At 39.2% G+C, this 238,312-nt stretch overlaps 22 protein-coding genes and 2 long non-coding RNA genes across 56 annotated transcripts in view; 13 read left to right on the top strand and 11 right to left on the bottom strand.

Moving 5' to 3' along the window:
* The window catches only part of LOC116615292, a 3,860-nt gene extending 1,807 nt beyond the window's left edge, over positions 1 to 2,053 (bottom strand). The window contains exons 1-3 of the mRNA XM_032376819.2: positions 1,745 to 2,053; positions 901 to 992; positions 486 to 665 (exon numbers count right to left, since the gene is read on the bottom strand). Of these exons, the coding sequence (XP_032232710.2) occupies positions 486 to 665; positions 901 to 992; positions 1,745 to 1,817 (345 nt within the window). The 5' untranslated portion in view covers positions 1,818 to 2,053. The remainder of the gene's footprint in view (positions 1 to 485; positions 666 to 900; positions 993 to 1,744) is intronic.
* A 3,045-nt stretch (positions 2,054 to 5,098) lies between these two features.
* Positions 5,099 to 23,750, top strand: LOC5508060 (protein naked cuticle homolog 2). 7 transcript variants are annotated; one of them, XM_032376829.2, is made up of 9 exons: positions 5,801 to 6,905; positions 9,940 to 9,961; positions 10,086 to 10,158; positions 14,787 to 14,813; positions 14,914 to 15,044; positions 18,704 to 18,779; positions 19,761 to 19,858; positions 21,078 to 21,185; positions 21,510 to 23,750. In XM_032376829.2, exons 3-9 carry the CDS (start codon positions 10,113 to 10,115, stop codon positions 22,419 to 22,421), a joined length of 1,398 nt encoding a protein of 465 aa, XP_032232720.2. In that variant the 5' UTR covers positions 5,801 to 6,905; positions 9,940 to 9,961; positions 10,086 to 10,112; the 3' UTR covers positions 22,422 to 23,750. The 7 variants fall into 7 exon arrangements, with proteins under 7 accessions (XP_048576456.1, XP_032232720.2, XP_032232723.2 ...); XM_048720499.1 differs by lacking the exons at positions 5,801 to 6,905; positions 9,940 to 9,961 and adding an exon at positions 5,099 to 5,117; XM_032376832.2 differs by lacking the exon at positions 9,940 to 9,961 and having other exon boundaries at positions 6,734 to 6,905.
* A 3,619-nt stretch (positions 23,751 to 27,369) lies between these two features.
* Positions 27,370 to 30,214, top strand: LOC5508061 (ubiquitin-conjugating enzyme E2Q-like protein 1). Its single transcript, XM_032376793.2, has one exon. The coding sequence runs from the start codon at positions 27,618 to 27,620 to the stop codon at positions 28,341 to 28,343; it is 726 nt and encodes a 241-aa protein (XP_032232684.1). The 5' UTR covers positions 27,370 to 27,617; the 3' UTR covers positions 28,344 to 30,214.
* Positions 30,149 to 32,086, bottom strand: LOC5508052 (SH3 and PX domain-containing protein 2A). The gene is made up of 2 exons (XM_032376794.2): positions 31,804 to 32,086; positions 30,149 to 30,922 (listed from the first exon to the last, which is right to left on the bottom strand). Exons 1-2 carry the CDS (start codon positions 32,084 to 32,086, stop codon positions 30,606 to 30,608), a joined length of 600 nt encoding a protein of 199 aa, XP_032232685.1. The 3' UTR covers positions 30,149 to 30,605.
* LOC116615282 (protein phosphatase 1 regulatory subunit 16A) lies at positions 31,466 to 41,682 on the top strand. 2 transcript variants are annotated; one of them, XM_032376792.2, is made up of 10 exons: positions 31,466 to 31,658; positions 33,277 to 33,347; positions 34,113 to 34,368; positions 34,655 to 34,782; positions 35,189 to 35,314; positions 35,736 to 35,811; positions 36,147 to 36,252; positions 36,496 to 36,604; positions 38,137 to 39,007; positions 39,411 to 41,682. In XM_032376792.2, exons 1-10 carry the CDS (start codon positions 31,586 to 31,588, stop codon positions 39,716 to 39,718), a joined length of 2,124 nt encoding a protein of 707 aa, XP_032232683.2. In that variant the 5' UTR covers positions 31,466 to 31,585; the 3' UTR covers positions 39,719 to 41,682. The 2 variants fall into 2 exon arrangements, with proteins under 2 accessions (XP_032232683.2, XP_032232682.2); XM_032376791.2 differs by lacking the exon at positions 31,466 to 31,658 and adding an exon at positions 32,177 to 33,161.
* A 278-nt stretch (positions 41,683 to 41,960) lies between these two features.
* Positions 41,961 to 47,683, bottom strand: LOC5508054 (melatonin-related receptor). The gene has a single exon (XM_032376799.2). It carries the CDS (start codon positions 46,842 to 46,844, stop codon positions 45,801 to 45,803), a length of 1,044 nt encoding a protein of 347 aa, XP_032232690.1. The 5' UTR covers positions 46,845 to 47,683; the 3' UTR covers positions 41,961 to 45,800.
* Positions 47,684 to 48,404: 721 nt separating this feature from the next.
* LOC5508062 (ciliogenesis and planar polarity effector 2) lies at positions 48,405 to 55,219 on the bottom strand. Its single transcript, XM_001628618.3, has 8 exons — positions 54,988 to 55,219; positions 53,973 to 54,095; positions 53,533 to 53,597; positions 53,019 to 53,108; positions 52,604 to 52,656; positions 52,001 to 52,028; positions 50,404 to 50,459; positions 48,405 to 49,874 (listed from the first exon to the last, which is right to left on the bottom strand). The coding sequence occupies exons 1-8, from the start codon at positions 55,094 to 55,096 to the stop codon at positions 49,550 to 49,552; spliced, it is 849 nt and encodes a 282-aa protein (XP_001628668.2). The 5' UTR covers positions 55,097 to 55,219; the 3' UTR covers positions 48,405 to 49,549.
* A 74-nt stretch (positions 55,220 to 55,293) lies between these two features.
* Positions 55,294 to 60,809, top strand: LOC5508063 (RYamide receptor). Of its 2 annotated transcripts, none has more exons than XM_048720538.1 (5): positions 55,294 to 55,429; positions 56,645 to 56,831; positions 57,632 to 57,999; positions 58,610 to 59,217; positions 59,413 to 60,809. In XM_048720538.1, the coding sequence occupies exons 3-4, from the start codon at positions 57,674 to 57,676 to the stop codon at positions 59,211 to 59,213; spliced, it is 930 nt and encodes a 309-aa protein (XP_048576495.1). In that variant the 5' UTR covers positions 55,294 to 55,429; positions 56,645 to 56,831; positions 57,632 to 57,673; the 3' UTR covers positions 59,214 to 59,217; positions 59,413 to 60,809. The 2 variants fall into 2 exon arrangements, with proteins under 2 accessions (XP_048576495.1, XP_001628649.1); XM_001628599.3 differs by having other exon boundaries at positions 56,645 to 56,776.
* LOC5508055 (SNF-related serine/threonine-protein kinase) lies at positions 60,708 to 70,927 on the top strand. Its single transcript, XM_001628600.3, has 6 exons — positions 60,708 to 61,346; positions 65,036 to 65,177; positions 65,704 to 65,913; positions 66,113 to 66,289; positions 66,771 to 66,897; positions 69,394 to 70,927. The coding sequence occupies exons 1-6, from the start codon at positions 60,749 to 60,751 to the stop codon at positions 70,612 to 70,614; spliced, it is 2,475 nt and encodes an 824-aa protein (XP_001628650.2). The 5' UTR covers positions 60,708 to 60,748; the 3' UTR covers positions 70,615 to 70,927.
* A 4,012-nt stretch (positions 70,928 to 74,939) lies between these two features.
* On the top strand, positions 74,940 to 101,543 carry LOC5508064 (protein CBFA2T1). Of its 7 annotated transcripts, XM_032376810.2 has the most exons (12): positions 74,940 to 75,051; positions 75,189 to 75,274; positions 92,786 to 93,129; positions 93,382 to 93,471; positions 93,776 to 93,966; positions 94,547 to 94,598; positions 95,161 to 95,212; positions 95,738 to 95,803; positions 96,610 to 96,704; positions 96,949 to 97,096; positions 98,243 to 98,499; positions 98,894 to 101,543. In XM_032376810.2, exons 2-12 carry the CDS (start codon positions 75,229 to 75,231, stop codon positions 99,185 to 99,187), a joined length of 1,635 nt encoding a protein of 544 aa, XP_032232701.1. In that variant the 5' UTR covers positions 74,940 to 75,051; positions 75,189 to 75,228; the 3' UTR covers positions 99,188 to 101,543. The 7 variants fall into 7 exon arrangements, with proteins under 7 accessions (XP_032232701.1, XP_032232695.1, XP_032232694.1 ...); XM_032376804.2 differs by having other exon boundaries at positions 74,958 to 75,274; positions 96,613 to 96,704; XM_032376803.2 differs by having other exon boundaries at positions 74,960 to 75,274.
* Positions 101,544 to 101,682: 139 nt separating this feature from the next.
* Positions 101,683 to 106,552, top strand: LOC116615290. The gene is made up of 3 exons (XM_032376812.2): positions 101,683 to 103,580; positions 104,458 to 104,572; positions 104,943 to 106,552. Exons 1-3 carry the CDS (start codon positions 103,266 to 103,268, stop codon positions 105,407 to 105,409), a joined length of 897 nt encoding a protein of 298 aa, XP_032232703.1. The 5' UTR covers positions 101,683 to 103,265; the 3' UTR covers positions 105,410 to 106,552.
* A 107-nt stretch (positions 106,553 to 106,659) lies between these two features.
* On the bottom strand, positions 106,660 to 111,046 carry LOC5508056 (cytochrome b-245 light chain). The gene is made up of 5 exons (XM_001628619.3): positions 110,709 to 111,046; positions 109,884 to 109,953; positions 109,165 to 109,242; positions 108,477 to 108,560; positions 106,660 to 107,350 (listed from the first exon to the last, which is right to left on the bottom strand). The coding sequence occupies exons 1-5, from the start codon at positions 110,764 to 110,766 to the stop codon at positions 107,104 to 107,106; spliced, it is 537 nt and encodes a 178-aa protein (XP_001628669.1). The 5' UTR covers positions 110,767 to 111,046; the 3' UTR covers positions 106,660 to 107,103.
* Positions 111,047 to 111,236: 190 nt separating this feature from the next.
* On the top strand, positions 111,237 to 115,643 carry LOC116615287 (DNA replication factor Cdt1). Of its 2 annotated transcripts, none has more exons than XM_032376801.2 (8): positions 111,237 to 112,353; positions 112,653 to 112,874; positions 112,978 to 113,206; positions 113,345 to 113,533; positions 113,890 to 114,045; positions 114,425 to 114,537; positions 114,694 to 114,782; positions 115,132 to 115,643. In XM_032376801.2, the coding sequence occupies exons 1-8, from the start codon at positions 111,311 to 111,313 to the stop codon at positions 115,281 to 115,283; spliced, it is 2,193 nt and encodes a 730-aa protein (XP_032232692.2). In that variant the 5' UTR covers positions 111,237 to 111,310; the 3' UTR covers positions 115,284 to 115,643. The 2 variants fall into 2 exon arrangements, with proteins under 2 accessions (XP_032232692.2, XP_032232693.2); XM_032376802.2 differs by having other exon boundaries at positions 112,656 to 112,874.
* On the bottom strand, positions 115,435 to 118,946 carry LOC5508065 (divergent protein kinase domain 1C). The gene is made up of 3 exons (XM_032376811.2): positions 118,715 to 118,946; positions 118,200 to 118,404; positions 115,435 to 117,029 (listed from the first exon to the last, which is right to left on the bottom strand). The coding sequence occupies exons 1-3, from the start codon at positions 118,892 to 118,894 to the stop codon at positions 116,191 to 116,193; spliced, it is 1,224 nt and encodes a 407-aa protein (XP_032232702.1). The 5' UTR covers positions 118,895 to 118,946; the 3' UTR covers positions 115,435 to 116,190.
* Positions 118,947 to 122,756: 3,810 nt separating this feature from the next.
* LOC5508057 (histamine H2 receptor) lies at positions 122,757 to 133,554 on the bottom strand. 4 transcript variants are annotated; one of them, XM_048720541.1, is made up of 2 exons: positions 133,441 to 133,554; positions 122,757 to 128,134 (listed from the first exon to the last, which is right to left on the bottom strand). In XM_048720541.1, the coding sequence occupies exon 2, from the start codon at positions 127,618 to 127,620 to the stop codon at positions 126,076 to 126,078; it is 1,545 nt and encodes a 514-aa protein (XP_048576498.1). In that variant the 5' UTR covers positions 127,621 to 128,134; positions 133,441 to 133,554; the 3' UTR covers positions 122,757 to 126,075. The 4 variants fall into 4 exon arrangements, with proteins under 4 accessions (XP_048576498.1, XP_032232664.2, XP_032232663.2 ...); XM_032376773.2 differs by lacking the exon at positions 133,441 to 133,554 and adding an exon at positions 131,339 to 131,550; XM_032376772.2 differs by lacking the exon at positions 133,441 to 133,554 and adding an exon at positions 130,033 to 131,301.
* A 168-nt stretch (positions 133,555 to 133,722) lies between these two features.
* LOC116615271 lies at positions 133,723 to 179,880 on the top strand. 2 transcript variants are annotated; one of them, XR_004294851.2, is made up of 4 exons: positions 133,723 to 134,311; positions 156,721 to 156,797; positions 157,050 to 157,095; positions 179,438 to 179,880. It is a non-coding gene; the product is annotated as an uncharacterized LOC116615271 (long non-coding RNA). The 2 variants fall into 2 exon arrangements; XR_004294850.2 differs by lacking the exon at positions 133,723 to 134,311 and adding an exon at positions 155,729 to 155,807.
* On the bottom strand, positions 133,750 to 137,811 carry LOC5508066 (dopamine receptor 2). Its single transcript, XM_001628622.3, has one exon. It carries the CDS (start codon positions 136,842 to 136,844, stop codon positions 135,795 to 135,797), a length of 1,050 nt encoding a protein of 349 aa, XP_001628672.2. The 5' UTR covers positions 136,845 to 137,811; the 3' UTR covers positions 133,750 to 135,794.
* Positions 140,297 to 174,930, bottom strand: LOC5508067 (histamine H2 receptor). Of its 13 annotated transcripts, XM_048720542.1 has the most exons (7): positions 174,813 to 174,930; positions 169,028 to 169,165; positions 163,159 to 163,284; positions 159,392 to 159,624; positions 155,458 to 155,551; positions 152,731 to 152,782; positions 140,297 to 144,421 (listed from the first exon to the last, which is right to left on the bottom strand). In XM_048720542.1, the coding sequence occupies exon 7, from the start codon at positions 143,757 to 143,759 to the stop codon at positions 142,227 to 142,229; it is 1,533 nt and encodes a 510-aa protein (XP_048576499.1). In that variant the 5' UTR covers positions 143,760 to 144,421; positions 152,731 to 152,782; positions 155,458 to 155,551; positions 159,392 to 159,624; positions 163,159 to 163,284; positions 169,028 to 169,165; positions 174,813 to 174,930; the 3' UTR covers positions 140,297 to 142,226. The 13 variants fall into 13 exon arrangements, with proteins under 13 accessions (XP_048576499.1, XP_048576500.1, XP_048576501.1 ...); XM_048720543.1 differs by lacking the exon at positions 159,392 to 159,624; XM_048720544.1 differs by lacking the exon at positions 155,458 to 155,551.
* Positions 168,067 to 171,372, top strand: LOC125558962. The gene is made up of 2 exons (XR_007306202.1): positions 168,067 to 168,175; positions 169,099 to 171,372. It is a non-coding gene; the product is annotated as an uncharacterized LOC125558962 (long non-coding RNA).
* Positions 179,881 to 187,667: 7,787 nt separating the features above from the next.
* Positions 187,668 to 197,796, bottom strand: LOC5508058 (ankyrin repeat domain-containing protein 11). The gene is made up of 12 exons (XM_001628624.3): positions 197,641 to 197,796; positions 196,175 to 196,339; positions 195,576 to 195,660; positions 195,064 to 195,209; positions 194,373 to 194,613; positions 193,578 to 193,720; positions 191,708 to 192,775; positions 191,247 to 191,315; positions 190,577 to 190,711; positions 189,755 to 189,853; positions 188,282 to 188,363; positions 187,668 to 188,197 (listed from the first exon to the last, which is right to left on the bottom strand). Exons 2-12 carry the CDS (start codon positions 196,328 to 196,330, stop codon positions 188,103 to 188,105), a joined length of 2,319 nt encoding a protein of 772 aa, XP_001628674.3. The 5' UTR covers positions 196,331 to 196,339; positions 197,641 to 197,796; the 3' UTR covers positions 187,668 to 188,102.
* Positions 197,797 to 198,996: 1,200 nt separating this feature from the next.
* LOC5508059 (coactosin-like protein) lies at positions 198,997 to 204,459 on the top strand. Of its 2 annotated transcripts, none has more exons than XM_001628602.3 (4): positions 198,997 to 199,121; positions 202,631 to 202,716; positions 203,236 to 203,393; positions 204,151 to 204,459. In XM_001628602.3, exons 1-4 carry the CDS (start codon positions 199,042 to 199,044, stop codon positions 204,256 to 204,258), a joined length of 432 nt encoding a protein of 143 aa, XP_001628652.2. In that variant the 5' UTR covers positions 198,997 to 199,041; the 3' UTR covers positions 204,259 to 204,459. The 2 variants fall into 2 exon arrangements, with proteins under 2 accessions (XP_001628652.2, XP_032232708.1); XM_032376817.2 differs by lacking the exon at positions 198,997 to 199,121 and adding an exon at positions 200,557 to 200,716.
* A 1,480-nt stretch (positions 204,460 to 205,939) lies between these two features.
* Positions 205,940 to 218,285, bottom strand: LOC5508068. Its single transcript, XM_048720918.1, has 16 exons — positions 217,994 to 218,285; positions 217,244 to 217,502; positions 216,508 to 216,622; positions 214,352 to 214,386; positions 213,894 to 213,984; positions 213,688 to 213,752; positions 213,206 to 213,295; positions 212,649 to 212,730; positions 211,636 to 212,237; positions 211,244 to 211,300; positions 210,734 to 210,797; positions 210,287 to 210,445; positions 209,576 to 209,661; positions 208,832 to 208,901; positions 208,222 to 208,369; positions 205,940 to 207,524 (listed from the first exon to the last, which is right to left on the bottom strand). Exons 1-16 carry the CDS (start codon positions 217,995 to 217,997, stop codon positions 207,340 to 207,342), a joined length of 2,112 nt encoding a protein of 703 aa, XP_048576875.1. The 5' UTR covers positions 217,998 to 218,285; the 3' UTR covers positions 205,940 to 207,339.
* Positions 218,286 to 218,331: 46 nt separating this feature from the next.
* Positions 218,332 to 220,868, top strand: LOC5503630 (prefoldin subunit 4). The gene is made up of 4 exons (XM_001624579.3): positions 218,332 to 218,475; positions 218,618 to 218,734; positions 219,752 to 219,822; positions 220,514 to 220,868. Exons 1-4 carry the CDS (start codon positions 218,455 to 218,457, stop codon positions 220,713 to 220,715), a joined length of 411 nt encoding a protein of 136 aa, XP_001624629.1. The 5' UTR covers positions 218,332 to 218,454; the 3' UTR covers positions 220,716 to 220,868.
* A 1,202-nt stretch (positions 220,869 to 222,070) lies between these two features.
* LOC5503618 (putative sodium-coupled neutral amino acid transporter 7) lies at positions 222,071 to 227,986 on the top strand. Its single transcript, XM_032371913.2, has 8 exons — positions 222,071 to 222,771; positions 223,222 to 223,420; positions 224,438 to 224,564; positions 225,041 to 225,133; positions 225,692 to 225,752; positions 226,017 to 226,279; positions 226,601 to 226,800; positions 227,061 to 227,986. The coding sequence occupies exons 1-8, from the start codon at positions 222,475 to 222,477 to the stop codon at positions 227,222 to 227,224; spliced, it is 1,404 nt and encodes a 467-aa protein (XP_032227804.2). The 5' UTR covers positions 222,071 to 222,474; the 3' UTR covers positions 227,225 to 227,986.
* The last annotated feature ends 10,326 nt before the right edge of the window (positions 227,987 to 238,312 follow it).

Here is a 238,312-nt window from a genome sequence, read left to right on the forward strand (position 1 = left end):
AACATATTTTGTTTTTTGTAAAGGATGAGTTCTTGCGGAAGAAAAACTGATCTACCCTGGGATACTGGATAATCTAAGGAAGTCGTAGTAAAATATTTTGTTTTTTTTTGTAAATTATGAGTTCTTGCGGAAGAAAAAAAACTGATCTAGCCTGGGATACTGGATAATCTAAGGGAGTCATAGTAAAATATTTTGTTTTTTGTAAAGGATGATTTCTTGCGAAAAAAAAAAACCGATCTACCCTGGGACACTGCCTTGGATAATCTAAGGAAGTCATAGTAAAAAAAAGTCTTTCTTGTAAAGGATGAGTTCTTGTGGAAGAAAAACTGATCTACCCTGGGACACTGCCTTGGGTAATCTAACGGAGTCATGGTAAAATATTTTGTTATTTGTAAAGGATGAGTTCTTGTGGGAGAAAAGGAGCATGTCTCCCTGGACCCCTACGTCTCCCCCCCCCCCCCCCCCCCCCCCACCCCCTTGAATACCTCTGTCCTGGTATCATTTGAAGACGACGAGCTCTCGGGAGGTAGCTGTCTTGTGCGTTGCCATGGCCTCTTGCAATGAAACGTCGGATGCAGCTGGCGTATCCACTGGCGGAAAGTTATCCATTTGCGCCTGGTTTGGTCAGCGGTGTTGGTTGTATTGCGTTTCACGGTGCTCTCGCTCTGAGCAATAGCAGAAAGATAAAATCAAAATAACAATATCACAAATTATGGCAATGGCAATAATTACAACAAGAAGCACGTGAGACAGACCATAAGTGTCGCTATGGTAAAACGTCATATTATATCTAACTGAATAGAGAATGATAGAGTGTAATGAAATATGCACAAAATGCACAGATGGCTAAGACAAAAAAATGCCGACATTATCGCTCGACATTCTCTACCGAACACTTACCGATGAAATATCGATATACGAAGAGTCGTCCGTGTCGTTAGAAGTGCCTGGCGCCGATGCAAACATTTCTATCCCTTTCCGCTCGTTCACATCTGCGAAATATTGTTAATATACAGTAGTTGTCTCATAAAGGTTAGGCAAAGGAAATTGTTGTTAGCAAGCAGAATGGAACTCCGCTATACCTCGACCTTCTTAAGGTAGTGGTAGGTTGGAGCTACCCACTTAACAGTTATAAATACGATCCCGCCCACTGACACCATAATAGTCAATATGCATCAACTATCGATAGACTTCTCTTTAAACAATAATAAATTAAACTCTCTTTCTATTGAGACATTCTAATGATTATAGGCGTAATGTCATGGTTATGATTTTGAAGTCTATGTTTAATGATTCCAATGGAAATTCACATTGGGATGAGCTGTTACCCCTAATTGGCGAGGCATGAAAATTAGGGAAAAGTCTCCCACTTAAAAAATTAAAATAACAGTACCAAGCAATTAGTATTTTCAATGAAAATATCATGCAGTAACAATTTGACTGAAAAAACGTCCTGCAAATCAATGAAGGCCAATCACGCCGCCATTTTATGCTCCCGCTCAACGCCGAGTGACTAAAAGAGTCCATTTCCATGGGCAAATCCAAGAGGGAAACCAATATATTTTCAATTAAATATCGTCAATAACATGCCAGACTTCATTTGTAGATTGTTATTGTGAAGTTTTCTTTCGAATAAACCGCTATTTTTTCAATGATAAACAGTAACAAAGGAGTCGGTGATTGACATTCTTTATCATTAACGGCCCCAAAGAAGGCCAGAAGCAATCGTCGTGGGTTTACTTACCCTGTCGAGTCCCGCTAGTGGTGCTCCCCCCGCTGTCTTTGCCAACTGATGCTGCAGTCTTAGGGGCGTCCATGGCTGTACTGCCCAGCAAAACACTAACGATGCTAGTCTTGATATGGTCAAAGAAACGGGACGACGACTTAGGCGTAGAGGGCCCAGGAACAGAGGAGGAAGGAACATTAGGAACCACGGGAGGGCCAACAGCAATGTTAACGGAATCAGCGCTAATGGTACCTTTAGACCTCTCTGCTGAGTTTAATATATTTCCTGGAATATCACTGGAACTTCCTGGAAATTGAACTGATTGTACACTTTGTCTCACTTCCTGGACCAAGTGTCCATTCAGGTAATCACCCGAGGCTCGTAGATGGGCAGAAAAGAACGCAGCGACCTTAGTCAGGAATGTCGGCAGAGCACCTTCCCCGGCCTCTGCAGTGCTATTTCCAGGCAGAGGTGGTGTGTTCTGGACATTGCCAGTTGCGATGGACGCTGAAACCTCGGCTTTTATCACCTGAAATTTTACCCAGGTCAGTAAACCAGCAAAAGGAGAATACGAGAAAGTATTGTGTACAGAAAAAAGTATATATCACAGTTAATTTTTTTCTTGGGGGCTTATATAAAGGTGTAATGATTGGTAGCTGATGTTTTTTTTCACGACTAGATCATTCTCGTTTTCGCGAAAAATTCTTTTAAAAAATAACTTTGCATCTAAATACCGAAAATAAAGCGCCACAATTGCGATCAGGTACTATTAACGTTTGTTCTCCTCTAAGCTTCAAAGAAACTACTTAAAATTATATTTTTTGTGGAACTGTGCAGACGTCATTGTGTTAGAATTTTCTTTAACTCGAAACCGCGCTATAGAAGGAGCGTGCCCAGACGACAGCTGCTGTTGTCCCACAGCCGTCGAGCTGTCAAGACGTATCGGGTTTTCTTATCAAAATCAAATATTTGGTTCCATATATACAAGCAAAGGTAGAAAAAAACATTAAGTTAATAAAGATGAGAAAGTTTTTTGGGTTTTAAAGGACGAATTCAAAGTTTTATTACGAAATTTGTGTCTATCGCTCTGCCTAACGGTTAGTCCGCCATGTTGGTTCTGTTTTTAAACTTCTCGAGGTGTGAAAAGGGGGCGTTCCTATCCCTTTTATAGCACGGTTTCGCGTTTAAACTACTTTACCTTAATATCTTCCTTCAGACTCGGTGATGTAGTATCGTGTCGAAGATGCCCGCACGAACCCCCTACTGCCCCAGGCAGTCTCGTGCTTTCGCGTGTATCATCCACGCTTCTCGTGCTCTCGCGTGTATCCTCCACGCTCTTCGCAAGAGTCAAAACATCTTCGACAACAACAGAAAACGAACTCTCGGCAAAACTAGTTCGTGTGGCAGGGATCTCGTAGATTCGCGCGCGCCCACCAAGATGCGCGTCAAGCCAAGCGCCCACGCGCGCCTTGAAGGCCGAGAGCGCAGTAATAACAGTTAGCAAATTTTCGGCTAAACTAGCCATAACGAGTGCATAAAAAAGCCAAAAAATTGTTCAAAACTATAGCCATCACGCTTACAGCGAGATGAAAACTAGAACTGGGGCTTGCTAATTAGATAATTTAATTGTGACGTCACAATGATTTGGAAACTTGAATTACCCCACAGGAATCCCAAGCAATGATTTATCAATAAAGGCAAGAAAGCCATCCCAAAAATGAAACTATCAAAAGAGAAACTCTCTTTTCGCTGCTGTCGTCTGAGCAAGTAAAGCTTAATTGGCGACTTGTACTAACAGCAACTTAAGAAATCAAGAGACGTTTATTTATTTATTTATTTATTTTATTTATAAGGCTTATACCACTATAACACATATTGAAATAGCGGTAAGGTTGACACAACAGAGCACGGCTCCAACTTAAGTCTAATCCTTTACAATAAAAGAAAAAAAATGGACATAAAGACAACAACAAAAAAAGTATGTAGATATTGAGTAGTAAGAAGGAAAGAGAAATTACTACTAGTTTGCGAGATGTTCGTGTTTAGAGGTACAAGTTGGCCAGATTCCAGTTGAGAGCTATATTAGTATGGTGTAGCCATATAACAAAGACGGCCAAGGAAGCCCAAGCAATAGGCGACTTTTACTGAGAAATCATTTGACTGTTTGAATGGCAAACTCGCGCGAGCTCCGGCGTTTGGCGGCAAAATAATAACAACAAAAAGCAACTTATTCAGTGATTACGAATCAGCCAAAAAGTTTCTTTGTCAGAATGGATTTATTTTGTTTTCTTCCCATCGCTCTCTAGCGTGACAGGCACAAACATTTCTGTGTTTATTATGGCTTGTTATTTTGGCTTGAATTTGTCATCACTACCCTCTTTTAAGAACTAGCAGTCAGATATAGCCAGGCGCTCCAAACTACTTTCAATCCCGAAATGCAATTACGTGGAAATCTATTAGTCCAGTGCTGCCGCGCTAGAAGTATTCTTGCGCAACCATTGTCGCTATTAGCCATTTAGAGTAGGGTTTTTTAAATTGCTTTTTCTTCATGTTTTCCTTCATTTAACCTCGAAGACTCAGACTCTCGAAAGTTTTTTTTTTGATCGAAAATTTTCTCAAGATTCTAGTTTCGCGGTTTAATTGCACAAGTCAATCACCGCTTTTTTTATTTTATCTTTACATCATTTTCACGGATAAAATTGCAAAGTAACATCCAAAAACATTTTTGTTTTAAACAAAAACGTTTTGTTTTCAATCAGATGTCTTCTTGTCTTATATATACTGGCAACCTTTCATTTACAAGATATTTCCACTTCACTTATAATAACCTCAGTATTGAAAATCTCTAATATCTTGGTACAGTTTTGAGGGTTGTAGAACCCCATATAAGATCTGTTTTTGTAAAACTTTATACAAAAACACTCATCCACGAAATAATTTACCAGAAGTAAATGAAAAAAATACGGCGTTTATAATTGATTAACAAGTCACGTAACAGAACAACTTGGAAGGGCGGGGATATTTTATTGGTAAGAAAGGCAGTCTGAAAGAAGGATATCTTCATCTGAATGTTATCAAGCACCTACATTGAGGCAATGTCGCGTTGCTGTTTATCTAAAAGTAAAGCCAGCTTCTCTTTGAAGTGAAAAATACCAGTCGTTCATCACTTTTCCATACCGTCGCTTTGTTTGACACGCCGGATTTATTATGCTGTGAGCACCAGGTTGGCTGGTTTCGCTCCAGGAGTCGTAGAATCAATATTGAAAACCATTGATTTCCAGGTAGTGATGAGCTGCACCAGCAGGATAACTAGTATTGAATGAAAACAAATCCTATTACGCGCACGAAACGGCAAGTCCTATTAGTAGCCATCGACCGAGCTGCGATAGAGGTGAGTAAACAAGTCCGTAAAACTGAATGTTTTATTTGTCCATTTGGGCCTTTTTAAAGCTTAAAAGCATTGATCAAATAGAGAGTTGAGTTGCTCGCCCTTTTAGCTAACATGCGGTTGTGATCAAACGGTCTTTGAGATTTGATGGGAGAAGTCCCGTAATTTTGAAAAAAAAAAGCTGTTGACTTCATCAATATTTGGGAAAGTGGGAATTACACGTTAAATTTTGCTTTAAAAAATTGCTGCCTGAAATAAATACTAAATAATAGACTCTCCTCACGCGATCAAACTTTGAAATTCTTATATGTTCAAAGTGAATATTTCTCCAACTCCAACTATCATCTCTGTTTGATAAATGGTATTTCAGAGTCTAATGTGTGCTACCAAATGGAGCTGGATATACATTAATCAATTTTGTTTGAGCCTTCAACAGTGATCAAAATGTGATCCTGGATTCAGCTTTTTATGGGTTGTAAAATAGATAGGTATTTCGATAAACCTTGCTTGCGTGTTGAGCTACAATTCAGGCCAAAGATGTGGGACACTTCTCTTTCTCCCCTCCACAAGCATACATGATTATTTGACTGCGACTTGCATAAAACCTGAAAAAAAACGCTTTTAACCAATATTAAAGGGGGAAAGTGTTACTATACAAAGGTCCCACCTTCTTTTGTTGCGAATTGTAGGTTGCAACCATTTTCATGAAAAGAAAAAAAAAAACAATGTGCTTAGTAGAAACTATAAGGCCGCTCTCACTCACTTAGGATAAACACCAAAGTGATAAACACCTGCGTTATTAAATAAATCCTTTTTTTTAATTTTTTATCGTGAAACCCCTCCAATCCTACTAAATTATCCTTAAAATTTGCAAAAAGTTGTGAAGATGTACATATGTAAAGTTTCGAAAGGAACCTCTCGGCGTCATAGGCACTATTTCCAGCCGTCGCTAGGCCTCACTGCGGGCTCACAGAAACGAGCTGGAAATCGAGCCTATCGGCGTCATAGAAACGGACAAAAAACGCACATAAAGATTATTTATATATTGTCCTATATATAGGCCTTTGAAAAATTCAAGGAACAAAATAAAAAAAGGGAACGAAACATTTCCAACACCATTCATTTTCTTGATGATATAACCTTTTTTTTAAATTTACAAAGTGGTTATTGGCAAATCAATAAGTTTTTGTTCTTGCACACATAACGCTAAACCATGAAAACCTAACATTCTATACCCAAGCCTTTTCCCTGTGGTGGTAAACAACCCTGAAAGCTCAAGGAAACGCATATGTTCTTTGACGTAAAAAGTGGGTATTGGCAACTATAATTAAAACATTCCATGTAATAATTTCACGTGATTACAAATAAGTAATTTACGCCTATCATAGAATCGTCTGTGACGCCCGCAAAAGTGTGCTTCAGATAGCGCACTTGTTTTAAGTTCAAAGAGGATATTGTTAAGTAAAGTCACCATCGTTTCATCGAAGTGACTTTACACCTTTTGTGAAAGCTGCCTTCTATATCTCAACCCAACTCCCAATATTACAGAGAAAATGCTTCCTTTTATGTCATGGATGTAATTAGTTTTACCACTTGGTTCGTGTTTACGACACAGCGGGTTGCCTTGAGCCCAAGCGTGCGAAGCTACCCCCTAGGGGACGCAAAGAACACGGCTAAAAACGCCGCCTGTATTGATTCTTTTGTGGGCTCGCAAACGAGAAACTACACACAGGGCTACTGGAAGCTTGAAGCGCTGGAAAGCTCTTGGAATAGGATAATTTATGTTTTAAGGTAAGAGAAGATACGTATATCAACTTTTTTATTATTGAATCTAGTTTGCGATGACAATAATTATGATGCAGCTCGTACACTGAGATCTTTAATATGCTGCGAAATCTCTTTAATCTTTTCCAAAGCTGCTGGCTTTCGTCATTCAAACTACGAAATTAAATTTGGTGCTTTTGATTGGTCAGCGTAGCTGTAGTAATAAGTCAGAGTTTAGTTGGCTGTTTTTAACAAATTTTAGGCGTAGTATGAGTAAGTGCGAATATTGTAGTATGAGTACGCGGCAATATTGCAAGAGCAGTGAAGGACTAGGGCGACAATCCCGAGGTGGCGAGGAGAGACTGGGAATGAAAAAAAAGTGGATTCTTCCCGAAAGTGACGTATTGAACAGTGCATGACGGGAAAGTTGGTGCTGATGTTGTCGCTGTTTTTTTTGCTGTTGTAATGAATGTGTATAAAGAGGGTGGAGGGATTTATTGCAGGACTTTAGGAAATAATTCTCACGTGTAGTCTATTTGTCTAAACACTGCACGTTTGGAGTTTGCTGGTTCCCTTCGTGTGGGGTGATATTTGTAAAGAATTTTTTTTTTAATTTTACATAGCCTTTTTGTTCGCTATGGTTACATTTTACTTTTTGTAAAATGTGAAAAAATTATTCTTACAGATAATTCAGTACAATATACTTTATGAAAAAAAAACAATTGTTGAAAAAGGTTAATGGGTAGTGTTCTGTCAAGAGGAGTGAGTGGAACCAAATTATGGATACTTCTAAAATGTATTCGCATACTTTTGAGGCCCTCCACCAATGACCGACGAGTCTATCAGCACACTAGTAGAGACTCTGTTTCCAGGAGTTTACTCGATGAAGATGTGAAGCATCAACTCATAAACGAGCGAGTCTTCAAGCGATTTCCATTTTTTATTTCATTTTTTATTCGCATCGCTGTAGAACTTGTTATCGATTTCGGATCGTTTCTGCGTTTTCGTGGGGACAGGTTGTATCAAAATGAAAACGCTTCGTGTTGACGCGGATCCTTTTGAAAACGAAACAAAAAGGTCGCGTTTTCAAACAAAAACGGATACGTGGGGACAGGGTCTTAGTTCAGAGAGACGAAACAAAACGTTGCTCTGCATCAAGTTTGCTGAGACAGACAGAAACTTACATTGAAATTAATCTGTCTCGCTAGTGTCACTCACAAATATGAGTGCATTTTATCCAACGTTTTCCTTTTTGGGAGAATAAACTGATGTTGATGTGGTTTATATGATACAAATTAACGAATGTTGACTTATGCTGTGATTGGTGGAGGTCATTGAGAGTATGCAAATGCATTAGAGCTGTCCTTACTCTTGGTTCCGGCGCTGTAAAATAAAAGTGAGAACAGGCCTTGGTAGCCTAGCCTGTAGGCGTTGAAGATTCATCCCCGGGAACCCAGCAAGTAACTTGGCGCGTTTTTGAGAATTTTCGCTCGTCCCGCTCCACCGCGGGCGAATTTTCCACAGGTAGGCTAGCGTATTCATAATTCTTATATTTTAGACGAATTCCCCGTAATTCATTCCATAACCACAAAGTGAAAAAACAACGTAATTTCTAGTACAAGCCTCGGTATAGCTCTTAGAAAAACGTGCTTGTTTTTTTTTTTAACAGTTTAAGTTTATGTTATATGAACGGGACTGCTATAAAAATGGAAAAGCTAGCTGTAAAGATATAATTAAAAAAACGAAAAAATCCTTTTTTGAAGGAGTGGCAAAATAAATACATGCAAAGATAAGCAAAAAAACTTTTCCAATTCAAGTACAAATGCCAAGCCGGTGTTGAATTATCGAGATATTGGTTATTTCTGTTTTGAAATAGTGGTGTTCGGGTTTTTCTTTGTGATGCTCGCCGCTAATATAAAGTAAAAGAACCCGCGTATTTCGCACTTTTGCACCTTGTGAAGACCTTAAGCTTGCCGCGCGAGAGGAATTAAACGATTTTAATGGGTGAACAAAGAAGGACTTACCAGAGAAAAAACATGTAAAGAAAAATATTTAAAATGCTGTGCCTATGTTATGTAAAACTAATATTAAAAGGAAAACATTCATTTTGCACGAGTCGGCTTCTTTGGGGGATACAAAGTATGATCCTCACGATTTAAAATAAAAGCAAGATTGGGAAATTTCGCTGAAGCTTTCCATCGAGTTGTTGAAAAGAATATAAGCTCCAGCCAAATTCAATTTAAGTTTTTCTCAAATAAATTAGGATTTAATCAGCCGTAAAGGAGTCTTGCTCGAGTACTGAAGGGTTTAATGTGACCGCGGTTTTGATTAATTTTTGACTTGAGAAATTTGAAGTGGTAAAGAGAGCTCCGACAAATCGGTGTGAAGCGGGGATATACTTATTCCAGCTTCTGAACAATCAACACCTCTTAAATATAAATGCACAAAAACGTAACCCAAGCACTGGCAAATTACGCAAAAATATATTTATCCTTATGGCATGGGGTTTTAGTACTGGATAGAAGCATTTTAATGCTTCTTTAAAAAGAGTCATTTTGCGGCACGTTCGTTGGGCTAATTGTTAACTGTGTCCTGTGCCGGCAGTACTGACAGCTTGAGGGCAGAGTTAGTTAGCCAATAAGCTGCTTTAAAATAAGCCATAAGCCAATCAGCGCTCACCGGGCGGTTCTCAAACTGTATTAGCCACAGTTTGATTGCCATTTAGAGCGGCGCATCCTCATAAAGGTAGAGCCGATAGAGCTTGAGAGAGCCAACAGTGAGACGGCGCCAGCGGACAGTTGCCTGTTATTGACTTTGAATGACTTAACTGGTTATTCGTCCTGTTTGAAAAAAAAAATACACGATTTTATTCAGTGTATCTTGTCTTGGTTAATCACTCAGAGGTAATTATTGGTCACCACTTTTGTTCTTTTTTCATTTCGTAGAAATTGCTACTATAGTTGAAATAGAAAACGTTAGTACGAAAATATAATATTATGTTCAATACTTTAGATATCCTCAACTTGATTCATAATGGATATCTAATCATTTTTTTCTCTAGGAAAAACGTTAACGCAACGTTGGTAAGGATCCCAAATTTAAGTGTAAACAAATCCAAATCGTTTTCTCGTTTAGCCAACGAAAAATTTTAAAAACATTATTGACACAGTGAATGGATAAATTAGTTGTTTCTTGCTTCCATTTCAGAATTGAGATCAGTAGAGAAAGTGAAAAATGGGAACAAAACAAGGAAAAATGCGAGAACCTTTGCTTGGCCAATGTGAGTATATAATGGAGAATACAGTGTGGCTGTGAATCCTTTAGTCTTTTTTTTTCATATTCAAAAATAACAAGAAATTTAACTGTGAGGCAAAAAAAAAATACGATTTGATGATGGAGTATCAAATTTATATGGAAGGTCGAGATGGGAAAACAAGCAAATTAAAAGATCAATGCTATGAGTGGGAACCACTTGAGTTTGACAGCTGACAAAACTACTATTCAGTTTACGCCTTTGCTAATAGTCGGCAGTCGAACGCGCTATAAAAACTTCAAATGCCGCTCCAATTAAACATCGAATATCAATAGCTTTATAAAGTGGATTTTCTGGGTGTTTGGACCGGCGCCGAAAACGCTATAATCCATATAAGATGAGCTGATATGTTAATCCAGCATGTCTCTACCAAAGGGTCCCGACACACGGAAGAAAATAACTAGTGGGTGAATTAACGGCTGATTGCCTTTTCAAGAGCTGGACTTTTCTTTGAAAAGTGCCCCTTCAAATTCATGATCACTTCTTCGAGCTCTCAAAACCCTTGGACCTATTAACATTGAGTAATTCTCGAGCATAGTGTTATGCGCCAATAAAAAATTTGAACGGGATGCGGCTTATCAATCTGGGTTTCTTTATTAATCAATTCAGCGGTTATACAAAGTCCGATCGTTCAGTGTTTCCTCGAGACCCAGGACAGAAAAAGAAGTATAGCCCCATTGTAGCCCCAGTAAAGCCCCCACTCTTGCCGTTAACTCGAATTGTTGGATCGTCTTCCGTTAGGGCTTTAGTTAACATTGTGTCTTAGGTAACTCATCCGTTCTTCGTCTAGAAATTTGGGTAGCTGAGTTCCATTTCAGCCTGTGTAACAAGCCGTTCGTGTGGGGTTTACGTTAAGCAGACTAAATACAGGGGCGGTGGTAAGGGGGGGGGGGGGCAGACTAAATACAGGGGCGGTGGTAAGGGGGGGGGCCTGCACGTTTCACGATGAACTGACGACAAGGATCGATCTTTACTCGGAAATCACGAATCACGATTTTTAAAGAGCATAGATCACGATTCAACGAGTCTCAAACTAACGATAGTCGAGTGACAAAGGATAAGCAGAATTAATCGCGGAAATATTGATAATTACCATAAGCCTTATCCACTTAGCTGCTTGGGGGTGAAAAGAAAGGGGGGAAGGGGGGAGACTTCGTCCAAGATCTGGACCCCACCCCTGTCTGTACTTAAATCACCAAAGTCCCAAAACAGTCCTTACCTTGTGTTGACACGCTTTTAAGAAGAGGACGTGAGAAAGCATGATGCTGCTCCGAACACAACGCGACATCGCCAATATGTGCGTGCGCAAAGTATGGTCTGATCGAGCAAGCGTTTCAACCATTTTAGGTCTCTGTTTCTGCTAAAACGAACTTTAAATGAATATCCCCCCCTACCCCGCATATCAAGAAAATTGAGCCAAAAATCGTCGTATTTGCCAAACGAGGTCACTTCCATATAAGGAGACTTATATATTCCTTATTTGGAAAATCTGCATGATTCTTGTAATTTTTAAGGTCAGCGTACCCCATGGGCTCCGTTAACTTTATGACTTGTAACCAGAAGAAAAAAACAGTTACTGTGACCATCTTTAGTGTGTTGAGAAGGTCGCTGAGAAGAAAAAACTCAGTTTCCTCGGTACCAGACCCCCAAAACGACAACGCTTTCTTCATATGGAATTTCCAATTCTTTCCAAGGGGGGGGGAGGTTATGGATATTTTCTGGAATTACACATTCATAATATACCATGTAGCATCTTTTACAATCACTAAATTGGTCCAAGCCAAATACACGAACAATACAAACAAAAAGACTCAATTAGTGGAATCAAAGCACGAACAACTGAATTGTCGTCTTTGATCGAAAACAACCACACCGGATCCAACACTACACAGGGTGACTTTCGGTTTGTAAAATAACTATCGATCTGATTATTAGTTGATTCCAAAACAAAACGACTCAACAGCGCATGGTCAGTGAGTTCAATATTGTCAGCTCTCGGTCCAAACCGGAAGTACCCATAAACAAAGAGAGAGCTTCCAGTTTGCAGGATAATCGACCGGAAGTTCGCAATGACGCTAGACGTACGGCAATAAAACGGTTCAAAGGTTCTCTTTATATGCAAGAGGGCGAGGCGTGAGGTGTTTTTTTTTTTTTTTTATTCTACGTGACTCAGGCAATTTATACGGACAATCGTATGGATCGATCTTACGGTAAACTGACACTGATGTTTTAACCCGAGCCCCCAGTTTGCTGATTTGAACTTTTGATTTTACAGTTCACATGAAGTCTAGCTTATCAGACCCTGCTAACAAATATTGAAGCATCTTTATCCAGCTTTAGGAATAGGCAACGTCCGCTTAATATTTTCTATCCTGCTTGATAGATTATTTTCGCCGCCAATTGGTTTACTCGATCTCTTCTTGGATGTCGCGTTGCCTTATAAATAAAGCAGATAAATGAAGCTTGTTAGCTTATGTTCATTTTTTTTCTAGAGATGTTTGCTCGCTGGGATTGTTTTCTTTTTATGGAAGAGGGGGGAGAGGAAAAATAGCCTTTATTCGACTGAATTATGGAAAAGAACCATGAATTTAGCCTAGATGAAAATTTTCAGGCATGTAAAAATCAAGCTTAACAACCCTACCAGCTAGACTCACGAGGTGTTTTCCGACTCGTCCACTTCTGTCAATAATGCTACCCCTTCCCTTCGGCGTTTTTGCGGTAAACGATTTCAATTTGTGGTGCGTGTGCAAACCATTTCTAGCTCTTTACGTATCTTATGGGATAACTGTGATGGGAGATGGCGCGCGCAGGGCTCTGCGGTATCGAACACATAATTCTTTAAGTACCGCCTAAGTAGTGTTTAGGGTAATCATGCATTTGCGCCGTCTCCCCGGCTCCGCGATCATTCAGCCGTCCGGAATTTTAACCCGAATCCCACTCAGGGAGAAGAGAGGTGTTAAGACATAACTGCCGCATTTAGATTATTGTTAACTCTTTTGTTTGACGACGCTTGTTAGGATTTCGTAAATCAAGAGAGACAGGCCCATTTGACCAGCGCCTTTTAAAGCAATCACGCTCCTTTATGAGTGAGCAACCACGGTGATGTGTTCACAGGCCTTGACGAAACTTCCGAACTACTTTTTGGCACCATAATTACAAACATTTAGCACATAGCCAGAGCTTTTCACTGGTTGATTAGAGTGATCTAGTGGTTGACAAGGCGAGAATCGAGTACCGATCCGCACTTTTACCGCCCTCGGCGGCACGTACTGGCGGAAAAACACCAAATAAACCTGAACACCAAATAACGATGAAAAAACTACACAGGAAATTGAAACAAAAATCCCGCGACGGGAGTGAATCGGACCGAGGTAAGCGCCGCTTTAGCGGTGAGACACGAGATTAAAAACACAAGACAAGTGCTGGGCCGCTCACTTAATTTGATTTTGCCGTGTTGGATAAACCAGAGGTCCGAGTGTAAACAAAGTGGACCAATGTTGTCCTTAATGTTTAATCCGAGACCCTTTTTCTATTTAAATTGAAAGTTGAGTCCCTGCGTCTTTATATTCGAGTGGTATTCTATGAAACGTGCCGGCTCTCATTACATTTTCTGAGGCGAGTAAATGTTTGATGAATACATGAGAATTTTGCGCGGTGCGGCCGGTGCTTTCGTCTATTCAAGAGATACGGCAAAACCATCGTACAGTGGCGGTGCATTTACAAAAGGAACTTAGTCAAATAAACTCCATGATTGCATGCGTCGACGGGACCTTGTATTACGCCTTGGCTTGTGAATAAATAATTTCCAAATTGTTGAATCTTGCGAGGGAGGCGGTTTCTTTGCAACCAATATCTATCAAATCACGATGATTTCATCCCCGAAGTAGCTCAAAATCAACTCGCTACATTAACTGAGTAAAAACCCTTGAAATCACGTCATAATTCATTAAAAAGAAATGTCAAAACATTTTAGCGAAATCCAATCCCGTGGATACAAAAGTTTTTTCCGTGTTTGCTTAGACCGTGCTGGAGCGCAAGATGCTCGGTTTGTAATTAGCCGATGACTATATCCAATGTCAGTGCAAGGGTTTTAAAGAGGATACATAAAATTTCTAGTAGCTAACCTCTCCTAGGGTCGAGTAAGGTAGTATGTTCTTCCTTTGGATATCGGTACTTGACTATAATTGGCTGGTTTTACTTTGAGCCAATCAGCGGCGCGCGTTCGCTCATTAGTCTGTGATTAGAACAATCAGATCGGTCAGTGTCACCGGCATCAAATGAGAAAACCGATCGCGGTGCTTCAAAAGAGCCGCCACTCGCCCCCTTACGATCACGGCAGTAAAGCCATTCACGAACCTCTAAGGGCTACACACATATCACAACACTTATACAGGACCTGACTTCTAGCTCTTATCCAATGCGAGTAAACCCTAGGAAGAATCCTAGGCGGTGATATGGGCAAGAAGTACTCAAAACAAGGTAGCTTGGCGGGGTTTTCACTGGTGTTATTCCACCGATCGCTCACCCACAACTCCCCATTCACTCGATGGAGCAGCTAGAATAACGATCTAACTGCAGTTATTTTTTCATTCCAGCATGGATCTCGCGCGAGGGGCCCGAAGGTGAGTTTCGATAAGACGTTTGTGGCGTAGCACGCCGCTTTTGTGTTGTGTTGTTGTGTCGTTTTTCGTTCCTCGCTAATCAGTGGTTGTCGTTTTTTAGGCGATTGTGTGATCGAGAATGACACTACTACACACTCTTGCGCGGTTTCCACGAGCGCTTACGAAGAGCTCAGTCGTGCTCCCAGTTCACATACAGCCGACTTCACGTACAAAGGATACCCCGTCAACCTGGTAAGCCATTGCTTTTGCGAATCTCGACCGACTTCTCTATCTCCTTCATTCCTTATATAAAACACTAGTGCTACTCGTTGGGTTGATTAAAAGTAATAGCAGAAGGAGAATTGAGCACTTGTGGTCTGCAAGCGTGTTGTTTTGTTGTGTTTTTGGTGTTTGATAGTTGCCTAATCGGGGGAAGCTTTTTGTCGCTCGAACGCTGCCTCTTGTTGACTGAAGAGAACATCTCACATAGTGAAAGGTCAACACGGTCCTCAGTTTTACATGCGTCTGGTCATGACTGACAAAATCTCGTGCTAAAACGTTTTAAAAGTACCTCGTATTGAAATATTCTAGGACTTGTAAAGGTCAAAGGCACTAATATCTGCGAGATTCGCTAGAGTTCAGTCGGTAAACCGTTGAGCAATCCTTACGGTGACCACATGCAAATTCACGAAGGAAAACAAATAGTTCAACCAAATAAATGGTAATCGGGGCTTGATAGTCGATCGGTTAGGAAGTCCACAGATTCTCCATGTCTTGCAATGAATACAATTCTGATAAAACAACAGTTGGTTCACATCCATAGTACCATATTACAAATTGCGATTAATAACGGGGGCCATAACGTAGCTCGGTACAGCACGTTACTTCTGTACTTCCATAACTCGTGCTTAAGCTAGATGGTAAACCTGGATTTGTCAACACTTCTTGAAGTGGAAGACTAACAGGGCCTTATGCCAATCGTTTTTTATGACGATGTTTTGTTGGTCTACAAGAAAGACAAGTATAGGTTTATACTTTAACCTTTGAAGAGTAAAGCCACTTATCTGTCAAGTTCGTCTTCGGTATATCGCGTTTTCAGCTTTTTTATTTATAAATGATCTATATGTTAGGTCATATTTGACTGGGGTTCGTTATGGCGAGTAAAACATGGACTTCGGATTAGATTTCTTGGATTACCTGTAAGTGCCTCTAATCACGTACGACTCCGGACAGCATGGCATCTTCGACTAGCGACTGCGTGTTCACGATTCGCCTCGCAAAATGCAATTTAGAAAGTCTCCATGGCTTGATTAGTGAACAACGCAGCGGACTTTAACATTCTACTATGGTTCAGGGCATGTGGGTGGAATATAGATATAGAGGAACGCTTTCTAAATTAAGCCAAAACGAGAGGACGGGGTAAGGAAAAACTATCTCACTGAAAGTGCTATCAACCGTGACGTTAAATTATCGGCCCTTCGTTCGAGTTTCTATGTTCTATTCAAGAAAGCAATGTAATTATCTTGTAGATTAGAGTTGCATGCGAATGCTAGAAAATGTGGAGTTGATCATTTGATAACCTCGGTGTATTTTCTACCCGTGTAGTAAACAAATACCGCAAAATACCAGCGCTTCTGGTATCTGTTATCGAGTCGATGACGTCCTTTATTGCGGGTACTTCAAAGGGATCCAACTCTCCGGCGAGCAAAGTCACGTTTCTAGTCCCGAAAAAGAATAAAAGAAGAAAACACTGAATATTTTAATAATCCATTAAGCAGTTTAGTTATACCAAACTGCTTTTATATCTCACATAAAGTGTTTTTTTAACTCTGAAATTTAATCAGAAATTGATGATTTTACGCATTTTTAAGAAAAGGAAAGATATTCTGGAACGATTAAATTATAATACTAAAAAAACAGATGTCATAACACGATTCTGTTATTTTCCAAAACATTGTCATGATTGGCTATTGACATCTCGACATAAACATGTTTTTCGAAATAAAACTTATCAAATTTGACAGAAATATTTGACCTCCTTTGGCAGCTTAATTTCAGAAATTTTCTGTTTAGCTAAAATCATAGGCGATCGAACGTTGCTAAAAATCGATTTACTTGAAACAACTAATTAATTTTTATTATGCGCTGTATTTATACCCTGTTAACAATAAGCAATTGAAAGAAAAGGAATCCCCCACCTCAAAATGCTGCAAAACATTAAAGTTAAAACAAAAACAAAACGGTTTTATTCCAACGAATTTCCTGATGGCAAGCTGCGAATTGTTGGTCTTTAAATAAATGGAGTAAATTAAATTTAAGTCTAGCGAACGTTCCTAAATAATAGTTTTCTCCGCTTTAGCAGTTATACATAAATTGTGACCATATCTTTGTATTACATATTACTTTTCATTACAATGAAAAGTAATATGCTCAAATTATTTTATTCCAGCTATTTTACCTTATAATCAAAATCTAACCTGTCAGGGGCGGATTTAAGGGGGGTGGATTGGGCTGATATCGTGGCTTTGTTTCAGAAACTAGGGACAAGATACTGTCCATGTGCCATCACCTGCTTGACTTTGCTGATGCGACAAATCCAATTCAGCTTGAAGTATTGTTAGATCTATTTGACCTACCAAGGAACACTAGATCATTTATAAGCTGTCTACACGGCCATTATCCACCTTCTATTTTGAAATCCTGGACCTGCCCCTGACCGCAAAACATATCCTTAAGTGAGGTTCCTCAAGGCTTTTACATTCATTTCCATCACAAATAGCAATGAATGGAAGGTTTCAAATATGTAAATATGCCCAAATCTAGTGGGCCAATTATGAATTACGGGGTTACAGCTATGTGAGGTAGAGCCCCCTCCTTTTGACTATATTGATTATATAGGATTATTGTGATAATTAATGACAAACAAATCCAAACTGAATGAAATGGAATGGAATTTTATTTCTGAGAATTTCCCTTTAAACTGTGTGAACTGACCCTGTTAAAAGAAGGTCCTGAATCCTATTATGAGTGCATCTCTTTTCAGACAACTTTTAAATGCTCTCGTCACTCTGCACCACCATTAACACGAGACTGCCTAGAAAATTGCAAAGCAGTTGAACACCCTGAATGAGAAGAGTTCCTCACCCCCTCCCCCAACACTGAAACAATCTTGTATTGCTCAGCTGTTTTTGTGTGCATGTTAAGTGCCTATTTCCCTTATTCAAGAACAGGAAGTCAAGAGTCTGAACTCAATATCTCTGTCTACTTTTGGGAGCTATCAATTTCCTGCCATGAGTTCATTCCATGTGGCCTATTATACGAAAATGTAAAAATGTCAATTTTTATAGTATTTTCCTTGTCATATCCTTATAATAACACATCCTTTAAGCCTTTGCTTATCCCAGTCACAAATAGTCAGCCATGTCATAATGAAACATAATATTTGATACAAGTGTATTGACTTCAAATCCTCTTTCCTTTGACTGATAAATAATCCCAGCATAATTTATTGATGAGATAAAATATATTTTTTCACAACTTGTAAAAGCCTTTGGACAAATTCCACAGATTTTAAAGCAGCTTCCCGGGTTAGTATCATGTTTATTTGCTCCTGGCATGAAATATGCATGATATTATGATTTGTGGATAAAGATTATATGAGATGTTGGGCTGGTCACATAAAGGGATTAGGGTCTTGATAAGCAGATATCTGTGTCACATGCCTTTTCAGGAAACCTCCAAGGCACAAAGCTGTAATAATGTTCTTCTGTTGTTTGAAAGCAAAATCTAAAGTATGAACCATGCAAAGCTTCATATTGGAGAATGTTTTTAATAGAGTGTTGCTCTACTCCAGACTGCATGACAGACCACATTTGTTTTCTATCCATGTATTTATCTTGTGTTTGTTACAGGAATGGCCTTTAGACTACGAAGAGAAAGAGCTTCCCAGCAAGAAAGACTTTTTTTATGACGATTTTCCATTAGAAGGTAAAGGTTATAATCACACATTTTATAGTTTTTTTTAGTAAAGTTGTTTATTTATAATGCTGAAATGAAAGAGTGAAATTTCATAATTACAATAGGTTAATTTAAACAAAACATTATGTTTAAAAAACATGAAAAAGGACATTTTGTTTATAACATGATAACCTAGAACATACACATTTTTTTCTGGATTTTCCTTTACAAAATGTTTCGTTTTGGTGTAAATTGTGTGTGAGCAGTTCATTAAAGTATGACATGATCACTCCTATACTACATGAAGTTGTTTTGTTTCTCATCTACATTCCCTTAATCTTCTTTTGATAATTTGAACTTCTAGCACTGGCTCAAATCTTTTTTCTTTGATTATTATTATTCCCAAAGACAATTCCATCATAATTCAAAATTCTATTATAAGCTACCACTCCAAAATAACCACTTTGTCATTAATCTGGCTTTTGCCACATGTTTGCCCTGGTTTTTTATTCTTGGGGAGGCATATGTTTTGATATTCATTAGGACTGTAGTTGTCAAAGCAGCAAAGGTGGGATGGCGCTGTTAAAGCCAGATTATCACCAAAGCTGTACATGTGTATTCATATACTGTCTAAATTTGATAGGCCTACCAAATACCTCTGCACTCATTGTCATTAGCAGTGTATATCGTCAGTTTACATATGTGATATTCTTGTGTCTACTTTGCATGATTTAAAAGTGATCAAAGGTTTTAAATAATCTTTTTCCAGCCAAATCCTTTTTAGAATTTAATGCATCCTGTACTTACTGTTTACATAGCAGATCAGCAGGTTTAGATTCTTGGCATGAGGAAAGCATAAAGGCAAATCAGCTTAAAGATTTACCATGTCGTTACAGATTAAATGCACTATTTTAGTAGTTATCATGAATCATAGTCTCGCATTTTTGTCTGATTCTGCTAGAGAGTACACATAAATGATTTGCTAACACAATTGAATTTTTTCTTCTTCAGTTGTTGAACTACCAGACCTCCCTGATGGAAAAAACGTAGAGATATCATTTGAAAGAGAAGGCTTGGTAGAAGCCTCCACACAGACAAAGCCACTAAAGGTATTGGCAGTTACAACTTGAAAAAAAAAATTCAGAATACCAACACGAGTACATTTATGATTACTGTGACCATGTAATAAGAATAATGTGTGATGCTCCTAGCTTTTGCTTTGTTGTATTTGAATGTTAATATTTTAAGCTGTAAAATGTCAGGCGCTGATGAAGAAAAGTCAGCTTATATAGTCAGCCAAAAAACTTAATACAGACTTATGATGGGGCCAGCAACAGTGTACTATTTTATCTCTCACAATCATAAAATGTTTCTGCTATCAAAATCAAAGTTTTGTATGAACAAAGAACTGTACAAGTTTACCAGCCTTTGTATATTCAACATGACTGAAAACTGAGCCAAAGCCCTAGACACGTCCCTTAATGATTTCCTTCTTTGATAAGTTTTGCAGATTAAAAATGAAAGAGGGGATTTGTGGTTACTTTGGCCATTTTAAGAATGCATTTGGTACCAAAGCAATTTCTAAAAAGAACAGGCACAAAAGTTCCTTCTTTGATATTATTTATGCAGTTTTCATGACTGCCTACCGTAGATCGTTTGATTTTCTACCTTAATTGTCTGAAGTATGTACAGTATGGTACATCAGTATTTTTCACACAAAAAAATGTACCTGTTTAAGTGAATTAAGCATGGTCTGATATGATGGCTGTGCAACACTGATTTGATAAGAACACTGCCTAAAACTGTAGAACTTGAATAAACAAGACTATTTAAGGGCTATGATTATGGGGAGTCTCTTAATGTATATGTGAGATAATTTAGAAGGAATTTAGCATACCTGTCAACTCTCCCTTATTAGGCAGGAGTCTCAAGATTTTGGACCCCTTCTCCCGCTCTCCGGCGTTGAGCTCCAAATCTACTGCTTTTTAGCAATTCTTATCACTTCTGAAAAATTATTCTATAGAAAATCTTCATTTTGCCTATTTTCTATGAAAATGTTTGAAACAATAATTCCCTTGCGTAGCACAATTTATCTAGCACCCTTGTGAGATCTATAAGTGGATTTGTTCATGAGAGCTTTCTAATACTGCAAACGCCTGCAAGGTTAAACCCACCCCTCCCCCCAAAATAAACTAAACCAGAAATATATAATTGGTAGAAAACCCATCTTCCAATTTTTTAAAGCACAGAGTTGGCAAGAATTGGAATTACTCTAAAAGTTCACCCTACAGTAACCCCTTTGTTGTTAACCATCCTTCACCTTATCAGCAGGAAACACCAGAGTGTGGGATGTCCGTAAAATCAGCCAGTTCTGACCACCAGGAGTGGTCGTACACCCTGTATGACTTTGAAGGGCAAGGACAAGTAACACGAGAGGTAAGCCCATTTGGCACAAACACTACAGGGCCAAAGCAGGGTGTCTGCCGCTGGGGACACACACCACAAATGTTTGCAAAAATTATAGGCAAATAATCAGTAGGGGTGTTGCCTCCCCAATATTTTCTTAATTTTTTATTTTCTCTAAATTTTTTTGTTTTAAGTATCCATAAATGTATTCGGCTTTACATTTGCATATTGGACACCGTTCTACAAATGCCTGCGCCTCATCTAGTCATGCAGACTTTAACATGAGAAATACATAAATTATCTTCAGGGAAAAAAGTCAGTATTCCTAAAGTTTTAATCTGAATTCTTCAACAGGATCTCAGAAACTTGGTCAAATCTATTTATGAAGTTCTTGGGAAGAGTGTTAACAATTCTCGAAATCAACCAAAGGACCCTTTGAAAAAGCTGAGGGTAAGACTTTCTGTCTCTAAGGAGAGAGGAAAGAGGACCGAAGGGGATGTCCCATCAAGGCATGAATACACGATCTCTGCAATGGCAACAGAGAATAAGGCTCCTAAGAAGAGTACCAGGACTTATCACATGGAAAGGTGTGACTCTATGACTGTAAACCCGCCATCTTTGGAGAACATTCCCGACAAACGCAAGATGGTGAGCTTGATAATGGAGCAGCCAGGTCCTACCAATGGAATCAACTGCCAGTCTCACCGGCAAAAAATTTCTTGCAAAAGAAGCAGTGCAAATCGGCCTGCCAAGCCAGCTGTCACTGCGGCCAATACAGGAAACATGGACACACCTGTGGTCAACGACAGGGGCATGTATAGTTGTCCCAAACGTATGCAAACAGGACCTGGGGAATGCAACCCTCCAAGCCCAAAGGAAACTAACGACTTGAGTCGTGTAAAGCAATGGGTGGACCAACTTTGTGCAGCACATGAATTAGAAACTGTAACAAGGTCCAAACACAGGAAGTCCTATCGGCATACATGCAGGCAGGGTGAGCCGAGGCACGACCTTCATAGGTGCCCACAATACCTTGATCTTGCAACAGATCACATTACTTATCCGTACCATGTTGAGAGCCAGGCATGTCTGTATGGTGCAGCCTCACCCAAGCCTCACCGACGGCCAAAGAGGGGTCATCACCACTCATGCAAGTATAGCAAGGATGAGGTTATGTGCCAAAGAACAATAGTACATAGACACGAACACCACCACAGCCACCACCATTATCATCACTACGAAAAACAAGAACCTTCCAACAAGTGATTTGACAGCACAATGTTGTTTGTTGGATAAACAGGATTGTTTATTTGATAAACATGCTTGAGTGTCATGCATTATTTACTGAACGCATGATGGAAATTTTTTTAAGTTATTGTTAGGGTGTAATTTATTTTACATATGTGAGAGCTGCCTTCCCATAATAGCAGTTTAAAAGCAAAAGAGCATGGACAAGAAAAAAGGCAAATAGCATTTGTTTTTTTTAGATCACAAATATCACACAATAGTTACAGTTAATGGAATTATTATTCTACTATTTATTAATATTGCCAGTCTAATATATCCAATAATAATTGCACCCTGTAGCCATCAAATATATTATTGAGCAGATATCTTTGATGACATATATAGAGAATCCTATGATTTATGTACATAGCCAATTTTATCATATAATCAATATTTCTCATATTTCCATTTGATCACAACTTTTACTCGGCATTTTAGAGAATATTATTTATATCTCTCCTACTCCTGCTAGAGACTCTTCACAGGGATGTTATGATAACAATCTCTTCTTGGAAATGTTTATGCTCTCTGTGGTACATTTTCTTATAACAAATAACCACAGTAAAAAGCATTAAAAATAACATTTCCCTGTTCACATTAGTCTTTTTCTAAAAGGTTGACAGTTTTAGTCATTACATGATAATCATATGTTCTGCATACAATATAGCTCAACAATAGAGCATATAGGAAAAAAATTACCCACCAAAACTTAACTATGACTTATATTCTAGAACATTGATTCTTTGCCACATTAGAGGATCCAGGGAGTACTCTTCTTGGTAAAAGTTTTTTTAAGATATGTCCTTGGAGTTAAAATCCACCAATTTATTCTCAGGCAATCTACACAAAAGGCATGGATGATATCAGTTATAATAACCAAATTAATATTATTTATATTGCTTCGTATAGAGTACATCTAGGTTCTTTGGTAGGATATTTGTAGCCTATGCAAAGCAACAGTCTTGTTATCCATGTTCTTGTTGTGTGATACGTATATTGTTGCCCAATACTATCCTCTTTAAACTGCCCCTCCCTCTAATTGAGTGACTGGATCCACATCTGTGCAATACCTAATAACTTCATTATAAATCAGTGGAGAGTTTTATGCCAACGCAGCCTATATACTGGTATTTTGTACAGGAGCCTTGTACAGATAGTTTTATTGAAAAAAGCCATCATACACTGCAAACATCTAGACATTTTGTATCTCTCTCTGTACAAACACCCAAAGTTGAACTAGCAATTTCTGTACCTGGTTCATGACTTGTAAATTATATTGTCATAATAAATTTCAATTATATATTCAAATGTAATTTTGTGTGTTTTTATCATATTCAACATGCATCACATTAATGCCATTGATTTATTGTACAGCATATTTCAACTTTCCCATTTCCTTAGTACTTTTTTCACCATTGAATATCATAGCTATCAAGGGTTTAACAGTGAAGGGGTGCGTAAAGTTTCAGCCAAGCAAGGGTGCACCCATTACTAGATTGAAGTTACATCTAAGCCAAAATATTTTATAGAATTTCCTTATTGTGTTAAAGTCCAAGTTAATGTCGATCCAAAACTGTGGTTTGTGCATCACCACTAGGCCACATTTAAAAAAAATATAGTTTTTGGACGTGATTTTTTTCTCAGGAACATGCAGCTGAATGGTTTTTATTTCCCTACTTTTATTTCCTTATCTCAAAATTAGGCTTCACATGGAGACAAATTATTCATCCAATCATAGGAACAGTAAAAGAACTAAAAAGTACATGGGGTCATTGTATGTCTATTTTTTTTGTCATTTTTGGTTATAGAAGGGTGCAAAACTAAAAGCTTGCACATTATTCTAGAGGATTTATAGTCCAGACCTAGGCTTTCTTTGTGCTTGCTTTTCTATGTGGCCAGAATGCCGAGCGGAATGAGAGTCCAGGTTGGACTACAGGTTTTTCAGAGGAAGACTTAAAATAAAAAATAAAAATACAAGTTGCATGCAGCACAAATTCTAGACCAATATTTTGTGGCATTTTTTACTTACTTCTTATTAAAACTTACATTGACAAGGAGCTGTTAACTATAAGAAAATAAAAATAAAAACATGTCCACAAATAATGTGATGTGAATAAAAACGAAAAAAAAGAAGAAATGGGAAGTTGACAAAGGAAAGATATATGCATGCGATGCCATCAAATTTCTGAGTTGTAAGGTATAGATAATTCTTACCTTTTAAAGTTTGACATAAATTCTCAAAGGTGTTTCTTTATACAGCCAGCCCTAAAAGAACGCAGCGTTGTAATGTAAGCTGTTCTTCTTCTTGACGCAAAAGGCATCATGGGAAGTGGCCCATTCTCTCGCGGCCGAGAGTTCTTACAAGTTTTCACACAGACTAAGAGAGATATAGCGACGATAATAAGGATTTCTTATTGTCGTCGCTGTATTTCTCGTCGTGTGTGAAGACTGGGAAAAGGGACACTAAATGGCCATTCCTAAAAAAAAACAGTGAATAATCTCCATAAACACTTTCGGCCTTGCGCACGGTGTCGCGCAAGCCTGGCTCAACAAGGAATTTCTCGAAAAATCCGGAATTTGGGATATAAGAGTTTGATTATCGTAGTTTTTAAAAATAGTCATACTATTTTTCTAACCTAATAGAAAACCTCGATATTTTGTTGTCGAAGTATGGACGTTATGTAGTTATCATAAATGCTGCGTAACATTTGAATGCTGCAAATGTGTTTTGCCTTTTTTGCCTAGTTTTGCCCTATCGCGCATTTTTTGCCCTAGCTTGTTTTTGCTTTTCTTGCCTTCGTTTGCCCTATCGCGCATGTTTTTGCCCTTTTTTGCCCTATCGCGCACTTTTTTTGCCTTTTTTGCCCTATCGCGCGCTTCTCTAGAATCCTGCTATAAAAATTTTAAAATTTAATGCAACTTCGGAAAATTCATGTTATGAGAGCTCTATCGTTGAACAATTTAGGCAATTTAGGCTAAAATTATTTTCGTTATAGAATGTATATTTCTCCATGCTATTAAGTTTGCAATATTCAAACTCAAACGGGGAGAATTCTTGTCTTGCATAAGAAGATGAGAAGCAAATACCCGAGGAGTTTCAAATTATATCAACAGGCCACCAGCAGCCATTTCTTTCTTCTGGAATTACGTCTGAAAAAGTATATATAATTTGCACTTGTTGTAGATTTCGCTAATGTTCGTAAGAGCTGGTTGATATTGTCTAGGGATAAAAATACGCTTAAACTGTTAAATAGATAGAAAAAACACTTCATAAAAAGCACAATGAAAATGCAGAAAGAGGCAAAAGGGCGAAAAATTTCCACCAGATCAGAGTGAATTGTACCAGGGAAAACTCTGCCAGGTAGGGTCTGAAAACTCAGCAGGTGTCGGGGAGACAAGAAACCACCAGGTATTGTAAGAATCCCCACATGGTCAGGTTTCAGAGGGAGGGGGGGGGCTATTAGAGACAGGAAGGCCTTCAATCTCGTCACCACAAGGACCGGCGGTAAATTAGGCTTTTTTTTGTTTTAAGGCCTGTTTCAATTTACCAAAGCTAGAAATAAAAACAATCCATCGCGCCGCGTATATCTGTAGACGGGGCGGCAGATAAGTGAAACTGTATAACGATAAGGGGAGTAGGATTTCAATTGAAAATACACATCGATTATAAGGGGTGGCGTATTGACAATCAAGTTCCGAGACGTCGAGAAGGCCGTTGTGGAAATCCGAGGAAAACGAGATCTTGCCTTTCTAAAGATCCGACACGAGAATTCGAATCCCCAAAATCCGAGAATTGGAGATGCCTCTAAATTTGGCGAGAAAATCAATATTTCCCCTAGTACAGTGTTTTAACAAATAAAATGAGTTTGGACGACACGGGAACTCTTTTCACTACACACCTTCCCCCTCCCACCTCAAGTTCCTTCATTTATCATATCAGTTGCTCATAAAAGGATTTTCGTACGGAGCTTGTCCGTAGGCCACTTGGCTGGGGTTCTTTCAAATATCTCGAGCAGATGACGAATAGAACCTTCAGGATTCCGGATTCTTCCGCCAATCTTCCCCAACGGAAAACTCGTGACGTAGCCCGCGGCGTTGAATTGTGACGTAACAGGCTTGGATTTAATACACGTTTCACATTAATTCTCGAAAGGTACCTGGTAGTCACATTTTCTGGCATGTACAGATTATGTGACCAACTTCACACATTTGCGCAAATAATAACGAACGTGCAAACTGGCTTTGCACGTGCTAAATATGCTTTCACGATATGACGCAATCTAATCGTATGGGAAATAAACGCGTATGAGATAGGCATATTAGATGTCTGGGTTATGAAGAATAGATATTTAATCGCCACGTGCACACTGTCAATATGGACGGTGTTCTTTTTGGGCGGTGTGTCGATTCTTACGACATACTGTTTGGATAGTTGCTTTAGTCGCAGCACCTTCGCAATATAATTCTCTTGTCTGTTTCTGATTCAGAGATCTAGGCGGTATTCAGCAAGTGGCTTTGCTAACAGCCGGTAATTTTCTGTCGACTTCCAATAATGACAGACGCAAAAGGTGTAAAATAGTATACTATAAATGAATATATGAAAAATTAAATAGACATAAGAAGAAAAAGAACTTCCACAAACATGTATTATTCTAAAAACCGTAAAACATTAAGACATTGTCGTGTTGCGTCTTTTTCTTTCCCTCACGTAGCCTTTTGTTACCGAAGTACTCTGGGTTTTTTGGCTGACATGTTTCCTTTTTTAGAATAACAATTTTTCTTATGTTAGTATGTTTCATGTCTTCTGGTGGTCATTACCTGAAAACTATTTTTTCCTGCGGATTACGCGGTGGTTGTCGAAAACACTTGTACATATACAGTATAACAGCTGTTGAAAGGATTTCCTGATCCAGTCCCTCTGACCGAGTAATACTTACCCATAATCCAATGAGGCATTGTTGTGGTGTATTTTGTTCGCTTCGTGACCCATGTCCCTTTTAGTAGTCGAGAAAAATCCCTCAAAAACCGACGATTAGTCACGTCTCGGATATCAAAAAAGGCCAACGTACCTTGAAGAGTTGCTTGAACCGGGGATGCGGCTTTAGGTCGCTTTTACGAAGACAGTCTAAGCGGTTTTCTCATCGAAACAACAACTTAGCGAGAACAACAACCAATATGGCGTCTGTCCTCCGAAAGTTGGTTCGTAAAGATGCTCGAAATTTGAATGGTAGCGGCTCAGATGCCGAACCCAATGGCCGATACAGCAACAAGACACCATCAGAGCAAACTCTAGATACACGGAAATCCACCAAAGAGAAAAACCCTGATAATAAGGAAAAGAACGAGACTAAAATAGCCGAACCTTCGATGGAAGTTGCAAGGATGTCCTCTTCTCATGCCCAGCGCGTTCGATCCAAGCGGCTCATGAAAGAGTTCCAAGATGTCAGTCGAAAAACCGAACGAATTTTCTCAGCTGAACTAGTCGACGATAATCTATTCGAATGGAATGTCAAGCTACACACAATCGACGGGGACAGTCTACTCTATCGAGACATGGTTGAAACCGGTTCGAAATTTATTTTATTGAATATCACATTTCCCGAGAATTTTCCGTTCGCACCACCGTTTATGCGAGTCCTTGCTCCGCGGATCGAAGGCGGATTTGTTCTCGATGGAGGAGCCATTTGTATGGAACTTCTAACTCCAAAAGGGTGGTCTAGTGCGTACACGGTCGAGGCCGTCGTGTTACAATTCTCCGCGGCCGTGGTTAAGGGAAAGGGCCGAATTGATAGGACTTGTAAAAAGGCTTTTTCCAAGAAGGAGGCCGAATCGGCGTACAAACGACTCGTGAAAACACACGATAAATACGGATGGGTCACCCCTCCGAAAGCAGAAGGCTAATGTCTGGTCTATATCTAGATGTTTTAGCAGCTAGTGTATGTGCTAGTGAATTTAAAGGGAAAGTCATTGTTTATTATTCGCTAGACCCATTGAGGCTAAGAGGCTGTGGTATAGATGCCTGTTGTGGGAATGATTTTTATTTATGCAGGTATCTTAGAATGGTCATCAATTTAGGTAGTTGATGTTGTTGAAGTTGTTTTCTTTATATAACTTCTGTTGAAGTCTGTTTTACTGAGTATTTTGCCAATTTTGTTATTGTTTAGCTATATCTTGAAGTGCCTACTTAAAGGGATTGGTCATTGTTCTTTTCTTTGTATAACATATTTTTCTTTTTATTCTTTTTTGATAAAAGGTATTAGAATATAACGTCAAAAGCTCATTATTCAACCTACAAAAGAATCGAAAAATGTGTGTCCTTGTCACTGCAAAGAAAGTTAATTTATCAAACAAAACGAAAATAGGAACATCTGTTTTTTGTTAATTCTCGTGATGTTGCCTAATAATTATGTTTCAAATTTTGTAAAGTTGAACAAGAGAAATTAACCTTGAGGGCAATTTTAAATGTCTTAAGGTTTTTTTTTTTGAGAATCATCTTTATCCTTTGAATGCTATAATTATAATTTCCTAAAAATGTATGTCCAAGTGCAGAAATTTTGGACATGCAAGCAACTTGCTTTCCCAGTAAGGCAAATTTCATTTAATTGAATGTTCAGATGTTGTAAATAAAATTTCACAAATTTCTTTAACCTGTATATTAGACCTTGATTGATGCAGGACATAATTATCACAACTTTATTGTCAAACATGATTTTTTATGCCTTTTTAAGGCTCCATATTTCACTCAATTGTACTTAAAAAATCAAGATGTGCTTTATAAACTTACAAAATATTCTAAATTTATTTGTTCTCTTTTGCTGTCCTTAAAACGGGTGCATTTTAATGCTGTTGTACTGCTTAGCAACCAGACTATAAACTGAATTGTGAAATGCAATGCTCTTTTTTTTTTCAAAAGATCATTCAACCTGAACTAATATATATATAATTCATTTTAAAAGTATATATCAGTATTACATAACAATTTTCTAGGCCCAGATTATTAAAAATTTTTTCGAGATTTATTTTGCCCTATAATTTCTTATCCTGACTATGGTTGTTTTTTACCTTTCTTCAATTTTTTTAAACTTTTTATCTATACTCTTAAAATCTGTAGTATTCAATCCTTTTGGTAAACTTCTCTATAAAAAATATTAATTTTCTGCTTTTATTGTTTGCAGGTAAGCAGACAACAAAAGCTTACATAAAGTTGGCCTTAAAATTAAAGAAAATAACAACTTAATATTATGTTCTCCTTTGCATAGAATACAGTTGTATAGAAAGTTTTCACAATGTTGCGGCTGCATTCAAAATGCCACAGACTGGTGGGCCATAGCTGTTCCAAAATGATGCGGACAAAGAAGAATTTGACTCTAGTGCCAAAACTCTGCAAGGGAAGCATTCTGGCAACTTTCTATAGCTTCGTCTGTAAACTTCACCTTGTACGACATTTAAGATCAGCTGTGGCATTTCGGATATTTGCGCAACATCGTAAAAACGGCCTATTTTGCTTGCTCCATAGTATCTGTTTAGCTTAGGCTTAGAAAATTCATCTATATTAGTTTATAGTTTATTGTTAAGGTAGAATTCAGCAAAGTGACTTTCTCAGATACCTTTCCTGCAGTGATACATACCCTTGTATATATACATACACCAGTGTTTGAAAGATGCAAATTTAAACACAGAATTTCCCAAGCAATATATTAACTCAATTCACAACACAATGCAATTTATTAAATGTATAGTAGGGATAATAAACTTGTCATCTGTAAAAAAAATTGTATTTTTGACTTTTTTGAGTTTTTATTACGTGAATCTTCTGCCTGGTGCACAAAGCGTCAGAAAGAAATATTGGTTTTCTCTTTTCAAATGCCATGGACTGATGAGTGTTGGCTTATTGTTTGAGCCTTTTGTAATACTCAACACAGGTATCTCATCACAGCTTTGCTGGCTTGTTTCACCTTGTTCTTGTGTCTCCATCACTATTTTCAGCTAAGCCTTAGCTAAATCACTAAACTAGGGCATATTATCAAGCATTTAAGAGGGGAGAGATATGCAGGTGGATTGCCTTTGTGCCCAAAACCCAGTCTTTTTTTTTTATTCCACTCCTCCCATGGAAATCTTGTTAACATGCCTTGTGTGTTCGATTGGTTTGTTCTCTCAAGAAACTCATATAGCACAATGATTATCTCTATTTAATGAAGATGTATATGATTTGTTCACTTGTCCAACATCAACATTGATTTTACTCTCATTTTTGTCCAATGTCTTGTCTTCTGGCATAACAAAGTCAGAAAAAGAGTCAAGCTTAACTGGAAATTGGTTGAAACATTCAGGATCATCTCTTGAGCAGTGAAAAAAGGAAAACACTTCTAGGCTTTGAGATACATGTGGTGGAAGTAACAGCAGGTCGTTAAGGTATTTAGCTATTTTGGGTCTCCTTTCCTCTGCCAACCTCTGGTCACTCTTCTTGAGAATTTCCCTGCCTGTAATCAGACACACAAGTTATCAGCTGGTATTGTCAATGTTGTTGAACTTGAGAAAAAGTCTACAGCTTTTGCATTGAAGGATGGACTCTTCATTGGCATAACTTATTTCTGGTGATGGGACAACTCCAAACTGTCTACCCGCTAAGCTGAAACCACCAACCCCACCCCTTTCTAGGTTAGGAAATATTTTGATATAATTAGATGTCAGAACTGAAAAAGAAGAGAAAAAGAAAGTTCTTTAGGATTTAAGCCTTGTCATACCACAAGTAGCTGTTGCCATTTTTAAATAAGAGGATTTTTTTATCAGAGATGAAAAATAGTTGTTTGAGTTATCAAAGTATAGATGATTCAGAAATCATATCGTTACACTAGTTTGAATCAGTTTTATTATATGGAGGTCCAATAGCGTGCAGGTCATCCCTCTTTTCTCCATTAATGTAAATGTATGCATGCACCATTCTTCTATATACCCCCCCCCTTTTTTTTAATGCTGGGATACCCCCTGACTACTACCCATCCCCGGTGGTAAAGCAAGGGGCATGTACTGGACAGTATCCATTCTCTGAACCACCCCATAATCAAGAAAATAAACATCACTTTCTCTAAGAATACGACGAATCCATTTTGGGATGAAGTTCGGATGAATGGGGCAATTGCAACATGAAAACACCAGTGAATTTCCCTCCATCGACCGTTCTACTCGAAGCTGCTACCCGAGGAGACATCGAAGAAGGTATGATAGGGAAATCCGTCTAGAAACTTGTGTTTACTTTGACTAGAGACTCATTTGATTCCAATTGTCATTAGAATAAAGCCATTCACTTCTAAAACTCTGTTCTGTGTTGCAGTGATTTTATTAGAATCGACGTCGCTCCTACCTGGAAGAAATGGTATTGTTCGCACTTTCCTTTTTCCTCTGCCTGCCTCTTCCGCGAAATTATTAAGAAGTTTGCACTGCAAGTCAAAGAATTCACTGTAGCTCCTCCAAATCGTGCCACTGGTGCCGTCCGACCAAATCAAATTCAGCACAAATACGAACTGCTTCTTCTTGCCGCGAGTTCTTTCTCGTATCCCTGTCACCTCGGCTACCTTGACGTGTGTCTGCTTTGGAAGACTGGAGCTATTTTCGAAGCCTGTTTCGATAGGAAGTTTATCGTTCATGGTTTGTTGTTTATTTGGTTTGCGATATTATTCGGATGTCGCAATATGTTATAAATTCAAAGGTGTAACTTGAGTAAACAAGCAAGGCCGGTACACTACCTATTTTTAAAGTCGGCTACTTCCGGTCTGAATAGGAACGGAAAAGAAATCTATCCTTGGAAATCTGCAGAACAGAGCAAAGCAAATAAGCTTTGTTGCACCAAGCAAAAATTAGTATTTACCTGAAAACTAATGTTTATCTAAACCTAAATATTTAGGCTTTACTTGAAATAAATTGGTGATTTTGATAAATAGGTGATCTTCTGGGCCCTTGTGTAAACTTGACAACATATCGCTCTAAGCAGATTGTTTTGATTGAAAATTTTGGTTTATACATAATATTTTTTTCAAAACATCACGATATCTAAGTTTCATTTCCGGTAAAGATTTTAATGATCGAACCAATCATATTTGTCTTAGTCCACATTTCGTAAATGTAACAGGATTTCATTAATTAAGTCTTTGTTCTTCCTGCGTTGGTGTCTCCGTGTTTTTAGCAGAAAACTATAAAATTACACCTATCTTTGATCAAAAGTTCTGTTGGGACCGGAAGTAGTTGCGATGCACCATGGAATCGCCCTGACCATATATGGAGTATGGTATTCCATTTGGAGTTGTCAATGGATTTGGTCGGACTGCAGTAATGTGACATGCCGTCGAGAAAACTTAAATATTTCCCTGCCAGGATTAATTTAGCCTTTATCAGAAAATTTTAAGAAGAATGGATGCTTAAAGTGTCAGAGGAGTTGATTTTTTACAACTTTAGGGCAATTCACTTGGGTAAAATCAAGATCAAAGATGGCGGAACATCTAGAGTTGGTCGCTGAAATTCCCAAAGTTGAGAAACTGACCGTACAGGAACGCTTGGAATATGCCAAAAAACGGCGGGCTCAACAGTTAAAACGATGGGAAAGAGAAAAAGATAACATGTATGGACCACCGCCGGCAAAGAAAAAGCCTTCGTCGTTAAGACCAGTGAATTTCCCTCCATCGACCGTTCTACTCGAAGCTGCTACCCGAGGAGACATCGAAGAAGGTATGATAGTGAAATCCGTCTAGAAACTTGTGTTTACTTTGACTAGAGACACATTTGATTCCAATTGTCATTAGAATAAAGCCATTCACTTCTAAAACCCTGTGCTGTGTTGCAGTGAAAGCCTTGCTGGAGTCAGGAATAGATCCAAATCTAGCAAACGAAGATGGTTTGACCGGCCTTCACCAGGTTTGTATCTATATCCTCTAATTTCTTTATCATATCAACAGAGTCCCCAGAGATAAAGTTAATTTTGTAGTTTAAACACTTCTGATTAAAAAAGTCAGAATGTTTGTTTTGAACTATAAAGGCTTCAGCATTTAGGTATAAGCGAACTAATATCTTGAGTGACGGATTTCTAAGTACAAAATATCAACTCAACAACTTTGATGGTTTTTCGACAAACTCCATAATACCTACTGTAGTAGCCATTAACTCACAAATCAAAATTTGAAAGCCTGTTTCAGATTATTTTGGTACAGATACCATTTTATTTTAACTGTTGCTAGAATTATTCAACTCAGTTTGAAATACACCGAGTAATTGGAACAAAAATGATAACTTATCAAATTGTTTAGTCGCTTTTGTTGTTGCTCCAAACTTATTATTTTCAATTTGGTCGCCCGGGTTGGATTATTCTTAATCTGTTAAAAATGCTCATGACTAACATCAACACTGGTGATTAATTATTGTGAAACGTCTTGAAATTAATTTATCGGCACATTAAGGGTTTTTTTATTGTTTACATTTCCAGTAGTTTTGTAGACATTTCTTGAGTCAAAGCGCTTTCCCAACAAGCTGTCAACTAGCTACTGAATGGCTTTTCAGTTGTATTTATTGGTTTAGCCAAAAATAATAATAAACAGCTTCTTCAGTTTTTTGGGTATTTAAGCATTCTCATATGGATCCAATTGTATTAAAAGACAATATTTATTTGTTGCTTTTTATTTCCAGGCTTGTATTGATGGTAATGAAGACATAATCAATTTATTCCTGGAAAAAGGTGCTAGTCTGGATGCTACTGATAGAGAGCTCTGGACACCTCTGCATGCAGCGACTGCTTGTGGAAACATTGATGTTGTGGAGTACTTGATGGACGAAGGGGCCAACATAGTTGCTGTGAACTCAGACGGGAACATGCCCATTGATTTGGTTGGCGAAGACGACGATGAACTAAGGGAGGTTCTTGAAGCTGAAATGGAAGAGCAAGGTAAAAAGGCCTTTTAGATTACTCTGAAAGTGTCAGTTGAATGCTAGCCCTTTTTGGGAATAATGTGAAAGATATTTTTTAAATCTAGGAAACAGGAATGAACAGGAATAAAATAAACAGGAACAAACAGGAATAAAATGACTAAAAAAGCTCATACACTACTTTATTTTAAAGGAATAGAATAATTTAATTAAACAGTGTCATTTTTTAAATATTTTTTTATTTAGATATTTAGACTCTGTAATTCCCCTGTGGGTACCAGTTAATATTCAAGATCTTTATACAGGTTATACAGAGCAGAAGATAGAGGAAATCAAAGAGTTGGGAGAGCGTTGCATGTTAGCGGAGATCAAAGATGCAGCAACAAAAGACGACGATCTTGATAGACCTGTTACTGAACAGGGGGCAACTCTGGTATGTTTCAGATGGCAACTCTGGTATGTTTCAGGGGGCAACTCTGGTATGTTTCAGATGGCAACTCTGGTATGTTTCAGGGGGCAACTCTGGTATGTTTCAGGGGGCAACTCTGGTATGTTTCAGATGGCAACTCTGGTATGTTTCAGGGGGCAACTCTGGTATGTTTCAGGGGGCAACTCTGGTATGTTTCAGATGGCAACTCTGGTATGTTTCAGGGGGCAACTCTGGTGTGCTTCTTTACAAAGGCTCTAAATATATAATATAACATAACGTAACATAACATAATGTAACATAACATAATATAATATAATATATTTAAATAACTACCTATAGTTAGTTGCCTGAGAGTTCCTTTTTATGATCTTCCCTTTCCTTTTTCAATTCTTAATGTTTATGTTGACAGCTGCACATTGCAACAGCAAACGGTTATGCCGATGTGGTGGAATTTCTTCTTGAGCATGGTGTGTCAGTTGATGCTAAAGACAAGGACGGCTGGGAGCCCATCCATGGTGCTGCCGTATGGGGAAATGTGAGTCTATCATTTTTGAGTATTCAAATTATGCAACAATAGGTTATTATTATACCTCTTAAAAAATGCAAAAAAATCCTAATTTGATTGTATAAAAGTGTCTGTTAGTTCAACATAGACAGGAGTGAGTTTTGGGGCCAGAGCAGGCAAGTCCTGTACAGGGAAGGGTTGCCCTAGGGGACAGACAGACAGACAGACAGACAGACAGACAGACAGACAGACAGACAGACAGACAGACAGACAGACAGACAGACAAAGTAGCAGAATGTCCCTGTTGATTCCCTATTGCTTTGAATGGATGGAACTGGTTGTGAGAAACCTTTAAATAAGGAGGGGAATTTATGCAGAGACATGCAGCTCTGTGTAGATTCCATATAGTGGAATTAACATTCACTTAATCATTTAATAATTATCTTTTAAGGAAAATGTGATACAGCTGCTTGTTGAATCAGGAGCTGACCTGGACGCAAAGACACCTACTGGAGACACGCCCCTTAGTAAGTAATATCCTCAACCAGAGGGAGGTACTTAGGTATTAACTTGATAGGGGGGAGATTTTTTTATAAGATTTTAAGAATATGTTGTGGGTAATTTTTTTTTTCAATATTTTACACTGAGAAATGCTGAAGACGTTTAAATGTGCAGAAGGGTTGTGTGTCAGAGACACATTTTCATTTAACTCACAGTGATATGCAGTTTTCCTGTATTACCCTAGCATGCAACTGTTAATGTGAACAAATTTATTCTAAAAGTGAAATTAAAGATTTGCAATCACGCATTGTATCATTAGCATAATGTGAATGACGTCAGTTTTTAAAACTGTTTCTTTCAGCTCTTTGTGAAGATCCTGATCTACAGACCTTTATTGTCGATTTGAAGAACAAAGTCAAAGCCAACAAAGTGAAGACAGGTCGGAGGAAACGAAGCAACTCCAGATCGTAAGTCTAATTAAGTGTATCTTATCCGTGGACTTTTAAAATACATCTGAATTTCCTAAGTAATAAAGTAATATGTGGTATTACGTAGCTAGAGTGATTGCCAATAAAATCAAATTCAATCAATTTGTTATCAATTCTTTGATACATCGAAGCTGGTCTTCTTCTCTAAATTTTGCAAGATGCAGAATAAGTTTTTTGCATTGTTGTTATGCTTGGCTTACCAGCTCGTTTCTATATGTATAGGTTATCTGTGAAGAGGACAAGCCTTAAAGACAAGATCACCATCTCACAGAATGAGGCCAAGGCAGAAGCAGTGCTCCGTGTCCATCCACAATTGGCATTCCTGATTCCGGTAAATTAAATTTCAGTAGCCGATCTGTACAGGACCCAAAACGATCCCCAAAATTATACAATTGATCCCGGGACCCAAAAATGATCCCCAGGAGCTCCTGAAGTGAACCCCAAGGAATTGCACAAAAGCAAACAAAAGAAATGTGGAAGGATTGGCTTTCAGTTAAAAAAAAACACATGAAACATTTTTGTGTTATTTGTGATAGTATCAAGGAAATTTACCTTAACTAAAACCATAGTATTAAGATTTGAATATACGAATGCACGGAAATACAGTGGTTGAGTCAGAAATTGGGGTCAAATAACAATTTACATGAAATTCAAATCTCAAATAATATTGCTTTCAACAAAAGCCACATCTCTTAATATTTTGCAACGGTAGTAGAAGGGTTGTTCGAGTGCATTACTCGGTGTGCTTTTGTCATTTCATCTTCTCGGCCAAACTGGCTACCTAAAATGTGTTGGCAAATATTTTCTTGTGTGAACATGGGTTTTGTGGTGAAATTTATTTTTTGTTGTCAAATGAATATAGATTTTAAGGGTGATGTTTACCGGAAACGAGATTTATTGTGTCAGAGTCATGTGTTTCGAGTGTGATGGAAGGTCAAAAGTTTGGTTGTTCTGAGCAAGGCTGTGCTATGTTTACAGTTTGTGTGAACGCCCCCCCCCCCCAACCCACAACAGCCGAAAGTCCACTTTCGGTTCTCAATAGACGTGCAATTTGTAGACTAACTATAAAGCATAAGCAAGAAACCATGGCATAAGCTAGATCACTCTGCGTATGTCATTAATCCATAAGTCAGACTTTATTTGTAGCCAAATCCGACAATGAACCTCCCGTGGAGATAATGCAAAGGCATAAAAAATCCCTTTTTGTTCTTTCGGGGGTGGTCAGATTTTTATCAAAAAACTACCCCCCCCCCCCCCCACTCCCCACTTTTTCGGATTCCCCCCCCCCCCCCCCCCCAAGAAAAATTCTGGTTACGGGCCTGGTTTAAGTATGTTGTATTCCTTTCAGCAACAATTTAAAGTTGTGTATTTGTTTTTGGAATCTGTTTATGGGTTTACCGCTGGGGCGATGTAATTGATAGAAGTATTGTATTGGAATTTAAGTTTTTTTTAGGTCAAATTGTTTAGAAATAGAGTCGCTGTAAACCCTAAATTATGATTTAAGATTTCCAAGGGGGGGTTGATTTCCGGGACTCCTTGATATTGTTTTTGGTGCCGAGATCAGTTGGGGTACTTTTGGGGATCATTTCGGGTCCTTAAATTCACAAATTTGACTCCCGCTATATTTTATGTATTGGTGATATACTTTGGATCAGTCCCTCCCATTTTTTTTCAAAATGTAGGTCATCCAGTCTCCAACCATATTTCGTTTCAGTTCCAATTCAATTTATCTCGTTGCTGGTGAGCCATCGACACATACTGAACACTGAGTCTCATCTGTTTTGGAGCCCTATAACTCCCATTCGGAATGCTGCCACTAGTTTTGTCCCACCCCATTCATGATAACCCATTTTTTTTTTGTAGAGTGAAGAGCGAGCAAAATTGGCGGGAATCAAACCGGAAGAAGTCAAACCGGAAGAAGTCAAACCGTCTGATGTGACACCTGCAGCTACCACAGGTACCCCAACCAAGAATTCCACAACGACCAGTCCCGAGACCAGGGATAATGCACATGCGCGAACGAAAGAGACCGCTGGCCCTCCTTCTCCGACCAAGGTAACCCCGCCACGATCAGCTGAGGACTCGATCCGATCCCGAGATCGGGAACGGGACAGTCCCGCAAGGTTGCGGGACCGAGGCGGAGGGAGCCCTGTGAAGGAGATGGACATCCCTATACGAGGTAAAATAGATAGCCCCACTCGTAAAACAGAGAAGGAAAATGTTGAACCGAACAGACGGTTGCGCGAAATCTCGGTCGCCGACTCGAGGACGCAAGCAAAAGGTATAACGAATGCAGAAGTCCGAGAGCGCGAAAAAATAGGAGAAATGGGCGAAATACGACGCGAAGAAGGTCGTCATGCAGCTCCAAGCCTAAATGAACCAACTGCCGATAACAGAGCTCAAAATAGAGACACGCCAAGACAGGCGCCAGCCGCCAAAACACATTCCTCGTCCACAGTACCAAGAAGTGGCTCTCCCCCAGTTTCTTCCTCGCGTCCTGCGCAGAAGCCAACTTCGCAAACCGCTCTACCAAGCACTGAAATCTCCGGCACAGGATCGCTACCCAAATCCACCAAATCGAGGCCCGCTCCAGCTCCCCCTCTTCAACACTCGTCTGGGAGTCTGAGTCGAAATTTCGAGAAGTCCGACACATCTGGCTACCCAGAGTCCTTCAGTAAGAGGTCACGTGGTTCGAGGGAGAATATCGTCGATGTTGCCGCAGCAGGAAGATTGAGTGAGTAATGAAAATTAGATTATCTTTCCATTCGCGAGAACTTAGTGGCAGGCTAGCAGGCTCGACATATTGGTCATTGGGAAATTTCAATATGTAGAAAATCAAAGGCTCTTTGAGCCAACTCGTGAATGCAAATTTATTTTATTAGTTATTTTCTTGTGTGCATGTATACAGGATACTGAACAAAGGATGAACACATCCAAGATGCTGAGTACATAAAAATGTCCTTTTACCTTTTTTCTTGGTCATGACACCAAGAACAGTATAATTATCTATTATTATCATAAAAAGTAAAAAAAAAACAACGTATGTTGGTTTTTATACGACTTGATATCCCCTTACCCCTTCCCCCTTCCCAACACCCCTTTAGCATGTGGTGATGTAATATCTTTAACAATTCCAGCGAGACCTGATCCCAAAGCTGTATCCGTCGGTGATGTCAAGATTTCATCAGGGACGCACCCTCCCCTGCAGAACGCTGACCGATCGCAGGCGCAACCAGGAGCCCCCTACCAGACACACAAGGCCAACAACACAAGACCTCCGTCTGCTGGCTCGACCCCTGGTCAGCGAACAGCAGGCTCAAACCAAGGTCTGCAATCTGTTGGTCAGCAGAATAACGATAAGGCGCGCGATCAGAACGCTGAGAAAGTGCGCGTGCAAGACGACATGAAAATGCGGGAGAAGAAATCCTGTTGTGTACTCATGTAAGAATGCCTCCTTACTATTAGACAAGATTGGGCTTTGCGCGAAACATCATCGGGACGAAAGGGATCAAGGGAAATCTAGTTGAAGGATGCTATATTGATTATGAGATAAACGTCCATCCCATAATCCACTGCGCGTCCACACAAAAAAAGACTGCACTAGGAATATAATAGAATTTGGGTTTCAATTAGAAGCCAGATAGTAACAATTAGAAAAGCATCGAGGATATCTCGTCCAGTTCTCAATAGACCATATATGGCAGACTCGTGCCCAATCCTCTCGGTGGCACATACTCTACCGCGCAAGGCATCACGGGCCTTGGCAATTACCGAAAGTCTTCTTGTTGCCCTTCCCATAATTCTTATCAAGAGACCATGATGTAAGAGAACGAATCCCCCGTATTAGGGTATGTTCCAATGATGACGTCCGTGAAAACTATTTTTAGAACAAGCAGTTATTTTTAGATACGTCTCTGATTGGTTAGCGCTCACGTTTCCTAGCAACATAAGTCTTACGCGCGATCACATCTTGAGCAATGTGATCCGGCAAAGGATGTTTCGGAAATCTTTTGACCGAAAATACCTTCCTTTTTTTTACGAACGCTGTAAAAATGATCTTCCATAGAGTACGCTGGAGCTAATCAACCGTTTCTGGGACATTAAAATGCATAAAGTGCGTGATTTTAGGCTCTGGGACCAACTTCCCCAGTAAGAGTTTTCACTAATGATTCGCAAATTATAACACAACAATCAATCATAAATCTGTGTTTACAAAACACAATTCTCTTCCAATTCCCTTGTAATGAAAAAGATACATCCAGAACTTAATACCATTATATTCACACCGATATCAGAAAAAAAAAAGATTTCAAGTCTTTATAATGAAGTTAATCTTATTCCAGTGACAAGGGTTCCTTGAGTGACACGATTTCTGAAAATTTGCGTGAAAAATTGAAGTTCATTAATCTAAAAATGTTATAAATCAAAGAAATATAAAGGCCTTCTTGTATTAAAATACATAACATAGACTCTGAGAATGCCTAGGTATTCTATCTCACCGAATTGCAGAGAAAAAAAAACTTTTTAGGAGTCTGCACGATGCATCTTGAATGAACTCCGAATTCACCGTCTCCCCGACGTCTTCCCGTTCAATTATTTATATAGCATATAGATAACTTCACATTAGATAACTTAACAGTTAACAGGACACCACCCCATGAGTAGCATTGTGATCATGAATCTTGAAGAGCAGCTAAAAGGATAAAAACAGGTAGCCAACGAAGTAAAGAAGTGCAGAGGGAAAAAGTTTGTTGTGAAAATGTACTAGCTCGCGAGGTGCCCATAACCAAATATGGCGCGACGAACCATAAATGGATGCTATGATTGACAAGCTCGCGCAATCTAAAAATAGCTTTCATGGACGACATCATGGGCCACGGGGATTCGTTCTCTTATATCATGGTCTCTTGTTCTTATCTAGGGTTCATTTATTCGGACTTTCTCCCATTTTTACCGTGAGCTCTTTCACACTTGTTTGGAATGATTAGTCTCTTTCGTTGTATAAAAATGGCCATTGTTAATTCTTTGGCTCTACTTTCATCTTCCATTTACATTTCGTTTTTAATACACTTTTGCTGGACAGAAGTATTGTCGAGTGTTTGCTTCCTAGAATAACCTTCCGGTAACGGTTCTCGAAAACCGATAGTATACAACTTCCAAGGTGTCAACTCAATACTTCTTTTTAACCTGATTGAAAGTTGTAAAAATCTGTTAATATTTTCTTATGTGCCAGAATTGGTTTGACTGTTTTGTTTGGTTTCTGAAGTCATAGGGCGAAATACTTAAAAAGTTGGTAGTGTAGTAACTTTTCGCATATTTTTATTAAAAAAATTGTTTGGATATAAATGATAGCTAGAACATAATTTAGTTAGGGAATTCAAAATAAAGATCGACATTTCGAGTTCGAAAGTGTTCCACGTTATTATCGCAAAGCACATACAGCGGAATCGCTATGTAACCTACTTCTATTAAAGGGACACCCTGTATGCGGACACCATCCAAAATCCCGTTTTTTAGCCACTTGATTTAGTAAATCATACCTCCATTAAGCGGACGCGGACATAATTAACGGTTCCGCCTTCAACACTCTCTGTACTTTGTATCTCTATTCAGCGGACACAGTGGTTACTTTTTACTTTCTTATAATAATGCCATGGAAACCCCAAACAACATAACCACTAACGATAGACATTGCATAGAAACTTTATTTAACAGAATATGGTGAGACACCAGCGGGTAAGCTGGTAAGCTCCGATATCAAACAGACGGGGATCATCGTCGGGATTTTTTGAAAACAAGCCTAAAAGATACTAAAGTGGGAGTGGTCTGGTTATATTGTAACCCTAAAATATATTTATTTAAAACTGACTCTAATAGAAGATTTACACGTTTAAACGCTCTTTCATGAGCTACAAGTTAGATGAGCGATGGCTATAATAGCACCCTAAAGGATACTGAGTTAAAAAAAAATCTAAGCATATTCATTTTCACCCCTAAAATATACCCAACGCTCCAAATTTACAACCTAAAAGATACGACGATCCCCATCCGATGGATATAGGGAGTACCCCCCCCCCCCCCCCCTCTCCCTGGAGCCAAACACGCCGACTTGTGCAAATAAGAGTGATTGCTGTTCTATACAGTTACACTACGAAACCGCGATTCAAGTCCCGTCCGGGACGTACAGATTGTAGGCACAAAGGCGACCCTCAAATTAGCAGCAAGCACAAAGGGCAAAAGGAACTGTCTCTTCCTTTTGCTGGCGAAAATGACATTCTATATTCCTTAGGGATCGCAGCATCGCAATCTATACCTTTTGACTTCTTGACTTGTGTAATTGGCCATTTTGTTTCAGTTGATATGCACCAAATACTGTAGCCTTGTACAGTATGGCAATCGTAGCCTTGTACAGTATGGCAATCGTAGCCTTGTATGGTATGGCAATCGTAGCCTTGTACAGTATGGCAATCGTAACCTTGTACAGTATGGCAATCGTACAGTATGGCAATCGTAGCCTTGTACAGTATGGCAATCGTAACCTTGTACAGTATGGCAATCGTACAGTATGGCAATCGTAGCCTTGTACAGTATGGCAATCGTAGTCTTGTACAGTATGGCAATCGTAGTCTTGTACAGTATGGCAATCGTAGCCTTGTACAGTATGGCAATCGTAGCCTTGTACAGTATGGCAATCGTAGCCTTGTACAGTATGGCAATCGTAGCCATGTACAGTATGGCAATCGTAGCCTTGTACAGTATGGCAATCGTAGCCTTGTACAGTATGACAATCGTAACCTTGTACAGTATGGCAATCGTAGCCTTGTACAGTATGGCAATCGTAGCCATGTACAGTATGACAATCGTAGCCATGTACAGTATGGCAATCGTAACCTTGTACAGTATGGCAATCGTAGCCATGTACAGTATGACAATCGTAGCCTTGTACAGTATGGCAATCGTAGTCTTGTACAGTATGGCAATCGTAGCCTTGTACAGTATGGCAATCGTAGCCATGTACAGTATGGCAATCGTAGCCTTGTACAGTATGGCAATCGTAGCCTTGTACAGTATGGCAATCGTAGCCTTGTACAGTATGACAATCGTAGCCTTGTACAGTATGCAAATCGTAACCTTGTACAGTATAGCAATCGTAGCCTTGTACAGTATGGCAATCGTAGCCATGTACAGTATGGCAATCGTAGCCTTGTACAGTATGGCAATCGTAGCCTTGTACAGTATGGCAATCGTAGCCTTGTACAGTATGGCAATCGTAGCCTTGTACAGTATGGCAATCGTAACCTTGTACAGTATGGCAATCGTAGCCTTGTACAGTATGGCAATCGTAGGTATGTACAGTATGACAATCGTAACCTTGTACAGTATGGCAATCGTAGCCTTGTACAGTATGACAATCGTAGCCTTGTACAGTATGACAATCGTAGCCTTGTACAGTATGGCAATCGTAGCCTTGTACAGTATGGCAATCGTAACCTTGTACAGAATGGCAATCGTAACCTTGTACAGAATGGCAATCATAGAATTGTACAATGGCAATCGTAACCTTGTACAGAATGGCAATCATAGAATTGTACAATGCCAATCGTAGCCTTGTACAGTATGGCAATCGTAGCCATGTACAGTATGGCAATCGTAGCCATGTACAGTATGGCAATCGTAGCCTTGTACAGTATGGCAATCGTAGCCTTGTACAGTATGGCAATCGTAGGTATGTACAGTATGGCAATCGTAGCCTTGCACAGTATGACAATCGTAGCCTTGTACAGTATGGCAATCGTAGGTATGTGCAGTATGGCAATCGTAGCCGGCAATCGTAGCCATGTACAGTATGGCAATCGTAGCCTTGTACAGTATGGCAATCGTAGCCTTGTACAGTATGACAATCGTAGCCTTGTACAGTATGACAATCGTAGCCTTGTACAGTATGGCAATCGTAGCCTTGTACAGTATGGCAATCGTAGCCATGTACAGTATGGCAATCGTAGCCATGTACAGTATGGCAATCGTAACCTTGTACAGAATGGCAATCATAGAATTGTACAATGGCAATCGTAACCTTGTACAGAATGGCAATCATAGAATTGTACAATGGCAATCGTAGACTTGTACAGTATGGCAATCGTAACCTTGTACAGTATGACAATCGTAGCCTTGTACAGTATGGAAATCGTAGCCTTGTACAGCATGGCAATCGAATCTCGAGCAATAAAAAAACTGCGCAAAAAGAACTTCTATAGTTATGCACTCTCAGGTAGTTAAAGCTACTCTAGAATTTCATTGAAAAATAAGTCTACCTCAACAAAGCCGATACCTCTATATAACGAACACTTTTCACGTTCTGTGTCTATGACGTCATAATAGTACGCCAGTCCCTGTAAGTTCGTCTCTCTGACGTCATTAAGCTGTGTTCTTGTTTTCTCTGAATAACATGGTGCGCCATCTGCGTTTTTAACGTCATCGCGCTATGGTTGGATCTCGTTAATAAGAACACCGTTCGGACATACCATAACGTCACCACCGTATGTCATGTCTATTCATATCTGCGTGTCTGCCGCGATCACAGTCATCACGGAACGCCAATGGCTTTACATATCTGCGTCTCTGCCGCGATCACAGCCATCATGGAAGGCCAATGGCTTTACATATCTGCGTCTCTGCCGCGATCACAGTCATCACGGAACGCCAATGGCTTTACATATCTGCGTCTCTGCCGCGATCACAGTCATCACGGATAGCCAATGGCTTTACATATCTGCGTCTCTGCCGCGATCACAGTCATCACGGATAGCCAATGGCTTTACATATCTGCGTCTCTGCCGCGATCACAGCCATCATGGAAGGCCAATGGCTTTACATATCTGCGTCTCAGACATACGAGATACAGACAACTTCATATCTGCGTCTGATGTTACCATGGTATGTCAACATCCCTTTATATCTGCGTCTGATGTTACCATGGTATGTCAACATCCCTTTATATCTGCGTCTGATGTTACCATGGTATGTCAACATCCCTTTATATCTGCGTCTGATGTTACCATGGTATGTCAACATCCCTTTATATCTGCGTCTGATGTTACCATGGTATGCCAACATCCCTTTATATCTGCGTCTGATGTTACCATGGTATGTCAACATCCCTTTATATCTGCGTCTGATGTTACCATGGTATGTCAACATCCCTTTATACCTGCGTCTGATGTTACCATGGTATGCCAACATCCCTTTATATCTGCGTCTAATGTTACCATGGTATGTCAACATCCCTTTATATCTGCGTCTGATGTTACCATGGTATGACAACATCCCTTTATATCTGCGTCTGATGTTACCATGGTAAGCCATTGTCCCTTTATATCTGCGTCTGATGTTACCATGGTAAGCCATTGTTCCTTTATATCTGCGTCTGATGTTACCATGGTGTGTGTCATTGTCTCTTTATATCTGCGTCTGTTACCATTACCTTTATATCTGCGTCTTTGACGTCATCACAATATGTCATTGTCCCTTTATATATGCGTCTCTGACGTCATCATGGTGTGGTCCTTGTACTGCTCTATTGTATTTTCCGGCACACCATTGTTTACCTTGAACTTGGTTCTGAATGTCAGCCCAAATGATCTGATCCGAAAGAGCTTGAGGTAGGCCTCCCTGAAAGACTTGTTCATCACGCCGTAAATCCACGGGTTAATTGCAGTAGAAAGTTGGCCAAAGTATAAATACGCCAGGTATACCAGTCTGGGCATCGAACCAAGACTGTTTCGAACAAAGTCAATCAGGTCAACAACAGCGATCGGAATCCAACAGATTAGAAGCGCGCATACAGTCAGGAAGAGTGTCATCGTAACGTTAATGTCTTCCACTGAAGGGCCGGTGTTGTTTCGTTGAAATTGGTGTTGTTTAAAACTCATTTTATGGCGGCGAATCTTGGAGAAGACTTTGTAATAGCAGATTACCAATATGGGCATTGGTATAGAAACAATGGCGTACCCTGTAAGGACTACCCAGTGTAGACGCGAGTCGGGAAAACAGAAGGCTTTGGCTGGGTGGAAGAAGTACCTATAACCTAGACTGAGATAGGGAATTGGCTCAACACAAGTTAAGACCCAAACGCAAACAATCATCACTTTTGTGTTGACCGAAGTGAAAATCCTCCGATACAAATGAGGGCGAACAATGAGGAAGTATCGATTCAACGCAACTAAAGCCATCGTTTGGAGCGATACCCGTGCTAAAATAACTATGAGAAACCCCTGGAGTTGACATAACTCTGGACCGAGAGGGTCTTTTCCCATTGCGAGGGCCACAAAGCATGGTGGGGCTCCTATAATCGCCATCAGTAGGTCTGAGATAGCTAGTGAAATAACAAACTGATTCGGGATTGTTCTGAGGCTTGGATTTTTGTAGACGATCCACAGAACTATTGCGTTACCCACCAAAGTGAAGGCGATTCCAATTGCACATATGAGGGATTCAATGATGACAGAAGTAAAACTGCGACTTGCAAGTTCGATCTTGTACTCTTCAAGCCCGGCGGTAATATTCGGATCCATTTCCTACGAATCCTGCTCTTCAACTTCAAATTTCTCCTAAGTTTACCTTTTGCTTAACGATTACAAAACGCAATGGCAAAACACACTCGAAGACGATGTCTCTATGTTTTCGATTTGTTACATCAAAATCGGAAAATGGCAATAAGATCTTGAGTACTCTCCTATTTTCAAAGCTTATCTTCGCTGAGCAGCGACAAATCAAATAAGTTCCGATAATCGGAAGATTCAGAATAGCACATCAAAGAACGTGCTCTCACGCGTACTGGATTCATGCATCTTTGTCCTTCCAAAAGTTGATGCGAAGAATTAGCAGTTCAAGTTGTCTTAACTTGCTTCGTCCAGACAACCGTGGCGACAAAGTGATATAAGTAAGATGAGCTTTGATGAAGACTTCGAAGACGTTTATTCAACCTGTGTTGACAATTCAGCCCAATTAGCAGTCATTGTTCCTTTTTCGATAAAGCCGGTCTTAGTTTCAGTCAAGACGATGACGCATCGCAAGTGAACACGCAACCTTTTTGTTTCAGGCTGATTTTTTATGCACATTTTCTCGCGGCGAGTTTTAAAAAAAATAGCAGTGCGTTGCAAAGGGCAACCTCTTTTTCATCTGAAATCCGACTCCGGGATATGGTTTTTGAAATGCCGTGGAAACCCTTAGTGGATAGGGGGTTTCTATCTCAGAGTTGGTTTGGTGAGGTAAAAGCTGACAGACAGGTGATCGAACCCGTCAAAAATTTCCCGCCAATAACAAGCTCGCCTTGCCGGAGTGTTTGCTCAGTCGCCCTCTGAGCCAACGAAACAAAAGCTCTGGAAGTCAGATATCATACACGAGGGCGGAGCAGGAAGCTAGCCGTATTCATCAGATACATGGCAATTAATTCACATGCGGAAAATATACGGAAAATCCTTTTTTCTGAGATGGGTTATTATTTGAATCATGATCCGCAATAAATATAAAGTGAAAAGGGAAAAAACGTTTTTTTTTTTACAGCAAAAACAATTAGCAATAATTGGTGAATAATTATGAATACAGCATTTCTAAATTGAGCTAAATGACCAAACAACGTTGAGATTTTGAGAAAAACATGATGGTATCGCGCTTCATGAATGAGTTTACTATTTACTGCAATTCTTATTTCTCCTGGTCAAATACTACAACAAAAACTGCCAGAATATTTTGCCCAATGTTTTCCCTGATCTCAGTTCATTAGAAGCCACGCTACACCATGGAGATCAATCTAAAATTAATCAATACGCCGAATTTCCGACCGAGCGATAGCGTTGGAACTTAATTTAATGGAGTTGATAATCTATTGTTCGAATCTTCGATTATTTTTCGCATTAAAAAAAGGAACAAGAAATTAAGAAATGTTCATCATTCGGAAAAAGCAAGGGAGCTCGACTTGTAGTCTTGAGACTTTTTCGTTCCGTTTCCAAATATTTTCTGACGTTTGTTTTCCATCGCGAGGAAGCGGTTTTCTTTGTACATTCATTTTTCACACCCATTTCATTTGTTTTAGTGGAGTTTACGCATTGCTTATTTCAATAATGAAGACTATATTCTTTTTGGCGCAAATTTATTTAATAACAGGAAAGCAATTACAATAAGTCGGGCTTTTTTACTGCATTAATAATTTTTGTTCAAAAATATATATCTCTTCACGTTTTGATAATAGTAACAAAACTTTTGTTACTGCAAATATTTAAACAGAACATCTAACCATGACAGTTTCTTCAATTTTATCGAAACTTTAGGCAAGCTTGCATTCGCTCTTCGGAACAATGTTCCTTTTACATTAATGTTACAAAAAGGCAAAGATTTATTGATTCATAAACACTGTTTTAAACAGCGTTTTTCTTAGCAGCTTTCTAACTGAAAAACAATGTTCATTCAAATAGAAGAAAATAACCGAGATCGCTTCCTCGTCTCCTAATACTTCACCGGGTTCTGCACAAAAGTTCTGGTCGACAGAGGATCGGAGATACAGCCTCGAGCCCAAATGTCACAATTTGTCACGCAATCTTCAAATACTTACCTCTGCTGACCAGAGATTTAAGCTGAACGATTCGCCACAAATATAACTGGTCGGCAAAGAAGCAGGAATGCTGACTCGATGTCACACAATGACAAGCAGGCCAAGGGGTTCGTATTGTGTGACAGATGCCATTGTGTCACGCAATCTCTACGTTCACAAATCCTTGATTGGCAGAGTAGCGCGAATGCTGACTCGGTGTCACGGCACGTAGCCTCCTCCGCAGGCATCTCAAAGACCAGAAAAAGAAACAAGAATTGGGTTTCCTGTGGCAAAAAACCGGAAGTGACAAACCGGAAGTCTCCCTCCTCCGCAATTTCGCCACAGGTAACCCATTCTTTTTGTCCTTTTCATTATGAGTTGCCTGCGGAGGAGGCTATATGGCACGCAGCCCAAGTGTATTGTGTGACAGATGTCATTATGTCACGCAATCCATGTATATTCTCCTCTACGTTCAGCAGAAATCTCTGGTGATCAGAGAAGCGGGAATGCTGACTCGATGTCACTATATGACACGCAGCCCAAGTAAAGTGAATTGTGTGACAATTTTGTCATTTTGTCACGCAATCTATTGATATACTTCTCTACGCTGAGCTAAAATCTTTGATCGGCAGAGAAACGTGAGTGCTGACTTGAGCCCATATGTCACAATATGTCACGCAATCTATATATCTATATATACTTCTCTACATTTAGCACAAATCTCTGGTCGGCAGAGGAGCGCGAATGCTGACTCGACCCTGATGACTGGCGTGACACACGGTCTCTTGAAGCCTCTCGACTTGCAATGACAGACTGGTCACGTTGCCATAGCAACTCGGACAAGTAGTTCAGAAATGAAGCGATCTCCATAATGCCTGCCCTACCATCAAGGCTGTACCCATCGGCTAGGCGTGGTCCGTTCACATTGGCTATTTTTAGAACTGGCACGGACCACTGCTCTTCAAAGTCTCGGAGTTCTTGCTCCGTGATATCACCGTGTAGTACTTGGTCATGTCTCAGATGAGGTCAAGGGCTGTAATTTGGGGATGTGTAGATACGGGGCGATTTACAAACACAGGTTTTCACGCATGATCTTTGGGAGCGCTCGCAAAGTACGCTGGATCTTCGAGCATGCTTTTTGCACTAAGAAATCACGTGTCACCTCGGGTGTCAAACTCGCTCGCGCGCAGAGTACATTTCACGCCTGGCTCTGAATTTGTATTGTTTTCTTTTGTTTTCGTTGCCATTCCTGTGTTAGCTGCTTAGAATGGCTTACCCTGCTAGCAGAGTTTTACTTCTGTTTGTTTCTAGCAGTTTACTTAGCAATGTCACTTCTCTGTCCTTTCGCGTTTTTGTTTGCTTGCTTCGGTTTTGTTTCTCCCGCGGACACAAATAAACGAGAACGCGAAAGAACAGAGATGTGACATGGATAAGTAAAGTGCTAGTAAAAAAGAAAGCTCTGCTAGCAGGGTAAAACCCGCTATTATCATGCGCCTGAGTGGACCTTCCCTCTCCAGGGTTGGCCGACATTTGCAAAAGGATACTTTGTTGCAACCGCTGCTGACAAAACATTTTCTTGTCCATCAAGAAAACAACTGACCTGTAGAGCACCATGAAAATTACACAGCAAAATCATTAGAGATAAAAAGGGTAAACTGGACTCGACTCTCAATAGACGACATGCACGAAGAAATCATTTGAAATTTTGGGAGGCAAACAACTGACCTGTAGAACACCATGAAAATTACACAGCAAAATCATTAGAGATAAAAAGGGTAAACTGGACTCGACTCTCAATAGACGACATGCACGAAGAAATCATTTGAAATTTTGGGAGGCAAACTAAGGCGAGCGCCGGCTTTTGACGGCAAAATAACAACCAACAAAAGGCAACTTATTGAGCACATGTCAAAAAGATATTATTTTCATTGAAGATTTTATTTTTTCCCCAGCTATCTGGCTTGATGTACGCAGCCATATATGTGCTTATTTTGGCGTGTGTTCGCCACTAAAAGAGCCCCACATGAAGTCTTGGTGCATGTTGCCTATGGGGTTCTGGGCCTGCAGTTGAGGAGGGGCTAAGCTACGTTCTCCCTCGTCCCTCCTCCCCGCACACACTCTCATTCACAGACTGCTGCTAACATTCGCCCAATAATTAGGTTTGCATGGCAGTACAGAAAAATCTCAGAACAGAACTAATTCTACTTGGGTTAAGTCACCACCTATTACTGCAACATTCCGCAGCATTTAATAACAATACCTTTTTTTTCTCTTTGCTTATTTTCCATTTGTTTATTTTGCGTTCACACATACTTAGTTTAAATCAATGTAAATTACCGTCGCTTTTTGCACAGTTCACCGGTCTGAAAGAGTTCACATCATTTCAACCGTCATTATCGTCATTACCGACATACCGTCATCACCGTTAGTACCGTCTCAATCGCAGATAAGTTGTTGAATAAAATCGTTCGTGTTACAGTTATGACGTGTTGGAATTTTTACTCTTTCGTGCAACGTTTACCGCCACACCACCAATTACACACAGTCAAACCCTGAATATCTGGCAGATATTTAAAAAATAATAACCTTATTAAAATAACATTAAGGGGTAATAATTACATTCTTATAGAGTGTTTGGATAACCAAGCATGGTTCATACAATAGTCAATATTCAGGTTTGTATAATCAACAGGGTTCAAAATATTTTTTTATAGCCGAATTCATTGTTGCACGACCTCGGCGAACCCAAAATCCTTGTGTCCTTTGGGAATAGTGCATAGCCAATCAACTGTCTGAACCAAGCGATGGCTTTCATTTTTTCACTGTCGCGTCATAAACCATTACACTGCACACAGTAAGGGAACTGATTGGTCACGGCGGTATGATTGACTACGTGCTATTCCCAAACGAGAAATGGACTTGAATTCTTGGCAGTCGAGCAACAATGAATTCGGCTATAATCTGCTAGATTTTGCCAGCTTTGTGGATTTTGGTGGGGGAAAAAGCCTGCATACTAAAAAAAATAAAAAGGGGATACAGAAAAAAAGAGCCAGCAAAGACCAGAAAACAGCAGACTATCTCTGGCATCCAGCCGCTATTTTGAACCCTGATCAAGGTTCATATCAAGTTCCACCAACTTACATTATTTGGAAGATCTTCAAAGCTTGATCTAGCAATAAAAGAAAAGGTAATTGGGTAATAACTCAAACGGTACTGCAAGGCTGTGTTATAATAACATGCAGTAGTGGCCATAGAGGAGTGAGGGGCGCTCAGTATTTCCTCAAATTATGAGGACATGACCAGTAGGGGAATGGCTTGCACCCAAGTTTTCGTTATGTCTCTGCATCACCCAACACCCATTCTTTCTAGGCACATGTTGTGTGAATAACAACAAAAGCACTTTTTACTGCTCAGCTCTGAAGTTATCAGTCCCTAAAGGACCACCCAAACATACGATTCCCAAGGGTGCTAGTCCCTAGTCATGCTAGAAAAGTGCAAAGGCACTTTGAGCCACATTGTCACTAGTTTACTTATGGAGGTCCGTCGGAAACTTCAACCGTTATAAGACAAAAGAATATATTAAAATCCGAGATATCTAACAGGCCATCCACTCTAAATTATCAATCACATTCAATCACATTGCTTTCGATATTTTGAAATATTTTGGCGTTTTTCGTTAAAAATCATAGGAAAGTGTATGTAAGGAATTAATGCGGCTTTAAACAGGCAATGATTGTACTTTACCTGTCAGTGAACGAGAACATGAAAAGAACTGCATCAACATTAGCCTTGCATGCCTGAATGGAATAACACAAGGGATAATTGTCAGTAACCGCTCCTTTCATTCCTTTTCACAAAAAACAAGCACCCAGAAAAAATGCAAAATAAGCAAGAGTATTTTGAATTTTGTCACAAAATCACCCACATAAAGACAAAATAATCTGCTTCTTTAGCAAGCCCACTGTTCACTTTTCGTTACTATAAGATCACGCTCATTTTATCTTGAAATTTGATTTTTTTTTTTTAATTTTGAAAAAACAAAAAATTGGCAAAACAGTTGGAACTTCTAAAATTTGTTGCAGACCATACCCTCAATAAAAACTGTAATAAGCCTAATGTCTGATGAATTCTAGGAAACATCCTGTGAAGATGTACTCACTGGCAACAGGTGATCATATTTTTTCATGGAGTGGCTTCCACAATCCCAAAAATGAAACTTGAATAGAATCACCTTGGAAGAATTAATCAGCTGGCAAAGAAATGGATCAGGGTCAGTTATGATAAAGGCTAAATATATTTAGCCAACATCCTTAACACATGCTAAAAACAACATTCTCAACATGCAAAGAGCACCAACATTGTCCAGTACTTGCGCAACTTTGCCCACTTCAGCACAAGACAAAAGAAACTGAACGTCTTTAAACCCTCCTCTTAACATGATGAACAAACAGTGCCAACATCATCAGCTTTGCTGGTACCACAAGCTTGGTTGACTGGTCAAAAGAAATGTTGGCAACCTATTTTACAAATCCTCCAAGCATGGCGAATAAACAATGTCAGCCTTGCTGGGCCAACAATGCTGGAGTTGTTTACAGTTGGAACTGCTGTGTAATGTACAGTAATACTTTATAATAATGCATTAGGCTCATGATAGCTCTAACGGATAAATGTACCTTTGCAGGCCAATATACAACTGACGTCTGAATGCCAGGGGTTTCTATATGCATGTGAGGGACTTCTGAAATATAATGAAATACACATGACAATTATATTTGCTGATCATAATGGATGCATAGACTGACACAATAGTTCAATAGGATTCCAATGGGTTTGCAGGCAAGTGACTACTTGGCTGACAAATTGTTCCTTGGCCCAAAATAAGGACAAAGAAACCATTTATTGAAATTCTAATCCACCTTATCATTCACACATTAGTTTGGGTGGCTGGGGGTTTTGTTGTGTTTCGAAGCAGTTTGTTCATTTGGTAGTCAAATGTTGTTTTGTTTGATCACATGAACCTGGGGCCAAGGGGTTAGAAGCACTGTGGAAGTTGAACAGGGTTGAATGAAAGTGCCAGCTACTAGCCCCACATGGTTTTTCGTTTCCCTGTTACCTTGACCAGAAAGCTTTGCGATAGTACTTGTCTTTCCGATGCCTGGTTTTCCACTAAGAAAGATCTTGTAGGAAACAACATCTGCTGTAGACTGCAGTGGTAGACTGGGCATCTCTAACATCCCTGTAAACAATGATGATGATGATGATGATGATATTTTTATTACTAGCCTTTTGCTAGTGTAGTTTGTGTGTACTTTGAGTGTAAAACCCTAAGTTTACTAATTGATCAGTGCATGTAGTTTTCCTTTGTTATACAGGTATTTTTGATTTTTGTTTGTAAGAAGGGAAACCTTACATTGATTAGTCTTCTTTGCAGCCACCACAGTGGGAAACTTTGCATGACTTCGACACAAGCGGCTGCAAAGGAGACTATAGATTGATAGCAAACTTTTTTCTAGTGGAAGAAATGCAAAGGATCTCAGGAGGGTAATTCAGTAGGATGGCAGAGTTAGATTGGGACAGCTTTGTTACTATTTTGTCTACTCGCAAAAAAATATCAAGCCGTAACTGGCATGAGCTCAAAACACAACTTTGGCATTTATTCCTTTAGTGCATCAAGAACCCTACCCCTACATCATGCCAAATGATCTGTCAAATGTTAAGACTAAAGGTTTCATATTTATTTCCAAGCGATTTTAGCAGCCCAGCTAAAAAAAGTGATATTTTGACACTGCTTTAGTACTCTTTTGTTGTTTGACAAACCGGGACAAGTTCAGCACAAGATTTATTTGCCAATAAAAAATAAAGCAATTGGGCTTTTGAAGAGCAGCATTCTACATTGTTCCGAATAATCAAACGCCCATATTTCTTTTGGCATATGAAAAACTTCATCGAGGCATGATAATATATAGGGATTTCGAAGAAGTTTGTAAGACAAGCAAGGTGCGTGAAAATTGGTGAGTGTAATACACTCAAGGTGCGCGTAGAATGAGAGTATGAATCTAATTACACTCAATGTACACGCAGAATCCGCACACACAATGTAAAGTTTCTTCCAAGCTGTAATATTTTACCGAAGAATTTGCGTCGATTCCGTCGTAGAATTCCGCCGAAATACTCCCTTCCCTCTTGCGTATCTTGCCAGTTAAACTGGACAATTGACCCTTTGGGCTTATAAAGCATACTGAACCAAAGGATACACGGAATTGTAAGATAGATTGAAGCTATAAGCTGGTTTCATGGCACAGTCTCGTCACTCTCTCTGTTGCCGCCATTTTGAGTGTAGATGTTCCATGATGCCTTGCGAGTCCTACACAGGAAGTCCATTTCATTTGGGGTTCTTTCCCCGGATGTTCTTAGAGCATGCAAGCAAACACAGATCAAGGAGTCGGCGCAGGGTGAGAGCTTGGCAGGTTATCAAGATGGATTTCCTTACGCAAAAGAACCCAGCCGATCACCAGATACCCAGGGCGTTCCAGTCTTACACATGCCAGCCAAGCTTCAATTTTTTTTCGGGTAACCACTTATGCCTGGTGCCATCTGCTGAACACTATACTAGTGAATGACATAACGATATACGGGCGAGCACCGTCATGTTCGTATGCTAAGCCCGACATACGACATGGACAAAATGACATAAAAGTAAAAACTTGTTTTTTTTCTCTCTTATGCCTAGTGCACACTAGCGACATAACGACATGGGCGCGCGCACTCGTATCTTCGACATAACGACAAGGACATAACGACATAAGAAAAAAAAAACATGTTTTTTTCTTTTATGTCATTATGTCCATTGCGTTATGTCGGGCTAAACATAGTATGCGCGCCCATGTCGTTATGTTGTTATGTTGCTAGTGTGCACTAGGCATTATGTCGTTATGTCGGGCTTATGTATTTATGTCGAAACATTCACACTAGAACATATGACCATAAGAGGGCGCGCGCCTGTGTCACGATGTCGTGATGTCACTAGTGTGCACCAGGCATAACCAACACAGCGGTCAAACACTGCGCATGCGTGGCGATATGACCGCTGTTAAGGCATAACCATAACTCTGGGGCTCGTACTTATGCCTAGTGCACACTAGCAACAGAACGACATGGGCGCGCGCACTATGTTTAGCCCGACATAACGACAAGGACATAATGACATAAAAGAAAAAAAAAACACGTTTTTTCTTTTTCTTTTCCATGAGAATTGGGGGGGGATTAGGGAGCTCGTATATAAGTTAGATACTTGCATTGTTATTTTATATAACAAAGAGACATTATCCACCAGTATGCGCCTCTGAACTTTCGTTTGCTTGTTTGGTCTTGAAAAAACTGATTCCTTCTCTTTCTATCTATTGGCACATCAGGCTTTTTTTTTATAGACTTTCTATTCCAGGATTTTTAACGAGCTGCCCATTATACTTACTAATCAGGGAGATCTCGACTCCCAGACAAAACTATTTTTAATATCCTTTCATTGGTATGATAAAAGTTAAAATGACAGATTGAAAGCTATTAAAAGTAAACGCAATTTTCTTTGTTTGCTACTTTTAGGGATTCATATCCTTCATGTGTTATCAAGTGGTTGTTACAATGAAGAAGTTTGAATTAAATTCTTTATTTAGCTAAACATCTACTCGTCAGGTTAAAATTAAACCTTGTTGATATGTCACATACAATTTAATAAATCAAATTATTTCTGCTCATTGTGACTAAGGTGTCCTGTTTTGCTTTTTACAGGTTTATATTTCATTTGGACCGACGCTTTTAGTTATAGGACTTTCAAGAGCATTCCGTGGACTTCAGTGGACTCAGCGTTAGAAGAGAGACGGAGGGTAGAATGGATTGTCTCACTCTATGTTAAAGGAACAGGTGAAAGGCTTATTTGGAGACGCCCTTTCGAGGAGTCAGCGTTAGCACAAAACTCGTAAGACTAGACATTATCATGTAATATACCGTCTTTAATTCACTATCGATACTTTTTGCAAATCAGAGTTAAGTAAGAGTATTTCTGTCAGGTTTTTGGAATGCTCTCACCACTGGGTTTTGGGTTCGATTCCCGGTTCCGACGTGAGTTGAGTTAGTTGGTATCACCTTTGCTCCGAGGGTTTTTCTCCGGGTTTTCCGGTTATCCTCCCTCCACAAAACCAACAATTTCGATCTTAGCTGTGATCCGTGGTCAGACATGAGTTGTATGTCGGCTGCCTGAGGCGCCTTCCTATATACCTTCAACTCGACCACGTCTGAATCTGCGCTCTCGTAATTCAGCTTCCCAGCTGCAATGAAAGTGATTAGCTTCTCCAATTTATTTATTTTATTTACTTCCCGAAATAAAACTTCGAGTTTAAGGCATCCTTAGTGCACCTGAATTAAGATATCGAGGTATTGAGACCGTGTGATGGAAATAACATATCTCGAGAAACTCTCAAGACTCACAGAATTTGACGTAGCACACTCAGTTTTTTTTAAGTCTGTTCTGGTGAAAGTCTTGTTTGTTTGCTTCTGCATTTGTTCATATATCACCAGGGCCGTAACAGGGGGTGGGGCACTGGGGGCATGTGCCCCCCAATATTTTCAAAAATTATATAGGAATGACTAGTAGGGGCGTGGGTGTGCCTCCCAAATATTTTCTTTATGTGCCCCCCCCCCCCCCCCCCCAAATCTTACGTGGCCTGCTACGGTTCCGATTTCAGTACGTTGGTTTTTATAATTGTCTCTTGTTTTCAGATCTATCCAGGAAGATCATTATAGAAGCTGCTTATCCAAACAATGCCTTCACTGACTGAACCATTTCTAGCCGTTCTTCTTGTCCTTGTGTCATGCGCTTCGCTCCTTTGTGACTGCCTCGTTATTCACGTCATTCGAGTAGCGCCGCGCATGCGTAGCACCGTAAATCGGCTGGTCCAGAACATGGCGGGCGCAGACGTGGTTATGGTTCTTGTTATTTTACCAAAGTTTATCAATGTGATTTTTAACAACGGCATGTGGGCTGTTGAATATTGGATTGCTAAAGTTTGCTGTATCTTATCGAATATGGTAGTGACCCAGGCGAAGTTTGTATCCATGACAACGCTCCTTGCCATGGCAACAGACAGGTAAGTGAAATGTACAAGGTGGGTCGCCTGTGTCTTTAATCCCTCCGTTTCCTCGACACAGATGTCATGAGTATAATCATCGCCCTCATATCGTTGTCACCACGACCACCATCATACCATCATGATCATCACCATACAATGATAACCATCACCACCACTTAGCAAACATATTTACCATCAACATCACTAAGACAGCCACCAATCACCATCCATTACCAAAATCATGATCATCCTCGTCGGCTTATAAAGTATATCAATAAAATTTATCCAAAAAATTGTCGTTTTTTGCCAAAACCGGCCACTTCCATATAAGAAAACGAATCAATTCCATATTGGAATAACTGCTTGTTTTACTGTAAGGTGGTAGTACAACATGGGCATCGTAAACTTTATGACTTGTAATCAGAAGAGAAAAACAGTGACTGTGACCATCTTTAGTCAATTAAGAAGGTCTTTGAAAAGAAACTAAGTATTCTTCCTTTAAAAAAGGTATTCGCTGCCACATCCCCATCGCCATTACCATCATAATATTTATATCACGATTCTTAGGCATATAAGACTAGTTATCATTTTTTTACGCTAAGCAGCTAACCGTGCTGTTGTGTTCCAGGTACTTTGCAGTGAGGAGACCGCTGAGATATAGAGTGCTGTCTCACATATTTATCAAGTGTTCTCTGATTGGCTCGTGGGTATACAGCCTGCTTTCCCTATACTGTATCTTCGGGTATGATATCATAAGTGATGGAAGAGGAAACCAAAGATGTTCTGTCCATCCCGACCGGCGAACTCTTAAAGCTTCCTTCAACTTTTTCACCTTCTGGAGTAACCTGTTCGCCATGGCGACGCTTTATTTTCTCACAGGATACCATCTTTGGACGCGCAAACCCCCTGGAGAGCATGATAGGCGACGCGTCGAGGCAGTGGTCAGAAGCGCTGTTCACGTGACCAAAATGAGTCTTGCGATACTTGCGATCTTCCTGTGTAGTTGGGGCGGGACGGTTGTGAGTGCCATTGCACTTCTTGATAACAGCCAAGTAATGGATCGGGAGAAAACGAGAGTGCTTGTCGTTAGCGTCTATATTCTAATCCAGTCTAACGGGTTCTTTAATTTTCTGGTGTATTTGCGCTATTTGAAGGGCTTCAGAAGTCACGTGGTTCGCTTGCTGACGATACGAAGACGCATCCAAGTCCATCCAATGTCAAGAGCACTGTAACCAGGTAACAAGCTCGTGCATTTTGATTTGGAGAAAAAACTGGGTGTTCTTGATTGTTCTAAAGACTTTTACTTTATTGGAACACTTACAATTTTCCGATTACTGAAAAATAGGATAAATGAGAAGTAAATAAAGATATCATTAGGTTCTGTTGCCACTTATCTTAAACATACCTTTTAATATCTTGTTTACCTTATAGGTTTATTCACTCGGCAGATGGCTGGCACGGCGGCAGAAAATCACCACCCTACCCCACCCGTCCCTTGGATGGTCCTCAGGAATTTCGGATTTGACCGCAAAAAAAGCGCAATACTTGCGTTTGTGCAATTTCATCTGTGGCGGACGTTGGGGTTTTGCGGTATTGGCCTTTTTTGGTACGATATTGCGGGAAAAGGGCCAAAAAACATGCGGTGATGCGGTTTTTTAAAACACTGCGAGATGCGAGATTTTGCTTTTTAAATGGCGGTATCGGTAAAAAAAATGTTGCGGTGTTAATTAGTCTTCTCTGCTAGCGGAGGAATAATTAGCCCTGCTGTGCGCGGGATTTTCCCGTGGTACGGGATGATCAAGCGGCGGGAAACCTGGGAAATGTCGGGGTGTCGCGCATGCTTTTCAAATTCGCCCTTCTGTGCATATATGCGATGTTTCCGGTTTTTTTTTCCTCTCGGTATTGCGATATTTTCGAAAATTTTGTTCGATATTGCGGTAATTAGGCCCCCCAACGTCCCGTCCTGTGGAACTACATACAATTTTCTTTAACTGGTATCGCCTGCTTCTGTGTACGAAGAGATTTTCATTAGAATGCACTTGTGTAGCAGGTGGTCATTAAATTTATCTCAACGACAAGCCATAAACAATTGGCATTTCCATTATTGAAGCTATAAAAAGGATACAATGATATTTAACCATCTCTGCAGTGGGTAGCCTTCATAAGAAAATAACTTGGTTGTATATCTGAAGGCGCCAAAATCGAATATTTGCTTTCTCTTTTTTGAGCCCTATTTAATTATGTCCACGGAAAAAATCACAACATTTTAAATTAAAACCTCCTAATTTACTAATCGAATAAGTGCGTAAGAGAAAGCAAATGCAGTGTTGTTTACCGTCGTATAGAGTAAAATATCTCACATATAGGCTTGTTAGATCTGAGTATGATGATAGAAATACTTTAATAAATTACTCCCCTACAATAGTATAAAGTAGCTTACGCTAAGGAAAATATAGTACATAAATATGTATATTTTTTTAATAAAAAAATACAAGCTTAAGGTTTAGAGAATGTATTTTTGATCAGGCCTGCGGTTATTTGGGATTGTACTGCGTGTACTGTAGGAAGCAAAAGTTTGAATTTGATTTTATTTCTGATAAAAGTAGACACCTAAACTAGCTGGAGTATAGAAAAAGCCACTATTGCGCTGTGCTCCATCACTTTAGATAATCGTCCTGTGATTGGTCCGTTTGGGAAAATTGACGTTTCCATTGTCCTCCGATGATATCTCCTAAAATGTAAAATGTAAATCGAGGAAACACACAAGATGGCGAAACATGGCTGGAAATCCAGCTTCGGTGATAGCCAAATCGCCGGAATGTACGATTTAGGAGAGACTTTGGGACGTGGGCATTTCGCAGTTGTGAAAGTGGCAAGACATGTTATAACGGGAGAGAGAGTAGCGGTAAAAGTGATCGACAAAACCAAGCTCGATGAAGTCTCGCGGGAGCATCTCTTGAAAGAAGTGCGCTGCATGAAATTAGTTCAACACCCAAATGTAGTTCGACTTTACCAAGTTATTGATACGAACACGAAATTATACCTTATACTAGAACTAGGAGATGGAGGTGACATGTACGATTATATTATGAACCATGATAAGGGCCTTCCCGAAGAGAAAGCTCGGTATTTCTTTCGACAAATTGTTCTTGCAATCGACTATTGCCATAAACTGCACGTCGTTCATCGGGACCTAAAACCCGAAAATGTGATATTCTTTAAGAACCAGGACATGGCAAAGCTCACGGACTTTGGATTCTCGAATAATTTCATTCCTAACGAGAAGTTAGATACAGCGTGTGGCTCGCTTGCTTACTCTGCTCCCGAGGTTTTATTGGGAGATGCGTACGAAGCTCCGGCCGTGGGTAAGTACGCTTATAAAGTCTAGCATTTTGCAATCCTTTCCTCTGCTTCGTTTCTTGAAGTTAAGGTATATCTCCGAGCTATTAACTCAGCGTTTTCTTCTATCAACCATTAATGGAGATAAAAGAGGAAACCGATACGTGAAACGGGTTTTAACTGAGTGCATATAGGGTGCCACATTCTATTGTTGTTGAAAACAGACGGTCGTTTGAAACATGACTTTGCTTACTTACATTTCTCCATACTTACTAATCAACTTTAAAAATACAACTCGTTTTACACTAATTACTTTCGCAGATGCTTCTATGGAAAAAAAAATATGTAGCGTATTAATATAATAAGATTTAAAGTTCTTAGAAAGAAGTAGCTGTGTTGGTGTTATGTGTAAATAGACTCCCAACAATAATAAATGGCTACGACGTAGACCATATTGTACATTGTACAATCCTCTGGCCATACGATGCGGCTACTTTAAACCTTTATGAAAAAACGTTTTCTGTTTTTTGCATCCTTGCCCTATGTCGTAAAATTGTGTAGAATTTTCGAGCTCTTAAAAGTGTAATTTACTGTTAGTCACTTTCTCGTGAATTGCTAGAAACAAGTAGTTTGTACATTCAAAAATGTTATACTTTTGAAAATGATCAAACTCGATGCAGTAATCGATTAGGGGCTTTGTTGCAAAGTTGAACCTTAAACATGCTTAATACAAACAGAAATGGGATGAATTCATTCATGCTGTTTATTTAGAACACAATACTGAAAATCAAATGCAACGTTGCTTTCTCTACAATGCTTTCTTTCCATAAAAAGAAGTATCTTGAAGGCTTGGGTGAAAGCCAGGTGCTTTAGATAAAATCTATATCGAGTGTTACGAATTTTCAAGAATTAACAGGAATCTGTCTTTGTTTATTTTCTTCTTCTTTTTGATTGCCATTACTTCTAAATCACACCAGTCATAATAAGATGTCATTGCCTGGGAGGGACATCTGTTTGCTTGTACATATTAAAATATCTTCCACATGTTTTCTCTTCGGTTTAAAACAGATTTAACTGAACGTAAGAGGGTCTGAGATTTTCCTAAAAAGATAAAATAAAAATATAAAGTAAAATATAATACACAAAAATGGTCAACTGGTAAATGGGCCACCCTCACTGACATAACCCTGAATATATCCTCAATTTCTTTTGCAGTTTTGATAAATTGATCATTTAAGATAGCATTAGGTGAACTTATAGATGAATCCATAAGATATTGCAGTCTGGTCATCAAAATCAAACCATGGGCGACATAATTAAAAGCTAGAACTTATGTAATGTTAATTAGATGTATCTAAAATTTCCCTGAAGCAAACCATGTTTTGTTGTACAAAATTGTTATCTTTTGTTGTGTCAGATTTGCCACATTTCTTATGGATGTGCTGTTTGTTGGCACTGTTTGTTTCATTACTCCTACATAAAAACGTTTTGATTTTTGCACTTGCTTATCCAAGATAACCTTAGATGTTTTCAGATAAGCTAGCAATTGGTAAAACACCCCTTGCTTGCCTGAACGCAGGTAATTCTGCTGTAGAAGACCCTTTAACTACACAGTTACCTTGACCTCTGTCCCCTCTGTTTTCAGTGGTAACTATGAGCTCAAGTGCTCTGTTTGAAAGACTTCTAAACAGATGAATAGGAGATCTTGGAAGAAGCCAAAAAAAGCTTTATTTATCAATATTTGCTTATCAATATTTAGAGTATATTATGATTATTGAATTTCTTGCGATTATCTAGCAAATCTGGCTTGACAACATCACAAGAAAAAAAACGATATCATTGCAACCATGCATTTGCCACCACTCAATTAAATGAAAACAAACACAAAAGCTGATGGATGAAACTTTCTGAAAACTTTAAAGGTATGACACCATATCACTTTGGCAACTGAGAAGCAAAGACAGCATTTCACTACAGCATCGACTATGTACAGAGTTTATCAGGTGAAATAAAAACTATAAGAAACCCTCATCCACTATAAGAAATTCTCATCTTGTGTGTGTCAGGGCTTTCTTCCAGTTTAAGGCTGAGAAATGATGAGATACAGCTACCAATAACAAAATCCTGTCATAAGGCAAAAGTTATTCTGAGAACCCAGTGCTTGACAGTGGGCAAAGTGAAGTAGACTGTGTATAATATCAGGTTTTCACGCTTCCTTAGTAAACACCAGGGGCTTGGGTCAGTAAACTTAAACCAAAACTTAAACGCAAACTTAAATCATCTCTCTAAAATAATAATATTTAACCGAGACACACTCTGATAACCAAGTAAGTTACCCAAATTTAAAATGATAAATAAATGTGATTAATGCTATTCTCTTTTATCAACACAATCTACTGTAGGATAGTTATCTGTCTTATGAAAAACAAAAAACTTGCTTGTCTTGCGCCTGTAGAAAATACATGGCACATTTTTCCTGTGTGATATTTGTAATCTATTTGAAAAAAAACTCTAGAATTTTCATTTTTGTTTTAAAATATTGGACCAGTTAAAGCTAGATATTTTATGAGAGTCCCTTAAATCTTATCCAAATAATTCAAAATGCTAACTTTTGACACAGAATAGTGCCTAAACCTAATTCAGCATGGCCTTTACTGGCAGTTCTCCAGTTATTTAAGGCAGTTATTCCATTCACTTTTTTAATTGTGTTATGTCTTAAAAATACCTGTTAATCTAGGTTGCCAATTTCTTTTAATCTTTTAATGAAACTTCCTAGTACTTATCTCAGACATGTTTATTAGTCTGTATTCAAGATCTTCTGCAGGGCTGAAAGTTATTTGAATGCACCATGAAACACACCAAAATTAGTTTATATTAAGGTGGCGGACTACAATTGTTTTGGCTCATCTTTGATATGCTTCTGGTTTATTTATTTGCATGTCATATTTCACAGCTCCTAGGGGGTTTATTCATAAAATGAACTTTGATGAGATGATTTTCTTATTATTTTTTTTTAATGTTGATGGTGAAAATAGAAGATAAATATGACCACACTCAAATACACTTTCTCTAAAACTACAAATAGTTGAAAATAAAAACTGGAAAAGACACAATTATTTGTCATGTGACTATCAACTGTATTCAAATCACCTCATACGAAGCAAGAAGTCAAGGCAACTGGAATGCAATAGAATTATTTAGAACTCAAAGCCAGCCATATTTTTCAAAAGCCAAATGCAAATGTGAATATAAAAATATTAGCATTGTTGCACTGTGTGTCAGTGTTTCTGATGTTTAAGAAGTACAATCAATTGTAATTTAGCATTTGTATAAAATAAAAACTGAATCTCATATTGATTCATGCAGATTTATAGTGCTTTGATTTCTTTATCTGATCTCTTGATCTCGGGAATCATGGGTGGCCCAGTATGTTAGTGCCTCAGCAATGGGATCTCTCACTTCTGCTGAAACATGTTTGATTCCCGGTCGAGACATGGTTAGTATCTTTCTGTTTCTCGGCCCTGAATTTGACTTGTTGAACGTATGTGAGCTTACTAGTAGCTTGTGCTCCTCAGTTCCAAAATAGGACATTCTTAAGACATATGAAGTAGGATTTTAAAATGTGATTCACTTTCAGTCATCTTGTCATGCTAGAAGGTGCAGTAGAAATCAACAATATTGCTTTTTAATATTACAACAATATTCTGTTTTTCAGATGTGTGGAGTCTAGGGGTGATACTCTACATGCTTGTTTGTGGCCAAGCCCCATTTAGTGAAGCAAACGATAGCGAGACCCTAACAAAGATCATGGACTGCAGATACGATGTTCCAGATCATGTTTCACCACTTTGCAAAAAGTAAGTATTTATGTACAGTACAGATATGTTAACATCAATTTCAATCAGGTTTCCCTGTCCTGTGGGCATGGGTAACCCGAGAAATGGTAGGATTAATTTGAATCAACCTTCACGTTTCTTTAGACAATGGAACTCACTTTTAAAGCCTAATTGTCACCAGTTTACCTCTTGTCTATGATGTATCAATTTCTGATGATTTTTAAAAGAAAACGCAAAAAAAATTGTAAAAGCAGTGTGTCTATTGGAAGTTTCTTTGAGGGTGTGACTAATAATTTAGAGTTAATGGCCTCTTGAAAAGTGCAGATTCTAGTAGATTTATTTGTCTGTTGTCGTTTGAGGTTTCTGTCCCCTGCGGAAGTAAATTGGTGACACTGCTGCTTTAATAGCAACACAAGTTAGGGAGTCATTATTGCACGGGATGGGCTACTTTGTTTGGGGGAGGTGCTATTTTTCTTAGCTCTGGTTGCAACTTCAACTTTGCAGCCCCCAATAAATAATGACAGCTCTGCTTTGTTTTGTTTTGCAGTCTTATATCTAGGATGTTGATCCGTGAACCACATAACCGGGCTAGCCTTGGTGAGATTATGAGCCATCCTTGGCTACAGCAAGGACCAACGCCTCTGGTGCCCTCAGATGTGCCATTGGTGGCAGAGCTTCCCCTCACTACTGACGAGCACCTGTTATTACTAGATAAAATGGAAGACGGGAACATTGCTGATCGAGACAAGGTTATAAGGTAATTATAATTAATATTAAACTAGCAGTATAAAGGGATTTGTACTCCTCATTCTTTGTAGAAAAGAGATTTTTTAGAGAGATAAAACATATTTTGAAATAAGACCTTTCCTGGTATAAGCCCCTCCCCTTCATTCAAGCTATTATGGCATGCTATTGATAAATAGAGTCTATCTAAAGTTAATGTGTGTCTTTGATAGATCCCTGGAGGAGAACTCTTATGACTTTACCGCTGCTACCTATTTCCTCTTGGCTGAACAACACCTTCGCAGACTCAAGTTAAACAAGCCAAGCAACCCGGATATGGTTAAGAAGCGCCGCTCCCGAGGTTCGTTACCAGACAACGCATTTTTGACACACAGGAAGCCTGCATCAAGGTGAGTGGGCTGAATGGTCAGTTAATTGGTATTTGAATGTTTAAAGTCTTTGTCACTTTTATTTAACATAGATAACTTTGCTGTAATGGTATTAGGCACTCTTAATGCACTAGGCTGTTTTAATTTTAATTTACATTGCAGAAAACCATTAAACAGTGGACAAACAAAATGGCACAAAAATTGCTGTTTATTTAAGTGAAAAAGTGTTAAGATAAATTCCAACAAAATATCGATCAATTTCGATCAATTGGTGTCTTGTTGGACTTCTTGTCTGTTCTTGTACTAGAACATTTTGAAATATGCAGCAATCGTTTTGGTGTCTTTAAATACGTAGTTTTTAAAAGTTATGGTTTCGCAATTGAAATTGGAGGCTGTTCAAATCGATTTTGACTTCTCCAAAATGCAGTGTTTTTTTTAAAACTCTCAATATCAATTCCGACTCTATAGGCATTCTTATTTTTTTCAAACTTTTGATTGACAGGCCGTCATCAGCGGAAAGTGACAGCGGCTCAGAAAGATCCGAAGACAACAGTCCACGGACAAGTTCTTCCCGGCTATCAAGAAGACTGGTACCAAGAGAAGGACATGTTCTTAACAAGACCCTTCAGGCAAGTAAAGACCCTATACAACCCTATTCTCCTGTCCCCACCCATGCTCTTTAACCCCGCCCCCACTCCACGCCCCTATTCTCTATTGATTTCCAACAAAATATGCGTGTTGTTATTTTAGCCATTTATAGCGCGAGGTGGGCTACCGTGGCCACCAATACACAGTTTTAAGAGTATAAGCTAATAAGCGTGCGATTCTTTGTTTCACTGGATGGCTACCGAAGCTCATGCCGTCAGATAGTAATTTTGTCGCTTTCTTACTGGTATTTCTTGGTTACCTCAGAAAAATGTGAGCAACCAGAAGCGTGACTATGCTATCTCGCATCGCATTATAAAAGCTGTTTGTTTTGTGTTGTTTTCGGGAAGCTATATCTTGCACACTGGTGTTTGCTTTTTGTCAACTTTCCGAAGCCGAGAATGATGAGTTTTCGAGTTATTGATATTGCTGGCATTCTTCAGTGATTATCAAAACAAATGCGATGTCTACGGGAATACGATGATATTATATAGTTTTGGTGTTGTCTTCTTTATCTGCGAGATGCGTTTGGATAAGCGGGCTCATCAGTGATTGGGGAACATCCTCTAACACCTCTTTTATAAAACGTTTGGACAGACTTCAGACGTTCATTCTTTGTGACACTCGTTACGCCAATTCCATATAGCACGTGCGTGAAGTTCATTTCTTGTGGCACGTGCGTGACGTTGCTAATGTGACGTTCATTCCACGAAGCTACTTCTTTAACGTTAATTCCATGTTGCCCTTGCGTGACGTTAATTCCATGTTGCCCTTGCGTGACGTTAATTCCACGTTGCCCTTGCGTGACGTCCATTTCATGTGGCCTCGTCGTGACGCTCATTCCATGTGGCCCTTGCGTGACATTCATTCCATGTGGCCTCGTCGTGACGTTCATTCTATGTTGCCTCTGCGTCCCGCTCATTCCATGTGGCCCTTGCGTGACATTCATTCCATGTGGCCTCGTCGTGACGTTCATTCCATGTAACCACTGCGTGACGTTCATTCCATGTACCTTTGCGTGATGTTTATTCTATGTTGCCTCTGCGTCACGCTCATTCCATGTGGCCCTTGCGTGACATTCATTCCATGTTGCCCTTGCGTGACGTTCATTCAAGATGGCCTAGTCGTGACGTTCATTTCATGTAACCTCTGCGTGACGTTCATTACATGTTGTCTCTGCGTGACGTTCATTCCATGTTGCTCTTACGTGACGTTCATTTCATGTTGCTCTTACGTGACGTCCATTCATTTTATGTGATCCTTGCGTGACATTCATTCCATGTTGCCCTTGCGTGACGTTCATTCAAGTGGCCTCGTCGTGACGTTCATTCCATGTGTCACTGAGCCTGCGAGCCGGCTCTCCTGTGTGTTTTCGTTGTTCAGGATTCCCGTGGCGCAAAAAAACAATAGGGGGGAGGGGGTAAGGGAAATTGATCACCACAGAAATCAAGAGCCGGCTCGCATGCTATGTGTCACCGATTTTACGTTCATACGTCTTACGTGACATTCATTCCTTAGGATCCTTGCATGACGTTTTTTCTATGTGGCCTTTGGGTCACGCATATGCGGGACGTGCACTCCGGCACTCAGTGTAGCACGCGTATGACGCACATTCCAATTGCATGTCGTTGGGATTGCGTGATTTTGAGCCAACATACGATACACTTTTCACGGGCTTTCCTCCGTGTAACGAAAAGAGCATTCCATTCGCCTTATGTGATGACAATGCCAGGGTCATCGTTGTATACTCCTTCCTCGCATACTTCATCGTCGCGCACACACCCCTTGACAAACCCTGATAGCCATTGGCTCGTGTCAACAGCCGCGGTCCAAAGGCGAGTCCCGCGGTGCGCTCCACTCCATTTGGCCACCCTTGATGATCCGTCCGATCAAGTTAACCAAGATCAAGGCGTTCACGAAGCTTGTCCGAAAGCAATCTAAGTGACGTCCACATGAGGCAAGCACGAAAACATGCATTTTGCCCATCATAACGGCCTTCTTCTTCGTTCGCTCGTTCACCTTTGTATCACTCTTGTAAGCAATACATACGAACGCATGAGGAATGACGCCTGCGATAGCATGAAAAACAAAATACTGTAACGATGGTATGCCTTCACTGGTGTGGGGTATGTGGTCGGTTATAAGTTCTACCTTGACCATGTTGCTTGTTATTGTTTGCGTTATAAAATGGTGTGAAATATAGAAATATAGTTTTTTATTCCCCATTCAAACGCTAAACGACGAGTCAAATTTATTTTCCCTCTGTTTTCTTCTTATCCCCGTTCAAATAATGACGAATTATGCAATAAAAACGCGCGTCCTAATCGCATAAACCCTCCTGATAGTCGACTGATGAGCACCTAATTCTCTCAACTGCCGCAACTTTGCTGTATGTTTTTCGACCCAGTAAGAGACTCCGTCACGCAACATCACGTATCTAGCCGTGACTGAAAGGTGTAACGCATTCTTCCCTTTCTCAGGCTCACGCAATCGAAGTGGACGAGGTGCTCCACAGTTCTATGGAGGAAGACGATAGACCCCCGAAAACCTTCGGAGACTCCAGGCATATCTCGAACTCCCTCGACACCCTCTCGTACAGCACGAGCGCTATGCCGAGCAACACGCTTTTCCCGGGTAAAGATGACGTAATGCGAAGTGGTCACGTGCCTTCCGCCGTGCGTCGCAACCGTAGGTCTAAGGGTGGACACTTACCGCTGACCAAAGCTAAGAGCACGCCAATGCACCTGAATCAGATTTTCGAGGAGAGAGAGTCGGATATGGATGAGAGCCCGAGAAGCTCGCCGAGACTCGAGCGACCCCACCGAAGACATGCCGGTGGCGGAGCTATCAAAGCGAAGCGCAATACTCGCCGCTTGTCGCCAGTCCCGTCTACCGGAAGTCGGCGCTCGTCTAGCTGTTCGAGTTCTGACGCTGATGACGACGAACTAGACAAACACATGAAGAGACTGGACACGAGCTCGAGCTGTCGGAGGAGCCCGCGGCATCGTCAGCATGATGACAGCGGTAGCGAGGGAGACGGTGGTCTGGGCGGTAGTGGAAATGGCGGTGGCAGCGCAGGACTGGGCCCTATGGATACGAGTTCTTCCGAAAATAGCAACAATTCCTCTAACGAGAGTAGAACACAGAATCAAAATGGCGGTAGTGGTAAGACGAATGCTATGAGCAGAGGCGGTTTTCTTGTTACCAGTGACTCCAAATTCACGCTTGCTGCCATAGACGAGAGTAACAAGGAAAATTTGTGTGAAAATCGCTCTCGTGGAGACGTGAGCTCAACTACGAGTTATGACGACACTATGTGCAGATCCGATAAGACGCCCCTTATTGGAGATTGCGACGCAACACCAGTACCATTAACGTCCTCTGAGTGCCCGCGTCCTTTTAGTGCTGACTCAAATGATCGCGGGCGCACATACGGGTTCTGTGCTGAGCGCAAGAGCAGCGCCGCGAAGTACATTCACGATTTCTCGGAACTGGAAAGAACGTTTGATGCCCCAGAGGATCCGCTCATTTCCGGCGGAAGTAAGCGCGACTCCCTCACACCACGTGACTTGGAGAACATTGACATGAAAGTGCAAATGAAACGTGCGAGAACACTGCCGCCATCGGGGCCGAGCCATTTGCGCGTTTTGCGCAACCCCGCTGTACAGTCTGTTACCAGTAACTGCTGTCAGATCTTTTAAATTTTTCTTGTTTTGACCCCTGAAATATAATATTAATATTATTAACCTTTTAATATTACAAGTCTATAAGCGTTTACCAATTCTAGGGAAGAAGATTTTAGCAAAATATAGAATTTTACCAAATATTGAGGCTTATAGTCTCTAGTCACGTACTTGAAGCTTTAGATTTATTACCGGGTAGAAAAGCTAAAATAATATATATCAGTAAAATGATCTAAACCTGGTCTACACTCCAGTTCCTTGGAGCATCATTTATAAAGCCCAGTGCACACTAGCAAAATAAAGATATTAGCGCGGGGGAGGAACTTGTAAACACGTATTGACATGATGTGCGTTAGTGTGTAACAATGCCAGTGCGCGATAAGCCTGAAACTCTTGCGCGCATTTTTCGAGATGTAATCATCGACACTATAGCATGTATTTTCACTATGGCAGACACGTCCGCGCGAAAGATAATCCGAGACCCAGGTGTTACGTGTAGTGGCCGGGAGGTTATAGAGCTTGCATCATATTTTCTAGTTTAGGGCTTATTTTCTAATGGTGCTTTCTCGCTAGAGATGTGAATTACGCTAGAGATATTGCCATTTCATGCGCGTCCTTTCAAACGTGGCCACCTTGGCAGTTTGCCACGCGCGCTACCGTGGCCACAAATACAGAGTAAACCATGCGACGTGCGCTACCGTGGCCACCAATACAAAGTGTTATAGTGCGACGTGCGCTACCGTGGCCACCAATACAAAGTGTTATAGTGTGACGTGCGCTACCGTGGCCACCAGTACAAAGTGTTATTGTGCGACGCGCGCTACCGTGGCCACCAATTCAAAGTGTTATAGTGCGACGCGCGCTACCGTGGCCACCAATACAAAGTGTTATAGTGCGACGCGCGCTACCGTGGCCACCAATTCAAAGTGTTATAGTGCGAAGCGCGCCACCGTGGCCACCAATACAAAGTGTTATAGTGCGACGCGCGCTACCGTGGCCACCAATACTAAGTGTTATAGTGCGACGCGCGCTACCGTGGCCACCAATACAAAGTGTTATTGTGCGACGCGCGCTACCGTGGCAACCAAAACAAAGTGTTATAGTGTGGCGCGCGTTACCGTGGCCACCAATACAAAGTGTTATAGTGTGGCCCGCGCTACCGTGGCTGGCACTTTAAAAGTTTGTTGGCTAATTCAATACGAATGCGAGAAACCATATGATTGAAATGAACTTAACTAGCCAACCAGCGATGTAAAGTAATACATCAGTGTACATCGATATGTCTGGCTCCTAGTTATTAAACAGCTCTGCCAGCCGCCATTTTGTCACCCTAACAAAGTATCAAGTGCGAAAAAGGATCCAGTGCGATGTTTTCGAATGATTTGGTAAAAACAGTATTACCCAGTGCACACTAGTGACATAACGACATAACAACATTGGCGCGCGCACTCTATTAAGCCCGACATAACGACATCATAATGACATAAAAGGAAAACATGTTTTTTCTCTCATGCCGTTATGTTGATGTCGTTATGTTGGGCTTATGTCAAAATGTCGAACCGTTCACACTTGAACATATGAACATAAGGGTGCACGCGCCATGTCATCACTTTGTTCCTTACAATAATTAATAAAAACAAAAACAAAGGTATGGCTGACAAGGGCACTTTATGTTAATATACAGTGACATTTTTTCATGGTGATTGGTTAATTAGCAAATTAACTGTCAGATGGCTTTTTGTGAATCATGGATTTTAGGATTTGGTGTGAAATAGGCGCGGGACCCCAGTCCCACTGCAAATTTTTTTTCGCCGGTTTTCCGGTATAACGACTTTTTAGTGTTTTTTTTTTTTTTTAATGGCACTTGTAGAACAGGCTTCGACTGTCCATGGGGAATTAGGATACTTTGTCAGCGATTTTTTTTTATGTCGTCAGCAATTTCTTTATAAGTTCAACGAGAAAGTGAGCCGTCAACTTATCAATCATGCCTCACACCAACATCACAAGATTGGCCTAACTGGGCAGGTTTTCGAGCAATGAAATCGAATGTTGTTTCACTCCCTATTTTAGGTAGAACCAAAATACGAATTTCAAATAATACCACTAAACTTTCTCGCCCTCAATTTCATTTACTGTACTAGTACTAGCAAGTTTATTTGCTAATTTAGCCAATATATGAGTTCCTGCTTGCACAAACACTACATAGGCTATGGTTACACAGTACCGTTCAATTGTTTCGAGAGTTGAAAACAATCGATCGCTAGGGTTTTTAGACAAGAGCAGGGGCGCACGCAGCCTATAGGCCTGCAGTCACTGGACTGCAAAAAAAAATTGGCAATCTTATTTGCATAACGAGGCGGAAAAATCAGGACATGCGCAGGCCTGTAGCCGGGGGGGGATTTAGTACCACTACCAGAGAAATGCGTGGCTAAATGTGTATACGACCCCCCCCCCCCCCCCCCCCCCCCCGCTCAAAATCCTGGCTGCGGGCCTGTAGCGGGGAAATTAACATTCAAGTGGTGTTAAATGCTCGTTACTTTCCCGGCTACCGGGGAGTGTGGACTGCCAAAGGGAGCCCGTACAGACAGACAGACAAAAATAACAGACAGACAGCCAGACAGACAGACAAAAATAACAGACAGACAGACAGACGGCGGCGGCTTGTTCTACAGGAAACCCAAATCGACACGATGATCGAAATTATTGTCGTTGCTCGCTGCGCTCGCTCGAGCAACAATTAGACTATTTGTTTTCGTTTTCTATGAGTCAAATATTCGCAAGGTTTTCCGAATTCAGGATTCAGGATTATACGTTACTCATGAACCACTGTAACCTCGTTTGAAGAGAAGCGGGGGGTAGTTTTATTTTCCTCTCCAACTTTGACAAATAGAATCGCTAGATACTCAGGTTAGTGATTTGTCTCCTTCCGAACTCTGGTACACTTGCTTGTATTCTAAAACTCATAGTTTAAATTTTTGATATGCCTCTAGCTGGTGAATTCTAAGGCTTAATAGTTGCTCAAGTTTTCCCAAACAATGTGATCGTTTAGCGGTAAAACGCCGCTATTTAAAAATTCTGGCCAGAAGGCTGGAGGGTATCGACCAGAGGTGGCAAACAAGACAACCCACCCCTCCCCCTTTCACCTATTTTGTCCCAGTTTCGAAGGGGCGCAGCAATAGATCAATTTTCTTGTTTTTGTCTAGAATAATACTTAGTTATGAATTTCCTTTTATATTTTTGTTTATTCACATGTTTTCCGCTGCTGGGCGGTTTCAATTACACTCGCTTTCTCCATGGAGGGCCTCAGCGGGTTTCACTTTATAACGGAAATTATATTTCGTCGCTTTAGTTTCGTTGCTCCCTTAGGCTAGGGCCCTTCAGCTGGGTCCAGTGCAACTGCTGGCTGAAAATGTTTTTTTTTTCTTAAAGAGAATTTGCACCATAATGCTTATACATGTCAATACATCTTATACTTTACATTTCCATATTAAAATTAGAGTTTAATACTTTATATTCATGTGTGATATTATCTTACTTTATATTCATGTCTGATTTTATCTGTATTACAGAAATTGAGTTGGTTTGTCTATTAGTGAATTTTCTTCCCATAATAATAGCATGGCAAGTTTTGTGTTGTTTGTTGAAAATAATTCTGAATTACAAAAATAAATTACGAAAACACAAAAAGACATCCAATTGGAAACTACAAAAAGACATTCAAATTGGATATAATCATGAAAGCTATGTATTTACTTTCACTTTCCAGCCTATTGCAATTTTATTGTTAAGCTCTTAAAGTTTTATCTCTATGGGTTCTTATTTCGAAGTTGTTTTCGGTTTTCATTGTTGTATTTACTTTCACCTTCCAACCTATCGCGCCATTTGCATGTTACGCCGCGCGAGCTTTTTGTCGTTTTCGCGCCAAATTTTCACCTGTCTTTTGTTGACGAAATGACGCACGAAAGTCATCAGCTGAAAGCCCCAAAACACCTGCCTTTCGTCATTAATTACATTCATTCCGTGTTGATTAATTTAAGAAAACCCATTTTCAATTGCAAGCAATGTGTTGGATGCCTAACTAGAGAGAAAGTCTTGTTGATTGAAAAAATAAATGACTTAATAGAAAAACCGTGGGAGAGAATTGGCGACAACATTACAAACACTAACTATGCAATAAAAGACTTTCACAGACGCATTTGCATGTCCTGTCAAGAAAAACACCGCTTCGTGTTTTCATAGATCCATGTTTCATTTGAAAAAAGAAACAAAATAGATTTACCTGCTTGGTGCGGTAATTGCGCATGTGCAGGCTAGACCACCCTGCCCCAGCCTTAGCTAATCGCTAGCTTGCATTTTTAACCATCAGGACGGAATAATAGCATATATTTATCAGCACAAATGTCAACAAGTATGCGTGGTAGAGAGAGAAAACCACTGTGGCGCCACCTGCACAAGGTTTGACACTGACAAAGCAAAAAAAAAGCGCTTTCAGCAGCTAAACAAATAGGAATCTTACTCTCGACAGAAATGAGAGGTGATCTTGCAGCTCTTAAGCTTACTGTCTCTCTCTCGTTCTGAATGATCTCCCACAGACAAAAACTCCACATTCTGAGAGTTCAGAAAGGGGCCTCCATGCTGGATAGTGATTACCGTAAGATTTATGCTGGACACCGAAACCGTAAGTGGAAAAAAAATAATTTTAAATAACTAGATGAATTAATATGTGCAGTAGAATACGGGAAATGTAGGGTTACTTAACATTCGTCGATTATTGTGAGGAAGCAGACGGGAGAAGACAAGAGCAGGCCCTTTATTTTTGTCTAAGCACTTTCCTGCAGTATGAGGATAGAGGTGTCTGGAATAATTACAAATGACAATGTTCAGAACGTCAGTGGTTCGAAAACTGGTTTTGAAAACAAATAATAGACTAGCCGCAAAGAAATTATAAACGATGCAATAATAAATCTGCATTTCTTGAAACTCGGAGATCCCAAACATGCACCTAAGAACAATTACATACCCCTATATTATTTTATAAAGGACAAATGCATAGCAGTGGGAATTTGTTCTAATAAAAATAGCTATAATAGGATTTGTAGGCGTTAAGATGTATAATATTCTTCAGGTGTTGTCATCAATTTTGCAGAAGTTTGAAGTGGGAATGGTTTAAAGTATGAATTTCCCTCCCTCTTGGAAACACACCAACGAACACATTAATTACAGGAACAGAAAAAAAAGCTTTTCCCCACAAAAGTAATAATAACACAAAGTATTATATTATTACACTGTGATTGGTACATGTTTTTTCCTTTCAAAGTCATATGCTTTATTTATTAGGAAATAATATAAAATGTATACATTTAGTAGTAGACCAATCCTAGATTTTGTTTGTGGTATAATTCTTTTTACTCGAAGAGAGATCAAATTGATTTTCTCACGTTTAAAATATTATACCATCAACTCATCAATGCATCATTGCAAAAAATAGCAAATGGTTTCCCACAGCAGCTGCGCCGGCTTGAAAAGACGTAATTTTAATATTATTGATTTTCACCAACTAAAAACAGTATACCGCCATTTCCTTAGCACTATTATTTCAAAAAACGCATCCTTTTATTTTAATTTTGACTGCTAAGAGCAGTCAGATTTGCAGTGTTTTCGACTACTGTTTACGACTTGATTACTGAGACTCAACATCAGGTGAGCCAGAGGGTATTACAATATAGTGTGATTAAAAATGCTAGCGCAGATACCATCTATACTCAATGAAAGCATTCGTCTCCCAGGAGACCATAGTGTAATTCAGAAATTATGGGGTTTACATCATTGAACAATTTACCAACTAATTTATCTTCATGAAAAATAAAAACAAGTTAATCGCCATGCTTCTGTACCAGAATCAGGTTTGAAGCTGCACACTAGTTAATGAATTAAAAAAACCCAAAGAACGGCTGTTCATACGACCGAGAAAGACTGGGCAAACACACACGGCATTCGCGCGACTATATGTTCTTTTTGACGGTTGCTATGGGTACAGCACTTGCATGGTCTCCAGGCAACTCTTAGAACTAGTTTGGTATGAGTCGTTCACGCCGCTCCTGATTATGAGTGATGGATATAAGTTTGTTTAAGCCCTTAACGCTAACAGTGTCGAAGCTTTATCACTTTCGTTCCCATAAAAGTCTTGTCGTCTTTGCTTCCTTTAAACATCTTGTTCTCATTTTTTTAAATTTGGATACAATCAAATACAAATTTTGCTTTGTGGTAATTGCTTTTGTAGTTAAATCACCGAAACCATACATGTCAAAGTGTGTTATTTTGTCTCGGTTTGAAGAGATATTAACCAACCTCCCTTACCGTCTGCCCCATTCAGCAACAACTGTTAATTTGTTTCTCATTATCCACGGGAAAGGTGCAGCTCCAGGAATACCAATAAGGAGACACAAGGCTTGTTTCGACTCGTATTGGCTTTGCATTAATTCATTTTGGCTTTTGAGGTAAATTGGTATCGGGCTTATCTAAACTTTTCAAGTTTAACACAATAGCATTTAAATTGGAAATTTTTTTTTTGCTATCTAATGTCGAGCACTTTTAGAAGAGGTCTTCCCACCCCAGAAAAAAATGGAAACCATTTATCAGCTTTTCAAGTTCTTTGTTTTCGTTGCAACAATGGGATGGCCCCCTCACCCCACATTTATGAAGGCGTTTTCGACACTGCTAGCTACACTGCAAAGCGTTTAGTTTTCGTTTTCATTTTATTACCTATATCCCCTCTCCGAAATCAACTTTGCATCCTGCTACTTTACCTCACTAACTAACCCCCAGACATGTGCAGTCCATCTACAACCGCAATACTGCAACGGTATAGACGTTATTATTTTTTACGCCTCCCGATAGCAAACCTGTTGCTCTAGGAAACCTTTTCCACCCAAGAGTCATGTGTAAAAATAACGCACGCTTGCGTAACCATGGTGAGATATTATCCCTAAACAGAATTCACATCGTTTTTGTTGAACATCGCTGTAGGTGAGACGTAACCTGGTTTCCTTAGCCACGGCCCCTAATGGTCATTTCCATTAACAAAATATTGGGGTGGCACGGGCCCCTATTGCCCCACCCCCTGGAATTATATTCGCTTATTGAAGAGACCGGGATTTGCACTATTCTAGGTAGGAAAAACGGTATTTGTTTTACCAAGGATTTGGGTTAACACAACAGTCTGAAATAAGATGGAATTGGAAAACAAAAGCTGCGGATTTAGAATCCTCCGTCGTATTGGTTTGCCTTACCACTTCTCCCAAGGTTTCTTGTATTTCTATCTCTTTACAACGACATTACGTATACTATTTAATCGAGATTTTTTAATAATTAATGACATATATTTATTAGTAATTGTGAAAAAAAAATTGCTCAAAATTTGACCCCTTGCTTGGTATCATTTCCGTCTTCTCCACGTTCCCTTCACCCATTTAATCACCTTGACTCGATCTGCTTATCAGGCGAGTATCCAGGATTGGCTGAGGGGGTAGGGCTGTCCCAAAGATACTCGGCAACTTTTGAGCAACTTTTGGGATTTGTGGCAACTTTTCCTTTTCCGGGCATCTTTTTAAAACGAGAGCAGCTATGCTTTTTCTTTTCGGTTTTTAGGGATTTGCTTTTTTTTCTTGTTCTTGGTATCGAACTATTTGCGTTTTTTAGCTTCTTACCTCATTCATAAATCTGGTAATCATTTATGGTCATTGGTCAACCTGTGGTTTGACGAGCATGCAGTTTTGATGGTCAGCGTTCTTTACTATGATTATTCAAAATTGCGGAATCCTCGAGTGACGATGAACTTACTATAGAATCCAACCCTCTAACAATAGCTGGAACAGCTGGAGCTAAGCTAAGTACACCTCAGAAATTAACAATTTCTCGAGAAAGATAACTCCCAGACAACCTTGCTGGGAAGAAGACTGTCCGTGGAACGTCAGGGCCTGAAGTGCCGACTTGGCAGAGAGTTAAGGAATTCCAAAATGAATATTTGGTTGCTCGATCTGGAAAACTTAGATGCGAAGCCTGTAAAGAGACGTTATAAAAAAAAGAGCTCTCTGAAAAAGCATGTTACTTCGCAAAAGCATCTAAGGGACCTTTTCTTGAAAAGTATGGCAATCGATTGACCACTCGATCCCATCTGTCAGAGTTCATCCCTTTAATATCAGAGAAGGAGAAGATGCTGATAAAGACTGAAATCTCGGTCTCAAATGGGTTCTCTGTTATCTTTGATGAGAGTTCAAGACTTGGCAAGGCCTTAGCTATCTTATTAAGATATGTTGATCAGCAATATAAAGTCAAGCAGCATCTTGTCAAGATTGAAGTTTAAGCTCGTAGCCTCAATGCAGAACAGCTGGCTCAGCGACTGATTCAATGCTTAGCAGTTGAATATGGCATTTTTCCTAATCATCTTCTGGCGGCAATGAGGGATGGTGCTGCTGTAAATGAAGCTGCCTTGCGTCAGGTTGGGTTTTATTTTCCAAATGTTTTTAATGTGAAGTGCTTTTCACATACCATTGATAATGCTGGGAAACATTTTGAGTTCACAGTGCTAGAGACATTTTCTAGATACTGGAGTCAGTTTACACAACCACAAGCTTTGGTTTGCGAATATAGACTGATCTTTAATCACAGTATTTACAACTTATGGCGTATGCCATGAACTTATATGGTATTACAAATAATCATTATTAATAACGTCATCTCTGTTATATGATACTTAAATAAAGTGTGCTAATACACTACACAGCCCTGCAGCCAGACTAGCTTGGAAGACAAGAACAGGAACTTCTATGAAGCTGAGATCAGAGACAAGATGGTGGAGTAATTATGAAGTGCTTGATTTGGTTACCCAGTACTATGGAGATGTGGAGCCCTTCTTGAGAGAGAATGACCACCTCTCACCCATGTGCAGAGCCAAGCTGCTGGAGGTGTTTGATGATCCTGAGGCTACACGTGACCTAGAAATGGAGTTGGCTGCTTTGGCTGATGCAGGCAAGCATTTCGTTTCTGCCACCTATTATCTAAAAGGAGATGGGGCCCTTGTATTTCCCTTTTATGAGCGCCTGTCTACAGTAGCCCATGCTATTGCCATTGAGGCATACCGGAATGTTTAGGAAAAAGCAAAGCAGCATGCAAATGATGATCCTGGTATCTACAACGAGCTGGTTGCAAAGGCAAAGGCCTGCATTGCTCCATGTTTTCAATATTCTCAAAGGAAATTTAGTGTAGAATTCCGTTCTACCGTGCTTGCCTTCAAGGCAGCACGCTAGTGTTGCCCTGAGAAGGTACAGGAACTGCACCCTGCAAATGCAGCATCTGTAGAGGAGCTACAGTTTGGATTTTTCTCCAATGATGAGGTTGCTTCTCTGGTTGAAGAGTTACCAAGCTACTTGGCCGCTGCAGATGAAGTAGTTTGCACCACAGAGAAGGAGAAAGTATCTTGGTGGGCAGATCATGTCTTCCTAACTGGTCAGTGGCTACGAAGATCTTACTCATCCAACCAAGCTTGGCAGCAGCAGAGAGAGTATTCAGTCTCCTACAAAATGCTTTTAGCCGACAGAAGGACAGTGCACTAGAGGAGACACTTGAAGTGTCTGTGATGCTCAGATATAATGACAACAAGCGAGTTTGAAGTGCCTGTGATGCTCAGATATAATGGCAACAAGGGAGTTTGAAGTGCCTGTGATGCTCAGATATAATGGCAACATGGGTGTGTGGCCTCACTAGCCTGCATGTGCTTTGGCTGTCAGCCATGTTGTTATAAAACTCACATGGACAACTCTTTCTTTAAGTTGCACTGTGAACCAAGTTGTTTCGTTTTTTCATGATGCCTCTTTTATTGCATCATAATTTATATACATATTACATTGCATATTACATATTTACATTAAATTTCCAATCAATGTTTTTTTAATGTTGAAAAGAATTGTTAATCAGCATTCTCTCAGCAACTTTAAAAAATATAGTCAATTTTTTAGCAAATTTTTACACTTGGGGCAATTTTTCAATATTACTTATTCCATTTTTTGAGCATCTTTTTGGCAACTTTTGCAAATTTGTGGCAACTTTTGCAATTTTTGGAGCAACTTTTGGCAACTTTTTGGTATTTTTGGAGCATCTTTTTAAGAAATTTGGAGCATCTTTGGGACAGCCTTAGTAGGGGGCGGTTATAGGCATCATATAGGAAAAGCATAGTATTTGGAGATTCCTTAATAAGAAATGACCCACTTCTTGGCACCCCCCTGTGTATGCACCTGCGTAAAGCAAGTATTATTAAGTGTAATAAAATTTAGTGCAGCTAGTTTTTTTCCTCCAGGTGAAGGGAAAGAAGTTCTTGAGATGTCTGAATTTCACCTAGCTCCAGATTTCAACACCTTCACTATTCTCTACAAGTATTCTAGTAATATTAGAATATTGGCTACCCGAACCACTTCCGATTTGCCTTAGGGGCTCGAGTTATCGGGAGTAAATTGAGTTTTGTGCAAGGTTTCATCCGTCCCCAGGCACACCCTTTCTTTAATCATCCCTTATTCGTCTATAACCATGCACACATACGCGTACCTATCTCATCTCAACTGGGAGCTCTCTGTTTACCATTAATGTCAAATTCAGAATCTCAAATGTAATAAATGAAAATGCGAACGTGATCCATGTCAGTTTGGCTTATCGATCACTGGATCAAACATTCCGTCAAAATATCGGATATGGAAACCGATAATCAAAATGAAAGAAATCATTGAATTAATATAAGATTTAAAAAAACATTATAAATGGGAATTTGCACGTGATTAAGGACTTTTAAGCCCCGAACTATCATTATTTATTGCAGTGATTTATTGTTACCAGTAGTTGCTTAAAGTCTTGCGTGGAATTCAAACGAGCTTCCAAGTGTAACTCGGTAAACAAAGACATTTACTATGCTTCAGGTCTGGAATAACTTTATGTCCACTTCCAAACTATCGCCTGAATGTCAATTTCCTCTTTTCGCAACCCTGCCAAGGTTATCAAAGTACCAGAAAACAACAAGGTACGATAAAAATAGTATTATAGGCTAAAGAAAGTCATATGGATAAGAATAAAATGCCCTGTGGTCTAGATACCAATTTCCTCTTTTTCTCGAGACACTGCGAAGTTGACATCTAACTACATGGAAAAAACATGCTACGATATAAAAAAAAGTAATTGCATTTTAGGATGTAAAATTTGATGGATAACTGCGAAATTTACGGACCTGGATGCCAATCCCCTGTTTCTCTTGAAACACTGCAAAACTGGTATTTAACTAAAATACCCACAATATGAGAAATGGACAAAAATGAATTTAGGGTATAAAATATCCTTTGGTGTGAAAGAAATCATATTCTCACCAGCGATATGGACTATCATCCCTTATTATCCTTAGTCTACTCAAACAGGGATGACAGAAGGCTAAGATTAATTTCAGAAAGCTTCCTGTGAGATGGTGAAACTAATAACGATGTTTGCCGTTGGGAACCGGAAATTTCTATCGGGCCAAAAGAAGTGCTCATTATTTAGACATGGTGGGCGGGAGATTTGTGTTTTACAAGGTGTTTGTTTGAGGGTGTTTGTTTTGGACGCTGTTGCTTTAGGATTCCAAACCGGGGGGGGGTGCACAGGATGCGCGTGCATCCCCCTTGAAATACTATGCTTTTTCCATATGATACCTATGACTGCGCGACCCTTAAGCCAATCCTGGGTACGCGCCTGCAAACTCCTCAATTATGGCCGCGTTCATTATTTCCATTAATACCGCGACAAAATGTACAGAACAGATAGACTCATGTTTTTTTCTTGGTTGAAAGCTTTGGGGCCCCGAAAAATTAAGTATGCTTTAACTAAGTTGTGCTGCCTTGTTCCATTTATCCCTTACGTTAGAAATCTCTCAAAGCCCCCTTAAAGCACCGTGTACACAAGTTTATTATCTTATATTTGTACAGGCATAACCTGATCCGTTAGCAGTTTGTTACCACATCCCATGACACTCTTGCGCATACTTTACAGCCCCCCTTCCCCCCCTAGCTAGGATTTTGAGCGGGGGGGCTTGTTTACCCATTTAGCAGACCATTTTCTCTAAGGTAGCTCGCCCTAGGTCGCAATGGCACTGAATTTACCTTCATTAGAGTGGACCTTTCAGTCGAGTGGGAAGTTCTTCCCTCCCCTCCCCTCCCCCTACGGGCCTGCTTTATATCATTTTTCCTTTGTTGCCATAGGTTGAATGTAGGCCAGCATTTTTTTAGTTGTATCTAAATCTGTGATCTTTAACTCGTTTCACCATGTATGCCAGCTTTAAGCCTTGTTCATATCGCCGTGTATCTCTCTGTGCAGAAGTGCTCTTAATTGGGCACAGATAACTCATTCTGTTGAAAGTATTGCACACACGTGCTAAACTCAGTGATATCGACGGCGCAATTACGATTTTATTCGCTTTGTTAGAAGATTAGTAGGCGAAGTGCTCGAAGAATTAAGGGGTGTTATCCAAAAGAACCAACGTTTCTTTTTCAAATGTTTAATAGAAATGATTACTGAACCTGACACGAGTCTCTGAGTGATTGATTATGAGTTTTAGCCCCTGTGTTTTATGGTCTTTTTTTATTACAAATAAATGCCTGCTTCTGAGGGACAGACAACCAAAAATAAACGAGTGTCAGACCTTCAGTCAGCAAAACGAATAAGGCCAAACCTATGCAAGCATTGACAAAATTTTTCTATTTATAAAACCTTTTTTGCAACAATTCAAAAGCACTTTTGAGTTTAATTCGGGTACATTTTTTTAATAAATTCGTCCTTCTCCTTTATTTTTCCTTTATTCCTTATCGAAAATAACCGTTTTTGTCAGTAAACAGATACACTTCCATATTTCCAAAGCAACTAATTATAAAAAAAAAAAACGCCATTTCAATCATACAATTGTCAACTCAATTTTGGACATGAAATGAGCTCAAAACTGTCTATAGTCATTGTTTATGGCTTGCATTGTGTAAATAAATAACTCTACAGGTTTTTTTGGTGAGACGTAAACCCCTAACTGTTCAAACGTGTTTATGACTTCTTTTGTTTATCCCTAAGCATGAGAACTCCTTTAAAAAAATCATTAAAAGACAAATTAATTGGAAACAATTAAATCATAAGAACCTTGACTGTCCACCAAGTCAATTATTTTGCTGAAAGAGCGAAACGTGCCTTAAACAAAGCTAAGCTTCAAACAAGGGTTAACTATATGCCTGATGCTATTTCTTTCCATTGATAATAAGAAAATAAATTCGGACAACAAATATAAAGCCACTTACTGAACATGCTTGCTCTATTGTGTTGCCGGTTGTCATTAGAATAATACCAGTTGCGCCATGTGTGAAGAAATAGTATAGACAAGATTTGCACATTTACACCTTGCTTACATATCAATACTCTTAGAAGTCGATTCGAAACAAATGTACCACCAGCTTTCTTCAAAAATCGCTTAAATTTCCGCGACAAAAAGTGTGTCTAACTTGTATGTAATTTCAAAAAGGTTACGCTCATTCAATTATCCTTTGACTATGACAAAGTAACAAAACAGTTTTTATAACATACGCTATTTGAAATTTCAAATATCGCTTCATTTTAAAACAGATGGATCAGCCCTGTTTTACCTCGACTTTTCATTGAATAGAATGTTCCTTTTTCTGACAGCCATCAGTTACAATAGTACTTCCGTAACTTTAATTGACAGCCGCATGTGTTGCACACGTGTTGCACACGTGTAGTTCAACTGATTGGTCACCATCTGGAGGGGACTAGTCACGTCATTACCGGGAAACACGTGATACAAGGTATGACGTCAAGGTGACCAATTCGAAATCTTGGGATGTCAAACACCCAGACAATAAATGCTGCAGTGATAGGGTGAGTGCAAAGTCAATTGACGAAAGGTTTTCCCGCCATTTTGTAGCGAAATACCAATTGCTAGAAAGCATCCATTTACATCAGAGTGGTTGATTTTTTTTTACCAAAACTATACCTGTATGCTCCCACGCCCTAAATTGCTGTCTTTGCCTCCCTGTCCTGCCTGGTAGCAGGCTCTCATTCGGGGTCAGGGGCGTAGCCCGGGCCCCCCCTACTAGCAGCCCAAAATACAGTAAATGTATGAGACATTATCTAAAGTACAGGAGAAAATGCATTGAAAGTTTCTTTTGGGCCCCCTTCTGTTAAACATCCTTGCTACGCCGCTAGGAAAATGTTCGGAAATGTTTTGTTTTCAAATATTGGGAATTATGTGGATCGCATTTCTTCGCACACTAATCCCAGCGCACCTCGGCCTTCGCGCGCGCAACAGAAGTCCCAATATTCGAAAACAAAACATTTCCGAATAAACTCGAATGAGAGCTGGCTTGCAGGCTATCCTGGTCCTGCTAAGGGATGGATCATTATATAATAGGCCCCCCGAATGTTCTTTGGCGAGCACCCCCTTTGGCGAGCATTTTTAATTGTTGAATGAATCGAACAGCGAGCACATCGAAAAATACAATGCGAGAACGGCGGAAAAAATGCGCGGGCATGCGAGGATTAGCCGAAAACTGCGAGCACATCGAAATTTCGGGGGACCATTCGGAGGCCCTGATATTTGAAGGGCGGAGTGGCTATTCTCCCACAAAATCGAGCAAGGCTCATCAAACCCTTAAAAAAATCGAGCAGGCAAAGTCTTCAACAAGCAAAGACTGGCAAACAAAATCACCACGTCAGTCGGGAAAAATAGTGCCCAGAAAAAAAAATTGATAAACAAAATCGAAATCGAAATATTAAAAGAAGTAATGATAAAGAGTCATTCAGAAAACTTGGGGTGGGGTGATAAGGCACATGCCCCTCTGGTTATTTCCTTAAAGTTTTTGAAAATGCTGGAGGGTGGGCACGAGTCCCCCTGCCCCTCGCCCTGCTACGGGCCGGACTGCGATGCCTCCGTTACCCCCAATTCCCCCATCCCAATCACTTCAAAATCACTTGATGTTACATATTTTCCAACATCCCCCGTCACTCCCATTACTCAAATAGTTATCAGAATTCAACGACACGCAGGAAATAAGAAACGTGATTATTTTCAGCCGTATAGGCTTATTGTTGTGCATTAAAAGAGTCAAATATACGTGGGAAGCCATGCTTGTATTGCGTGCGTTATCTTTACGATACAAGGATTTAGAAGACCGGCACAAGAGTTTAAAAGGTCTGTGGTGGTAGCGGCTTGGTACATGCACCATATGAAATCATGATTGTTATCGTGACCTGCGCAGGACATATCACGAAAGATGGATTTCCCTATCGTGACTAGGCAAGCCTTGTTGGAGAAAAAGCTGAATTATCGGCGGAAGCATAGCTAAAAGATATGAAGTGCATTAAAAGTAAAGATGGCCTTATTGCGCTATATTTATAGTAGACTTACGTTCGTGATTTCATGCAAATCTAGGCTCAAATACATTATGTAGTCAAACTCGAGCACCAAATGCGCAAACGATTATTTTTTAGTGTAGAATATCTTCCAATCAAGGCATAGTTACAAAACAATAAATGCTCAAGGTATCTTTATTGACACAAATTAGGTCGGTAATGCCCAGCTGGTTTTAACTGTTCTCGATGTTTTTTTCTCTCTCTCCTGAAATTGATTTATTTTGCGGAGGATAAGGTTTAACTCTGTGGCTATGACCGCGGAGACCTCTGGGTAACCAAGCGGCAGATGCTCTTTCGCAGTCATCATTAGGATGGCCAATACACGCATATTTGTCGTTCATCTGTCCTTATCGCTCTGAACACAGGCTGCTCTTTTAGTGACGAATAACATATGCGTTACCTACTCTAAATAATACTGCTTTTCTATAATAAAATGACCGCACAACTTTTTTCTATAATACTAAATATTTTCCTTAGCATTGCACTCACACAAACAGTTGAAGAGGAAATAGATTTTAGCGGATTAGCAACGAGAAAGTAAACTTCATGCTTTCTTTTCTTTTTATTTTTCATCTAAAGCTATCGCATTTGCATGTTATACCATTCTTTTCCTGTTCCACATAATTGAGTTTTCAAAATCAATGATGTTATGTGACTCTGAAAACAAATTGCAGTGTCTTCCAATAAAAAGCAAGCAAATAAAAATATCTGTATTTTTTTGGCAAAGAAAGCTATCAAATAAGTACCAAACTTTGTACAATTACATTTATTTACCTTTTTTCAGAATTTTGCTTCAATCTTTTTTCATAAACACGAAAAAGGCACAAAGCTATTAGCAGGGGGAAGCCAGGTGTCTACAGAATTCATGGACTCAGAAATTATTTGTATAAATGTCAAAAAAAGCTATTGTGTCTTTACCAGATATGTAGGGGGAAAATTTGGTTTCGGCTCAAGTCTCTGTCTAATTTGTAATACCATCTGCTTTCATACTACTGCTATATTATAACGACTCTTCTTCATTATTCCATCCTCGTTAGAATTTATTGACAAAAAAAGCTTATTAAAAAAACAGCGAAGAAATTATTTTTTTAAGAAATGATTTTCATTTTATCCTTTTCCTTTTGGAAACAAATAAAACCGTAAACCTATATATTTTGGAAACATAATTTGCATCTCTCTCAATTATTTATAGTTTTTCGCCAAGCATTTAAAGGAGAATAAACCCAATGCCAAATATATAAAACAAGAAGGACGACCCAAACGAATCTGACTCTCTAACTAAGAAAGTGATCTTTTTATAGCAATCTTGCTCATCTTTCAGACAAGATCCGAAATTTAAAAGTGATGAAGAGGAAAAACGTGCTATTTTATTGTCTCGTTGAATAAACTAAGTTTTTATTTGAAATCATGACTGCTGGATAACCATAGATGCGTGCTATGAATATACAGAAGACCATAGTATTTGTCGATGAAACTTAGTGCTTTTTGTAAACCGTTGACGTACGTTTCACTTTCTCATGAATTAATGTTTTGCAAATGGTGTTTATTAAATTTCTCTCAGGGGAAATGCGTGCCGAAGTCCCTTACAGCCACAAACTTTGATATATGTATTCGCCCTCGTATATCTCTCTTAGCAATAAAAACTACACTTAATCAGACCTTTTCTCTGAATCAGCATAAATGATAAAATAATTTTGCATATCACGACACATTTTGGGGTATATTTACTTATGATATGGCCTCAGAAAAAGTGTGCTCAATTTTGCTTAGAAGCAGCTGCAATAGACTACCCTACCCTCCAGCCCCTCCCGCGTCAGTCTATTTTTGTCTCTAGTCAATTTCTCCAAATGTATACGTATATTGAAATTGTCAAACGCTAAAAAAACTAGTATTTGTCAAGACATTGTGACATCAACATTAAAATCAGAAGAAGAGGAAAACGCTTAGAATACTATGAATTTGGTTTAATAGGCTTGTGTTTAATGGCGTGAATTTCTTCCTCCTAAATCGCGCGAAAGGGATCGCTCCCTATTCCGTGAATACATGATATAGAGACAGATGTGAATAATTCAGTGGCTGGATGTCAAACGCGGACTTGGCGTTAATTAATAATACCGTGCAAGTCCTAGACAGCTGCTCGGCTGACGTAAGTTCCCGTATGCACAGGTGCTTAGTTCGCGCCAGAATAGCTTATGGATGAGTGAGATGGCGAGAGCTTTCGTCTCGTTTGGATAACACCGCGCAATCCTCTATTTTTCTACAACTGGCTCTTACCAAACTGGATAAATGAAATTCTTCCCCGATATGAACCCGTCTCGGTTTGGAGGTAAAGACTATCTTTGTTATTTTCATTCATTCCGTTCTGTTATATTTTCCCAATCTTGTGGTTGTTAAAAACACTGCCGAATTTTTTCTTTATGTTGATTCCCTGATATTTTATTGCTTCCTAACACAGGGACTTTTTTTTAAAAAACTTGTATATTGAAATTGAAATTCAGGCCATTATTTAAAGTGGTTACCCCTTGTGGTAACTGTTCTGTTTCAACAGACAATTTTTTCGCCGCCCTTAAAAACCGAGAGAAACCATTCGTAAATAAACCAGCAGATTGGTCAAAGGCTCGATGAAAACATTGTGTTTTTAGTGTTTCGCATTTTGTGGGACAACAGATGTCCACGGGCTATCATAATTACATCAACAATAACCTTCGCACGTGCCTCGATATAACCAATCAGAAAAGGGAAACCATTATAGTGCTAGCTTCTTTCTACTTTACGGCCTACTATCGTGACGACGGTATATAACGCAACTAACTATAGAAAGTCTTCATAGAAACACCGAATATGTTTTATATTATTATCCAAACGAAAATGATTCATCTAAATCACCTCGGTCACCAAGACAACACGGAAACTATCTCAAGCTTTACACGTGTGTGCTATTTTAATTGAAACTCTTGAATTATTCATAGCCAACATATAATTGTGTGTTTTCGAAATTCTCCATCCTTGTCAATCACCCGTACTCGCTTGCCAAACAACTCTTAGAGCAATTTGCGATAAGATCAGCCCAGGGATTCTTGTTTTCGCTAAGTTCTACCTCTATTTCCGGGCCATTCTCCTCTCAGGCCTCTCACAGCTCTTTATTTAGCGCCGCCGTCACCAAATGCACCTGCTCAATTTCCCGGATGTGCAGGTGATGTCAAGCTTTCCCCTTTACGGACACCTGAAAACGAAAATTTAAAAAAAACCCCTGGTTTGAAGAGAGGTGCCCGTTTATTTGCTGTATGTAAAGCTGTATGCATGCGAAGTTTAATGGTAAACATTGGAGGGTTTTGCTACAACTTATGCCAATTTCACTTTCAGGCGGAAACTAAGGTCGAGTTTGTTTTCACTTTACGTAAACAAAGAAAAGTAAAATTGAATTTAAGAGCGTCTTGCATTTGTCCTTCAACTCAGACTTTCGCCAAAACCATTCCGCATCAATCGGCTACGGCCATCCATGTAACGTCATTATTCTGCGGTTAGCAATATTTTTCGATAATTCCTGGCTGCATTCATGAAACACACGTGCCAATAATTATTACCTTCCCAATCTGCTCGATATAAATAAATGTGCATTATTTATGGTATTCACCGGTCACGTGAGTCACGCGTGACGTCACTTTAGAATATGGCCGCTGAATGGTGTTCGACAGTCTGACTTGAGGTCTAAATCCGGAAGGCATCGTGAATTCTGGTTATGCCGGCCGTAACTTCAGGTAACTGTCCTTATTTCCCACATTTAAACACAGGTAACAACGCAATATTAACCCTAGGTACATGATCTTTTATGCAGTTGCTTTTTGTTTGGTTATTTTAGGATTTTGCTACCGTAAAACTTCCGAGATTGTCTCGAAGAAATTAGTCTCGTTGTAGTTCGCTCGCAAGGTCATCTTTTAGTACTTTCTTTGTAATTCCTTAGCTTTAGAACACCTTGCAAACAAGTCTAGTCTTGGATGGAATTATTTTGCCATGTAAACGAAGCCACTGTTTAAAATTCCAGCTTTTAGTTCAAAAACTGTAGTCCCTCAAAGGCTTTTATTTATTTATACTCTGTCGAACAGCCGTGTTTACGCTCGAGCAAAGCTTATACATGTCACGCTTGAATATAACTTCTGTCTATTGTCTCGAAAATAACAAAAATCGCCTGCACCATATTTTTATTCAGCCCGTATGGAAAAACACGCATTTATCTTCTTTCTGATTATAGCGATCCATTTTTTAGTTGCGAAACGTCCATTTTTTTTTTCTTTGAATAATGACCTGTAAAGTTTAAAATGACTAAGCTACTCTATTTTACTCTCTTCTTCCCTAGGATTAAGGTTGCATGCTGCCTTGAACTTATTCTCAAACATAAGAACCGGAAAGAACTAGAGAATAGATTACTATTTTCAGATGTCCTTCACATTATGTCGCGTGAAAAACTTTGCGAGATAATAACTGATGATTTCATATATTTCTTTATGTTGTTCTTATGTGAAACCTCAACTCCTAAACTTTTTACTAGCTTTGGATATATTTTTTTCGCTTATACGGCATCTGGGTTATTAACGAAAAACGTTGTAATATTCAAATCAGGTTAAAAACATCTGCTCTCAGACTTTTAATTTGGTGTTTGGGTATTTAAGAGACACGAGAATGTATTACTCTCAAAAAAACTATAATTTCTGTCTGCTTTTAATTTGTATGTGAACCTACAATCGGTTTGAGAGATGATGAAAAATTGCATATTATTGGGACATCTGCTTTTAACGCAAAGCTGAATCAATTTAAACCGGTTCCTCATCAAAGAAAAATCAAACAAAAGGTAATGAACAAAGCTAAAAGTTTCTATGCTTACATTTTGGAATGGCCCCTTTATTCTTAGCGCTTTATCCCTGTAATAGTTGTGATTTTAGTAGGCGTCCTACCTATGTGTTAAGTAGGCTTGACTTATATTCTACGGCGTATATTCTATGAGTGAAATAAAATTGACTTTATTTTTTGTCATATAACATATAAAGCCTTAAATGAATCACATGATTTTTCCACTCATTAAGTTTAAAATGTCCATATTTAAGTACCCATACAATCCTGGCAAACCACAAAAATCATACATTTTTTTCATATTCAAGATTGATTCTACTGAAATAAATAAAAGATTGCTCATTTGGGTTTTTGATGTGTTTACCAATGGAAAGAAGAGATTTTCTTGTCAGTATAGTAGAATTTAGTGAAGATAAAATAAAATGGTCTTTTTGGATGGTTGGGTGAGAGCTATGCCAATTGTAATTACAATATAAGCATTGTATCTACGTTTTCGGGTTCTTTTCTTGTAAATTTAGTGCATGTTCAACCATTTTCTTCTAAAATACAATACCTCTCCTGGCTTTCTTTAATTTGCTCTGATGAATCCATCAGTGTTTAGCATTTTTTTGCTTACTAACCCAAGCTCAAACATAGGAATCAAGAAAAAAAAAACATTACATGAAAGAATACCCTGTGGGTACCAGATAAGTTGTAGGTTGTTTTCTCCAATTGTTAGCACACCCAACAGCCTACAGGCTTTTGAAGTCACATCTGAGTGCTCAAATAAACCCTGTGTGATGGTTATTTACAGGTTCAAGTTTCAAATCACTGTAGCCTGTACTGCAGACTTGACTTGAAAGAGCTGGTTTAAATTACTTTATGTTTGGTTTCCACTAATAATATAACCACAAAGAAAAATGCATATTTTTTTGCACTATGGATACAAAGTGTTAAATTATTTTTAGTGGAAATCTTGCAGCAGGTGCCATTTTGTGATAACACATGCAAAATACAATACAACATTGACAGAAAACTGAAATTACTCCATATATCACATAATTACTTTTAAGTATTACTCGCATGTTTAAATTTAAAGCTATTGAGCATAAGTAAAAATGGAGACCATTAATTAAAAATATATATATATTGTGATTTTTTTTATTAAAGTGATGAGGCAAGCAAGAAAATTCATTAACTGTCCAATGATGAATACATATATATGTCATGATATTTCAATGTTTTATCTTTGTTCATAAGACTAATAAGTTTGCAGAGTTTGCCTTTTTTCTCTCTCTTTTTTGAATTAAGATTAAGATTTTGAGAGCTTTGAGTTTTGCGATGGGATGGTGCGATGGTTTTGCGATGGTGGCTCAAAATGACATGTCCTAATGTATACTTAAATTTTTTTTCAAACGACTCAAGTAGCAATTTTTTTCCATTTTTATCTTAGTATGACAAATTTCATAGGTAAAATTTCTAATACATAATAATCTATCCCCTAGTGCAAATAGCAACTGTCGATTTATCAAGCAATAATTCTTCTATCAATTGATAGCTTATGGGTTTTGTCAACCCCCCCTGATGCAGGAAAATATGGATAAATCATACAATTTGTTTACTTTTTTATTTTTTAGTCTTTTTTAAATATATTTTTATTCTTACAGATAATTTTCTAACTTTGAATGGCTTACAATAGCTTATATTTGTATTGATTAATTTAATGACTAAAGTTCTTATTATAGAATACCTAAAATACCTAAGAAGTGGTTGGTCAAACTGCCAATTGCATGGACAAAGTTTTTTGACATGTGTATTTTTTGAATTGCAGCTCTCGTATCTGTGAAATCATTCTACGAAGGCCTCATGTGACACATCTGTCAATCTGTTTCAGATCTCAGAGAGGCAACTATGCCAGACTCACCCACAGATGCCGCAGCCCACCCCGCTAATGGCCCAATAGTGACATCCCCTGTACCTGTGTCGTCTGCACCGGTAGTAGCAGATGTGAGGTCCTTGAACAACGCTACTTCGCCAATAGTGAACGGTGTGCATTCCAGCCCCACGGGACCGGCATCGCCCACAGGTCTTGGCAATACAGCCAATCAGTTACCGCCAGCATGTGGGGCAAGACAGCTCAGTAAACTAAAGAGATTTCTCACCACACTGATGCAATTCGGGTCTGATATCTCTCCTGAGATTGGTGAACGCGTGCGAGGCCTGGTTATGAATCTTGTGGTTAGTACTGATAAATCACTGGACATTGTTCTGTTAATAGAAAACACAATATAACTAAAGTTAACTTGTTGCAAAATGAGATTTATAAAATATTTGCAATGTGACGACAAAAACAAAAAAAAGCTGAAAAGAAAAACAAATATTGGTTTATGGTTTTAAGTTCAACATAAATTGTACTCGAACTGACCTCAAGAAAACTCTGATTTTGCAGGAACATGTTTTATTATAGATATTGTATTTTTTTTATTCCAGAATTCTACAATATCTATAGAGGAGTTCCATGGGCAACTACAAGAAGCAACTAACTTCCCTCTCAGACCATTTGTCATCCCATTCCTAAAGGTAAATACACAAGAAGCAATAATTCTTTATATAGAAAAATATGGCATTGTAATGCAGGCTTATCACCTACCCAGGTGACCTCAATCACTGTTGGATAAACTAGAAACTGAAGAAAACCATTGCATAATTTCCCATTCTTCATAAATATTATCTTAGGTTTCTTGTTATTGTTGTTTGGGTGATTAGGTTAACAGAAATGTTGAAATAAGGCCTGAAATACATTGTTTACAAAGTGAGACACTGCATCTCATAATATGGAATTATGTTTTTCTAAAATAGTAACATTCTCTTCTGTTTTTTCCAGGCAAATTTACCACTATTGCAGCGAGAGTTATTACAATGTGCTCAGATGGCCAAACAAACTCCACAGCAATACCTCCACCAGCATGAGCAAATCTTACATGAAAGAGAGGAGCCCCCCATGGACCCTGAAGAGCTGGCGCCCATGGAAGTGAATGAAAACGGAAAAAGGAAAGCTCCATCTGAGGGACTACGGTAAGGACAGCAAGTAGTAAGATAGCTCACTGCTACGGGCAGGGGCGGGTCTGGGGTTGTGCCGAGCACCCCCCTATTTTCAGATATTTCACTTCAAAACAACAAGAAATATAAGGAAATACATGGAAATACAATTAATCTGGACCCCCTCTTTCTTCAAAGTCTTGCTAAGCCTCCCCCCCTTTCTGCAACTTCTGGAATCGCCCCTGACTGTCTTTGATTCTCAAGCATGAGGACCTGGTTTAAATCTGACCTTGTTAACTTGGGATGGGGGAAAGTGTGTATTCTTCATGGCTAGGATGACTATGTTAAATAACTGTGTTTATGCAAATCTAGATAACCAGCCTCTGATTGTGGAACGTTCATAGACCTTTTAAGAAGGTTGATGTCCTCATGAAATACTAACACTTCTCTTAACTGTGTAAACTGCGTGGCATCCATTGGGCCTTATATAGAATTCTGGATAAGACCCCATATAGTTGTACAGCACTGCAACCTCTGCTAGAGTACTCAATAACCCTTATTAGACTCATATAAGTGACCAAACCAGTTTCATCTAATATTTTTTGTCTGCCCTCAGACCGCAGGACATGGTAAACAGACCGAAGGAAAATGGAGCTGATTTGTCAATGGTAAGGCAGGATATTCTCTCAATGCATTTAGAGTGGCAGGTAGCTACCCTAGCTTTAAAGAGACTCTGTCATTTTGTCATCCTAGCAAAGAACCAAGTATGAGAAAGCAACAATTTTCACCAGCTCATCTGGTGAAAATTTTCAATTTTCAATTTTCTATTGAATCTGGTTATAAAGAATAAGATTTTATTTTTAGGTGGTTATTTTGGGGTTTCTTTTCATAATTTGTTTTCGGTTGAAGGCGGGTATTCGTACCAAAGCACCTGGGGTGGGTGGGTGGTGGTGGGGGGGGGGGGGTGGGGTGGGTGTTAGGTGGATAGATTGTTGAAAACAAGAACAAAATTGTGGCTGGCAACGGCTCTTTAAGCCAGTTAAGCCCAGGTTTAATCAGATTTTTGGATAATCACTTTTAAAAGCAAGTAGAAATATACTGAAATTCACACAAAGTTATCATATCTAAGCAAATTTTGGAAGGCAAGATTAAGGCCGAAAATGGCACAGGATTGTCCCCAGCAGTGTTCAGTTGTTCTGTCATCAATAAAAAGGTTAAAATTGTTTACAGATGATGGGTGATCTTGGTAAACCATCACCAAAGAGACCCTGCCTCAGCTCTAGTGAGTATTATCATTTAAGCAGAATTACAGTATGTACGCAATTATGTTTTTTTATCCCATCTATCAGTTTTTGTCTTGTAGGCACTGTTTTACAAACTTTGTTTCCAGTGTACTTTTAGTTGAAAAGTTTTACTGACAAATCCATTGTATCACGACCCGCGTTTTCAAAACACGATTTGTTTTGGTTTTCTGTTCCGTCAGTAAAACCATTCTGAGCCAATCAGAGTCTCACTTTGTGCACTTCCCTGGCTATCATCTGGATGAAAACCAGACAGTGTCTTGACAGAAAGCCAGGTAACTGCACTAGGCGAGAGATGGCAAGAATTTGATTGGCTTAGAATAATTTGACTGGCGGAAAATCCCAAAAGACAAAAAAAATCGATGTTTTGAAAATGTGGCGTCGCGGGTACTAGGGATTTGACAGTAGAAATGGAGTTGTTAAAACGAATCATAGGGAATTATTTCTATTTCATGAATTACTGTATGTACTGTTATGCTGACAACATATCTTCTGTCTTATCTTAGTGAGCGGCAATCCAGGGCTTCACAAGGCAGGTCAGCTAAGAATGGAGGACCTAACAATGGCTCAAGGTATGTGGACATATACATATTCCACACCCTAAGCTAACAGGTACAGCTTATTAGTATATAAAACTCGGAAACCTCACAAGAACAAGCAATTTGATTGGTTGAGAAACTCAGGATCAAATGCAATATACACCTCCTAGGAGGTGTATATTTTCCTGCACCCCGAAATCAAGCAAAATGGCGGGTGTAACAGTGTCTAAAGCTCGTTTTATGTACTAATATACTAAAAGAATTATACCATTTCCATTTCGGCTGATAGTGGCTTAAAAAATATCTACCTCGAGCATTCGGCTCTCTTTAGATATTTCGCCACTATCCACCTCAGTCGAAATGGTATAATTGTTAAATGTACTGTGATTAGGTACAGGCCAGAAATCTTGCAAGTGGGAGGTGTACAAAAGTCCTCTGTATTCTTGAAGTCATTGGTTCATTCACCACTGACGCATCATTATATTCTCACATTTTTCTTTGTTATTGTGTATTCATCATTATTATTAGTTATTGGAGGATCATAGGGCAGTGTTCCAGTTTTTTTTTTCAGATACTTTTCCTGAATATGAGGAGGCTAAAGATATCAATGTTTTGATTTACCAAACGGACATTCTTTAAATACATCATTTGTTATTGTACACCTTAAAGTCAGATGTCAAGGCATAAAGTATATATAATCATTTGATGATTATAGCCATTTACTGTAAATGTTTGTTAAATCACCAAAAGATATTTTAATCCCAAATGACACCCTTTCTAGTGGCCACATTGTCCAACATAAAATGCACTCACCCTGGGATTTGTGTGTTCTGCTTCAGCAGGCAGTTCTCGTGGGGATGACCCACTCATGCCAGACACCCTCTTAGATGGCAAGCATGAAGCGATCATTGATGACTGGAGACATGTCGATACAGTAAGTAGATGCTTCAACAGCAGAGCTCCATTATGTCATGATTTCAATTGGTTCGAATCCAGGTCAGCTTTTCAGTAGGTGTTTAAATCTGGTTCTCTACAATGAGTACAGTGAGTCCCTCAGCGGTCCTTTCTCATGTCTCACTTTATTAAAATATGTTTGGGGATGTAAAATAAACGCTGGGACGCGGTTCCCTGTACATGTCCCTCCATTTGTCTGACTCCTTTATATCGTGTCCTCTCAGATGCTGCAGTGCATCATAGGGATGGTGGACAAGACCAAGCGGGCGGTGTCGGTGCTTCAGCAGCGCTGTCAACAGGACCGCGAGGAGTTGCTTACTTGGGCCAGGAAATCTGCTGATGAGACGGAGACGGAAATCAAGAGACGAGTCGGTAAGTTTGCTTTGTTTGGCTTTTTTCTCTGTAGGTACAAAAGACCGAACCTTTAAGACTAATAGTGGTTTCCCTTGGGGTAGGCTATTGAAGTATGAATGGGTATAGGGGCGTATCCAGGATTTTTCCTTGGGGGTAGGGGCCCAAAGTGGTTTCTTAAGAACATTCGTTTTCAACGGAGACGCAACGACTAAGACGTAATAGCTTTATTGCACAAGAAAGGGGGTGACCGGGCCCACTGGGCTACCCTCCTAGCTACGCCCATCTAGGAAGGAAACTCAGACGAAGGGGTTTTACTAAAAAAATAAGCAAAAATATTCTGTCTTTAGGAAGGTGTATAGCAACTTGGCACGTGTTTTTTTTTCAATGAAACTATGCATACCACTATGTTTTTTGCAAGTTGTCTTCCTAACTATTTTACCTTAAAGTAAAAATCCACTCACATACTATCACGAATCTCGCAATTTGTTTGGCTCCCGTACTCACTATCTATTGAGCCATAGATAGTGATTAGCGAAAAAGCCACTTGAAGTGAAAGAGACGAAAAACCTTGTTTCGAGAAATTTGGTTAACAAACGTTTCTAGTAAATGCATTTTCTATATCCTTACAAAAGGACATTTAAAAAGTAACGAAGACTGCAGGGTTTTGAAGCTACAGTTTACAATTTTCGTTTATCTGCACGCGCTGCAAACACCGATTGCATGCGCTCGCGCACACAATTTTGTAAAATTTTGATTTTGTAAAATACTGTTTTTGTTTTTTGTGTTATTTATTACTGAGAATTATTAAAATCGAAATTTATTTGAAGGTAGTATGTGAGTGGATTTATACTAAAACAATTAGACTACTCGTTCTCGTTTTCTATGATTCAAATAGTACCCGCCTCGTTGACTATCTATTGACTCATAGAAAACTCGAACTCGTAGTCTTAGTCTTATTGTTAAATATACTCTAGGAATCCTTCTACTGAAGTTTGCATTAGTAAGGAATGCTGTTATGTGTGGAGAGTTGAACTAGCTGCGTTTATTAAGTTCAGCTTGTTACTACACAAACGTACCCTTGCACATGCCACGCTAATTTGTAAAGTCTAAAACACGGGGTTCTCATAACATATTCTAAAAAAGACTTTGCATTTGCTTTTGTAGGCGACCTTGTGGGTAAATCAATGAAACAAACCGAAGAGCGTGTGAACGAGGTTAAGCGACGTGCCGAGGAGGCGGTCAGCGAGGTCAAGCGACAAGCTGTTGTCGAGCTCCAGAAGGCTGTGCGCGCCGCGGAAGAAAAAGCCAATGAGGCCGTAGCTGGTGCGCATGCGAAAATGGAGAAGGCCGTACTGGAGGCGCGCCGGCAAGCTATCGAAGAAACGAACGCGCAGCAGAATGTGCAGACGGATTCTAACGAGGTGAGTTTTACATGACTTCGTGATATAAGCTGAGTCACGTTGTTTGCACGTGGTGTACACGTGCCTGGAGAATGATGAATAATGGTGGGAGGCGTGCTCCACGTGTGATGTTGAAGTAGGGTTTCAATAGTATCCATATTATGTAGAGTTCATATGGGATATACCTTGAACTAAATTTGAGAAGAACAGAGTAGAAAGATCGAGGGGTAAAATATACTTAAGGGTTACACGCATATTAGGATCGGCGAGGAAACATATTTTGGAGTTATGCGAGTAACATGAATGGAAGTTGGAACAATCGAATTAGCGGGGTTTTACTGTACTCAAATCTCAACCGTGCTAACCTTTGTACTTCTCGAGTATCACTCTAAACCTGTCATTGTTCTGGTTGCAGAGCTGCTGGAACTGCGGGCGCAAGGCCACCGAGACTTGCAGCGGGTGCAACGTGGCGCGCTACTGCGGCTCCTTCTGCCAACACAAGGACTGGGAGAACCACCACCACATCTGCGGACAACAAAGCAATACCGCTAACGAAGACAACGCCTCGGCTAATGGGTCTGCACCATCCCCTAAAGCGTCCAGTACCCGGTCTAACAGTCCCGCCACCTCACGACACTCAGCCACGCCCACTTCGTCCGACCCTATCACCTCGCTCAGCGATTACGTTATGAAAACGCCTTCCACATAGGCCTAGCGGATGTGACGTGATGTCGTTAATGATAATGTTAAATGAGGATAGACACCCGAGGAGCTGAATGCTGTTTGCGGATGAAAATAGTGTTGGGCAATCAGGGAGAAAGTGGTTATTGATCAGCGTTTCACAGATTTCACCCAGCGGTTGTCTTATTTTAATTAATGGACGATGAACATGGAATTTCACGTCACCTCAGAAAGAAAAGGGACGGAAGACGAGGCTAAAGTATTCTGAGTACCAGGTTAAAAATAATTGTGCCGTCCGCTAAATGTGCATTTCCTGAATGACGAATATGCACAGAAACAGACCAATCAAATTCATCGTGAGAATGTGATGGGATCGCCTATTGCTGGAACCAAACTACGCTGGCATTGAATATGGAAAATAACAGGGCGGGTTCGTCTTACAAATCCTCGGGGCCATGCCCAATGGCGTAAATGGGAAACTCTTACAAAATGGAGTAAACTTGTAATGTTATGGAGACACTTATGCAATAATATACCTACGTACAATAAAAGGCTCAGTGTTTGGATGAGACCCTTATATTACTCTAGTTGCCGACTCATCAATGTTGCGGTCACGTGGCAAACCCTTTGGACGCCAAAAGCACAAGGAAACCAAGCAGATATTTAGCCGGATATGACTTTACATGTTACACGTCTTCATGAGTACATAAAGGGTGTCTGATATGACGTCACTTGTGCCAAGTCTCCCTGAGAGCATATATGGGGTATGTAAGTGCAGGATGTGACGTCACATGGCGGAGGATATAAACTTATTTTGTTCTGATAAACAATTATACCCGCAGCAGTCGTTGCTTAGCAAAGGGGTACCTATAGCAAAAACATTTCACGTGGCCAACCTATTTAGAAGTCTCATATCGGCTGAGGCATGATATAGCAATCTACCATGTAAGCTTGTGGATGCCAAGCTAAGGGCGCGTTTTTTTACTCGTGAATCCAGAATAAGAATGATTAGAATAGAAAAAGCGTGCGTTCGTTTATCCCGCACTCCTATTCCGGCTACCTGTAGCAGAATAACTCGAATGCCATTCTGAACATTCTCTTCCAACCATTTCCATTCCAGAATGATAGGGGAAAAAAACGCGCCCTAAGACACACTCTCTTCCAAGCACACAGAAAACATGTCGTTTATATATTTTTTATTCTTTCAAGGCCTTTTTCTGACCCGGCTTATTAGCTAAGGGGTACTCTCCATTTCAGGGCTTTCTTTGTTGGTCTGTCCTCCTAACCTAAACTTGTTTCCAATATAACCGCCCTGATTATATAAACTTTTAAAATGTTTTGAGTCGATCGGGGTGAATGAAAACATCTGTGCGTTGTTTTGTGTGATTCGGGCGATCAGGGAGATTATATGGAAACCATTCGTAACAAGAGAAACGATCGACATAGAAGGCGAAGAATGGTATTGTAAGAACTTGGACAGGGAACTTGAAAATCTCAACTGGGCTCTTTAGGGTGTGAAGACGTCGGCCAGTGTTTAACACAGCACGAAAAACCATTTGATCTTTGAAGCACCAGGGGGGTGGAGAGGATTGAATTATTTTAGCCGCAGCAGCTGTGGTAACTCTCGGGATTTTTTTTCGTAAGGATCTTATATACTAGAAATACCTTCCTCTTGTCAAAGATTAAATGGTTTCTCCCTAATTAGTTTGTAAATATGAATCTTAACATTGTATAGACTTTAAAAAGACTGTAAACTTTTGCTTTTAAGTCAGGGGTTTGGGTGTCGCGACCAGCTTCGGCCATGGGGAAGCCAAGGTACCCGCTTAATCAGTGTTTATTCAATCCATTCTATTCTGCAAAACAAATGTCGCTCCAAAACATATTTTGGTTATTTGAAGCTCAGTGTAAACAAATAGGGGGCTTGCGCTAAGAGATCACGTGACATTTCTGGGTGGCAAATTCGAACCAAAATAATCACATGGATGACTGAGCCCGTCAGACCAGAGAACGAGAAAAAAATAAATTCTTTAAATGAAACTAAACCCTTGTGTTAGTACTTAATAAGTTGCTTTTTGTTGCTGTCATTTTGCCTCTAAAAGCCTAAGCGCGCGCTAGTTTGTCTCCCAAACAGTCACGTGATCTCAGCGCAAGTCTGGCAGGGCCCTCTCCCCTTACTCAGGGAGGGTACCTTTGGGCGTACTCTGACATACTAAGGTGCAGTCAGTATAAAGGTGTCATAATTTGATTTTTTTTTTTTTTTTTGCTTCTAGCAGCAAAAGCATGAATGCTATATTTTGTAATAATTTACGAAGTTATAACCAGCTTAGAACTGCTATGTACATAATAGATATACGAACAAGAAATAAAGCGCTTTCAATACGTAACTGTATATAAATTTCCTAGTCTAAAGGCCGTGTTCTTAGTATAAGATCAGTAAAAGGACCATAAAATCATTAATATCATTATATTCATCAATATAATGTGCAATCATACAATCGTTGGAGCGCTTGAATAAGGATAGTCTCATTTTAATTTTAAAATTCTGAATAGATTAAACGAAAGGCATCCTAATTTGCGTTAAAACTTGTACTCTAGGCACCTATAGCCAGCAGGCAGACGCGTACCCAGAATTGGCTGAGGGGAGAGGGGATGCGCAGTCATAGGTATCATATAGAAAAAGCATAGTATTTGAAGGTTCAAGGTACAGGCCTGAGGAATATTAAGAGAAATTTCCCCCTAAATTTCGAGCACCAAAAATTGAGCAAAAAAAAAAGGAGGAAAAAAACAACAACAAACGAACAAGGAAACCCGTTAAAAGGTAGGTACAAAAAAGAAAAACCGGGCAACAAATCTATCCGTTAAAGAGTAGCATGAAAAAAAAAACTCAGTAAGCTACCGTCGGATATCGAGTTTTCCGTCCCGAATTTGATTCAATTTTCCATTGTAAATGAAATGAAAGTCTATTTAATGGGAATAATGTGACAATTTACCGAATATCCCACGCGTTCATTGGAGAGATTAGGAGAGACATGTCTCAATTTATAGATGGCACTCATAAAAGGTCTGAATAATCGATTTACAATCTACGTGCAAATGGCTGATGAAGGTGCGAAGAATTTGCTAAGATTATAGACGTGCGAGCACGTAGAGTCGATTTCAAGTGATTACACCACCCTGAGTTTGTTCCCCTGTGGTGTCTGGGCCCCCTGTGGTGTTTCCGCCTAAGGAGCGTGGAACACATGCTGTGTTTTTTAAAGGAAGGTAAAATGGATCCTACCTTCGACATATATGCTCTAAAAAGCACTTCGTGAAAAACAAGGGGACGAATACACCCCTTTTAAATTCGCAGGATATTCTACACTCATCTGTATTGTTAAACACATTCTCTCAAAGAAATGATAATATAATCCTTATCTGGTCCTCTAATCGCTTTTCTTCGTTTATTGTTGTGCCAAGTATTAAAATCGCATCTTGGTTTTATGTAAGAGGGTCATATTTAACGCTAGGTATAATACAAGACTTGTAAGCTAATCTTAGGGATTAAAAAAAACTGTTATAAAGTGATGTTTGTTTCTCAGCACCTGAAACAATGCCGTGTCATCAGCTTCCCCTTTCAACCGGTAGTATTAATACCTATTTACCGTTCGCAAAGTCATTTGATACGAACCTTTGCATTCTAGAACTTCATTATCTTACTGTTTGTCGTGGGTATTATAAGGCTTCCGAAAATTTGGCTTATTAAAACGGCAAGAACAAAAGAAGGGAAACACGAAATGAGTGCATTCTTGACATTAAATACCATAGATCCTGAAAAGGAACAGTTTGAAACTAGTATGATAATGCATTGGCCAATCAGAGTATAGAATCAGCATCATCAGAAAATAATCTAGCCAATCGGGTAAGAGCAATTGTCATAGCTTTCTTACTTGCTTTCAGATGTGATATCGGCATTAGGGAAGTGCCCCGGTTTACATGATATCAAAATAAATTTCGAGCCACTTTTGATTAATCAAAAACATGCTTGATTTACAACACCAATCAATAATGGAAGGAAAACTAGCAGAGCCGTAGCGTTAAGTGAAAATAAGAGCACAAGTTCACGAAAAATGGAGGCGCTAAGTCTCTACATTGTCTTAAGCTTAAACTTGCTGGTTAAAATGTCCGAGGCAGAAACAAGTCGCTCGGAGATATTCGAGATAACGCCGTTCCACCTCCTAAATACAAAGGCAGTGGCAACAACGGCTGTTGCTTCAGACTTGGAGTGTGCTTTACCTTGCTCGAGAAGAGACGACTGCCTATCGTTCAATATTGCTGTCGTTGCGGAAGGCTCCAGTCGACTTTGCCAGTTGCTTAGTACAACGAATGAGCAAGAGAAAGGGAAATTCTACCCATCCAAGGACTTTCACCACTTTACCAAAACGGTAAGAAGCAAGAGATATCTCAGCTCTCTTGACCTTTCCGAGGTAATCCCCACGATCCTAAAAATATTTTTTTTTCAAGGATTATTAAAACTTGGTGTTTCGAGTTTAGAAAAACAAATGTACATCCTGTTTTTTTTTTGTTTCTTTGAAACCTTGATTATAGCTGTTGCTTTCAAACAGCCTATAATTTTTTTCTTGTTATTTTTTCATTAAATAGCATATTTTGTGAGCAAATTGGTAAGTCAAAAGACACCGAAATAGAAAATATATAGATAGAAACAATTCAAATGATTCAGGGTCTACTTATTTGCTTTGTAAAATAGACAAACATACACAATTCGCCTTCGAGGAATCGATTTAAACCCTTACCTGTGCTAAACCAATCTGGAAAGCTTTTCATTCAAATTTTTCTTTTTATTCAGAATTGATGTTTGTATCTTCTTTATTCATTACAAGAAAAAAACTTTACCATTTCTTTACCCTTTCTAAACCCCATTACTAAAAATATTCTATAATGAGTCTTAAATCGTATAAAGCCATCAATAAAAAGAGTAAGACTGTAAGAGAGGACTATTAAAGAGCTGCTTACAGGTTTCTCTGTTGTCTAGTGTATTTTGACTAACTTCGTTTAACTCCCGCCGAAAGGAATACTGGTTCAAGAGAATTGCTTCTGCCCATGCCATTTGCAAAAGATTAGTTAAGAATCTTTAAAAAGTAAACAAATAATTGCATGATGTCCAGGCTTAACGTTTAATAGCTGACAGTTCTAAATCCTCTACAGACATTTACCAACCAGAACATGTGACTTATTTGATCAGACATATAGAATGGTATATTATACAAAATCTCTGTCAAACTTTCTGTTGTATATTGAAAGACGGCATGCAGGGGGGTCCTGTGTCCCGAACGGCAGCGGTGCATAGTAAACGCTGAAGGGGTTGGGTACCATTGTGTCTGCCTGGAGGGGCTCACCGGAGATGACTGTGAAACAGGTATGTCTAAAAAATGTATGTTTCATCCAGCAAAGCGTTATCAAATTTGAGCTTCCTCAAAATGTGATTTGCGAGACATCATACATGTTGATTTACGGCGAGGAAAAAGGAAATTCCAGTGAAGTAGGAGATTACTAGAGGATCCAGGTATAATAACATCATGTCTCAACTATAAACATCTCGGGGAGCCCAAGATAATAGACAAAATAAAAAGGATCAGTTTTAGTTGTTGTTTTTCAGTTTGTTTAGCACGCCAACTTGTTTGCCTACGATAGGGAAGATACTTGTTTTTCATTCCACGATGTATCGCGTGTTTGGTGAGATCCATAGAAGCACTCAATAAGGGCTTTAATGATGTGCTTTTCTTTAGCCAAATGGATTAAGGTCACAAGCCATCCCGTGTCCTTCGGCGCACGTGATGATCAACCAGGTGTATTCCAAATCCAAGAAACCGGAAAAATCATTACCTTTAAACTGGTACATGTGTCCGGTTTTGTGTCAGTGGACAACAGCAGTGGCCCGATACGTCGAGGAAATTGGCAATCACGCTGCCCGGATGGTTCAGCTGACGAAAGACTCGCAGTTATAATAACAGACAAGAACAAAAATCTTGTCATTCCGGAGCTATCTCAAATGTCGATAAAGGACGCGTACTTATATAAGGTTCCTGGGTACAATGGCTCATCTCCATATCTGGTGTACTTAAATTTAACTACCCCGAGACCCGTGTATACAGGAGAGGAGTTTCAAGTGTGGCTTAATCAGGACTTGTTGAACGACAGTGAGTATAACAATGAAGGCATTGAGACGATTGACGTTTACGCCTGGTACGTGTAAAAGTCGGCCAATCAAAGAACAGGGGCAGCCTAGGTTATCAGACTCCCAACAAGCACCTTAAGCAACTGCGACACCGACAACGTGGACGACGGCGGCAGAAAACTTTATGGAATTGGATTGAGAATTCAATAGAAGCACGTGAAAATGTGTTCTGTCAGATATTCATTTGAGAAGACTCAAAGTCAATTTAGGACGCGGACGTTTTCCCTTTAAACTCTTTTAACTACGTCCCCTACTGTAGAATGAATGTCCTTAGATTATTTTTCTGTTTCTGACCATAATGTCATACCTTTTCTATTAAGGTTCCTTGTAACGACGTCCTGAAGTCAAGCAGAACGTGACCAAAAATAACTTTTTCCTTAGTTCTCAATTCTGAACTAGTCTTGATTAAATAAACTCGTTTTCATAGTTTCAAATAAGCAAAGATACGTTTAAGACCTTTTTTTCGATTTAGCGAATAAAAGATAGTTGAGTTTAAAGTGCGAATATTCATAACCTCCAGGCGCGTAGACAGGGGGTTGCGGGCGCACCCCCCCTTTGGTGGCAAAAAAATGGATCATTTCTTATTAAGGAATTTTTAAAAACTATGCTTTTTCCCTGATACCTATGACGGCGCCCCCCTCCTTTTTTGCCAATCCTGGTCACGCGCCTCCCCTCAAAGGCAGAGAAAACTTTGTTTTCAAAGTCGCAGAATGTCAGTTTGGTGACAGAGCAAAAAAAATGGCATGAAATTTTCCAATTCTCAATATATAAGCTCAAGATTCCACATACAAGGAGTTTCTCTGACCAAAAGCTTAATTCCAAATTTTAAAAAAATTTATAAGATATGAAATTTAGATATTACCGCGCGCAAAGTTTCCTTAATTTCTGATGAGCCCGACTTCTCCCTAAAAACGAGGAGAATTCATACTTTGAACATTTGAAAATTGCACTTCAAGCCTCATATCTCGAAGACGAATCTATTAGAAAAAAAACACCTTTTGATATGTTGGTTTAGATAACATAAGGAACCTCTATGCAAAAATTCAAGCTTACCGAAGTTAACCAGACCTCATTTTGGGAAAACTCGCCATTTTTTGCTCTTTTCAGTATGGTATATAAGATATTATGTTATGGTCTACTAAAAATAAAGGTCATTGAATTGAGAGGTTGAAATACATTGTCTATTCCACCTCGCTCGTTTCTTGAGAACGCGAAGGAACAGACGCGACACGGATAAGTGAACTGATAGAAACAAACAGAAAGAAAGCTCTGCTAGCAGGGTTTTATTTATTGTATAAACTGGTATTTTCCCTAGTTTTCACAACTAAATTTTGCTTCCATCTTACATTAATACAGTATTTCCTCATTTTTCTTGACAACGTCATGAATCTCATTATCAAAGCATCCTCCAAAATCACCTCTCATGGCAAACCCTAGACGACTGTTACGACCCTTACAACTGTTACGACTATATGGAAGGCTATGTGAATTAGTTAACAGCCTATGATCTCAATGACGTTAGTATAGAGCATAGATGCTTAACATAAGCATCATAAAGTAGGTGAACCTTTTTCCTTTCAAAAGTATCTTAGTACATGAAATTCTCGCAAGCACGAAATTAAAACGTCGCGAAATATGTGCCTACTTAAAAATCAAGAAACATTTATCGCCACGAAAATTTCATGTAATAAATTATCTCTGTATGAGCATTCTCATACTCTGTTGACAGAAGATGAGCTGACGCCTAGGTTATCGAGGCTCTGAGAGCGGGGGTTACGGGGTGGTGGCACGGTCGGGTGATGACTGGGGTTGATGCCAGGTGTTCTGTCCGCTTTGCTGTCAAGGCAGGGCTGCCATTTCTCTCCTGATAGTGCAGCACAGAGGTAGATGATACTGGTGAAGAACAGGCTGAAGCCGCCCAATATGGTGGGCAAGAAGAAGCAACATGGAATACAAGAGCTGAAAAACAGCAACGTGAGATTAGAGTGGTACGATAGTTCTGTGGTACGGGATATGCCCAGGAAATGACCAGTAGGGTGTAGCTGTGTGCCCCCAATATTTTACTAATGTTCCTGCCCCCCCTCCCCCCCCCCCACCCTCTTCCAAAGGAAAACTGCTACAGCTCTGTGTCTACCTAAAGTAAGAACTGTTCAAGAGAAAAAAAATATATCTTTTAAGCATGATAATCATAATGAAACTGCTATAATTATGACCTGAAGTGAAGCATTACTGTATAAAATTTTCTTATAATCTAACTTATGAAATCTTACAGTGGTGCTCTTGGGTTGTTGCAGCTTACTGTGTGACGATGAAAATTGCTGATGTAAAATCCTGGCTCTCTACATACGGGACTGTGAGTCCATGGTTTTATCCCTGGGCACTAGCACAGGTCAGAGCACTAGTCCTTCCCCCCAATATTTAAAAAAATTCAAGGAAATGACCAGTGGGGTGTGGCTGTGCCCCAAATATTTTCTTAATGTTCCTGCCCCCCCCCTCTCAAATAATATGAGACCTGCTACAGCTCTGTATCCATGGGTGCAATGCAATATGTCTCAGTCTCCAATCTCACTACAGTTTTCTTTCTTTACTCACAGCAGATAGAATACAAATTGGACATAGTATTGACTCACAGCAGATAGAATACAAATCAGACATAGTATTGACTCACAGCAGATAGAATACATATTGGACATAGTATTGACTCACAGCAGATAGAATACAAATTGGACATAGTATTGACTCACAGCAGATAGAATACAAATTGGACATAGTATTGACTCACAGCAGATAGAATACAAATTGGACATAGTATTGACTCACAGCAGATAGAATACGAATCGGACATAGTATTGACTCACAGCAGATAGAATACAAATTGGACATAGTATTGATTCACAGCAGATAGAATACGAATCGGACATAGTATTGACTCACAGCAGATAGAATACAAATCAGACATAGTATTGACTCACAGCAGATAGAATACGAATCGGACATAGTATTGACTCACAGCAGATAGAATACAAATTGGACATAGCATTGACTCACAGCAGATAGACTCAAATTGGACATAGTATTGACTCACAGCAGATAGAATACGAATCGGATATAGTAATTCCTGCCAACAATGCCGAGACCACTGACCAGCCTTGTAAGACATCTCTGGTAACTAGAATATCAGGGGAAAAAAGTGAGGACAGTACAGGGGGAAGGGGGAAGGCTCTCTTAAAAATGTCACATATGCTCAAAGTGAAAATAAATAGTTTAGTCAGTACCCATTTTACTCCGTAGGAGATAGCAAAGAAAGAATACTCACAAAAAATTAGCACACACACTAGATATTATAGTTAATCAATTTGCTCAAGATAGCTTAAAAGATAGCAGACCTATAAGAAGGCACTAATGGATAGCACAAGGGGAGGAGTCAGAGAGGTGGGGTTGGTGGGGGGGGGGAGAGCCTCACAGCTAGTGTTTACCATTTTTATCTCAAGTAGAAAGGCAAGGTAATTTGTGGTTTAAAGAAGGCTGATCCCACTGCAATTTTACGCTCCCACAGATTACCGAGTCAGAAAAGGCATCTGTTTTAGTTAGCTCATTCAAACAAGTTACTGATTTAGTTTCAATTAAATACTGATAATAAAAATATAAGACTTGAGTCTTGGGTGGTTATTCAGAAGTTTTCTTATCAACAGACCACTGTATTTCAGATGTGAATAACAACAAAGGAGTGGTTATCAAATAGGGGAAATACTGTATCAACACTTTTGTCATACCTTCTCTCTTGTGTTTTCTTTCCTTGTTTTCTCTTTCCTCTTGGGTATTCAATCAGAAAAACAAGTACACCTAGTGCTCTACATTTAAAGTCAAGGAGACAACCATGTAACTAAGGTCAACTAGAATAATGCTGGGGAGTTTGAGTTTCAGAGCTGATTTCTTATAATAATATAAATATAAAAGTCTCTCTTGTAGTGTAGCTTTCACTGTGTGCTGTAATTTACCTGTCAACCATGAAAACTCTAAAACCTAGATATTTTGTTTTATATTTAACTAAAACTGCATAAAGAAATCAAGACCAATTTAACTGGGGGGTATATTAGTACATATTATAAAGAAATTATAGCTGGAGACTCCCATGAAAACCTGGAGACAGTTGGCATACGGCACTACTATAAAATTGACAATACAAATACAATTTTCATTCTTTCAAACCCTGAAGAAAATTGTCTACAGTGCACTTACTACAGTGGCTACCAAGACAAAGTCTTAAGAAGTTGACTTTGATTGAAACTTATTTTATAACTAGGATGATTCCATAATGTTGTGATGTGCACTCAAGCAATTCTTTGTCATCATGGTTGGCTAGTGAAGTTAATGCCAATCAGAGCATATGTTTCTTGTATACTTTATTTGCTCCACAAAGATGTCAATGTGACTGTGTGTCATTACAGTATCTAACACCCCATTAGATGTTTTGTGTTTAAAAAAAGGATACATTGAATATGCACCAAACTCATATTTCTTAAACATTCCGGCTACTCCCAAAGTTCCACCTAAAGCTAGAACTGTTCGAAAGGAAAGTTATATCTTTTAAGCATGATAATCATAATAAAACTGCTACTATGATCTGATGTGAGAAATCACTGAAATTTAGCCATTTAATCATAATTTCAAAATTTTCTTATAATCGAACTTTCGAATCTTACAGTAGTGATCTTGGGTTGTTGCAGCTTTATGTGTGACAATGAAAATTGCTGATATATCAGGGTTGTAGCAGGGGGTGGGGCACTTGGGGCACATGCCCCCCCCAAAAAAAATATTAAAAAAATTTATAAGGAAATGACCAGCAGGGGCGTGGCTGTGGCCCCAATGTTGCAAAATGCAAGAACAATCCCTGTATTACATGTGAACAACAAACATTAAAGTATTTCTGTTCTGTGGGATCTGTTGCATGATTAAATACTGGTGAAGGGAAGGAGAAGGATAGTAGAATATTTGATAACAATTAAACTGGTTCACCCCATATTAATAAAAATACACTTGAGAAAGAGATCAAAACAATAACAACGCCATGGGTATCAAAACAAACACAAATTGACAAATTTACTTTATATAAAATTTACAAAGCTTAATGGACAACCGTGTTCTCTCAATTAACATGGCGATAAGGTAACATGGGTAAGAAATTACATAAGTATAACATAAGCTTACTTATTACATATTAAGTAATGCACATAACAAACGACAAGGAAACATGCTAGAAGAGAAAACTTCTAGAAGAGAAAATAAAACTGCATGCATGGTGTCATTAAAAACTCACCAAAGCTTGTTATCACCCCCTGTTCATTGGCCCACATTGCCCACTCGGTATGTCCCATTACTTGGGAGAGATGATGACTGCAATTCCTTCTTGTGCTTAACCTATAAGCTTACTACTTCCTCGTGTTGACTTTGGCTTCGTGTACAAATTCACGAATTATCATTTAGATTCTTGACATTTTTGCTGGTAGGACACGTAAAAGCTACAAAAAGTACTTATCCGAGAAAGAAATGACTTCTGATAACGAAATACAAAGGATTAAAAGCGATACCAACTGAACTGGACAGCGTTTCGTGTGATGGCTCGGCTCCAGTACGAGCTATTTCCGACTAGGTATTGACTACCACTCTAAAGTAAAAGTTAAAAAATCCTAAAAGATAAGAAAGAATTTGCAGGGCAAAATCGGTAGTAACCATTTATTAAATGACCATTGTTTGTTTTATTATTTATTTTTTTAATTTAATTTTAGCTTGCTCAATATTTCTTCTTATTAAAAATGATACCGCTGACCGATCATAATAGTCACGTGGTATGTCCGCGCCAAAATTTCTCTTGAAGCTCTCGAAGCAATCATCTGTTCGGTGCAAGAAACAACTTATGCAATGGACCAACCGACTTTGACCGAGTTTTTTAGTACAAGAAAGCGGCCGATAGAAGGTGTGCACCCTGCTAAAAGAAGAAAGCTTATCGAAACTGAATCAGTGGTTTCCGAAACCCCGAAATCTGTGAGAGGAAGACAACAACGTGCAAAAACCACAACGACGACAACAAAGCCGAAGCAACGAACAACCCGAACTAGAAATGCTAAAGCTAAGGCAACGAAGGCACCCGGCAATGAGATTCACAGAGTTTTCTTGAGGTCTGTGATGCAGAAAGTGGTCGAGGAGTCTTCGAACTCAGTCAGCGAAGTCACTTCTGTCTCTGATGAGCACGATGTTATCGAAGCGACGCCATCTTTGAATGGAGTGTCTGAAAGAAAGCGCAAGACTCGACCTGAAAACGCTGCTGTGGCGGAGAAAAAGCCAGGAAGTACAATAGAGAAGGATGGAAATAGTGCCCATGATGTCAGAGACGAAATTGCTCAACCTAAAATGGAAGGAAGTATTAAAGAAAAGGCAAATAATACAAAAGGTAACCGAATGACGAAAACTTCGGGAACTCGAAAACAAAAAGAAGCGCCTGGTTCCGAAGCTGAGCCGAGCCAAAAGGAGTCTACACCTATGCCAAGCGATGACACTATTGAGTCAAATCAGCATGAAATAACCAAGTCCCCCCTGAAACATGAGACAGTAAAGAGAAATTCAGGAGGTCTTAAAATCAACCCATGGATCGCTGAGCAAGCTAACAAAGTACTATTGAGTCGCGGAGAAGCGGCCTTGCTACTCAGTCAGCAAAAGCAAGCCAATGCCGTGAAATCTAAAGGCAAGCAATGGTCTAAGGGTAAGGGTGTGGTCCCTGGGGTGCTGTCGGAGGGGAAAGCGAAGGAGGGGCTTGAGAGAGCCCGGCAGCTAATCAAGAACATGAGATCATTGGAATCAAAAGCAGCTGAAGCTAAGGCCTCAACAGAAACGGAGAAACCGGAACGTCTACACGAGGCAGCCAAATGCCCAACATCAACAAAGTCTAAAGAAGGCTCAAAGAAAAGGTGAGACAGGTGTTGTGCAACTTACCTGGGTTAAATGGGGAAAAATGAGAAAAAAACTAGTGAATTGGTTAATAAACAGCATTATACAGGCCCATAGCCAGGGGGGGGGGGGTTGGAAGAACCACCCCATACGACTTGAAGGTCCGCCCTGATGAAGGAAAATTGAGAACCACTAGGACAAGCTACTTAAGATAAAATGATCAGCTAAATGGGTAAACGAATACAACCCCCCCCCCCCCCCTCCCAGTTCAAAATAATGGCTACGGGCCTGTTATAACATATTATGTATATCATTGTAGCAGTCCAAAGAAAGCACCAGCGCATGAGAGATTTCACACCATTGCTCAACCAACACCACCCCTGTCGGGTACCTCAGTTGCAGCCTTACCTCTCCCCTACAAGTACAAAGTCTTAGCAGAAATCTTCAACTGTTGCGACACAGTGGTTAACCTTCTTGGACAAAGGAATGAGGCATGCACTTTTGAGAAGCTGACTGATTCTGTCCAGAAAATGTGTAGGAAGTAAGTTATTATCACCAGTACTCCTTCAAAAAAGTATTCTTACATTTTTAACAGGCAAAGATCATATCATTCTACACATGTTTATTCTATTAATGTCTTGTAGGAGGTTTGAAAGAAGACACCTTGCACAGATTGTGAATCTTATGCCCTCAGCATTCCATGTACAACAAGTCCGTAACAGCAGCAAGTCGATCTCATACAACCTGACCATTCAGTTTGGTCCAGCAGAGAACTCCAGTACTAACCGGCTGACAGTGACCATGTCTGAGCTTCTTTCCAGGAAGAAAATTATGCAGAATGCATTGTTAAAAGTCACCAAGGAACACCACCAGGTAAAACCTAAATTGCCATCCCAGGAGCTACTATAAAATTGTTCCCTCAACATTGGGTCCCACTAAGTTAAAAAAAAAAAACACCATTTATTGTTGGGATTGTAGCATTTCCTGAAATTATTTTTCACTGTATTGCAGACATTTCTTCAGAATTTAGAAGAACCCATTTCTGTTGATAGTGATAAGATTATCAGATGGCATCCTCAATTCAAGCTAGATGAGGTCCCAGATCTTGAACAGGGTGCCCTACCAGAGGCACCTGTTGTCAAGACTTTCACCTCTGCCAAAGATGTGCTTGATCGAGGAAGGGGAAACATCCCACCTAGGGTAATGTATATCAAGAGCTTTATATCTAGTTTCCTATGGGCCATGTAATGGGTGATGATTATTTTATTAAGTAGGCTTGTGACCAATAGGAACACAGGGGCTTCTATGGTCCTCAGTAGCTTTATATCTAGTTTCCCATGGGCCATGCTATTGTTTGATGATTCTTTTATTTAGTAGGCTCTTGACCAATAGAAACACAGGGGCTTCTATGGTCACCAGTAGCTGTGTATCTTGTTTCCTATGGGCCATGTTATGGGTTGAGATGATTCTTTTAAAAAGTAGGCACATGACCAATTAAAAACCAAGAGTCAAGCTGTTTGTGACATTTTATAACATTTTATATATTATATTTCTAGGTTGAAAAAGCACTCAGCAGTGTCGCCAAAAAGACAGAGGACACTCCCTCCCTCAAACTGACATTCAGCCGCACACCTGTGGACAGCCCCCCTAAGACACCTGAGAAGGCATCTAGTGGTGCTTTGAAAGGCGTCTCTCTTGATCTGCTCAATAAGGTTTGTATTTCTGTGACTTATCAATTATGCAGAGTCACAAAGAATAAATCAGACCATTCAAGATAGTAAGTCTGAGACACTCCATCAGAAATCATTGTCACAGATTTCAATCCACATGGTTATTTGATAAATTAACCTGTTGCCTCACCAACTGTATAAACAAAAAAGTGAAGCTTTTTGATTATATGCAATTCAATAGAACTTGATAACCATATACAGAGCCTTAGTTCTTTGTGAGCAGTAGAGTATAATTCTGAGATGAGCTACTGTATATAAAGTATATTCCACTGTACTGTTCATTCAGTAATCTCCAAGCGTTGAAGAATGTGCAATGATGATATGTAATGTTAATGGGTTATACTTTATATTCTGATAACAGATTCGTAAGAAAGAAGCAAAAAAGTTGGAAGAAGACCTAACCAGAGATCCTGGCCTTGATAAAAAAATGACCATGCGGGAACGCCTCCCAGAACTGTGCCGTATTCTGAAAACGTATCCTTTTTAACATAGTTAATAATAATAATAAGCTTTTTATTGCAAAGTTATCAATATAAAATTTGATACTCAAAGAAAGCATCAACAAAATGATGGGTCATGGGAGCTCTATCATACATTACTTGCCTCGTAATCTTTCTTAACCTATGCTAGCTATTTCACTACTGAACGAAAAGCAGCAATTCCACTAGAAGATGCTGTTCTAAAGCTTTCTGAGAGTTACTCAACATCTCTCTCATCAAGTAAGTATCTTATTTAACTTGCTTATTACAAAAAACCCACACTTAATTTGCTACAGTATTAGATAAATGGTCTATGTTAGATAGTGGCATGTATGATTTGAAAATATGAGACAAAGATTTCAAAATAAGCTATAAAGAATTTCTAATCTTAAACCTGATAGAGAAAACACTTTGGGCAGGAAGGGAAAAAAACTGGAAAAACGAAAGTTAAATAATTTTTCCAATTATAACAAGTTTTGAAACCATTCACAATCCATTTTAATTTAAAAAATGGCTTACCTTCTGTTTATGGAATTTTGTTGTACCTGTTTTTAAGATTGTATACTTACAATAACTTAATTTTTTATAGCTCAAGTTGATCAGCACCTTAAGCTACTATCTACGCTAGTTCCAGAATGGCTTGCAATTGTGACTGTGAGAAAGTGTCCATATCTCAAGATAAACAAGAAAGCTGACATAAACAGTGTTATAAACAAAGTTGTTACCATGGAGCTTAAATGATTGTCTTTTCCTAATAACCTGGTGTTCTTGTACATTAGTACAATTTAATTAAATCATATATTATCACTGGACACAGGAGGCCATATAACACTAGCAAATACCATTATCTCACATCTTCTATTGCAACTTTCTACATCAAAGAAACAATTTATTTTAGCTAAGATTTTTAACATTAGATTTTTTTAATGTGAATACTTTTTTCATGTACATTATACATAGAAGTTACATTGTCAATTGTTAGTTATAATTTCTGTTCTAAAATTGTAATTTACAGCTTAACTTTTGCAGTTATACTGTAAATCCTTTGGAATTACCATCAATAAAAACAGATGGCTTGCTTGGTTTCCATGCCACACAAAACTAGTTTGTATTTGTTAGATGATGTTTCTAGATCTCCCATCCCTAAGAGGGACGGGGTGACTAGGGTGGGGCTCCAAATTTGTGCAACAAAGCAGAATAAAATAAGCAGAATAGTATAGGAAATGTTTGACTGAGGGTTGAAATTACTGTAACAATGTAACATTGTGCTATCTATATTTTCTCAACGAGTAGATGTGACTTTTTAAGAGGGAGTCCACCCACCCCCTGGCATAGCATATTTCCCAGTGTATAACACACACATTTAGCCAAGCAATAAGAAAACAAAGATGTATGAAATGTTTTTGACACTCTTGTGCTGTATAGCCAAAAGCATTTTATACACTGGTAAATCAGACTGCTGGGTCTTTTTCCCAGCTGTATACTCCTATGGTTATCATCTCGTTATTAGAATTTAGTACTTTAATCTACTTTGTTAAAGGGGGACGGGCACCATTATAAAAAAAACAGGACATAAATTTGTAGAAGTCAGTCCTAGAGGTTTTGAATGAGGGGGCGGAGGGAATTACCCCTGCATCTGTCACTGCTTTTACTCTAACGGTAATGCGAGAAGTCTAAGGAGTTCATCAAATAATGCATCCACTTTTACCCTGGTCCACGGCAATGTGCGTTCATCCAGACATTTAAGCAGTGAGGGCTTCAGTCTATTGCTGGCATAGATTGGTGACATATTTAGCAGTCCTGACGAAACCCATGAATCCAACACCATCAGATCTCGGCAGAGAACATGTAGATTATTAGTCAGCATGAAGCTGCCACAAGTATTTTCTCTTTTGTCACAAAGAGAGATACAGTCAAAGAATCTGCAGTCTTTCTCTGTTGTGCAACTCCCCTGTGACATTATCTCTTTTGTCTCCAGTTCGTTAAATAAAGTGTCCACATCTACAAGTAGTACTTTCCCCTCTGTGTTCAGCCCTAAGTTTGCAGGCTGGATGTCGCAGTGTGTGAGTGCCCCTATAGATGTATTCCTTAACCCCATAAAAAGCTTTAATATTTCTCTGGCAACTTGTACTCTTGTTCTCCAGGGTTTAGGTCGAGCAAAGGGACCAATATACTCCTCCAGGGTCTGCACTTTTTCCACAGCATAAAACTGCCCACAAAAGCCATATGTTTTAGGCACATAGCTTGTCCCTTGCAAAAGCTGTAACTTAACAAATTCATCCAACTGAATGAGGTTCCATAGATGCTGTGCATCTGGTAGTGTGAGGTGCCCTATAGAGTGTGGATAATACATCTTGTGCAACAATTCAACAGGTGACAAATGGTGTCCAAGGTTTTTATGATGCTTGATAGTGTCTAAAACCTGGTAGCTTAGGAATTCAGCAAAAGTGTCCAACTTCAAACTGAAATCTCCTTCAACTGTTTTATCTGAAAAGTTAAAAAAGGTTCTCAGACAGAAAGTAGTGATAAGCAATCAGGGTGTGTGGATACATGCAATATAAAAATATGGTAAACATACAATGTGCGAAGACATCACAAGATTGAACAATAGGTGTTGGTCGCTTACGGGAGCTTAATAAATTTTAATGAAATCTAAAAGTTATCGTGATAATAACAAAGCTGCAATATTTTGGTTTAATGCTTGATTTTAAAACTAGGTATTTGACTTATCATGAGAGTGAGTTGTTTTATTTAATAGCAATTAATCATACGCAAAGTAGCTTGTTATGCTCGTTTATATCGACGACTTTTCTTCATGATAATATCTTATGCGTCTACGACTATCTTTTGTTAGCCTATTTCTAAAGGTTGCAACAAACAAGTGGATAGCTATTGTAACTGGAAAAAGGATAAATCGTGGAGCTCGCAATGGACTAGAGATTCCTTGCATTTATACATTTTCTGGAGACAAAGGAATTCTTTAATGGTTGCCTACTGGAAAGGCAGCTTTTGTGAAACATTACAACATCCCCGCTTTATATGTAATTTCAGCATGAATTGATATGATGTTTATCAGGTGTTGACTGATGTTGTTAAGCCAATAATCATTGTGGTCGCTTACGAGAACTTAAAAATAGAAGGAAAATCTCAGTTGGTGTTTTGAAATTGGTCGTTAATGGAGCTGGTCGCACCGATAAGTTGGTCACTTACGAGAGCTTAGAATTACAGAGTTTGTGTGACAATTCAATCGGTGATTCGTGATCGTGGTCGTTATCGGAGCTGGTCGCTTACGAGAGCGGTCACTCAGAGAGCTTCAACTGTACTATGTTTACTGTGTGTGTATAATATAATATAATATAATATAATATAATATAATATAATATAATATAATATAATATAATATAATATAATATAATATAATATAATATAATATAATATAATATAATATAATATAATATAATATAATATAATTAGGGCTGCAAGAGAATAAAAAAATAGGTCAATTTGATATTTGTTAACCTCCATTTAGCAGCCTATATCTATGGTCGCTAAACAGAGCTACCCATATTGAGGGTTCAAGTTACTGGGGGAGGAGTGGGATATTTTGGTGGGTTTAATTTTTAATCTCTTTCCCCTATTTGTGTAGATTTTACCAACCTGGGCCGTACAGAATCTCTATGATATCCTGATATTGATGAGGCAACTTTTTGGTCTTGAACACAATGTCCACCCCTCTCCATACTCCAGTAAAAACTATGGTAGTGTTCTTATGTGCCAGGCAGTCAGAGACTGCCAGCTGTTTGGTAACGCACAAATCCTGGCAAAGATTCCCTCCAATATGTCCATCATGGTATCCTATGCACTGTGGAAAAAAAAAGAAAACAAAAGTTTTATATTGTTTGCGTATCTGAACACATATAAGTAAAATGATAATGCACTGGTCAATTTAAACATCTCTCATTTTTCAATGCTCAATATCCCGTTAATATTGATTTCAATAAGCTTTTATAATCCCAATGCTTCGAAACGCTCCAGCAACCGTTATGTCGAATTGAAAGCAAATTCGTTCAACCATAAACAAGAGGAGTTACAGATGACACAAATCCAATTAGAAGAAAAGCTTTGCAATAACAAGAAACTTTCTAAGAAAGATCATCATCAAAACGTCATACCAAATCAACAAGTTTCTGTCTTGCGTTCAACGTTTCGCAGTTTATCTGCACATTCTGCCAAATTCCATTGATATTAGACCACATGAACGCCTCAAAAACGATGTAAACAAATGTCAAACATATTCCAAGGATAAGAACGCGCTTTTTTCGCGAAAATCGTGTCAAACCATAACGAAACATCAGATACAGACATTTGGCGCTAGGCGCCGTTTGTAAACCTCGCTCACAGGGTCTTCTGGGTAATTTTTAATATTGCGTCTTTATTTTTGTGTGGGCTACCTGTGGTAGTCCCACATAAAGGGGCCCATGCCTAAAAAAACAGTCAGACTTTAGTATCGCCGATGAGAATTTTGGAAGATAGACTCCATCAACAAGAGTTGAGGCCACTGTATGTAGGTGGTGCTGGCGACTGTTTTTTTAGAGCTGTGTCTCATCGTTTATTTGATGATCTCAAAACCAGAGACTGCGGAACATCCTTTCAAGTTGCAGGGCTGATTAGTAGAAATGTACCACAAAACTGAGGGGGCTTAATATAAGAAATACATGACAATTTCTTGAAAAGTAGTGGGCCTTCAGCTACGGGCGGTTGCTTTAGCGATGTTACATAGAATACGGCGGTTTTCTAAAACGTATATTTCATCTACAGGCAAAGGAAACATAACTCTGCACCAGGGGCTCATAAGTAGGGGCAATCAACTTCCCCATGTTCTGGTGCTATATAGATGTCACGGCGTTTCCTAGTATCAGGCTATTTTTAGACGCGCGGATGAGCCAATCAGATTCAACCTTTGTGTTGACGTTTTGGCTGAGCTCAACTGCACGCGCAGTCTCAGACAAAAAGCTATGTTCTCTCTTCGGTACTTTGACTTTTTGTTGCTCTCTCTAATATGAATACAACCATACCTATGACTGTATGACTTTGAATTCTAGCTTGAAATTCTTTTGGTAAACAAACAAAACCATTACAATACATAAATACATAAACGAGTGAATTTTATCTAAACTAGTTTAAAATTGTGCGCAAAGTAGGAAAGCTTTTTGGGTTCTCTCTTCAGTCGGTCGCCTTCGCCGTTGCTATTTCGTTCAGGCACTTTGCCAACAGGTTTTCTTTTAGTGTAGCTACGGAGTCTCCGTTTGACACCTCTTACGGGATAGCTGCCAAACATGCTCTTATTTCTTGTTTAAGGACGCGCAGATATCTATTTAGAAAATTATCAGACTGTACTGCCATTCTGATAGCGTTCAACGAAGTTCGTGTCGGCGGTGAAGGATGGCAGAGCTCGAAACAACCTATGTTACCCATACTACCTCGCGGTATGGGCGCGTGCGGCAGAGCGCTCTTTGACAACTTTTATTGAAACAGCTGTATGAGGTTGAAAGTAAACCGGCAGACAACTTTAATCTGCTAGTAAGCGTCGGACATGTGGTGGCCTTTGCGAGAAAACGTAACAATATCCAAGTCTGGTTTGTATAATTTAATGAAATATCGCTTTTAAAAAGCGCCAGCTTTTTCTTGGATGCACGACTCCTCAGTGCAAAACTTAGTGAAAGCTGCTTTTAAGTCTCTTAAAAGTCTCTTACGCAATCGCGGTAAGTCAGGATTTTCGCCGCACAAGTGAAAAAGCAAACATTTGTATTAACTAGTGGCTCTTGGATGGGAGCCACACAAATTTGTGTAGTGGTGAAGTCATGGTTAGATTAGGTACTTGTTTGTGACTCAATGCCCTAACAAACTATTTTAAAAACCCTCTTTTTATTTGTTTTGCGGCGTGCATGGACTACTATTACTTTTAAACTGTTCTAAGTTCGGATCTATGACTGAGTAACAGAGAATAAATGATAGATATATTCACCATGGGTGGGGGGTGACAAACCTGCTTCTGTTGCTATAGTCTGAAATAGGAAGTGTTAAGAGTATTTAGCATTTCTTTAAATTTTCAGACTCTATTTCTTTTTATTTTTGATGAAGGATTTTTTGTTGTAAGATATAGAAAATGAATTCAATAAAGGAAAAAGAAATGATTGAGTTTTTCATTTAAAACGTGTATTCTATATGGATAAGTCCAAAATACTTTTATACTTTCCATGCTAGATTGATTGACATCTTTTAAAAGCTTTTTGCATTCGAGGCCATCTTCAATTAAAATCTTTCTGTAAAAGCAAAAACTTAACGATTTTACTAATTCATTTCCGTTGTTCTTTCTTCGATCGCTGGTCACATTTCGTGTGATCCCACTTAAAGAATTACTTGAATCCAGCCATGTCCAAGGGCTTCGAGAGCGTTGTCTATTATAGGTCGCGGGAGTTGAGCACTTGTTTCCTGAGTTTGCATGATACAAGCTTTTTCATGAGTTTAGTTAAATAAAGCTCTTGTTTCAACAACAGCCTTTAATTGTTAAAAGGGGAGGAGTTTAATAAATCTCTATTATGAGCTTTTAGTTTAAAAGAAAAAAGAGTTGGTAGTTTCCACTTAGGTAATATGTTTCTATCACAAATGGTTTTCATGTATTATTTATTTTCATACATTGATCGATTAACCAATTTAGCCAGTTTTTTCGAGCCTCATTTTTGAAGTAAATAGTGTTCAAAAAAGCAAAATAAAGTACATGTGGTTGCTATATTTCTTTTCTCAAACAAAAGCTACTTCACTTTTCTTGAAGGCTTTTAGTTTGCTGTGTCAGATAATTACATAACAGCATTGCCATCCCCAAACAACATTTAAAAGTGCATTTGTTAATGAATATAAGAGGAAAAATCAGAAATCAGAACAAAAAAATTAAATGAGTAAAGAAGTTGAGTTATTCTTTTGTTTTTATTTTTTACTGTTTGATTATTTAGCTTTTTTTATTCAGTACTCGAAGTATTACTGTTGAGCTGTTATTAATATAGAGCTTCAAATAAACGCCCTGCTTTGAAATAGCAATCCCCCCTCCCCCTTGTTACTAAAAACAGAATATAAGAACCCGGGCTTTATTTATTTGTTCAGTGGCTCGAAAATATGTTTTTTTTCTGTGGTTATAAAAAAAGAACTCTAAAAATCGGTTTTACACTGTCAGGAATGGTTATGGTCATAAGATTGTGTATTTGGAACTTAAGCGGGGCCAAGTGAAAATACACGCGCAGGTATTAATGATGGGTACCTTCTTAAGTTCTAGCGCGTTGCCCCGAGGCTATCAGGCTAGCCATAATTGCGGTATCATACTCAGTCCAGAGCCTGATACGAAAGGAAACTGTCAAAGGAATTATCAATTGGAATGATAAACACTTAGGGTTGATGAAAGTAGGTCACTCACATTCCAAAAATAGCGGCGACGAACGTGATACCCTGCGTGCTTGCTTTAAGATTCACTTACACTTTCGGTGTTGGGTTTTATCGCAGAAACATATTTCCACAGTGGTATCCAAATATAGCTCGAACTCGGAGAATTCAAACTTCTCACTAGTTTTGATTCCGATTTCTGCTTGCGCGCCTTGAAAACTAGTTTTTTTTTCTAGAACGTTATTTGTCACTTCTGTAAGCTTCGATTTTGTATTTCTTGGTTTTAAACTCCCCTTTTAAGATTTGAGTTAAGGGGAACATGTATCGATCCGCTAAAAGTGGGGGAGCGTTGATGAGGAAAGGAAAGGGGAGGTATTTTTGGAATTTTGCCTCCACAAATAAAGAAAAAAAAGGGAAGATTCAATTGTGGCTATAGCGCTGCAAAGAGAAATAGATATATTCAATATCACCTTTATCAATGAAGAGAAAATGGAATAAAAAAATAAAAATAAAAATAGAAGTTTCCTTTATTAATAAAGAGAAATAAAAAAATATTCATTATTGCCTCCAGTCATTTAGAAAAATAAGGAGTCACCAGTTTGTTGTGGTTCTTTAAGAATGCCTCGTGAAAACACGAAAAATATAGTGGCAGCAACAACAGTAAATAGTAACAGAAAAGAGATGATGACACTAGAAATAGTGAGAATAAATTTGTTATCCGAATCCTGCTTATCAATCGAACCCCCCTCTAGGCTAACATAAAATATAACAACAAACAATAGATCCATAGATAGTTTTTAAATGACCATAATACATTAATACGTTATAACTCAGTTCACACAAAGTACATTTTCTAATGGAATATTACCTTTTCAAATACGGTTGCCCTCGGAGAACGCATGGGCCGCAACCAGCAATGCCTCATGGGTTCCAAATAAAAAAAATGATAAGCGCAACAAAAAAACAAGCACAGGTTTAAGAAGCTTTAGCATCTTTGTCAATGTACCTCTAAACGTTCACACAGCGTTCAGATACAATGATTTAGCCATTTATACGTTACCCATGAAGCACTGGGGGCTACGATACATTGGTTCTCAGGTGAGTGTACACCTACTCCAAAAATCTTATTCAGCGCGAATGGCGAATGGAGGGCAGTTCTACTCCGAAGAATACTTAGATACCAGGGAATATGGTTAGACCCTCTCTTCCCCTCTTATAATTTTCTGATGTATGATATATCTACTTGAGTTTACCTATCACCTTTTTTGTTGAAATAACGAATACCCTCCTTTCATCGAATGAATCCGCAACTTTTTCTTTCCGTAATCGAAAAGTTTTCCGTCCACACGTAGTGTAATCGTATCGTTATCGCCCGTCCACACTTATACGGCGATTCATTAATCGCTCTAGCACCCAGCTTTAATGCATTGTTAGCATGGCTATTAACCTGAACACATAGTATGAGGCTTGAAATAATACAAGTAGGCGAGACACGAGTTTTACACGTTGTTTTACACGTCGGAATCGTAGCGTATTCATTTCGTTCCGCTTTCATTTGCGGATTCAAAAAATTGCGGATTCGCCAGCGTAATCGTAGTATACGTGTGGACGATAGCCGTATCCGGAACTAAAAAAGTGGCGGATTCATTCGATTCCGTATACGTGTGGGTGGGGTCTAAGAAACATGCGCTTAGCCAGGATCTGTATCCTTTTTTTTCTGATAGACCAGAGTTTTCATATAGCTAACCCTCTTGCTTATATCCTTATAGCTACCTGTTGCATTGGTATGCTGTTTTCTAGTTAATGTCTAAGAGATAGTTACAGTAGAAATAGTAATAATTTCGGTTATTTTTTAGCGGCTGATAGACTGCATATTGGAGTGTTGCAATGCAAACTAAATACAATAATAACAGTTAGTTGACCTCCAAATCAAGATCATACATCATTAGACAAACCAATCGAAATGCATTGTGTTCCTTTCTCGTATTTATTTTGTTTTCTTATCTCGCTGATGTCAGGCTTCAAATACATTTGGCAGACGCCAGCCAGAATTGATGCCAAAATACTGAACCTTTTTTGGGTCAACATAGTTTTTTTTTGCAATACGATCGCCATGTTAACATTCAAAAGATCATATTTACATACTGTGTGATAGGAAACTATGAAACTATTCATCTAAATACAAAGTTTTATTTTTACTTTATTTACCAAATTTAATCGAAGGTATCACAGAGATTCCCAAATTAGCCGTTGGAAATGGATGCTTTCTCACAATTGTTATTTTGCTAGGATGACAAAATGGCGGCTGCCAGAGACACTTAAAGGTGCATGCGTATAAACATTTTGACATGTAGCCTCAATATTATAAACTAAAAGTAACGATACCTATTGTAGATATTTTGACAATTGTAGCAAATGGGAGCACTCTGTGTAAGCTTGTTTTATTCTAAAAAAAATCAAAAACCTCGAAATCAATGACCCTACTTTTGACGCTCTCAACAAGTTTGTCTCACTCAAGTGGATAAAAGCGTAAATAAGACCCCCACACTTTGAGTCACATTAAAAATACATACACAAAAGCTGATTTTTCCTTGAAAATGTGGACCAATCTCAAATGGAGTCAGTGAGCGAAAACGGAAAAACTTCGCGAAATAAAAAAAAATGACATAAATCTGTTGGCACATGCAATTATTAAAACGTTAAACGACATGAGAAAAAATATTCCCATCTGGGCTTTAAAAAACGGTATATTAGTTAGCATATAATCAGTTTTTTGCTATCTATACCACCTCACACAAATATTTTTAGACTATCATACTAGTACAATGCAGTTAGTCAAAAAAAGAATAGAATCTCGGTTGTAAAAGGCCTTCTTAGAGATCCTTCCATTTTTGTAGACTTTCTTGTTAGCAGGACTTTTCCGCTTACGAAACGTGACATACCGCGAGAATGAACTTACGATGTTCGAAAATGTTTCAGCGAATAGAGTTGAGTTCTTCCAGCAAAAAAAGGGGTCGCACATGGTTTTATCATTAACGCATCTCCCGTGTCTGCGAGCAATTACATATTTTTCAATTAAACACCTGGGGGATGTCAGGAGAAATGATAGAAGCTAGCCGGTGCCAAGTGACCTTTAAGCTTTTATCATTCCGACAAAAATTCGCCGTCTTTGATTCAAATGCGTTTTTGCTTTTATATAAAATGACTAAATAGACACGTACAGTCAAACAAAAGGAGCGATTTTGACCAATAAGCGCGCTGTTCACTGGGTGCTGTTTTATAAAGTAATAAGATAGTTATTGTTAAATATGATGGTTGTAGTTTTCACTCAACAAGTTAATCTATGCGAAGAAAAGTGCAAGGGACACTTTGAATTTGACGTTTTTGGAAGATTCACCGCGTGCAACCGAGTACTACCTATATTATACATATCATACTGTTTGTATAGTATAACCTATATATTAGCTCCTACTGTATGTATATAGCGAATGTTATATACACACTGTTTGTATAATGTCATGCCAGGGCCATAGCAGGGGGTGGGGAACTGGGGGCATGTAGCCCCCAATATTTTCCTAATGTTTCTGTATCGCGCCCCCCCCCCCCCCCCTCCAATCTTACGTGCCCTGCTACGGCTATGCATGCTTTAAGCAATTGTTATCTAAAGTAAATATGCTATATCATAGTATTTCACTCTGTATTTTTAGCTAAGTTTTGTTATCTATATTATATGTTATACTGTATGTATAACCTAGTATTCTCTATATTTGTTTATCACACTCTATGTATAAGCAAGGAAATTTTTCATACTTTATATGCTATATTATATGTCATATTTGTGTATTACCAAGTATAATCTCTGTTATATATGTCATACTGAGTGTATGACTAAGTATAACCTATATTTTTAATGTCATGTGTGTATGACCAAGGATAAACTATATTATATATGTCATATAGACCAAGTATAACCTATATTAAAAATGTCATGTGTGTATGACCAAGGATAAACTATATTATATATGTCATATAGACCAAGTATAACCTATATTATATATGTCATATGTGTGTATGACCAAGTATAACCTATATTATATATATGTCATACTGTATGCTCCTCCTGTTCCTGTGTTTCATTGTGCTCTCCCTCCTGTTGCCTTCCGCCCCGCTCAGTGCTTTCCATCTCCATCTGTCCGTCTTTCGTCCGGGCCACCTCGACGTGTTCAACAGGGGGTAGCGCCCTCGGCCTAGGATCTATCGCTACTGCTGAGTCCGTGTTATCGTCTAAAGTAGCATCTTTGTGAAGCGGCAGTAATTTGTTACGAAGGTCTTCGCTCGGTACATGTGGTATCGCGCCTCTCTCGGATGGCGCAGACGTTCCTTCCTCCTTATTCCGAAGTCCGCGCTCCCAACCAATCCCATCTTTATCACTAGTACCCGATTGTGCTGAGGTGACTGCGTTAGCGTTGTTGTTCGAGGTAGTAATATCTTGGAACGGAACTGCAGAAACGTTGGACGCATCGGAGCCCCTGCTGAAGTGAATCTTAGGAACTCCATGGTGTGTAGCGGCGGTCATTTGTGTTCTGGTCTCTTCAAATGTTGTATGCATTGTCAGTGTTCCGTCGTCTGAAACACCACGTCTGCGGCAGAACTGCGCAAAGATTTTCGCGAACGAGCGGCGAAAATCCTTATTAAATAGCGCGTATATAAACGGGTTGAGCGTGGAGTTTAACACCGGCAGAACGTAGACGAACGTCTGAGTGATGCCTTTTGCCTGCTCGGGACTAATGGTTTCCCTTGACAACAGTATCGGGTCCCATAAGCTGACAAGAACAAGCACGAAATATGGGAACCAGCAAACAACAAAGCAACCCACGACTATCGCCAGGACCTTGGCCGCCTTTACTTCTTTTAAGAAGTTGATAGACCCCCGTCTTCCACCATCCGTAGTCGCTTGTCTGTCCGTCTGGAGTGCTGCGACGGCGCGTGCGTGGTTGAGGGCGACGGTAAACACGCGCCCGTACATGACGAACACGATGTATAACGGCAAGAAGAACAAAACCACTGATACGACAGTGTAGTAAATAGGGTCAAAGTTTGCGCACGAGATGAAGATATTAAAGTGCGGCTTTCCGTAGTCAGTCCAGTTGATAAAACTCAGTACGGCCATCACAAACGATAGGCCCCAAACAGAAGCAATTAATCCGAACCCTGATATCGGCGTCATCAGGGCATGATAGCGAAACGGCAAAACAATTGCTATGAAACGATCAATGGAGATAATGGCTAGGTTCCATATTGAAGCACCCGCACAAATGATATCCACCACGATCCAAGCCACGCAAGCCTCGAGGCTTAAACACCAGGCAGTGTTATGCGTGGTCTGGTGGATGCGAAACGGTAGAGATAGCATCGCTACCAGCAAATCACTGACCGCCAAAGAAACCACAAAGTAGTTGGTTATCGTTCGCATTCGACGGAACATCACGACGGCCAAGACTACCATAAAATTCCCGTAAAAAGTCACTAGCAGAATAATAATCTGGAAGGCCATATGACCGTAGTATTCAGGCAGAGTATCCATTGAACATTGTATGTGCTTAGGCGGTGGGGGCCTTGGCATCGGAGGTCCTGTGGAATTGGGCATCTTTGCGGCTTACTCTCCAACCCTTTAAAGAGTTTAGTTAGTTAGAGTTTGTCCTTATTCGAGTCTTAACGCTTTCTTTGGTTGGAAGCTGCGCCGTCTCCGTGCGACACTTCAAATGTGACTCAGTGAAAAAACCGATGAAGATTAACAATTTACTCTCAAGGGGGATCAGGTTTCGTTTCCTTCACAACAACAGCAAACACAGAGGAAATCCAACGATGACATGACTACTGGGATGTTGAATACTTTTCTCAAACAAAAATATTGAATTCCTATAATCGATCCTGTTGTGTTAGCTGGTTTCCAGCTATGGTTACAAGTTCACGTACCGTTTCAGCTGACAGCTCTGGGATTTGCTAAGTCATCGCGTTGCTTGGAGACAACCCTTAAGGTTATAGTAGATGTCTTGTTAAACTCTTGGAGGTGATCAAACACGATTTCGCGCCCAATACCTTAAGCCTGTTTTCCTTACAGCAGAAGATTTCTACCCACTCCTGCCATATCTTGACTTGCACTGAAAGGGAAAGCAAGCTAACAGAATGAGTTGATAACGTTGATTGACGTCTTAATTAAGCACCAATACGCTCCGTAGCGCGCGTCACACTTCTCTAAGTATTGTCCAATGAGACAAGGTGTCCAAATCCTGTTCGCTGATAATCTTTGACACGCAGTCTAATGGTTTCTAGTCACGCAATTAATCGGAAATGTCGATAGTAAACAAAAGAAATAAAGTGCACGATGACTTGGTTATTATTAGTTTGGTCTCTTGAAATTCCGGAGATCAGTAGACGGATATGTCCGCTGTACTGGTTGGGTATTTAATTTCTGTGAAAGATATCTAGGCGTGGGCGCCAGTGGAAATACAGATTAAACCAATGCCCGGAAAGAACGTCTAATTTAAGGCCAAGTTTAATTTGCTTGTTTCCAATCCGGATAGAAAAAAGTATATTTTTCATATGTGCAAATGTTAACGATTTACAAAGTTTATGATTTCCCGCGCTTTGTAGGGGAAATTTAAATTTGTACGCAAAAAGTTTGTTTTAGAAATTATCCAATTTGTTTAACCCCTTCGACACCGTTCATATTTGGCTTTACAAGCGGTGTGTATTTGACGAGATCTATTCAGTGGAGTGAGTTTTAGCCAAAAGCTTTCTGTCTTCTAAAGCATTTACTGTACTCGGGTTTCATTTGTTTTTGATTCTTACTTAGACAAGGGATGTAAACTCAGCTCCTGGACAGAAGTTAAACCAAAGAGATTGCGTTTTTGCCTTTTCAAGCTTGAGGCGACAAGGAAAGGGATTTTTGTTTTTAATGTTAATATAGATTAATCTAATAACGGTGTTTAGATGGATTATTTGGGTGTTTGATGTAGAATATGCGCCAAGTCCGCTAGGGTCAGTCAAGTCTTGTCAGATATTGACTTATTTACATTCTACCTCCGGGGATTGTTATGCTTGGTAAAAAAAAGACCCATATTTGCGACTATTTTCTTTCGTTTTTCTTCTTTTTGGAACGTTGGTGACTCTTATCTTCAAAAATAATAGCCTTAGGATTCCAATCAGAGCACATATTTAGGGCTTTTTCTCGTCGCCTTTTTATTTCCAGAGAAGATCATGCACCTGATTAGAAAGTAATGTCAATGAAATTATGACGTGTGCGGAAAAAAAAACTTATTTCATAAAAGCTAGTCGAATCGCTAGATGATTTACCTTAAGATAAGAGCGTAAACGATTGCCTCGCGGTTAAATTCATTGTTTTTGGGTACAGATGGGGCCCGCAAATGGCGACGTTAAAATCAATCAGAACAAATGTGTAGCCCAAGCCTGAGAGCCATTGGGCCAGCGTGCGCATAAACGAGAAAAACCCCGGGAACGATATTGGTTTGTAGCTTTACCATAGCGTGAGTTGTTCAGATGTTTATGAAAGCCATACGATAGTCAACCACAACATACATTGTGAGTTGATGAACTATCCCACAATGCACCGGGTGACGCTATCAATTTCGTTCAAAACAAGTCTGTAAACCACAGAAAATAAAAGCTTTACTTAGCTATGCACATTTTAAATTTGAAAAATACCATCTTGAAAGCAGAAAAAGGCGCAGTCGCCTTTCTCGGATTTTCGCTCCCAAATTTGCTACTTTTGTTTCATATTTGATACTTTTTGTTGGAACACAGGCTTTCTTAGCCTTTTTTAGCGCCTTCGTAGACAATTTGCTATTGATAGTGCGATAGGGCAGACGCTAAGCTGTAAACGTCTGTATTTGTGGGTAAAATATTTTCATACCTGATGCACTTGAAGAGTAAAACTGTAAGGAGCGCGGAAAAGGCACTTTTCTGACAAAATAGCTTACTTTACATGACATTGACTTGTAAACCACTCTCAAGCTTTTCTTGGCTCCTTGATGCTTACCTTTTACGTTTAATCAACGTCTCCAAAGTTAAAAGTAGCCAATCACGCTCGACTTAATAAATTGCCCACAGCAGCAAAAGATGGAATTATTTCTCGTGCGCTTCGATACACCTCTTGTGCCATTCCTACTCTTTTTTCTTCTATTCATTTGTTCATTAGGCTTTTAACCAGGCGCCAGGCTAGGGCGGGGTGCTTTTTATATGTATAATTTATTTAGTAAGTAAGCAATCCGATTGTTGAAGCTAGATCGATTTAAATTAAAAAAGCGCGTGGAATTAACGCACAAGCTCAATAAGAACTCAAAGATTAAAAATATTTTGTATTATTCTCGAGGTGTCGCCATATTATATCCGTGAGAGACTGACTGCTTGATGTTTTTCTGGTCAGTGAGGAAAATACCAATAGCAATCCTTGGGTAAAAGTCGAGCAAGCAAATAAGCCGCGTCAAATATATTGTCAGATCTCAAAAAGGTTGCTTAAAGGCAAAACTTAAAGGCAAAACGAATTCTGGCCTCTAAAAAAATATTAAACAGGAAAAAAATATCCTCCCAGTGTCCTCCCAGTCAAATATCAAGCGATCGGCCCCTAAAAGCGCATGTTCTCAGTTAGTTATAATCTGAACCCAATAAATAAATGAAACCAACGCCCTATTGTCACATTACCGCGTACACAAGCCATACCAGATGAACATAGACTTTCTAAAGAGACAAGCATAAGATAGTGACTGCTTCATACACATTGCCAATGTAGTGCAACTGAAATAGAAAATGTTGAAGCTTCTTTCCGCTCAATAATCTGATTAGTTTCCAAATCCATTTAGAATACTCAGAGTATTATCAAAACAGAGGAAAGCAGAGGGGATTATACCATATGATGCGCATTTTGAATCTTCGAGGTACTCAAGCAGATACACACACGTACGGCACAGACGGATTTTGGTTTCCTACTGCGGTCCGCAGATTCAGGCTCACTTTCCTCATCATTTTTAATCAAAATTGGAAGGCGAAGTCTGATGGAATTTCAAAATAACCATCAAACAAAGTTTTATAACCAATCTGACAAACTAAAAAATATGGCAGTTATATCTTTTCCCAAATCAGCCGATAGAAATGGATGCTTTCGCAGACTTGAGATTTTGGTAGGATGACAAAATAGCGGTTGACCGGTTAAGTAAAAGACCTAACCGATAACATTCGAGTCCTTGAAATGTGTAATTATGTACTTCTGCTGACGTACGTGTAGGTGTGTGCCGAACGGCCGCTATGAATAAAAATAAAAACGGGAAACAAGTATTCAAATAACTCACGGTGGTTGATCTTAGTTCAGGGGGTATTTCTGTGTCCGCAACGCCGTGTGATGTTCGGAATCCCACACACGTACACGATGCCTTTTTGGGAGATACAATAAACAGTCTCTGTCCGCCGCCATTTTGTTCTCCCAGCAAGTACCAAGTGTAAAGAAGCATTCATTTCCATCGGCTGATTTGGGGAAGCCAATGCGATATTTTCGATTGATATTGGTAAATAAAGTATAACACTTTGTTTTCAGATGGTTATTTTGATATTTAAGCACATCATTTGCCTTTCAATATTATATAAAATATTATATAATATTGGAATGTCCAAAAAGGGCCTTTTAAAACACTCAACAAATGCTCTATCTTTTATCAGGGACCTTTATAGATGCGACAACGGCGACGGCTAGGACGCCGGGCCGAGAAAAAACACTATTTAGCGCTTGACGATAGATTACAAACTAGTTTTAATGATAACACAGACACCTTGCGACGATGAATAAATGTGCTAAAATTAGAAGAAAGATTTCAAAATATATATTTTAAAAAAGATATTCAAGAACATTTTATTAACTGCAGGGCTTATGGCAAGCGAATTAAGACCCATACAATATAACAAATGAATTCACAATTTCCAGTAAATATAAAAGGGACTCCACATAATTGCTTTATCCAAAACCATGACAAAACAAATATTATAGTAAACAGACTAAAATAAATAATTATTTAAAACATTACTGATCGCTGTAAGTACTTTACTTGTACAGAACATTTCCAATTGTCCAATTGCCAAACCATTAATTTTTACAGTTTTATTGGGTTACTAGTCGCCGAGTTTACTTTTTTAGCAGAGCCGTATCAGGCCATCACGTAAGATTGGAAGAGAAGGCACAATACAGAAACATTAAGAAAATGATGAAGGCCAAGTCAAGGGAGGGGGGGGGCACGTGCCCCCAGTGCCCCACCCCCTGCTACGGCCCTGTTTAGCACACATGTTTGACAATCTCAACTGGAATTTTATGACGCACAGAGAAAGAAGCTAAAAAGTTAAACCTAAATCATATTTTAACTTGACTTTTTATGACTTCGACTGGCGAAACTTCGACTGTAGTGGCAGGATTTTAGATGGAGGGACTCAAAGGCAGTCGAGTCGAAGCGAAAACACGATTCGACATATAAGCGTTTCCCAATCAGAGCAAAGGTGCTTCCTTTATACGGTCAGGTCGCCTTCTGGTGTTTTTGCTTTTGTCCTTGCTTCACAGCATCGTAAATATTTAGTTACGTTCACCCCTTTCCCCTCCCCCCCCCCCCCCCCCCCCCCTCCGGGTATGGTTCTTCCCATATCAACCTGATGGTGATGTTAGTTTTTTTTTAGGGATCAAAAACCGGCCTCAGGTATTTTTAGGGGGCATCTTAGGGAAAAAAGGCTTTTCCCGAAGAAATGGTATTTTAGGGCTCCTGGTGAATCCTTGACGGTACTTATTATTGGTGTGCAGGTATTCTTTAGAGTATTTTTCAACACCGAAGAACACCTCTTTAACAATTGTTGTGTTTTCACGAGGTTTTGTTGTCGGTTTGATGAAAATTTGTTTTTTACAATTTATAGCGAACAGAGTAAGGCAAGTTTATACCCCAAACGTCGATGTCCACCACGCTTGACCGTAAAACGTGGAATTTCGCGTCGCGGTTCGGCGGAGACTGGTATAAAATAGTTGAAAATCTATCAGACTGAGGGCATTTTAAAGGGCGTCTTTGAATTCTCGGGTCAATTCCATTGTTTTCTACCATAGCTGTCCAATGTCGTTATGATCAAGTGTTCTACTTGCCTCACATTCAGTTGCCTATTATATGTTTTTGTTCGAGTAAATCACGTACAAATGCCAAAAAGTGAACATATAAATTTGGTATTCGTACCGAGGCGGCTGTGTGGGGATATAAAATTTGTGGTAATGGACGTTAGTGCGTGGGTTAAAGTGTGCAATTATGGCTATTATATATGGTGTATTGCATTGGGGACGTTAGTTAAGAGTTGTGGCTATAAATGAAAGGTAGAAAACGGGCTTGGAGTTAGGGCAGAACAGTGTATTTGACCTTGGAACGAGGGTGATAATTACCTGTTCATAATTTCCTGTGAGTGTAATGTGAGCTTGTGAAAAATCAAGTCAATAACAAGACCGGCGAATGCGGCAGTTGGCTCCTTGAGTACGGGGTGTTACATTGTGTCGTGTAGAGAGAGAGTTTGTTAGGATACGCGCTCTAGGTTAGTGACTGATAAGTGATGAGCTTAAGCGATGGCCCATATCGAGCGAAAATAATACGCCTAGATACGGCAGAGAAACGGTAGGAATTGCGGTGCAGGTTAAGATGTGTAAATCACGTGCAAGTGCCAAAAGTAAACATTTAACAACGACGAATACGATATCTCCAGTATATGTTTTTATTCGAGTAAATCACTTACAAATGCAAAAAAGGTGAAGCTTTAATAACGAATACGATATTCCCAGTACATAACGAGTTACCTGCTGTACTGTCGAGTTGCATGCTATATGTTTTTATTAAAGTAAATCACGAACAATTTCCAAAAAGGTGAGGCTTTGATAACGACATACATAATTTGTCGTATTTCGAAAGTTTCGGACTGTTATTTCACTCAGAACTCTAGAAAAAAACTATATCGACTTTTTTCCCACGGTCACGTGATTGATGACGTCATATTTTAAAAGTTAATAATTGTAAAATCCTATGTGCTATTTGTCATATTTCGAAAGTTTCGTAATGTTTTCTCAATAGGAACTCGAGAAAATGTTTTTTCCACGGTCACGTGATTGATGACGTCATGAGAATAACTGATACGGCGTTGTCTTCGTTATAAAATTTGTACACTTATGTTAAAGTTTGATGATTATCGGTGAAAATGGGACGTAGATATTGCGACAATATGTAACGACTTGCCTGCTGGAACGTTCAAAATAATCACAAAGTCACGTGAGTAATAATATTTGATATCATACATGCATGAATATGTTTGTTGTATTTTTTGTACAATCGTGTCAAAATTTCGTGACAATCGGCCCTATACCTGCCGAGATATTATATGAATCATCACATTTGAGTTGCCTGCTAACTTCACCGAGTTGCCTGCTGAGTTGCCTGCCAGCTTTACTATGGTGACAATAATTATGCGAAAAGTATTCGAACATAAACTGGAGCCGCAAAAGCTTTAAAAAAAAGTCCCCAGGTTTATTTACCATAAAACGAGGCTTTTTAATCCTACAAAAGTTTCAGATGCTAATTTAGTGTACAGCGGAGTAAGTATGCCTCTGTAATGACCGAGCCCAATAGACAACCAAACGTTTCAGATGCCATGTAGGTGTCAAGGGGGATGCAACGATTTGTAACTCAACATGACATCAACAAGGACGCCACGAAAAACGGAAATGCTCATATCAAAATGTACATGACTTGATATCAAAGTAAACGCAATTCTCTAACTAATAAGATAAATTAAAATGCGGAAAATATTTTTAGCATTTGTTTTTCGTTTTTCGAGTTATTGGCGTTTGTTTTCCTTTAGGTACTAATTTGTAGATATTGTTCTGTTTCTCTCTGTGGGAACTAGGAAAATATAAGCGTATGTCTATCGCTAAGGGAACTGATATCAAATGGAAATAGCACTTAGGGCCTCCCTTATATTGGTGTTAGAGTCTTCCTTTATCAGCCAAATAGGAACAGGTTCCATCGGGGCTACACGATTTGGAAAAAAAGTATTGGAGAATATTATTTGTCAAAACAGTAACGAAAGATTGTTTCAGGTTAGACAGGTTGCACTATTTTAAAAAGATAATCGAACTCCAGAAGATTTTTGGCTCAAATAATAGGAACGTTTAACTGACCAATATTACGCGTTTAGTTTACAAGCAAGTTTACAAGTTAAAAAGATAATCGAACTCCAGGAGATTTTTGGCTCAAATAATAGTAACGTTTAACTGATCAATATACAAGCATCTGTTATAGCATATTCCTGAGTTTTAGATATATTATTATTGTATTACATAGTTTTTATTCCTTGTGAAAGGGTTTATATGAAACGAATTCAGGTCTTCAGGATTGCAGGATTTGCAACAAGCTCAGGAGAGCGTAGGATAATGTGAAAGAATTTGGGCTTTAGAAACAGAAATATGACCGTCAATTTCTCCTCTTAGGTTTTCCAATGCTTAATGAAAAATTCAATTATCGTTGTGCTTTTCTATGATACTGCAAAGGCGGTAACCAAGGAGTGTGGTGTCAGCTCCCAAGAAGGAGTAAATGACGCTGTTTTCTCGTCGAATTTGAACAATACTGCGTTTCAAAAGTGTCAAATTTCTCTGATTTTTTAGCATCACTTTAGACCAGTTCCCTTGCCATTCTTCGATGGTTTCAGGATGGGCAATGTATTGAAACACCCCTCTGTAACAGACCTGTAAGAAGCTCACAAGGTTGGCAAGTTATTTCCGTCGTCTGACCCAACACGTCTGCGGCAGAACTGCGCAAAGATCTTCGCGAAAGAGCGGCGAAAATCTTTATTGAATAGAGCGTATATAATCGGGTTGAGCGTGGAGTTTAACACCGGCAGAGCGGAGACGAACGTCTGATTGATGCCTTTTGCCTGCTCGGGACTAATGGTATCCCTTGACAACAGTATCGGGTCCCATAAGCTGACAAGAACAAGCACGAAATATGGGAACCAGCAAACAACGAAGCAACCCACGACTATCGCCAGGACCTTGGCCGCCTTTACTTCTTTTAAGAAGTTGATATACCCCCGTCTTCCACCATCCGTAGTCGCTTGTCTGTCCGTCTGGAGTGCTGCGACGGCGCGTGCTTGGGTGAGGGCGACGGTAAACACGTGCCCGTACATGACGAACACGATAAATAACGGCAAGAAGAACAAAACCACTGATAAGACAGTGTAGTAAATAGGGTCAAAGTTTGCGCACGAGATGAAGATATTAAAGTGCGGCTTGCCGTAGTCCGTCCAGTTGATAAAACTCAGTACGGCCATCACAAACGATAGGCCCCAAACAGAAGCAATTAATCCGAATCCTGATATCGGTGTCATCAGGACATGATAGCGAAACGGCAGAACAATTGCTATGAAACGATCAATGGAGATAATGGCTAGGTTCCATATTGAAGCACCCGCACACATGATATCCACCACGATCCAAGCCACGCAAGCCTCGAGGCTTAAACACCAGGCAGTGTTATGCGTGGTCTGGTGGATGCGAAACGGTAGAGATAGCATCGCTACCAGCAAATCACTGACCGCCAAAGATACCACAAAGTAGTTGGTTATCGTTCGCATTCGACGGAACATCACGACGGCCAAGACTACCATAAAATTCCCGTATAAAGTCACTAACAGGATAATAATCTCGAAGGCCACATGACCGTAGTTTTCAGGCAGAGTATCCATTGAACATTGTATGTGCTTAGGCGGTGGGGGCCTTGGCATCGGAGGTCCTGTGGAGTTGGGCATCTTCAAACCCTTAGAGTTTAGTAAGATTTTGCTCCAATTTGAGTCTAAACGCTTTCTTTGGGTGTTGGACCCTGCGCCCTCTCCGTGCGACACTTCAAATGTGACTCAAATGATCGTTGTGCTTTTTTATGATACTGCAAAGGCGGTGGCCAAGAAGTGACGTCAGTCAGACAAGTCTTTGGAAAAGGAGTTACTGACGCTGTTTTCTCGTCTTGTTTGAACAATACTGCGTTTCGAAAATGTCAAATTTTCTCTGAATTTTTTAGCATCTCCACTTTAGACCAGTTCCCTTGCCATTCTTCGCTGGTTTCAGGATGGGCAATGTATTTAAACACCCCTCTGTAGCAGACCAGTATAAAGCTCTGATGGTTGGCGAGTTATTTCCCCAGGTCGAGGTGATTTCAGTGCTTTTTTGTCACAAAAAACAATGAAGCATTAACAGACCACACTCTAACTCAGCAACTCACCATACCTGTTGCTTTACACCTATTTTGAAATGTGCGACCATCGAATGGCAAATTATCAAATGGCAGTTTTACGATGGTAAGGTGTTAGGGGGTGCAAAGTCAAATGGTAATTTGCTAAATGGCAGTTCTGCTATCGAAAATACCATGGGACTCGTCATATTTCTACTGAATGCAGGGAACTGTGAAAATTCATGCGATCCGCAGTTTGCTACCTTTATTCTTAGGGATGATTGTACCTTGAAGCAGAAGTGCCATTTGCCATGCGTCATCTGTTTGACAACGATTTTTGAAGTAGTAGTAGGTGTTAAACAGGGACCTCTGGTATAAAAGTACCTGGTCCGTGTCTTCATTCTCGTAGACCCCGTCAAGTGCAGAGCTATATCAAAAAGCAGAGCCGTAGATAAACTTGATCATTTCTAAGCTGAAAATAATGTTCTGTATACACAAGGCAATAACGGCGAGCTTCTTGGGAGTGGTTTTCTACGACACCAAAGCCAAAAAATTGTGATTGTGATTGAAAATAAAATTTAAAAACATCGCGCGCGAAAATAACGAAACCTGATATTTTTTTTGCTTCAAAACCCCTCCATTTTTATCTGTCCAGTCACCATAGAAGATTGAAAATGTAGTTGTCCTTGCATTATTGTTGTTAAAGGTATTATTTTTTACTTGACCATATCTCTTTTGCTTCTTTTTATGGAGCTCTGCACTTACCGTGGTCTAGCGGGAATGGCGGCTATAAGACCAGGTGCGCGCCTGTTATACCGTGAGTCCTTGTTTAAGTCTTGTTATTTTTATACCCACCTCTGGTAACATGGCCTATCTTCAAGCACGGACTTTGCCTTGCTTTAAATGTGGCCTTGGCTACCCTGCTATTTCACGTAAAAGAATCAGGCTTATGCCATTAGAGAATGCCATAGAAACAGGTCATGAAGATGCAAAACATAGCTTACAGGTGGCTAATTGTACATCAAAATTGCACAATGAATAGTTTATCAACTTTTTCCCACATGCCTTGAGCAGATATTAGCCTTCTGGCTAGACATCCTGCTCTCAAACTCATTTGAAAAGAAAAATAAGCTAGGGGCTCATCGCTTATGATATAACCCCATTGACGCTATGCTCGTTCGTAAGGGATCATGTTCTCAAATGAGGGGAGTTTAAAAACTCACCTGAAAAAAAAAAAAAAAAGAGTCACGCCAAGTAAACGAATGATTCCCTTAGGTTTAATTAAAAGCAGTATGTTAACGATATATTGGTTATAAATAAATAAATTGGTAAAATAAATAGATTGGTTGAATATTGGTTTATTAAGTTAAACAAATTCCTTTCTAATATAGTGTGTTCTTGCGAAAAGGGGTTGGGGGGTAGTACATCATTTGATAGGCAAACATGATAAATGATTGTTAGTCGAAGCAATTTCATAATCGGATCTATAATTTCATCTCAGTCTTTGTTTTGTTGATACAAAAGCGACATCAAGAACGGCTGCCCAGAGGCCGTCTATTTTAAGGTTAAGGTCGAATAAACTGGTTGCATTTTAAGGAAAAAACTAGCTTCTTTTGGATTCAAATCACTAATTTACCAGTATACAGGGTGGATCAAAAGTTCGTACACTTTTCTAATTGAGTAAAAAACAAGTCTTTCAAAACAGCAGCATGACAAGTGTTGCATATGATGAAAAAACTTTATTGTAATCTGTGAATACGAAAAATCATTAGCCAGAGTGGCCGACTTTGTTCTTTATTACAATTTTTATGCGCTTGGGTATGAAGTGAAAAAGTCCCTGTAATGCATCTACTGATACATTTTGCCAAGAGCGGAGGTACGACTTTAGTTATTTTATCTTCGTCGGCGATGGATCATTGTAACTTGGCTTGTCCTTCATGGTTAGGTTAATTTGGCTGGTCATTCACCCCTTTCTTTGGAATTTGGCAAGTTTTGTTGGCAACATTTGATAAGTAACTTTAGCTTTGTGAACAGGAGTTCACAATGAATGCATGAATGTTATGTTACGATTCGGGCTGAACACCTTTTACCTTTGTTTTAGTAGCTGAACTTGGGCATTGGAATTCCTCGGATCTCCTCGCTTGTATATTGCTTTGATAATTGTATTTTGGACGACTTTTGTGAGAATTGCTGGGCTCCCCAACCTGCCTTTGTCAACAACATCGTTCGCACCGCCAATTCTTTGCGCAGTGCTCCTACCTTTGGATAATTTTACTATTTACGTGCTATTTTCTAAACGAACTGATGACCTGATGACCTGAACGAACTGATGGCCTGATGACCTCAAAATTGCTGACTGCAGAATATGTCACTTTTCGTCCATTTTACGTTTTATGACTCTCCTGATGCTCGTGAAACCTCAGCAAATAGAAGTCTCTTTTCACATCAAAAACAAAAATGGCGCGGAATGTGCATTTCGGACTTCGCATGCGCGCAACATTTGACGGAAAATAGTTAAATTCTTCAGGGTCATAGAAAGAACATCTTTAGGGAATATTATAAACAAAAGTTTTAAAGTATAATAAACGCATTTTAAAAAGTGCATGAACTTTTGATCCACCCTGTAATATCTGCGGCTAGATTTACCAGATTACTGTCATTGTGCGCCATTTTAAACTGGTTGAACAGGCATAGAACCGAGCTATCTTAATGGCAAATGCAACAAGTTATTGAAAAAAACAACGTTTATTCACCTCAAACAAGACATTACCCAAAAACTTAAACTGCTTTAAGAAATAGCGTGCATCGCATTTCGACGCGATTTAGAGATTCATTTACCGAATTCGTGTTCTCGGTTCAGCTTTGTTGTTGTGATGGAGGGATCCTCTGCCACAAATATCCTACTGCCCTTCACTGGATGTGTGACTAACTTTTACCCATAACACTCTGGGCGCCCGAGGCTATCGCCGGTATGCACGTTTTCGGCGAAAACCTGTGACTTAAAGTTAACCCACGTCTCCTATCAAATTCACTAACTGAATATATTGTGGCTTTAATATAACTTTAATTAAAGTCTCACATGTGTTAATTGCCTTGGGTTGATTACACTTTAGTATATTTTTCATATTGGGTCAAGGCGATTAGCTTCTCCGAATCCTATTTCTTGTCATCTATCTGTTTATAAGCTCTGCATTAACCAAAAACGCCACATCAGGCGGAATGAGTTAATATAATATCAGACTTGATCAAATGGCGGTAGAATTGGACTTGAACGCCGACTTTAACTTTCCCGATTATCGCATTTTATGTTGCTAAAATACACCAATAAGTGATTTAACCAAAATAAAAACGAGGAATAAATGACCACTTAGTTATAATTCACTCTCTCGGTCGCCCTCTATATAGCGAACATTTTCCTATGTCCAGTCTGACTATAACTAGATCCCCATTTTGATGACACCTTCATATTGCGGGCACATTTTTTTTGATTCCGTCGTTTACCCGGCTAGCAGAGCTTTTCTTTTTCTGTGTTTTTAGGACTTTTTTTTACCATTTCGCGTCTCTGGGTTTTTGGGTTGTTCCGCGAGTAGCCAAAACCGCGAATAAAAGTACAACCGGGACACCCTAGGGAAAAAAGCCTCTGTTAGCAAGCTATCTGTCATATAGAGGCTCCGCTGTATCTAAAGACTATTTTTAACCATCTTTCACTACCAAATAGAGTCGAAAGAGAAAGTTTAGGATTAAAGTTAAAAGTGCTTATTATAAAGAGGCAACAGGAGACACATACGAAGGCAAGGAAGTTATTGATCTTTGTATATAATTTTTGTGTTTTTACCTGCGTGGCCAATATGCTTAAAACTGGTCATTCTATGGTCACATAGGGTAACATTTAAAAAAAAGAAATTAACACCGGATTAACGTTTTGTGAAATTATTTTCGTGACACGTTTGGAGAATAAGCCCTTCGTCGCAGGAAGAAATAAGTTTCTTTATCACCGACAAAAGGCTCGAAATGTTCGAAACGTCAGCAAGATAACTGTTCTTCCTTAAGAGGCATATAACAGAAAACACTAACTATGATCTAGTTCCACGATTTCACGTTGCCAAACGCCTAGTACTGCCTGCCAGTAACTTCTCTAAATTTATCAGCCATATACAGCTAACTACACAAGCGTGCCTGTCGTAGGCTAGAAAATAAACATTTCGTGTCATCCATTCGAGCTCGTAAACAAATCAAGCAACACTAAGACGTCTTCTAATGCTATCACAAACACAAGAAACCGTTCAGGACGACACACATTTAGACCCTGTACCCATGTATCCGTTTTCGTTTGAAAACGCAACCTTTTTGTTACGGATAAGGGTACCGTCCACACTTAAACGCGAAAACGATGACCGAAAACGGAACGATTTGAAAACGATCTCCATGGTGGAACAATTTGACAATACCCTTTTGGTGCCGTGTGGACCGACGAAAACGGAACCTTTCGAAAACGATGGCGTGATAACTCAGGTCCAGTCCACTTGGCGCGCGAGTACGCATGCGCTGTAAAACTTGTTCTCGTTTTCGAATCGTTTCTGCGTTTTCTGGGGACGGGTCGTATCAAAATGAAAATGCTTCGTTTAGACGCGGATCTTTTTAAAAACGGAACAAAAAGGTTGCGTTTTCAAACGAAAACGGATACGTGGGGACGGGGTGTGACAATTCAGTCAGTAGTCTCCTCTACGAGCCCTGATGTGACACAGAGATAAGCTCGGCGCGAGCTACTGTGCCTGACAAGACAAACCTTTAAAAAATGTCGCCTGAAGCTTTTTTTAGCCACACCAAGTTAGTGAAGCTCACGTCAATCAAATAGTTTCTCGCATTCTTATTGGCTTATCTCAGAGAGATACCAAGGAAGGTTTCGCTGGCGTTTTAAACTAAAAAAATGTCGCATTAAAGTTAAATGAACACCCAACCCTCGACATCATACTGAATTTTCCGACTGATTACTTGCTCTTGCTGGTGTCCCACTTTCGTTTCTATTAGTCAGGTCTGCACTACCCATTCCGATCCGTCCGTTTTCCGTTCCATGGTCCTCGGATTTCCTTATAGGTGGCAGCGCCTCTGGTTTAATTCCTTTAGATATTACTGTATTGCTTTCTATACTTTCACGTTTGAGTGGCGGCAGCTTGACAGTGTTATGGTTATCCTCATCGGGAACGTGAGGGAGAGAGCCGGTCGACGCGCTCTCTGGCTTGTCTTGCTCTGTGTCTTTCCGCGGTCCTACACCATTACTCACATTATCCGAGTGTAGGGAGTTTTCTTTATCAGTGTCGTTGTAAACGTCGCTGATATCACGCATTGGTATCGTTGGCGGAGTGGAACAATCGGAATCGGCGCGGAAGCGGACTTTAGCGCTTAGGTGATTTTGTGATGCATTGTGGATAGTTCCGGCGGTTGAGTTCATTGTCATAGATGCGTCGTCCATCCCGATGGCACCCAGGCGCCGACTGTAAAGACGCGCGAAAATTTTACCGAAAGCGCGACGAAAATCCCTGTTGAACAGCGCATAAATGATCGGGTTCAGCGTGGAATTCAACACGGGTAAAACGTAAACAAACGTCAACGTGATTCCCCTGGCTGTATCTTTGCTGATTGTTTCTTTGGATAACGCATGCGGCTCCCACAAACTGACAAGTGTGAGGACAAAAAATGGAAACCAACAGACTACGAAGCACCCCACCACAATGGCGAGAATCTTGGCCGCCTTGACTTCTTTGACTAAGTTGATGGAGCTTCGTCGTCCGCGACGCTTGCTGTCGGTCTGAAGAGCAGCGACCGCTCTCGCCTGGTTCATCGCAACCACAAACACTTGACCATACATGAGAAGGACGATAAAGAGCGGTAGGAAGAATCCGACCACTGACACCACCGTATAGTAGACAGGATCGAACTTTCTGCACTGAACCTCGATATGGAAATGTGGACTTCCGAGCTCGGTCCAGTTAATAAGACTTAGCATCCCCATGCCCATGGACAGGATCCAAACCGCACCGATGAGACAGACTCCAGTCATAGGAGTCATCAACGCGTGATAGCGAAATGGCATAACAATCGCGATGAAGCGATCGACCGAGATCATCGCTAGGTTCCATATAGAAGCGCCACAACAAATGATATCCACCACGATCCAAGCCACGCAAGCCTCCAGGCCCAAACACCAGGCAGTGTTATGCGTGGTCTGGTGGATGCGAAACGGTAGAGATAGCGTCGCTACCAGCAAATCACTGACCGCCAAAGATACCACAAAGTAGTTGGTTATCGTTCGCATTCGGTGGAACAGAACCACTGCTAGCACTACCATGAAGTTTCCGTAGAATGTAACTAGGAGTATAAAGATCTGGAAAGCCGTGTGACCGTAGAATTCTGGTAACGTCTTGTTTGAACATTGGAATTCTTTTGGAGGGAACGGGGGTTCCATCGGCTGTCCGGCGCTGGAGTTCGACACATTAGACATTTCAGCGATAAAATAAGCTAGTTGAGACTAGTACTGTGTGTGTTGTTGGTAAGGAGTGTCTGGTTTTCTCTCTGCGCAATCTTACAAGGAAATCAGACAGGAAGTCATAATCCAAAATTTATCAAATTCCTTCTTATCCTATGCTTATCCTTGTACGACACAAAAGTCTTGTTAATGGTCCTCTCTGCTAAAGGCTCACGACTTTTGAAAGGCAAAAAAATAGATTGTAGCTTCAGTAGCACTAGTGGAATCCTAGAACAGGCTCTCGTCAGTTTGACACAAGTCTGCCACTGATGAAGTCGTTCCTCTGAGAATTATAAAAGGCAAACAAATAGACTATATCTTCAGTAGCACCAGTGAAATCCTAGAACAGGCTCTCGTCAGTTTGACACTAGTCTGAATCTGATGAAGTCGTTCCTCTGTGAATTACAAAAGGCAAACAAATAGACTGTAGCTTCGGTAGCACCAGTGCAATCCTAGAACAGGCCCCCGCCAGTTTGACACTGATGTCACCAGGTCGTCCGCACAGCTTGAAGCCTGAACTTTAGAAACTTTGTTTGTTTTTAACACAGACTGTTGATCACGAACTTCGCATCAGCTCTCTTATTTCACTCTTAGCTCTTCTAACAATAAACAACCTTGGCCGAATCGTGTTCCAAGTTCTGCAATCAAAGCAAACAATGAAAGGAAAATGGTCAATAAGTTTGATTGATAGCGCTTGATTAATTCAGGCCGAGTTTAGAAGTGCGTCATATATATTGCATTAGGAGACAAAGCCAATGAGAGTTCTAGTTAATCATTGCTTTGTCCTGATTTACCATTAATCCCGGTACCGAAAAAAGCTTATAAATCAGATATAGGTTAAGGATCTTCACACTCGAATTAGAATATCAACAATCATTTTACCCCCATTTTACATTTCAATTCAAAACGTTCGTAGCTCCCCGCGCCGACGAACGATCTCCATTAACCACCTATGGTATGAGAAGTATTTTTTTCGGTGAATATTTCAAAGACAAATTTGCACCGAAAATCCTTTCTGAAAGGGGGCATAGCCAAAGCTATAGCTAAATGTCAACAAACAAATCTTTTGAATGTCATAGAACTGGTTGGTTATTGTTTGATTCGCTATTTTATTTTTTGATCGTGACCCCTTGTCAATAGTGTTTAATTGAGTTTTTCTCAAACTCTGAGAAAATTTTGATTTGGATGTAAGAGATCCCAAGATCTTTTGTTTTAGTTATTGATTAAGTGTTTAAACACTAAAGGCTATTGAGAACTACAGAAATGGGACATTCAGGACAATTATCGAGTGCCTTTTAATGCTCTAAGCTCTTCTAACAGCTGATCATGTTTAAAGTCGCACTCTCCTTCACATTCTACGCCCTGGCTCCCGAAAAGATGACAAGAGATCATGGATAATACAGTAAAGGGTTTGGGGAAAAGATATGATACCATCACAAGTTACGAAATCAAATTCTGTTTTGTCCCTTATTTTTTTTTTCAATTTCGGGTCACTTCATTTCCTTTTTTCTTTTATTTATTATTTGGTATGATCAGGGTCCGTTTCCAAAGATATCAGTCAATTTTTTCCACATCAAATCAACCAAGCTTAACAGCTATCTTGAATACAAATTTGAATTAAAATAAAGATATTTCAAAATCATTTAAAACCAGCACTGGTATGTCAACAAGCGCCGGTGCTGAAACGTAAGCATTTTTTGTTATCGCCTTCTTAGCCAGTTCATAGCTGACACTAAATACTCACAAGCCCCACCCCCATGTGAGCAGTTGAACTACTCCACCCAGTAGACCAATTTGTGTACTAGGGAGGGGAGGGAAAGTAGAGCCCTAGTCGGCGACAACTATGTCATTATTTGATTAATGAATGAAGAATATTAAATCGTGCATAGAAACCTCGAAATAACAATCTAGAACCATATTTGTATACCTCAATTATCAAATTCAATGGAAAGTATCGCCGATTGCCGATGGAAATGGATGCTTTCTCGTGCTTGATATATTTCTAGAATGACAAAATGTCAGCCTAAGCTCTTAGAAAAAAAAAATTGACCAGTCATCATGAGAAATGGAATATTTAAATGAAATATGAGCGAAAAAGACGTATTGCCTTACTAGCGCGTAATATAAATAAGCCTGAAGTAGGTAGTAATCCCGGATCTTGATATTATATGTATACACCTATTTCAATTTTTTTTATTGTCAGTGCAAATGGCGAATGGCAAATAGTAAATGGCAGTTCTAAGCCCGAACGGTGCTTCTGGGTACTAATCATTCGTAAAATTAAAGGTGTTAAATAAAGTCTAGCAATGTCAGAGACATACATTGATCGTTCCTTTCGGTCCTAGAACTGCCATTTGCCAATCGCCATTTGCCGTTTCGCACTGACAACGTTTTTTGAAATAGGTATATATCTCGGAGATCGCGAACGGTTAGAATCCCCAGGGTTCATTGCGGTCGCTTTAAGTTCTCAGCGAAGCCAAGAAGAGCTCGCGTTGTTTGTCAAAAGTCCTAGTCATTAACATCATTATTGTTTTTATTTAATATCGAAGATCTATAAATAACCATCTGGAACAAAGTTATGCACTTTGATTTAACAAATTTTAATCGAAAATATCGGCAAAAGTTCTCGGCTGATAAAAATGATCCTTGCTCACACTTGGTATTTTTCTACGAGGACAAAATGGCGGCTGACTTTTTAATGTCGGGAGAATTCCAGTCAATTTCTCGTGTCGTGCTCCGCAAAATATTAATGTTAATAATTCACTTGGTGGATCGATTCGTTTGCTAATAATTTGACGGTGGGCGCATCGTTTTAGTGCTTGCTTAGGCGATGCTCTCGGCCCAGGCTTACACCAAAGGGAACCCAATAATTTCTCTCCGTTAAATATTTTGCAGTCAGCATTTCTCCCTCTAAAGGCGGCACGTCTTTTTTATGGAACGATTTTCGGTAAAGGGTGGGCCCTTCTTATTTTTGGGGCATTTAAAGGCTGAAAATGTTCTATATAAGTATATACAAATAAAATAATATCCAATGAATTATTATGAACAGAATTATACAAATGTTCAATTTTGCTACTATCTGAGCCTCATGTTCTTAAAATTTGGTGAAATCTCAGGCATAATTTTCTTATAAAAAAGGTTCAGAGCGGATGAATAAAAAGTGTGTACAGGAAGTGGAAGACACTTAATTAGATAAATTTCAAATTGCATTGTAAAATGGAAGTTACTGAAAGACATCACTAGACATTAGTCTCGTTTATCTAGCGCCACGTTTGACAAGTTATCTGATAAAACAGTTAGATCACAATAGAAACTGATGGAAACCTCCACAAATAGTTATGCAAACAATGATCAACCCAGTCATATTCCCGTTAACTTGTTTTGTGGAATACGGTTCAAAATTGTACAGGAGAATCCGTGAAAATAAGGAAACCATAAGGGCCCCACATCACAGTTCTGTATCTATAAGCTGTCCTTGCGCAGGTTGAAACTCGATAAAGAACAAATGAGTCTCTTTATTTGGACATTCAAAACTGTTCTTGATATAGGAGTCTTTAGAGGCAGAGGCCTCTTCTCTCGTTAACAATGCCATAGCACATAACCTTGGTGTTTGACACTTTGTATAAGCAAATCTAGCCTGCGTAGCAAGCGCAAAGGGCTGGGGAAGGTGAAATAAAGACCCCGCGCGGATGAAGCGCGCCTCGTCTCCGGCTCTCTTCTTTCCCAACACTTTCAGCTTGCTCCGCAGGCTATAGCAAATCGTACCATCAGTGTGTCACAATAGTTAGTCATGTTAGATGCACCTCCTTATAACGGACACTCGGCCTTTGTCAATCGTACCATCAGTGTGTCACAATAGTTAGTCATGTTGGATGGACCTCCTTATAACGGACACTCGGCCTTTGTCAATCGTACCATCAGTGTGTCACAATAGTTAGTCATGTTGGATGGACCTCCTTATAACGGACACTCGGCCTTTAGCAAATCGTACCATCAGTGTGTCACAATAGTTAGTCATGTTAGATGGACCTCCTTATAACAGACACTCGGCCTTTGTCAATCGTACCATCAGTGTGTCACAATAGTTAGACATGTTAGTTGGACCTCCTTATAACGGACACTCGGCCTTTGTCAATCGTACCATCAGTGTGTGACAATAGTTAGTCATGTTAGATGCACCTCTTTATAACGGACACTCGGCCTTTGTCAATCGTACCATCAGTGTGTCACAAGAGTTAGTCATGCTTGATGGACCTCCTTATAACGGACATTCGGCCTTTGTCAATCGTATCAATCGTCAACTATAACATGTAAAATTCCTTATAATATTACTTCTTGCCTGTATGCACCCGATGTGCTTGAAATTTTAGTTTGCCAATGAATTCATTCAATGATAATTAGTGAAATGATTAGACAGAAAGCAGAATAACTATTGAACAAGGGTGTTGTGATCAGAGCAATCAAATCATCCCTTAAAACGTGAGGTCAATTTTCATATCGGTTAATGTTCGCACTTTAGCACGAAATTCTTTTCTCAGCTGCTGTTTGTACCATCAAACTTACCTTTTCTTACTCAGTTTGTATTCTTTATAGAAATACCGAGTGTCTACGGTTGGTGGTTGCCGACGTAGCTAAAATAACTTGTCGAATGTCCCTAAATCACCCATGAATGCAACCAAAATTTCCTTCAGACTACAAGGGACACAAAGGGCTTAGTTGAAGGAAATAGTTTATAAGTCGCTAAGTAGTTATTATTTAACTAGCCATTTGTTCGAGGAAAAAATCTCTTATGCGACAGTCCCTTTTGCTTTTTCGTACAAAAAGTCAAATGAAATATTTTTTACTTAAACAAAGCTGGCTGTGGTTTTAACCGAGCAAATGGACGGTTGCGTGAGTGTTGACAGGCAAAATGTCAGGAAGTTTTAAATATTTGTCCAGTTGAGTCGACTAAAAGACTAAAAATATCGGAGGTTGACATTGGTTTTTGTCTGTCTTTTTTCCTTCCTGGGAAGCCTATATTGTTAACTTATACAAGAATATGAACGGTGGCATATTCAACTGCTACTTTTATTCACCTTTTCTGGTGAAGTACATATATTTATCCTACTTCATTTTTTTTGCGGCCATAAGTTTGCTCGTTTTTTCACACTGAATCACTCAATGCCTCTTAACTCAGTTTTGTTTTGATTTTTCCTATGTATTTCGATTTGCTAAATTTTTTTCGAAATTCCGTCACCGACGTATGTACAGACAGTAGACTTTCGTGTTGCCTTAAACAATCCTTTCATTTAATATAAAAAATTAGGTTACGTCCTTCTCAAGTTTTTTTGTAATATATTTTATGTAGAGTTTGTTTTTCTCATATTTTGCCATTGAGTCATAAAAAATATTATTACTCAACGACGGGTAAACAGCAAAATGTTGTTTAAAGCTTAACAACAACAACAAAAAAAAAACATTAAAAACTCTCGTCCGGATTGATGTTTAAGGGCGAAGTTTTATTAATTCTATTTCCTTTGAACAAAAGACAGGTTCTCTCTTGCGGAAATTAAGTGGATTTGTTTAGCGTGAGAGGGCTCTCTTCGAGATTAATAAGATAAACCGCACTCGCACGTTCACTATTTTCCCGCACAAACCACTTTCACCAGAAGGCTGGTAGAAGTTTAAAAAATCATTAGATAAAAATACACTTTTCTTCGACTTTTCGTCACGGTCAATATGTATATAACATACCATAACTAATCTATAAAAAATATGGTCGAAAAGAATTCGATTAGTTATTTTATTTTTTGCTGGGAGCAAAGGAAAACCAAACATTTTGAGTGTTGTTGGTCATGTGCAGTGATTGTATTATGCTTATATATATATACATATATTAAAAATACTTGAATCACTGAACAGATAAATATGGCGAGTAAAAGAAAACCATTTTGAGCACTTTGATTACACTTTGAATTTGAAGTAATCTAACCAGGGTAATAATAAATTTACATTAAAGTAAATCCAAATAAAACCAGCAATTGTACTTGATTGAATATCAACACAATGAAATTTCCTAACCTTCTCCTTGATGTAATGTTTGCAGGTTTTTTCCTAGTGCGTTTAGCTTCACAGTTTTTTATTTTACTGAGCCGCACTCATCGAGTGTACAATGAAGATGTGTACGAACGAGTGGTCTGTGAAAGCTTCCGTACGGGCAGCTCGCCTTTGTTGATGACAACAGTAAAGCTAATATCTTGTTGACAAGGAAAATAATTAATGCCACGGTCTCATGGTGTTCTAAATATTTCATACACTATCTCAAAATAAGAAATACGGTAATTTGCTAACCCATCTTAACAGCTTATCGATGGAATAATTGTTTGAAACAAACTTACTGATATGTTTCTTTATAACAAAAGGAGGGCTCAGAGAAGATATCCAATTTTAACAGCAAACTTTTCTTTAAGGAAATTGAGGAAAATCTGAAAATACAGACTTTAGAGAACTCTTCAAGTTATTGCATCAATAAAAACATTGTCCGCGTGAAAGAAGAAAACAACGCAATATTAAAAAACAAAGTTGTCCAAAATGCTTTAAAAAAATCGAACGGTAAAAGCATTTTGCTTACCAATTTCTCATATGTCACACTAACAACCCGCTGTGTTTAAGATATATGTCTTTGAAAAAGAAGCCAATGTCATTTCCTTTTTTCAATAATTGTGAAAATCGAGTGTGTTCCTACAGATAAAGATGTCATGCAAAGACACAAACCTCAATTTAGAGAAACAATATTTAGAGAGAATATGCCATTTATTACTTTCTTTTAGACGTTCTCATTAGCAATTGAATATTCAGTAATAAATTGGGTAATCACTCAGAAACACTTGGGTTATATTAGTCATTTTTTTCTGACCAGTATTATATAAGCTGCAACGCTATAAGTTCTTTATTCCAAAGAAGTTTATAGGAAAATTTGTAGGAAAGCGTGTACTAGAAGCTTCCTGGTTAGATTCAAAATATGAACGATTCGCCTTAGGCATTACATGGTTTGTGGATTATATACGGTCAGACCAACCTAAGAGATTGGCTAAACAATGTTCATAGAAAACACGAAATTCTCAGAAAGTGACATTGAACAATTGCCTTTTCTGCTTAGGGATATAATTACAGATATCAGACTGTAATGATGTCTGAAAAATTGTGCTTGCCAATTTTAAAAGATTGAAGCTATTGTATACTATTCTCTTTGGTGGAAATAGAAAAGGGAAAAGCAATCACGATTTTTTTTTTTCTAAATGAGTCCGTAAACTGAAAATTTAATATTTAAAAGAGAGAGTAATATAGATAAAAGGTATAGTCCAGAATTTAAAAAAAAAATCGGAAAATCTGATTGGGTACCTTCCTTATTCATTGACCACACTCCATAAACGCTTTTCGAATTCCAAGGTTAGATTGTTGCGTTAGATAGCATGTTCTCAACTGAGCGTAACATAAAGCAGTGAGATTACACTTGTTATCATGAACATGTAAACCGCTCTATTTGCTTTCTGTATCATGAAAACTGAGATGAGAAAAAAAGACGGGAAATATATCTCAATTCCAATGGGCACCTATCAAGTGGCTAGTTCGGCTAGTTCCTATCAATTTTGGCTAGTTCGGTTAGCTAACTTTTAATTCTTAAGAGAGGTCAAGCAATTTCTACTTTCGACTCCTCGGGCTCCACGGAATCTAGAACGGTTTCCTTTTTGGATTCGTGTTGGCTGCCACATGCATTTCTAATAAAGTCAACCATCGCTTATTTGGTCCTGACAACGTAATAAGTATATCACCGTCGCCTTCGGGAAAGGTGTAGGGGCAAGTTATCTCTTTTTGTGAAAGTAGTTCGTAATTTACATAAATGCTATTTTTACACTGCGGTACACTCAAGCCGTTGAGGATACATCTCTTTCCGACACGCTCATCTGTTTAAAGCCACACTGTCACCAGACCTTTGACATGTCGATAAAAAGCACTTTGTTGTACGTCGGAACTGACTGAATTTATTAATAGGGATACAAAAATTCACTAAAATAGAAGTTATGTCATCAATGTGGGCAAACAGCAATATCATTCTTAATGACCAAAGTGTTTAGCGAAAAGCTAGGACTGACATGCGAAGACAATAAAGTGTTTATAATTGATAAAACTATGACGTGTGCAGGAATTCTCAAATTGGTCTGGATCGCAAAAGCGGCCTCCAGAAAACATTTATTAAAGTATAAAACCCAATGTCATTTAACAGGATACCTTGGCTCCTTTGAGTTGCCGCACAACCTTTTTTGGAAAGTTCTTTTTCTTAAACTAAACGCTCGGTTATTGTAAAGCAAAATCATATGAAATATATAGGAAGCATTATAGAGAAAAATATAGAGTGGGACATGAGATAATAAATGTATTTTTATTTGCCAAAAGTGTTGTTTCTATGGTAACCAGGATATAACCTTCAAGAGTTGGTCACAACACGGATCCTTACACCATATGAAGAAAAATATTTTTAGCCGGTTTTAAAAAAACAAAGAAAAATTGTGATAAACATTTTTTAGCCGGTTTTAACAAACCAAAGAAAAATTGTGATAAACATAAGTCCAACATAATTTAGTCCGTTTCATGTTATTTTATTAAAATCGTGATTAATAGGGACGAAAATTTCTTGTTACATCACTCTTCTCTGGCGACACACCCTCTAATGTAATAATGGCTGTCATGAACACTTCGTTGAAAAGACTATTTCAAGTTATTAAGTTCCAAAACATATTCCAAACTCGCAAGAATCAACTAAAACATATGCGAGTAAATATCTTCAGTGGATTGAGCAGTTGTTTTGCACGGTAAAAGTAAAAACATATTGGCTCGCTTTATGTGGTCAAAAATATAGAGCTCTCAATACGTATTGTTAAACACTTGGAATCTCAGATAGCTTCCTCACCTTTAGTTTAATATTCTCGCCGTGAGACTTCAGATCTCTTAGCCTGAGAGTGCTGTTGGTAGAGGAGTATTTAACATGAGTCTTTGTTAATCTTCAAGCATTTACCACATACGTGTGTTACATGACTTCCAAACGGCTACTGACATAGATTTACTCCTGGACCTCCGTACGCCATAAAACGAACGCTATCAGACAAATTAGATCAAGAAAATTAAACTATTCGCCTTTGAAAGGGAAATTGTCTCGGGATTTTAAGTTTTATCTGAGTCTTGCCAAAATAGCACGTAGCTTCTCAAATAATAAGCGTTCGTCTATGCGGAAAATAGCAGGTGAATCACTAGGCTTTTAACTTCATAAGTTAGATGTCCCTATTGTCTTTACGTCAACCCCCTCAGGACTTTTTCAAACTTTTGTCATTCAAAGCCAATAATATATCGGGAGTCGCTACTTCCTCCTTTAAAAAAAAAAAATAAACTTCGCATATTTATACGAAGGTGAATGCGATTTTTTAGATGAAAGTGATTTTTAATCAAGCAAATAAACTCCTTGTGAGTAAGGTTGGTTTTATGGTTAATTAGAATGTTTACCATGGTGTTCTAAGTTTGATAATTCCGCTAAATTTGTGGTGTTTTCATTGAAAATATTTGCGAAAATATTTGCCTAGTAGTAGAATAAGTAAATCTGTTCGGTTAAAGGAAATTGAAAAAAAAAAAGAAAAAAAAACACTCATTACTTATTTATAATCCAAAAACTTATCCCTTTTATTCTCAAAACTTCGATTAATCATGATCATATTGTTATAAGGAAATTAATATACAAGGTAGAACTTATTTTTAATGAAACTGATATTTTTTAAAAAAAAGTTATATGCATGATGTCAGTCTATTTTAAATAGATTCAATAAAAATATACTTAAAATCGATTTCACATTATCCTCTTGGTGCTGCCAATGTACGCTATTTCGAAAAAAGAGCCATCAAAAACCTTAATTTAGTGTTTATTTCCGCGTAATCCATTTTTTTTATGATACCCTATGGTTCTTGGTTCCGATTTAAAGATCTCCCTGATGTCTTCCGTTTCTCATTAGTTCCAAGAGGAAAAAGGTTTTACCTCTAAGTAAAAGCAATCTGTCATTCAGGAGTCCAACACCATTATATGGTGAACACAAGGCGCGTAGCTAGAAGTGAACACCATTATATGGTGAACTCAAGGCGCGTAGCTAGGGGTGAACACCATTATATGATGAACACAAGGCGCGTAGCTAGAAGTGAACACCATTACATGGTGAACACAAGGCGCGTAGCTAGGGGTCGACACCATTATGTGGTGGAACTCAAGGCGCGTAGCAAGGGGTGAACACCATTATATGGTGAACTTAAGGCGCGTAGCTAGGGGTGAACACCGTTTTATGGTGAACACAAGAAGCGGAGCTAGAGGGTCAGCTTTTGAGCGACAAACTAGCACGCGCTTAGGCTTTTAGCGGCAAAATAACATTTTCAGAGAAAGTTAATTTCAATTGAAAAAAAATAATTTTGGTCTATGGCGTGACAGACGCCGTCATTCATGTGTTTATTGGCTTGAATTTGCCACCCAGAAGGTCACGTGATCTCTTAGAGCAAGTCCCCCCTATCGGGCAGAATGTATTACTAAGTGCTGAATCCTAGTTTCTATTGAAGAATGCACTTTGAATCCATGCGTCATATCCGCAGTATGTGGTTCTCTGAGAAGCACGTTTTGGAGTTTCACCAGTTTTTGTTAAATAGAAATTTGTCGAATAGAAATTCCTTGCACGCAATTAATGTACGGTTTAAAAATGATTATTCTTGAATAAAAACTAAGTTGATTTTAGATACAATCGTTTTGGAACTCGTGTTCAACATCTACTTGGTCGATTTTATCCCCGGTAAAATCCATTGTGACAACCAATATCCTCACTTTGTTGTGTTGTTTAGCTAAAAATGACCATGCAAACATGATCAGGAAAATCAGGGAATTGAGGATTTCTCCATTTTAATTAGCCTGCGTAGCGAGATGAGGGATAGACCCCGTGCGCCTGGAGAGAAGGATGGAGCGGATGTAAAGAAAGGAGTCCTCCCTAATCCATCCTTTCCCTTACCTAGCGCGCGCCTCGTCTCCGTCTCTCTTCTTTAAGATGAGTTTTTTAGCCGAAGTGACATCGTTATTTCAAGTTGAAGAACTGAATATCCTTATGGATTTCACAAATAAAATGTTTTCCACTGACTGTATCGGACTAAGTATATAATTTACATACAGTTTTTTTATAAAATATTTTTCAATTCAAAGTATTTACAAAATTCAATTCAAAGTATTCACAAAATTTGCCCCTCCGACCTTAAGCCCACCTTCATCAAAATACAATACTAAAACATGATCTGAGTTTTGTTCTGCTTCGGTTTTGGATATACACCCAAAAACGTTGTCATTAAAAAGTAAAAAGGCCAAATAGCAAATTACAACTCTAAAACCGAAGGCTCACTTGCATTCTTGCCATTTGGGCTGATTGCATTTTTCAAATAGATTTAAACTGTGTTCCAAATTTTTTGCTGTTTGTTTTCATGTAGGCATTGGCACAACGGCTGTAAAGCTGCGTAAAGCTGCGTAACGGCTGTAAAGCTGCTTTTTCATCCGTTCATGACAATCCCTACCAATTATAACATTTTTCTATGATTTTTGTTGTTGTTGTTGTGATAAAGTAATCTTCCTTACCGTTCCAGAAAAAGACTCAATCGCAAAAGGAGAACCAGGTTTTATACAGAAGAATTTTGTCTTGTGTACCTCACTCCTTTGAAATAATAGTAATCTAAGGAGGAATAAGCCAATGTAAGTATAAACCAAACGAGCAACACAACACTCTGTGAGTGGCACTGTTCCGTGTCCTATGAGGAAAGGTGTACCTAGTAAACTTTCTTCCCTGCCTAAGATAGGGTAAACAGGAAACTGTGGCAACCAAGACAACGTTTCAAGAAAGCTAACCAATCAGCATGCCAGCACGAGATTCATAAATAAGAAGATTCCGTCATGTTCTGAGGTTCACTCAAGCAAATGTCATTCAAAAAGTAAGATTTTCACATTCCTATTGGTTTAATTGATTGACTTCACAAAACTGTGAAGGTGACCACGCTAGCGCGCGTCGTAATGTAACACATTGATATTTTGCTTGGATATGCCTTAGAGCGTTATTCTTATTCGTCACAAACAGAAAGCTTGAAAATGCTAGACCACGCCCTATAACTCTCTCGTTACGAAAACTGTTCGTTGTTTTGCACCAAAAGACGGCAAATGAAACAAGACACCTAAGGCGTTTTTTAAAACAGTTTCTTTCTATTTATCCGGTGAAATAAATATATTTTTCTTCAATAGCAAATGCACCGCCGAATGCAGTAAAATATTCGTTTATAATACCCATCATATAAACTATTTATCAAAATCATTCTTTTTTTTGGTTTGGTTTGGCTTTTTTGGTTATAAAAGTTAGTCAGTACCAAAAATAATACGTTAAACCGTTCGAATTAAGTAATTATGAAATTAATTGCAAAGCGATATACTTAAAAGATGGACATGAAAGTAAAGAAATAAAGCCCAGTCGTCCGTGCCTGTTTGGCGCCCGCCAAAACTAATAAGACATTACTTTTTCAGACTTTGACAAGCTTTAAAATGGTATAGCAGAAATCCACGTCATTTTAAAAGATTTTATAGATTGATCAATATGGATCGAGTAATATCTGAGTCGCCACATCTTCATAAATAGCTTTTCGAGTGCATTTTTGTGAGGCATAGCCACCTATCAGCTTGCCAACGCCAGAAATAATGTCACGGTAAAAAGGGCTTTATAGCGGTGCCAAAAGGCAATGTCGATTATAAGTATCTCTTTTTCTGCCTGCGGAGCCCCATCAGATTAGTTTCTAACATGAAGCTCTCAAACGAGACACGACGGCGCAGCCACAGTAAATATTTTTCTTTTTATTTCAGTCTTCGCGCTTTTCATTTCCGTCAATTATTGCGGTCCCTTTAGGTGTGCATGGAAAGCCCCTGGTTCCACCCGAGAGGTAATTACCTAAAGGATATAAGGTATATCTTCCAGGGAATGTTTTCCTATCACCGATAACAAATTGATGAAGCATAAAATCACCCTTAATGGGATAGAAAAATAAAATTTGACTTGCCTTTATCCTACCAAACTTCACTTTAGTGTTAGATAAATGATATATACTCCCCGAAATAAGCTCTTGTTGTTAGATAATTTTCACGCAGTATTTCTGACGGACGAAGTAATTGCAATAATGTGTCTGTTTTTGCAGTGATTAAAGAAAAACTTGGACCATTCAGGACGCCTTTAGTGAGAAGGTATGCGCATGATGTTACCCTCTCTCTAACTAGACTATGAAAGGAATAAAAAATGATTATCGAAATTTTGTTTGGCAATTTCTACGAGCAATGGTTAAACTAAGTAAGGAAAACAATAAACTTTTTCTATTGTACAATAATAAGCTGCAGACGTATTATTTACGTTATAATTATGTCGAGCGCCAAACAAACGTTTACAAGAAATTTTGCTTTTAATACAAATTAAGCCTCGGTTACATAAAGCGGACATAATTTATTTAAAAAAATGATTGCTGGTCTGTGACACGGTTACCGTAGTCAAAATATACAAGCGATGATACCGACACAGATCTTGTCCTTTTCATAATATAATCAAACCAGATTTTAAATGTCAAACCAGTTTTTCATATTTAATTTTGCATCTCGAAGTTCTAATACCAATACCTTAACGGATTAGGCCATTTTATAGGTCTAGCCTTTTGATAGCCAAATTTTGTGCTTACTGAATCCTTGAAGGAGCTTTTTTTATTTTGTTTTTATCCATGCATTCATAACTAGATACGTACAGATTTGTGACTATCGTACTTATTTAAATTAAAACTGGTTGAATAAGAATAAAACTAGCTTCCGTTAATATTATGAAACTTGCTATCCATTAATGAAAATATGGCACCAACATTAGAACTCTTGGTATATAGATTTACTATAGTTAGTGGTGGGGGGATTTCGACCTTAGGCCACAAAAGTAAACTTCACAAATTATGTCCTCATAATAACAGTGAACCGAATAAGTAATGGAGGATGATATTATCTTGCAGGGAAGTTTTGTTTTTTTTCTTTAAGGTGGCCACCTCTGTTTTACCGATTAAAACTGGTTCAACTAGAGAGTAAAACTAGGTTCGTTATTATCAAACTTCAATCCCACAAATTTTTTTTTTTCTGCTTTTAGCTTTGTTTTTTGCATAGTCATGTTTTTTGTCATTAGCCATACCCTTTAAATTCGCGCATCTAGGATCAACTTCAAGTGGAGTCGATGTGACAGCCTAAGTTTTGACGAGAGATCGTAATGGACGGTTACAAGAATTGACTTTTGTAATGTTTCACTCCTTTCAAAAAAGGTAACAAAGCTGGCCCGAGATTTGTTAGCTATTTTTTTTTTATCACTTTAAAACTTACTTACCACAAAAAAATCTTTTGATCAAGAAAAATGTCTGTGCCACTATAAGCCATAGAAATCATTCTTGACTTCTAGGGTTATGTAGCCAGAAAGCTAAGAGAGTAAGAAAGGTGACTGTTATAAGTGATCGCTTTCGGGAACGTAAAAGTAAAGATCATTTAGTGCAGTGGAATCACCGTTGTGAAGTTCAAAACGAAAAAAGGGGAACCCTCCTCTAGCAACACGGGACAGTATATAAAAATGAAAGAAAATGCCATATTTTCTGTTAACCCGCTTGAAAAGGACACCGCGTCACTAGTCCCAACGGTTTCCGTTTTAACGGAGTTTTATTGTCCTCCCAAATCGGTCGCGGTCTCCCAAGGGAGTGGTTCGTTCGATATTACAGGGTTGTGGGTACAATGCCTTACCTATGTACACATGGCTGAGTGTATACTTAGCATGTGTAATACCAGTTGACCATAACGTAACCAATGTCTAGTCAGGGCTTTCATGAATCTCGACCAAGATAAAATCACTCCGCCACTCGTGAGGGTTTTAGGAGTTTTTAGTCGGCGGTCAAATTGAGTTTTAGCGCTAATGGACGGTAATCGTGATGCCTATTTTTTCAATTTTTCTGATTACTGTGAATCTCTGTTATTGAATTGGATAAGGAAATAATCTCAGCACCGTTTAACTTCGACACCGTTGACTTGAAATCCACTCAAACTAAAATCGTTTCTCACTTTCTAACGTCTTATTATTGTGCGATTTTGTTTAAAGAAACGATTGTTTCATTTTGTACTTAAACTAAGTTGGGAATTTCAATATCTGAAGAAAAAAAAACACCAGGTTTTTTTAAATTAAAAAATCATCAAGCTCTTAAAATTCGAATTTTACTATATTTTTTGAGAGAGAAAATAGATGGTTTTATAAGATTATGAATATGCTGATTTAATGCAATTGATAAGTAAGACCACGTTCTCGGAGCTATCAGGGTTTCCTAAAATCGTAGCGCCTGTTGTTATACTGAAATGAACAGTAAACAAGAGTGAAATGAAATCGATCGGCATCGTTTACAGAGAAGAAATATTTAGAATTGATCGTTGTACTTAAAGTGAATGAGGGATTTACACAAGTGCGTCGCAAACCTTCGCTTCTCACCTTGTGAGTTTGTGTTTGTTTTTACGGGGAACGCGTTGTCTATTTGGAGTCTCTCAACTTTCAGCACTGGTGCTGCCAGCCCAAATCTTTATCGTGACAGGAAAATTGACAAAGTCGTTTGTTCAGTAATGAGCAACGATTTCTTGAATCCCTCGAAGACTTCTTAGAGCTCCGAGCCAGGGTGACAATCGGCAAACTTTGTCGATTTAATAACGCTGTTACCCTACAGCAACCTAAACCCCAATTATCCAAGTCAATAAAACTTTCGACGTCTTATCTTATCAATACGATTATGCTAATTATGAAGATAGGATATCTAGAATAATCGACCACCAAACATTCTATTCCATCAAGTATTTTGATTTACCGCGCCTTTTACTATTTCACCGCCAAAATGTTACGTGACGTTGAAAGCATTTCCCGCGTTCGTGGAACCAATGTATCTATTATCATTCAGTTAAGCATTGAGTAATAATTGGCAATTTTAATGAGTATTTGATTCTAATACAAGCGGCAATGAAAGTGAGTGCCGTACCCACGCTTGTTCTAGAGACGGCGCCACATCACTTAATGTCATTCTTAAAGTTATTCTGATGACCGATTTGCAAATTGGGGAACCAGTAACCAAACCACCTTTCACTCTTCCAACCATGGGCATCGATAACACAATTTGACGAGAACTCGCACGATTTTATTTTTTTTACAAAAACTCATAAGTTAGGTAAACATGGTGTCTAGTATACAATGCGTTTTAGTTTTCAAAGACGATACCGACAAAATTTATCGCATACGAAAAGCCGCACGCCAAGGGGAATTTAATAGCCAAATCATTTTTTTGATCACCCCACACAAAGCTAGGATACTGAATCTAATAGTATACTATCATTTCTAGGCTTGCAAGTGTTTAGGTTTGGTATCGAAGATACTAAAAGGAACACAGAATACCCTAAAAGGAAATTGCCTTGTCTCATATAGATCATCTGTAAAACAATTAGCCATCCAATATGCCACGAAAAAGGAACAGCTACTTTAGAATCAAACCAATGGTATTTTTGTCTTTTTTGTTTAAGATTTCTAGTGCCAAAAATAAGGCAAAACTAAAATGCATTTCAGCAATAAAATATGCTGAATAATAGTCACTTTTAAAGAAAAACTGTAATATTTTTTTGTTTTCCTTTTATTAAGGAAAGGACTCATAAAGATACCTATAAATTAATTTAGATGTTGATTGATTTTCGTGTTGACATTTTGGTGAAACATAATTGAATTCTTTTTGACGAATCTGTGTGATTTCGTTTTTTGAAATACAAATAATGTGCCACAATAAAACAACATTCAAATTCCCTTGAGGCAATTTGACAGATTGTTAACAAGGAAACACCAGATAAACTACCGTTTTAATATAAAAGTATATAAAACACGTGAAAACAAAGGGAAAGTTGCCTAAAGTTTGACTGATAAAGAAAGGTTAAGTAGTAGTCGTTTTTTGTATCCTTTTATAACAAAGGAGATTTCTGAATTAGAGGTCGTTTTTTTATTCTACCCAACCACCTCCATTTTTAAATACCGTTGAATGCTTTTAGATAGGGTTAGGTTAGGGTTAGGTTAGGTTTTGTCTGCTTTTTTGAGGCTGACGTAAACACCAGTCACTGGCAATAAAAATAAAGCTAGGTAATTGATTGATTATCAAAAAGGTTGCCGTAAGTCATTGCTCATTCAATATCATTCGCTTTTTCTGCTAATATATAAGTAAATGAAAAAAATACTAGAATTTCTAATAAGTAAACAAAATCAAGAAGAAAAAAAAGGCATAAAAAATTACATCCGGCTCGAAGGACCACGGCTGGATGTACGCAGTAGGAACAATTTAGCAACTTTCATTAGATTCTAAGATTAGAAGCGCCCCGCTAAACTTTTTTCTCATTAGCGCTGTGTACTTCCGTAATGTTTATTAACTTCTATGTTCTTTTTTGTCGATTACCCGCATCAAGGATTAGACAACTTTTTTCAGTCATTGTGGAATAAAAAAAATCAAACCTCCCCCGAGATGTCTTAATCAATTTCTTTTAAATTTGTAAATTTTGACTTCCAATTTCTCAAAGCATGAATAGCCTTCTTCGAAATATTTTTATTTTTTTTAAACAAAACTCTTGGCCGATAAAATAAGCAATAAAGGATGCTGATAAAAAAGATAATGTATACATAAATAGAGAAAAAATATTTTTCCCTGCTATAACATAGATATTTAATGTTTAATTTAAGATGTCTATTTTTACCCATACCACTGCAATATTCAGGTACTTCATGCACAGATATCTGTCACACAATAGACTTTGTCAGGTAGTATACAGGTATATTTTCGCGTACGCACATCTTACATCAGTCACACAACACTTGTCACAAATACACATCTAACATAAGTCACACAACACCTCGCCACGTAGCATGTGATATCAGTCACACAACATTGTCATACATACACATATAACATCAATCACACTACATCTCGTCACGTGTACACATGGGACATCTCGTATTTACATGTGGGGTCAGTCACACATCACTATCACGTATACAGTCCTGTCATGTCGCGGGAACTTCTACACTTTTTCAAGAGTTAAGTTAAAATGCAAAGTGCTGGGGACAGAAGAAAAATTAGCCCGAATTCGAGCGGTTGAATAATACACATTTACTACTCATAGTTTCAAAAAAATCATGAGCATCGTTTATTACCTATTTTTATCGTTGATATTATGTTATCGTTACCTATATATATTTGATGGTGTTTAGTTTAAGTTTTCAAATTTTGAGGGATAACGAGAATAATGTACGACGAAAAATAGTTCGAGTTAGGGAGGAATTTGAGATATCCCAGTTCGAGTTATTTGAGTTCGAGTTATCTGCGAATTTGAGTTAACGGGGCGTTCAAGTTATTTGAGTTCGAGTAAACAGGGAGTTCAAGTTATTTGAGTTCGAGTTTCCAGGGAGTTCGAGGTACCTGAGTTCGAGTAAGCGGGATATTCAAGTTATCCGGGTTCGAAAAGCGTGTGTTCGAGTTATTTGAGTGCTACATAGCGGGTGTTCGAGTTATCTGAGTTGATGTTAGGGGGTGTTCGGGTGATCTCAGTTTGATTTAGCGGGGTTCTACTGTATCCGGCACGCATCTTATTAAATGCGGTGACACGCGAGACCAGGACTAATGTCTCATGCTTTCAATTTCGAGCAATCAAAAAGTCGTGTTTGATCATTCAATAAACATTTCTTTTGTGAATTCCATTCTACATTGACTAATGGAAATAAACAGAAAATGTGATAATTCATAGAATTTTTAACCAATGCCACAGACAAAACAAAAAGAGTTTTATATTTCCTTCTGCTGAATATTAAGAAAGAAATATAAGTCGTTTTCCTTCTTTTTTGTGGATTTCATGGAAGCTAAATCAAAGCCCTCGAATGATAATTAGCCTAGTAACAAAAATGATATATGTTACGGCATCCATCGCTTATTTATTTTTATAAATCTAGGGAAAAAGAATGCCATTAATATGGAAGATGCGCTCCTTCTTATATGTTCAACACACGTCATGCTTTTCTTTATAACTCGGCACCTTTAACTAGTTTTGACTGAGAATCAGAGTTTCGAAGCTTGACATAGAAAAGTCTGGTCCCAAATTTCAAATCCCCCAAAGCAATTCGAACACTTCACTTTAACTTCAATCTAAATAGTATCTTGGACACAAATTGACTGAGGTTACTTGAAGAGGTACCTTTATGTTTCGCCGACTTGCCTTCTGTTCGCTTTTCCTTCTGTCTTTGTGTCGATTCAATGTACAGGCTCCCTTTAAAATGCTTGCCAAACGTCACTCTGTGAAGCGCGTCTCGCTCACCGTCAACTGCATTAACGGGGAAAAAAATCACAAATCTTAGTGTTTTTGGCGGAAACTTCAGCATGATGTCAAGAGGTGTTTCTAGAAAACGCACCATGCTTCTAAGAGTTCGATATCTCTACTCCCAAACGCCCCGAAGCTTCCGAAATTACGCTTACTTTGCCTTTGTTTTTACTGAAGGGTTTGTTCTTAACAGTTCAAATTTAATATCTGTTTTCAAACTGGAAATCAATTATGGTGACGCCTGTGTCCGTCAAAGTTCTCCATTTATGTATTTTAAATTAACTCGTTTCTGTAATGAGGTCTTTACATTGCGTGGAGTTGCCGATAACAATGTGGCCGCTGTTCTTTAATTAACTCTTGTTGGGTTTATAGTCATCTAAGTTTGTATGAGATGCTATATGGCCTTTTAACTTAATGAAGCAATCAATGCTTTCTTTTCGCACAGAGCCTTATAATTGCTTGTGGTTAGTCCCAGCTTGGCTATGGGGTTTCGTAAATACATCGGTGGGCGCGCGCGGTATATTTTTAAGAGAGGTTATGCAAGTTTTGTATCTTTTTCTCATTTTCACCTTTAGTGAGGTAATGGTCAGCGGTTAACTGATAAGAACTTCCGATAATGAAACCATGAGTTTTTTTGATCAGAGAAAAGACCTTTAGGTTGATATTTGAACGAACGCTTCTTTCCTTGCTTTTGTTCAACAAGCAGACACCGACAACTACAAAAAATACGAACACGGGTAATCCATTTAACAAAACAACAACGACAAAACAGTGGAACCCAAACAACAACAACAAAACACGAGAATCCAAACAACCCCGGCAATCTAATACAACAGGAGAAAAACAAATTGGCAAAACTGAAAAAAAAATATCTTAGCAACAGATGTATTAGATTAAAAATAAACCAAACACTGAAATAACCACCACAACAAGTAAAACAACTGATCTACCAAACCAACTACAAAGTGAAACTGTAGGATGCGGAAGAGAAGACTTGCGCTAATAAGAGATCAAGTGACTTTTTGTGTGGCAAACTAGCGCGCGCTCAGCCTTTTAGCGGAAAAATAACAGCAACAAAAGCAACTTATTCAGCGCTTAGTTAAAACGCCAGAATTCTTTGCTTTCAAAAAGAGTTTAGTTTCATTTAAAGATTTTATTTTTTTGTCGTTTTCTGGTGTGACGGGTGCATTCATTTCTGAATTTTTTTGTTTGTTTATTTTGTTTTGAATTTGCCAACCAGAAAGGTCACGTGATCTCTTAGCGCAAATCCCCTATTTAGCGCTGAGTATCAGGTGAACTCTATCACGAGTGTGACGTCACTAACGGATGTGTGTGGATTGTTTAATATAACGGAGAGCTAAATGTTGCGGAGGTGTTTTTGTTGAGCGTATGAATCATGAGCTCACCGACCTTGGTAGATACTGGCTAACTACTAACTACTCCCCACACATATCGACATTAAATAAATTATTGTATTGTATTGTTAGCAGTGTATACAAGGTTTTGCGCATTGCAGAGAATACCAGATTCAACAATATACGTACTAAATAAAGCTTGTTAACAAGATATTTGTATTGCCAAAAGCGGGGATAATCGACTAGAGAGACCAAAAGAATATCAAATCGATTTAACTCTTATATTTAGATATAAATGTGTGGAGGATACAGAAAAAAATCATTTTTATGAATCAATGGATGTTTGAAGGAAAAAGAAAAGTTTCTTTTTTTCAAATAATTAAAAAATAAATTATTAAAAGTAATACGATAGAGATGGCAACATCACATATTTTTTCAAAAGTCTTAAAAAAAATTAATAATATAAATAAAAAAATTTAAATAGCAGTATCCTAGCCATTTAAAGGATTACGAATTATTGCAGAAAGTCATAGACGTCGCAAAAACGTCACAAAAATAGACGTCTTATCATGTTAAGGTTTCATTGCTTAGGTTTTGTTGAGAATTTGTCTGTGTTGGAAATAATTAGACTCTAAGATCCGGGATTACTTGGGCGCTACCTTCCTGTTCGAAAGATAATAACTGCAGGCTGATTGGTGTTGACATCCGCACGGATTTGCTTCTTTAGTGTATTTACCCATGAGCAGACACGTTCTGATATCTAAAAATGCTGAATAACATTTCCATAAACATTACCAATCATAATAACGAGTCATTAATAAATTGTCTTTTTTCCCTTTTTTTTCGAGCGCATTCGTTGTAAAAAACACCTCATGAAAAGGTGAAACACCACCAAAAAGACATTGCCAATGTTAGCAATACCACGTGACTAATAAAATATACAATTTCCTGGCAGAAATTGTTGCGCTCCGCATGCAGTACACCTGTTATTCTTCAAGCGCGGAAAGATTTATGTTTTTTGTATCTATTGATAAATACTCTTATTAGCCGAGTGCGCGGGCCGTACGGAAACTATTAGTACGTTATTACTATAACTTATTCGGGCAAACGCCGGTAGCATAGCTGTATGATAAAGTTACTACGATTAAGTAAGAAACCAAAGGTGATATTCTTATAAGATCACTTATATTTCTATCACATTGCTTGGATGCGATTTAAAAGATGCCTATTCTGAGTAGGTATCCGGTTCTGGTGATGCTTATTTTAGCATTTATGATGTTTAATTCCTGAGCGTCGCAGGGCGTATAGGAGTGAAAAGTTTAATACCTTGCTCTTTTGTTAACACTTGAATTTGTTCACATAATATATTAAAATTCGCCAGAATTCAAAATAATTCAAATGGTTTTATGTTTCTATCTTTTTTACATAACGTTTGTGGTCGCAGCCACTCCGTGACAACCAAAATTATTTCCAGTTATTTACAAACAAATCCAAACAGACCCAGCTGTACCCACCATATCGACAACTTTTTTAAACGGATGAATACTTTTAATAAAAATGAACCAAAAATAGGCAATAATTTCCAATGCGTCTTAAGTCGCGTCAAACCACATGAGATATTGTGCTTCCATACACCAACTCTCCCATACCATTAGCCACCGCAAATTTCTCTCAGACAAATAGTTTTTGGTGCTTTAAATGTGATTAAGTGATGACAAATGATGTTTTCTTGATTTCGTTGCTTTGATACGTATAGTATCTAAAGTATCTTTACTTGGTTACCATGGAAGCACAGTTTTGTCATTAGCAGGCGCTGCCCGCACCACATATCTTAGTTTTTACAACTTGTTCTTAAATTAGAATATTTACGGCTGACATACTCGCATCAAACTGCTAACTGCAGAAAACTGCTAACCCGCTTTTTGGTCTACGTCATTCAAACGGACTCACATTTGGTGCTTATTGGTTGGTCAGCGCTTGCGGAGAGGTATATTAGTGCTAAAAAATAAAAACTCAATTTTGAATGACGGAAGCCAGATGGTAATTTAGCTGTTGGAAATTGTCGTAGAGAGCTCGCAGACCATTGAAAACTGCAGTATTGATGTAATCATGACTCCACATGACTAGACATAAACTCCCCTGCAAGATTAAAGCCGCCTTGTCACCAGTTTACTTCCGGTCGATTACGTAACAATCTCAGATGGTTTTTAACGGAAAACACTAAAAATATTTCAAAATTGAAAGCAGTGTGTCTATTGGAAGTTTCTTTGAGGATGTGATTGATAATTTAGAACGGATGGCCTGTTAAATATACCTGATTCTAATAGATTCTTTTGTCTTTTAACGGTTGAGGTTTCCTTCGGACCACTGGAAGTAAAATGGTGACAATGCGGCTTTAAGCTATTCGCGGGGAGTTTAATAAATCCAAGCATGATTCTGTAGTGACACACAGTGGTACTAGACTTTTTGTAGTTAACATATATTGACAAGGACATATAACGAAATAAAGCGTTAAAGAGAAATGTTATCTCATGCCTCTATCCTCTTCGAGGTTACTATAGGCTAATGGTATTGATGCAGAACTGCATTAGGCATTGATAATAGCGAGACACCCCAACTCTACAAAGACCTGTTACAACATAGCTCCTTGCAAACTGTGCCAACAATGCTGGCAACATTGCTGACGCTGATTGTATACACCATGTTGGGAGATAATAACTGTAGATTGTCAACAATTTAGGCCCATGCCTTGAACTATAATAATTCTATGTTCATTTCTCCACTTTCCCTAATTGTACTGAACAGCAAACCAGCCAGACTATACTTTAGTCAATGATTAATTGGTAGTAGACCCACTAAAAATCCAACAATAGCTTCCTCGATAAACTCTGAACTGCCTTTGGCTCTATCATGCTTTCAGATTATATACTTACAAATAGGGACAAGTTGCGCTGTGTAACTGCTTTTCCCCTGTGTCATTTGTCCTCTTATTTCTCTTGTAAAAAACTCGCGTTATCTGGAGCTTTATAATTTCCTTGCCTGTCTCGTTTCGTCTCCTTTCCCTTGAACAAATCTGGCGTTATCTAGTGCTTTATAACTGTCTTCTTTTCCTGGCGGTATCGCTTTACACGCAGTTAAGAGAAACCTCGATATGTAATCGCCCTAAAGCTCGAGTTCTCACCTGCCTGGGTTAGTAAGCCTTATTATTAGATGTGTGTGACTTGTGCGCCAATAGAAATACTTCTTTAACATTAATTTGCTATTACCTAGCGATGATTGTCAGATTATTTTCACTATATATCAAAATTCAACAAAACCATTACGCCACGGCTGGGTGATAAGGCGTGATTGTATTTTCTAAGTAGAGATTGTCTTGCCTTGACCATCGAGGTAGCCTTGGCAATACTCCTGTTTTATAAACATTTTCAAGTTCTATCAACGCGAAGAGCTAGGTTACGGAATTGGTGGCTGATTTATTGCCCTCCTCGAATAAGACAACCTACAAGCCAAACAGCTAAAGTGCTACCATATATTTACTGGTAAGTTTTTTTTTATTTGGTCGGGACAAATAAAATAAAAACCGCCGCAAATAAAAACCGCCTCCTAAATAACAAAATAAATAGTGTTTGTAACACAATTCAATCTCATTCTAGCTAAAAAAAACTTTACTGCCGACATTTTTATTTCATTTTGCTTGATTGTATTATTTATTGGAATAGTATAAAAATGGAAAATATTGAAAATTTGGAATAAAAAAACCCTCTAGTAATATAGCACTTATATTATCTTAAACAACTCCAGCAATTAAAAACACATTTTCCTTTTGTGTTTCCAATTAAAGTCCGAATACATCGTTCAGGAAAGCTAGATGAAATATGAATATGGAAAAAACAATGAATGGCAAATTCAAAAATGCTTTCATTTGACGGCAATACTTTAAGCAGAGATCAGATAATACAAAAGTAATCAATTACAAAACTCTCATTTAAAATACAATGTGCCAATTTATGCTTTAACGTTGTTAGCGTTGTTATTTTTGTTTACATTAACGCCTTGCTAAAATCTAAAAACAAATATGTAAAAAAAAAAAAACAGCCCTTCTGGTTCATTAGGGTACTCGAAGATAACCGAAAGTAAATGTGAACGCGAAGGGATTATGAACTCAACATAACTTTTCCCTTACCCAGCTTTACCTAAAGCTGATGCAAAGAGATGGCCTTAAACACAACCCTCACCAACCAAAACAACCCTACCCTACCTACCAATTTACACTTTTGAAGTCATATTTTCATTCAAGGAGATATGCATAAACTCAACAATCATAAAATCTTACCCTTTTGATCAAAGATCATAAAATCTTATCCTTTTGATCAAAGATCATAAAATCTTACCTTTTTGATGAAAGATCATAAATCTTACACTTTTGGGGTTCAATGCACCTCCTTCTGGTTATCCGTTTCAGCGTTTGCCAAGCACGACTTTTCGCTGTAAAACTTGGAGCTTAGGATCACCTGCGCATACTTCCACGCCTACATGTGCAAAAAGGTCATTAGAAAAATGATAAATCACACTTTCTCCGGCTGTGCATACACGGCTGTCATCTCAACCAAGACGTGAATAATCTCTCGTCCTCTATTCTACGACCTTGTGAGAGAGATAAAACAAAAGAAGAAGGAAACATACAATCTCAGCCCAAATAAAAGGGTTGGAACGTGTGGGTATTCTTTCAATACCGTACTATTCAAATGGTGTGTTGTATCAAATTGTTGTCCAAAGCGTTTGGTCGGTTTGTTTTACGTTTGAAATGCATACGCGTAGAACAAGGATTTTAATAGTATAATGCAAAACAAGTAACAATATCTTCAAATACACAAAATGGACTTCTTTCTGAGTTAATTGTTATAAAGCCAGCTTAAATCGTTAAATAGTTGGACCTGTCCATCACTCTCACCGCCTACATGATATATTATAGATAGTCAATCAAGTCAATTGCGCTGTTGTTACCGTTTAAAGCCCTTCTGCACCTACTTACGTTTCGCATGTTTTCCTTGTACAGAACAACAAAACAGTGTCACGCAAGTGTTGCGTTACGCATGTGACAAAAAAACAAAACAGTATCACGCAAGTGTTACGTTACGTGTTTTCGTAGGACAAAACAACAAAACAGTGTTACACAAGTCTTACGTTACGCATGTTTTCGTAGAACAATACAACAAAACAGTGTGACGCGAGCCGGACCTTTTACCTGGTTGCGAAAAATGAAAGATGGTTTTGAAACTTTTTTTAAAGTTTAAAGATGGTTATTAAAGAGAAGGAGACATCATTTGATGTAGAAAATTTGTGAAAAATATATTGGGTTTTTCATTGCTTTAAATAAAGTAAAGCAACAAAGTGTAATTTCAATAAGGTAGTCGTCCACACAAAAGAGTGGAAAAGACATCCTAGTGTTTTGGCCCCAAAGATATGGTTTATTTCATGAGTTTATAAAAAACACTCAAACATACAACAACAGTGTATATTTATATCAGTCATTTGTTACTTTGAATGAATGTTTGCCTCTGAGTGCCCTTAAACACAAAGTTAGAGAAGACGCCAGTCTACCAGCATAAAGAAAGGCTCTCGAATTACTGTTTTCCGGGCGCCAGAATTTAAAAGCCAGAGTAAAGGGCCCTTCTCGTTTATACAACAAGCAATAGAAAGAGGTCAATGGTTTCCACAGTGCATCATTCATCTAGTGTGTTGCGGTGAAGTGGAACCGATATCGGCAGTTGACTGTTCGTGCGCGAGCACACATCACTACTTCTGATAACAAATGGCCTTACTTTTACGATTATAAAGGTCACAATTTTAACCGCACTTAAAACTTTCAATTTACCGTTTCACTCTAATAAAAATTGAAGGACAAAAAGCGATTGAAATCTGTGACTCTGTATAAAAAGCCTAAAAATAACGCACAAAGTTTCGAAGTGAAAAAAATATTCCTAGATGGCAAGTTTCGACTTAGTTAGTACTGCTTACTGTTGCTTTGGTACAACAACAAAAGTGACTGCACACTTACTTATGACTCATACCGTCGTTTAATAACCATGGAGAGGAGAGAGAAATGGAGGTTAAACTGTATATCACTAGCGCAATTTCTGGGCTCTGATGAGGCTTATTCAATTGATAAAAACACCCATTCACGCTATCACTTTTATTTACACATTTTTTTGTATGATCCAAAACGTCTAAATTGGCACAGATGTACATAATTAGGATGGTATACTTCTTGAGCTAAAATCTTTCAAAAAGAAGTAAAACACCGTGTGAATGCCTGCCAACAGGATTTCGTTAATATAATGAAATAGTTTATATGTTAAAACCCGATTTTTCTCTACTGCTCTCAGAAAACTTAAACTTTGTTTGCTTCTGATTAGTACATCGTCAAATACCTCATGGTACACGCTAGGAAACGATCTCTGTCGAACCTGACGCACATAAACTCATAATGCTTGGTCCTGTCGCAGAAGTTGACAACTTACCATTAATCCGACCTATGTGGGCTTTAGGGATATTTTGAGGGGGAATGTGAGTGATGTAAGAGATTATTCATATTGTTGTCAGGATGGAATCAGCCTAATACCACCTAGTTCTAGTAGTGCCAATACTAGATATTTAGGGGAGAAGAGCGATTATTGAGAAGATGAGAAATAGTAAAAAAGTTTAACAGCCATACTTTAGCAGCTTTTTAATGAGGTAAAACAAAAACAAAATCTTATCAATGTGAACCTGCATGGGGAAACGTCATTATAATCTCCTGTACAAAGTCCAAAATATAAGGCTAAAAAGCGATACCAGATCGAAAAATTACCATTACCAAGTTAACCCCTGTTTGAAAAACAGAATTCTTTTTCGTGCGCAAGGAATTTGACTGTTCAAATCCCTCGGTGGACGTTTACTCATGTAGGGTCACAAGCAAGTAAGATGAAAGAATAATATTTTATAGTTCTGGTAAAAGTTGTTTTAACAACTAATTAAAATCACTGCAAAACCCCAAAATAAAACGTCATTCAGATGAAATGGGCGTAACTATGCAAAATAACATATTCAAATCCCTAAAGGTAACGAAAATGCCGTCCGACCCGACCAAGTTTTTAATTAGTGACACTGTTTTTGAACAAGATAAGATACCGTAAATGATCTAATAAACGCCCCCTATCTAAAGAACGCCTCCTATCTAATAAACGCCCCATATCTAAAGAACGCCTCCTATCTAATGAACGCCCCTATCTAAAGAACGCCCCTATCTAAAGAACGCCTCCTATATAATGAACGCCCCTATCTAATGAACGCCCCATATCTAAAGAACGCCTCCTATCTAATGAACGCCCCTATCTAAAGAACGCCTCCTATCTAATGAACGCCCCTATCTAAAGAACGCCTCTTATCTAATAAACGCCCCCTATTTAAAGAACGCCTACTATCTAATAAACGCCCCCTATCTAAAGAACGCCCCTATCTAAATAACGCCTCTTATCTAAAGAACGCCTCCTATCTAATGAACGCCTCCTTTTTAATAAACGCCCCCTATTTAAAGAACGCCTACTATCTAATAAACGCCCCCTATTTAAAGAACGCCTCCTAACTAATGAACGCCTCCTATCTAATAAACGCCCCCTATTTAAAGAACGCCCCCTATCTAAAGAACGCCTCCTAACTAATGAACGCCTCCTATCTAATAAACGCCCCCTATTTAAAGAACGCCTACTATCTAATAAACGCCTCCTATTTAAAGAACGCCTCCTATCTAATAAACGCCCCTATCTAAAGAACGCCTCTTATCTAATAAACGCCCCCTATTTAAAGAACGCCTACTATCTAATAAACGCCCCCTATCTAAAGAACGCCCCTATCTAAATAACGCCTCTTATCTAAAGAACGCCTCCTATCTAATGAACGCCTCCTTTTTAATAAACGCCCCCTATTTAAAGAACGCCTACTATCTAATAAACGCCCCCTATTTAAAGAACGCCTCCTATCTAATGAACGCCTCCTTTTTAATAAACGCCCCCTATTTAAAGAACGCCCCCTATCTAAAGAACGCCTCCTAACTAATGAACGCCTCCTATCTAATAAACGCCCCCTATTTAAAGAACGCCTCCTATATAATGAACGCCCCTATCTAAAGAACGCCTCCTATCTAATGAACGCCCCTATCTAAAGAACGCCTCCTATATAATGAACGCCTCCTATCTAATAAACGCCCCCTATCTAAAGAACGCTTCCTATATAATGAACGCCTCCTATCTAATGAACGCCTCCTATCTCTTGAACGCCCCTATCTAAAGAACGCCTCCTATTTAAAGAACGCCTACTATCTAATAAACGCCCCCTATCTAAAGAACGCCTCCTATCTAATAAACGCCCCCTATCCAAAGAACGCCTCCTATCTAATGGACGCCTCCCCCAACCTTACACGTTTGTAATTAACGCCCCTCTCTAATAAACGCCCAATATCTAAAGAACGCCTCCTATTTAAAGAACGCCTCCTATCTAATAAACGCCCCCTATCTAAAGAACGCCTATCTAATAAACGCCCCATATCTAAAGAACGCCTCCTATTTAAAGAACGCCTCTTATCTAATAAACGCCCCCTATCTAAAGAACGCCTATCTTATAAACGCCCCATATCTAAAGAACGCCTCCTATCTAATGAACGCCTCCCCCACAAGTTTGTAATGAACGCCCCTCTCTAATAAACGACCCCCTCTATTTAATGTCCCCTACTATCCCTCCCAGCTTAAAAACAAATGACAATTTGAATTTCGGTAATATAGATCAAATTTAATTAATCTCAGTTTGACTTCTACTGGGTGAGACTTTCATAATCTCAAGAAATGCTTGCTACGCAGGCTATAATTTAACGTGATCCTGTTTTGACTGCACCACAGAAAAAAAAGAAAAGCAAAAAAACCAAGCCGCTGTAGCGGGTTGACCAACCGGTTAGAAGCCAACCCGTTGTAGCAGGTTGAGCGTTAACACCTTTACGGCGGGTTGAGAACCTTCAAGATCCTATAGTATACTATGGTCCCCAGTCCACTGTAGCGGGTTGACCAACTGGTTAGAAGCCAACCTGTTGTAGCAGGTTGAACGTCAAGTAGCGTCAACCCGTTACAGCGGGTTGAGAACCTTCAAGATTCTATAGTATACTATAGTCCCCAAGCTGTAGCGTTCATATCATCTTTGTAGATTGCAACATCGTTTACGATAGGAAAGTAAATCAATACAGACATGACGGAAAAACATGACGTGACGCTTCAAATAAGCTCATTTCACATCGAATAAGGCAGAGAATTTCTCTGAGTACTTAGTAACTTATAGCAAACAAAATATCAAGTGCGACATTTTTTAAATTGATGCGACTTTTTGTAAAGTGTCGTTGGAATTTGAGCTTTTCGCCCCTGAACTGATGCACATCACAGGGCAATGATGATCAAGGAAAAATTATCTTAAAAAGCCAAAATCTGGTTATGTGCACTTCGGCCTCACGTTATTTGTGTTTTGAAAATCAGTCCGTATAACAAGGAACCTATAGCCATCGTAAGTAATTGTGTCTTCTCTCTCTATCTGGAATTGCGCGTTTTCCAGGTTTTTTTCCCGTCATGTCATCAACACAAGGTTGAAATGGCTGTATGTTATACAGCACTCGTACTCAAAAACACCTAGTTATTCTACAGCTTGTCTGTAGTCTAGTCATAATAATTACGATTTAGTCTAGTGAATTATAACTGTTTTAGAAACTTTGTTTGCAAGGCCGAATTTAGTAGAAATATCAAAACAAGAAATTGCTAGGGGGTCATTCACGTCGTCGTTTTACGCTTGACCGCACCTTACCGAGTTTTTCAAAGAATCCATTTCGATCATCACCTAATTAAACAAGTAAATGAGACACCTTCAATCAAATATCATTTTTAAAGGATCAGGCTTCAATCGTGGACAGTTATTCTGGCTAAACTGCAGAATACCCGTCCACTTATTTGCATTTTCCTTGTATTTACTGCCTCGTTCTATAGAAATCGGACGTGTGAAGTCTCATTGTTAACTCTTTGTGGACGGGTATTCTGCAGTTGCTCCCTGAAGTTTTCTTGCAAATATATTTTCATTTGTAAACAAATGAGTGAGTGTCAACATTCTTACCTTCCTGAAACCTGTATCAACGTATTTCCACGACCCCGGACTAGAAATCACGTTACTTATTGCTTACAACTTGTAATTACCAAGTGCCCCGGTACAAGCTGAGACGCTAATGACCTTTTCCCGGGTGCAATAACTCATTTTTGTATCGTCATTAGCGGTGTTACCGGGAGAGACGGCGCTTTCACTCCAGGAGGCTAACTCCCATCTGATTTATTAAACATCACGAAAGATGTTTATTGACTTCTCTCCAGAGAAGTCTCAATAAAAACGAGAATTTACCGAATACTAGTATTCGGTAGTATTCTCTGGTTCGAGATCGAGATCTGGGTGTTTTGTATTACCGAGAGAAATTTGATTAACGTTTTGCTTTCGTAAAGATTGGACCAGAAACTCGGATTAATTACGCCGTATAAAAGGGAGAGAATCTCCCGGGATGGCAGCCCTAGTTTCAGGTCAAAGAGTTGAAAAGTGCTAATCCAGTTAAGTGTCCATCACAAAAATTCATCCGATGAAATCGATAAGGCTCAAGTTGGGTGACGAAAATGGCCCAAAATAAATTTATTGCAGAAAAGTTTTTTATATCAGTATCTAACAATTTCCGATTAAAAACATTTAAAAATATTTAAAGGTTTATTTACAAGTTTATAGGTTTTTCTTAAACAAAAAAACGTGCCTTTGGTGTCAAAATATTTTAATCCTTTTCGCGCGCCGCGCTTCATCCGGTGCTTCAGAAGAATTCCAATGTTATCCAGCTACGCGCGTCTACGTGTGGGAAGAGAAGACAGTCTCGGGATCGTCTTCCTTTCTGCTCGCACGAGTTTTACTTTTTGCTTTGCCCCTGTTCTATCCGTAAAAGTTTATGATTTACTGACCTGACCGCGTGAGGTCTGTCCTGTTGTGGGTTCTTTTTCTGAGATTGACCCTACCGTCTTGATTGGCTGACGCCAGTTCCTATTAGGTGTGAAGTGCCGTAATCCCTTAAGCCCTCCCGAAAACTTTGAAGGCGAATTACAGCGAAACTAAAATGTGCTATAAAGCATCAAACCTTTTAAATGTTGGTTCCCTAGAATTTGTCCGATTTTAGTATAATTTGGCAGACATGTAGGACAATAGCCTAGTTTCAAAAGGGGTTCTCATTTTTTTAATTGTTTTTTAATCAAAAGTTATTCTCGCCAAAAGGCCGGAAATAGTCGAAATTTGCATGCGGCAACTTTGAAATAAAATAACTCTTCAATGGAACACAATATGGAAAAAAAAGAAAACCACTTTTGAAGATTGACATGTGTTGATGGAAATAAGACGTATTGCGTTAACCTAGGCACGAAGCAAGGGTACCAACATTTTCGCCAAAGACAACAGTATGATTTTGCGTGTTTCGGCCGCCAAATTAAAAAAAAAAAACCTTATTGAAAAAAAAGCCATGGGTAGATGCTCGATTATATTACGAATCTTAGTATGTGTAGTTTTTTGTTGTTACAAAAAATCTGACGCGCGCATTCACAGTCGCGAAGGTGAACCGAGAAGCTTTATGTATCTCAAGCTGTGATATTTTCAACTCTGGAGGCTTTTACTTTAGCCATTGAGAAGCTTTAGGTATCTCAAGCTGTCGTTCGCCAGTTCCAGGACTCGAGACTCTTTTCAAAAACTCTTAATGGTGATAAAGTACAATTGCTAGGTACATACGTATACTAAAAGGTAGATGATCTAAAACATCTTCAAAAGCCGTTTGCCGAGTCGTTTGGTCCACAAATGATGAATAGCCGCTTAGGAATGGCTTTTCAGCACACGTAGATAATAGTTTTTGATGGTTCTCTTTCAGAGCACTTTTTCCGTTTAGGCATTTGGCCTTGGCCCCCAGACAATGGCGCTTTTAGATACCTAATGCATTTGAATCAGATCATAATTTCAATCAAAATACCCCAAAAGCGTGTTCGTTGAAAAGTTCCACTATAAAAGGGAAAGCTCCTCCTACCCCGGGCTCGAATTTGCAAATTATAATAACACTGCAACGCTAGCACTCACGAATTATAAGCCTCCTGTAAAATTGCTTATCTCTGAGCCTCAGTCGGCTGGAATAAAACTATTTTCGCACAGGTAACAAGACAGTTGTGTTACGAGATTGTTAATTCGCTGTCCACTCACATTTTCGGTGCAAAATTTCAAATTTTGTGCTATCCATAATCTAGCGCACCTGCATAAATTATTCTCGCGCTGTGATGAAAATGCTCGTATTTTAGAGCGCACACAGCTTGGTATAGCATTAATTTACGATAGATAGAAACATCTTAAGATGGACAATTTTCTAGGAATGATATTTATTTTGGTTTAGAATGTGAAATTTGAATTTAGCGCTCAGAGCAATTGTCCTGACATGTTCTCTCATTGACGGCTGATTGATAACTGATTGTTCTTGGGCCCGGGGGTGGGAGGAGCTTTTCCTTTTATAGCGGAACCTCGTTTTTAACCAGAGTAATGTATATGGGGCCCACCAAAAACTGGTACTCAACTTTTCGTCAAATTTTCGTCTTAATAAGACTTCTTCAGGACAGTCTGCCCTTTTAAATATAGAAAAACACTTAAAACTGAGTGCTGTTACAAACCAAAATCACTTTCGACCTCATAGCTCTCATAGTCCATTAGTCTAACATCTTATTCTACAATTGTACTCAGCTTACTCAGCCAAGTAGGTTCGGTGTCCATGGGGGGCTGGCGTCGAGACCAGTTATTCACTCAAATTTGGATTTTCTCGCAAAACAAGTGCTTGCCTTGTACGAACGATAGGGCAGGAAGGACAGAGTCATGGTAAGAGCTTTACAATAGCTCCCCCGGACCGGACACAATGAATTTTAGTCAAATTATAATATTGACTTTTGAGCCTTTTGTACATATGGGAAATGAAAATATAGGAAATGACCACAAACTGTCAATCAACATAGTTTCAAAAAATATAGCATATTATCAAGGCATTGACAGCTCAAACTTCAATTTTGTAGACAGCCTACATATGACTGACTCCATCAGACATGCGCAGTAAAACACGAAATCCGTTCTAGATTGGCTGAAATGCATGTTGTTTTGTGACGCGATCTCCGTGTTAGAAAACTCGGTCAAGTATCATTGTGTAATCCGAGCTGCTACCACGTAATGCCCGAATAGACGCAGACGCGCTAGACGGGACACGTGCTTGTTTTAGATAACTAAGGTTTAAAAAGGTTTATGTCCTCTTTAACCCTCCTTAGCGGGAAGAAACGCTTTTTTCGATTTATTTGAATACATAAGGACTAAGTTTGACTGTATTATACAAATAGTTCATGGAGGCTTTATTTGGTAAATATAACCAATTACTCACGCTGAAGTTTCTCTTTCCCACCCGAAGCATCGATCAATACGCTGATTAGAGACGCACTGCAGAAGGTCGCAATTCTCCCCTGTGCTGTGATCGTCGATCTGTTGAGATATCGAGTGCTCAGCGGTTATACCCCACCGCGCAGGTGCAAATACGGACTGGTGGCAGCTGAAGCGCGAATTCCAGGGTGTCGTGGCCCCAGGGGGGGGGACTGAGGATAACTTTTACCCTAGCTCTATAACGCATGTATGTGTACTACTCCTTATGCAGGGTGAGTTTTGGTGCTGCCGATACTGAAGTCCGTTAAAACAGAATGCGCTTCACAGGTAGAACTAGGTAGGGAGGATGACGGACTGCGTGGCGACCATAATAGCAGAGTTTCTTGGAAAACGCTTTATCACAGGTGGGGGGGGGGGGGGGGGGGGGGGAGAGGAGAGGAGAGACGGGGGACGGAAATGACGGCCCCTGAAGGAAGAACTACTTGGGAAACGTTCTTACCTTGGAATCTAAGAGCACGTTTGAGGGGGCAAAAGGTACATTGGGGCGAGGGAGCTATATCCACCTTAGATTAACTTGCAGTGAGGAAGCTATATTCACCTTGGAATGAGGGAGTTATTTTCACCTTAGAGTACCTTTGGTAGGAAGGAGCTATATCAATCTTAGGGTACATTGGAATGAGGGAGCTATTTCCACCTTTGTGTACCTTGGAATGGGAAGCTATATTCACCTCAGGTAGACATGACGGAAAAACTTGGAAAATTCGCTATTCAAGATAGAGAAAGAAGACACAATTTCTTACAATGGCCATCGATTCCTTGTTTTTCGGACTGATTTTTGAAACACAAATAACGTGAGGCCGAAATGCACATACCCAGATTTTTGCTTTTTAAGATTTTTTTTTTCCTTGATCATTCTTGCGCTATGTATGAGCTCAGGAACGAAAAGCTCAAATTTTAATGACACTTTGCAAAAAGTCGCATCAATTTAAAAAAAGTCGCATTTGATATTTTGTTTGCTATTACTCACTAAGTACTTTCCGCCTAATTAGATCTGAAATGAGCTTATTTGAAGCGTTAAGTCATGTTTTTAAGTCATCCCTCAGGTAACTTTCAAAGGATGTTCTATCACTCCAAGTACCACACCATTCCCCATGAAAAGGGACCAGTTACCTCTACCTTTTCTATCGTACGAATAAAAACGGAAAACAATAGACTACCGATATCTCTAGAGGTCTTGCATCACGCAGATACATACCCTGATATATCTGTATTCCTTTCAGGTATTTCTTGGCCGGAATCCTCCAATTCAACAACACGATGTGTGAAGCAGTCGGCTACAAAGGGGACTTGCACAAGTGCTCTGTATGCTCTGAGTGATAGTGCCATGAAAATAGCCAAATGAGGAATAGATATGGTTTCGTTAGCAATATATTAGGGCTGGAAAAAGGCTTGATTATAATTACTGGGGTTTCATTATTCTGTGAATTCTCGCTGATGATTTTCAATAGCTAAATAGTATTTTGCCTTTTGTCGTGCAAAATCATTGAAGCGTTTTCGTTGATCAGTAAAAAAATGGTTTCCAGTCACCTTCCGCAAGGCGCTGGCCAATCAAAAAACACCAAATGTGATTCGGTTATTTTGAATGACAGGAGCCAGAAAGCATATTAGCTCTTGGAAATTTATTGACGAGAGTTCGCTTAAAACTAATAAACAGCAGTAAAAAGCTTCTGAAAAATAAAATGGGACGATAGGCAAGTTGTTTTGCATTTAACCAGGATGGAACAAATATAATTTGCCTGACCTTCTAAGACGAAAACATTTTCCATAGCTCTATTTGAGTTTAAAATGTACGTATTCCATCTATACTCTTTGTAAAATATTACTAAACATTCTCTTCGGTACTTACCGTTATCCCACCTTTTAACTGGATAACTACACGTTTCCCTGGAAGATATCGATATATATTGGCTATGCAAAGTATCCCGTGGACACTAATCATTAGTTAAATACATTAACCTTCCCGCGACAAGGTCGATAATGTCAAAAAGGATAATGAAAAGGAGCTCATTGTGTCCTTTGTAGTCGCGCTAATGAGCATACGTGGGCACAATCTAGTATTTACCGTAGGCGCAAACACCGCAGGCTAACAGGAAAACGGCAAGATGTAGACGTCGAGATAGACAGCCCCACGACATTAACTTAGTGGTATAAACTGGCTTATTGCGCGTCATGCAGACTTGTTTGCTATGTCGTATCTAAATCGGTCTTTCTAAAGGGAATCTAAAGATCGGCTATCTGTTATAACACGTGCCTCGATCATTTGTGATATAATCACGTTTTATACCATTAAACGTTGCATTAGAACCATTTTAGATGCAAAAAGAGAGTTCGAATGGTAACGTAGCCTGCGTAGCGGGTGGTTCTATTGAGTTTATTGAGCAGTTTTTTTGTCCGTAGTTTGTTTCCTGGCCTTTTTATGGTCGCCCGAGAGAGCTGCAGCAAGTGTTCGGGGCGCCCCAGGAAAAAGTCAGGACGGTCCGCTACAACAAAGTGATAAACAGAAATTTTTTTCGGGCGCCCCTAACACTCGCTCCAGCTCTATCGCGCGATTTTTCGTATTCACGGATAAGAAGCTGCTCTGAAACTCACCAAAACCGCCAGCTACGCAGGCTAATGCTATTGTGAATTTGAAAAAAACATGCCCACAAAAGACAGATTCAAACAGAAAATCGAACAATTTCAATCAATTGGTGGCCTAGAACCTGTACCAGGATGTTAAAAGCCTTTAGCTTTGGTTTTAGTGTCTAAAGAAAGGTAATGCTAATGTTAGTAATCATGTGTGGTGGCTATAATCTGGAAAATATAATAGGAAGCTATTAAATTGACACTTTAAATTCTTCAAGTCAGTTTTTTCATAATGACAATTCCAACTCTACAGGAATCCCTGTATGTTTTCTTAATTACTGAAAAGTGTTTCCATGGTGGTACAAATTGTGTGTTTTTAGTTTTCGTTAGAAAACGCAAACTTTTTGTTACGGATACGGTTATCATCCACACTGAAACGCAAAAACGATGACCGAAAACGGAACGATTTGAAAACGGTATCTAGAGTGGAACAATTTTTAAACGATACCCTTTCGATTACGTGGGGACGGACGAAAACGGAACCTTTCGAAAACGATGGCGTGATAACTCAGGTCCAGTCCACTTGGCGCGCGAGTACGCATGCGCTGTGGAACTTGTTATCGTTTTCGTATCGTTTCTGCGTTTTCGTGGGGACGGGTCGTCTCAAAATGAAAACGCTTCTTGTGGACGCGGATCTTTTTGAAAACGGAACAAAAAGGTTGCGTTCTCAAATAAAAACGGATACGTGGGGACGGGGCCTTAGTTAGCTCGTAGCTATGCGTGAGCCATTCTCCCGCTTTGGACTCAATTCAAATCATTTTGAACCGTAGGAGTCTGGGCACGAGGCAGAACGGGTATCTTTTTCATTTGTCGTGGGCGTCACAAAAGATTTTTTATTAAAGTGCAAGTGTATTTACGCATCAAATGTGTTTTTCTCAGACGCACCAATAAATGGTCGTTTAGTTTTTGTAATAGTCTTAGAGAACCTTGGGCGGGCGGGAAACCTGTGGTTCAGGCGTGGTTTAGGCCTCTTTCCCAGATAGAGCCAGAGAAAACTACTAAAGAGAAACTCATATATCTTAATAATTCTGAATCTTGACTTACGATAAAAACGCGAAAAATGGTCTTAAAATTATAGTATTGAAGCATAAATCCCTAATAAAGAAATTCAGTGAGTTGGTAAACAACGGTTTTCAAAATAAGATTGTTTCTAATAAGCACTGATCACGTGTTTTGATCACGTGTTTTGCAGGGGGATGCTAGAGCTTGGTAAGAGTAGGACTTAGCCCGACGCGCTAATCAGCGGTCATTAACTCAAGCTACATTATTCGCTACTTTGCGCCGCTTGAGAGATGGCTCGACAGAAAGCAGCGAAAGGAAAAATACCCTATAGGCTGGTAACCGTATCTTTTCCCTTGAGCAGTGCATTTTCTGTTGCGTGGACTTCCTAAAGTGGATAATTATGCATCGTGCGCTTCTTCAACCTCCCTCTAATGGATCGTGCGGAGTCTGGGTCCGAGACTGTGAGTAGTGATCTGCCTGAGTCACTTCTGGTCGTCTTGCAGTGCTTGCCACCGAACTCTGGTTGGTGCAGCTTCACTTTCTTTAAAGGGGCAGTGTCATGGTAAGAGCTTTGCAATAGCTCTCCGACCCGGACACAATGAATTTCAGTCAAATTCTAATATCGACTTATGAGCCTTTGGTAAATGTGGGAGACTAAAATTCAAAGGAGATGACCACAAACTGTCAAGAAACATAGTTTTCAATGAAATATTGCATATTATTTTAACAATGCATTAACAGCTTAAAGTTCAACCGTTTGTAGACATTAAAAGCTAACAGCCTACAATACAAGCCAAAAACACGGTCAATCACAAGCGCAAAAAAATCAAGCAGTTGCGTTCTCTTGCGCTTGCGTTCTAGTGAGAATCGGAAAATTACGTGCGTTTACGTACGCGTTTGCGCTTACGTACAAGTGAGAACCAACCTTGGCGGTTCAGAAAAATCCGAGATGTCAGAGCTGAGATGTCATGGCGCCGTACAAGTCGTGACTGCGAGGCTAAGAACTTGGCATGGCCTAAAACCATCCGCACCAATGGCGCTAGAAAGTGCATGCAAATAGGCACCTTCTGTTGTCCCTTTGCCATGAAGACTTTTCGATTGTTTAGGTTAAATAATTTTATACTTTTCGTTTATTCTAGTATAAAATAATATGGATAGCATTTGAAAAGATAAGTTAAAAATCGTTCTTCCTTTCACAGCGCGACCAAAAAAAGACCACACAGCTAGAGTATAAGTGGAGTGATAATTGCAATTTTGCAAATCACAAGCGTAAATTGCGGAAATGCATGTTGACTAGAAGCAAGTGGGACTCGTTATTTTTTTTTCTCGTGGAACAAAATAACTAGATTAGGATTTCTGTTTGTGAATGTAATTAGTGTTATTGTTAGCTTTCTTCAAACTTTCAACTTACATATACAATTTTGCTCTCGCATTATAAGGATGCCGGTAAATTGTAATCTTTTGGATAACCGGTATGGCAAGCAAAGTTAATTTTAAATTGGTATCTTTAAACGCTCGAGGCCTTCGCAATTCTAAGAAGAGGCAAGCGATTTTGTTAGGGTTTAAACAACACAAAGCGGATATTATTTTTCTTCAAGAAACGCACAGTTCGGATAAAGATGATAATTTATGGAGGTCGCAATGGAAGGGCAAACTGTTTTTCTCTCACGGTACAACACAAAGTAGGGGTGTATCAATTCTCGTTAGGGATGGTCTTGAGATTACGATTGAAAAAGTTCGTAACGATGAGTTAGATCGATTTGTTATCGTCAAGGCTGCTATACAAGGTTCGGCTTGCTTGCTAGTTAACATTTACGCACCTGATACAGGCAATGAATACAAGGAAATGTTAGCAGGCATTCGGAAAAAATTCTAAATTTAGATATTGATTCTAATTTCAATTGCTTTTTCGGTGGAGATTATAATGCATGCTTTAGTCCCCCTGATTGCTCAGGCGGGACCGAGAGGATAAAAGAAAAAACGGTTAAATTAATTAACGATTTGATGGTAGATTTTGATTTAATTGATGTTTGGCGCCTTCATAATCCAGATAAAAGACGATATACTTGGAGGCAAAAAAACCTTTAATTCAGCGTAGGCTCGATTTTTGGCTTGTGAGCGATGCTCTGCAACAGTATGTGTCAACTGATATAGTCCCTGCTATTAAAACAGACCACTCTGCAATTACTTTGGTGTTCAAATCGACACATCGGCAGCCACGGGGTCCCTAATATAGAAAAGATTATATCCACAATGGGTAGCAGAATTTAAAGGGGTGCTAGACCCAAGAGTTCTTTGGGATTTAATTAAGTATAGAATCAGACATGAAACAATGGCATATAGTAAGTCAAAGGCTAGGCAGCGTCGTGAAGAGCTGGAAAAAAGATTGAACGATTTAGAAAAGAAATGCGCGGAAAACCCTTCAAAGGAAAATCGGATAGAGTTGGAATCAGCAAGGATAGAATATGAGTCTCACTCACTATGAGTATATTGCCCAGGGTCAGATCATACGGTCACGGGCTCAGTGGTTTGAACAGGGTGAAAAAAAATAACAAATACTTTTTACAACTGGGAAAAACTAATTATGATAAATCTGTTATAAGGAAAATTCATGTAACAGAAGAGGAAACAACAGAGGATTCTGAAAAAATTATGGCGAAGTTGAACAAGTTTTATTCGTCTCTCTACTAAAAGTCGTAATCGCCCCTGCAGGACTCCTTTAAGAAAAAAAATTTCTGCTTAATCCCAACATTCCTAAAATTCCTGAATCACTCAAGGAAAAATGTGAACGTGAAATTTCGAATAACGAGTGTTTGCATGTTTCGAACACATTTGATAATGGTCGATCCCCTGGTATGGATGGTTTATCGATTGAGTTTTACAAGGCCTTTTGGCCTGTCATAGGAAATTTAGTGGTTAAGTGTCTAAATTATTCATATAGCCATGGAGAGCTATCCACATCCCAGAAACAGGCTGTATTAAAGCTTATAGCTAAAGAGGATAGGGACAGAACGTTTATTCCAAACTGGAGACCAATTTCTTTATTAAATGCCAATTTCTTTATTAGATGTAGATGTTAAAATCGCTTCAAAGGTGTTAGCCAAACGTATAGAACCGATACTTTCGTTAATCATACATTCAAATCAAACTGCGTATGTAAAGGGTAGAAAGTTATTTGACAGTGTAAGAGTTATTGATGATATAATGTTTTACACTAAAGACAAAAAATTATCTGGTTTATTGGTAGCAATTGATTTTGAAAAGGCATTTGATTCATTGGATTGGAGCTTTCTTACAGGGGCTTTAAAAGCTTTTAATTTTGGGTCCTCCTTTGTTAGCTGGGTGAAAACGTTTTACTGCAACATCCAAAGTTGTATAATGAAAAATGGGTTTTCCTCGGCTATGCTTGACCTAGAAAGAGGTGTACGTCAAGGCGAAGCTTTATCTGTTTACTCTGGCTTTGGAGATCTTGGCAATAAATATACGGCACAAGGACGACATAAGAGGCTTTGACATTGGGGATGAACATATTAAGTGCACTTTGTATGCAGATGATATGGCAGTTTTTGTTAAAGATGTAGCCTCGTATAACTCTCTATGAATCTTCTGGAGCAGTTTAGTGTTTGCTCAGGTTTAAAGGTAAATAAGGATAAGTTAGAAGCGCTTAACTTGGGAGACCCACTAGTTTCTAACAGGCTCATAATAGATGTGAAACATTTTTTTAGATAAACCAATGAAAATTTTAGGTAATTACTTCACCTACGATCAAAAACGGTCATATAAGATAAATTTTGATGACACTCTTGAATCCTTAAAAAAATCCATCTGTGTCTGGAAATGGAGAAATCTAACACTCTTGAGGCGGATACAGGTGGTGAAATCTTTTGTTATACCTAAATGCCTTCATAGGGCCTTTCTTTTATCGTTACATGAGGATTCCATTAAGGAAGTAAATAGCATAATATATCAGTTTATTTGGAATGGGAACGACAAGGTCAAAAGACGGGCTCTTGTTGGAGAATATAAGGATGGTGGCCTTAAAATGACAGATTTGAAAACCTTAATAATGTCTCAGAAAGTGGTGATGTTAAAAAGATATTTGGATGAAGAAGATAATGCTGACTGGAAAACGTTTTTAAACCTTTTTCTAGCTCCTGTTGGCGGTGCATACATCTTAGGCTGTAGATTTCATATTTCAAAACTCCCATTAAGGAATATCCCACTCTAGTTGACACAAGGGAAGAAGCTTTAGAGCAAGTGATCTGGAATAATGAAGGAATATATACAATTAGGTATCCATAGAGTTGTAGATATATGGAAAAGCACGGACAACTATTAACATGGGATGACCTTCAGGCTAGAGAATTAAGGTCAGGTGATTTTCTCAAATGGCTTGGCCTATTAAATGCAATACCGAAAAAGTGGACTTGTATGATAAAGGGTCAGGTTTTTAAAGAGCTACTTGTTTTTCAAGAGGCCCCAATCCCAACCTTATATCTTAGCAGTAAATGGATAAATGCATTAGATATTACTGCCAAATTAGTGTACAATCATAATATCTCTAAAATGCTGGTAACACCCACAGCACAGACAAGGTGTAATCTTGACTATTCTGAGAACGATTTTGACTGGGAAGAGATTTACATGCTGCCCTTCCGTGTTGCGATAGATACATATTCACGTGCGTTTCAGTTCAAGATTTTACATTGTATTCTCTTCACTAATAAGAAGTTATTTAAGATCGGTATTGTAAACTCGCCTGTCTGTTCTTTTTGCGAGGCTTAAGACGAGACTCTAGAACATCTTTTTTGCCACTGTTAATATGTGCGCCTTTTTTGGCTTGAAGTCATAAAATGGATGGAACAGTGTCATTTATGCTCTGATGATTTCTGTTAGCAGATCAGTATATTCTTTTTGGTCTCTGGGATTCTGGTGTAAATGATTTCATGATCATTAACCATCTAATACTTATAGCAATGCATATACTTTTGTAGAAAAAAGAAAATACTTCCAAATGTTCAATTTTTCAGATCACTAGTTTATAGAGTGCACAAAATTGAAAGTCATATCAGTAAACAGAAAAATAATGTAATAACCCACTTGAAAAAGTGGGAGAAACTGGCCTCTTGTGAAAGGGAAGAAGAAAGTGTAATGTATCTGTAAAGTAATGTAATAGACTGTAAGCTGTAATGTTTAATGTGAATTGTTTAATGGAATGCTAAAAAGAGAAATAAAGAGTGATAAAAAAATGTTGAGATTACATTACCATTTCACCGTTCAAATATCTCTAGATTGATTGACAGGATAACCATTTCACATTTTGTAGCTTACGGTTTCACTATTGCAGAGTAACATGTTTCCAAGGAAACTCCTCCCAAGCCATTTAAAAAAATGCCAGCGACGTATTTAGGGGTGGACTGAGCGGGCCCCGGCCCCCCTTATTTTCAGATTTTTGGCTTAAGAAATAAAAAGAAATTAAAGTAAATATGAAGAACAATGAATACCCCCCTTTCTTGAAACCCTTGCTTCGCCACCCCCTCTCCCCCACCCCGCTCACCCCAACCCCTTTTTGGAGCCCTTAGATTCGCCCCTGAAGGCTTTTTTTTCCAAAATGCATCGCACAGCGTCTGGGTCCCAGACTGGTTCACACGGCAAATATTGGGAAGTTGTACGAACAAATGGTACTTATGGGTAGTAATTATTTGTGAAAAAACAAAGGCTGCAGATATCAAGCGATATCACAGCCATCATCAATTAATTACATTTGCAAATAGCCGTTTGCGCTGATTAAATAGGTGTATACGTTTAAGAAAGAAAGGTAAGTCATAAAAAAGTAATTATTTAATTTACTCCTTTTTTACAATATATATATTTTTTCCGTTTTCGTGACAAAACACTGACTCAACCACTTAAAAATAACAGGAATACCTTTGAACTATAAACTGTCTGCTAGCTTTCTCTCCCCTAAACAGTTCGGACGCGACATTAAAATAAACATAGGAAAAATTGAGCATCGCCGATTATACTTTTTGTCAACTCCCTTTTCATTTCTGTCCAGTCGTACAGGCTTTCGTAGTACTCGTAGAAGGCTATTGGAATCATAAACGCCATAGTCTGTTCGCTCGATAAAATACAAGAATCCGCATATCGGTAGGCTTTTGGAATCCCCGTGATAAATGCCTGCGTAGTCGATAAGACATAAGAAGTCTTCGTAGTAACTCTCGGTAGGCTATCGGAATCCCAGTCATTCATACCTTCTTAGTCGATAAGACATAAGAAGTCTTCGTAATACTCTCGGAAGGCTTTCGGGATCAGCGCGAAGTCTTTTGGGTAGCTTTGGGCTTCTAAACACCCTATAAATAAATTCAAAGATTATGTTTTATATCTACGTCTTTTTGTGAATAGAAAAACCTAAGGCAAACAGAAGCAGAACCTACCTTGACTCGAGTCGCCATCTGTAAGCTGCAATAGAGCTAAAGCTGCGTCAAACTCGTGCCTCTGCCTTCTTAACAGTTTGTCCTGCAAGAAAAGGTCAATTAGTACACGCAGCCAGACTGGCGGGCTATAGCTGAAATTCTTAATAAGTTAAGCTTCAAAATAAGGACTAAGGGAAATTTGACTCTAGCTCCTAAACTCTGCAAGGGAAGCACTCTGGCAGCAGTTTCTATAGCTTCGTCTGTAAACTCCACCTTATACGACATTGTAGATCAGCTAGGGTCCGCCAGTCTGTGGCATTTTGGATGCGTGCGCAACATCGTGAAAACGGTCTATAGGCGACTTGTACTACCTGATCACGTGAATTTTGAGTGGCAAATGAAAGACAAGATATACCTATTTCAAAAACGTTCTCAGTGCGAAACGGCAAATGGCGATTGGCAAATGGCAGTTCTAGGACCGAAAGGAACCATGGGTCTTATTAAATTTCTACTAAATGCTAAAGAATATGGATAAATCAAACAATTATCCATTAAAGATCACTAATGTATGTCTCTGACATTGCTAGACTTTACTTAACACCTTTAATTTAACGAATGATTAGTACCCAGAAGCACCGTTCGGGCTTAGAACTGCCATTTACTATTTGCCATTCGCCATTTGCACTGACAACCTTTTTTGAAATAGGTGTATACACAGAAATGACTGCGCCATCACGCGACAAAAACGACAAAACAAAAATGAAAATGAGCCCTTTCTGACTAGAAAACTTTCTGGCTTATTATGTAAGCGCTAAAGTTGATTTTTGCTCTTGTTATTTTGCCGCTAAAAAAACTGAGCGCGCGCTGGTTTGCCACAAGTCACGTGATTAACAAGTTTATAAAGTGTCAGGCTAAGTTCAAACGTCGTATTATCCATGAGCCTCATTCAATGCAAATGAAGATGAAGCAATCGAAGCTATGGTAACAAGGGGGACATGGGATTCCTTATTCACACAACCCTTTAAAGCGCTTGTTGCGCGCGTCGTGAATCTACAACATTTTGATCATGACGGATAAACCCTGAACATGCGCACTTCGAAGAGATGGAGAAAGAAAATACAATTTCTTACAGTAGCCATCTTGTATTCCGGACTGATTTTCCATTTTCAAAACATAAATAACGTGAGGCCGAAATACACATACCCAGATTTTGGCTTTTTAAGATATTTTTTCCCTTGATCATCATTATCCTGTGCATCAGTTCAGTGACGAAAAGCTCAAATTTCAATGACACTACAAAAAGTCGTATTAATTTATAAAAGTCGCATTTGATATTTTGTTTAATATTGCTCACAAAATACTTATTTGACGTGAAATGAGCTTATTGGAAACGCCAAGTCATGTTTTTCTGTCATGTCGACATTGCACGGAAAACTATGCGAAATTTGTAAAATAACGACCATCAGTACAAATTACCTCCTACGAGTTGCTTACCTTCAGTGTTCCAAATTTATGTATGAGCGCTGCTATGTCTGTTCGTATCCTCTCGGCACTGGGATATCGCATAGAGTTACTTGCAGCTGGATGTAAAACCTGACGATAAGCAAAGCACTTTTAGTTTAAGGTCTATGCCGAGAGTTTCCATGTACCACGGTAGGCACAGGGGGCCCAAATGAATCTTTTTATTTCGGGGGGGGGGGGGGGGGGGTTGTTGCGCGGGAAATTGTGTCGAGTTAATAAGCGAAACTGGGGGGATTTTAGAGACGCAACTTAACATGGGTAGTAAACATGTTGATATGATGCTGAATGAAAACTAGAAAATGGTAGGTTTGGCAATTCTGCTCCCGGAATATTCTTTTAGTAAGATTCACAAATCAACATTGGCATCGTTCGACGCCAATTGCATCCCCGAAAACCGTCCCAACATGCTGATTGCTTATCATCTTGACCCAATCCCCCGCGCAATGTAAGTATGGCGAATTGCTCACTTGATCATCATTAGCAGAGGGAGACTGGGTACTTCCTTTCTACCAGGTCTGGTTGAGACCTATAATTCGTGTACGAAATCATGCGGAATAACCAAATAATCATGAAGGGGGCATTTAATCTTTCATATAAATGCAATATTGTGCTTTGAACGTCTCGCATCGAGCGGATGTAAATGGATTCAATATAGTACTTTCGAGGTCTCGGTACAGGCTGTACGTTTACTTGAATCTTGAAATTGCGTAGTAAGTACACACCAGTACAGTAAACCAATGCTTTAATGGTTTTGTTAACACAATCATGGCGCTAATGGGAAAACTCTGCACATACCTCTCGGTGTTGCATAGTCATCTGGTGCTTGAGAATCGTACAAACTCCAAACGGCACATCCCTCCTGATCAGGGAACGCGCAAAGTTGCCAAACAGACGCACCACCTCCTGCTCAAATGATATCCTCAGCTTTTCCTAAAAAAAAAAGGGGTTAAAAGTGTATTTCAGGCGGCCTTTTTTTCAACCAGAAAAATACCAAGTACGATAAAGCATAGGCTATCCTATTATGTTTCAAACGCGCAACGATTTTGATTTAATATGTAAGTTTTGTCGGTAACTTGTAGAAAAACAAATCGCGTGCTCTGGTTGGCTGATATTTGACTATTTGGGGCCCATTTCCTTACACCCGACATTTGCGCGCCGGTCACGTGGTGTGATTTTGAGCATTCTGAGAAATCTTCCCAAAATTTCCAAAAAGCCTAAAGCGCTTCTCGTGTTCATAAAATAAGTTTTAAATTTATAACGGTACATATTTTGCACCCCCTGTTTGGTTAACATGACATGGTGTGATCGAAGTGTAAGTAAAGGCCAACTTAAACATTTCAAGCCTTTTGACTGACGGAAGGCATTATGAGTTTTTTGCTTGGAATAATTAAGCGTTAGTTCACAGATTACTCAAAATCACTGTTACAACCTATAAAATGAGACAATGCGAGGATAAGAATCTTACCTGTTCCACCTGATGACTTGTTCTTAGTTTACTGAGTTCTTCACTTTCCATATCTTTGACTTCAGATATCTATGAAATGTATAATGAATTAAAAAGAATTAAATTTTATAGCATTTGAAATGGATTGCGCCCATGAGTGGATTTAGTGGTGGGAGTGACCACCCCCCCCCCCCCCTTATTTAAGATATTTGGTTAAAAAATAACAAGAAATATAAGGAAATCCACGGAAGAGCAATGACTCCGGCCCAGTTTTCTTGAAACCTTTGCCCGCCCCCCATGGACTTTTGGATCTCATTTGCACATGGTTTCACATTCTACGAAAACATGCATATAAGTAGGGCACAAACGGCGCTCAGATGTAGACACTTAATTAATAGACCCCCGTCAAGTGTACTTGAGTAAAGAAGGGATAATGGACCACATTTGGGTAGTTCCCCAGAAAAGAACATTTCTTTTTTTACCTTTGTTGGAACCTGGGAGACGCTCCTGTTTATCAAGAAATCCTTGTATCCCGGGATGTTTAGAGGTAGTTCGTGCATGGAGTATCTATGCTGTTCAATAAATTTTCTCCAAGAGGGATCTCTTATGTGGCTAGCACATTCTTGCCCCTCGACAGCAGAGTCATCACTCTTTGAGGAAATCCTCACAGACGACCGACGCTTCTTCACATAGGCACTTTTATGGGTAGGAATGGAATTTTCCTTGTTCCTCAGCCTGTCTTGCCTTGTGATAATTGTCCTCCCGCTTGCCTCCCGCCCTTTATGCATTTCCTTTTCACCTTCTTTGTCCTGTGTGCTTGGAGACTTCACCTGCTCTGATACTTCATCTTCCTCGAATAACTCACCATTTGGGTTAATAACCTCGGCACAATTCAAATCCCTGCTGTTCGAGGCATGCTCTTTCTGCTGATTATCACTCACTGTTGAGCTGCTCATGACGGTGGCTGTTGAGATTACTCGAGGTTGGGTCTCAATGCTGTTTTGGGATCCAGAGACCGAATTCACAGGTGCAGTTATCAATGAGTTATCCGTTGTTACTTGTAAATACGAGGATATCTCAATCATTGCTTTATCCATACATTCATTCAATTTCCTTGGGTCAACCTCTTCATCTGCCATTTCAATATCAGTCGCTGAGTCAAAAGGTATGTGCTTCTCAGACTTAAGCTCATTCTGATTGCAATCTTGAGCACTTTGCGCATTGTTCTGATAATGCGGAGACCTACTAATATCTTTAGAAACCTTCTGCAATCCATTTGTCTGGCAGGTCCCTTCATTATGGACATTAGAAGTTTCTGTAGAACCTTTCTTTATTTCGGTATCACTATAGTTGTTTACTGAGTCCCTTGTATCTCTTAAGGGAATGCTGCCATGGGCTGTGTCCTCTTGCAGCTTGGGGGTGTTTGTTGGTGCCTTGCCTGTTTGCAAGAGTTCTATAATAGATGCTGATCTTGCCAGATCAATTGCTTTGTATTCCTGGAGGGTCATCTTGTCTGGGTCAGCTCCATGGTAAAGGAGGAGCTCTACCACCTAAGTCACACAACAGCAATGTGAATTTGGTACGATTCAATTAGAGGTTTACAATTCTAAGAGCCGTAGTCAGCCAATATGCTTCACTTTATTTACTAAATTCAATCAAACATATCACTTTCCAGGCTTTTCAAAATCAGCCTGAAAATGGGTGCTTTCTCACACTTTTTCGCAAAACAAAATCGCAGCTTATCACAGGCATTATGTAGATGCTTAGAGATTTGGCACAGATTCAACCACTATAATTCCCCTTTATTATGCAGGCAACTTCTATCTCATGATCACTTTCAAAAGTCTTCTTAAGGTTAGGGAACAGTTTCGCGACATCGTCCCGGAAAAAAATGATTACGCACGCACAATTTATCCAAACTATACAAACGAGGTAACAAATTAATCATTACCTAAGAATCTACCTATGTTTGTTATTTGCTTTAAAGAAAACATTTTTAATAAAATTTTGGAAGAATTTAGGTACCATACCCCGTGAGTGAAAACTGACGCCAAATTACACTTTATTATGCAGGTAACTTCTATCTCATGCTGGAAATAAGTCTTCAAAAAAAGTAAAGCTAGTTTGCAGGGAGTTTGATTTATCAGGATTTCATAGCATACTGTACATTCTTTTATTCATTGTGAGATTCTTATAATCTTATCTTTTAGGGCAGAACCTTGCATATGAAGGGCTTGTGATGTCTACTGTAGCTATGTGGGAAACATGGCCATTGTCAACATTAATTATGTTTGCATCTCTTTGTCTATGTATAATTTGCCAGCGTTCTAAACAATATTTTAAATTTCTCACCTGCACATGGTTATTAATGATGGCGTCATGTAGAGGGGTAATTGACTCATAGCCAGGGGTGTTCACACATGCTCCCGCCTTTATTAGCTCTTCAACAATTGAGATGTGACCAAAATTGCAAGCCTCATGCAGGGGTGTCCAGCCTGAAGAAAATGAAATTAATTGTCTATGGTTGACAAAAAAATTCAAAACAGTGTGGCAACACAAAAAATGTGTTACAGTATTTCTTTCACAAAACTGAATGATAAAAGATATGATAGACAAAAACAAAAACAAAGACATCCATAAGTTTCTCAACAATGTGGCTGTGCTTCCATTCCACTGCGTGTGTGTGTGTGCTGATGTAAGTTTGAAAATTGAAAACTCTGAGCACGTCAACCTCCTTCTTGGGTTTAACATTTACAGAGACAAAAATACCTCTTTTTTCCTAATGGAATTGGGAATGGGGTTTCAATATTTATAATACAACATTTGACAGATTTAAGAGATATTACTATGGTATGAAAGCCCAAAAAAATAGCTGACTTCCTTCAACATCTGAAATAATAAAAAAGATTGGTTGTGCTCACTCCTGATTGATCTTGTAGTGAAAAATTGGCTGATAATCATGTCACAACTATTGTAAGTAGGAGGAGACGCTTGTGCTCTTTACACACTCAAGCATTTCATTGCCTAACTGATTGGCTAGTAAAGTTAATGTCAATCAGATGGGATGTTTCTTGCATCCTCAATGACTTAATTGAAAAAAAAAACATAGAGGCAAAAGTAGGCTACGTCACACTGCTATATCTTTACCTGCGTAGTCCTTGATGTTCACATTGGCTCCAGCTTTGATCAGTGACCTCAGTTCATCAACATCTCCTTTAATAGATGCAAGGTGCAATGCCGTTTCACCACGCTCATTTCTCTTGCTAACTCGCACAGCATTACTCTCTTTCTTCTCTGGCTCTTTCTGTCGTAATCTCTCAGATGGTTGCTCTGCACTCTCATCAGTCTCTGATTCTGCTTCTTCTTTTTGAGCCTCCCTTGCTGTAACCTATTTGCAAACATCAGATTTGTTTAAAATCTTTCCCTAAATATCCTAAAATCTCCAAAATGTGAAGACATGGTAAAATGGTAGACTTACAAAAAGAGCTAATTGTAAGTTGTTCCATGGATAAGCAATTGTCCAATCATCCAATAACATTAAACTTAGTAGACTGTGGAAATTGATAAGTAGGGGGTGGAAGTTACTTCATTAGTTCAAATAAAACTTTAATTGACTTTCATTTAAAAGTAGCTGGCATTGGAAGATAGTAGCTGGTGGTTCCACCACCCGCCGGGCCTTAATTACTGAAACTCTGACTACTATAGTATTTGAGTATAACACATATAATATGATGTCATTCTTGACTTGACTTTGCCATATCAATACTCATCTGTAGCATAACAAAGATAACAAAGCTCGACATATTTTTTTCTCTATAAGGAATCAGTCATTTCTCACCTCCAGTAAGTACTGCAGCTGCTGCCGTTCAGTTAGAGGGTAGACGGGCCAGGAGCCATCAACTGGTTTAGGTGTGCTGGGTGGAGCCACAGCAGAAGAGCTTGTTTTTTTAGGTTTATTGATGATACCAGTAGACACCTTTTTAGCTGAAATATATATATATATATATATTTTTATAAATGTACAGTCATTAGCAAAAGGGTTGCTACAACCAGAAATATATTGTTTCCTAATATGTGGTAGGAACTGGCCATGCTGGAACTGAGGAACACAAGCTTTTAGAAAGCTCAAAGTCAAACTCAGGGCTGAAAAACAAATACTATCTATGTCTGAGCTGGGAATCGAACCCATTTCAGCAGAGATGAGAAGCCCCATACCCTGACGCACTAACACACTGGTCCAGGCTTGACCCCTAGATTGCACAGTGTTACATGCAAACAGTCTACAACACCACACTTATTCTATAATACACATACAGTCATGCAGCTATTTAAATTAATTTTGAAGGGTACCTTTTACAGCTGAGCCACCACCAGCCAGGAGAAAGAGCTTTCTTTTTGAACCAATCTTACCAGGCTTCTTTCTAAGGCCTCCTTCCTGTGAAATAAGTTTATTTATTTATGTTAAACATTTATGGTGATGAGGGCCAAATGAAAATCAAAAGAATAGGACTCAAGGTCCCTTACAAGCTTAGCCTCTGACGGAGGTGACCTTTGGCAGCGCCGCAAAGTATGCTGGATCTCCGAGCAATATCCTCCGTGGGTCAGCAGTTTAGTTAACATTACTAACGTTACAAATTCAAAGCTTCAGCGTTACCGGTACAGCATCAGCCCATGGAAAAATTATTTAAGTAGACATGAACATTTTCTTTGTTTGGTTGTGCACTGTATCTATGTGAACACAACTAGAAAATCCCTAACAAATCTTTCCCTTGACCAAGTGTTCACACATATGCAGGCTATATGTCAAAAAAATTACACACTTTATTATTCTGACAAATAACACTGAGCTTACTCTACTGCTCTTCTTGTACTTCTTCTTAGGTATCTATTTGTTTTATTTTGGTATTCATGTTTAAATTCTAAAATCAATCCCTGCTACAGTAATATACCTTGAATGGTGTTATGGGGTCCAAGCTAAGGACACTGTCTGGTCCCTCTGGGGTGATATGTTGCGGGAGCATTTCCCTCTCACCAGCTGTAGTCATGGTAACCATACTTGGGGTGGTTGGGACCCTTGTACCGGATAGAGTAATAGGGGCCTCCATGTTAACCACCTGTTAAAGTGTACAAATTGAATCGTATTTATGGGTCTATTTTGCAATAGTATGACTTGCTCTACCATGTGCAGCCAAAACAATGTTTAAAGAAAGCCAGCCAATTATGCAAGATATGTGCAGTAAAATCTCACGGACAGTGAATACCTGCAAAAATGATATCTGTGTTTATCACTTCTATATTCTGTATCATCTAACATTGCATTCATGGTTCCAAATACGATGCTTGTATATACCTCTCATTGAACAAATTTTACACCAAATAATTTTTCATCGTTTTATGGCCCAAGGGCAAAGCTCTACAAAGACTATTTTTGTTTTCATATGGTCAAGTAGAATGAAGCCTTCTCAAAACCAGCCGGCTGCCGGCTCACAGGCCACCTCCTCTTGATGTTTGACAGTCTCCATACAGACGGAAAATATATTACTATTTTTTCTTGCTCCCAAAAATATTTTTGAAAAGGCTGAAATTAGGACAATAAGACTATACAGAACTTTGAGTAAATTTGTCATCACAAAGTGTTGCATTGTTTCCTGGTGGGTCGTATGAGGATATATGGCCCATTAATCAACTAATCCACTTACCACTGTAGCTGTATAATAAAGCAAAATCTTAGAAACCAGCAGAAAGGAAAACAAAAAATAAATATACATAAATTTTATTAGAGGGTTTTATATTTCCTGGGTAACACTGAATTCAGACATCCCTAATTTGGCAGACCATGCCAGCTATTTCTTTAATCAGCCAAATCATGTTTACAGGAGATTCTCTAATAAATAATCACCATTTCATTATAGTCAAAGATTTCACAATTGGATACAAGCACCAAACTGAGGGTATTTTTCCTTTCGTTTTAACATTGTACATAATTATTTCATTTAAGCCTGTTTCAGTAAGAAAACGATAGCTTGCAGTATATAAAGTAAAATATGTTCTCATTTGTTATCGGAATGGAATATTCTTGGGTATGCTAAATGTTTAAATTTTCAATTTTGCTCTTTAGATGGGCGAGACAGATAACTGAGTAGACGCGCTACGTTCAGACAAAATTCAACCGTGTCATAAGTACGTAGTCCAAACACGTCGATTAGAACAGAACAAGCATATCTCATTCGGTTGATTTTACTGAATATTCTACAAAGTATGTAAAAAGCAGAGTTATCTAGTATCACTACTTATTCGAAAAGCGAACAAAGGGCCTTATTCGGTTTCTACAAGAAACAAACGCAAAACATTCGCTAGAACTGCGCCCTTAAAATGCTCAAACCCGACATATTTCAAACTTAAATGTATCACTTACCAATTTAGTAGGTGATTGTTTAGCGGCAAGTGCCAAATTCAGGTGCACTGGTTCATTAAAAAAAGTGTTTGAGTCGCTTGTTGTTGGGAAGGTTTCGTGTTGTTTTGAATTGGACCCTCGTGTGCAGCGCTCCTTGCAGAATGATCAATCGACGCTCTCGGGATTCTCAACCAATCACGTGCGAGTATTCAAATTACACTTCCCGCCATAATCAAGATATCCTGGTATCTAAGGGGTTTCTCCGCTGACCAGCAAGCAGACCCGTGGAAACGGTAAACACCTACAATACTAGCAAGCTACAGACCTAAAACATCCTTGAATAATGTACCCCATAAAAGTATTTCTCTATGTGCTTCAAGAATGAGGATAGCTGTTAGGATATTTTAGGAGGAAATCAAGAAGTCCAACTTCTAGGGCTTCGTTTTGACGCAAGTTTCAAACCATAGGAATTTCTATTCAGAGAAAGAAAATCAGGATGTAATATGTCATGTCTGGTAAGGGAGTGGGGCACTGGGGGCCAGTACTTTCAAAAATTATATAAGGAAATGCCCAGAAGATGCGTGGCTGTGCCCCCTCCAATATTTTCTCCGGCTCTCGGAGAACTAAATTCTTCTGGTCTTATGTCAATCTCATATATATTATATAATTAGCTGAATTCGTTATAACATTGGATTATGACTGGAGGAATACTGTGCGGACGGGGACGGGCAGGGTTTTTCTTGTTCTCTTTTTTCACATGAACGCGCGGTTTGTACACGGACCTGGTCGGCCTGACAAGCGCAATCATTTTGCTATTATTTCCTTTCACCAAACCGTATAAAACCCCATAAAACAACTGTCTTATCTAGGTGGGGGGTCCCCCCCCTCCTTCTTTGAGGTGCAAAGGAAATTGCTATGTGAAAAAGATTCCACAAAGAGCATTGCACCTACTTATCTCCTTTGCTTCCCAGAATTTAGAGAAGTTAAAGTACCAGCATAAAGTGGAAAAATCCTTCTTCAGAACCCCCCTAAGGAAGTCAAATAAAATCCCACCCCCTGTCACTGAGCCACCCCCCACCCCACCCCCATCCCTTTCAGCAAAAAAGCAAACATGAGCCCGCATTGCATGCTTCAGTATCCAGCGTTTCTTTCTTGGCTGCGAAAAGAGTCATTTTATTTTCTTTCACTTTGCTAGCAATACTGGGGCTGTTTGCGCAGGGCTGAAGTTAACACGAGAAGAGCTGCAAGGAAAGTTGTTTCAGCCGTTGAAGAACGATCGCAGATAACGCTGAGTCAGCGCCTTTTTAATGGGACCAGTGACGTCATAGTCGATCATTCTCTTATCAATTAAAACTAATTTGGGGTTGTGAGAGGGATGGTCTAATTCCTTCATCGCCTGGTCGTGTATTATTCTGTGATCACATGGCATCAGGACAAGTAAATAAGGCGTCGGTACAAGACGGCTACGTGGATGTGCGCAACGACAAGACCGATACAATGTGGTGAGGTATCAGATAGTCATTAGTCGTCATTATCAATTGTGAGGTTCTATGGAAGCCAAAATTGTGCGCGCGCAGATCAGATCATATGTTTGGTGAGAATTAGGTGCAAGTGTATTGGTGGGATCATAAGGACTTGTTTTTTGGTCGCTTCGGATCGCATGAAAATGTGATCAGGTGTTGATGGTCTCGATCCCCGAAGAGACTCTGATCTATCAAAATGGTTTATATATCGTTCCTATATCCCCTCTTAACGAGGCAATCGAAATACACAAATATCCGTATTCGTTAACCAGATGATAATGGTTTACCAAAAACTAGTAGTCAACTCTGCCAAATTTTTGTCTGGTGCTTTTGGTGGTGATCCTTGTATCGATACCATTTAAAATAACTTAAAAGAAAATTAAAAAAAAAAGAAAGAAAGAAAGCACTAGCCACTAGCCCCAAATGCTGTTTCCTCATTTTTGGCGCATGCGCATTTTGCAAGGACCCGATTCATCCGCGAGAGCTTGGAAATTTTGTTCTTATTTGAGGACAGGTGACATCGTGCATTTAGTAACAACTTTTCTGGCAAAACAAAAACAGATTGCTTGCGGCTAATCACACATTATAGTTTTGCGACTTGTGCATAGCAAATGCAATCCGACATTTTGTTTTTGCAATTTCCGCGAATTTAAGCCCCTTGGCTTGCCTCCGGGCTCTATACGAACTAAATAAAAAATGCCGGTTTTTGCTTTTTGAGAGCGACCGCACGCAATGTACGCTTGGTCTTTAAAAAAGTGTTTTGGTGCATTTGGGGTTGAACGCGGTAAAGTTCGGTTTTCGAACGCATGAAGGCCGATTTACGGTACTGGGGCCGAGGGAACGCTGTGCAATTCGATTAATGCTCCATCGTTTCTTTACGCACAACAAGATTATCGATGTTAAATTTTTCTCCCGAACAGTCTCATGCCTGGGTCTCCGAGCATGGCTTGTTTTTTGCTGACTACTAGTGCTTACAAACCTCAAAGCGGAAGTGAGGAAAGATTATCACCTCATGTCCTTTCCGGCACGCCTCTAGCTTGTGCCAGTAGCCAGCTGATACGCTTGGCGCGAAGGGCAACCCAGGAATGCTGTAATACCATATATGGATACAAGAAAAAACCTTGAACATACGATCAAATCTAGAATAGCCAAAGCGCAACTCTAATAACATTGGAAATTTTACAAGCTTTTCCTAGAGTCAGAGTGCATAAACGTTTAAACCAAGGAAGACGATATCTGAATCTAGTCCTTTCTGTCTGACCTTGAAAAAAAACATGACGACCCTGTTGCTAGAGATACGTAATACGAGATATGAGATACATGATGTTGACATATGACACAACAGCGCAAGATACACCAGTTATTGTGACGTCACGACAGAACAAATGATTCCCCAATCACGTTGAAGCGAAGTAAAGTCCGGTTCTCTCACATACGCCCCTGCCCCCACTACCGGCATCTTGCTCGCTCGACTCGAAACGCCGTAACTCTTTCTCCACAATGGTGAACGTAAACAAGGAGCAGATCACAGAAGCCTGTGTAGACATTCGAAATAACGACTCTGAGAACACATGGTAAGAGTTTAGTCTGGCTAAGTTCACGATTTTTCTCTTTCTCTGAATCAATATGTTATGCAAATGCGCTCGGGACTTTTAATAACACCAACTAATGCCGTGAATTATTTACGACTACTAGACGATTCTTATTATTTTGTTCGTCCGGTTTTTCAGACTGTAGGAAGCTAGCTAGCTAGCGAAGCATTGCTCCATCTAGTCCATATAAACTTTAGACACGCTGAAGCTCGCTAACTGATAGTGCTTAACCCCAAGTTAACCATTAATGACATTAGCGCCTGACACTCTGAAGTCCTTTACTTTATTCTTATTCTGTTTGAAGTGAGACACTAATATAAACATTATGGCATTTAATATACACACAGCCGGCTTCAGAGAGGAAATATTGAGTTAATGTTTTAAATGCGCGCTCTCACGGGAAAACTGTTTTGTGTTTTCGGATAGGTGTATCATGTCGATAAAATACTTTATGTTTTATCAGTATAAAAAAAGATTGATAGACGTCGGGCTAAATGCTATCGTTTCATTTTGGCGCGTGTCACGCACTTAGAGGAGCATTGTGTGACATATTGATTGAGATTTTAAAGGTGGCAATGATAGATTTCCGCTTTTGCGTAGATGCAAGAGTTTAAATATATTCCAGCGGTAATCAAGCTAAGCTGAAGCCATTAATTTTGCCTGGCTTAACGGATATTTTTAGCAAGCATTTCTAATATCTTCTTAACCTGTGAAAGTTTGTCACCCACTGTTCGACATTTTTTTTTTCATTTCATTTTTTAAGGGGGGCACTAGAAGTAAATCTGACGAGGCAGCGTATAGTCGGGATCTTTTTTTTTTACCTTTTTTCCTTTGCTGTGCTTCAATACTTCGCAGAAGTAGAAATTATTATTCATTAGTCTACGAAAAAAAATCTTTCAAACATTGCACGCCTTTAATCTATTAGTCGCGAGTTGGTATCCTTCCTTTCCTTTGCTGTGCTTTAATACTTCGCAGAAGTAGAAATTATTATTCATTAGTCTACGAAAAAAATCTTTCAAACATGGCACGCCTTTAATCTGTTAGTCGCGAGTTGGTATCCTTCTGTTCGGTGCTCACGGAGACGTGGACGAAAAAAACCACCCTGTGTGAATTGTGAAAAAATCTCCTGGTGGTATATATTTTTCTATTTCGATGATTTTTTGGGCTAAAAATTGTGGATATTGGAATGAACAAAGCAATCAAATTCAGCTATTGAGGGACCGCAAATCCCAGTTTCAGATGTATTGTCAGATCTTTATTGTCTGGCAAAAAATGCGAGGGAGAATTCGACTTTTCTTTTTGATCTGAATTAAAAACCACGGAAAATAATCTTTATTATATATAGATTTTGGCAAATCAAACGCAAAAATTAAATGCCGCACGTAGTTTAATGCGCGTGCAGCAAAATAATTAAAACACATTAGTCACGCAGTATTTCACCTTTCTTTTATAATGATATACTGTTTGATACCATTAATTTGTAAAAAAATATTATATATTCGATATGAACAAACGCCAGACTCTACTAACTCCTACGCAGAAGGCTGCAGCGAAATAATACTGACTCGAACAATATGTTTTTCTATTGCCTTCATCTTTGACAATATTTATAACACCTCAGTGTGTGGCAAAAAATTAATTTACCGGAAAATACATAAACAAAAGCATTTAGCTGCGTTGATCCAAAACTTGAACCTAAAATAATTTGCTTGCCACTAGCGAGCTTATCCGTAATAATGTTTGGCCTAAAATTTAGTACGGGTTTATTCTTGCAAATCAATTCCCAATCTCGTTCTAAAAGCCCACGTACCTTTGTGCCAGCGGCATGGCAGGCGGTCGTGGGCTTCTGAGATAAGATCAGCAATCCCTGACCATGTGTTTGTTGCGCATGCGCAGGGCTGTGTTCACCTATGACGAGAGTAACACTATCTGTCTGCACAAGTCTGGCAAGGAGTACGACGAGTTTCTAGCCGAGTTCGACGGTGAGATCTTGCGTTACAATAGCATTTTGCGTGACAAACACCTTGTGCGACGTAAACGGTAACCGGGGGGGGGGGGGGGGGGGGGGTTTGTTTGATCTCACTCGCCCTTTTTCTTCATCCAGCTGCGACGTATATTCAGCGACGCTGTATTCGAAGGCGCAGTGTCCAACATTTAGACTGAATTAGATATTTTACAGACGTTCCACACCCTTCCCTTCTTAGGCAGAAATAAAATACACGAGCCGAAACCCCTAAGGAACACTCAAAATAATTTCTTTTGTTAAGGTTTGGTGCTGGAATTCATTGAAAGGGTACGAGGAATCTAGGATAAAGAGCATTGTTAGCACGTCTTCTTGAAATACGCTGTTATAATACCCCACTAAGCTTTGCAAAAGACACAAAGTGCTCAGGCGCGTACCAAGGGGGGTAGGCAGGGTGCGCGCACCCTTCCCCCATTGGCGACCAAAAAATGGGTCATTTCTTATTAAGGAATCTTCAAACACTATGATTTTATTTCAGAGTCTGATCGGGCGTACGCTTACGTCAGGATAGAGACTGGGGACGAATTGAGCCGGAGGGCAAAGTTTGCTTTTATCACGTGGGTAGGCCCCAGTGTTTCGCCCCTCAAGAAGGCCAAGGTCAGTACGGATAAGGCGTTCGTCAAGCAAGTCCTTCAGGTAAGGCTCATTATTGCCTTTAAAGCGGCTTTGTCACCAGTTTACTTGCGGTCGGTTATGTAACAATCTCCGATTATAACGGAAAATGCAAAAAAAGTTTCTTTGAGGATGTGACTGTTTATTTAAAGCGGATGGCCTGTTAAATAGCGCGGATATTCTTTTGTATCTTGTCGGTTGAAGTTCCCGTCGGCCCTCCGAAAGTAAACTGGTGCGATTGCCCCCCACTTGCCTGCTCTCTGAGAGTACCCTTTTATCCCTCCCCCACTCTCCTCCAAATTGCGAATACGGCGTGAGAGGCGGCCGCTTAAGTTTATTCTTAGAGCTCACAAATAAGAATGGTCCGTAAATGGGACAAATGCGACAACTCATAGCGCGGAAAATGTGTCTGTATGTGCGGTGTCAAATGGGGGGCGTGGGGGGGGGGGGCGTCCACTTGCAGTGAAATTTAGGAAGGAATGTATGGGAACTGTACCTAATAATAAATGTCAGGGTAAGGTGCTAACAGTGCAGAGACTTTCTTTCTCGGTCTCCGCGACGCCCTGGGTCCTCGCTATAAAGTAAAAAAGAATGATTTTGCCATTTCGTAACACTATACAACAAACACAGTTCAGGGAAACTCCTGTTTAATATAGATATGTTGCAAGCGCCCAGCGAGCAGTAATCACTGCTGAATGACATAGAGGATACTATAAAGTAAAAGAAAGCTAATGTACGCGGAAAGGCGTTTAACAATATTTCTTATTTAATATTTGCCCAGAATTTTGCTGTTGAGATCCAAGCTGACGACAAAAGTGAGCTACAATACGACCACGTCAAGAGTGTGGTGCAGAAAGCTGGAGGGGCGAATTATGGCACCGGACAGTAGGACATGGCTGATGCTGGGTCTATCTGGGATACCTCGCACCATACCCAAATACATACCTTAAACATTTTTTATTTTTGAGGGAACATCATTTTCAATCGTGGTTTGACAATGATGTTTCAACTCTCAGAATTCATAGTATTGCGAAAACATGCATTTGACTAAATCTTTACATATTATGAATAAAGGAAGTTTTTATTTGTTGATATTGTGTGATCGATATAATATAAATATGTTTAGGTGAATGCAAACAAAAGGGGAACCAGGAGCGTAGCCAGTTTTATAAGTGAGAGGTGGGTTAGTGTACCCAGGCCCGTAGCCAGGGGGGGTAGTGTACCTAGGCCCGTAGCCAGGGGGGTTAGTGTACCCAGGCCCGTAGCCAGGGGGGTTAGTGTACCCAGGCCCGTAGCCAGGGGGGTTAGTGTACCCAGGCTCGTAACCAGGGGGGTTAGTGTACCCAGGCCCGTAGCCAGGGGGGTTAGTGTACCCAGGCCCGTAGCCAGGGGGGTTCGTGTACCCAGGCCCGTAGCCAGGGGGTTAGTGTACCCAGGCCTGTAGCCAGGGGGGGGGTTAGCGTACCTAGGCCCGTAGCCAGGGGGGTTAGTGTACCCAGGCCCGTAGCCAGGGGGGTTAGTGTACCCAGGCCCGTAGCCAGGGGGGTTAGTGTACCCAGGCCCGTAGCCAGGGGGGTTAGTGTACCCAGGCCCGTAGCCAGGGGGGTTCGTGTACCCAGGCCCGTAGCCAGGGGGGTTTGTGTACCCAGGCCCGTAGCCAGGGGGGTTAGTGTACCCAGGCCCGTAGCCAGGGGGGTTAGTGTACCCAGGCCCGTAGCCAGGGGGGTTAGTGTACCCAGGCCCGTAGCCAGGGGGGTTAGTGTACCCAGGCCCGTAGCCAGGGGGGTTAGTGTACCCAGGCCCGTAGCCAGGGGGGTTAGTGTACCCAGGCCCGTAGCCAGGGGGGTTAGTGTACCCAGGCCCGTAGCCAGGGGGGTTAGTGTACCCAGGCCCGTAGCCAGGGGGGTTAGTGTACCCAGGCCCGTAGCCAGGGAGGTTCGTGTACCCAGGCCCGTAGCCAGGGGGGTTCGTGTACCCAGGCCCGTAGCCAGGGGGGTTAGTGTACCCAGGCCCGTAGCCAGGGGGGTTAGTGTACCCAGGCCCGTAGCCAGGGGGATTAGTGTACCCAGGCCCGTAGCCAAGGGGGGTTAGTGTACCCAGGCCCGTAGCCAGGGGGGTTAGTGTACCCAGGCCCGTAGCCAGGGGGGTAGTATACCCAGGCCCGTAGCCAGGGGGGTTAGTGTACCCAGGCCCGTAGCCAGGGGGGTTAGTGTACCAAGGCCCGTAGCCAGGGGGGTAGTGTACCCAGGCCCGTAGCCAGGGGGGTAGTGTACCCAGGCCCGTAGCCAAGGGGGTTAGTGTACCAAGGCCCGTAGCCAGTGGGGTAGTGTACCCAGGCCCGTAGCCAGGGGGGTTAGAGTACCCAGGCCCGTAGCCAGGGGTGTAAGTGTACCCAGGCCCGTAGCCAGGGGGGTTCGTGTACCCAGGCCCGTAGCCAGGGGGGTTCGTGTACCCAGGCCCGTAGCCAGGGGGGTTAGTTATTCAGGGGAGTTTAGTTATTCAAGCGGCCCTCGAGCTTCTTCGGCCTCGAGAACAAAAAAGGACTCGTGCAAAAGAAAAGCAAACGTGCCTGTACGGCACTGTTTTTATTGTACTGGTAAAAAAATAAGAATATAGGTTACTTTTTGATTGACACAACCTCAGTTGCAATGGCACCAAACAGGGCGTCCCGACATGACGGAAAACATGACTTGACGTTTCCAATAAGCTCGTTTCACATCACAAAAGGCGGAAAATTCCCCTAAGTACTTGTGAGTAATGTAAAACAAAATATCAAATGCATTTTTTTGTAATTGATGCGACTTTTTGTAAAGTCTCAAATTTGAGCTTTTCGCCCCTGAGCTTATACATAGCGCAAGGATGATCAAGGAAAAAAATTTCATAAAAAGTCAAAATCTGGGTATGTGCATTTTGGCCTCACGTTATTCGTGTTTTAAAAAGAGAAAATAAGTCTTTTTGAAGTGCGCGTGTTTAGGGTTTTTCCGTCATGTCGTGCGTACTCCAAACAACTATTCACAGTAAAATTTTGGATGGATCCATTACTGCCCTTTTGAATGCTTCTGGTAGATACTGTGTTTACATTTTTTTCGTTAAACTAAAAAAATATACTTTAAAAAAATATCTACATTGAAAAATATTAATGTCACTTTATTTTTATTAAACCTAGAGCAGTTTCTTTTATAAACTATCTACCTTATTACACTTAATTTTCGCGACGTCAAAATTTCGCGATTTTGAGATGGCGATATTTCGCGACACTTTATTTTCGCGATTTTCCTATTTTCGTAAAAATCAGATCACTTTATTTTTGCGATTTTGGGATAATAAAATCAAAAACAAGTGGAATTAAAATGTGCTGTAATCATTAAATCTGAAACAATTTGTAACAAAATGATGGGCTAAATTTAGATTAAATAAAATCTATTAATACAAGTCGAACTCTACCCCTTACCGTACTATATGTACATTAGTTGACTAAATAGACAAGGCGTTTCCATAAAACGTCCAATTTCCCCCAAAAGCTCCTTGTGTACTCACTTAATTTTCGCGCATCCTAATTTTGGCGACACTATTTTCGCGTCACTTTATTTTCGCGAATCTTTTAAAATCGCGAAATTAAAGTGACGCGAAAATTAAGTGTAATAAGGTATATAATGTACTAAAACTACAATATGATTCTTTCTAGATATTTACTGTATTTCAAAGCCTTTGTGAAAAAGCGATACCATCTGATACATGTTGGCCACATCGAGGAACAAAACAGATAGTGATTTTTGTGTGCTACGTTGCTTGAAATTGCACCCCGGGGAGTGTTATACAAATTTTCTAGTCCCTCCATGGCGGAAAGCCTGACTCGCTCGCCCCTCCATTTGTACAAAAAAAAATTGTCGTTTGGCGCCTAATCTAACTTTTCTCAGGAGGAAAAGAAGTGTTTTTACCCTCAAAAACATTGCACTGCTTGGGCCTGAACCTAGAAGACCTCCCAGCTCTTGGGTTCCTTTATAGGTTTCTTGGGTGTGAACGTGAGGTCCTTTATCTTGACTCGCTCTCTCGCCTGCTCTATCTCGGAGATTGAAAGCGGTTTGTTCATGATCGACTTGAGCAGTTTGGCAAAGAAAGGGATGTACGCGAGGAACCCAACAAAGTCGATGTAACCTAGAGGAAAATAAAAGAAAAATGTTGAAAAGAATTAGCATTCCGATTAAGGTAAGGATGAAAACTAACGTGAAGACAGAGCTTATTAGAGCTGCCGAAACTAAAAGGGCAGGTTTAAGGTTAGAGCAACAGTACCAACAAGAAACATTCAGATAAACAGGATAAAGAAAGTGAAAATTAATAAGAAATTGAGTGTTGCCGTTTAGGGTGAATACGAGAGTAAAGTGAAGGTAAAGTTACCTTGATGGTGAATACGAGAATAAGGTGAAGGTAAAGTTACCTTGATGGTGAATACGAGAGTAAAGTGAAGGTAAAGTTACCTTGATGGTGAATACGAGAGTAAGGTGAAGGTAACATTACCTTGATGGTGAATACGAGAGTAAGGTGAAGGTAACATTACCTTGATGGTGAATACGAAAGTAAGTTAAAAGGGAAGGTGAAGGTGAAGGCAATGAATAAGTGAAAGCAGAGGTAAGGTAGAGTACAAGTTGAAGGTGAACTTAAAGGTCAAGGTGAAGGTAAGGGTAAAGGAAAGGTGAAGGTAAGGTCAAGGTCAAGGCCCTTACCTTAAAATGAAGGTGAAGGTTAAGAAAATAGCGATAGTGAGGGAAAGGATAAAAGGTGAAAAAAAATTCATCTGACACCACCAGTTGAAAAAAAAGACAAAAGGTAAAGGTCACGTTGAGGGCAAACATACCAAACTCATCACGTGCTCCCTCCAGAACCGCTTTAGCCTGTTCCAGATCCGCCCCTATCTCGGTCTCCATGCCAGCAGAGACCATTACGAGCAACTCATTGGCATCCAGGCGGTTGTCATCATCTTCATCCATTATCTTATACATCTCCTAATGGCATACCAATAATCACACACAGTTTCACACTAGATCCGGACATAATAAAGATCCTCACCCATACTATACACCTCCTGAAGCTACACAGAGTAATCTTACAGGATGAGGATCATATAATTTTTCAATCGACCTAGAATTGACTAATTTCTGTCTCCTTTTAGCAGGTTCTACTCTTTATAACCTAGCTAAACTAGGCAACATATTGATAGCGACATGTAGCGTGCGACATGCCTCCTAGTTAACCCAGAGAGACATTGTAGCGCCAGCCAAATCTTGTTGCAGGGACAAAGAAATGTTTCTCGTATAGTTGAGAAACATTTTCGTGTCGCGCTCTACAAAATTTGTCGCGCACTACACGTTTTTGATGGTGGCTAAACTAGGAAACATTTAGCAGACGCTACATGTCGCCTAGTTTAGCCAGGCATTTAATGAACGTTTAACAGAAAAGAAAGTTACCTTGAATATAACGATGTGTTGGGCGAGATTCTGGAGGTTGAGGGCGATAGATCCGTCTGCTGTCTCGGTCCTAAAAATGAAAGAAAAATATTTTTTTTTCTGAAATTATATACCCTGGTCTATAAAAATCGTAACGTCCTTGAAGTCAAATCTCTACTCATAAAGCACGTTATCGTGTGCCACTTTGAAAAAGGTTTTGTTTTCCAAATCTGAGGATTGTTACTCTGGTGGGAGAGATTTCAGGACCGCTGTACCTCCGACTATATAAAGATCGTGTGTGTAATACACGATAATTTTAGCACGAAGACTCTGCACTCTGAGAATGGGACTTAGAACTGAGCGAGAATTATCGTGGTCACTATTCTATAAGGTCTGAAAAAAGGTTCAACAATAAGGATCCGTAAATAAATGTTTTGATTGACACGACTTTATATCTAAGCAGATGTTTTAGTTCTGTTTTTATTGTTGCACTGGTTGTTGTTTTAAAACAATTGTATAGCAACGAACCTGCATTTGTCAACACTTCACCCTTCAACATGCAGTGCAGCATTGGCCCAACAATGCTGCGTGAAAAATTTCTATAACAATGTTGTCGCTGTTGCACAGCGGTTGAACCAGGAAGCGGTTAAACCTTTAGATCACCCGACACAACAATGTTGCGGGCCCAACAAAGTTGTATGAGACATTCCTATAACAATGTTGATGTTGTTGTTCTACGGTTGGTCCAGAAAGAGACGAACTAACCTTAACCCTGCGAGTCTGTCGTTCAATGCGCAGATTGCCGTGAACTCACGCCGGTCTATCGTCTGGTCTTTGTTCAGGTCAAACACCTAGAACAGATTATTTCAACAAAAACTAGCGATGAGCTTTCGAGCATAGATTAAGCAATAGTTGAAAAATGACTAACCCTGAAAGCCTACCTAACACTCTGATGGTGATGAATGCTACCTTTTCTAGTATATATAGTCTCTTCATATCATCATCCAATCTCCCCTCCTAGCTTATATGAGCAACACACGTTAACAACCTCTAAACGTATACAAACACAGACCGTTAACGCCTAATCCAAGCCCTGTAAGCGTATATGAGCGCTACATGTTAACACACAAGGCTGACAGTGCTAACCTTTTAAGCGTATAAGAGCCAGTGCTAGCCCTCTAAGTGTTAACACCCAATGAACGCTACATGTTAAAGCCGCATTGTCACCAGTTTACTTCCGGAGGTCCAACGGAAACCTCAACCGTTAAAAGACAAAAGAATCTGTTAAAATCCGAGATATTAAACAGGCCATCCGCTCTAAATTATCAATCACATCCTTAAAGAAACTTCCAATAGACACACTGCTTTTAATATTTTGAAATATTTTTCGCGTTCCCCGTTAAAAAAAATCGAAAATTGTTATGTTATCGACCGGAAGTAAACTGGTGACAATGCGGCTTTAACATCCCAGTGTACCTGAACAAAGTGTTTGATGTCGTCACGTGATATGGCAGGCATCATTCGTAGCTTCAGTTCCTCAAGAGTGACAGATCCATTCTTGTCCTTGTCTACTTCTTCGAACATTGACTTGAAGGCCGCTTGCTGCTTACTGTTTATGATGCCATACTTTGCACTCTAAGACACAACATTACCCAATGTTAATCACCTACACCCTGCACGCCTCATGAAAAAAGTACAAACCATTGAAAAAATAATTAGTAACTTAGAAATAGAAATTAGAAATAAAAGCTGTCATAAGTGGCAAGTCAGTGATTTGCACCGCGTCTCTTATCAAGCCAGTGTTTTTTTTTTTGTGAAATAAGGGAAGCTTGCCAGGAGGAATTGTGTTTATATTTTCACAGCTTTATATACAAAAACCCGCTTATCAGTTTAAAAGGGGCGTAATTAATGTATAATACATACTATCGATTCCTCTTCCTCCGACCACTCTTGTGGCTGGATGGTAGATATCTCGGTAAGGAACACACTGAGGAATACAATAGTTTTGGCGTTATTACATTGTCAATGAAGTACCTGGAGTAAACAATAACAAAGGCAAAGCATAATTTGATTGGCATTGAATGAGTGTAGCTTAAGACGCCGTGTCGGCTATAATGGGCGGTTTACCAGATAATTGGGGTCCCTGTGTAATTTGAGCGTGAAATAGAGGCTTTGGCAGTCGTTGTAGATATATGATTTATATTCTTCTTGACTTTAGGTAAAGCTCCAAACGATAATTTCAGGGTTTAAAGGTTTGCACAAACCCCTATACTCCACTTCTGAGCTCCACCTATTTCCAGGAAAACGACCCATTTTCCACCCTAGTCAGGCGTTGGATTCAACGCAGATTTACTTTTCTCAAGAACTGTTCAGCCTTAGTTACTTACAACAGACATATGATGATATCACTTAGAAGCTGTTTATCGTACATACTCTGAAAATTTTGTAGCATCCTTCTTTGCCTTTGTAGGATCCGAAGAGAGGAATATCCTATAAAACAGATATGTTCACAAATCAACTAATAATAAAAAAGTATTGCTAAATGAACTATTGACTATCAGCTAGAGACCATAAGAGCGAGAGGAATTGTTGTTTTAGTCAAACGACACTAGAAGGTCGATTTGTATAGCCAAGAACGTTTTCTGTTCTAGTCATTTGCCTTTTTTCTAGCTTCAATACCTGCCCTATTTCGTTACTGATAGACTATAATATAAAGCCTACAAGTTGGTCAACCAATCAGAATGCAGCATTGATGATACACCCCTAGTGTTGTTTGGCTAAAAATGCTTGATTTCGGGAAACTATTCCTTGAGGTAAGGTCATACCTATTGGGCGGTGGCTTCCCAGGCTTATAGCGTCCATCCACTTCTTTCTTTTTTATTCCAAGCCACTCATTCAAATACTTATTTTCGCGTTTCTCCTCTGGTTCTGTCCCTTCATTACCCGCGCTCTTCTCGTCCTTGTTTTCTTTCGTTGGAGTTTTTCTCCCTCTACTTGTATTGACCTCGTCTTTAAATCGAATCCGTCCCTTTTTGGGGGACTTGGATGTTGGAGTATTTTTCTCTCCTTCTTTATTCGATGTTGTGTTGCTCTTTGAATGCTTTACTATACTTTTTCCTGCCTCCCTGTCCGATGTGTCCTTATTCTTCTCATCGTCTTCGGGTATCAAACCTTTTTCTTTGAGACTATTAAGCTCCTCTATTTTGCTTTCGTCTCCGGCTCCTGTCTCTCCAGTCTCCCCATTCTCCACACCATGGATTGTCAAATCGCCGTTTTTTTCCTTATTTCCCCGCCCTTTTCTGTTGCCATGGCGATGCACCCGTTTATTCTGCTGTTCGCCTCGCATTGAGATGCTGTCAAACTCGTCAACTGAGCTGGCATCAGAGGCAGTCTCTGCCCAGGCCCCTTCAGAGTTGGACGACAGCGCCTATCATAAGAAAGCGGAAGTTTGGTAACCAAGCTTTACTCGTTCACTAGCCGTAGAGCCGCAAAGTGGCCACAGTTTAGCACTTAGACGTGCACCTGTCCGGGAGGCTTCACAAGAAAACACTGTGAGACAGGTACAAACTTAGTTTGGCATCTCCTTAATTTTGCATCAGATGAACAAAATCCATCGACAAAGTAAGCCAGGAAACATGTGATTAAAAATCAAGTGATTGAAAAATCTGATTAAAAATGATAGCAAGATCATAAATATTTAAAACTGTAGTTGGTAGCAAAAGCTAGCGTCCCTAGCAAAAAGTGACCTTTATTTAATATTAGTGGCCATTCAAACCACTTAATATAAGGAAACCATTAACTCAACAACTGAATTTATCAATAAAGAAAATATCCTCACCCTCGACTGCTGCCTTCGCTCATCCTCACCAGGGGTGGGTGTGCTCATTTGCCCCCCAGGGCTATCCCGTGAGTCCAAATAGCTAGACCAGAAGAATACCATCAACAATGGTGTAATTCAGAGGGAATATATTCACAAGGCAAAAAGAGAAGGGTATAATAGAAGATGCAGGGTGGGAGGGGAGGGTTTAAGAAAATTTAGAAAAAAATGCATGGCAGCTAAAATCCACAATTTTTCCTCCCTCAATATGTTTTTTGCAGATGCTCCTGTCCTTGCAATTTCTAATTCATCTAGCAGGGTAAGAAAAATCTGTATATCTGACAATGCTGATTTGTTTCTGTTTTGGATATTGAAAAATCACTTCGTTTTTAAAAATACAAATTTTCCTGTATTATTGGATATTTTACAAGAAAAACGGAGCTCTTGTAGTTGCAGCATGGATTGAAATTCGCCATGATTCACGCGGATTTAATACTACTGAGATTACACGTGTTACATAGACTTGTACATAGGACATAAGGTACTTAGGCTTTCTGAATATGAAACTTTCGTCTTACTCAGGATTCTTAAGTTTCTGGTACTCGGCCAGCTGCTTTCGGTGTGCTAGAAGCTTAAGCTGCAGCAGATCATTACTGTCCACTTGCCACCTTTGATACATCATGGGCAGAAATAAGTCGTAACAATAATAAGTTAATATCAAGGATTGTCAAATCTAAGATATTTTGAATATAAAATCATTGTCTGCGCCCCCCCCCCCCCCCCTCCTAACAAAGCATGGCTACATGGGCAAGCAGGCTAAAATTAATGACAACCTGTTAAGCATGGATACAACCTAAGCTGCTTCAAGCCTGCCCAACAGGCGATAGTTGCGTGAAAGACAAAAACAGCTGAGCTTAGCTAGCCCAGCTGGAAAATCCGAGCTTAGTTGCTTTTTGTCCGAGTGCTTCATCCAATAGAACAGCTTTTCCTGGCCACTTTTCGAGAGCCTGTTTCACAAGCTATAGCAGCTCCACGAATAAGAATCCACTGTGGTACTTACCGCCCTTGCATTGGAATCTTCATTCCTGCCATGTAATAGTGCTTGTCCATTCGATGAGAAACAATCTGCAAACAATATTACATCAGGAAAAAAAATTGCATTTTAACATGATTGACTTGGCATCACATGCCAGTAGTTCCTGTTAGTCATACAAGATTTCGATCATGGTTGTGAGTTAGTGAGAGAATGCTAAAAGATTACTGTACCTCAGAGGTTCTCTTTAGTCTTCTGCTCTGTGATCGTGCCTTCTCTTCGGCCTCCCATCTCTGTCGCTGGCTAGTGAACAGGACTCTCGGACTGAATTAAAAACAAGTTTAGCCAATATATCCTTTTTAATTTTGCGCGTTTTAAATATAACAAAAGTTTTCTCAGCACATATTGCGAGTCTTTAATTTCGTTATTTAGTGAAATGGACGATACACCAGGAAAAGGGCGATACTGGATATATAAAAGGTTCTCATTACTATAAACTCCAAGGAACCGGGACGGTATGGTAAATTATTGGAGGCATTTTGATGCTAATGGATTAATTTGAGGCAAACCAAGGATTGTATATAGGTTATTCAAAAATGTATCATTTTTCTATGTCCATTAGATTTCAAGAAAATCGCGTATTTAAGTACACAGTGGGTATCCACCAAAAATACTAAGATGTATCACTCACTTTTCATGGGGCAACCTATCTGGCAGGGATACAGCCTGAAATATGACAAGAAAACCTTATCAATCTTACAAAGTCAACTATTGCATAAATGCTATTGTTAGTAAAAAAAACTTTATCCAAAAAGAGGGTAACACATAATAGCTAAGCTAATAAACTTGTAGCCCTCCCTTACATACTCACACAACACCACATCAAACCTACTCAACACAAAACCACACCCATACATACTGTACATCATATTTACACCCATACTACACCACACCCATACCTACACCACACAACATCAAAATAATCTGTCCTACGCCACACCACACCCACACCCATACCTACACCACATCACATTAACAGGTCCTACACCACACCACACCACACCCATACTTACACCACACCCATACCTACACAACATCACATCAATACCTACACCACACCAGACTCATACCTGCACCACACAACACCCATACCGACACCACACCACACCCATACCTACACCTTACCACACCCATACCTACACAACATCACATCAATGCCCACACCACACCACACCCGTACGACACAACATCACACTCATACCTACACCACACCACACCTACACCACACCCATACCAATATCATATTTACACTCATAGCACACCCATACCTACACAACGCCGCACCACACCCATACCTACACCCAGATATACACCACACCACACCCATACCTACACCACACCCATAACTACACCACACCACACCACACCCATACCTACACAACACCACACCACACCCATACCTACACAACACTACACCCATAACTACACCACACCACACCACACCCATACCTACACAACACCACACCACACCCATACCTACACCACACCACACCCATAACTACACCACACCACACCCATACCTACAAAACACTACACCCATAACTACACCACACCACAGCACACCTATACCTACACAACACTACACCACACCCATACCTACACAACACCACACCCATACCTACACCACACCACACCCATAACTACACCACACCACACCCATACCTACACAACACCACACCACACCCATACCTACACCACACCACACCCATAACTACACCACACCACACCCATACCTACACATCACTACACCCATAACTACACCACACCACAGCACACCTATACCTACACATCTCCCTTACCTACTGTACACCACACCACACCCATACCTAAACCACAGCACACCCATACCTACACCGCACCCATACCTACACCATACTACATCAAACCCACACCCACACAACACAACATCAATACCTACACCACACAACACACATAACTACAACACAGCACACCCACATCCACCCCTACACCTTTACCTACAACATAACCATACCTACACCACACCCATACCTACACCACACCCATACCCATAGCTCACCCATACCTACACCACACCTACACTACTCCCTTACCTACTGTACACCACACTGCACCCTTACCTACGCCACAGCACACCCATACCTACACCACACTACACCCATAACTACACCACACCACACCCATACCTACACAACACTACACCCATAACTACACCACACCACAGCACACCTATACCTACACATCTCCCTTACCTACTGTACACCACACCACACCCATAACTACACCACACCCATACCTACACCACAGCACACCCATACCTACACCATACTACATCAAACCCACACCACACCCACACAACACAACATCAATACCTACACAACACCACACAACATCAATACTTACACCACACCACACACATAACTACAACACAGCACACCCACATCCACCCCTACACCTTTACCTACAACATAACCATACCTACACCACACCCATACCCATAGCTCACCCATACCTACACCACACCCATACCCATAGCTCACCCATACCTACACCACACCACACCCAATCCAAGCCATACCACACCAATACCTACACCATACCTACACTACTCCCTTACCTACTGTACACCACACTGCACCCTTACCTACGCCACAGCACACCCATACCTACACCACACTACACCAATACCTATTCCTACACCACGCCACATCCATACAATATAACATCTTTTACCAAAAAATATTACACCTCACTCTCTTCATTTGAATATAGTGTAGCCCTGATACTAGTGTAAGGAGATCAACTCACAGAGTGTCTTGCTACAGATACCGGAACAGATCTGACAGTCCCAGCAATTGATGGGGTGTACTTCTTGCTGAGAGGCATGGCTGGGAGAGAAGTTTTCTTGAATGACGTAGTTGGCCTGCAAAGAATCAGCTACATAGTTATCCTTGGACACCCTAGCCACCTTGTAGCAAAGCCCCTGGATTTTTAGCAAAGGTTGTATTTCCTTCCCATAGAAACTGTCTACAAAGTTTAAGGAACTCAACAATCAGTGGCGTAGCCAGGATTTTTAACAGGAGGGGGCGTAAAAAGGACTTTCAAGCATTTTCTCCTGTATTTTAGATAATGTCTCACACATTTACTGTATTTTTGGCTGCTAGAAGGGGGGCCGGGCCCCCTAGGCCACCCCCCTGGCTACGTGCAGATCTTTCTACTTAGAGGGGAATTTGACCTATTGGAAATGGGGGAGAAAAATTATTTTGTCATATTGGCTTTTGGCTCCCACAGACTCTGATCAATTACAGTGTTCTGGGAGAATACATCCTGGAGAGGAACTGTATTGTATCCTATTCCCTCCCAGAATTCCAACTCCAAATCTTTCATTTCCTCAGCACCAATTAGGACATTAGGTGAGGCATAATACAATGTAAAATTTTGCACATGAAACACTTTTCCTCTATAGCCCAAGAGAGGGGGGAAACTCCCCTAAATCACCCCCTAGATCCACCCACTGCTATTGAAAATAGCACGTCCAACTTACTGGAAATGGTAATGCCCAGATTGTGAGTCTTCATCGTCAGCAAGAGGAGATGCAGACTGGATGGCCAACTGACTCTCAACCCTGCCTGGGGCGGAGCATGTACTTCTGCTGGGGCTAACGACCAGTTGGCGCCTGAAGCTAGGGGACAGTCCATGGTAGTTGGTGTGCCGGTAGTGACGCTGTTTACTCCATTCTTCTGTGGTGAATTTCAATGAGGGAGAAACTACTTTTTTGTAGAGAGCCGCTACCGCATGGTTTTCTGTGAAGAATATTATGTAGACTTGCATAAAAAATATTATAATACTACAACCTAATATATATACAAATATAAATAAGCGTATATTATATAGATATAATAATAATAAGGCTTTATTATGTAAAGATTATAAAGATTTACCTTACTTCAGAACAAAACATAAATAGGTTTGTAGTGAACGGCCAATAACAATTTGGCAATAGCGGAAACAGAGCTTACGCGTAAAATATTGTAATAAAAGGAGTATCGCTGGGTTAAAAAAGGTAAGACAATCATATCAGAGCTGTCACATACTGTCACAAACGACAAATAAATGTGCTAGACTAACAAACACGATATATAATTTGACAAACTGTGAATGGCGTTTATATTTGCGCAAAACAGCGTAAAACGCGGGCTACAGTCGCTAACATGCTCAAACCATAAGAACCAGGGCAAAGAATTAGAATCTTATGCAGTATTTTGTCATCTATAGTGGGACAAGGATAACTTACCCATTTTACTCGAGATAATAGATTCGCCATTAGGAAACAAATGAGCCCTCGATTCGTTGCATTCCTACACAACAGGACGCTAAAAAACAGCTTGAAACTCCGTAAAACTCAAGTGAACTGTATTCAGATTCTCTAAAAACACTTTGATATTGTTTTTCCTAGCGATGTTATTGGAATTTTAGCTAATTTGATAACGTGAATGATTTTTGTTTAGGTGTAATTTTCGTTAACAGACCCAAACACAAAGCACCTAATGACCCTTCTTGGTTACATACTCATTTGCATATCTAGCAATGGGCCTGCAGTTTAGTCAGCGGTCGCAGAAAGAAGTATCTGAGCCCCCGAGACATAGCTCAGAAGTCATTGCCAACAAAATATATTAGATCTATATTTTATGCAGCGATCACGAAAATTTACCGAGCCCTCGTTACTTTATGTAAGCGGCTTCACCTTCTGTCAAAATGGCGGCCCAAAAATCAAAGGTTGGTTTTAGTAAAGTTAATCACTATTATAGCCTATCTTTCTAAGTTTTTCTGTGTTCCCTTACCTTCTAGTGAAAGATTGTGATCTGGAGATAGCTTATGTAGTAAATCAAACGCGTGTTGTCGTTGGTTTTGAGTACAGATTGCAAGTGAAATTGATGACACAAACATCAGACTGGAGGATCAACAACAGATCAATACTTTCGCTCGTAAGAATGCTAAGATGACCGAACTGAAGGATGAAATCGCAGAGAAAAAGGTTAAATCACAATTTAATTTCGAATTTTACATAGTTTAAAATAGTAATCGTCTCAAGGTCTTTGCCATAGAGTGTTGCGAAGTCTGTTGCTAAGAGTGTTGTATTACCCATGGGCAATACTCAATACAAGGTAGACCTGGGTCGCGCTCCTGCCTTGCGGAATCTAATCGTGAACAGTTCAATGCCTGAATAAATTATGCACTAGTCATTTGAAACCCCCAGCTCCATGTATAGCTGTCAACCCAACTTGGACAGACATCTTGTGAAATTGGGTGAAATACAGTAAATATGTGGAAAAAAACCCAAGAGAGCCAATGTGGGTGAATACATAGAATGTATAACATTCTCACAAAAATAAGGCTCGTGAAGAGGTCCAAAATCTTGTGACACCTGCCTATTGCGGGTGAGTTGACAGCTATGCCCATGGTCCTGGTGAAGGGTGGGGGGATTAAACTCTGACCCTGTACGAAACAGAGAAAAGCCCCACCACCTTGGGACAGATTCTTGTTTAAAAGTGCTCAAAACCCCTCTGTTAACCCCACATTTCCCCGGGGCCATGGGGGTTGGGGTTTCAAATGACTTGTGCATTAAGCATGACATGTCTGAATTATGTTTGGCATGGCACTGATTGGCTGCACAAGTTGTGCTGCATGTCAAAAGCACAACACTGAATTGAACTTCTAGATTTTGTTTGGAAATTTTGCAAAAGAAACTCCACATCAATCCAATCTCAACGATTCACACCCTATTGAGGGCGACTCATTTAGCATGACATCTGAATCAATGTCAGACCTTGTGTATTTTTATAGACAAAAATGGACAACTATGTTTGGCAGGTCAGAATTACTGTACAGTACCACATGATTTGCCTTATCTAGAATCTAAAATTCAATATTTCCTTGCCTATTCCCACCTAGAACTAGATTTCCTCACCTAATTGACAACCAGATGATTTAGTGGTGTGGTGTAATATTTTATATGCATTAAATTGTGTAACTTTGATTTTATTTTGAGCAGAAAGATCTTCAGAATTTGGAGGATGCAAGTGATGATCTGCTTATGGTGGATGATGAGTCTGAGCTTATTCCATATCCTTTTGTTATTAATGTAAATAACACCCTGCAATCACTACTGTGTCTCCAGAGTCATCGTCACCCTTGGTTTTGTGTCTCCTGCCCCACCGTGACATGTCCTACCATGTCCGCCAGTTTTTGGAAGTTTCCTGATAAGAATGGGAGAATTGTTCTGATTGACATGAGCTACACTTGCCAGCCAGCAGGTCATAGAAATGCTGAAGTGCACATCAGAACACAATAGAATCCTCCTAGTTATGGAGTTTGTGTCAATCAAAAGTAGATTCTTACATGGTTATTGGCTAACTTTCTTAAAACTTTGTGTTGGTGGCCACTGAAGTGCATGCCACACTAAAATGAATGTTATTGAGGTTGTAGAAAAACATAGACTGAAGTTGTGCCTAAGTTGTTTTCTCACATTTTTCCCCCCCTCATTTTTATGAGGGGAATTTGGTTAACTTGAATTCGCACCAACCTTTTTTTTAACAATTACTTTAAAAATGAAGGCTCAACCTCCAGTTTTTTTTAGCTGAGGGTTGGCTAGTAGAAAATCCTGTATGATTCTGTTTACTGCATCAACTTGCTTAGGGACCACATTAATTTCAATTTTTACATAATTGTTTAAAAAAATATTTCCCGGGTATGTCACACAGGGAGTGAAATTGCTTATTTTCTAATTTTGTGCTATTTCCTTGACTGTTACTACATATAAAGTAGGAGAAGTCTTTGTCAACCTCACAGTAGAAGAAACCCAAGAATTCATATCAAAAGCTAAGGAACAGATTGAAGCAGAAATCAAGAGCAATGAAGCACAATGTAATGAAATTAAAGAACTCTTGGACAGTCTCAAAGTTAAATTGTATGCTAAATTTGGAAAGAATATCAACTTAGAAGCAGATGAGGAGTAGTATATTTCAAGAAATTGCACTTTGAGTTTTTTTTCAGCAGACTTACAGTAGATGAGAACCAGGCAAGCGCTCCCATCTTATGGATAAAGCTGAGATGATCATCACCATGTATTGTTATTTATCTTGAATAAATTGTAGTGTGATGTTAAATAACTTGGTGGAAGTATTGAAAGAATTCCATGCTTTGGGCAACATACATATAGATGCTGTGTCACAGTGATATGATAGACACCCCTAGTATGGACTAAGGGATCTGATGATTGGTTATAAAACAGTTCCAGGTATATATGGGTTTTTATGAGGGGATAAGCTGGAATTATGCACTCCTGCACAGGTTGAACATTCTCATAAAAGTCTCATTTTGCCTCCATTTCATAACACTTTTCAACAAACACTCTTGTTTATTTTGGATATGTAACCAGCGACCAGCCAGTAGTAATCACTGCTGGAAGAACATTACAATGCAAAACAATCTGACAAGCAGTAAAGACTGCTGAATGTCCAATACAATTACAATCTGAAAAGGTGAAATATTATAATCACCTAATTTATATTTACAAGAAGTTAATACTGAGCCGGATACATAAACCAGAGATAAAAACCCTGTGGGAAAAAAATTGGAACATGTTTCCCAAACCAATGCTCAGCATTGTGTGCTCTCGGGGCTTAAGAGCCGAAGAATAAGTAAAAAAAAAAATACACCAAAACAGCAAAAGTCAATATGGCTTAAACAGAGTAGCTGGCTAGGTTGACACAAGTACGCTATGTCTCCCCTTATATACTCATATCCACACTGCACTCTCTTCAAATTCCCACGTGTTATTCACATGCTGTCAAATGAAACATTACTGCTTATATCACAGTCCATCGGCATAAATGTATTTATTCAAAAGAAGAGTTTCCAGTCCCCTACCCAGCGGGTGCGTTCGCGCACCCCCCCCCCCCCCCCCCCCCCCCCCAACAGCGGAAATTCCACTTCCGGTTCACAATAGAAGTGCTATTTGTAGACAGAGCTGTAAAGCATAAGCGAATAAGATTTAAAACTTTCTTGTAGCCGAATTCTATGATAAACATCCCGTGGGGAAACTGCAATGGCATAAAAAATCTCTATTTGTTCTTTCAGGGGTGTTCTCCCCCTCCCCCGGAAAAATTATGGCCACTTTCGCTAGTCTCCTTTGCAGCCACACCGATCAGCGCTGTGTGACTCCAACAACCGCTCTTCGAAGGATCCTGGCTACGGATCTGGTTTTTCGGGGTTTTTTTTTCGCATACGTCAAGGTGTCGTGCAGGACAGCATTTCACAACCGGAAGTGTGTTTATCACATGACGTCAATACGTCACGTCTATGGTCAGCGGTGTTCTATTACTCTATTACAACATTTAACATTCACCGGTCTGGTTCCAAGCAGAAACATTGAAATCGTCTATAAAGATCGCTCGTAGAAACCCGGAAAAGAATAGACAAAACACTGAAGCAACTACCTACAGCATAACTGGTTGAGCAAATTTTGGATCCACTTCGGTGAAAGATAATCAAGCGACGGAAAAATTTGTTTTCCCAAGGACGATTGCAATTAGAAAATCGGTGCCTACACAATTTTTAAAACCGAATTTATTTTATCTGTCGTGTGATTTTTAGTCACACGAACAAGCTGTTCTTCTAGCGACTTAGTGCCATTTTTATGTTTTTTTCTAAATATTATAACATTTAACTTTTAATCGCTGGGTTATATTACAAAATACCTCGTGACACTGGACAATGACTTCAAGCATCAATATGCCAGAAACGTCCGCTCTCCTTGGAGGGCAAAAGAACGGACAAGTCATCTATAGTGGCACTATAAATCCACCAAGTTCAGATTCCAGTATTGGACTTCGTAAATCAGAGTATTTAGTGAGAAGATCGAACGGGAACTTTGAAGAAGCCGATAGTGGTATTCCCATGTTCAGAGCAGTCTTTGTGGTTATGAATGCAGCTATGGGCGCAGGTATTCTCAACTTCCCACAGGCATTTGGTAAGGCTGGTGGAATCACAGCAGCCATGTCTATTGAATTGGTGAGTTTCATAACAATTTATACTGTATCAATTTATTAAATGGTTATCATCAGCATTTGATAACAATTGAAATCACAATTGATCATCTGTAACCATAACTCTTAATAGTAGTTGAGGGGGTGGTATGGGGACTTATTGAGCAATTTTCTCATTTCATGGGCTGGTTCCCATTGTAAGAATGTGTGAGTTGTGCTACAAAGCTTTGTTTGTTTGGTAGAACGATTGGTAGAACAAATCATGATGAAAAAAACAGGGCTGAAACAAAGGTTTCCTTTTGGGGTGGTTCTTACATCAGGTAGAAACATTTATGTTCACGCATAAGTTCCCACATGGCCCAAGCAAACAACTCAAGATGCTGCCTTGTGTCTAAGTGGGTTATACAAGATTGTACAGCCTACAAGATCGTACTAGTCCTATTTTACAATCAGACTACTCCTTTCTCTCTTCCAGGTGATGCTTGTGTTTATCACTGGATCCTTTGTGATAATGGCATACTGTGCAAACATGTGCGGCTCCCGTAACTACCAAGAAATAGTAAGAGACATGCTCGGCACCAAAGCATACCTGATCAGTGAAGTATTTGTGCTGCTGTACATGTTGGGCTCTAGTATAGCATATCTCATCCTCATTGCAGACCAGCTGGAACAAGGTATAAGTACTGTAGTCGTGTTATCATTTTTTATTGTAAAGATGTATGCATCAGTCAATAAAATCAAAAAAAGCAAATCACTTTTATCAAGAAAGATGAGTGCTAGTTATAAAGTAGTGCTCTCGCAAAAGTATAAAAGATAAATGATTGCTAGTAAAATTTCATAAGGGGAGTTCTCTCATATAATGTAGTTTTCAGAATGGTACATAAGTACCAGAAAAGAAAAAATTCTGTTTAATGTTATTACAGCTGAATTTGTTGTTGCATGACCTCAGCACATCCAAGACCCCTGTCTTGTTTGGAAATTTTGCCTATGCAAAATCATATGCAGTTCAACTGCGTTAAAGTGTTTCACCTCAACTTTGTTGTGCTGTAATCCAGAAAGAACCCATATTACATCGTTAATTTTTGGTTCTAATTATAATTATGATTTTACCCATACCACTATGCAGTAAAATAATTCACAGCGTCAGTTCGTGCACCAAGTGGATCTCATGGTCTAAACAATGATTCAAATATCAAGTTTGCAGGGAAGCACTGCGAAATTTAGGCAGACAAAGAACTTGAACACAATAGAATAGATGTAGGTGAGCCTTTACAATCAAAGGCACAATAAAATGAACCCTCTCATAGCTGCTGGTTCCATTCTCTTGCCATATTTTTCGATCACGACTGCTTCCATGTCTCACTACTTTGAATGGTTTAGTTGAGTTTGCTATTTTGGGTTTGATTGAGATTGACCCGCCCCTAATATGTGATTGACGAAGTGCTATTCCCAAACGAGACAAAGATCTTGGATTCGTCAAGGTCATGCTACAACAAATTTAACTGTAAGGCGTATATTGAAATATGCAACAGCTGCAAAAGCAACTAAAATTAGAGCTCTGAAACTAAAATTTGAAAACTGGTTTGCACCTAGTGTGTGTTTCTAGGAAAAATGACAAACTTTTGCACTGGGCCTTGAATACAGTTTTTGCTTTATTGTAGTATAACTTAATTATCTATTAAATTTTCCAGTTGGTAAAGCCCTTGTACCTGGTGACCTCTGGTATGTCAGTAGGACTTTTCTGCTGTGCACAGTAACAATTGTCTTCATTCTACCTCTCTGTATCCCTAAAACCATGGGTATACTTAGTTATACGAGGTACGTTTTTACCATTGTGATATTTATTAGCAAATCATTATTTGTCATGTAAACATTCATATAAATTAGGCTTTATCTAAAATAGTATGTAGCAGTTCAGCTATTTCACACCCTGATATGCCTGTACATTTGTGATGTATTATCATCTGTCCTGTTGTTTGCTTGTTTTCAGAACTGATGTATTGTCATCTGTCCTGTTCTTTGCTTGCTTTCAGTACTGATGTATATTATCATCTATCCTGTACTTTGCTTGTTTTCAGAACTATGTATTACCATCTGTCCTGTTCTTTGCTTGTTTTCAGTACTGATGTATATTATCATCTATCCTGTTCTTTGCTTGTTTTCAGAACTGATGTATTACCATCTGTCCTGTTCTTTGTTTGTTTTCAGTACTGATGTATTACCATCTGTCCTGTTCTTTGCTTGTTTTCAGTACTGATGTATTGTCATCTGTCCTGTTCTTTGCTTGTTTTCAGTACTGCAGGCAGTCTTGGTGTTCTCTATGTCTGCTTTGTAGCAGCATACAAGTATTTCTCTGGCTCATACAATCCATCAAAAATACAGCCCCAGTAAGTAAGAAGATGTACCTAGAAATCTGTTACAAAATACTGAATTGTCAAACATAAACTTTTGATGTGCCCACAGCCAGATCAAGCTACAGCTCAGTTTTATTATTTGTATAATATACATGTACAAATTTCTCGATTTGGCTTAGAGCAGTGCAATTCTCATGTAACACCAGTAAAGAAAGTTGTAATACCAGTGCAATTACATTCAAAGTCAAAATCAACGAAAATTAGTATTTTCTTACACGATAGATACTGTAATAGTCTACACAATTTTCAACTCGTCACGCACGTTGGTGACGAATCATGCCAGTTTTGACAAAAGTGCACATTGTTTTACAGTGTTTCAAACAAAAACTTTCCTAATTTGTACATATATATTATTAATAAGTAATAATACAGTTAAAAAATCTGCTCTTGTGAGTTTTTCAAAAGCTCAAATTGTACTCGTCGAAGATGGCTTGTGCAATTATGATTACTTTCTGAAAAACTCACTTGTGCAAATTAATCCCGAATTGAACTCTTGTTTTAACGTTTTGTTTTATTTCTCATGGTTTCCAGTGTAGAGAAGCCATGGACAGATCTCTTTGGCGTTATTCCCATCATATGCTTTGGCTTTATGGTGAGTAAAGAAGAATCCACTTTCATCAGCTAATTCAAGCAAGGAACTATAGAAAGAAAGTAGAGATATTTTCAATCGAGTATCATTGGTGAACAATGTATCAGACTTTTGTGGATGGTTATTTTGGAGTTTACTTGCAAATAGACTGTTGGACTGTATGTAAACCAGAGACAGTAGTGGTTAGTCAACATTTTTTAAATTTCCAAGCCCATAATACCCAATAAATAGCAAGCCTATTTATTGTATTGTTTTTTTGTTTACTAGTGTCACGTCCCAGCACTGTCCGTCTACACAGAGCTCAAGCGGCCCAGTGTTCCTCGTTTTGGCATTGTCTGTACCATAGCCATGGTGTTGTGTTGTACAGCATACTCAGTGACTGCCTGTTTTGGTTTTCTGACGTTTGGGGCTAAATGCAAAAGTGATATCCTTATGAACTATAGCTCCAATGATGTCATGGTCAACATTGCACGGGTTGCCATAGCATTGGTTGTCATATCAACATTTGCGTCTGTACACTTCAGTGGAAGGTTAGTAATCATTTTTTAACCCTGGTTCCAGAGCCCCGAACGTCTCTCTATTTAGTGGCGAGCAAGCTTGAGACGTCGCAAGCTACTCAACACTGACCTTCACTGGCTTCAGCTGGGCCAATGGCCGCCATTTTATGCTCCCCCACATTACCGAGTCCTTCAAAGAATCTCTTTCCATCGGCCTATCCAAACAACAAACTGAGAAACGTCCAAAGAAATGGTTATTTAAAAGTTTTCTTGCAAATGAAACTTTAAATGAATCACTATTCAGGTTTGAAGGTCTTAAAAAATGTCAGACTTTGTAACGCTTATTTCTATCAGGTCGGCAGTCGAGGGTCTATGGCTGACCGCATGGCGGATGACGCTGTACGAAGCAGAGATAAACGCCCGTAAGAGGCGGGTAGTGCAGACAGTCCTATGGGTGGGATTTACATTGTTGATAGCCGTGGCTGTTTCGGATATTAGTTATGTTATCTCCATCATAGGTGGACTTGCAGCTTTATTTATCCTCTTCTTTCCAGGTATGTGTCGTATATGCGTCATATAATAATAATTCACAGTAACTGGCGGACAGAAGATTATTTTGTCATGTTGTGGCTTTTTTCTTGGAACTAGACGATACAGGAAGTTTGTTTTTTCGAAACAAAGGGCATGCTGGAAAATTGCTTGGGAATTTTAGACTTCAGGATGTAACATCTTTCGGTCTAAAAAAAATCTCTCCATGGGAAAGTATGAACTACTGCGACTGTTCTTTCTAATATGGCAATATTTTCCTCGCCAGGAGCTTGTCTGTTCAAGGAGATTATGCGCCATCGATACCTTACTCACTTCCAATGGGCGTTACTATTCACGTCAATCTTTTACATTGTCATGGGTGTCTTCTTATTCGGAGAATCCGAGGTGTTAGCTATCACGGAGGACTTGAAACCTAAAAACTTATATTAGACCATGAAATCACTCCGGGCTTAATCAAGGCTCTTTCCAGAAAAAAGTTAAGAAGATCAGATCTGCAAGAAGCTCCGTAAAAAATACGGAGAGTGGCATTTGGTACGTGCTTAATCACGTAGAACTAAAGAGAAGATTCCCAAGAAATTACAGAGATTGTGGTCTAAGAGTTGGCCTTAGAGAAACTCCATCGAAAATTGATGACAATAAATGACGGCGCAACTGTCAAGTCCATGTACTTTGAACGAAGGGTTTTGATTAAGTGAGGAGAAAAGTGCCCCCATAATGGATACAAGTGGAACTCCGCGAAAGAAGATTGTGCACCGTTAGTGAATGTTCGTCCATATACGTTTATGCTAAGTAATCACCAAATGCTGTTTTCTATTTATTCTTTTGAGGCTCGCCTTGTTAAAAAGGAAAATTTCGACCGCATACGGTATAGATTTATTAGTATTCAGTGATTATTCAGTGACTTCGATGGATAAGGTACTATTACCAGTACCTATATTATTAAAATCAAATATTTTCAATTTCTGTTTTTTAGATGATTTAAGGGTGTTAAAAAGACTGGGTTGGACTTAGGTTGTATGACTTTTTATTAACAACCCGAATATATTAGATATTCACATTTTTTAAAGAAAATTTATTTTGTAAAAGGTAAAAAAACAATGTTATCAGTGCAGTTTTATAAAACGATGTTAAAGCTGTAATATTGAGATGGGGTAATGAAAATAGTAAAAAAAAAGAATCTATAGAAATGTTGAAACTGCTATGAGTTTTGTCTCCAGCATTAAATGATTGGCGTAAGCCAGGGACGGCGCACGTGTAGGGGGAGGGGGGGGGGGCTACCGTCTGCACCTCTTAGAATGAATTTGTGTGTGGGTTTACGTCTTAGGTGTCTATCCTTAATTACCCTGTCTCTAGATGGGGTATCCCGGAGCTGCTTGGCTTCGCTAAACCCGGCACTGACTATTGTTTGAGTTATTCTAGTCTGAGTTTTGGGAGTAAGTAGGGGTCTGAGTTGTGGGTATTTAGATTTTAAATATTCTGAATTATGGATATCAGGAGTTATAGAAGTTTATTCTTTTGATGGTTTATTTTCTTCCCTTATTACCCATTACCATATATATTTCCCCCCTCCCCCCGCGGATGACTCGGCTTTTCTGGGTAAGTTTGGCGCGTGCTAGTTTGCCCGTCCCCCTGTTTGTGGTAAGCAGAATATCAAGCAAGGCTTGAGCTTACAGGTGAATCGTTAATAGCTTTGCAACATTTGCCAACCTGCTGTTGAATGTGCTAAAACGTAAAATAAGATTAACAATCCAAGGGCTTGTTTGCGAAAATAAACTTCCACGATAACCTTGCCTTACAAACAAACAACAACAAAACAGGGCACGCTGGAGAGTCATGATATCCCATAACTTACACCAAAGAGCAATGAATCATTACTGATCGCAGAAAACGGTATAATGTGTAGTTCCAGAAAAAATCCATCCCTCCCCGCCCTCCATTGAGGGGATTGGAAATTCCTGGGGGGAGGGGGGTTCAAACGCCCAAAAGGGTAAATTTTCTTTTTCCTTAACAGTTACTGTATTTTTTTTTACCAGGTGGTTGGAAATTCAGAGGGTGGGGGGGAAGGGGGTTCATACCTCCGACCCCCTAAATGGGGGGGGGGGGGGGAAGGGGGTATGGATATTTTCTGGAACTACACAATATTGGCCAGACGAGTAAAGAGTTCTAATAAAAGAGTTTTGAGGGGGGAGGGGAGCGTCCACATATCGATATTTTTTTGTCGGCCATCTTGGATTTTATTGTTATCCGTGAGCTCCCGCGGCCTTTGCAGAAATAATTTGTAATTATTACAACCTTTTTTTATGAATGCGGTCACATTTATTTGGGGACTATAACTCATAAAGATGCCTGCAAAGGCGCGACTCTGTTAACACTGCCCGTAAACGTTTATCGCCCTAGATTTCGAGATGTTTCCCAAGTGGGATTTCATAGAACATTTAGTATTTTATAAATCTTTGGGAATCCTTTGAGAAATTTTCAAAATTTATTTATATTATTGGGCACTTACTCGAGTAAAATCTAATTGTTGTAATGAATGGAGATTGCTGCATCTATTTTTTAATTTGAAGCAGCTGAAATTCTTTTTATTAGAAAGTTTTGGTGGTCATATATTTTGTGGGATATAATGAACTCAAACATGAATTCTCCATCACCATTTTCTCACCAGCTTCCAAGCTCTGAGTTTTGACAGTGTCAACAACATCCAATTTGTCTACGAACACAACCAGGCACAATCAATTAGACCGTTAGATTTTCCAATTAAAAGGAACCCATGTGGATACAAAATCCCTTACTCACACATATGGCCACGCTTGTGTCATGCCATATGCTTTCTAACTTAGCTAAATAAAAGGCTTAGCCCTTTTTTCCTGTTTTCGGTTTGCAGTGAAAGGGAGAGCTACTAACCTGTAAGCAACTATTCTTGGTCGCTTCATTAAAATGAGTTAAGTCCAACTCATCTCTAAGAGTACTGTTCTTCCATTTTGAAGGTAATACTTTAACTGCAAATTATTATTTTTTTATCTTCTAGTCCCTTATTTTGCTTTTTTGTTGCCATATGACCATGTAGTAGTTCATATATTGCTGTTTAAAAATTGTGATAACTTTTATCAATATACTGAAATAAATTCCCAGAATAAAAGTTAGACAATTTTGGGTGTGCTTAACGCCAACGTGTTCTTACAGTTGCAACACTTTTTATAGGCACACCTTTTATTGATTCGCGACAGCGGAATGACGACAAATGCGCGCATTCCTAGATTAATCCGCACGCTGAAAGTTATATAATCTAGTGTATGCGCTACCGCCGTCTTTCCGCCGTCGAAAAGTTACTTGACTACCACAACTAAAACAAAGAAAATGTTGGCGAAAAGCTCTTTCGTTGTGCAAAAAGCTAGTATTTTTTCTGTTTTGACCGGCAAAAGGCGCTAAGAAATCAAGTGACTTTTTAGGCGGCAGAAAGGGCTTGTTTTTATCTAAAGCTTTTATTTTGTATTCGCCCGCTGGCGTGAAGTCTGCATCCATTTCTGTTTTTATTTTTGCGGGGTTTGCCACTGAAAAAGTCATGTTGTCTCTTAGTGCAAGTTCACCAGTTAAGAGCTTTTTTATAAGAACGTCCAGCCTGAAATTTCACCAAATCCTAAGAACATGCCGAGGTTCAGATAGCAGAAAAATATTGCTTAGTTAGTCGAATGCGTTCTTAAATAAAGTTTGTAGGTATAATGTTCTTCCTAGTAATTAACTGGGTATTATAGTTTTATGAACAATAAAACTAAGGAAACATCCTTTAAGAAAAGCCTTAAAATACCCCCCAAAAAGGAATTTCCTGAAAGCCACTGTTTTATTTTATAGAGATGAGCACGCTGTTACTGTCCTTTGTGTTACTTCTTCTTTGTGGTAAGAACTTTCATCCTGCATACACCTATTTAAAAAAAGGTTGCACTTTGGTTATCGCGGATGTGTGTGTGTGTCATAACCCTAGAGGCACCATGGGAGAAATTAACTGTGTTCCAAACAGTGCTAAAAATGCCCGCTTCGTTCCCAATATCTTAGGCAGCGGGTTATTAGGATGAGCTTTTTTATAGGCTTTTCTATTCATAAAGTGTGGTTTTATTTGGGAGGGTCAAAGTGGACACTGTGGCGATATTCGCAAAAATTGGTAGCATCGATTCACAATTCGAACGGTAAAACGAGTTGGGAACTTGAACTTTTAGGAACATGAAGAGCTATTGTGCTGGAGACGATCTTAGAAAAACCGACTTTGACTTTAGCTAAGATTAGCTGACATCATCTAAAGAAGCACAGGCTCTGAGTTTGCTCTATCCTCAATCCATCACTACTTAAAGTTTACGTGGTATCTGTCATTTTAGTCATTTGGAGTCTACTTGCAAATAATTAATTCTATCAAATTTTGGATTAGACAGATAGCTCTACAAAGACGAGAAGAACTGAGGGCTGATTACTGGTGATGCTTTTTTTTTTGGACGAATCTGGTTTTGTTTTTAGTTTTTACGACAAACACGCACATACATACACTTAAATGGCTTCTCTCGTCAGGAGCGAAAAATAATCACTGAATTTTGTTTTGTTTTTCGTTAAAGCTCAAAAAGGCTAATGAACAGTCAGTCGTTCTTTCGTTTAAAAACGTGGTTTAATATTATTTTAATCTTCTAGGACAAAATGAATCACAAGAAATTACGCCACAGTTTCATCGGTCTTTCCAGTCCTTCCAAGATTCCAGTAAAAACCAATCTCCAAGGTTTCTTCCGCCAATTTTCCGCTGTGTTGCGAAAGCAGATTTTTTTCCACTCACTAACATTTGTGAACTTTTTCACATCCATAAATCTCCCGCCTGTCTGAAATTAGATCCCATGATACAACGCGGGTTACGACACACACACCAGGATAACGAAAGTTCAACCTTTTTTGAAATAGATGTATATCTATGTTTTATTTATATTTTTTTCTGAATTTGGATCAAATATTGTGTTCCATGGGTCAAGGACCGGTTATTCATCCAATCATCGAAATGAGAGAAAACATTGTCCATATCATTTTGATTTACAGCTGAGACAGCCTAAGATTCGAACAATATTATATGTGATACTTTAACAAATGAAATACTTAAAAGCATTCTTTCTATGCTAAACATAATCTGAATTTCTGTTTATGTGTATGTTGCGGATAATGTTTTATCCAAATTTGGTTGGACTACAAAGGGGAAAAAGCTTGACTATCTGACAACGAATTTCACTGTATTGGCGATGGTTTTCTTCATTTGATACTTAGCTAATCCTTACCACAGGGAGCCAATTTCTTGCCAATGAAGTGGAAGCGGAAAACTCAAGCGCGTGCACTTGGAAGGGAATCGGGAGAGGGAGCTCATACTATTGTGCTCGCTTGAAGTTGACCTCAATACCGACCGGACTTTACAGAAACACTACTTACCTGTAAGTTTAACGGTATAGGATGGACCTCAATACCGACCGGACTTTACAAAAACACTACTTACCTGTAAGTTTAACGGTATAGGATGGACCTCAATACCGACCGGACTTTACAAAAACACTACTTACCTGTAAGTTTAACGGTATAGGATGGACCTCATAATACCGACCAGAATTTACAAAAACACTACTTACCTGTAAGTTTAACGGTATAGGATGGACCTCATAATACCGACCGGACTTTACAAAAACACTACTTACCTGTAAGTTTAACGGTATAGGATGGACCTCAATACCGACCAGAATTTACAGAAACACTACTTACCTTCAAGTTTAACGGTATAGGATGGACCTCAATACCGACCGGACTTTACAAAAACACTACTTATCTGTAAGTTTAACTGTATAGGATGGACCTCAATACCGACCGGACTTTACAAAAACACTACTTACCTGTAAGTTTAACGGTATAGGATGGACCTCATAATACCGACCAGAATTTACAGAAACAATGTTTAATAAACTATATTATTATATGTTACTTTGTTTTTTGGTGGCCAGGGTAACACGCGTCGTACTAAAACTATCATTTACAAGTATTAATCATGGTATTTTTTTGCCAGTGATCTCCGGAATAATCTGATTTCTGAAGTCAACATATCCGCGGACCTGCCTGATTCATTGCAGAATCTGTGAGTCATGAATAAAATATCTGGGTTTATCATTAACATTAATAACATTATCATATTTATTATCATTATATGATCATCATAATTTTCATCATTATCATCATCATCATCATCATCATCATCATCATCATTATTAATCAATTTGTTTTAAGGATATTGACGTCAAATCATATTACTGAAATCCAGCCTGGGAGCCTGCCTTATGATCTTTACTTATTGTAAGTATTGGTGAATTATGTTCTCGAAATCGTTTTCTGGGTTGGCTCTAAAAAAGCCATAGACTAAAAGACCACTGAATGTTTCTTGGCGAATACTGAGTATGCAAGACAACTTTTTATGTGGGAGTGTCGAAATTCATGTTTCATTTCTCATTCCGCCTGCATTTCCAACTAAATAAAACAATGGATACCTCTCTTCAATTGTCGGTCTATTGCGTCATATCAAATATATACAAGCAAACTAGAATATCTGACAGGGAGTCTTAGATGAGGGGAAGTTAGATGAGGAGAGGGGTCAAGAAGACTGTTACTCATAAAGATTGATATTCATATCTCAGCATTTCTTTTCTACAGGGACCTTCACAGCAACAGGATTAGTGCCCTAGTGAAAGGCATGCTTCCTGGTGGACTAAAGAACCTGTAAGAATGATCAATCATTCTCTACTTTTTGACACCTGAGCTACACGTGTTCTGATGTTCTGTCACATGATGTGATGTATTCTTGTTGACCACGTGATATTTCGCATTTTGGTATATGAAGACAAGAGAATAAGATGCTCTATTGGCTTGGCCACTAATCAAAGTTTTGTACCAAAATTCTACATGATATAAAATATTATATTATAATATTATATTTATTTATTATTTTTTTTCAACAGGCAGCTTTCATTCAACAAGATAAAAGTATTGGAAGAGGGAGTTCTACCAGATGGCCTTTTGCTTTTGTAAGTAGCATATATTAGGCGTAGTGAAATGAAGGGGTGGGGAGGGTGCCTATTATGCTCCATTTTCATGAGGGGAGGGATGAGGAGGGGAGGGTGCCCCGTTATGCTCCATTTTCATGAGGGGAGGGGAGGGGTGGGGAGGGTGCCCCGTTACGCTCCATTTTCATGAGGAGAGGGGAAGGGTGGGGAGGGGAGAGGAGGGTGCCCCTTTATGCTTTATTTTCACCATAACAAACTTTAAGGATAACATCAGAAGTCATTTTTTTATTTGGTTTTTAAACTGACTTGGATTTTTCTCTGATTCAAATGTGTAATTAAGCTTGACCCCAAAAAATAATGTGTGTATACCACTGTGCTTTTAAATTTCACTTGTCGATTGTCCATCTTTTTCTTGGAACAAAATTTTACGATGGTAGCTGAAATATTTCTCTCATGAAGGGGTATTCCTCGAATGTTTCCTTACCACTCATTTGTTCTTTGTTCTGCAAAACATGCAATCAAAGCTTTAACTAGAAGGGGGAGGGAAGGGGGCGGGGGGGTCACCATCCCGAAGGAAGACTTGAAAAACCAAGTTACTGTGTTTTGATTGTATGGTAGGGTGATGACAGACAATTTACTTACGAGGCTCGATATGAAGGTCCTTCCTATCGCCCTAAGGATATTGTAAGTACTCCTATGAAGGTCATTCCTATCGCCCTGAGGACATTGTAAGTACTCATATGAAGGTCCTTCCTATCGCCCTAAGGATATTGTAAGTACTCATATGAAGGTCATTCCTATCGCCCTGAGGACATTGTAAGTACTCATATGAAGGTCCTTCCTACCGCCCTAGCGACATTGTAAGTACTCATATGGAGGTTATCCCTATCGCCCTTAGGACATTGTAAGTACTCATATGAAGGCCATTCCTATCGCCCTAACGACATTGTAAGTACTCATATGAAGGTCCTTCCTATCGCCCTAGCGACATTGTAAGTACTCATATGGAGGTTATCCCTATCGCCCTTAGGACATTGTAAGTACTCATATGAAGGCCATTCCTATCGCCCTAACGACATTGTAAGTACTCATATGAAGGTCCTTCCTATCGCCCTAAGGACATTGTAAGTACTCATATGAAGGTCATTCCTATCGCCCTAAGGACATTGTAAGTACTCATATGAAGGTCGTAGCAGAATCGTCCCCTCCCCACCCCCTACACGGGGGGTCATATGTACCACAAATCTTCTCCCTGTAAAATGAAATGCCTCTTTAATGGATGCCGTCATGTAGTTTATCGATTGAAAATCCTAAAATAATGACAATTCCATCAGTGAGTTGACGATTTGTCGCTTTTAGATGATTGGAATGTTAACTTTCTTTTCCCCTTGAACAGCGATGCGTCGAGTAACATAATCACCAAGGTCATCACTCAGAGAAGACCTCTCAACATGAACACACTGTAAGCTTATCATATCACAGTAGTGTCCGATCCTCTGGGTTCGTGGGAGGGGGGGGGGGGTATAATAATTACCAAGGGTTATCACCCAGGAATGACGACTGAACAAGAACATACCACATTTTTTTAGGGGGAGGGGGCTGGCAACGTACTCCTAAAAATGCCTTGAGATACAAGTGAATTTTTCAGGAAATTGCCTTTTAGCGATTTTTGCGTTCAAGTCCTTCTTCCCAACAATCTTTTGTTTGCAAAGTGACGGGTATTTTTCAATCAAGTTATTTTAATCGTATTTCTAAACTGTGTAATAATCCATCTAGGTCTACTCGCTCTGCTAGCTCACTTAGCCAGTTTAAATCCTGTTAAACTTGCCATTACTTATCTGCGTTTACTAACAGTTCCGATTCTGATAACCTGGACACCTGGAAATCAATTACCCCTACCATTAATATTTAGTTAGTACAAGTTAATCTTTTTTAACGGTGAAAGCTTTTAGATCATCTAGTTGCTAAATGCTGGGGAAACCCTTGTTTTTCTTAAGGGAGGCGGTCCTTTCTTTGTTTTAACATACGAGAAGAAAACACAACATTCATACATTTTATCACTGGCTGCTCCAGCTGTTGATATTTTAGGATTTAGCACAAGAAATGTTGTGATAAGAATATGTTAGCTTATTAGCAGACTGGTGTGGTGTACGGTTGTGAGAGACGCTCTTTCTCTTTTGTTTCTTTCTTTTCAGACGTCTGGAATACAATAGGATCACCGAAATGGGGTCTTTGAACGGAACTTTTATCGCTGTGTAAGTAAATTCGCTCGCCGTCGATTTGGCTGCAACAGCATTATCCTTGTCATTATGTCAACAACCTTCAAACATTCTATGACCATTGTCGTCGTTATCGTCATCATTATTAGCAAATAAGCAGAATCATTATTAAGCGCATCATAGGAACCGCCATCAGGGACAGAACAGTAGAAAAATTTCATGCAGGCCCCACAAAGTTTTCTGCTGCAAGAGAAAAAAATGACGCCATTCCCGGAGCGCGCGCACGCTATTTTTAAATAAATAATAATAATAATAATAATAATAATAATAATAATAATAATAATAATAATAATAATAATAATAATAATAATAATAATAATAATAATAATAATAATAATAATAATAATAATAATAATAATAATAATAATAATAATAATAATAATAATAATAAGCCAAACAGTCAACACCAGGGGGTGCGTTTGACACCCTTCCCATGATGCAGCTCGTCAAGGTATATTACCAACCGCGCGCGCGCCGTGATGGCGCGCAGATGATCATGAAGGCGGTAAGAGCAAGATGGAATTGTTCTGATGTATTCCGAAGAAGAAACTAGCTTGATTATCGCCTAATGCCTTGACAATGAAAACTCAAGGTTGAAATTTGAAAACAACTATATTTTTTTTTCCTTTCAAATCCACACGGCCTTCTCCCAAGGGCCTTCATTACTCAATCCCGGACGATTTAACGGTTAAATTTCAATACTAATAATGCCTTTTATACTGTATTTTCATTTTTCTTGATTAAGATTACACTGATGATCATAAGAAATTTGTTTCCTACAGCTAAAAATTACGACAAAATAACGTGCGCGCGCGCCGGGAATGGCGTCATTAAGCGCGCGCAGACAGTTTGGAAAATAAAATACAGCAACAATAACCTTATTTTCTAACCAAAGTTGGCAAACATTCCTCGACTTTAAGGCTTAATTGTAGTCTAATTATTCTTCTGGCAAATCCTCATCAAATCTGTGCTTGGTATGTTATTTTAGTCAGTCAAAAGCTAACAAAGACAACCTGTCCGTACAGCCCCAGTAAAACAAGGACAGCGAGATTACGTGATCAATTTTCAGAGACCAGTTGATTCAAGTAGTATTTCTTCAAGCGCAAAATTCGCCTCTTAGGAGTGAAGTAGTTTAGACGTAGACCCCGATTAATAATTTACTAAAGGCCTGATGAATCGAATTAGTTAAAGTATCAGGGTACAGAGTCCATAGAATACGAAATATTTGTCTAAAAAAATCCACAACCCAAATCTACTCACCATTATTACATAATGTATGAAAAAAACACAAACATAAACTAGCTTGTGACTCTAAATATAGTTCCTTAGGTTTCATTTTACTTGATTTACACATTAAATAAGGATAATTTTGAAATTTTCTCCGATGTATTTTGAGGGATTTTTCCTGCGAATTTCGCGCGTTTTTTGCTGCTATTTAAAAAATCACGCGCTAAGTGCTCATGGACAGGGTGTCAAACCCCCTCTACGTCCACACTAAACTTTGGATCCGTGTTAGTGTGAACGGCTGGGTCCAGGCGAACACGCTGCGAAAACGATAGTGTGGACGCGAATCAAGTGATGCGTTTTCGGCGAAACGAATCCGGATAATTTCGTGTTCGTGTGGACGAACCCTTAGGTAAACGCCGTGACACAAATATAGCTATTTCAATAAAAGTTGTCCAAGAGGGCTCTGCCGCACGCGCCCATACCGCGAGGTGGTATGGGTAATATATGTTGTAACAAGTTTTAAGTAAATATGCCGCAGTCTTATAGTGAAGACCTTCGCTGGCAAGTTATCTGGATGGTACAGTTTCTTGCATTATCTATCGAAGACAATGCGGCATTTCTTTCTATGTGCCGCGTACAATTGTAAAAGGTATCTGCAAAAATAGGGACAAAAATAGGGACGACAACGGTAACGCGAAAGACGACGGCAATTGAGAATTCAAAGAGCCAGACGTGAAATATACTCTGAAATGGAGTCTGTCCGATACATTTCAGCCGTTTTTCTTCAAACGACAACGTGAAAACTCCAAGTTTCATGGTGTAGCGAGGACGAGAACGTGTGCGCTGAAAACTAGACTATCCTTGTTCGCTATGCTAGAAATAAGATTCTAGGTTTTACTATAGTTTTTTTTTGGGAATACATAAACGAGAGAACTTTCTTAACTAGTTTTAAATTG

This window comes from Nematostella vectensis, chromosome 13 (assembly GCF_932526225.1).
Source record: "Nematostella vectensis chromosome 13, jaNemVect1.1, whole genome shotgun sequence".
NCBI classification, from domain to species: Eukaryota; Metazoa; Cnidaria; class Anthozoa; order Actiniaria; family Edwardsiidae; genus Nematostella; species Nematostella vectensis.

What these genes read in the sequence shown, in the direction of transcription:
- LOC5508060 (XM_032376827.2), top strand. Translation starts at nt 13,502, where the DNA reads ATGAAAAAACTACACAGGAAATTGAAACAAAAATCCCGCGACGGGAGT. An exon ending in AAGGATACCCCGTCAACCTG is followed by an intron (nt 15,045 to 18,703) that starts GTAAGCCATTGC and finishes TGTTTGTTACAG; the next exon opens with GAATGGCCTTTAGACTACGA. An exon ending in TGACGATTTTCCATTAGAAG is followed by an intron (nt 18,780 to 19,760) that starts GTAAAGGTTATA and finishes TTTCTTCTTCAG; the next exon opens with TTGTTGAACTACCAGACCTC.
- LOC5508061 (XM_032376793.2), top strand. Translation starts at nt 27,618, where the DNA reads ATGGCGTCTGTCCTCCGAAAGTTGGTTCGTAAAGATGCTCGAAATTTG.
- LOC5508052 (XM_032376794.2), bottom strand. Translation starts at nt 32,086, where the DNA reads ATGAACGATAAACTTCCTATCGAAACAGGCTTCGAAAATAGCTCCAGT. An exon ending in AACAATACCATTTCTTCCAG is followed by an intron (nt 30,923 to 31,803) that starts GTAGGAGCGACG and finishes GTCTGATTACAG; the next exon opens with GCAGGGAAATTCTCAAGAAG.
- LOC116615282 (XM_032376791.2), top strand. Translation starts at nt 32,924, where the DNA reads ATGGCGGAACATCTAGAGTTGGTCGCTGAAATTCCCAAAGTTGAGAAA. An exon ending in GTTTGACCGGCCTTCACCAG is followed by an intron (nt 33,348 to 34,112) that starts GTTTGTATCTAT and finishes TTTTATTTCCAG; the next exon opens with GCTTGTATTGATGGTAATGA. An exon ending in GTGCTGCCGTATGGGGAAAT is followed by an intron (nt 35,315 to 35,735) that starts GTGAGTCTATCA and finishes TTATCTTTTAAG; the next exon opens with GAAAATGTGATACAGCTGCT.
- LOC5508054 (XM_032376799.2), bottom strand. Translation starts at nt 46,844, where the DNA reads ATGGATCCGAATATTACCGCCGGGCTTGAAGAGTACAAGATCGAACTT.
- LOC5508062 (XM_001628618.3), bottom strand. Translation starts at nt 55,096, where the DNA reads ATGCTTTATAAGCCCAAAGGGTCAATTGTCCAGTTTAACTGGCAAGAT. An exon ending in GAATCGACGCAAATTCTTCG is followed by an intron (nt 54,096 to 54,987) that starts GTAAAATATTAC and finishes CATTGTTTACAG; the next exon opens with GGATGTTAGAGATGCCCAGT. An exon ending in CGCAAAGCTTTCTGGTCAAG is followed by an intron (nt 53,598 to 53,972) that starts GTAACAGGGAAA and finishes ATTATATTTCAG; the next exon opens with AAGTCCCTCACATGCATATA.
- LOC5508063 (XM_048720538.1), top strand. Translation starts at nt 57,674, where the DNA reads ATGCCTTCACTGACTGAACCATTTCTAGCCGTTCTTCTTGTCCTTGTG. An exon ending in CTTGCCATGGCAACAGACAG is followed by an intron (nt 58,000 to 58,609) that starts GTAAGTGAAATG and finishes GTTGTGTTCCAG; the next exon opens with GTACTTTGCAGTGAGGAGAC.
- LOC5508055 (XM_001628600.3), top strand. Translation starts at nt 60,749, where the DNA reads ATGGCGAAACATGGCTGGAAATCCAGCTTCGGTGATAGCCAAATCGCC. An exon ending in CACAGGAAGCCTGCATCAAG is followed by an intron (nt 66,290 to 66,770) that starts GTGAGTGGGCTG and finishes TTTGATTGACAG; the next exon opens with GCCGTCATCAGCGGAAAGTG. An exon ending in TTCTTAACAAGACCCTTCAG is followed by an intron (nt 66,898 to 69,393) that starts GCAAGTAAAGAC and finishes TCCCTTTCTCAG; the next exon opens with GCTCACGCAATCGAAGTGGA.
- LOC5508064 (XM_032376803.2), top strand. Translation starts at nt 75,175, where the DNA reads ATGATCTCCCACAGACAAAAACTCCACATTCTGAGAGTTCAGAAAGGG. An exon ending in TTATGCTGGACACCGAAACC is followed by an intron (nt 75,275 to 92,785) that starts GTAAGTGGAAAA and finishes AATCTGTTTCAG; the next exon opens with ATCTCAGAGAGGCAACTATG. An exon ending in ACTGGAGACATGTCGATACA is followed by an intron (nt 96,705 to 96,948) that starts GTAAGTAGATGC and finishes GTGTCCTCTCAG; the next exon opens with ATGCTGCAGTGCATCATAGG.
- LOC116615290 (XM_032376812.2), top strand. Translation starts at nt 103,266, where the DNA reads ATGGAGGCGCTAAGTCTCTACATTGTCTTAAGCTTAAACTTGCTGGTT. An exon ending in TTCACCACTTTACCAAAACG is followed by an intron (nt 103,581 to 104,457) that starts GTAAGAAGCAAG and finishes GTATATTGAAAG; the next exon opens with ACGGCATGCAGGGGGGTCCT. An exon ending in CGGAGATGACTGTGAAACAG is followed by an intron (nt 104,573 to 104,942) that starts GTATGTCTAAAA and finishes GCTTTTCTTTAG; the next exon opens with CCAAATGGATTAAGGTCACA.
- LOC5508056 (XM_001628619.3), bottom strand. Translation starts at nt 110,766, where the DNA reads ATGGGACATACCGAGTGGGCAATGTGGGCCAATGAACAGGGGGTGATA. An exon ending in GAGTTTGGTGCATATTCAAT is followed by an intron (nt 109,243 to 109,883) that starts GTATCCTTTTTT and finishes CTTTAAATGTAG; the next exon opens with AGCACTAGGTGTACTTGTTT. An exon ending in CGATTCGTATTCTATCTGCT is followed by an intron (nt 107,351 to 108,476) that starts GTGAGTCAATAC and finishes GCTGTTTTTCAG; the next exon opens with CTCTTGTATTCCATGTTGCT.
- LOC116615287 (XM_032376801.2), top strand. Translation starts at nt 111,311, where the DNA reads ATGGACCAACCGACTTTGACCGAGTTTTTTAGTACAAGAAAGCGGCCG. An exon ending in CTGTGCCGTATTCTGAAAAC is followed by an intron (nt 114,538 to 114,693) that starts GTATCCTTTTTA and finishes AACCTATGCTAG; the next exon opens with CTATTTCACTACTGAACGAA. An exon ending in CTCAACATCTCTCTCATCAA is followed by an intron (nt 114,783 to 115,131) that starts GTAAGTATCTTA and finishes AATTTTTTATAG; the next exon opens with CTCAAGTTGATCAGCACCTT.
- LOC5508065 (XM_032376811.2), bottom strand. Translation starts at nt 118,894, where the DNA reads ATGTTTCGTTATGGTTTGACACGATTTTCGCGAAAAAAGCGCGTTCTT. An exon ending in GACAGAAACTTGTTGATTTG is followed by an intron (nt 118,405 to 118,714) that starts GTATGACGTTTT and finishes TTTTTTCCACAG; the next exon opens with TGCATAGGATACCATGATGG. An exon ending in AGAGATTCTGTACGGCCCAG is followed by an intron (nt 117,030 to 118,199) that starts GTTGGTAAAATC and finishes TTAACTTTTCAG; the next exon opens with ATAAAACAGTTGAAGGAGAT.
- LOC5508057 (XM_048720541.1), bottom strand. Translation starts at nt 127,620, where the DNA reads ATGCCCAATTCCACAGGACCTCCGATGCCAAGGCCCCCACCGCCTAAG.
- LOC5508066 (XM_001628622.3), bottom strand. Translation starts at nt 136,844, where the DNA reads ATGCCCAACTCCACAGGACCTCCGATGCCAAGGCCCCCACCGCCTAAG.
- LOC5508067 (XM_048720546.1), bottom strand. Translation starts at nt 143,759, where the DNA reads ATGTCTAATGTGTCGAACTCCAGCGCCGGACAGCCGATGGAACCCCCG.
- LOC5508058 (XM_001628624.3), bottom strand. Translation starts at nt 196,330, where the DNA reads ATGGAGGCCCCTATTACTCTATCCGGTACAAGGGTCCCAACCACCCCA. An exon ending in TGGTGGCTCAGCTGTAAAAG is followed by an intron (nt 195,210 to 195,575) that starts GTACCCTTCAAA and finishes TATATATTTCAG; the next exon opens with CTAAAAAGGTGTCTACTGGT. An exon ending in TCTCCCAGGTTCCAACAAAG is followed by an intron (nt 191,316 to 191,707) that starts GTAAAAAAAGAA and finishes TACATTTCATAG; the next exon opens with ATATCTGAAGTCAAAGATAT.
- LOC5508059 (XM_001628602.3), top strand. Translation starts at nt 199,042, where the DNA reads ATGGCATCAGGACAAGTAAATAAGGCGTCGGTACAAGACGGCTACGTG. An exon ending in GTTTCTAGCCGAGTTCGACG is followed by an intron (nt 202,717 to 203,235) that starts GTGAGATCTTGC and finishes ATTTTATTTCAG; the next exon opens with AGTCTGATCGGGCGTACGCT. An exon ending in TCGTCAAGCAAGTCCTTCAG is followed by an intron (nt 203,394 to 204,150) that starts GTAAGGCTCATT and finishes ATATTTGCCCAG; the next exon opens with AATTTTGCTGTTGAGATCCA.
- LOC5508068 (XM_048720918.1), bottom strand. An exon ending in GACTAAAGAGAACCTCTGAG is followed by an intron (nt 213,753 to 213,893) that starts GTACAGTAATCT and finishes TATTGTTTGCAG; the next exon opens with ATTGTTTCTCATCGAATGGA. An exon ending in GGGAAGCCACCGCCCAATAG is followed by an intron (nt 211,301 to 211,635) that starts GTATGACCTTAC and finishes TCTGTTTTATAG; the next exon opens with GATATTCCTCTCTTCGGATC.
- LOC5503630 (XM_001624579.3), top strand. Translation starts at nt 218,455, where the DNA reads ATGGCGGCCCAAAAATCAAAG. An exon ending in TGGCGGCCCAAAAATCAAAG is followed by an intron (nt 218,476 to 218,617) that starts GTTGGTTTTAGT and finishes TTTTGAGTACAG; the next exon opens with ATTGCAAGTGAAATTGATGA. An exon ending in ATGAAATCGCAGAGAAAAAG is followed by an intron (nt 218,735 to 219,751) that starts GTTAAATCACAA and finishes TATTTTGAGCAG; the next exon opens with AAAGATCTTCAGAATTTGGA.
- LOC5503618 (XM_032371913.2), top strand. Translation starts at nt 222,475, where the DNA reads ATGACTTCAAGCATCAATATGCCAGAAACGTCCGCTCTCCTTGGAGGG. An exon ending in CAGCCATGTCTATTGAATTG is followed by an intron (nt 222,772 to 223,221) that starts GTGAGTTTCATA and finishes TCTCTCTTCCAG; the next exon opens with GTGATGCTTGTGTTTATCAC. An exon ending in TCTGTACACTTCAGTGGAAG is followed by an intron (nt 226,280 to 226,600) that starts GTTAGTAATCAT and finishes TATTTCTATCAG; the next exon opens with GTCGGCAGTCGAGGGTCTAT.